Genomic DNA, 246052 nt, shown 5'->3' on the forward strand with positions numbered 1-246052 from the left:
TTTCAGTGTATTATGTTATTTTTGTAAACCCTGTATCTTTTGCAATGTGTTTCATTTTGTTTTCTACACTTGTAGGATGTTGTCGAGTACTTTTAATAAGAGGGAGATCAGTCATCACAAAATACCATGAAAGTTAACTGAGTTGTGAACAGTGGGCAGAAAACTGTGAGTTGAATTATTTACTCTACTTGCCTCAAAAGTAATAACTTATCCATGGGAAACAGCTCCGTGAATTTGAGTCATTCATTATAACTATGTAAATAATCAAGTGGTGGAAAACAAAGAAGTCTCAACCTGATTAAGCCAACACGCAAAGTAATATTTGATACAAGCACTGTGACATTCACACATAAAGAATAAAATGGAGAACTCGTAAGCAAGAAATATCACATGTTAAGAAATTATAGCCAGATAATTTACTCAAGAAGGTGAAATAAAACTAATCTTAGATCTGCTCTTTCATCCGCAACCAGCATATCATCTCATTTAGTTTATGTTACCCGCATCATCAGTCATGCATTTGTGTAACATTCCATGAGTGACAGTGTTATAACTACTTGAACTTCACACACATATGGCTGCTATTGAGGCAAACGTCATCACAACCTCTCCCAGTAAATGGTGTTTTTAATAATAGGTGCTTTTAGGTTATTTTTTCGAATTATTTCTACTTTCATTTTTGCTACTTGATTTCCATTCCTGCGGTCTGGGGTTGTGGGGGGAAAGGGTGGGGTCATTGAAGAACAAAAACCAAATCCTGGATCTGCCTCAAAATTGAATGGTTCTTTTCTTGACCCATGTACCATCCGAGTTTCATGGAAATGTGTTTGGTATAGATTTTGAGTAATCCTAGTGACAGAAACACAAACAGGCAAACAGACGGGGCAAAAGCAGAGAGACAACAACACAATGAATGAATATTAGTCAGACAGGCAAACAGTCAGGAACAGGAATCAGGCAGATGAGCAAACTATGGTCTGGAGAGTTTGGCTGTGAGGACACTGGAGCGTCAGGCTGGTGGGACACTGAGCAGAGCGGTGGCTGGGTCTGAAATATTATAAATAATAAGTTAGTGACTGGCAGATTCACTGGTAGAAGTGGGAACCATGACAAAAAAAACAGTTAATGTGCCTTTTTAAAACCTGAACAGCAACTTCAACAAACGAGGCGTCTCATGTGTAACAAGATTTTCCCTGTTCTCTCATTCTGTCTATACATCCCTCCGGCTCCTTGTACCTCTCCACCTCCTCCTCCAGATGGCTTACCCTAATTATTTCTCTGCTCCTGCAACTTTTATACAGAGAGCAAATCTTGATTAAATCTAAGAAACAATTGTGTCTCTGTGTCTTTCTGTGCTTTTTTGTCCTCACCTTTGGGTCCAGGAAACAAAAGGCTGTTTCTGGAGGCTCCTCTTCTAATTAATGGTTCAGAGTCTCCGACACTTACACAAACTAAATGTGTGTGTGTGTGTGTGTGTGTGTGTGTGTGTGTGTGTGTGTGTTTGTAGGATGGAGATATGAAAAACAAAAAAGTGTGCTTTGCTCTAATGCAAAAATATTAGTGTGTGTGCATGTGAAAATATCAAATCTAATAACTAACCTAGTTTTATGTGAGCAACTTGTACAGACGAGTATCTCTGACAAACATATGCTCACAACAAATCCAATTTACAACCGGTAAATCCATAAATCTGCTATAAACAACGTTTAGCTGCTAAAGAACAAAATAAACATTATTATTCCCGAATCTCTCTCCCACATTTGTTGCTACAGCCGTTTGGCTACACTTTGCACAAAGATTGGAATCAGGAGGGAACAGCCAATTTCGCTCTGCCTCAGGTTAAAACAATCCACCAATACCAACACCTGCAATTTGATTGTTAAATCTTGCAAAACACAAAGTCCACTAACAATAATTTGGCATTTTACAGATGTTTGTGTACTGGATTTCTTTCTTTCCCACGACTGGCAACTTTCTCAAGTTTCAGCTGTTGCCTGACAACAGCTCAGAACCAGAGAAATAAAGATGAGAAAATGTAAAACATGGAGTGAAGCCAAAGCCTTTCAGTCATAAGTCCCTCCATGTTAGTGAATGAGACATTGACCATGATAATATTGTTATATTTTTCTCAAAGATGTTTATGTCATTTTAGTTTGCTCCTATCACACTGATGATTGTTTATTAAGTCTGATGTAGATATGGCTCCAAATGCACCCATATGAGGAGTATTGTGGCTTTATTTCTAGATAGTGGGAAAAAGCTGAGACTTGTCGATTGATTGTTTTCCAGTCACATTTATAATTATGTGATTAATTATATATTATAACATGATTGTGATAATTATGATATGAATATAGCAGCTTCGGCTTTGCAGCCTCTCTCCATAAAGTGTAGAAACAACATAAAACGAGAGTCACTGACAGAAAGTGAACATTTCTGACCGTTAAAAGAACAAGTCCGTAATCGTGTTTCCAGTTTGATTTAGACGTGGGAATCTGAGAGAGAGAGAGAGAGAGAGAGAGAGAGAGAGAGAGAGAGCTAAAATACTGTATTTACCAAGTCATTTCCCCTGTGAACACTCAAACTCTACAGACGGTAGGTCCTTCTGACTGTGTAATCAACATTTGTATAATCATCCCAGTTTGATTTTATGAAAGTCTCTCCTGTGAGCCGGCCCCACGCTGCTTGATGTAATTAGAAACTGCGTGATATGGGTCAGATGGAGAGCAGTCATCGTGCCACTTGTTTGCCTCTTCCTCCCACTTGAGCTTTTCACTTCCAACGTAATGAAGATCACTCCGAAGTACACGAGCAACAAAGCAATCAATCCATGTTATAATTATTATTATGATCACATACCGAGGATTCTTATTATGAGATCGGGCCACCTGGGTTTAATCTTTGTCCGTCGTTTGTTTAGATTGAGTTTTATTGTTTTTCATCTTCAGGTTAAATTACGTGTTCTCTTCAATAGGAATATTAAACTTTGTCTTATAGCACCATCTAGGGTCCAGGTTTGGCAGTAACGTGTAAGTCAGGGCTCAAAACAGGAGTCACATTTAAAAATCTTTGAACATGTGAATCGACTTCAAGCTTATTTAAACAGCTGTGTTTTGTTTTTTTTAATTATTTTTGTGTTATCTTATTTTTGGGTTTAATCTTGTGTAAATGAAGGACAAGCTGAGTAAGAATTTCCCATTTTTGCTGTACATATGAAGATCTGTTCAATAGGCATAGCTACTCTCTATACACAACTTTCCTGTCTAATATGAACTGTAAGAAAAATATGATGAAACACACTTTTAATTTTAATAAACACTGTATTCACATGTGTATGTACTATTTAAAAAAAATGTAAGAGTCTGTATTGGTGAGTCATTTTATTAAAATCTTAACATAAGATTGTATCAGCAGGGGAGCAGCAAACAGCTGGATGGAAAGGAAGTGTGGTACATAGGCAGAAAATAGGTAAACACAGACACAGCAACAAGACGCAGATACATTTGAAACACACAGATGAGGAATTACACTGAATAAATCAGAGAAGTTAGTTAACTGGGCAGAAACACACCGAACTCGGGATGACATCATCTGTTGCAATTAAACCACAAAACGTAAAAAAAAACAATAAACAATTAAAAATCAAGACACAAACACTTTAATGAGCACGTTTCTGAAACACCTCTGCTGGGTCCCTATGGCTTGGCAAAGTACTAATCAAGTTACAAAACAAAGGATATTACATTTGTTGAATTGAGTCCATTAATAATAAAATAACAATAATAAAGTTGTCCGTCAATTATGTGTGTTCTTCCCTTCCAAAAAGCAAAAAGAATTCATTCAATACAACACACTTTATTTATTCTATATGGCTGTGTCATTTTTGGTCTCTTTATTTTTCATATTTCATGTCAACAGTCATTGATTCATAGAGCTGCACAATATTTACAGTACAAAACTGCTCACCATAAGAAAAACACCTGCAAAAAAACAAAATACATTATATGTTTTCTACCCTGGAGAAGAATCAACAGTTAAACAACAAAGAGCTCAGGTTCAGTAGAAAATGAATACTTTGAATATTCTTTGTCTTGTTCATGTAACTTTGAACTGATTCACAGTGAACTGGCAGACTTTGTAGTAGGTTTGGAGTCTTTGTCAGTGAAAATACATTATAAGCCTAAAAACCTGGACATTTAAGTGTTATGCAGTTTTTCAGTCATTACCTACACCAAAGTCTATTAAGCCAAAGATACTGAACGGATTTTATTGAGACTTGGTGGAAAAGTGGCACATGAGCAAAAGAGGAAGCCATTAACTTTTTGAACGGATTTAATTAAGGTGGTTGAACCAGGAATGCCATTTCACTTTCTTTAACATTGCAAGATATTTAACATATTTGTGAATGTCTCCAGAAATAACGCAGAAATCTTTATGAGAAAACGCCAGGCATTGTTAGGGGTCGGATATCTATGTGTGATCCAGTGCTGCTTGATTGAATTTAAGGGCCGTAGGCATCAGTATTTGCTCTACTGAGTTCCACTCTACTTTTAATTTTAAATATCACGATGCTAGATCAGTACAAGCTGTAGTCAAGCGAATATTGTAGCTGAACTGTGTATGAAACACCAGTTGAACAGAAATGACAGGAATATATGAGCCATCTTTGTCTGTCACTGAGATGTAACAGAGGTTTTGCTGTGACTTTTGAGATGTCACGTGTGTTGTGCTTCTCTGGGAAAATCCTTTGACGCCAATCGATGTTTGAGTCCAGCACCTCCTGATATCTGACACCAGAAGCACTACCTCACTCGCCTCTAGTCTTCACCACATGAATCTCTGCGTGGCTGGGCTGTCTGGCCAGTGGAAAGTCTTAGTGATGAAAATGTAAATCGTGGCAGCATTGACCACCGTGTAGAGGGCAAACTCCACTCCGAGTCTGGGAAGAGAAGGGAGGGGCATGTGCAGGCGGTACATCAGGTAGGGGACAATGAAGTATCTGAACTCCAGCAGCTTCTGGGGCACCGTGGCGGCCAGGAGGCACGCCAGGAACGCCAAACTCCAGAAGAGTGAGCGCGACCTTAAGGAGTCCAGAAAATTCCACCCAGCGAACACGTACACAGGGACAAGGAGGAAGCGTACCAGCTCGTGACTCTGGTAAAGCTTCCTCCACACGTAGAAGGGGAAATGGCGGTTATCTGCCAAGAGGTACTTGTGGACGAAGGTGAAATTCCACACCAGTAGCAATGAGACGCCGGTGATGAAGAGGAAGAGCAGAGGCTGTTTTTTCAGGGACTGCAGGAACTGGAGGACGCGTTGGTGACAAAGTGAGACGGGGAGCGAGAAGAAGAGGGTGAAGGAGAGGAAGTAGAAGAGCTGAGGAAAATTGAGGCAAGCCTCGTGGCTCGTCCTGTCACCAACCACGATCCCATCATTCAGCACACCGAACCCCACGAAACCAAGGCCGACCAGTGCATATGGCCACGCCACCAGCAGCACTGACTTCACGTTACTGGGTGACGTGAGGAACTCCATTGTGAATAGTATTATTTTCCTTGCCCCGCTTAATGTCAGAGGAACTTGGGATGGCGGAGACTTCTCATCCCTTTTTTTCGAATGCTCCACCCGCCAGGCTTCATCCATTTTGGCAGCCACCAGCGTGCCTGCGCAGAACGCCACCCAGATGATGTTGGTCTGGCGGAAGAGCACGGAGCACACACCCAGGAGCGCTGAGGCCTTGTGGCAACCGTAGAGAGTCATGAGGTAGGTGAAGAGGATGAAGAAAGTAGATCCGGCATCGGTGTAGTAGAGGAAGTTGAAGAAGTAGAGCACAGGGAAGGTTGAGAGAGACAACGCTGACAGGATGCGGCGTGAGGTTGTTCGTGTCTGGAAGAGAAGAAATGTATCAGGAAAACAAGAAAATGACAAAAGTCAGGCATGATAACTTCACAGTGCTCTGGGTCTGGTCTAACCTTCTCCTTGAGGTGCAGCTTGCAGATGAGCAGGTAGAGCAGGTAAAGGATGCCACAGTTGAAGAGCAGGTTGACGAAGCGCAGCATCGCCGTGGAACATACAACCGCGCCTGTCAGGTCAGCCAGCCACACCACGGGCTTGATGACTCCCACGGTGATGAGGTACAGGCCCGGGAGGGTGGTGATCATCGGGTCCCACTGCATCAGGATCAGAAACATGTTAAAGGGGCGCTCCACCCATTTCAAACATGAACATTAAAAACTTAATAAACAAATTTTCAGCCATTTAAAGGAAGTACGTGTTGCACATTCCTATTATATTTGTTTGAACTCTTCTTCAGGTGTGACCTTCAAACTAAATCATGAAAGAAGTTCTCAGTCATTCATTCTCTGTACCTACTTGATTTTCAAAGGGTTTAACCAGAGCAAGGCCATACATCAACGATAAAAAGTATCAGTTCCATACAAGGTCAAAAGCAATCTGCTGCAAATTGTTTACTCTGCTGTTCTCTACTGGATGTGAAGGATTGTGCTTTTGTGTGAACTACATCATGTTTTTAAAATACGATTCATAAATCTATCCCGGCTTTATACTGCTTCACTCTCAGTCACATACACACTGACACCATCATCCAATGTATGTAGGACACGGAGATTAAGTCCTTGCACCACGATTAACGACAGGATTATGAACAATGGCGGACTGGCCTCGGAGAAAAACCCGCTTTACCTCATTGAATCTGCCCTGACAGTATTTCTGCGCCTGCGGGACGTGGAACACCTCGTCCATGTAGGGCAGCCTCTGCTCCCGGGTCACTGCGGAGAACAGCAGGCAGGAGATAAGGAAGTTGCTGCTGCACAGTGCGGTGAAGATGTAGCCTTCAAATTTCTCCATGTTTGACGGCTTAACAGTGAATGATGTCCAGAAGTTAAATGTGATGATGCATTGGACGCATAACGACGACCCCCGCGTGTTAAAATCCCCGCACAGCCACTGATCATATAGGAACTGCTCAAAGTCACTGTTGTTGTTTGTTATAAACGGAAGAGATCTGTGTCAGCTGGACGGTACGTTTCTGAAACACGCTCGGTACGAAACTCATCTTTAATCGTTAGTTCCTAGGCTGCGTGACGTTGTTTATCGGCATTATTTAATCGTTAATTGACAAGTAAATTCATCTATGTGATAAATACATTTTTAAAACGTAATTCTAGACAACATTTGTTTACTTTGTGGTGATTTCCCCTCTACTTTCCTAAACTTCCGGTGGAGCGGCGTCACCATGTTTTGGTTCCCGCAGTGCGTAGACCTCACGTGAACATCGGTTCCCTTCTTGTCAGGATTCTCCTACATTTCCTCTCGAATCTTTTCAACATGCATCACACACACGAGCTGGAGCTTTTCCCCGATCGCAAAGTGACTCAGGTCCTTTTTCAAGAGGTGAAAAACGCCGCAGAGCTCAGACAGATTGCAGTGGACGGTCAAATAAACGCAGCTCTGATCAACCCCACGATGGTAGAACAATTTTTAGCGAAGATCTCATAAAACGCTGACGTGTCACATGTTCATTTTTTGTGTGCATATTGACTACAATCTGCTGTCTTTTCTCATCTACAGCTGGTGCATCCTCTCCAGGTGCTGGTCGCTGCCAACAAAGCTGTTCACCTGCAGAACACTGGGAAAATGAAGACAAGGAGTCTGAACTCAGAGATAATCTTCAACCTGTCACCGACTAATAAAGTCAGTACACTCCTGTTTTGATGCCTGTGCATGACCCACACACACTTAGTCTCAGTCTCTGTCTCCTCTTTTCCACGGTATCGTTCATTCATTTTCCTGATTGTTTATCTTCTGTGGGCAACCAATATTACTTAAAGAGATCTGGAGTATTTTCAGGACTTTGGACCCTTAGGATTACATGAGCATATTATTTAGTCGCACACAACACACACAGGTTGACTACAAACATTTTGTGGCATCTCTATTTAGTTGTTTTGTCTTTGTGGTCCTTCTTTAACTTTGTGACATTTTGTGATAACTTTTCAATCATTTAAATTTGAGTCATTTAAATGACTTAGAGATGTTAAAATACTATGCAGTAGTAGGTCTTGAATATGTTTCTGTATATCTTGATTATGGTGACATGAATTTATCAATACTTCACTTCAAATTAGTTACATTTCTGTGTCAGAAAACTCTGTTGGTAGCATGCACGTTTGTATCCATGTGCTACGATACAGGTATTTTCGCATTTAATAGAACTACGAACAAGACTATGAATACCAACTGTGTCCTCCTGTAGTTTGAGAGATACCGTGGGGGTAAACCTCTGAGTCTCTGATATTCCTTCTTATCTGTTCATAATGACCATAAACCAGCAGAAACACTCTTTCTGACTTTTTCAACTCTTGTTGAGTCATTTTGCGTCTCTTCAAAGTTTTCAAGTGTAGTCAGGTAATGATAAGTAGCGTTAACACAGGTCTGTGCACTGTTGTCTCATTCACTTTGTATTTTGCCTTTCTTTCATAAAACAGATCTCTGAGGCCTTTAAGAGGTTTGGGATCTCAGATGGTGATGACTCTGTGATGGTGGTCATGGTTCATGACAAAAACGAGTCGCAGCTTGTTGAAGACATTGTGACCAAGGTGGACGGACGACAGGTTCCAGTGGAAGAGCTTTCCTCATTGTCGGACTCTGCAAACATCAGAAAGGTTCAACTTCAACCCTTAAAATCATTTGATTCATTCCACAGCATATTTACTAATACGTGCTTCTGTGTGAGTTTGACTGGACAATTACTTAATATACATAATATGATATGTATGTTATAAAAATATACTACATATAAGATAAGCCGAATATACAGATTTATTTCTCTGCATATTTGATTACTAACTGTTAATTACATGGACATTATTGATTGAAAATTATAAGTTACGTAGCAGATTTGATTACAAAATGGGTTTTCCTCTCCTCTCCTCTCCACTCAATCCATGTATTTGTGGACCTGGATGTTTGCTCTCTTGAAGTTACTGGTTGATTTCAGAAGCATTTTAAAAATCCTACTCCCTTTTTCTGTCTCCATACCAGTTGTATAAAGTTTGTCCTCAGGAGGAGACGTGTGGGACTCTACTTGATGCGGTCATCTGCAGAATGGCCACCAAGGACGTCATGTAGCTACAACAAGAAATAAGAGCAGGACACAACTTTTCTTACTGAACACTTGTTGCATTTTTTCATAAAAGCAAAGTTAAGATGGTTCTTTCTTGATACAGTTATTTCACTTCATTGTCCCAAGCCGGCAAACACCGTCTTTCTTGTTTTCATTGCAAACTGAACTGTATATCAGCTGTGGAAAAGATTTCTCCTATGTGAGCTGAATATATCTTATTTTTCCTAAATCTTTTCATGGACTTTTCTTGATTCCTTTTTATTTGATAATTTATAACATCATAGTTAGACACTAAGACATACGGAAGAAAGTTTTGAGGATATTTGCAACCCATTATTAAGCATCACTAGTTCCTACATCAAATTTAAAAGCTTCTTGTTAAAGTGACACATTTGAGGGATTTTTTATAAAAGGGACATTTGTAAAAGCCGCTCTCATACCAGCAGGGGTAACAATCAAAGTGGTTTGGGCCAAATATTAGCTCAGTCCTGGATGCAGCTTTTGGCAGATGTGTATTTGCTACAGATTTGTTCTTCTGAATCACCTTGATAGGTTTAAAGAACAATTTAAAGTAAAAATATCAGAGCGTCACGGCCGTGGGTGTTTATTTTCATACGCTAAAAGTTTGCACACTTCAAACCTTGATTTGCAATCTCAGCTTTTCTGAGGACAAAAAACATTTACATAGTCAAAATAAAATGACATGAGATTGTTTATTAAAATAGACTATATTTCCATTCATTTCAGAAAACTAACCTTCCATTGAAATTAAATGAATTGATTTACTTGAAAAGTACCACTTTAAATGCAAACAAAGAGATGCAGCGTAAACTCAGTTTATCATTCGATTAGTCCTTGATTTCTTCTCAGCAGCAAAACATTGGCTCAAACTGGTCAGGATCAGTCACATGATGAGGAGCTGACAGACGTCTTGTCAGTCTGGGAAGTTCGCGAGCTCGTCCTTTCCGATGTTGCCTCCGCTGAGGATGCACACGACATTCTTCCCCTCCAGCTCAGGGATCTTGTTGTTAACGATGGCAGCGAAGGCAGCCGAGCCAGACGGCTCCACCACCAGTCCTGACCTGTAGAGGGTGGTCACCGCCACCTGTAGCTCCTCATCGCTCACCAGGACAATCGCCTCCACGAAGCGCTGGCACAACTCGTATGGAAGCCTGCCTGGGAGCCAGAGTTCAGGATCAGTGACATTCATTCAACAGAAAAGTCTGTTTTTCATTGACTTTTTATTGACTTATTTTTTGGCTGAATATTATGATAAGACAATTTGTTCTTTCCCAAATAATGAATATTACAAAACTTTGGTGCTACAGTAATATTTCTGGTACAAAAGCATATTACAGTAAAAGTATTTCACACCGTGACCACACCTCCATGGCAAAGAGATGTGAGTCAGTAATAGGTATATATGACTGGTAAACAGCTGACCAGTAAAAATCAGCTGATATGAGACTTTCAACGATGATCAGCATTTCTATAAATTTTCCCTCTTTTTCAATGATAGTTGTATTTATAATTACAGCTTTCTAACTATTTTATGGTTAAAGTGTAAAATATCAAGCCTCACTTACATTTCTTTGTAAGAAGTTGATAATGAAATCTTAGCAATCAAAGACACGTTTTTAAATACATATAGACTGTATATATAGGTACTAAAAATGCTTTACTCTGTACTATTAGCATTAGCATCAGCCCCTAAAAATCCTTGAAGTTCTTAAATATATATTCAGAACCATGTCTTTGAAATCGTACCCAGAGGCGCGGCTAGTGTGAAAGAATATTTTCTCACAGTTTTACAGATAGCTGACCCTGATACATCAACTCCGATGAAAGAAAAACCTTTTTCAGATCCGGCTTTGTTAGCAATGGACTTCTACTGGAACACAGGCAAGTTAATGCATTGAAAGATTGTAATGTTGATTTAATGTTTTATTATCATAAAAAAGTTGATTTCTTCCACTCTTTGTTATTGTCTCTCCTTTCTGATGACCAGTTTACCATTTCTATTAAAAAATAAGAACTGATCGATTTGTATAGCCCATGTTCACAAATAACAGATGTGATTTGTCTCATAGGGCTTAACAAGGTGTGACATTCTCTGTTCTTAACCCTCGACTAGAGTAAAGAAAAACTACCATCAAACCTTTTATCAGGGGAAGAAAACTGTAGTAACCTCAAGGTGATTCACATGAAGGGAAACCCATGGGTGTAGCAGAGCAAAGCAACATAATATTATTTGCAACCTTCATGATCGAAAGGTTGACTTATTCTTACCTGCAAAAGGTGGTGCAAGACCTGAGGCGATGCTCTTGGTGTCCATTCCCACTGGTTTCTTCTCAATGAAGCTTTTGTACATGGTGCAGGCTGAGTTTAAACACAAACACAAAATTAATGTTAAGGAAGTGGGTGTCCGTTGATGTCATAGATGATTCTTTGAACACGGCTGCAAGTGAGTTTTTACCTCCTTCTGGTTCCACGCCGTAGATCCTGGTCTTTTCACAGCCTGACAGTTTGATGGCAGCAGCTACACCGGCCAGCAGCCCCCCACCACCGCAACACACCACCACCACATCTGGCTCACAGACCACCTCAAGCACCTCCATACCCAGACTACACACACACACAAAAAAAACACACAAGAGCAGAGAATAGACTAAAGTGTACACAATAAGCTCACCATTTGAATCCCATCTATTTCTCATTCAGTGGTGTAATTGCTGTAGGGACAAATGATTTGCTGTACCTTGATGTTTACATTTTCTGCTTCAGAATTCTGCAAATTGACCAACTACTCTCTCTGAATTTGAGCTGGAGATAATGATTAGGATCATTGAGGATCTGCTTTGCCTTTCATGTGCTCCAGTTTGGCATGATCTTGTGGTTACATATTTCCAATGTTGCAGAGTAGGTAGGACAGAACGCACTACAGTACAGCTGTGTAGTACAGCGGTAGGATGTGACGGTCTGCTCTAAAATTATTCAGTTTCCTTAGAAAGTTCATCCTCTGTTCTAATCTTTTAGACTTTGATTCCTGCACATTCGTTACATTTTTAGCGATTGTCAGACCAGCTCAATAATTCACCCTCAATCCTGGTGGAATGATTGTATGAAGGACAATGAGTATACCTGGCATGTCCCGCTATCAGATCTAGGTCATCATATGAGTGCAGGAACGTCATGTTGTCCTCCTGAATGCAGCGGTTCACCACGTTCATTAGACTGGATGTGGGAACTCGCTCAACCTCGACCCCAAAGCTCTGAGTACGAGAACAAATGAGTTCAAACATATCTGAAGGAATGCTTCAGAAAATAATCACAATCTCACAATCTAATTGGTATTCATAGTGCCACAACTTATTTTGTGGAAACACTTCTGTAGTTAGAGAGAGCCACACAGTTTTCTCCAGGAAGTGTTTTAAATTGAGGTCTCATAAGTAAAATGTAAGCAGGGTGGAATTGTAATGCTATGAGTGTCTTGTATTGGTTCCATTTGATACGTATTATTTCCCACTGTTAGCTTAGCACTTGAATATAAAATGATGCTTCTTTAAATTATTTCAAATATAATTTTTGAGGGTTTAAGGGAGAAATTGAGCACATGCTGATAAAACATAAAAAATAACATATATATATATATATATATATATATATATATATATATAGTCCCTTTCCTGACCTATTACATCTTGTGATTTTTTATTTGTTTTAAAAGTAGCATTTATATGTGATTCTTCAGGTTTAACCTCTGTTGACAAATCCTGCTTCTGTCTGTTTGTCTGTCAGTCATCAGATGACCTCTGACCTGTATGAGGATGGATCTGGAAACTGGGGCAGTTTCGGGCATCACCACCATACCCCTCGACCCATAGTGTTTTGAAGCGTATGCAAACGATTTTCCATAGTTCCCTGCAGACATGGTGACAAAATGACCGCCCTCTGGTCTCCTGGCAAACTGATTGGCCACCCCTCTGATTTTAAAGGACCCTGTCAATCAAAAAACATGCGGACACAAGTGTGACTACATCAGCTCAGAACTGCAAGAAGACATTTGTGAGTGAGAGTGTTTCCCACCGGTTCTCTGCATGTTTTCCAGTTTGATGTGAATGTTGCAGTCGACGTCGAGAGGCAGGGTGGTCTGGCACCAGGGGATCATGGGAGTGTTGATGACACCCAGGGGACTGAGACGCACCGTCTCCCTGGCGTCTCTCAGCAAATCCAAGGTGACGGCATCTGCCGACACCTCAGCCATCTGTGTCAGAAACACAAACATCAGGAATACCATTGTATTGTTTGGGCACCATTTTATTCATCAATCATTATTATTATTATTATTATTATTATTGTTATCATTGTTGTTAATGTTGTATTAGCTTTCCCAAGCCCCAATAAGCCATGTTATTATATATAGTATATTAATGGGTTATAACATAATAATAGTCATTTTATTTTATATATTATTTATCTATTATTCATATATTATCGTAAGAATCTCACTTAACCCTGAAACTCTCATTGATCCCCTGCACAAAATAGCTATAATAGTATTAGTTAAAATCTATAAAATTTGTCTGAAGGATTTTGGTTAGTTAAAAATAGTCAGATGAACAGTTACACACATTCTTGAGCACTTCAACATTTAATAAGAGGAACAACAAAGTCCGTTAAATGACAAAGCGTTTGATCTCAGAAAAGGCGTTGAATTGACGTGTTTAGTGTTTTTTGCCGACCTTATCTTTTCCTTGGACTTTTCTTCTTCTCGGAAAAACAAGTGAGAGCTCCGCGTTGTATACGGTGTTACAACATCTGCGGCCCCGGTCACCGCTACGGTTCCGGTTTGAGTGGTGTTTCCAGACGGAGGTTATAATCAAACGGACCCTAAACATGGCGGCTTCTGTGTGTCAATTGTATAAATTGTGTAAACTTTCCTCAGCTGCAACAACAGTGTGGTAATGAAGATTTTACTTTGAAAACATGGGTTTAGTGAGGCACGTCGTGTGCGCCATGTCCGGCGGCGTCGACAGCTCGGTCACTGCTTTGTTACTGAAGAGAAGAGGTGAGAAAAAACAACAACACAGAGAGAAATAACAAGCCAATGTCAAATATTAACAAGTAAAACATAAAAAGTAAAAGTCTTTCAGATGTGGATGCATTTTCTGACTGCTGCCTCTCATGTGAAGGCTTCAGTGTGACAGGGGTTTATATGAAGAACTGGGACCCTGTGGATGAGAGTGGAGTGTGTACCACAGAGAAGGACTGTGAGGACGCCTACAGAGTGTGTCACACTCTGGACATCCCTTTCCACCAGGTGTCCTATGTCAAAGAGTACTGGCATGAAGTCTTCAGGTATTTTCCATTATTCTGCTCCATTGAGTTAAGATGTCAAGGTGAAGTATGTCTTAACAGCCTTGGCAAACAGGGAAGTCTTCAGCATTGATTTTAAATATAAAATTTATAGCTCCAGTTCTCCTGGAGACAACAGAGACTCAATTTTGCTCCTTAGTGAAGATTGTGATTTTAAAATCTCTTTAATGATAAATAGCAAAACATTTTACAAAACTTAGGTCGATCAGTTATGTGTTATAGCTCCTCAATCTGCGTGTACAATACATATGTTTTAAACAGATTTTTATTTTATTTTTGTTATAAGGTGCTATTGATGTTAATTAAATTGTGATGATTATTCATATTATTTTATTGCACAGCCTGCATTTGCCAATGCTGTAATATTGAGTCACCCTCTTTAATTATTATTTTTATTATTATTATTGTTGTTGTTATGGTTTTATACATGTCACATCTGTCCTGTTCCATTTGCAGTTATCTGTTGAAAGAGTATGAGAAGGGCAGGACACCAAACCCAGACATACTTTGCAACAAGCACATCAAATTCAACCATTTTCACAAGTATGCCATCAACACTCTGGGTATGTTGTTGACGCAAAGATCATACACTGAATCTCTGCTGTTTAACATTAGTTTCACTTATTTATTTAATTCATTTGATTTCCTACCAATCAGTGTCAAATTCTTTTAATTTCTATGGATTAAGGTGCGGATGCCATGGCAACAGGCCACTATGCCAGAACGTCACAGGAAGATGAAGATGTCTTCCAGCAGACGCACATAGCTCCATCCACCACGCTTTTCAGAGATCGATTTGAGATCAGAAATCGTAAGTGGGTCCTGATCTCAAGCAAAAACTTAGCAGTGATAATTTTCTGGCTTTAAGGCCAGATCCTCCAACTGACGGTCTGTGTTCTGTCTGTCCTGCATCAGCGGCGAGGTTATACAAAGGAGCAGATCTCCTCAAAGACCAAACCTTCTTCCTCAGTCAGATCTCCCAGGATGCCTTGCGACAAACCATGTTCCCGCTCGCTGGACTCACCAAAGAGTTTGTCAAAAAGATTGCTGCTGAAGCAGGGTTTCACCACATTCTGAAGAAGAAAGAGGTACACAACCAACAAATGATGTAATTAATCATCAGAAAAGCACAAGGGGGAAATGTTTTAGAAAAACATTGTATTCTAAATTAATCTTGTGACTTATCTGAATGTGTTTGTTTTTGTCAGAGCATGGGCATTTGCTTCATCGGGGAGAGAAACTTTGAAAACTTTATTTTAGAGGTGAGAAAATTCCTTGATTTGTTCCACATCACAATTTCCCTGGGTTTTTTCTTCAGTGTTTCCTTTGCTTTGGACCAGAGCCTCTGTTTGTTGTCAGTCAATTATTTGAAGCCATAATTTCTTAACATACATGTTAACTTTGTTTTCAGTATCTAGAACCGAAACCAGGAAACTTTGTCTCCATTGAAGATGGGAAAGTATTGGGAACACACAAAGGTTTGTAGTTCAGAGACTCTCAAGGTGTGAACATCTCTGCTAAAATCAAGACGTGTGTATGTCTGGCTTTTACTATCTTATGTTAGGCCAATTAAAACAAACCATAAATCCCTTTTTTCTGTTTATATATTTTCCACTGTGTTCTCGTGTTTAGTCTTCATCCTGTCCTGACTTGGTGTTTTCCTGACTGTTTGTGTCCACACAGGCTGGTTCACTCTGACGCTGGGCCAGAGGGCGAGGATAGGGGGTCAGAGAGACGCTATGTTTGTGGTGGATAAAGACATTACAACAGGAGAAGTGTTTGTGGTGAGATTGGGGAAATATCTTACTTTCCCTCTGTTGTAGCCTCCATTTAGACCAGACAGGATCTATAGATCTAGATTTGGAGTGATTAGTTGCTTTTGTCACTGCTGATTTCTTCATTGATTTTCAAACACAGCATGCATTTTAGTGATTGTTGTTTCTCTCCCTACACATTTATCTAATCCTGACTATGTTGTGTTGTTCAGGCTCCGACGACAAATCACCCAGCTCTTTTCCGTGACACTGTGCGGACAGACCGCTTCCACTGGCTCACAGTGGACCCGCCCCCTGAACTTGTCAAGACTAAGATGATGGATTGTCACTTCCGCTTCATCCACCAGATGCCGCTCAGTGAGTGTTGTGTTGTCAGGGTCTGCTCACAGTGGTGCGGAGTAACTAAGTACATGAACTCAAGTATTGTATTCAAGAACCTATCTGAACATTTTTTAGTTGAATATTTTCTTGTTCTGTGAATTAATACTTCCATATTTTCCAGTTCCCTGCACGGTGACTCTGAACATGAACGGCTCTGTCTGGATCTCACTCTCCCAGCCAATCAGAGCTCTGACTACTGGACAGGTAACTACTCCCATACCAGTTACAGATTACAGTGTAATTGCTTACGGCGATGCTGTTATACCAGTTACAATAACAAAATATTGGGAAAAAAAACACACATTTCCTTTGTTTTATAGGTGCAAATTATTTTCGTTAATAATAATTTGACTGTTTGACTTTCCTCCCCAGTTTGCTGTGCTCTACAAAGGGGACGAGTGTCTGGGCAGTGGGAAGATCACCCAGCTGGGGCCCAGTGAATACACACTCCAGCAGGGCCGAGAAAGGTTGATAGCAGCGGCGCGGCAAAGGGAGGAGCTGACACCGCAACCGCCCAGCTGAGAAGACCTCATAGGTCCAGATGTGGTCTGTTCAACTGATTAGGTAGAGCAACACTGTTCATGAAAACAGGCCTTAAATGTCCCCCTGATGGCAAACCTAGGTGGCTGTGAACAGTTGATTGGGTTGTTTAATGCTCAACTTTGTCATCTCAGCAGTGTTGAAGACAACGGAACAAAATAGTTGCTTCTGTGTCTGCTCACTGCTCAAATATATCTTTCACATTCAAGGTTTTTATTAAACTTGGGCTAAAATAAGATGTGTTTTAAAAAAAGAACTCACCCCAAAACGAATCTAAACCTGAATCACGCTCAACTTTTTAAAGAATTTTTCATATTTTATTTTTGTTGTTGATTGAAAACTGTCCACAAACTCAAGCTGATATTTGGAGCTTTTTTTAGCTCTTCGTGATTCTGGTGGGATTAGATGTCAGCCAACCAAGCGACGTGTGGATTTACAGATGTTGTACATGACGATGACACAGTCTGGTGGAATCAGACTAATCTGTAAATTAAAACAACTGTAATATTCTTCAGATTCATACCTCCCTCTCTTCTTTCTCACTGTCACTCATGTTCACTCTGCCTCTGAGCCGACTGCAAACCTCCATAGCATTTTTTTAAATATGTGTCATGACACTTAAAGCTACATCAAGACATATTATCTGATGTTGTAGTAATCTGTGACTCTGCGAAGTTCTTTGATTCACTGTCACAAAACTACAATTAAGGAATTCACTTCTTAAGCACTTTAGTTAGAACAATGTACTGCGAAGTGTCTTAACCCTTTTTTGCATTGTCTCCTCTGATGTGAAATTCTGTAAATTATGGCAGGCGAATAACACGTGTGCAGCTGACAAATCTGCAGAAATGATGGGATGCATCATCTCAACATGGAGCGGAACCTCAAATAAATGTGTCCAACCTCTTGTTGATATGAAGATATTGAGTGAGGGAGGCTGAACCCCGTGATTAGTATAGTGTTTCCAGTAAATTGCTCAGTGAGTGTCTGTCCTCTGCTTATTTATTACTTAGACGTATATCCACAAGGGGGCGCTATTATACAACGTTATTCTCCAGGGTGAACCTGTAATTCTCTAATATGCATGGATTTGCATAACAACATGTTGCATATTTTGATTAAACAAAAAACAGTCACGTCAAAGCAACCTTTGACTTTATTTTATAATCTATTTTCCCGGAAAGAGATCTCTCTTTTTTTAAACTTCCTCTGTTTAGCATAACACTTTTTTTGGGTTTGTGGAAAAAAACTAAAGGGGCTCAAACGACCCTAATAACGCTATGAAATACAAGTTTTTCTTTCGTTTTTCTCCATTTAAAGAAGCAAAAAAACAGACAATGCTGTAATATCAAAAATAATGTTATGACAAAATTACAACACAGAAATAGTAAATGAGAATATCACACTTTCCACTATGACTGTTTAAGCTCAAGGAGAAGAATCCATGTTGATTTTCTGAGCTACAACTTTTCCCTGTTACTGTGTGGTAATGATGATGATGAGATCCCCCCCATTACAACACTAAACAGGAGAAATAACACATTCATAATTCAGTTTATAAAATTGTATCAGTCCTATGATTTGCTGAAAATAGTTATGTTTTGAAGGTGTGACAGTTGTGATTCATGGGGCTGAAAATAAGTTTACAATTTTCTAAAGTTTGGTCTTGTTTAACTACTTGTATGTCTTATTTTAAAGTCTTTTTAATAAAGATTTCGGGAGGCATTGTAATGTTTTCCCCTCCAACTCTTAGCCCATTTTAATAACAATGCACTTGTGCGCATTGGGCCACTTCCCTAAATCTCCATGAGAAATAGAATAAAGACCCCCCCCCCCACCACCACCACCACCACCCGACACACACACACCCCTCCACCCCTCCCTTGAAAGCGTCCCAGAGGGGGAACACAGCAGGTTCATGGTAATACGCTCCTGAGGAGGAGGAGGAGGAGTGGAAGATCCACGGAGCCATTTTGTACTCATTTTAAACTCAGTGCTGGTTAACGCAGCCGCCGCGCGCCCTGGATACGCAGGGACTATGGATACCGTGCGTCTTTTTCCACACTGAAAGTTCACCATGAGGGATAAAAGTAAAGCGCGGTGTCGGGAAAGTTAATGCGCGTGTGGAAGTGTTTCAGTGAAGTTGAGAGTGGTTTTTTTTGGCAGCTTTACGAGCATGGAGCCACAGAAGTATTGGATGTGGGTCTGTGTCCTGCTCAACGTGCCGCTTGCGAGGTGTCTGGAGATGCGCCTTTCGGAGACTTCACAGCCCGGGACCGTCCTGGCAAACCTGTCGCTGGGACCTGGATGGACTTATAAAATTGACAGGACTTTATCCCACAACTTCCCCCAGAGCCTTTTCCAAGTGGGGAGGCAGGATGGGGTCGTCCGCCTGTCCCGAGAAGTTCAGTGCGCGAACGTACTGAGGAACCCTGCGCCTGTGTATTTCAGTTCAGGTTCCTCCACATCTGGGGACGTTGTTTTGACACAGTTCAACGTGTTTGTCCATGGCCAAGACTGTTTTATCAAATACAAGAGAAGGAAAGCGTCAGGTAAGCCAGACATCCTCATAAAACACCTTTATGAAGTGGAGGCAACTTCCTGCTTACCCGCAGGTAAAGTGCTGTTGAATGTAACAGAACATCTGCCTGCTTTTACGCGCAACATCGCTTTTTTGGACACTGAATGCGCTGGGAAAGACTTGGTTGCAGTGTTCAGACGTGGGGATTTATTCTTGGCCAGTGACTTGTGTGTTGGGCACAGAGGACAGCCAGAAGTTAACTTGCACTGCGCCTTGCACAGTTCCCAAGGCGGCAGACTCTCCGTGCAGCTGAGCCTGACACTCGTTAAAGTGCCCAAACCGCATGGATCCTTGTCAGAGACTGGCCAGGAAAAGTCTGGCAGAGTGAGCCGCAGGGGAAAGAGACAGGTAAACACGTCTCCCCAGTTCCAGCTCCCGAACTATCAGGTGTCCGTGCCCGAGAATGAGCCTGCGGGAACGCGCGTAATCACCCTGAAGGCCACTGACCCGGATGATGGAGAGGCAGGGAGGCTGGAGTACAGCATGGAAGCCTTTTTTGACAGCAGGTCCAGTGACTTTTTCAACATTGATTCTCAGACAGGGAGCATAACAACTGTCCAGCCCTTAGACAGAGAAGTCAAAAACACCCATGTGTTCAAAGTCACAGTGACTGACAGTGGCACCCCAAAAAGATCTGCCACTTCTTACCTCTATGTCACTGTAAGTGACACTAATGATCACAATCCGGTGTTTGAGCAAACAGAGTACCGCGTTAGTATCCGTGAGAATGTAGAAGTGGGTTTTGAAGTGATGACAATCCGAGCCACTGATGGTGACTCCCCCTCCAACGCCAACATGATCTATAAGATTGTGAACGGCGAAGGGGTCAACACTGTCTTTGAAATTGACCACCGCAACGGCCTGGTCCGGATCAGAGAAAGGCCTGACAGAGAGACCCGGTCCCAGTACCAGCTGATTGTAGAGGCCAACGACCAGGGCAAAGACCCAGGACCCCGCAGTGCGACCGCCACTGTCAACATTTCCGTGGAGGATGAGAATGACAACTACCCGCAGTTCAGTGAAAAGAGGTACGTGGTGCAGATCCCAGAGAATGTGGCAGTCAACACAAAAGTCATTCAGGTGGATGCTACGGACAAAGATGAGGGGAACAACGCCAAAGTCCATTACAGCATCATCAGTGGAAATGTTAAAGGACAGTTCTATATTCACTCCCCCACTGGTGTGATTGATGTCATCAATCCTCTGGATTATGAGATAATTAAGGAATATAAATTGCGGATTAAGGCACAGGACGGTGGGAGGCCTCCACTGATAAATGGCACAGGAATGGTGGTGGTACAAGTGGTGGATGTGAATGACAATGCCCCCATGTTTGTGAGCACACCTTTCCAAGCTACTGTGTTGGAAAATGTGGCCATTGGTTACTCTGTGATCCACATTCAAGCTATTGATAGTGATGCAGGAGAAAACTCTCGATTGGAATACCGGCTCACTGACACCTCACCTGATTTTCCATTCACCATCAATAACAGCACAGGCTGGATCACTGTGAGTGTTGAACTTGACAGAGAGACCACCGACTTCTACACCTTTGGCGTGGAGGCAAGAGATCAGGGGATGCCTCAGATGTCCTCCTCCGCCAGCGTCAGCATCACAGTGCTTGATGTGAATGACAACGTTCCCACGTTTACAGAGAAAATGTACGCGCTGAAAATAAATGAAGACGCTGTGGTGGGGACCAGCGTGTTGACAGTTACAGCTGTGGATAGAGATGTGAACAGCGTCGTCACATATCAGATCTCCAGCGGCAACACGAGGAACCGATTCGCCATCACCAGCCAGAGTGGTGGCGGTCTCATCACCTTAGCCCTCACCTTGGACTACAAACAGGAGCGCCAGTACGTCCTGACAGTCACCGCCAGTGATGGAACACGCTCCGACACAGCTCAAGTGTTCATCAATGTGACAGACGCCAACACACATCAGCCTATCTTCCAAAGTGCCAACTACCAGGTGATGATCAGTGAAGAAAAACCAGTGGGCTCCACTGTGGCGCTAATCAGTGCGACGGACGAGGACACGGGGGAAAATGCTCGCATCACTTATGTGATGGAAGACAAGGTTCCTCAGTTTAAAATTGACCCGGATACAGGTGCCATCACAACACAAATGGAGATTGACTATGAAGACCAGGCCTCCTACACGTTAGCCATCATTGCTAGAGACAACGGCATCCCTCAGAAATCTGACACCACATATGTGGAGATTATCATCCTTGATGCTAATGATAATACTCCTCAGTTTCTCAGAGATATGTACCAGGGGTCTGTATTTGAAGATGCACCTGTCTACACCAGTGTTCTCCAAATCTCTGCTTCAGACAGAGACTCTGGTTCGAACGGCAGATTGAGCTACACATTTCAGGGTGGCGATGATGGAGAGGGGGATTTTTTCATAGAGCCGTACTCTGGTATCGTGAGAACAGCTCGCAAACTAGACCGGGAGAACGTTGCTGTGTATAATTTAAAGGCTTTTGCTGTAGATAAGGGAGTTCCACCTCTAAAGGCAGCTGTTTCCATTCATGTTGTAGTGCAAGACATAAATGACAATGCCCCCGTGTTTGAGAAGGATGAGCTGTTTATTGATGTGGAGGAGAATAGCCAGGTCGGATCCGTCGTGGCCCGGATAACTGCTGCAGATCCCGATGAGGGCACCAACGCTCAGATCATGTATCAGATCGTAGAAGGAAATATCCCAGAAGTTTTCCAACTGGACATTTTTAACGGTGACCTCGTTGCACTCACAGATTTGGATTATGAGACCAAAACAGAATATGTCATAGTGGTCCAGGCCACCTCAGCACCACTAGTGAGCAGGGCCACTGTTCACATCCGCCTGGTAGACATGAATGACAATCGGCCTGTGCTGCAGAACTTTGAGATTATTTTCAACAACTATGTCACCAACAAGTCTAACAGTTTTCCATCAGGAATAATAGGAAAAGTACCAGCCCATGACCCGGATGTATCGGATAAGCTACGGTACAAGTTTGAGTCTGGAAATGAGCTACGTCTTCTGCTATTGAATGAGGACACCGGGGATCTGAGGCTGAGCAGGGATCTGGACAACGACAGGCCCCTGGAAGCACCCATGACCATCTCTGTTTCAGGTAGAGTTCAATTTTCTTTTCTGTTAACCTGTGTGCATGCTATGTGTTTTTTCTCCGTGGAAATTCTAACTTTTCAAGACATGTGTCTGAACCTGCAAAGAAAAATCGATTAAGCGGGTTAAAATGGCAAGTCACATGTGGTGACTCGTTGTGTTTAGTCGCCACGTGTTGCGTGTCCTTTAACTGCAGAGTGGATGAAGACTTCTCTGTTGAATAGACACAGGGCAGGTCTCGGCTGTGTGCTGTTGACGGTATGTTCAGTCAGTGTTTGCTGGAGGCTCTCTGCAGGATCCGGTTGTGCTGCTTTTATGCCATTCGGATGATAAATGAATTACGTGCAAGTGGTTGGTTGGGGTTGTAAAAAGTGCTATTAGAAGGGTGCCCTTATAACTGAGCCACTTTGTTGTTGCAAATATGTGGGTTTGTGTCACAAGTAGGAACTCACACATGCATATGGTGCAAGCATATGCACACTCGTGATTTATCCCCCTGAGAGCCTGTACAGGCCGCACTCTTTGAGGAGCCAGACGTTTTTCGGCATTTTGCAGGTGCGCTGCAGGGGTGTGAATCAACATCTTGTGGCAAGATGTTTTGCTAATGTTGCTTTCCTTGCTTTACAAAGTTTTTTACAAATTGTTCACACTTGAGAAGTGTTAAATCCAGAATTATGTTTGGAAGAGGTTTCTATATCAAGTGGTTTGAAGCAGAAGGCGTGTGAGTTCATGCTACAAGGTCATGCACAAGGAATTTCTGTTAAGATGCTTTTCTTCCCCCACTACAGAAGCAGACTTTGTTCTTTTAAGTTAAAGATTAGACAAACGCAAACACTTGGAAATTCGCACACCTAAATTGGCAAGTTAACAGCTACAGTCCAGTCAAACACACACACACACACACACAAACACACGAGAAAGCACAGTGGCATTAATCAGGCAGTCAGAGGCAGGCAGGGTAAATCCAATACCCTGACAGAATAACTACCCTGTCACATACTGACAGCTGGTTGCCCAACCTTTCTTTCTGTCTTTTTCTCTCTCTTGTCTCTCCCTATGTCTGTATTAGTTGCTCTCTCTCGAAGCACATTAAGCGCAAAATGGGCAAACGGCCCAACGTAGCCCTCCTGCTCTCGGTGTCATCCGATCATCTCTCAGAGCTCGAGAATTCCAGCATATCGTACATAAAGTGAGAATACGAATGAGCTGCTGTGTGCACCATGTCTGCACCACAGCAAACTCACTTTCGCAGCACAAAGTCAAGCCTTTGGTCATCATCTTTTTTCCATGCCCATTCTTGGAAACTTTTGGCAACTTGAACATCTATCTTCTCTCCCAGTGAACATCACATTCTCTCCCAGTGTCTCTGGGCTAGTGACAGAAACATTGATGGGCATAATGCAGTGGTTTCCTCGCTGGTCTTAATGTTTGAGTTAATGCAACACACGGTGGTTCATCAGGCCGTGTTAGGCTCTCACCAGATGTCTTTCCTTTTACCTCTGACAGGATTTTTGCTGAAGTATTTATGGCTTCCCTTTGTCTCGGAATAAAGACAGACTCTCCTCTTCCAAACGCCTCTCATAGTTGTTAAAGACGACCTGCGGAGCATCTGAAGAGGCAGTTACTGACCACAATAGTTATAGCCCTCATTCAGCGCCTCTGCATTCATGTTCGTCAATAACGGTTGACAGTGCCTGAAGTATCCCTGACAACAGTGACCTCACGGTAGTTCCAAAGAGGAGTGGACATCATTAGTTGTGGCCATGTCCACACACATACACATGCATAGAAGTAAGCGCGTGCTTATGCACTATTGAACGAATGGAAACTTAGATTAAATAACAGCTCCAACCCCCCCCTTTCCTGGTGGCGCACTCTGATGTCAAGTGTTAGGTAACCATTGCATGACCTTTTAACCTAGTACTCCTGGGAGAGGAAAGCGCGCGCGTGTGTGTGTTGGTGTGGTGGGGGGAATTGGTGAGCTAACAGCGCCCTAACAGGACTAAGAGACAAGACTGGTTTTGTGGAGCGTTCAGTTTAATGGCATGTTTGTTGTCTGTTTTGACCTTTTCTCTGTCACCATCTGTTGTTTTAGGCTTGTTTAACAGAATTTTAGGTTGGGCTGGGTCCAAATATCCACAATCTGGGTTAGGGTCTGGTTTTACAATTATAGATCTCCGATCAACACCTCATGTAGAGTAGAACCAAAATAATTAAAGGTATGACAAAAACATTTGTTCATAGCTGCTTGTTAATTGACAGTCCATCAAGCTGCTGTCGATGCACTCTCAATTAGGGTCTCTCTTGGCTGACAGCATTTCATATCAAATCTTATTATCCCTATCTGTTTGGATGTGTCCTAACTGTTCTTGGAACAGGTGCTTTTATTCTGGCGAGCAAAAGGCCTGAGAGGAGTTCTCAAGCCCTACCCTGAAACACAAGAATGCCTTGATAACTCCTGAGATACACTCACTTAACACACTCTGCTAGCCATAACACTGTTGAGTCTGTCCTCGTTCTCACTCCCCCTCCGCCTGTGTGGATGGGTGTGTGGAACTGTAGCTCATTGGTTTGATTGCTGAGGGCTATGTGTTCTCACTGTAAGAGCTCTTATCTGTGCTTGTTAAATTTCACTTAAAACCTTTGGAGTTTTCACTCTGTTTTCCAAAAGATGAGTATCTGTCAGTTTCTTTTGACTACATTGAGTGTGACTGAGTCAGAGAGGTGCAGCATTTCAGTGCACTGCAGCTTCATCCCTCCCTCACAGCCAGTTGACTGTCAGGCCCACAATGCTTTGCCAAAATTTACCAGCACTTGACTGACCTTTTTTTTTATTAAGACTTAGCAGTCTGCAATCCAGAGAGAGACTTTCTAAAATGGCGATAAAAATAAAGGCTTGATTTTTAATCAGCCCTGAAGGGACTTCTGATCTTTGGGACAATTTTGACATAGAGTTAAATTGATCCCAAGGAACGAATCAGAGTTGATGGCCACTGCACAAGGGTTCACTGTCAAAGTGTAGACTTATAAAGGAAGCAGCATGCTACATGTGACAGAAGAGAGTGTTTCATTAGTCAGTACGTGCAGAGTAGAGAACAGAAGCATGTGAATGGAGGTGTCGTCTGTGATTACCCATCTCCCTCTGAGTGTGATTCTGCCTTTTTTCCTGTTGTGACATCCACATGTTTGTCTTTTGCATATGATTAATGCAGCAGAATGTTGTCCTGGTCCATTGCTTTCACAACAACAGCAAAAATCTCCAATACATTCGGACGAAGGTGGGAGCCTGAGTAGAGCATGCAGAAGGCGGGACATGATGTGTAAACACAGCTGCGGAAAGCACAGGGTTTTGGTTTACTGTTCCGCTCCTTATCGCCAAAAGCTCTCAAAACTCATTGTCTCTACAAGCACACATCTTTGTAAATGTCCTCCGTGCGTGGCACCTGTACTTCTTGTATTGTTTTATCACCTACAAACAAACTCTTTCACTTCGGACATGTTCCTGCTGTATTCTCACATGGGACATTTGAGCTCTCACATAAAGACCGTCCAGATCATTTCAGGAAAATGTTCAGCCCTCAGTGCATGAGTCTCTCTGAAAGCAGATGATGTTGCATGTGTCTTTCAGGGCAGGGAAGGCATTTACGAGCAGTGTAATATGTCCCCGCTACCAAGTTATTGAGACATGTAGCTGCCACATTCTTGAAGTTTTCTGCTTCCTGATATGCAAAAGGCATGGCCTAATGTGCACTTAATTTTTTTTTCTAGGCTGATATGTGTTTTTTTTCCTCGAGTTCAAACTGCAAATTTTAAAGCTTGCTTGAACTGGCTATAGGTGGAGTTGTGCTGTGATTGCTACTTAAATTATTAGAAATGATTGATGTTAAATAATTTGTTCCACCCTGGCTCTGATCTCTTTCCTAATGCTTGGTGAGCAGGACAGCGTGCTGCTACATGCAGTTATACCCTCGAAACGCACCCAACCCCCCCCTTTCCCCCATGATGCTTTGCTTCCAGCTGCTTCTGCGTTGGCTCTTAATCCAGAACAAGGAGCAGCATAGCTAAGCTTTTTAACATTTCTTTTCTCATCCGTCCCCCCAATACACACCTCCTGTGCTTTCTCTCACCACTCCCTCTCTCACTATTCTTAATTAGATTTCCACTGTGACAAAAGAACTTGAGCTCAGCTGAGATAAAATGCATCTTCTGCTGAACTTTCACAGAAAGACCACTTGATAGCATTCCAGTTAAAACTACAGCTTTGTAATTTATAAGGAAAGAAAAGTATATTGTTCCGTCTTTCTGAGGCTCAATAACACAGGAGACTTTTACTTGTGATGCGTTGATCTCTGTATGAATTCATTAATTTCACCCGGCAAGAAACTCTCTGCATCCCTTTTTCTTGGCGTTCTTTTGGTTTCAAACCATTACGCTTGTTTTTGAGATCACACAAAGGCAAATTGCTCCCTGTGTGAGTCAAGGGGCCAACCCTTTCCTGGCGCCCTTCTCTTGCAGTTTTCCCATCTTTTGCTGTATGTTCTGACTTGAGAAATGAGACTCCTCACTGGAGAGCAGGCGTGTCAGCGATGCGCAGACACAGATAGTGATGCCTTTTGACCTCTCACGTGGGAGATCAAAGCAAGACATGGGGTTTTTACAAAGATATAACACTTTACTTTTCACCAAGACTTAAGCCGATGGAGAAAGTGGTTGTAGTAAAAGGGTGCTCTACCATGCTCTAACTTAAATCATGGTGTTTGTGTGTGTGTGTGTGTGTGTGTTTGTGTGTGTGTTTACTTTGTAGGGGTCTGTGTGTCTCAGCCGTATCTACAGCAGCTCATATGTTTTCCTGCTGTGTCAGTGTGAGATATGCTGCCATTCCAGGGCTTGGCACCCTCAGTAACTGATATCAAGAGATCCCGTTCATTCCTAAGATATCACACACTCCGGCTTGGTTACAAATTTTGCCCCTCACCTCATTCCCCTCCGTCTCCTCCCTTCTACTACATAAATCTTACAGTTCTGTCCTCTCACCTTCAGTCTCATTGTTTTTCTATTTGTCCTCTCTGTACATTTTCAAAGAAGGAACCTGTTGCCAGTCCTAAATACTTTGTGTGTTGTTCATGTCTCAATGAAAACGTGTGTCTTTACCCATTACCCTGTCTTCATCTTAAGCTAAGATAATTGGTCTGGTTTTGTAAAGACACAAGCTTTATTTCCTCACTGCACTCTCTGCAAGTCGGCCTGTTCCTTTAAGCCAGTTTTTGTTCGGCCAATGCTCAACATACACAATACATGTTAAATCTTTTCTTGCACCTCATACTTTAGCATCGAAGATTCAGTTGAATCATGGGATGTTTCCTGGGTTGGAAGCAGGGAAGGGGAGTTATTATAGAGCACTTGCAGTTGTTTCCATATTTGTGTGCTCAATGAATGGGAAAGGAATCACATTCATGCTTAATCTTGTACATCCACACTGTGCTTTAATATGTGTGTGTGTGTGTGTGTGTGTGTGTGTGTGTGTGTGTGTGTGTGTGTGTGTGTGTGTGTTTGTGTGTGTGTGTGTGTTTGCCTGCAGGCTGTAGTCTAGTTTGAAGTGTAAATACCACAGGACCGGTCACTGTTCCAACTCCACTGATGTCTGAACGCTCAATTACAGGGTAGAGAGACATTTAAGGATCCAAGGATGTCCTCTAATGCCGTCACTGCGAGTGAGAAGCATTATAGCAACACTCGGACTGTGGGTTGGGTGCCCCCAACCACTCCCCCAAGAGAGATGCTTCCCTTTAATTTGTGTGAAATATTATTTAAAAGTGTTGAGGTCAACAGTTTTGAATCACAGGAAAGCATGGTCGTTTTTAACATGCAAATCCATTTTCTGTCAGAAATTCGCCGTACAGTGCAAGTACGGCGAATCATGCAAGTGTGTTTGTGGTGGGGATTTCAAAGAGGGGTTGTTTGTTTGCAAACACCTAGGCGTTGCGCTCGGGCTCAGCAAGGTAAGGGGGGTAAAAGTGGGGGTAGGAGAACAAGGCTCCATGTGGTGTGTGATAATACTTTGGATTTTTGCAATTTCTTTTTAAAACATTTGAGTGTATAATTGTATTTTTTAAGTGTGTGTGGATGTCTGTGCTGTGTTGGGATCCTCATCCAGTTATGCACACAGATGACAAACACACCTTTTCTCCCCCCACTGTCACACGGCCAGGGTTATCTCTCGTTTACATGCTGCAGGACAGTGATTTCACCACTCAAACTCCAACAGGTTTTGGGTGGTGGAGGGGTCGTATTTGATTGTAACCCGACACACCTCCGCCAGCCTCTTGTTCCAATTCATTCCCTCTCACTCGGATGGCGACACAATACTTTTCTTTGTCTCCCGCGCTGTGGAGGCAAGGGAAGCATCGCGGCTCGCAGGCAGCTCACGAGTGTGACATTACATGCGTCATGATGCACGATGACCAGCTGCTGGAATGTTAAGTGGTGGCAGTGGAGGTTGAGTTTGGTGGGCCCTGAGGGTTCAGCTATACAGTATATAACCAGAGTGAACAAAGAGTGTGACAGTAAGGGGGGAAGAGGCAATAGAAGAGAAGGAAGGGGAAGATAGGGAGACACCTGAAGCCTCTTTTTTGTGTTTTGGCCCGTGTTCAGACCGCAGGGATTTTGTGGGATGTAGTTAACGTTGCCCGTAGGAACCTGCATGATTGACTGAAAGGGATGTCTAATGATGCTGTTGCAAAAAAATAACTTATTCCAAAGACATCCCTGTTTATCTGCTTGTGGCTTACGCTCCATTGTTTTGTCCTCCTCAAACAAACTCTGGCTCAGGCGACTGCTCTGGTGCCACATGTGAGTGACATGACATTTACTTGCTGTCAAAGCAGCACTGACAAATTTAGACCTGAACATTAAAATTCCAGTCGTGTGTCTATTACATGCCATGGGGTCAAATTTTATGCGGATGCACTATAAACATGTGTTTGTCAGTTTGAGTTTGATTTCTAAGTTTCTCGGGTTACTTTATAAATGGTTTGGCCTTAAACTCCATCGTTGACGTTTTTACTTGGGGAAACCAGACTTTACCTTGAGGAATCCCGGCTGGTCCCCAGTCAAGACCAAAGACCAGTGGAAGCAAAATAGTCACCACTGGGGCCCCTACGATGATGAACGACCTGCCTGAGGAGCAGCGGCCATTTGTCTCATTGTATTTAGCTTGCTGCTTCTTGAAAAGCACAAATTAGGCACATAACAGTCCTAAAAGCTCCTCATCCAGGATATATAGAGAAAAAAACAGTAGGTATTTTTTAGATTGGATCGTAATGAATATCTCTCAAAATGTTTTAAACTGACTCATCTCCATCAACAACCTATTTTAGTATACTTCTGTTGTGTTATTTTTTCTGCCATGTCCTGTAACTTCATATCTTAGCCATTACTAATAAAGAAACCCTTGCTTGCGATGTGACAGTTCTATTATGTGATGCAATGGGCTGCAATCTTCTCAGCTATTAAGACTTGGCATTGGCTCTGACAATGCAGGTATTAAAATGAAATGTCAGACGGCTTAAATGGATTAAGGTCACTGGCAGGAACAAACCAGTATCTGTTTAACGTTTAAGGAACTTTTGCTTAATCGAGAGCTAAATAAACAGTTTCCCTTTTGCAGAAACATAGTTCAAACACTAATTCCGACATATATGGAACGTTTTTTAATTAAGGACAATCCCACTAACTTTCACATTGTCAATAGCTGAATTGTCTATGTGTTCAGACTAGGTGAACCGCCACCTGTCATGAATCTGTTGCTTCTCGTTCACTTGTGGTTTTGAAGTATTCAGGCCTCTGTGTTTTACAACTTGTTCCAGCACTGCGCTCGCTCTAGCAGCCCCAAGTGTAGCCCACTCTCAGTGAATACTCTCAGTGTATACAAATAAGTTGTAGCCACATGGGGGTTAGATGTTAATGTATTTTTTCTCCAGTTAATCAGAGGCTTAAGAAACACCTAGTTAAAACAAACCAGAATAGCTTTTTGAGTTACAGATAGAGCAACTTTCCCGGTAACTGACACCTTCCCGTAATTGCCCTACTTCAAGAAGTCCTTGATTGGGGCTTGATCGCTGATCATCTCTGAATGCTGATCTTGGACTCCACAGAAAGACTTCATGCCAGATTTAGTTCTCAGAGGTGTCATTCCCCCATCACCAGAAAAGAAGTTGGTGACAGGTGTAATCTTGACAGTTAATAGCTTGTGTGTGGGAACTTGTCGATACTCGCCCGGCTCTCAAATTGTTGTCCCTTTTATGCCGTACTGTCTGTCTAACAGCACTTGACATTCTCAAAATGTTATCTTTTGATTCGTTTGGTTTTGTTTAAACGTTACAGGTGGTGTAGATGGATCTGTGGTTTCTGCTTTTCCCTGTAAGATTTATAACTGAAGTGGTTGGCAGCATGATAAATTACCATACTTTCAAAGCCTTTAATTATATAGATTGTATAGACAGTATTTCTTCCAGGGCATTAAGTACAACCTCGCCTCACCAGGTAAATTTAAGTGAAAAAGTGAAGTTAAACTGGTGACTGGCTGCTGTTTAAGTCACTGTATGGTGGCTGCCTCCTCCATGTAAGCCAACAGACATGAGCCAAAGTAAAGCCACAGTACTTTCAAAATACATTTTTCCCAAAGATTCTTGCTGATGTTTTAGGTCATTCTTATCACGCTGATGTTTGATGTGTGTTAGTTTTGTGTGTTAGTTTTCAGGTAGGTTCGGTTTTGAAAGGAGTGATTGTTATGATTGACAGCTGAGACTGGCAGGATCTCGCTACTGCGGATCCATCTCCTGATCACTACCGCATTGGCTCCATCTTTAAATAAGATCTTTTCTGCATAGTGGGAGAGAGTGGAGATGTTTTACTGGTGCATCCTCACATCTGCCAGTGTGGTTATAGAGTTATATTTGCTGAAAAGATGTCACTTGTCTATGATAAATCAGTGTTGTCAATCATCTTCAGATTCAGAAATTGATCACATGACTTATATTACAAAATGTATGTTTTAAGACTCCATCATTTCCCAAAAAGGGAAAATTGCTTCCTCTTGAGCAGGTCAAGCTAAAAAAATAATTGAATATCTTGCTCACAGGCACTTCAGTGGCCTGGACATTTACTGTCATAGAGGATTTTGAACTCTTAGACTTAGAGGGGACACTGATTTTGGGTTGACCCCTACTCCCTGTCTTTCTCTGGTATGTCAGTCACAGACAACTGCTGTCATCATGGGTGGCCCTTACAACCTCCTGACAGCTTCTGTACTATTCTGACAGCCCCTTCCAGGTTTAAGTTGGAAAATACACGTGAAGACACACTTACATATTTATTTGTGAATGCATCTGCAACAAATGGCCCATTACCTCATATTTTAGGATAAAGAGTGGAGCAGGTTTAGCAGGAAAAGTTTACACCACACCCTGAGTCATACTTGGCTCCTACTGGCGGAGCGGCTTAGGCCTCTATAAGCATTTCAAAGGAAGAGTCTAAGAAGTGCGGATTGAAGCTTTGTCTGTTTTCTCCAGACCCTCGAGGCCTCGTCTTTTAACAGAGAGTGGGAGACACGGATAGATGTAGACAGAGGGAGCTCCAAGGTGTATTGGGTTTGCTTTGCCGTTTGATGGGGTGTCAAGATGCTCCTTTTGAACTGAGACATCCTCCTGTTACATTTTGGATACGGTGACTCGTGCACGCACGTAAAAAACACACATTAACTGTACAGAAGCATGCATTTGCATCTGCTCTTGCACATGAACACACAGGTACTGTCCCCTGCCTCATGTCACACGCGATCCAGGTCGTAAACCGGACGTGGACTTTGCAGTGGCCGACCCCTTCCCCTGGAGTGTCAAGGCCAAGTTTCACACAAAGATCTTCTCCTTCTTTTATACAGCACACACAAAAAAAACCTCACCCTCCTAAAATGTCTTCAGTTACATGTGTATCAAAGTCGAGGCTACTTAATCCTTAAAGAACCGCTTTTACCCAGCAACTTTAAAATGCTGTCTAAGGTTTCCAGGGATTTTTTTCTGGCACTTGTTGTCACATCCATATTAAAAAACTACGAAGCATATTTATATAGATTTGAATTAGTACTTTACTAATTCTGAAAAACTTTCCCTTTATTTTTTAAATTTTACTAATGAGTGGGTGCATTCAGCACTCAAACTACATATAGACATGTTATAATCGTTTACAAGAAGGATATAAGGACATTTTAAGTGTTACCTTCCTTTCCCCTCATCAGCTACTCCCACAAGTAGAATTTACTTCTGTATGGAACACTGATTAAAGTGTTTTTATCAATATGAGTATTAGATTTTCAGGAACACTCCTGACACCTCTGCTATGGAGCAGGACCCACAATGCTCCTCTCTGTTTGTCCCATGTGATGTTGGGAAATAACAGTCGTGCTGCTGTCTCCCTTCAATAGCCGCTTATCAAATTACAGCCTGGGTTAAAATGAGAAGCTGTTTGTCTGTGTTTGCATGAGTTTAGTGTGTTTGTGTGTCTGTGTGTGTGTCTCTGTGTGTGTGTGTTTGTGTGTGTGTGTGTGTGTGTCGTACCGAACTGCAAACTTTCTGATTAGGAGGAGAAACTCGGGGTAAAGATGTGACGGTGTCGCTCAAACTAGCAAACTGAACTTCTGTGACCCAAGCAACTTCCACTTGACGTCACTTCCCTTCTCTTTTGTTCCTGCCGGTCGGTGTCAACACTGATGCACTGCAACAGAGTGGGTACATCGGCTTGTACCAGTGCGTCAGTCTAGGCTGAGAGCCAACTCCTAACCCTCCTGGAGTGCTGTTAGAGACTGATGGCGGGACTCGCTGTCTGACTGCAGATGCTCCTGATAGCACGTTGACTGACTGGCTGCCTCCACTCTGCTCAGGAACCTCGAAGACATTGCCTTGATAGATTTCCACTTTGATTTGGCTCAGTCAGTAATGTAGCCGTCAGACTCAATACACTGTTATAATGCTTGTAGAGGAACTGCTGCTGCCACTCAGAACTGCAATAAGATGTTTTTTAATTGTCAGTTTATCAGAATATGAAAAAGTAACATTTCAACGTTGAAATCCATGTCTCCTAAATAGCAATTAAGCCAATTATGGAGCGCTGGTATCGTCAAGAATCTCCTTCGTTGTATGTCTGCTTTCTGTCAGGTCAAAAGTAACTTACCTGATGAGGCAGTGCAATTTCACAGGTTGTGACCTCTGACTGTGGCCTTTTTCAACTTTGACCCCCAGGAGGTCAGGCAGACAAAGTGGAGGGCTGAGGCTGAAGCAGCTGAGGGCTCAATGGCTTTAAACACAGGTCTTATCTGAGTGAACCTCCACTTACTGTGGGGTCATCTGGACTGCCACTGTCTGTGCATCACAGATAATGTCACAGCCTTTCTTTTAGGGAAACAAGAAGAAAAACACGACCCTTTATCAGACATGGAATAAGTTACATTCCTGGTTTCATCCTGTTATGCTGTACTGAATGTCAAACAGCACTCCACATTTACAAAATGTTAGTGGTGGTGTAGATGGATCTGGGGTTTCTGCCCATCCCTGTTAGATTTGTGCTTGGTGGTTGGCAGCATGATAGTGGTTGGCAGCATGATAGATTATCAGACATGGAATAAGTTACATTCCTGGTTTCATCAAGCTTTAATGGGACCCTTTTCTGTTTTTGTTGTGTTACATACATGTTCCTTCCAGCCTTTTATGGGATTTTTACTTAAAGATGATGTCCAAACTTAATTACAGTTATTTCCTGAGGGGCTGTATGTGGGAATGCAATGTCCGAGGTTTCCTGCCTGTCTTCTACTAAAATGTCTGAGTGAGCCCGTTGGAGAATACGGCAAGAAAATGTTAGACATTTTTCAGTAAGCGAGTAGGCTTGTTGAATGTATTTCTTACATGTGGTGAAACACAACTGAAAAAATCTATCTCTGGGTGGAAAAGAGGTGCCATACACATAGAAGTTGCTGATGGAGATAACAAATTGGAATGACCACGGGATTCAAGAGCTTTTGGTTTTAATTCAATGTGCCTTAAATAAAAACATGTGATTTCCGCAGCACTACAATATGCCCTGTCTCCAGGTATGCTCCACCCAGACGCCACCCCTCACCTGATTATTCCAGACATTTTCCTGTTGTCCGACTCCCTTCATGCGGTCCTTGTCCAAACCCAATTTTCATACATCATTTGGAGCTTATGTCTGACAACAGCTTTAGAGAGTTGCAATGCTCACATGATATTTGGTGCCTGGTGTGAGAAGTAGTACTACTACTGAAAATCAGCTGTAAGTTGAAAGGTCGATATGAAAGAAAGACACGTGTTTTCTGATCCCTCAAATGCGGCATCAGGATTTTTGACTTTTGTGGGCATCTTTTCTCACAGTGAATCATTTTCTTATCTGATTCATCTTTGACTTCAAAGCTAATACAATTGCCTGTTTCACAATGTTTGGCAGTGTACAGGCATAAACCGTTAAAACCTGTTTGCCCATCTGCTTTGATAAATTTAGCTGGATATTAATTTCAATAACGCACTTGAAAATAGTATGAACATGGTGTTCAGATCTGATGAAGATTGAAACTGATTGGAGTTAGTGTGCCGGTGTTCTTCTGTGACATTTTAAATTAAAATCAGTTTTACTGTAAAGCTGCACTGTTTACAAGGGCCTTAAGACAGGGAAACAAACAAGGAAATAAATAGGAGTGGATGCTTTTACATTGGCAGATGATTTCCTCTCTTCCATTAGGCATCAGTGTTTGTCTGATTGATTATGAGCTGTTTGCACAGTGAGTCCTATCTTCCACTCTAACGGCTGGTATTCGCCCATGCAAACGGCACTACTATTGATTTACCTTGCGGCCATAAATTATAATTTAGTTGTGCAACGTTTCCTCATAAAATATTTAATAGCACATTCTCACTTAATAGCCAGATGCAGTTGTTTTCATTCTAATTTCATGGGAAGTATTCGGCGCGCTCATGGTTTACACATTTAAAAATCAAACCTCATGAAATCTGTTAATGGTTGGTCCAAAATAATGATTTACACATCAGAATAATGGTTTACAGACTTAGTGAGTGAGAAGTGGATGTTTTCCTCTAAGTTAACTATGCAGCAGAGAGTGGCGGTGAAGCCAGAAGCAGGTAGACCGTTCGCATTTCAGGCGTACGCGACCCGGCCCATGGATTCAGACAAACAAATTTTCACGGTGCTGACATTCAAGCGTCAGGCTTTCATTTGCATTTTTTATCTTCCTGTATATGGGAACTTTTTTCTGTTGGGGGATACATTACCTCTGCTCTGTTTTAACATGTTAAAAGTCTGGATTTGTTTGTGCCTTTAAAAGCTGATTGCCTTCCAAAGAGCCAGTGAGCAGCTTTGTGTTTTAGGTGTGAAGTGCTGATCTCAGCGTGTCAAGAGTCACACAGGTTATAATGGGCTCACAGGACAATACATTTCAACAGAGACTTAAGAGTTTCAGTGGAAACCCATTATTATTTGGACCACTGTTAGGTTGAGTACATTTAAAGGCTCTGGAAGGTTGTCGCAATCCAATTGTTTTCAGTTTGCTTTTAGCCACAATTCCACATGTTTCTTTTTGTGGGACAACATATTATCACGTTGTGTTTTTAATGTGAACCCTAATTTAAACATATGTTTATCAATGAAATGATCTAAATAAGCCCTAAATAAAGGCTGGAAATGGCAGAGTGACCTCTGAGTGCTTCATCTTTGCACTGGGCCGCTTCCTGAGGTATTCATTGTGTGGTGGTCGCGGCAGCTTTGAGGAATTGGTCATACATCTGAGCCGTGAAACCCTGGGGCCCGAGAGAGGCCCCTTCATGTCCCACCAATGTGTGTGATGTGCGGAATGAGTCGGTTCAGCTCCAGACTCCAGTGCTTATGCTCCCCTTACTGAGGGTACAGGGCTGACAGCTGGCTCCTCATGCCTGGCATGCTCCTGCATACTGGTGCCATCGAAAACATTCATCACTACGTATACACACAAACCTTTACTTGTATATAACATTCCACTGGCGATGGAGAATAGCTGGCTACTGCTCTTATTAGTTTGGATAACAAGCTTGGTTGAAGCAAATAGAAAATTACTTTTACTTTCCTGTGCATATAAACAAAGTCATGAAATATATATACACAGAGAAGAACTCAAATTAATATGTCATATAAACTGTCTTTCATTTAAACTTTTGATACCACATTTCTCATTTTACAAGCGAAATAGCAAAAAGAAACAGTGCTTCCAAATTCTTTACAGTGATTTCCTGTATTTTTCCAAATATTGTGATGGACATGATTTGTATCTGTCTTTTTTGAAGAATCAAGAAATAAGGGGATTTTTCAGTAATAATAGTTAGTTGGTCTTCTTTACTTCGGGGAAACAGCTAATCTGGGTCAGTCCAAAGGTAACAAGAGTCACGGTTTATATATTTTTTCCTCTTCAGCAAGTTTGGAAGAGAAACCGTATAATTTGGTCCAGTTTAATGCTAAGCAAAGTGATTGGTTTACAGGCTGTATATTCTTATTAATTGGACAGATGCTTTAGGAAAGTGGTACAAAATAAAAAAGTATATTTCCCCAAATGTCATGTTTTTCTTTTAAACAGACTGATTCATACATTCCTGTCACCTGCACGTCAGCGTGTTGTTGGACAAAGTAGGCGACGTACTGTTAAGGCTTTTAAAGAACATGGGAAATGTGATTGGCTGTTCATAACAGAACACGTTTTTGCTTGCTAAGTATCCAACCAATGGAACCAGAGTTCCTCGAGTCCTCAGCTCTATAGGAAATGAATAGATTTCCCCTACTTCTATTTGTGTTGCTTGAAGGGTGAGCACACTTATTTACTCTTTAAGGTGTGTTTCAAGGTTGACAAAGACTACTTTAACACACACACACACACACACACACACACACACACACACACACACACATCTGTGTGTTTATGGTGGGACTCTCCCCTACACACTGTGCATATGGGACACACAATTGTGAGTCAGTGTTGTAAGACAGTATCCACATGAAATTACAGAGGAGAGCTGTGGTTAGTTGTTGTGGTTTTGCTTCGGGGGTATATTGGTTCACTGTGGGGATTATCACCCCACACACACATTCACATGTATGAACACAACACACAACCACCCTTGTGTTCACATCCATACCTGCTCTCTGTCGTCACTCATTTATTCAGTGGGGTCCAGAGGGCTGCAGGGCTGATTAAGTGGAAATGGTCTATTATTACTAAAGCGATGACAGTATTTGTAGGACGGCATCAAACGTAGGCATACCTCTGGCAGTGTGTAAGCGGAACTGTCCTTTATTGCAGTTCGCACACTTTTATTCTTTTTCTGCATATTCAGTGGGTTTTTTAATAGTGTGCATCCTACACATTCTTATTTTAAGACTGTTTTCTCTTCAGCAAATTCGACTTTCTCAGAGACAACTATTTGTAACACGTTTGAGAAACATATATTATTTAGAAGACTTGTGTACTCACATTTCAATTTCCATACAAATTAAATATGTACCATGTTTTTAAAAGTAAATCTATGCATAGTTATAGTGTTTATTTTTAGCTGTGCCAGCAGCATGGCTCTGTGAATGTTGGGTTGTCCATTAGTTCCTAAGGCGTTTCAACGCATTAATGAAAAGCTATTGGATTAATTGAAAGTTCATACAGACATTCATTGTCTCCAGGGGATGATCCCCCAAAGTTTCATCTAGTGCCACTACCAGCTAAAAACTAATTTTTGTCCCACACTTATTATTCTAACATGATCAGCTGAGATTCTAACCATGGTAATTGGTATAAGTATAGACATCCGGCGCAGACACTTTTCTACGACCATTAAAGGGCAGTTATCGTTCCCTCTGGTTATCAAGTCTTGTGATGACCTCCCACCAGGATCACACTGGATAACTTGGCACAGATGCAGGATCAATAGAGTGCTCAAACTCGTTTTTTTGCTGTACTTGCTGTTATGTTTTGGATGTCTCCCACAGATTTATTTTCCTACTTAATAGTCTCCACATTCCAGCCTGCACCACAGGAATGACTTAACCCTTAAGCTAACCCAAGAAACATCCTTGTAATTTGATCGAGATTTTCCCATAAATGTGTGTGCAATCATGCTAGTGCAACTTCGTGGAGCATGTGTTCAACTTTTGCCAATAGATCTCACAGTACACCCTCAAAACAGATGCATAACATTAGCAAATTACCAATTTAGAGACATAACAGAGGAACCTAATAAAACCTTTAGCATACATATCCAGTGGACTTGTTATTCCTGAGTCTTATTCTAGTGACCTTGTTCCTTTTCCTTTTCCTTCATGTCGTAACATATCTCCCAACTTCAGTAGCCTTCCATTTTTTTTTTGCAGAAATATTCCCGTTTTGTGATTGATTGAGGGTTAGACAGTAATTTATGGAACTATTAAAATGTGTCTCTCTCGGGGGCGTGTACCTGCAGGTTGAGCCGAAAACATACTTCATAGTTTCCCCACTCTAATAAATCCCCCTTCATGAGCAGAGAGGGGGACGTAGTAATTTGAGGTGACAAGAAAAACACATCTGAAGACCAGACAAATATCTGTATGTTGGGTAGAGTCATACCTCCTTATTTGAGTATTAATATCTATAGCATGACTGCGAAACAGGGAGTAGAAAAGTAAAAGTGGTTTTAGCTTGAACATGGCGATACTGCCCCCATTAGAATAAGCTGTTAGTAATGCTATATGACATGCTGACAGTAATAACTACCTTGATTTAAGTTAGGAATGTTGTCAATTTGTCAGGAAGGGTGAGAATCAGTGAGACCACACATGCTAAAACTATGTGGGTATGTAGCACATGTCCACCAGTCAGTAATACTACTTTGCCGATATTGTCTTTAAGTCAATTAAAGATGACATCATGAATTAATCCAACAATAATATTGTATTTTCAGACCACAATCAGAAAAAGTGCAAAAAACAGCTGCAAAGCTGGAACATCTGTATATTGGAGGTAGTTTATTGGTTTTAATCAGGTCTGAATCGGAATAACTAACAAGAATTAATAAAAGTTATTTCCGAATGTATCAATAATTGGTAATAGGAGCAAACAGTGTTAAACCAGATAATTAATTATATAAAAGTATGAAGTGTCTGAACACTTTTAGTAAAGTGCATTTCCAAACAGAACCTGAACTACACAGCGATTCACCAGAAAGCACCTAGTAGGTTGACAGAAGCTGATCCGTTTCGCTGCCTCCCTTTTTTTCTTCCTTGAAGCTGACTCATTACCACGCACCATTCTTGTCAGCCATGTCAGCGAGCACAATACAGTGACATTTAGCTGACCCTCAGGAGGAGAGGAGAGGGGTAAACAGAGGATGAAGGAAGAGACAGATACAGAGCGAGAGGATGGAGGGTCTGGCTGCGATAAGCCATGAGAAGAAGGGAGTAAAGTGAGAAATAAGTAGGAGGGAAGACAGGAAGGAAGGGGAGAGGATAGTGGGAAGAGGTGGGGGGTCAGCTCCCTGTTTTACCCTCACATTCCCTCTCTTTCTGACTTCAAAGAAACTCCTGGTGAGAAGGAATTATTCCCCTCCGCTCAACCGTACTGCTTTGTTACACCACTGTTTTCTACCCTTTCTTCCTCCTCCTCTACAACCCCCACCAAAGCCATCTACTTCTTTGCTTTTAGTCTTGTAAATGGGATGTTACCCACTTTATTTAAAACCTTCTAGTGGTGCTAAGTGTCTTTGCTGTTACTTTATTTTATTTTTGCAGTAGCTATCTCTCTGAAGCAACTAACATCTGGATTTTTTCTTCAGCTATCACCATTCATTCCTGTAACTTGTGTCGAGGTCAAGCTTACCCATGTTTAAAGAAAGCTGCATATTTGCACTAGTTTTGTTGTAAAAATAGGATGGATTTTTCTTCCTTCAAAGGAACACAAACCTTAGGGAATTACTAAGATCCCTGGAGATTAACGAGATGAAAGCCCCAACCATTAAAAACCCAGTTAAGGGCCCATAAAACCCAGACACACGGAAAAAAAACACAAGGAGCACAAACGGCCTTTGTGAAATGCACCTGAGCTGCCCCTTTTCAATCTTTCGGCGACCTTTTAAATCAGAGAAAAGGAGAGAGAGTAAAATGTTTCAGTTGTGGCCTGAATCACTGACGGCAAAGGGCCAGAGGAGGATAGAAACATCAAGAGGTCATCTGGCAGCCAGCAGCTCCTGGTGGGCTTTGAGCCTGGTTGAGTGTGAGACGTCTGTGCGAGCGCTCAGACATCTGTGTCTGTATCAGCATTGTTTCAAGCTACAGGCTGGATTGCTTGGTGACTAACTGATGGACTGAATGCATGAATGAATCAATGAATTTGACTGCTTGACTGGCTGCCGGGCCGACTCGTTTAATTACCTCATGAATGACTCATTGATTGAGCAAATGTTTGGCTGGTCGACCAACTGGCCCACTGTGCATGAACAGCTGATACACTACATATGTTACAACTAGAGGTGGGACCAATTAATGTATACTCAGCCTCCCGAGAATCTTCAAAAAAACGGTAAATCCATTCACATATAGGATTAAGAAGTTAAATTAGTATTAAAGGTCAGATAATCTACAGGTGTACACATTCAATTTGAATCATGAATGGAACTGGGGACTACAACACAACAATTAGAACTGATATTGGTGATTTGTTTCACCAGATTGTTCCATTTCTGAAATTTCTTCCCATCGACATCAGAGATAATTGTATCCGAGGAAAAGGTAATGTCAGATTTGATATAAAAATATGAGTCCCATGCAGATTTGTTATGACAGCATTGTTGGTGATTATGTAGTAAGGGTTTTTATGAGGTCCATTTTAATTCTCTCATTTAGCTGTGCACCTCTGCCTCTGCTGCAACTTTTGATATCATTGATAAGTTGGCCAATACTATAACCAATGCCCAGTTCAAGCTACATGATTTTAGCCGGAATTTCTGAGAAATTTGATTCGTCAATTGCTATGTTTGAAATATCCAAAGATACAATTCGAGAGCAGATCAGTCACAGGTTTTTCCTGGAGAAAGATCATGTATCGTGCCACCAACTGCAACATTTCCAACTGTCAACTCTCAGAGTTTGTGTATTTAAAGTTGATTTGAGAGCACCACAATGCCCCCGGACGTTGTACTACAGACATTATCGTTGCCTCATGTCTGTCCCTGGGCCTACCCCTCCCTCACAGTTTTTAAAACCCCGGGAATATAGTCTCGGTTTCTGCCCACAGCAACACTGGAGGTAACTTAAGCAAGTAAATATGCTGAATATCAATTTTTGAGACTCAACACAGCATCAAACCAGGATTTTATTCAATGAAAGTGTGGTGATCGACACCTCTCTGCTCCGTTGAGGACACATCATTTTTTCAAGAAACATCTCCAGAAGACACTTTACAAACCCCAGTGTGTATATAACTCGCTCAGCATTTGTCGCTCTGTCTTCTGATAATTGTCGGTTTCCGCTCTTCCTCTGACAGCCCCACGGATCCGGCTAATACATTAACAATTTATAGTGTTTCTCTAGACTTCCCGAAGTTGACAGCAGGTCTGAAAGCGAGCCTCCAGGCATGGAATTCTCGACAGGAGAACAAAGGCAGAGGTGGCTGGGGAGTTTTACCGTGTCTAATTAGGAACGAAAACTAACAATTATAGCAACCTGCTTCTGCAAAAGTCACTATTCTGTGGAGTTTGATCAGCTTTTTCCTGCCTTGGTTGGAGCTGACAGAGGACCTAAAGTGAGGCATGGTGGGTATTCTCTTCTTTTAGCTCACCATGTAACCGGCACACTTGCCACTTGCTGAGGGGCACTTGAACAAAACACGGGAGGATGTCGTGTAGCATCTCAATTTAACATGTCTGCCCCACACTTTTTAAAAGATCAAAAACATATTAGCAATACATTGTCAGTTGTTCCCACTCAGTTATAGTGATTTGATGTAGTATTCTGAATGTATCAGGCAGTTTGAGTGAAATAAGGGGAGAGAAAATAAGAAATACTTAATTGTAAATTGAGACTTGACTTGTATTTCTGTGTACTCTTCATGGTTAAAATTGCATGAAAATAGAATTAGAATCATCATGTTGTTAATTTCTACAGTATCATTAAGTCTTCAGTGGATTTAATAGATTTGTTGTCATCCATGTCATTGTCGTATGTAAAACAAGAGTTTTTGTGCCAAAATGTAAATCAAATATATTGTTTTCAGCCTAGGAAGGACAATTACTGTTCTGGGTGGGATCATTCTTACCCAACTGTCCCTTGACTTTGTCTGTGGAAAGGGGGCGGAGTTTGGCAGAGTGCCCCTTCAATGCCAGCGGGGGGAGGAGGCAGGAAGGGGGGTATTCAGGGGGCATTCAGCAGGTGTCGGTGGGCTGTTCAGGGGGTGTTGTTAGGGTCAGTGTCTCCCAAGCTTTGTCCCAGCGCAGACGACGAAAACAACTCCATGTTCGCACGTATCCACATCCACACACATGAGTGTTCTCCCATGCACGAACTGATGCAAACACACACACACACACACACACGCAAACACACACACACACACACACACACACACACACACGCACACACACACACACATACACACACACGCCTTGAAGACTTGCCTGACTCTATTTAAATTGACACAAGTCTCATGGTTTCCCAGGGTGACACCCCCCCTCCTTTCCCTAATAACACACACACCAACCTGCCCCTCTCCCCCCTGCTTTGTTGAAAAGAGCCAATCGTGCGTTGGCCGGTAACTAGGCACCCTATTTATCTGTTACCAGCGCCAACAATAACTGTAACCCGACACCTCCTCCGAAAGAAAGAGACGGAAGAAAGTAGAGAGAGTTGGAATGAGATGGAGAACGAAAAGGAACGAAAACAGAAAGTCAGGAATTTTCACTCAAAATTTGTTCGAATTCAGTTGATGGTTATATTTAAACGATTTCTTTCATCATTCGCCTCATTCGTTTTATTTAGCTATGTCCACCTTTTGTTTTTGCCAGCTAAATTTTTATCTTTTAACAACACCAATAACGTTTCAGTAATAAAAGTAAAATCAAGAAATATGTGGCATAAAGCCAGGATGAGCAGGAGCTAACGACAGAAGAGAGGATCCAGTGTCACTGTAATGGATACTCGGGTCCTATTAGGCCATTCATGGCTGGGTAGCTCTTAAGAGAGCGGTGCAGGCCGACCTGTGAGGAGGCTTTTGATCAGTGTGCCCTCCCACCGCTCCAGCTATTTGTACAATGTTAGCTTATCAAGTGGGATCAATACGATGGTGGTTGGAAAGGAGGAGCACTGTGTGCATATGTGCATGTGTTTGTGTGTGTGCAGAACAGCAGAGCATGAGCTGAAGGCTGAAGGCTGAATCACCACAAGATAGTGTGTACATGTGTTTGTGTGTATTCCGGAGTTAAAGTTGATTGATTCCATCCTAAGAACTTGAGAATGGCCCGTTTGACTCTTCACCTTTCTGTGATCTGAAAACCATAATGATACAACAGCTAGTCTGTTAATGCATATGTAAGACAGGTGTAGTCTCTTTATTTTGTATTTAGAAAAAATAAAGCTTATTAATTCCTTGAAAGTTCTGATAATCAGCAGAGGAACTCAGTGGAAGAATGTGGTATAAGTTAGGAAAGAGGGGGTGGATCCCGGAATTTTGCTAATTACAGATATGCTGTCATAAAATCCAGCACCTTGTTTGCTTTGTTTTTACACCACAAATGAGCTGTACCAGATTCAACTGAAGTCGAGATTGGTTCACAGCTTTTATATCAACAAACCAATGTATGAATCAAAATCATTTGGTCTGAACTATGAAAACAAATAGGTCAGGCATGAAATCACTCATAGTTTTCTTCTTCTTCTTCTTCTTCTTCTTCTTCTTCTTCTTCTTCTTTTCATCATGCCGCTCTGACAGGTCATAATGATGCTCACTCTAGTTTTTACATGATGTCAGAGGCTAATGGCCAGCTGGAGGTGGTTTACATTACATGTCTGGACTTGTGCTGGAGTAGAAATGTGGTCTTTGCTTCAACTGATCTCTGTACAACTCAATCTCTCATCTAATGTATTTGTCTCCAAGTTTCTGTTAAACAACTCCCTCACTCGTTCCACTTATCTTTTCCATCCTTTCTTCCATTTCCCCCGTCTTCCACTCCAATTTGAGAGAAACAATGAACGACATTCACCTATAAAAAAAGCAATTGTTGAATTATAAATTGGACTAAAAACAAATCGTGATATCAGTTGAAGGTCTTCTGTGATGACCCTTCTACCAACAGATCTTTGAATGATAAAATATAAGTGACGGTTAAATTACATTTAGCAATAGGGGTCTTCAATTAAACTGTCTCTCAATTGTCAAACAAGACAGAGGAGCTGTTCCTGGATATTTTTTTTGTCTCGTTAATTAAACCTTCAGACGGTGTTAAAATGTTGCACTTATTTTAGCCTAAAGTGTTTTTTTCCACCATTCCGTCATCAGCTAGGCACCTGGAAGCCGTGACCTTTGAACCTTTAATAAGAGGAAGTGTAGGGCTTTAACTTGATTAGTCGGCTCAGGAGGGAGGACGACAGATATTAGAAGAGAGAGAGAGAGAGAGCGAGGGCTGACACAGCTAAAAGTCAGAGATCCCAAAGTGCTGGAGTGGAACAGCTTAGTGGATTTAACAGTGTTTTAAAATCAATTATGAAACCATGCAAGTGATGCTTTGCACTGCAATGTTAGAATTGGGTGTGTGCATCGCATGGCACTCACCTAATTTAATTCAACAAAGAATTTATTTCTCAGTGGTTTATTCTGGTTTTTTGGCTTAATGCAGTTCCTCACTCCCAGTCTTCCATTCCTACTCATCTCAGTCCCGAGGGTGTTGTCTCCAACTTGTTAAACACCAGAATGTGATGTACACCGCCAGCTGCTGATAGTATCATCGGTAACCGTGTCACAACAACAAGCCCTGATGCCCTTTTTTCTCCCTCTCTGCTTTCAATCTCATGTCCACATCGATCAAGCTCTCTCCAAGATCTTGGTGATTAATTACCTTCATTGGCAGTCTTCAGGTGGGCGATGAGCTAACAAGTGCGCTAATGCCAGTCAGCCCTCAGGCACCAAAACAAGCCCGGCGTTCATTTGGGCTCGTTCAGCATTGTCTGGCTTCCTCATCCGGGCTTCGTTCGCATTGTCTAGGCAGCAACAGTGCCTCTATTCTCCTCACCCCTCTCTCCCAGGGATCCTAAATGGGACATAGATATTCAAGCCGGGTCAGTTTTTGGCCCCGGTGCTCGATGCCCCTGAGTGCTCTGCTCAAGCACAGTCACTAAGGGCACTTGTGGACGGCTTGTGAGAGTCCATTCTGCCTCAAGGTAAAGGTGGAGGAGAAGTTGATGTGGCGGGCGTAAGCTTCCGAACCCCCTCGTGTGCCAAGAGCGAGAGGTTTCAAAGTGTGACATCCCAGTGTGTGGATGGTTTCTCTCAAGTGTAAACAGTACAACATTTCAGATGCAAATGAGACTTGACTACCGTGCTGGAAATAAACTTGTTTTAATCAAAATAGCTGTTTATAATAGAATCTGGTGCATGATGAGTTTTTCTGTCCAGGCTCAGTTTAAGTATAGAAACCCTAGAACAAGAACAACATCATCACACTTGTACTTTAATGGGCTTTACTGAGATTGTGCTGCAATGTGCTGGACGTGGTATTAAGAACAGCAGAAGAGTGAACAGCAGAACAAAACCAATGCAACACTCCCATTCTAATAAAAGAGGAACGTATGTTATTTAATGTACTGCTTTTGTGTGTCTTAACATGGCAAATGGCATAATCCAATTTATATTCACTAGTGCTATGGGATAGTCCTATATAGTCAAGTCCTCAAATGTGCTTGATTTGGTATAGTTTCCAGTCCAGTGCAAAAAGGGTTCATGGTCATGGGTCTCTTACTTCTGCTCTGCACACTGTCGTCCCACCTGTTCGTTCAAAGGGCTGTTTGATTGCTTCAATCGCTGATCCTGGTCTAGTCAGCGCGTCTGTGTGTAATCCCACCTGTTCTCCAGCTGTAGTCGGGATCTTATCCTTCTGACAAGCATGCACCCACCAACCTGAACACCCTCACCCACAGTCCTCCCCTCATGTCCACCACTCACTGCTGGGGTGAATGGAGTCGTCTCTGTGTGCCTGCCTAGTGTGGTCACTGCAGTGAGAGGAGGGTGAAGAGTGGAAGTGAAGAAGAGGTGGAGGGGTGGATATTAGACCGCAGCAGCTGTTTCTTTATGTGAATGTGTGTATCTTTGCGTGTGAGATAATATATGGTAACACATGCACACACAATTGGCAACTCTGCCACCATAGTACACTACAGGACATGAGTGAAATACACTATTTCTTATACACACGCGTCCTTCCAGTTCTTTATTGTTATTTCTACTCCCTCTTACTCATGATGCATATTAAACATTGTACAGTGTAGAATCTGCATCGTCTGCCATCCTCTAAGTCCTTAGATTCCCTCCATTTCCAGATTTCAACCTGGTGTCCGACAGCCAAGTGGTCTTCACGTCCGTCAAACTTTATCTGCACGTGTCTGTGTAAGTGTTCAAATCTCAGCCCCCATCTCTCCTCAGCCCTTTGAACAGACAGACACACTGGCATGCATACCTGTGAGAAATATGGCCGACAGCTTGTGGAAGGAGATGAGAGGGTTTTTGAGTGCTTCCAGATCGAGAGCACACACACACACGCAGATACACACACACACATACACACACATACACACACACATAGGAAGGAGCAGATGAGCGACAGCAGATAGAAAGCACTCTGGTGCTGAGTGAAAGCCGACAGTTGCTGTGGAGCAGAGTCGTGACTCGGTCAGTTTTCGTGTGAAGCTGCGATTACAGTGATAGCGAAGCTGTCCTTGGCCGTGACCGCACTTGTGCAACAGCATTGACTTTTGGCTTTGTTCCTCCAGAAGAAATCATATCGTCATTGCTGGAATTACTCCCCCTTCGATGTGAAAAACATGATTCTAAGTAGTCATGATATAAAACACAGCAGGGGTCATGGTCTTCTGTATTTCTTTCTTTGCGTATATAAAACTCTCTCTGTGGTCTGTTTCTGTTAACCTACTGCCTCTGGCATTCCTGTAGTTAATTATCTACTCCTGGTTAGCCGGTGTTTGCATTTGAATTACCACTGTGTCATTGTTATACCTGAAGAGTTAAAACACACTCTTTATGATAGGAAACATTATAATTCTGAGCTGTACTGATATCATGCCCAAGAAAGAATAGTGAGCGTTTCTTTTTTTAAAAGAGATTTCGACTTCACATTTAGTCCCAGATTATCTCTTTCTTTCTTTTTTATATCCAGCAGGGGTGACCAGGCTCAGGGGGAAGAGAGGGTTGTCCACTAACCAATTTGGTGGTACGATCCCAGGCTCCTCTGGTCTGCATTTTGAAGTGTCCTTGGGCAAGATACTGAACCCCATATTTCTCCTCACAGCTGTGCCAACACTGTATGATAGAAGAAGCGCAGTCCATATACCAAAGTTTGGCAGGTCCCGCAATAGGCAGATGCTCTATATCACTATTCAAACACATTTTACTAGTGATATTTTCCAGGTAAATGGAATGACCTTGTCCGAGTCGGGGGTTTTAAAATGTACCCCTAGTTTTGTTCCGTCCAGTCTCTCTCGTTTCGCTCATTTCCTGCTCTTGCTTATCTTCTTTTTCCTGTTCGTCTTTCTGGCTCTGTAGAGCTGGCTATGGCATCTTTTGATTGATGGTGCTTCGATTGCATTCGCCTCAATGTGATTTTTGCCTGGTGATTTCCCTCCTCTCCCAGTGCACAGGAGGTCAGTCAGTGTGTCTGCAGGCGGCTGATACAGGGTCTGATGTCCGCGCTGGTTACCATGAGATAAAAGAAGAGAAAAGGAGATGAGACTTGGCATGATATTAGATTCAGTTTAAAACTATACCACAAGCATGGGAGGGACAACACTGTCATGTGTGGGAAATTTTAATTGGAGAGAAGAAAACACGGGAAGAGTAGAGATGTTGCCAGATTACATTGTTCATTGTGTGTGTGAGAGAGTGTGTGATCACTTCCAAAGCCTTGTGTGTTTCTCTCTTCCTGATAGGCCAGAGGTGTTCAGGTGGGTCCAATAAGGAGGAGCTTAAGTTTAAATCTCTAACCAGCGATTGGCTGGAGGCCACTCATCTTACTACCTTTGTAATGGTTCAAATATTTGAAACCTTCTTTTTTATAGGAGAACCAGAGAGACAGTGGGAGAAAGGGGAAAAGAAAGGGAGGATGAGCGGGAGAGAGTTCTGCTATGAGGGATTTTGACGAGAGTTTTGAATTGGCTGCTGTGCTGTAAAAATGTAACTGTGCTGTAAAAAGTGTTGCAGGGCGAGAAAAAATGTCAGATATTCTTTTTTTAACAATGCCCTGTCATAAAGGCTTCCTGCTTTCATAATGTCAGGCCTCCCCTTAAGCTTGTAACATGTAAAGCTCTCAATTACTAATCTCTTTAGTTGTGACAAATGTCAGCAGGATGGACGAAAGGACGTCCGTTATTGGAGGGTATTTACACTAGGAAAACTTTTTGTAGATCATTTTACGGCACAAAAGAAAAGTAGAATGAAAATCCAGGAAGAGTTAATAAAAATAACTGATATGGAACCGGTTTCTTGTGTTTAATTCTAAATGTATAAGCGTCTAGATTTCAGTTCTCTCTATAGTTTTAGGCGTTGATCTTTCTTTGTGTGTAAAACGGGTGAAGTGTGTCTCTGTGGTGGGTTTGACACTCGTGTGAAGCCTGCCGCAGCTACAGATGTCACGTTGGTTTGCTGTTGTTTTACTGACCCTCCCTGTCACTAACTGACCAAACACTTCTGTTTATTTTACGCCAGGGGGTTGGGGATTGGGGTGGGGGTCGGGAGGGGCCACCAGAGTTGAAGTTGACTGTGTCTCTTTACAACAAGAATATGCAAATTCATAAATGAAACTTGCTTTATAAAACCGTTAAATATTTCATGATTATTTTGTGATTATATAATTTTATTTATAATACTTTTTTATTAGTTGAATAAGCTCTAGATGTAATTTTAAATGTGCTTTTATATAATACAACTTTTCTAACATGTATTTCACAATACTACCACCTAGACTTTAATGTAATTTAGGCATATAGTGTGTGCATATATATATATATATATCAATGTGTGTGTGTCTGTGTTTATTTGTATGTTGTGGAAAGCTGTGTGTATTGTAGCTTATGATGACAGCTGTCCGAAGACACCTGTGTGCGTGGTGTGTGTGTGTGTGACTGTTTGAGATAGAGAGAGAGAGATAGAGGGAGAGGGAGAGTCAGAGCAACATAACCAGGGAAGCACACAGACAGCTGCCAGACAAATGTATTAGCTTTTTGTGTGTCCGTACTTGTGTGTGGTCACTTGTCCTCAGACACAAACACGGGCGTGTCATTGGTTAATGAGCTTCACAGCTCATTAACAGCTTAACACCTCTGCTGCCTCCTGCACATACACAGGCGGAATCAAACCATGTGGCCTGTGATATCTAATCTACCTCGCAGCGCAACAAATCCTAACCGCAATGATGACTGAGCTATTAGACTCCAATTACTGTGTTCAATCGTGCAAATGTATTATCATGGATACTCATTTATTAGTGCTGTTGGGCTGTAAAAGTGCTGTAATGTTTGTGTTATATCAACAGCGGAGATACTGAATGTGCCACGTTAGAGATAAGGCAGTGTGTTTGTAGTTAATAAATGATTCACCCGTTCTATATCAAACATGGTCAGATTACGGTGCAGCTTTGATGCTCCCAGCTCTTGTTTTTACTTGGAGGGTCATCTATGAAAACCCTCTTAGTAGTAATAAGTCCTTTTAAACCTGTGCGTCCGTTTGTGCTCATCTGTGGTTGGCAGTGTCTGTGATAACATGCTTACACACACAGAATTCTCTTTTCCATGGCGTCTGTCTGTGACACACCCGTTCCATGGTTCAGCCCATCCTCTACATGTGTGTGTCATCCCAGGGGAGCAGCTGGTGGGCTCTATAAATAATGTTGGATGGGGTTGCCCCTGGAGAGAGGAAGAAAACAAGCAAGTGTCTTGTAAAAATCTGTCAAACCTAAAATATGAACAAAGTTAATCTATTAAATTCTTGGTCAGACTTTTGAGGTCACAGATACCCACTCTCTTCTCGCCGATGCGATCTCAATCAGGTTTCCCAGCTCCCCCCTTGTGTTTGGCTGCCTCATTAATTCTATTTCACATCTTTCCATGACTGAGTGATCATTTCCGTCACGCTCTACCATTTTTGGATCCAGTGCTGGTTTCCAACAGCGCCCTTTAGTGCTTCTTGGTCTTTCACACCAACGGTTCCCCCCGCCGTCCTGTGCCAGTCACACTGTCTCAGCTGTGCACATCACTTTGGGAGGCGAGGACTGTAAATCACAGAGTGCTGACTGTGCCCGAGTGCTAATCTGCAATAGTTTATTTAGTCAAGAAATAACTTGGCTTGTAGCGTCGGTGTTGAAGTCTCATGTCAGTCAGTGTGTATAAGCCGTACGCTGCCATTGCTTTCAGTCTGTTTTTTAGTGGGAAATAAAGTGGGCATGAGCCATCAAAGCAGAATTGTATATATAGTGTGACGCCATGCAGAATTTTTTGTATCTGTATGTGTTTAAACCAAGGAGCTGCAGAATCTCTGTCAGTCTCAGGAATGCCATTGTATTCCCAGACCCAGAGGGTAAGACAGTAGCCAGCAGATCTGTTAGCAGTGTGTTTAATGAAATCCTCCATTACAGCAGCCGAACACACCACAGCAGCTGCTTAATGTCACTGCCTGCAGAGTGACTTGTTAATGTGCGTCTAAATTTGCACGTATGCCTTTTGTTACTCTTCGTCCCACCCACCTTTATTTGTCACTGCAGTATCTTGGCTTTACTCAATTGGCTGACCCTCATGTTACCTCCCTTTGTGGGTTATCCATCCTGACGCTGTTGGAGTTGACCTCCAGTCTGGATAGCCGTTAGCACAAGGCTTGCCTGATGAGCGGGCCTGTCCACACCCTCGCTCTGATTGACGGTGCGTCTGTGTTTGTGCGAGGAGAGTGTGAGGTCCTGAGAAGTGACCTCATGTGTGTCGTGAGACTGACAGGGCACCTGTGGTCGAACCTCCACTGTGACTCTTTCACCCCTGAACCTACACACTGGGATACACCACACACTCAAGTGCTCTGTATGGTGCAGCTAAGCCGTGCAACCTGACCCATCTCCCTGCCCCTGCTTGAACAGTATTATACCCCCTGCCAATTTCATCTGGCCTCACCACCTGTCGTCAGCTGTATTTCACGCTTGTGCAGCTTATAGCCTTCTGCTTCCCTCCATAGGCACCAGAGCGTACAGTAGTGAAGAACAAGGTATAAGAACCAGACCCAGACCTCCCCAGGGGAAGAAATCCTAGACTGATCCAATTACTCTCACCCGAGGTTGGAATCACACAGAATCTGCACCAACTGGCGACTACTTAATTTAATCTAGTAGGAAAAGTGTTACACGGTAAACAAGTCGAGCAGTTAAGCTTCACAGAAGAGAACACAGAGAAGCAGAAGAGACAGAATCTGGTTTAACATATGTGGGTTTAAGCTGTTAAGGGAAAGCCACTTGCATACAGTCAGTTTAAAGCCATATTCAGGCTTGAAACTGACAACAGTTGTATGAAGGTGTAACGTTTAGTGTCGCGCATTAACGTCAGTTTTTTGCTCCTCTAGGTTTCAGGAGGTTTTCTTTGAATGACTTTGCCTTTTTATTTTAGAATTTTTTTTGTTTTTCAATTAGTTGTACCATTAAAGTACATTTCTATCACACGGATCGTCTGTTAGCGAGGATGCGCACATTTCGCTTGTTTAACATTTAACAGATATTTAATTAAAAACGCTTTCATGCATCATGCACATTGATTGTGTTGAATACAGTGGGATAAAAGCCGTTGAGAAAGACCAGCAGCACAGGCAGGATATACAAGTCTCATTGTAACATGATAGTAGTAAGGAAATAGGTAAAGAAAGACTCTATTTACACATAGTACAACAGGTCCATGATTATATTCACAACTTTCTCTTTCCCTTTTTCTCCTTTGAAACCTTAGGAACATGCTTTGCTTCCAGCAGTGTGTTGTTGTTGAATGTTCTGTTTTCTTGGTATGCAAAGTATCTAAGCACTCATCTTAATGAAAGCTGACCTCATGTCTAAGAACAAGTAACCCGTCTTTGTGCTTCTGTATCAGTCTGTTCTGTTTATTTTCTTTTCTCTTATGTTTTGTTATTTAAAAAATGTATCGGGTGTATAACGGTGAATCTTCTCTCTTTCCTCCAGATGGTGTCCATACTGTCGTGGGCCGCTGCACGCTGCGCGTCACCATCATCACTGACGACATGCTGACCAACAGCATCACCGTGCGTCTGGAGAACATGTCCCAGGAGCGCTTCCTCTCTCCCCTGCTCAGCCTCTTCCTCGAGGGCGTAGCGGCTGTGCTCTCCACCAAACGGGAGTCAGTGTTTGTGTTCAACATCCAAAATGACACAGACGTGCAAGGCTCCATCCTCAACGTCACCTTTTCGGCTATGCAGCCTGGAGGCGTCCCGGGTAAAGGGACGTTCTTCCCCTCGGAGGAGCTGCAGGAGCAGATCTACCTCAACAGGACCCTGCTCAGGCTGATATCATCTCAGGAGGTACATGAGCAGAGCACACAATCTGAAATTTGTATATTTCAGAACTTCAAAACCAAATCAACTAATGTGCCCAAAATGTCATCCTTTCTCCAGGTTTTGCCGTTCGATGACAACATCTGCCTGCGCGAGCCCTGTGAGAACTACATGAAGTGCGTATCGGTGCTGAAGTTCGACAGCTCCCCTCCCTTCATCGCCTCAGAGACGGTTCTGTTCAGGCCCATCCACCCCATCAACGGGCTGCGCTGCCGCTGTCCCCTCGGTTTCACCGGGGACTACTGCGAGACCGAGATCGACCTGTGCTACTCGGGGCCGTGCAAGAACAACGGCAGGTGCCGCAGCCGAGAGGGAGGATACACCTGCGAGTGCCCGGAAGATTTTACTGGTGAGTGGGCTGAATGGAAAATTAGACCTATTAATTAATTGACACTTATTACTTTACTTTAGTACTTTAGTAATATGTTATCTTAGTGCCCACTTGTTCTCCTCCGACCCAATTTAAGACAATCTGGGCAAAGCACTTTGAATCACAGGAGGGCCGGATCATCTGTGTCAGGCTGCCAATAGCAGCGGCACACAAGCATAGGTTTAATCTGTATTATGATTATTACAAAAAGAAAGCCTCAACAACACTGTAATGTGCCCAATACAAATAAGTATTATAGTAATACCTGTATGAAATTACGTGGCTTTTTTCCCCCAAAGAAAACATGTAAAGTCTTTATAAGTATGTGCGATCTTTCCTCTTGTGTCTGACAATGGCTCTAATGACTTGTACAAAATGGCTTAACCGCACTGACAGGTTGTAAGAGTTCTCAACCGCCTATTGTTGTAGCTTGAGGTCGACCCCGGTGCAGGGAGCAGAAAGCGTGCTTTGTTATACTGTAGGTTTACAGCCACCTGCACTCAGAGACACACATATGCACAATACAGTTGATTTATTGCTGTATAGGTGTGTGAGGAATGCTGACGACACTGGTCGAACCAGATCTGACTAGAATATCAGTTTATCCATCAACCCCAAACCACATTGGCTGTAATAACTTTAAAACTCAAAATAATTGTGAAAGATAGAATTATAACTAAACTAAATTATAACTTTTATCAATATCTTTGCATATACAGTACAATGGATTTGAAATTAAAAATATTCTCTCTTTCTGCCTGGAAGCCGCCCATAAACATGACTCTGCACAGCATTAAGTGAACTATGGGAAGATTCTAAGGCTTTCATCGTTTCTATTCAAATCATTTTTGTGAAATATTTCCCGATGTCAGTGATCTTCCTCCCATAACTTCCCCCTGGTACATCTGATACCTGAGCGACTGTCTCCGCTCCTCTGTGACTCCCTAATAGTCTACTGGACTTCTGACAGCCTTCCTCCCTCCTTTCCCCCCCAACACTCTACCTCTCCTCTCCTTCTCTTCCTCTATCTTATCTGATCTAATTACCTGATTATAGCTGCCTTTGTCACTCACTGGCCCTCTCGCGCCTTCTCCTCCTTCTGGGCATGTCCATTTTCTCCGCCCGCCATCATATTTCGTCCCCTTACCTACATCTCAGTGTCCCTGTATTTAAGGTCACAGTTCAACTAAGATAGCCAGGGCCCATCATGGGCCATTATGGAGCTGATGACAGCGGGGTGGGGGCCCGCTCTGTCCTCCTCGGGTTACCTACATTACAGGGAAACAGATCCTTATAATTCCCCCCCTCGGAAAAAGGATTACGCTGAGGAGAGAAGGGCCATTAGCTGGTTCCAAGCGGCAGTTTTAGGGTTCTTTCTGTGTGTATCGTGGCTTGTGTGTCATCAAGCTGACACACAACACTGCATGGGACATAGAGGCACCTACTGCAAATAATATTACTGTCAGAAAGAGGTCTCCTGCTGAATTAGTGGAGGAATGTAAATGGGGCAGAGACAGGAAACTTGGCCCAACCGATTTTGAGCAAAACTAGATCCACGTGGTCATTTGGGAGGAATTTCCCATGATAGTCACACTCAGTAAGTCATAAATTAGATAATAATATCAAAAAGATTAATATCAACATGCAGCATCAAAGTTGGACGTGAAACCCGACCCTTAAAATGTAGTCGCATACATAGAGGACATCCTATATAGATAAATTCTGAATGGTTTGACCCACAGACTTTATATAAAGATGCACGACATGACAGCTCACTAAAGTGAAGCAAAAGCATCTTGATCTCCACCTGTTGTCTGGCTGCAGTAAAGGTTATAAACCCTGCCTCCTCAATTTTAATGGTTGGGACATATATCCAACAAAAAATCTAAGAACACGTCAAATAAGTTTTTCTCAACGATGGTTTCCATCATTTTAGGTAGTTCGAAACAGACAGTTGTAGGTTTTGATTTAATTACATATTTGATGCCATAGTGACGAGTTTAACGTCATGGTTGACAGATAAGACTGATTTAGGATTAGTAGAGCCTTTCTCCCGAGGCTCAATCTCCTGATTTCTACTGCGCAGACTGGCTTCCAATGCGCAAGATGGCAGTGTTCGTATCTAGGATATTTAAGCTTCATTTTTGGAGGGAAGTGGAGACGTGTTGTCCATCTATATAAACATCCTATATTTTGACCATAAAGTGACCAACCCTCAACTCCCCTAAACTAAATATGAATTGTAAATACAACACAATATAGACTAATAGACTCAAGAAGTTTGGACCAGGTTCATTTGTAGAGAACAGGGGTAAAGTCCCATCTACTGAGGTAAATATTACTGCTGCTCAGTCATTTTATGGACCAGTATATATTTAGTTTTCAATCTTTTTTCAATTTGGCCAGACACAAAATTATATATTCATTTTACCACTGCTTTATTTTACATTTTTACAAGTTGTAGGAATGTAGTTTAGTGTTCTCGACAGGCTGTTTTCTGACACTTCCTAAATCCAAGCTGCTGTGATGCTTAGAGGGATTTAATTGGTCAGCATTTATCTGATCTTCATATGGTTAGCAGTTATCGGCAGGAGCAACTTTGTGTTGGACTTAAATGTCTCATCCCTCCTCATCTCCACTCTTTTTTCTTTCCATATCACTCCCCTTCCACTCTCTGTGCTCCTCTTTATCTCCAATCCTCTCTCTTCTCTCCAAACATGGAGACTTTGTTGCTAAGACCTGCGCTTCCATGAAAAGGCATAAACACAGAGCTCTTCAGTTTGCTGCTAATGTTTAGACCGAGAAAGACTTTTTTTGAACCAGTGTTTGAGAAGGAACCATAACAACATTATACTGACGCTGTTTTTAACCTGCAGATTCAATAGGAGAAGGTAGAAGTTACGTGTTTAAATTAAAGTAAAGTTTTAAGCTTGATTGATCAAGCACAGTTTTTTAATCATCTCTTACGAAGGTTTGAATGTGAGGCCTATTCAAACCAAGGCAGGTGTGAACCACAGCTGGAAGTAAAACATAAAAACACAAATGACACTGAAATACATACAATAGCTGCACCATAACTCTGAAACTGTGATAAATGGTTCCTCCTCTTTTTCTCTCGCAGGTGAACACTGTGAGCTGAATGCATCATCAGACCGCTGTGTGCCCGGCGTGTGCAAGAATGGCGGCCAGTGCGTCAACCATCTCGCAGGTGGTTTCATGTGTGAGTGTCCACCAGGGGAGTACGAGAAGCCCTACTGCGAGATGACCACCCGCAGCTTCCCCGGACAGTCCTTCATCACCTTCCGAGGCCTGCGGCAAAGGTTCCACTTCACCGTCTCTTTCATGTGAGTACACTTTCTACGTTCTTCCTTTGTTCCCTTCACTCCTGCCCCTCTCTTCGTTAATTACCACGAACTGCCAAACGCTCCCTTTCTAATAATTACGTCTGGATGAAATTCAAGACTACGCCTGTAACACTTTTCACTCTCTCACTGATAAAAGATAAAACTATATTTGTGCTAGTTATATATATACACAACATCAGACTGGTTTTGGTAAAGCTAACAAAAACTTCTTAAATTGACGAATATTGCTTTTAAATAGTAGAATAGCTTGTAAGAATGAATGACTTATTTTAGCTTCATGTATCTTCCACTAAATTTTTAGTAATTCCCTTGAGCATTGTGAAGGTCTACAAATAAACTTAATTTTTCTAAATCTTGGCTGGATAATCTAGATAATAGTTTTATTCTCTCCCTTGCAAGTTTGCTAAACCACATAACTTCTAATTGTAAACTGTAGCAGCAGTACATTTGAGATATTGTAGCATATGGTAATCAGTGGAACTGCACAAATAAACATAGTTGGGCTAAACTGTGTCAACTGGGGTGTATCAAGACTTGTGCACACTTTTTCCATTGTGTCTCAGTTCCTTCGTCTCAATATGTGCATACCTACACATGGGAGAGCTGGGAAGACACATACACTCCGCCTAAACGTGCAGATTTATGAGGCGTGCTTGTGTTCTCAAACAAACTGAAACTGCTGCAGGTAAACAACCCTGGTTCGGCAAGTTTCTGACACAGAGGTAAGATCAGTTTAAAAGTGCGAGTTCATTGGCCACACGGCGACGGTGAGAGAGGTTTTTGCAGTGCGGTGAAAACAGGAAAGGCTGTCTGATGAGTTTCCCTTATCAGTGTTTGGCTACAGCCGTCCTGACTTCCTGCCCTCCTGGCCTCACTGGCATCTGCTTGCTGACTCCTCTGCCCTCACCTTGCGCTCCCGGCACACACACAAACAAGCCTAGATGTGAACTGTTCACGCTGGTAGAAAAAACACACGGGAAGGTACTGGCTCTGTTACCAGGTATTTCTCCCTCTCTCACATGTGGACATGTTCATGCATCATCTAAAGCACGGGAGCCGCTTCCTCTCTGCTGCCCACTGGGTTTACACATCCTGCCTTTCCTTTCCAGGCGACTTTTCCTTAAGAGCTCCTCGGCCCTTTCATCCTGAATGCATTTAACTGCTCAGTCTGTTTGCGTTGGATAGGTGCTTAGAAATTTGATGGGAAACGTAAGAATTCAGGGAAGAGAAAAACAACTGGAAATCACACCTTTTCTGATCCCCTAATCGAAATGATCCATGTTTGGTTTTAAGTCTTACTTTAGAAACAATCGTTTTTAAACAGCAAATGTTTTATTTTTTTCACGCTGTGACCTTCCTGTAGGCCTATTTAATAATAATAATAATGTTTAATAATATTAAATAGTAAAACCCTTTTCCGGTTACCATGAATTCTTTATTATTATCCTCATACATTTTTGGTATGATCAATATCATTGTCTTGCATTCTTGCTTGAGTATTGAGGAATAAAGAACCTTAAACAGCACAATCCCATTTGTCTTTTCAGGTTTGCCAGTAGAAAAAGAAATGCTCTGCTTCTCTACAACGGCAGATTTAACGAGAAACACGACTTCATCGCTCTGGAGATCATCGACGAGCAGATTCAGCTCACCTTCTCTGGAGGTGAGGCCTCGCCGTGTGTCTGTGTGTGTGTTATTCTGCCTGTGCATGTGTGGTCACCACTTACAGTAACTCTACTGCTAGTAGATTAACTCGGGTGTAAACACACATTATCTAAAGTGACTTTCACAAAGAGGTCGCTAAATAATTCTTATCAGCGTGTGCATTCTTTTGACAAGAGTGTGTGTCAGTCCGTGTGTATGTATCCAAATGTTCAGAGTTTTGATTTGTCCCTGTGTATGTGTGTGTGTGTGTGTATGTGTTTGTGTGTGTGTGTGTGTGTGTGTGTGTGTGTGTGTGTGTGTGTGTGTGTGTGTGTGTGTGTGTGTGTGTGTGTGTGTGTGTGTGTGTGTGTGTGTGTGTGTGTGTGCGTGTAGCTAAGAGGGATGGGTGTGTGTTACCATTTTGAAAACAGCCGCTTTCTCAGAGTGGAAGCTGCCACACTGATTAATGATGGCCAAAAAACACCTTCATTACACACCCAAACACACACACGCACACACTCAGAGTTTAAACCCGATCAGACAAACAGCCATTCTGATTGGCAGACCTGGTAACCGTTGGATTGCAGATCAAACGCATGTTCCTTGGACTGGTGACGCTTGTTCTCAGAGTTGCTCCACTTTCCCATGGTACTGCACAGGGAGGAATCCAGTTCAGTATGATTATGTTGGGGCGAAGCCTGTTTGGGAACCAGGCCAAGTCCTTTTCCCCTGCTTCACATCGGAAATACAACCAAATGCTGAACACAGGAATCGTCAAATCTGTCTGATTCTCAAGTGCACAGCCAGTAAATAAATCATTTATTAACTTATTAACACACACACACACACACACACACACACACACTAAAACAAACCCTGGCATTGCTTGTCAGTGTAGCTGTACGGCTTACTGATTTCCAGAGCAGTGGATTCCTGCCCAGGCAGCCCCTGCCTTTGACAAACAGAGTATAACCCCCAGTAAATCTGGGGCCATTGTGCTCTACAATCTTCTCAACTGAGAGCCATTGATACCGCAGACTAATTCTGGCTTTCCCAACAGTTGATTTACGACAGCGGTGTGTACGTATCTTAGCTTATTAATCTGCGTACGCCAAGTAAGGACACAGAGTTTTCTCTCTAATAGCAACTTATCGACAACCCGCAGGATATATTGAGTGATGTAGATATACCTCCTCTCATAGGCCTACATTAAAGCGAGACAATTTAACTTCTGAAAGATAAGCGAACACACGGCTTCCTTGTATACATGAAAAGCTGAATTCATCAGAAACAAGCATGGCACTTAGAAGAGTACATAGTCCCAATAGTCCCCTTACATTCTATAAACCAGCACCAAACTGCCAAAACTAATGCTGCTTTCAAAGAAACTAGGACGTTTTCTAGAGGAGGGGATGCATGTGAGAATGCAAATGTCCAGGTCACTTGTTGTGGACGCTTTTCTTGCTAGCCCCCTAGTAAACTCTCTGGTGAATAAACGAGTGAGCCCTCGTGAGAATACAATTGTGTCTTCTTTTTTTCATTTCTGAAAACGGCTTTAGAAATATGTGGCCCCTAATACACCGATTTTTTAAATCAAGATCCATGAATTATCATGTTTTGGTGGAGGCAATAAAATGCACACTTGTTCAGTTCAATACACTCAATGCTTTTGAAGTTACAGCCTTTCTTGATCTGACCAGTAGTTTATAGTGGCACATGTTTGTCTACATCATCAGGAAACAGGTTTAATTTAGCGCAGTGCCACTCACAGAAATGTTTTGCATGTTGTTTGACCTAGTGAAAATAATTAAGATCTGAACTGACTCTTCACTTCTGCTCTGGTTCTTTCTTTCCTCTTCCTTCCCCTCATCTTTCCTCTCAACCCAACGTCACCATTTTCATTTCACTTGCTACCTTCTCTCCCTTCTCATTCCCTTAACTCCCCTGTTTCACCAACTTTACTCCCATCTTTCATTGCCTCATCTCTCTCCCGGCTTTTCCTCCCTCTCTCCTTCTTCCCGCCTTCCCTTGTTACCCAGGTGAGACAAAGACCACAGTGTCTCCCTTCATCCCAGGCGGGGTTAGCGACGGCGAGTGGCACTCTGTTCAGCTCCATTACTACAACAAGGTAAGGAACTCAACCAACCAACTGACCGACCGTGGCTTCTCCTGCTTCAGTAGGCTTTTTAAAAACAGCCTTTTCAGCTCAAGAAAAATGAGATGGGGACTGAAAATATAGCATTTTTCCTTAAAGTGTACAGCCCATATAAAAGTTCAAGATCTTACTTGGCTACTGCTAAAGCTGAGCGGTGATGTTGTTGGAATGGAGAGGATGATATGTGATCTATGTTATCTGATTTCGGAGATTGTCGTCAGTACAGCTTTGACTGGTGATGTTCAGTCTGAGAAGATCACCGCTCTGCTCTTATGAGCGCAGAGGCCTAGCTTCAGCTTCAGGGGTTAAAAATGCATCATCTGTATGCTCAACAGCTTAGATACACATGTGTCTCTGAGTCAAAGGTGGATGCAAAGGAACAATCTTTACCACTAACAAGAGTTCTTCTATCTTAGTTCACTTCATTCTCAGAGTCTAAAGTCATTATTCAAGATATTCCCACGATGGTCGAATCTCAGAATAGAGACTCAAGTAACCACTTCAGTCGTGATATCATATAAGAAGGGCTTACAGTGCAGTCAATTGCTGGTGTTGTTTTCTAACAAACTTCCAGAGCCTGGGGACATTGTTCTTATAATATTAAACCAGACAGGTAATAAGATAACACAGGCCTTCTGAAGAGATGCAACAGTATAGTTTTGTCCGGTTGCTGTATATTTTTCAGAGAGTTCTTCAGTTTCTGCAGTAATAATAGCATTGATATGCATGAAAACTAGGAGTTTAACAAAACTCCTCAAAACGCCCAAAATGAAATGACACATCTCAAGGGGTTGATACCGTAACAATACATTTCTAACCTTTCCTTCTGTCTAGCCATGCGATTCTGATATTGTGAACATGATATCTCAAGAACGCCCAGAGGGAATCTCTTCAACCTTGATGCAAACGTTCTCTTAGAATCACGGATGAACTGATTAAATTTGGTGGTCAAAGGTCAAGGTCCCTGTGACCTTACATATCACATTTTTGGTCTTGTGAACGCAATATCTCAGGAACACCAAATTTGGTTAAACAAAATGTACGTAGTATGAAACTGCACTGGTAAGCGGAGGCATAACCGCAGGGTGGTATTTACAGTTTTCCCCTGATTCAAAGTTGTTAGAGCAGTTAATTTGTCATCTTCCCAAAGGCAAGCTAATGGTTCTAACTCAAGCATCTGAGAGTCACTATGTTCTGGCTTTATCTCATAGCCTTTCAAAGCTAGTATTCTATCAGGTATGCATGTGCTGTGCTATGCTGTTACATCTATATTTCTTTATTTCAGCACTTTCCCTCATCTCTTTTCTTCTCTCTCTGGCTCTTCTTTCTTGTATCTGACTGGGAGCTGTGGCATCACCTGGCTCGACCCAAGACAATTGTTTTGCAACTTGTTAAAAAAAAGAATCTGCTGCTTCTTGAGGCAACGCCAGCCTGCAATGCATAGCATCTCACATTTCACTCGCTGTTGGCCTCTTTGTTTCCAGGTATAGAGCCCATAGCATGCTCGGTAGCCTTGACAGTGAAGTGTGCATCAAAGGAGATGAATCATGTTGAATACCGTTCTGTGTTAGCTGCAGGGTGACACCTGTATCTATTGTTTGAGGTGTATTCTGGCTGTATGTCCCTCTCTTCAACGGACCGGCCTTTATGATGATAGAGACAATGGCTGAATCCTTGTAGAGCTTTGTGAAAACTGCTGCCAGGCTATTGACGACCACAGATATTATTCGCTGGATACAGATCATTGGCACCAGAGACTGCTTTGTTTTGTTGGTTTGCTGGGTTGTCTAGTGTTTGTAGGGATCACCGTGGAAATGAGAGATTCATTTCCATGTACGAACAGATTTCCTGCTTCGTTCATCTTTGATGGAGTTTACTTCTCTTATTTATTCAGCTTTACCGATCACATAGGCCTCCTGTTTGTTGCTCTGCACACACACGCACTCACACACACTATTACATGGGTTTATGGGCATATCCTTGTGTTATTAGTTTGTAAAACAGGGGGGTGGGTGCGTTCCGCCGATGTCAGTCTTAATGAAGACCAGTGATTTGCAGAGCTGGTGACAAATTCCGTTAAATTAGCCCGAGGCTCGACTGCAGAGCTCACGCAGGGTCAGCTTTTTCTTCACGTGTTGAATGATCAGAAGTCAAATTGAGTGATGGTAATCTAACCAGACATGAGTTGCTGCAGGGATTATTGGAAATGAATATGGCAGATCGCGGTAATGTTCTCACAATAGATTAGACGTGTTGACATGTGAATGTACGGACGTGAATGAAGGCGCGCACATGTTTGCTGGATGTGAAGTAAGGCTCACATTTCTCTGGAGGTACCATTGTTGGCATAGTCAAGAGTGACTTGATACCAAATCTTAGACAGTGATGTAATTCAGATTTATGTAATGCAAACACAAACAATCACACATATAAATACTGTTCTTTCTCTTTCCTCACATCTACTGGGAGGTTTTGTAGCTGTTGTAAGCTACCTGTCGCACTTAGTTTACTGTGGTTATAAAGTAATAAGGTGTTTAAGTGGAGGTTTATTTCAAATTTAAAGTTTGTCCCACTCAATAAAGTAATTTAATTAAATTGTGTTAGTTATTAGTCAGTCAGTAAGGTGATGCTAAACACTTCTTTGTGATCTTTCTGAGAGAAGAAACATATCTGATCATAAATTCCATCAAAATGCTGTTTGATATAAAATATCTTACAATGCAATTTACACCAAAACAACCACATTTAAACCCCTACATTTGAACTTAAATACATTTTTAACATAGTTATATTACAATAAAAGTGTTAATATAAAACTGACTGATGTCTGACAGGAAAGCTGATCAGAAATATGCTTGTTAATGAACTGGCAAGATTTTAAAATAACATTTAGCAAATATAACACAATTCTGATAACTCTGACACTCGTTTATCCGTTTATTATAATTTTGTCATTATCATTACTGTTAGTAGTTTTAGTTATAGCAGAAGTAGTAGTTGTACTTGTAGTTGTATTCTATAAATAACACACTGTCATTCTTCTGACTTTCTATTTTTATGAAAAGATTTGATTAGTAAACAATGTAAACATTACTTTTTTTACTTCACACATTCAATATTAGAATCAGCTTTAGTAAATCAGAAGAAATAGATAAGTAAGAAATTGATTCATTAAGAGCTGGTGCAAACTAATCCAGGGTAATTCAACTTACATGAGCCCAAGTTATTTTTAACGGTCCTCACAGAGTACACACACACACACACACACACACACACACACACACACACACACACACAGACACACTCGCAAACACAAATGGTGATTTATTGGGTCAGTCGATGATGCTCTTAAAGTTGTGCAGGGCTGTACGGGTGCCCCCTTTTAAATCCGCTGCAGCTCTCTTCAGAAGAACTGGGGTGCCTCCATTAAAAAACAGAGGTCAAAGGTCGGGGAGGGTTGGCATGACAACAGACGTAGACCTGCTATTGTTGCAATGATCTGGGTCGTTTGGAAAGCTGTGGATGCGTGTGTTTGCATCTGTTGGGGGGGCAGACAAACAGAGGGTGTTTTTGTGTGTGGGGGTGTCTGGGTGTGTATTTGTGTGCTTTTGATTGCCTACATGTGTCCATACAACTATTAGGAATGTTACACAATAGTGGCGGAAGGATAAAAACATTTTGGAAATTCCAGAATGTTACGTCACAAGGACAGTCGACTGTCAGCATAACAATATTAAACAGGAAATAAACACACACAAACACATACAGATTAAGTGCAAAGTTGGATATTCTTGAAGCACCAGGAGGTTTTGTCGTGTGCTAACTACAGGAAATTATGTCTCTGGTCGCAGGAAGTGATGCTATTTAGCTGGAGACTGGACAGGATGTCAGTTGTATCATTGTATCCTCCACACCACTTGCAAGAATTACAATGGGATAAAATAGAGCCCAACATAAGAGGAACGCTTGTTTTATCCCTGATTTTACCATGACTACAATGATAGTCTCACACAAATTGTTCCATTCAAAACAAATGCAATTTAATAAGGGAGCTTTGTATTAAATGGAACACAAGATGAACACTTATTGTCGTAATTGACTTTGGAAGTTTGAACAAATAAACTTTTTTCATTTTCAGACCCACACACACTGATCCTATTGCAGCTGTTGCACATTGGACTGTTTTGGCTTTTTGTTTTACTTTCTATCTTTTGGTCTTGCAGCTGTTATTAATGAATAAGAATCTCATTTGTAACTTTTCATTTGATTTAGTTCAGAGTGGTGACAGGAAACATGATGAGCCTGCAGTTCTTGTCAGAGTCAATTTGATTTAACATGGGACGAAGACGTCCAACAGGGAGAATCTTAATGACTTTTGCATTTACCAGCTCGCCTTTAAACAAGAATAGAGTTTGATTGCATGTGAACCTCAGCTATAAATATACTATAATTACCCCCCATGTGATCCATACACATGCTTTCAATGCAGCGAACCAGAGCACGACTGCAGATATGACGAGCCTGTGTCTTTGCAGCATTTTTCTAATGCTGCCTGAGCAGCCTCAATGCTAGACATGTTTAATAGTGTAATACTGGCTATTATGGGTTGTGATATTTACAGCCAGGGTCTATGGACAGCATTCCCAGACAGGCTTAGTTGGCTCTTATCACCAGCCAGTATCAAAAGTTCATTCTTTCTACCTCTGCTGTTCCTCCGTCGCTCCCACTTCGGTGCTGTTTACACGCCAGCGCTTTAATCATCAGACCATACGTGCAAATTGCTTCACAGCATAGCTTGAAGTACTTTTGAATGTACCATGGGTGTATTTTTGCATTCCACCTCTGCTGGGTTGAAACACTTATGTAAGTCAAACACTCAGCTGAATAAGGAAACCAACTGGGTTTACTTGAGAAGACACTCCGTATGTGTCTGTCTCCTTTTCTCTCTTGTCTCTTTGTCGTTGTTTCTGGGTTTATTGCACGGACAACCTGATATTCAAACGCGCATACACACACACACAGTGACACACACTGCATAGTCACAATACATAAATGCTCTTTAAATAAACTGCAGAGAGCCCGTAAGAGCCTGGAGTTGTCATCTCTCTCTTTGTGATGTTGTTTTAAGTGGTCGTTTCCTGGGTGGCCGCACTGACTGAGAGACTCGCCTTCACACACACTTACACAGACACACACACACGATGAGAGACTGCTCATCATCATGTGTTCCTGCACACACACGGGTGCAGGTTTGTGTATTTTTGCTGCCACGTCCTTTTTGGAAAGGTTAAGTAGTTATTTTTCGAGTTGAAGCCCCAGACTCCACATTCCCCCGCAGGGTGTGTTGTTAGAGGAAGAGGCCATGTTAGTCTTTGTTCTTCTTTGACGCACTGTATGATTCCACAGACCACAAACATTTCAGGTTATCCTCACTTGTCAGCGCACACATTACCTTTCAATAACAGGAGTTTCTCTTTCACCAGATATAACGCATTTAGACACAATTCATAAATAGCAAATGGTTTTATACTCCCTCTCAGAAGATATGAAGATTATGGTGTTTAGCACTTAATTAATCAGACACAAGAACACTTTGTAATTTAATACTGTTGCATGTAAACAGACTCCAAATTGATGTTTTGTGTTCGTTGTATGGTGAATCTGCTCTTGTAGACACACAGTAGCTGCTTTTGTTTTCTTTCACATGCTTGTGCTGAAAGGAATATTCCCTATGTTCTTCCTGCTGTAAATGTCACCTGCTCGTCACATAGTGTGACACTTCACAGGGGGATACATATCTAAAAGAGACACCTTTATCCGAAGGTGGCAAGCATGAGATGTCACCTATTGTGTGAGGTAGAGGGGGGGTTCTTGAAGTTGGCACAGAGGAATAACGTTTTGTCAAGGATGTAGTAATTGTTGTGGCAAAGTGGCTGGTAGCAAGTGCAATCACAGACAGATCAGCGGTTGTCTCCAGGTACACATGCGTATGTGCAATAAATAATGACACCAGTGTTTGTCATAATATTTCTGCTTTCCTACTGTGTAGTGCACACACTGTTCATGTACAGTCAAGTAAATGAGCCCGACTGATTTAGATTTTTTGGGCCCGATATATATAGGGCATTAATAATTTACAACACTGATATTATTGGAAAACCGATAAATCAGTCAGGCTCTCGAAAATACTATAGATGTATTTACATGATGGTTTGTTATTGAGCGCTATTAATACAGTTCTTTCTGCACTCAAAAAAAGGCAAACAATCTATATGTGATGAGACTTTCTCATAAATATGGACAAAAAAACATACACACAGTGCTGTGGCTTGGTTGTGGGCTACAGGTCTAATGCGGTGTGTCTCTCTCTCACGGTGTCTCTCTACCAGGAAGGGGGGAGTCTGGTGGACTCCAGTGGGGCTCTGCGGCTCCCATTCTTTACTGCCTGGCTGGAGCTCAATCAGAAGGAGGTAACCTTTGACCTCTAGCCTGTAGTCCCCACTGGTGCTCTTTTCTCCCCCCCTCCAGGGTCTTATTTAGTCCCTGCTCTGCTTCTAGTCTGCTTGACTAACTACTGTACTTGCTTCCCTCAGGTAGCCAGAGGTGTCATGGCTGCTAACAACAGGGTGTGTGGTTTAGTGTGGCTCTGTCAGGTGTAGACTGTAGATGGGGTTGTAGCAGGTTTTGGTGCTTTTTTGGTTTGGCTGATAGAGGTTTGTGGTAACCTGACTTTCTTCCCTCTCCTCTGTATTTGACGTCTAGGTTTATTGATAACATGTACGTTTGTCTGTTCTTTGCTTGCCACCATACACTGCTTTCAGACCTGCATTGAAGTCTGAATTTTTTTCCTGAAATCTTCCCAAAAAGATTGCAGATATCAGCCAGTTTTCAATGTCTGAAAAATGATGATGATGGAAAAAAAGGTGCTATACATGTAGGAGACACCAACAAAGACGCCAACTAAGAATGACACAGAGATCCCTGAGCCTTTGGTGATAAGGACCGACGCCGATTAAATGTGCTGTAGACAAACACACATGGTTTCTGCAGCAGAATTTAGCAATCATGTCCTGCCTCCTGAATGCCCTACCAAGGCGCCACCCCTCACAGTAATGATGGCCTATCAGTGGAACACCATCAGAACAGCAATGTGCATCATGTTTCCAATCTAATGTGTGTTCTTGTGCACATATAAATAAGTAACATTAAAAAGGACCCAACACTCAAATACTCCACAAGGTGCCCTGTATCAAATTAAAAAAAATCTGATTTCACTGGGCTTTCCTGCCTCAGCCTGGTTTAGCATGTTCAGGTTCTCTGCTCAACATTGACTCAGATGTTTTGAGAGCCAGTGCTTTGTAGCTTTGGAGGATACTGACCTTACTTTACTTCATCAATCAACACTTGCCCTTGTCATGTTTATCCAGAGGGGTCAGAGGTAAAGGTCTGTGCAGGTGAGGCAGGTAGGGACGACTCTCAGACAGGAATGAATTAAGACTGTGGTCTCTGGTACAGATCATCTCTCATCGTCACTGAAGACTGTCATTTCATCACTACTGCATCTTTATGGCTTTTATTGAAAGGTTAAGCCATACACAGTTTTATTCTTCCTATCACACATCTCTCATCTGCTTCGCACTATTAATGTTTTGTGTTGAGAACCTACTAATATCTATAAATGAACCAGTGAAGTATCAGCATGACTGAAACAGTAACAGGCTTCTTGCTCATCTGTCAGCTCTCATTGACGTCCTCCACTTAGGTTTGTTCAGGTGTAGTAAACAAGTCTGAGCCCCTGCAGACAGGCAGGCAGGAAGGTGGACTCCCACAGAGCAGTGATTGTGTTTTCCTTGGCAGCACAGTGGCAGGCCTAAGCACCCATTCAGTCAAAGACAAGGAACAACATAGTTGAAGATGTCGCTCCTGTAATGAGCATGGACAGCAAATGTCCGAGAGATGACATGCGTCTGGTTAGACTGTAGTTCATTTTTAATTTTAGATTGCGTGCTTAGTCTTGTCTTGTGATACACTAACATGAGTCTTTGTTGGTCCTTCCATTCAGGCGTTTTAGCTCTGTTTCAGAAATCACCTCTGTCAATATAACGCGCCTGTAAATGTATATATCACATGACCACTTACACCGGGATTGATTGGTCGATAAAACCAAGGACTTTCACACAGAAGACCGCTTTCTGTTTCTTGCGGTTTGTTATATTACCCTTCACCATTTGGCAACCGGAAACTGAGTATATATTGTTATAACTATGACTACAAAGGCCACTGCCTTTATAAATATATGGTGGCCCAATGGCAACTGCCATATGAGTATATCTTCTTGCTTCAGAAACCAAACCCTTCTCTACAACCCAAGTCAACGTGTTTACATCTAATGGGGAGTTGTACTTGCCATATTTGAAGGTTGAGGGTCCTGGCACAAAGGTTGTGACCATCAACACAGATGTTTTGACTGCTTGTTGTTATGCGTACAGCGGTTTCAAATTCCCATCAAAATCAAAAGTGCTATGAAAGAGATCAAAAGTCTTTAAAAACACACAATCGGTGAACCTTAATGTGCAGATGTTTTTGTGTGTGTGTGTGTGTGTGTTTGTGTGTGTAGATGAGTAGATGAGTGAGTTACTATTCAGCAGGAACAGCGGATGTATACAGCATTGTTTCATAGAGGAATGACGATAAATCTGATAAATCTGTCACTACAGACCACCTCCGTATCTGACTGACTAACGCACTACATCTTTATCCTTGTCTCATGTCTATCTGCTTTCTCCCCACCCTCTCCCATTTTTACATTCCTCTCCCGCTCTTGTGATGTGAGGGAGTGTGTGTGTATGTGTCAATGCGAGGAGGAAATTTCACACACCTCACCTAGCATGACCCAAACCTCTTATTAACGTTAAGAGATACAGGCAGACAGTGGAATTTGGTGGAGAAGAGAAAAGAACAGATACAAATGTATCTGTTAGGAAGTAGGAAGCGTAGAGAGAGAAATATAGTCGATATAGTTTATAACCAGGCCTTAATGTGTCTTCCTGATCCCTCTCTTTCGCCTCTCCGTCTCCACATCCCTCTCTCTTATCTTTTTACACTGTTTATATCTCTTATGATGCCTATCAGGCCTTGTTTTATTGTCCCACTGCTTTTACTGCCAAACATTAGCATCAATCGGCAATGTTCATGGTTGTTAAGATAAAGGTTAGATGGTCACCGTTGAGGCTCCACTGCCAAGATTTAGATAAGAAGATTGATACGACTGTCATATGCAAGATATGAAGCTCGACAGCTAAACTGAGCTTTAAGACTTATAAACCTAAAACCACAGCTTGTTGATTTTACATTATGTTTTGTTATGGTTTAAAACATCACATACAACATGACGGTGACACAGAAGAGGATGGGGGAGATTAAAAATCAATTAATCTAACAAAATAATTGAGAGACAAAACCTGTCTGTGAAATATGCTTTAACAAATGGATGAAAAGAAGCTAATACCGTTGATGTCAGTGCACATGCAGGTGACCACATTTGTCGTGTTGTCAGAGGAATTTTCCAAACAGGATACAGTTTCCCTTACCTCAGTTTTTATGGCATCTGCACATTTGTTTCACCTCTTGAAAGCCAGAAAACAACAATGGCCACTGTCCATCTGTTACGCTGAGAGATGTGAGACACCAGTAACATGTCGCCGGCTTGAAAACAGGACATCGTAGCTCTCTGTAAAGCCTCTGGGAACCGTGTGTGTGTTTGTGTGTGTATGTGTGTGTGTGTTTGAATAATTCACACTTCTAGGTTTACATAGCCAGAGGCCAGGTGAGGTAATTTGGACATGATAGAGTCTGCCAGAGGGAAGGTTGGACATACTAGCCTCGGCATGACAAGGCCTAAAATCAACTTCACACACACTCACATTCACACTCACACCTCTCATGTTCTAATATCCATCAAGAGTCACTTTTTCATCCAAGACTCACAGAAACAATAGCACATCCTCAGGCGAGCCCAAATATAATAAAAGACTGTGCGCCCCTTTTTCCTTTATTATCAAAATGAACTGTTTGGCTCTCTGCAGCTCCGCTAGCTGCTTCCTGTCCTACACATTCAAACACACACACACACACACACACACACACACACACACACACACACACACACACACACACACACATGCACACACTGCTTGCTCAGTCAACACATTGCACAAGCACCACAAACACATTATGCAGACATCCTTCCTATACTCCCCAAACACGCGCACAAACACATAATCACCACCAGGCATTCCCTCCATCTCACCCTCTACACACACAAACCCACCGACACACACTACAGGGTCATTTGGGGCTCATTTTGACAGTGTGTTTTTTTACGAACTGTGTTTAGCATGTAACTCCATCTGTGCGGCAAAACTCTTTGTCCCGGCCGCAGGGCTGGTTGAGTTATCTTGTCGGCTTTGACAGGCAGCCTTGTCGTAATAGAGGTGTCAGTGTGTGTGCCTCCGTTGGTGGGAGGGAGAGTGTGTGCAAATGTTATAGTGTGTGTGGGGATCTGTGTTTGCAACTTGGGTGGGTCTGCGTGTAGACTGTTACTGTTGTGAGAATGTGAAGGTGCTTCGATGCAGTTGGCATCGTTTTTGGTGAGGGCTGAAGATTTTAACTGTTCCTGTGAGTTTGTTTGGGTGTTCGGTGTGTGTGTGTGTGCGGGTCACTGCATCTGTCCACCCGTGTCCTCTGCCTTCCTCGCCTTTGTGGCTAGCTGTGGGGATCAAGTGCGTTGCCATGGCCGCAGCAAGTATTTCGCCCCTGGAGACGACACCTGAGAGAGAGGGAATCTTCAGCAGGTCACAGTCGGGGGGAGGGTACATAAGAGACTCTCATGGGGCCCCTCACTGTCAGGGCCAATTGCACTTAAAACGAGGGTCCAGACAGAAGCCTGAAACTAAATACAGTGCAACCAGCCACACGCACATTCAGTTGAGGGTAAATGTTCAATTGAGAACATGGCCTCCACTGAGTGAAGTCGTTTTATAAAAGAATATCATCCATATACAATATACAAAATGGTAATTTATTTGATTATAGCCAGAGGTTATCTGCACTAAAAATCACTTTTATGTAAAAGCAATCGCTAATTAAAAAAACATTTTTTGTCATTGATTGATGTACTCCCTTAAACTATTCCTTAAAGTTTAACTTTTACGGTTTTTGTTTATATTTCATGTACTTTATCCAAGTTCAGATTTAGAGGGCATGACAAGATGGACTTTTTTATTCCCACTCATCACAGTATACAGTATGGGTACAGCTCCATGCATGACATCATAATAAACTTGATTAATTTGTTCAAACATACTGTTCGTCACATGCGGTGCATGGGAATATATGTGTAGAATAATTGTGCACAGTTAGAACTCTGTGGATGAAACAACAGCAGCTTTTATATCCCTCACAAATTACACACACGCATAACACACATGCCATAAATACACAGTTTAGTGCTTACACAGTGTGTACTGTACACTATACTGTACATGCATGCTTGTGTGTGTGTGTGTGTGTGTGTGTGTGTGAGTCTATAAGTTACCAGCACATGTAACAGCTGCAGATCTTAGGTTGTGGGTCCATTATGTGGGTATGCTCTCTCTCTCCCATGTTTTGCTTCCTGTCTTTCTTTATCTCATCCCCTCCTCACTCCACTGAATTCTTTAAGTGATGATAAGATTTTAATCAGCGTGACTTCATATTAACCCGAAGAGTCTTTCTCACACCATGGTTCTATTTATATTAAAGCTCTTGCCTTTTGCAGCATGTGAAAACCTTAAATACATTTAAAGGTTTTCACATATCTTCTCATTTTCTCACTGGTTTGAAAAAAAATTTGAGTTCATTGTCCTGTCATTGATTACTTTAAAAGATATGGAAACAATTTGCACATGTAGCACAGTGTATGGTAAAACAGTAGGGGAGTAAAAGTGAAAATAATTCTACTTAAGTAAAGTAAAGATGAATCAAAATTGAGTTCCAAATTCAGGAAGAGAAATAAAATGAGGACAGCAAAATAAATAGTAGGTATCAAATTGAGCTGTTGTTCAATAAACTATGCCGAATAGGACATTGGACATTTTCTTTTTTCTCTCTTCCTCCTTTAAGTGCATTTTCCTTTACTGTGGAATCTCTTTGATTATTTTGGTTGCTCCTGTTCGGGTCGTCATTTTTCTCCTTCAGGCTCGACTGCTTTCTGAATAAAATCAGATATTTTTTTGTATTTTTCTCCCAGGCTTGCCACAGGGGACTTTCATCCATGTGTATCTCACAGCAGGTTTATGCATGAGGTTGTCCTAATTACCAGGATACTGCTTAATCAACAATCTGGCCTCAAGTCTGTGTTCATTTCCAACCTTGCTGAGCACGTGGTGTGTACCATGCATGTGCCTCACCTGAAAGCAGCTGTGACATAGATTTCCTGAAGTGCAGCTCATGTTGTCTCAGGAAGAATCCGAGTTACATAAGGACACATTCAATCATGAGACTCGTCCTTCTTTTCTGCCTTGAGTTATGGCGCTCCGGCCAGCAGTGGGAGGCCCAGACACGAATTTACTGGTTCGCGCTTGTGCCGTCTGGATAGAGACAGATGTCTGTGATCGCCATGGTGACGCTGGGAGGTGGACTGGGTGGGTTTTAACACCTGTAGATACCTGTGCCGAGACAGGGGTGTGGTTTCCTACCAGCATGATTGTGTTCGACATACAAGGTTGATTATACAGGAGGCTACTGATGACACACACACACACACACACACTCAAAACCAGAGGGAGAAGTTAGGCGTGAAGCATGTGACCAAATATGTATTCAAGCAACAGGGAATTCTTATTTCCTAAGTTAAGAATTGTATGATTATATGCAATATATAATAAGTAGAAAACCACAAAGTTAATGGAAAGTAAATAAGTTTTATTTACCTAGAAATAGATTTATACTTTCACCACAGCTTGGTCACACAGTGTCTGTGTCAGACAGGATTATACCTGTGATTAAATGAAAAAAAACGTGCTAGAGAACCTCCGCCAAGGTCCAACAGTCATTTTATTAAACCAAATTTAAATTCACTAGATCAAGATTTTTAATTTGGATCTGCACCAAATTGCAGAAACTGATAAATATCAGTTTTTTCTGGATCCGCACCCTGATCCATTTCGACACCCCCAAAACCTAAACCAGGTGGGTTCTCTCCTGATTTATTCAGTTTCGTGTTTGTACTTTTTTAAAACGTAAGAGCAGCAGTGGTGTGAGAGGATGTTGTACTTTCTTTTTGTCTTTATGGAAAGTGTAGACTTGTTTTTCAGCAGAATTAGTGGAAAAAGCACATTAGCGGGAGGGGCAGAGACAAACTACAACGAAAATCCCTCTGGGTTGGAAAATATGCTGAGGCGAAGTCCACTTGAGCCAAAATAGAAAACACTGCACCCCTCTGTCGCTCTTTTTTTCTACCCGTCCCGTCTGCCGGCCTTTCTTTTGTCTTTCTCTTTCAGTCTCCTGAGTCTGACCCTGTTTCTGCCTGTCGCTCTTTCTTTTCTATTTTTCACCATCTTTTATTTCCTCTTCCTTTACTGCGTGTCTGCCCCGCCAGTATCTCATTACTCTAATCCTATTTGTGTACGAGACAAACACATGCGCACACATTGTCTTTCTATCCAGTCCTGGGTTTCCCCTCCGTCTCTTCTGTTACTTTCTCTGGTAGTTCCTTTTCTCTTATTTTATATTAAATCAGAAAAAAATACCTGAAATGTTGTGTCTTAAAAGCATTGAGCACATTTTATTTCAATTTTTGTTCTTGATTTCTTTCCTTAATCGACCCGTCACCTCAGCGGTTTGAAAGTCTCCCTTGCTCTCTGTCAACCTGTCAGCCTTTAAGGAGGCAGGGTGCCTAGTGTAAACACAGCGCTGTGATCAGATCTAGGATCTGCAGTCCCTTTGTTATGTGTTTTTGTAGTCTAGAGATTTACCATTCTCCCAGGAGAGATAGAAGAGAGAGCAGACTAATCACCAATCTACTGTACACCACTCACAAAAAGGAAATGACATGGTTCTTTATTTGATTTCAAATTGAAAGTGTTTTAGAATGACTCATATCCTCGACCGCATTATTTCTCCTACTTCACTTTCATGCCAGTAATGAAAGGAGGTGTTATTTTCTAATTGCTGGAAACATTTGGAGTTTAACATTTAATTAAACGCCACATTTTCTCAGATCAACATTCGTCGGCCACAAGCCTTGATGGAGGAATTAGCCTACTTTGTAATCATTAGTTGCGAGCAAGCACACAATGGTCTTCTTGTCGTCTTAAGCCAGCAGAGCCTGTGTGCCTCCGCGGCAGGTTGGCTAAAGCCAGCGAGACATTGTTTGTGTAGCGCTGACCCGCAGCAATGGAGCAGCAAAAAGCCGTCCCGGCCGACCTGAGAAGAAACTGAGAAGGAAAACTAAATCTTGAACTAAATTCAGTTGGTGGAGGTCATTTATCATTACAATAGTGTGAAAAGCACAACAGGAGACGATAGATCTGCTTCCTGTCCACTTTCTATTCATCAACACACATCCACATCCTTTCATCAACACTTCCTGTCAATAATTGCCTTATGGGGACTTTTTGTCGATGCTGGTATTAGGGAGTACAAAGTGAATTATTTTATGAAGAAAATTATACAGATTCCTAAAATGCCGTCATCAATTAATCCTTAATTACAAAGAAATGTACATGAGGGTTGATATTTCACAGTTTAACCACAAAGTTTATTTTAAGTAACTATAAATGAAAAAAATATATAGAAAAAACACTTTTTAGATTGTTTGTTTTACATCAACAAACATAAACGCAGATAGTGATATGTCTGATGTTTATTGGAGATTAGTTAATAAATAAGGATATAAAAAGTGTGATACGATAGTTGATTTGTTTATTTGTGATGTCAACCGACAATTAAGCTTTTTGTTACCATCTATCCCTTATTATTATCTTTCTATTTCATGTAAAGTATCTCAAACATGTATCCACTAGATAAAGACTAAACACAATGATTAACTGTAACGGTTGTATTTTCTTTTACTCTTCAGCCTAACATCGGGCGTCTGGGCATCCCTCATGGACCCTCTGGAGAGAAGGTGGCTGTGGTTGCAGTGGACGACTGTGACATCTCCATGGCGATTCGCTTCGGGAGGCAGATCGGCAACTACTCCTGCGCTGCCCAGGGCACCCAGACCGGACAGAAGAAGTAAGCTCTTCTTTTTCTCTTTCTTTTCATGCATCTTTTTCTCCCCTGTCAAACGTCAGGTCTGGACCACTTAGATACTTATAGGACAATTTTGTACCTCGGAGGCCACAATCGCCTCCATTACACCAGATTACCCATCTCTCTTTTCACCACCCTCTCCTCCTTTTGTATTTTAATCTGTGCACTCATCCTTGTGGTATTCCTGCTGTCAGACATGGCCTCAGACAACGAATAGCTCCTCAAAACACGGGCTTAAAATGACTTACCGTGCGTTTGCCAGAGACTAATTGATTTTTATTTCTATAGCATGAGACATTTTTACTTTAATGAGTCTTTTGAAGAGCTAACATGCTGGGGCACATTTAGTATGCAGAGGGTGGGGACACAGCGCTTCAAGGGGAGATAATGAGGTTACATTCTTTCTGGAACTTGTTGCACAGGTAAAAGACGCCGAGAGGAGTTCAGAGGTACTGAAACTGTGTCTCGCCTGAATTTGCAATCATACGGTACATTACAATGTGATGTAATGTGCTGCCTGAACAGTTTCACTTTTAGAAATGCATGTCACTAACACAAAGGCAGGAATCACTTGGCTTTCAGTGCTGGGAAAATCTTTTTGTGGTTTGTTTTCACATGATTTCCGTCTTGTATAAGATACTTTGCCTTACGTTATAACAGGCTATTGTTTTATTTTCAGATTTCGGATATGAGAGAGGCATCTGGTTAATTCTTCTCGTCTTACAAAGTTTTTAATGACATGTTTCTGTAAATACTTCACTTGTGAAATTTAGAACTAGAACTAGAAATTAATTCACAACCTAATACCACTGGTGTTGATCCATAAGTCTGGATTATTAATAATTTCACATGCAAATTGTCACATAAATATTCTTGGGGAGGTATTTCTAAATTAAAACAGCTTTGAAATCAGTAGCAGTTTGCAACAGAATTGATTTATTTAGGGATTTAATTCTTTAATTCCTTAAAGACTCTTCGACTAAGCTCCACATGCTCCTGGTCACAAAACACTGTTGGTACTTTACTGTACATGCCCACAATTTATAAAGTCGTACTTTGAACATGTTTTTGTGCAGCGTTGCTTCACATTAAGTCTCACAAAGCCTTGTGGCTATTGATGTTGAGGGGCTTGTGGGTGTAAGCAGCTTCCTCCATGACCTACTGTGTAGATCCAGACTCAGTCGTGGTGATGGTAGCCCTTAGCCTTGTGCCAGCCTTAATCCTCAGGAAAAATAACTTTATTTTACAAATGTCAGTCATGCTAAGGGTTGATGCTTTACCTCGGTCGCCCTTTCTGGGGTGAAGTGGGGACATCGATGGGTTGTTACAGTCTAGTCGGTTACATTTGAATGTAAAATGTTTTCAAAGTGTCAAAATATGGGTTTGATCGTTGTAGACCCTAAATCCAAAGAATTACTCTGCAAAATAAATCAGATTGTTTGTTTTTGTTTTGGACGCTATTCTGATTTACTGTCTGTGTTGTCTGCAGGTCACTGGACTTAACAGGCCCGTTGTTGCTAGGCGGCGTTCCCAACCTCCCCGAGGACTTCCCCGTCAGGAACCGAGACTTTGTGGGCTGCATGAGAAACCTCAACATCGACAACAAACCCATCGATATGGCCAGCCACATCGCCAACAACGGCACCACAGAAGGTTCGACGTGCGGCCATTCAAACCAAAACGGTTCACAGACTCTGAACATACACTACACGTACAGATTAAAGACATACTTGGTGAATACTTGGTGAACTCTGACCCTTGTCATTTGGATATTCGCTTCTTATTTGCGTATGTGTGATCCGGGCCCTAAACCACCACATCGTTTGTAGGTAGGCGTGTCTCAGGGTGTAGTTAGACTTTAACAAATTATTATTTGTGTGTGTTCAATATCCAGGTTGTCCGGCGAAGAAAGACTTTTGCGCAAACATTGTGTGTAAGAACGGAGGAGTGTGTGACAACAAGTGGAACACCTACGGCTGCAACTGCCCAACGGGTTATGGAGGCAAGAACTGTGAACAAGGTAAAAGATGCACCTGTGTGTGTGTGTTAGTGTGTTTGAGAGGGAGACAGAGAGTGTGTTTTTCATTTTCTAGTCATTAAACATGAATTATCTCTTTAAATAGAGTCAAAAATTGTCTGGGTTTGCTAGCAGTAAGTGTATGGATCTCGAGGACTTCCAGGAAATGGTGTGAGCACGAGAGATCAACTGGGATAGTGGGATAAGGAACTCCTCCCTTGTCTCATTCTGATTCATGCAGCAGTCACAATAGAAAGTCAGAGTAAAGCCCCCCCCCCACGTGCTGCTGTACAAACACACACACACACACACAGACACACACAAACACACACTGCAGTAAACCCATAGCTGTCACAGTTGCCACCTCAGCAGCCATGTGACAAGCGGCTCATGTTACAGTGTGTGGTCCGATTGTATACAGTTTATCTGAAGCCACACGTGCTGAAAGATTGATCAGGACTTAAGCAATAATAAATGTGTCAGGGAACATAAAATCATCACTTCCCAACAGTGTTGATATTTACCTCCATCTTATGTTCTCCTAATGTAAGGCGAGAACTTTGATTCCCCTCCTTCAGGGCGAGCTTCCAAACAATATGTGAAGGTGTGAATACCTCTCGCTGCCATCTCGTCTATGAGGTAGCCGCCTCGGCAGTGCCAGCCTCCGGTATCCGGTTTCTGAACTGGGCCCGGGATCACAGCGGCCTGGGAAGAGCGTTTTTGGCTGCTCCGCCGCATTGTTGACACGTTTGGTTTGAGGCACCGTGCGACCTCGACGCCACCGCACGCGAAACAAGGGATTTGTCGTCATTTATTTTTCCACTGCCAAACGCATCCAGACTGGAGAGACGCTTTTCTTTGTATTCAATCAGAAGAGGTTTCAACTGTACAGACAGATTTTTTAAACCAGGGAATGAGATGTGTCATGCTAACTGAAAGCCGGGCTATGTATAAGCTTACTATACACTGGAAATAGGTCTGCATGCTCACGGGTGGCATTAACTTGTTATGACAAGTAGAGTTTAAATCTCTGGACTGGTGTCAAACAAGGTGGTGTAGCAATTAAACGTGTTCAATGTCAGTCAATCTGGGGACCGTTTTTTGGAGTCATCACAAAAGGAATCATGAAAGTGGATATGGTACTCAATGTAGGGTCTAATTTGTTTCTGGTCAATGCTGTCCTGTGTCTGCTCTCCCATCCACAAACTGCAGCTCTGTTTGAGCTTCACCCTTATCCGGAAGAATTTAAAGACTCAGATTACGACCACTAACCAGCTTTATGCCCAATTGCCTCTTAACACTATTCCAAGAAAAGATGTGAGGTTTGAAAACGCTAAATAAAGCCATTTGTACACATGAATTTTGCCTTTTGTCATATGAACGAACCAGCGGGTGATGGTTCAAGTCAGACTCGTCCACTGAAATCACTGTTTTATTTTGAAGAGGAATGTTTTGTTTTAAAGTCTTGAAGAGGTTAAAAGTTTTTGTTTTAATGCAAACAAATAAGAGGGGGAAAATCTGCTTCACTCAACATATTTTGCAGGTTGTCAATAAGTTACTATTCAAAGGAAACTCTGTATGTGTCCTTAATTGACGTTCGCAGGTTCACAATGAAATGTATTTTTTTCATTTAGCCCGTTGCAAAAGTAATCACATATTTTCTGTCAGCCACAGCAGACTCATAGTTCTAGTGCTAATTAGCAGATGATAGGACACTGAGGGGTTGGCTCACAGAGGCCCTCTTCCTGCCTTCTTCTTCTTCTTCTTGAAAGAGTAAATGAGAACCGAGAAGTGGATGTTTTTCCTTTTACGCCGCACTAAGCTTTTAGCAAAGTGCTCCGACTAAAACGGCTGCAGCTACCTGCGAAGGGGAACAAATATGTGGTTTATCTCTTAATTGCAGCTTTTGTGCGCCTGTGTTTGCGAACGCTTCAGTTTAAATCTATGCCCCGAGGAGCCATACAGTGTCTACGCTGCAGATTTTGCAGGAGGAAACACAGACCGTATGCTCTGCTGAAAGGTTGACCCATGGTGTGTACGAGTTCATACATATAAACCACCTTGTGTCTGCATCGGATATTGTGTGACGTCTGCAGACATTGGATTGGGAGTAACAAACCATACAAATTCATCATTGTTACCTAACTCTAAATACTTTTCCGTGACACTTCTGTATAATCTCTATAAATGAGAAATTCAGTGGGTGCAGATGACTTTATTTTCTAAGTACAAAGCTTTTGGTCTTTACTCCAATAACCTCCATTGTGTTGATTCTTTCTCTTTTACTGCACCCAAGTGGATAATTATGTGGGATTTCACAATTGGCTGTTCCCTCTGCGAAATTCTGAAAGCTTGTCCTGTCCTGTGTAAAACTGCCTCTCAGCAGACGTCTGATAATTTTTCGGAGTTACACAATTGTCTCTGTTTAAATATAGCACCGTCTTGCCCTTAAAAGTTATTCATAGCACCTTTAAACAATTAACACCAATCAAATTCTTCTGTCCTGTCTTTCCCCAGTGATGCGGTCTCCCCAGTTCTTCGACGGTCAGGCGTTGGTTTCCTTGAGCGACCCGGACATCACCGTCGCTGTTCCCTGGTACATGGGCCTCATGTTCCGCACCAGGCAGCCCTCTGGCACCCTCATTCAGGCCAACGTCGGACCCTCCTCCACCATCAACCTCATGGTAAGATGAATAGCTTATTGTTAACGGAAATGCCAGCAGCTTCAGCATATGGTGCAATATTTTACAACTTTTTTACAATTTCGCGTTAATATAGAGTTCCTTGTCAATAAATGTAATCTTCCCCATCGCCCAGGTGAGTGAGCAACAGGTCCGTATGGAAGTGTGGCTGAGGAAGCAGCTTTTGGCGTCGCTGAGCTTCCCCCAAGTTCGGGTCAATGACGGAGAGTGGCACCACTTGCTGGTAGAATTGAGGAGTATTAAAGACGGCAAGGACATTAAATACATGGTCACGGTTTCCCTGGACTATAGCATGTACAAGGTAAAAGGCAAATTATAGTAAGAGTTGTAAACGTGCTGCATTAAGTTTCGAGCATGAAAATGTATAACTTTTTCTTTCTTGCAAATCTTTGTTTATTCAGAAGTCAGTGGAGATTGGTAACGAACTGCCAGGTTTGAAGCTGCAAACTCTGCACGTTGGAGGTTTGCCTGGAGAAGGAAACCATGTCAACAAAGGATTTGTTGGCTGCATACAGGTCAGTGTGTGTGTGAGTGTGTGTGTGCATATTTCATTTGTTTAGCAAAAAATTGTCTGAGAAATATTGCGGTCTTCAAAAAACGTTTTACTCTTTTCTTTTCTCGTCCTTCTTTCTCGTCCTATTGCCTCCACTCTTCATCATTTTGTCCTCTCCATCAGGGTGTCCGTGTGGGTGAGACATCCACCAATGTAGTCAACGTGAACATGGCTCAGGGCCTGAAGATCCGTGTGGAGGACGGCTGCAACTTGGACGACCCCTGCGACTCCAACATCTGCCCCGACAACAGCCACTGTAGCGACGACTGGAGCACGTACACCTGTTTGTGTGACTCAGGTAAAAATACACACATGCATCAACACAAGTACTTTTATAAAGTGTTTATTTCACTCAGTATATTCATTTCTCACTTTTTTTGTCCATCCAGGTTACTTTGGTAAGGGGTGTGTGGATGCTTGTCAGCTCAACCCCTGTGAGCATGTTTCCTCCTGTGTTCGCAAACCAAGTTCCTCCCATGGATACACCTGTGAATGTGGACCGAACTACTATGGCCAGTACTGTGAAAACAAGTAAGGTCACCTCCTCTCTGTGTATGTGTCTTTTCAGATGCTTTCAAACTTGCACTGAACTCTGGAGGGATCATCTGGAGTTTCTCTGGAGGAGGTGCATGTGTGAACGTGAATGTTAGAGTGAGATCCCTTGAGTTTCTCCGCGTAGCCCCTTAGTCAATGTGAGAACACAGCAGGGGATCTTCTAGTCTGCAGGATTCACTGCAAAAGAGTGGGTGTTTTGATGAGGCTTCTAACGCACGCTGGACGCAAAAACTAAAATATAAATAAAGAAAAACAAATATCTCCAAATAAAAAGGCGGAGCTATACACGTGCCTATACACGTGCCTGCAAACAAGTGTTCTTTAATGAAATAATTGAAAATTCTGGTTTTAAAATCAAAGTTATTACCAAATTCGTTAAAAGTCTGCAGGCCCCATTAAGCTTTGCCTCCCAGCACTGCCTTCTTGCAATTTTAAAATGTCCCGGTAAAGACACTTCAGGATATTCCTTCAAATCCTCATTGAAAGACATTTGAAGACAGAAACTTTTGGGCCCAATGATCCCTCCAAGACATACAGGAGTCCTTCATATCCAGATGTTTAAAATAACCAGACTAAAAGTGGACTTTGCCTTCCTCTGAGACAAAGCCCACTAATCCTCTTTGTTGTGTTAGGCCCTTGCTCCTTTCGTAATGTTGCCAATGTCCTGAGTCTCTGAGAGCAGCTTTATTAGTAAGTAATCCGAGCTGGAGAGAGTGTGTGTGCCTGTGTGTGTGAGGAGACGAAGACAAAGAGAAAGAGTGTGAGATATCAAAAAGAGAAGAAATTAATGTATTCATTCAGAGAGAGGTGTGTTGGCCTGCACAGTCAGCATTGTCATACAGTTCCCGTGAATAAGCCAACCCTGATTGAGAACTAGTCATTTCCTCCCTTAACCCTGACCCATCTAACATGCATCACTTCCTGTCTGGAGCAGGATGTGGGATTCCCTCTCCACACCTCAGTGATCCTCCATAGGTGTTTAGTCTCAGTTGCCTCATACCGGCGCTTGTCCCCTATCAGATCACATCACTCCACCGGAGATCCCATCTCTCTCTCTCTCTCTTGGGAGAAAGGAAGTCTCTGTGTGTTGAGTCACACTTGATTCACTGACTTCAAACTGTGGAGGCAGTTTATTCTAGATACAGGCCAGCACAAGACGTTTAGTGAGAGATAAAGTTAACTGATAGGAAGTAATCAAATTTGTACATGCTAATACCAAGTCACCAACATGTTGAAACCTGATCAAGCATCACATTGAATATACAGCAGATGTAGTGTGTTTTTTGTTGTCTTTATCAACTTATTCTCCATAGCTGGTATAAAGAGCAGCTGGAGGAAGAAGATTTTTCTTATTCATTTTGTAATTTGAATAAAAAATACAAATCTGAGGCTGCATGCGAGATTAACCTGCATTTCTAAAAGAATAAGTGCATTAGAGCTTGACTGATTTATGGGTTAGAGAATAAATTTGGCTGATATATCGGTTTAAAAATTTAAAAAAATTTGTTTGTTTTCTTGATTCAATGGTTTATTTTTCCATTTTCTTTCATTACTTGTGTGTAATTTATTCTTACTTATCTTTAAATTATCAAGCCTCAATTACATTTCTGTGTCATAAGGGTCTTCAATAATTCCAGGTTATATTTTCTTTCAGTTTAAAGGTAATAAATATATGTGTGTGCTGAGTCTAATTCAATTTGTCCATGTCTTTCGATGACAGAGTGGAGAAGCCGTGTCCCCTGGGCTGGTGGGGCAGTCCCATGTGTGGTCCCTGTAACTGTGATACTTCCAGAGGATTTCACAAAGACTGCAACAAGACCTCAGGAGAGTGTCGCTGCAAGGTACAAACACACACAACATGAGATTTCACCGGTAAAAAGGGAATATAAAAGGGTTTGCATCGTGATTAAGGAGAATGATTAGAATAAAGGTTAAACAGGACATTTTTGTGGAAACAATGTGGTGTGGTTTGACATGTAGCTCCAGAACTCATGAATTACTGAACCATTTATCTAACATGACTTATTTTCGCTTGCACTTCTTTAACATGTCTCAGTGTCATACCGTAAGCATAGCTTAGTGCTGCTGTAAGGAAAAACTACCTGGACTCATTTCATAGCTGCACAGATGGCGCCTCAAAATATCTTAATGTCCTCCGGCTCTCTTTTAAAGTTCTGAATATTTCATTTGTGAAACGCGTCTTCTCGTCCCACAGGACAACCACTATCGTCCCGAGGGCGAGGACACCTGTTACCCCTGTGAGTGCTTCTCAGTCGGCTCTGAGTCTCGGACGTGCGACCCCATCACCGGACAGTGCCCCTGTAAGGGAGGAGTTATCGGTCGTCAGTGCAACCGCTGCGATCACCCCTTTTCTGAAGTCACGACCTCAGGATGTAAAGGTATTTGAATTCATTAATTTTCCGAACGTAATGTGATATTTAACAATTCTTTACACCTTTTTTGCAAGCAACGTTTATATTATCCTAAACAGGAAATTGTGATATTGAAATCAAAACCCTTGGTTGTTAAGGTTAAGTTAAAAGTAATAAAGAAGAAGCAAAATTACGCTACAGCCGTTTCAGCCAAGAATAGAAATATATAGACAGTTCAAGACAATATCAAGAAAAATTGAAATGCAAAATATAGGTATTAAATGAGTAGTATACAACATAAAATCAAAAATAAAATAATTAGGTTGTAAAAAATATATGCACTATAATACAAAATATAAAAACAAGCCAACAAAGGATATATATATACAATAATACATGATACACAACAAAAGATAACTTAACATAGCTTGTCCATAGCTGTTCCAAAAGGCTGACCAATCACATACTTAACACGCTGTTCATGGGAAGTGAAACCATCCATGAAGGTCAGATATTTATGACAAGGACAGCTTCGGGTGTATTGGGTGTATTATTCCTTTAACTGTTCCGGTTCACAACGTGTACCCGGATGAATTGATGAAGTGTCAGGGGGAGACAAATGGTGTCGCTCACATCTGCCGGTGCTGCAGTCGAGCTAACTTCTCTGGCTTTGTTGCCGGCCAGCCAAGCAGAAGAGGCGAGTCTGGCTTGTGGGCAAACTTGGCAGCGGCCGTGCGCACACACAATACAGTAGAGATGAATGGAGGACAAAACCGCGAAGGCCCGAGAACAAATGTCAATGTCGTTACTGTTTGACCCAATTTGAAGCTCTTCCACGCCTCGGAACGTGCTCAGACTTTGAATGGAGCTGGATGTGGTTCTCTTTGTTAATGACAGATGTTCCAAATCAGCGGGTTTTATTTGTTTGATATGATTTCAGATATGATAGTTTCATGTGGATATGCTTAAATGAATCCTGACACGAGGAATTGACTAAGGAAAGTGGCGGGGATGAAAAAAAGAAAAAGTTCTTTGGTTATGTTGTGCGGGTCACTGAGATGTAACCATGCATGGCAGGCCTCATACCGATCTGTCAGCTCTGCAGCCCAGACGACAGGATGCCTCTCGAAAAACTCAGTTAATGTCACCACAGCCTCTGATGATGACAGATGCTCTCATGGTTTAGAAAGAAATTACCCTCAAGGAAAAGGAGAGTATGGAAATGTAAAAAGTGATAATTTATCATTATTATATTAATAATTTATTATTTATTTTTATTGAAAACTCAAAAAGGTTTTCACATTTCCAAAACGGGCCATATTAAACAGACTTGGAGAAGTTATTGGTTACTCCAGTGAATTAGCTACAGAAAGAGAATGAAACAATGTGGGACTGTCCTGGACGTTTATTAACTCAGATATGCTGAACCTCAACATGGTTTGCTGCTTATGCAATAGAGAGAGCGGCGCTGGCCACAATTCCCTGTCCGACCCACTCAGATAAGGAACTGAAGTTTCATCCAGGCAACAACAGCGTATGTAATCAGCGTAAATACAAATCTTACTATTGTCAGTTGTCTTTATCTTCTTGAACCTTTCTTGAACTCGACTGTACCTTTTGTCAACGGAACTACTTAGCTAATACAACTCTCATTGTTTATTTGGAGTTGTTGAGTGCAGTTGTTGCCAGGTAAATATCACACATTGGCCCCGTAGCCCCAACAAAGACAGAAAGTCCTAAATTTGATAAATAATTCTTTAGTTTCACGCAATTTACACCAGATCGGGTATCCACACTCTATTGTGCAGTGGCTCTTTAGGATTCATTTGTCAATAATATCACTGTGTTAGTTTGTGTGGCTGTTTTTTTGATTGTGTGGAAGATGTAACCAGAGCCCATGTCAAGTTTTTCTCAATTAATTCAGGTTCAGTTAACGATTTAACTTCTTAAAGGGCTAATTTTGTCTGACGTCACACCACCTGAACCATCTACTCTCCTTCTTTCCTCCACAGCGGTGAAGATGGGCTGCCCCAAGGCGTTCGACGCAGGCATCTGGTGGCCAAAGACCAACCCTGGCCGGCCCGCGGCCATGAACTGTCCCAAAGGATCCATTGGTGAGTGCTCTTGAAGGTGGAGTTTGTGACTGTGGAGAAGGACACCCCTCTCTTCACTGCTCCTTCAGAACCTCCGGCTTACACATTCATACACACGCATCGCCACTAAGGTGAAACACTGATTTCAACAAACATTAGCATTAAAACCCTCTGATGCCATCTGCATAGTGTGGGGTAATTATTGTTTTCTCTAAAGCAACTTAGCATGAGGCAACCAATGGTCAAAATTATATCAAGGTCAATAACAAGGTTGAGGTCAAGTTGTATTTGTAGGGGGTAATATGACATTTATCAGTTTTTATGCTAAAGTATTCTGAGTTTTTGTGTCACACCAGTTGAATTCATCTGCGTGTGTCTGTCTGTTTGTTCTTGAGTGACTATATATTAAGGCATATTCTGAAAAAAACTGTAATGAAGCTCCCTGATTGGTCAGTTAATCCAGCAGAGCCTTTCTCTCCCGAAAATGTTTAGTTTTGAATTTGCAGAGAAACCCCATGTACATTTACTGAGAGAAATACCACCCCTCCGCCAGCTCTGTGTGTGCGTGGGTGTGTGTGTGTGTGTGTGTGTGTGTGTGTGTGTGTGTGTGTGTATGTGTGTATGTGTGTGCGTGCGTGTGGTTGAGACGAGAGAATGGAGGTGAACTCACAACTTGAGCTCGCTGACCCGTTCTCAGTACAGCGCCATCACTTTCCTTGTTACAACCCCTTAGTAACCGCCATCACCATGGTGACCCCTTTTGTCATCCGCCCCCAACTTTCCCCACTGCCCTTCAGCCTCTCCGGGCTTCAACTGGCAACTCCTTTAGCCATTTCTTCTTCTTAACAAAAGCACGAGAAGCAACTTCCCATTTGGATGAAGTCTTGACAGATTCAGATTTTCAAACATTTTTAACTGTTTAACTTCGGCACATATTCTGACCAGTTTCTGATCACACATGTGCTTTTACTATAAAGAGCACAGCCATGGTCTTTTCCATCAGAAATTTTGACTAATGTCTTTTCAAAGAATCTTTTTAAGACAATACTACACAAAAATAAAAGTATAGATTATAAGATTTCTTATAAAAAACCCTACAGCCATAGTATGCAGTTTATTTTATTAGCTCAGTCTGTATCTGTTACCTACATCTAGCAACCTGAGAGGAAAAACCCAGGACGTAAAGTAGTTTTTTAAGTATATGGTTCTCTGTGTGAGCATGAATTGATTTTTCTTTCTCTGTTTTTTGTATTTTCAGGCACCGCCATCCGCCACTGTAGTGAGGAGAAAGGCTGGTTGTCGCCCGAGCTCTTCAACTGCACTACCGTCACCTTTTCCTACCTGAAGAAGCTGGTGAGTGCAAAATCAACTCTGGTCTTTCTGTAAGTTTAATTCAGAGGTGCACGAAAGAGCACAGAGAAAAGTAAATATCAGTGTTTTACACCTGCTGGTTGGTTAACATATGACTTCATCTGTTCTCAGCATTGTCTTCAGTCAAGTGTAATTTGATCAGCAGTCTATTGGAGGTTTTTCACATATTGTGTTGGAACCTGAACCTAATACTTTAGTCTTGAACTTTCTCAAAGTCTCACTAATCCTGGAAATGACCAGTTTCTGTTCTGTTTCACTGCACCCACTCAGCGCTCCTTCTCGTTCTCTTTTCACCCCCACCCTCCCTCCCTTCCTTCTTTCAGAGCGACGACCTTCGGCGCAACAGCTCAAGGATGGACGGCGAGCAATCCAAGAACATTGTGCGCTTGCTTAACAGCGCCACCAGCAACACCCCGCATTACTACGGCAACGACGTGAAGACGGCCGCCCAGCTGCTGGATCTTGTGCTGCTGTACGAGAGCCAGCAGGCGGGATTCGACCTCACCGCCATGAGGGACGCAGAGTTCAATGAGGTAGAAAAGAAAAGTGTCTGGATATAATAATAAACTTAGATTTAATGACTTTTAAAAAGTTTTTAAAATGGATCGGACAGATTTTCACTTGGAAAATAAGTTAAAGCAATGCTTTTACTGAGCAGCAGCGCCCTCTGCAGCCATAAGTGGGGTTTATTTATGTCTAGCGCCATGTTTGACCGATAAGAAATTTTCATTTAGAAACTGAAACACAACTGAACATTGGATGTTACCCTTGATCCTCGGCTTCCTGAACCAAAAGAGCTGCTTCTGTAACAATTACACCAAACTCTGTTTAGAAATCTTAAAAGTGTCCAGAAAGAATATTGGAGAGAAAAAACTTTTTTGAATGAATTGCTGGTCTTTTTAACTGATTACAGTTCAGCATTTCTTTTAATCTTGCTGGGCCTGATTCTGGTAATTTAAGCTGCTATTATCGGAGACGGTAACCGCTCACCAAAGTTACAGTTCATGGAAGATCAGGCGTTCAGGATGAGGAGTGGGAATGAAAGCAGATCAAGTCTCCCTTTTCCAACACACACAATAGGACGTGCTCTTCAAATTTCCCACTCATTATACATATTTATATTTTTATCCAGAATTTGGTGCGAGCGGGCAGTGCTATCCTGGATCCTGAAACCAAAGAGCACTGGGAGCAGATCCAGAAGACCGACGGCGGCACGGCACATCTGCTCCGCAACTTTGAGGACTACGCCAACACGCTGGCTAAGAACGTCAGGAAAACCTACCTGAAACCCTTCACCATTGTTACGGAGAACATGAGTGAGTGGAAGATTAGAAAACTCGCTGTGGGACAAACATGTTTCACGGTGTCGCACCATGCTCACAATTTTCCCTCTTTGCCTGTTTTCTAGTTCTAACCGTGGACTACCTCGATGTGTCGGATCCTGAAAGGGCGACGTTTCCTCGATTCCAGGAAATCAAGGAGACCTATCCCAAAGAGCTCGGGTCGTCCGTCCACTTCTCCCAGTTCCACTTCGGCTCCCAGGACCACAGAGGTACAATAAAACCACACTAGTTTCATAAGTCTAGAGAAACACACTTGATTGAAACAGCATTCTCAGTCAATCACTTTATCTTTCCATCTAACTCAGCTGAACCCAGTCCGGCCCCTCCGACTCCGACGGACCCCCCTCAGGAGGAGGACCACACAGTGTCTGATAGGAGACGCCGACACCTCGAGCCCGCCGTCCCTCTGCCGGTTGCCGTGGTGATAGTGTACAAATCACTGGGAGAGCTGCTCCCGGAAAGATACGACCCCGATCGCAGGAGTCTGAGGTAGACGATTGAATTTGATCTATAAAGTACTTTCAGGCTTTAAGTCAAAATGTTCAGACCTACACACAGTTCCATGTCGACGTGCATGCTTTTGTCAGACTCTACTCTCACTTTCTCACATACTCTGCTGGGATTAAATGTGTAAAGCAGTCAAACAGATGAAGAGTGATACTAAACAGAGGCCAAAAGAAAGAGCCCACACTCTGTCTGAACTCTATACTCACTATAATTCATAATGTTCTGTAAACTGTTCTAGAGACCCCACATCACATTTCCTCTTTGATGTTAAAACAAATCATATTTACTTTGAGTGTGTTTGAAAGAGCCACCTTATCACTGCCCACGTAGGCCTCTGTGATACTGAGAAAACATTGAGTCGGGGACCAAAAAATATGATACTGAGACAAGAATGGGACATTAACAAAACGATAAGATAAGATAATAAAGTGTTTTCAAACTTCTGGGCCTCCTGAATAGACTGTATGTAGCTCCCCAAAAGGGAGGCAAAAGCACCTTGACCAACCCCTGGTGGCTGGTGGCAGTATAATTCATGATTGGTGAGCGCATGTTATCCAGGGAAATGGAGAGGCGTCGTCCATTTGTATATACAGGCTATGAGTCTATGGTCTGTTGTGAAAACTTGCTGAAGCTCAGTGTTTAAAAACTGTATTGTGTTTCCAGGCTCCCAAACCGTCCAGTGATCAACACGGCCATAGTGAGCGCCACAGTCCACAGTGAGGGCACGCCTCTCCCACCCACCTTGGACCCCCCCATCACCCTGGAGTACATCCTGCTGGAGACCGAGGAGAGGACCAAGCCTGTCTGCGTCTTTTGGGACCACTCCATTGCGTAAGTTGGACTTTAGAGACTTTCAGAATCTCACAGATAAACTTTTGCAGGGTTAGTGGATGTAGCTATGTTTTTTGATTCTCCAAGCAGTCTGTTGTACTTTTCTACATTCCTGATTTTGGTGCACATGTGTGCGTTGGTGTCTAGGATCGGAGGAACAGGCGGCTGGTCTTCTAAAGGCTGTGAGGTGCTGAACAGAAACAACAGCCACATTAGCTGTCAGTGTAATCACCTGACCAGCTTTGCTGTGCTGATGGATATCTCCAAGAGAGAGGTGCGTCCTGAAAACCTTTGTCTCTGCTGCTTCATCGCTTTATAAAAAGTTTCCTTTGTATGGATTTCCTGACTCCACGTCTGAATCTCTCTCCGCAGCACGGTGACGTTCTCCCCCTGAAAATTGTCACCTACACCACAGTGACCGTCTCCCTCACCCTGCTCCTCCTCACCTTCATCTTGCTGTGCCTCTTGCGCCGGCTCCGCTCCAATCTCCACGCCATCCATCGGAACCTGGTGGCAGCGCTCTTCTTCTCTGAGCTTGTCTTCCTGTTTGGCATCAATCAGACTGACAATCCGGTGAGTGTGTTTTTTTCTTGGACACAAACCCGTCAGATGGACTCATGTTCGCATTCATCAGCACCACCAAGCATGTTCCAAACCTGTTCTTTGAAGGGATTTAAATTGAGTGTTATTCAACACTATTATTTATACCAGAGTGGATATTGCTACCCTGATGTTTGCAGAGAATTGAACTGTCTGCCTCGGTGGTTTTATCGAGTTTCCACTTGTACCACTTGTATTGGCAGAAGGTGGATGTTTTCAGGTGTTATCCTTCCATTACTTTAAGCTTTTTCAACTGTTTATTAAACACACTCAGCTACAGTATTGAATTTCAGTGCATTCAAGTGTTACAGGTGACTCAGGGATATATGCTTACCTCTGCCATGGAGGTTGTGTTTTCACCCGTGTTGGTTTGTTTGTTACACAAACTAACCTGGAAGAATTTTCACAAAACTTGGTGGAAAGAGGCAGAATGGGTCAGGAAAGATCACATTCCATTTTGGTATGGATCCAGGTCAGGGAGCAGATCCAGCCATTTTATTCACTTTCTTTAATATTGTGAGAGAGGGGACGTTTTTTTAACATTTTCTTCGATTGGGTTGGATTTCTTGAGTGATATATAGAAACAAGATAAAAAAGATGACATCCAGGGAAGATTTATGGAAACAACACAGACTGCAAAACAAATACAGACACACACCAGTTAGTACATTTTCCTGTGCTTGTGGTGCACTTTTGTGGAACATGAAGCGGGAAAACGATGTCTCTGTGTTTACTGTATTAAACTGCCAGGCATCCAAAAATAATTTGTTTGGCCTGCGGGCTGCCGTCTAACGTCTTGTTGACAGGGGTTTACCACGCTCAATGGGCCGAGGATTACATGAGAGGCAGTCTTTATATGACAGATTATGTGTTTGGACGATCTACTAAAGACTATATTAATTAGGAATCCACTGGTTGCCAAAAAACTTTTTGAACAAAACCTGATATAACCAGTTTATTTTACTGTCTAAGTTTAAAATGTTTTTAAAAAATGTCTGTCTACTGAGCTGATTAGTGTAGATTATTGCATTCATAATCTATTTTGGAGTTAGGTCGGTCACAGAAAAATGCACACACACATGCGCACTCAACATACAGTTAAGGATCAAACAGTGTGTTTGATCCTTTAGACACACCTGTACAGCTACACACACACACACACACACCTCTGTGGGCCAGTAGCGGAGGAGACGTGCTGTGACTGGTACCTGTCTCCAGAAACAGGCCCCGGGGTTGAAGACCTCGGCAAAGGTTTCCCAAAACGACTCCTTAGTTTTCACTGGATGAATCTCTCACATGTCTGCTACAGAAAACATCATTAACCTCTTAATTGACAGGTTTTTCTGCTCCTTCATTTTGAGTGCACTGGGGTTTGGAAGGTCAAAATACTTGATAGCTCTTGGGGGAGATGTAAAAAACAAGCTCTTACGTCGTAAAAGTAAAATATTTGAAAAATGTGAAAAGTGGCTTTTTGAATTTGATAGTGACACGGATGCCACGTTCGCCTGTGGAACTTAATTGTTGTTGTCATTCAGACACACTTGATGAGGTCTTTAGCTTTCCTTAGCTACTGTGTCTCCTGAGGTTCAAGTCTTCAAAATAAGACACATGCAAAGTAGCAATGCTTTCACGTGGTGTCGGAATAATCTGAAACATTTGTTCCAGTAACTGAAATTTCATGTGAACGCCATCTCAAGTTGCCAAACTGCTGATGTTACTTATAAACCAATTAACGTAGCTTTGCTATTAAAATTTAACTTATTTAATGTTACACTTTTGTGCAAACTGTTTTGACTTTATTTGTTTTTATGATAAATGTGTATAGGTTTTTAATTAGTTTTATTATATTGTAAGGAAGTGTGAAGGTGTTTTTTTAAACGTTATAAACACATAAATACCAACTCTCTTTTTGTAAAGTAAAGTAAAGTTTATAAACCAGAAGAGTCACAAAATCAACAGATAGAAAGTAGGAGAATAGCAGACAGATCGTTATTAATTTGATTAAATTTTTCATCTCTTCTTTCACAAGTTACACAATCTCCCTTTGAAACCAATGTGTCAGCTCTGAGTCGTCTGGCTCAACCAGATGTTTACAGTCGTTACACAAAGACGTCACAGGATCATCAGATCCAACTGTCAATCCTGAACCATCATCATGGGTAAAAGCTGCTGAACGCCAGCTGTAAGCCAGATGTTTGGCTCTGACCATGACAATGGAAAAAAGTCAAGAATAAGCTTATATCATAGACAATACATCAGTGGAGGCTACAAGCTAACACTTTTAATTATTTATGTCTAGTTCTCATCATATTTGGACAAGAGACATAAAAGTAAATCTATCTAGACAGCATTCTGATTCTTCCAATACAGAGGAGATGACCTATTCTTTACCATCCATAGCATAATATCTCTGTCCGAGTCCGACCACCAAACCAGAATAAAAGATTAGGAGCATGTATGTTTAAAGGTTCCAGGGAATCTGCGGGAGTTTTGTCTTGTTTCTGGGACAAATGTTCTGACTCACAGTGTTTTGACTGGGAATGGGGGGACTGAGTTACACGCTGCGTTATCAGCACCTGTATGAATTGTAGAAGCCAAGTCTGCAGGGAGTTCTTTGAGAAAGAGGTTTTCATCTGTGGTTTTCCTTTGCTTTTTTTGCATATCTGAATTCGTAAGTGTGTTTCTGTGCAATGTGCAAGCACATCCTTGTGTGTGTGTGTGTGTGTGTGTGTGTGTGTGTCAGTACTGTGGAATGCTGTCAGTGTGTGCCCAGGGCCATCTGCACAATGATTTATAACCCTGTCAAGGTAGTCTACATCTTTCTTTCTCTCTCTCTGTCTTTCTCTCTCTCTCTGAATCATTGCTTCATTACATTAGTTGGTGAAGTTTGGCATAAAAAACATTGAGATATAATGCCGAAAGCCTGAAAGTATTATTTTACCCATCGACTAATCTGTTTATACCTTTTTTGACATCGTGATTCGTTAATAGGTCTATTTAAGTGCTGGAAGGTCGAAAAAAACATTATCATAAGTTAGGTGACATACAAATAAAATCAAATAGCTTGTTATGACTGCCAAACAGCCCAGTATTTATAACTGTTTGATACACAGTGGAAAACCGCAAATGCTCACATTGAAGAAGCTCACAACCTGTTCCTGAATGGATGAACTCACTGAGTGGTTCAAAATAAAGCAGCTTCTCTTATTGCTCTTAGTCTGGCTTCCATCAAAATGTAAACACATACTTACAGATCTCTGTCTCTTCTCCCCTCCTCTGCGTCTCCTCTCCCTGCAGTTCGTGTGCACGGTGATCGCCATCCTCCTGCATTACTTCTACATGTGCACCTTTGCCTGGATGTTCGTGGAAGGGTTGCATATCTACCGCATGCTGACCGAGCTGCGCAACATCAACCACGGCCACATGAGGTTCTACTATGCCATGGGCTGGGGCATACCGGCCATCATCACGGGTGAGGCCCTCACAAACACAGACACACACACCCACACCGACACACTCACAGATACAAAGCAAATGAAGATGGCAGGTTGTCAGGGAGATTCATGCTGGGACTTGTCTCCTCTCTTTAATCCTCGTGGGAAAATGAATGAACAAGAAACGGAGGAAATTTCAAAGACTGAGACAGACATATTGTATCGTGCCTTGTTTTAGAAACATACAATATAGCACAAAAGTATTATGCGTCTTTTTATTTTTTTTCTTATTTTTTTCTTATTTCTAGGATTTATTTTAACCAGCCCATATCTCCAATTAGTCACCGTTCTTCAAGCCTGTCACTTTCTACATATTTTATTGTTGTAACCCATCTTGTAACGGATCAAATGCTTTGTGATGTACTGACATGCTTGATTGGAGACCAGCAGAGCTTCACCTGATCGGAATTTGGATTGAGAAACAGTGCGAGACAGACGCAGCGCTAAATACACAGAGATCCAAGGGAGAAGAAAGTGCAAATGACAGCGATAAGGAAATAAAACAAACAGGCATATCCTGGAATTGTCACCTTGTGTTATCAAACACATACGTCAGGGAAGTTTTTGAAATAATTTCGGAGAATAATACTGTGTCTGTTTGTGTGTGGTCAGGTCTGGCGGTAGGTCTCGACCCTCAGGGATACGGGAACCCAGACTTCTGTTGGCTGTCTGTCCACGACACACTCATCTGGAGCTTCGCAGGACCCATCTTTGTTGTCGTCCTGGTATGTACATGATCTAAAGTCGTCTGCACGCAGCTCAACACGGAGCAAACTCTCAAAGCATCAATTGTCTCGAATTAATTTGAAAACAGATGTGATTTGAAATGTATAACAATGTGAATAACCTATGAAATATACAGCGAAAGATAGATACAACTGTGTGTATTGAAAGAAAGTGTAATAAAACAAACTTTCTCCCTCATCTCCTCCTTCCTCTTCAGGTGAACATTGTGATCTTTATCCTCGCTGCAAAGGCTTCCTGTGGTCGCAGGCAGAAAGCGATGGAGAAGTCAGGAGCGATGTATGTTTCACTCTCATATAGGACACAACACGTGCATGTTCATTTAACATTGGCATCTTTATTTTGGAAAGAGCAGCAGCGTAAGTCTCAGGAATCTCATCGTGTGTGTGTGTGTGATTCGCTCTTCAGCCCTGCGCTCCGGATGGCCTTCCTCCTCTTGCTGCTCATCAGCGCCACCTGGCTGCTCGGCCTAATGGCAGTCAACAGCGACGTGATGACTTTCCACTACCTTTTCGCCGTCTTCAGCTGTCTGCAGGTAACACAGGGTTGATGCTGGACCTCTCAATAGAGATTCTGCTCTCATTCTCTATTCGTTTAAACACATGCACAGAGGTGTATCCCTCCCCATTCGCACGCTGCCGATCTAAAAAATGCTTTTTTTTATCACAGGGAGTCTTCATCTTCTTCTTCTATGTGGTCTTCAACAAAGAGGTGAGGAAAAACCTCAAGAACGTGTTCACGGGGAATAAGAGCGTGCCCGACGAGTCCAGCACCACGAGGGCGTCTTTGCTCACAGTGAGTGATCAGACACACAAACACGGTGTATCCTCCCCTTGCAGTTCATATCACAGAACGCTGTGTGCCATTCGTTTGGGACTGTTATTTTAAATGTGCTCAAACTCGTTCCTCCATTTTCAGCGTTCTCTCAACTGCAACAACACGTTCACAGAAGACGGCCAGTTGTACCGCTCGGGCATCGGAGAGTCCACCGTGTCCCTGGACAGTACGCTCAGGTCAGCTAAGAGTCGCAGCAGCTACCTGGCTTACGCGCTCAGGTACAAAACGCTCACTGACTGCATGGCTGCTTTTACTACACTGCTGCACCACGTGTGTGTGTGTGTGCAACCAAGCATGTTTATTTTTGGACCTGTTTCCCTTTCTCTCTCTGGTTTTCCTTAGTCGTGCTTGCCACGCTTCTGTCGATGCATCAGATATCTCACACATACTAACACATTTCAGGCTCCATGTTTATGCCCACATGCTTGACAGTCACCCTCTGTCACCCTGTCCTTATTCCAAGCTCTGTTCAAAACTGGGGATAAATCAAGCGGCTAAGTTTCTCTACACTTTTGTTATCTCTGCTTCCATACATGAATGCTGCCACATAATGGCACCTGCACGGAGATGTTATCGGGTTTGCATGTAAGATGAGGCGAGCTTTGCCAGCGCATGGTGCATGGCCTTGTTGCAAAACGCCCTACAGACATACCCGTACCTACTTTCACACTATTCATCCATTGTGTTACATTGTTGAGTTTTGTGTGTTTTATTTCAACTTTGATCATGTTTATTTTGATGCGATGCATAGTGTTGTTGAAGTGAACATTTTATGTTATGCACACTTAAAAACGGCAGTAGTAACTAGGAGGAGGGGAGCAGCAGACATTTAGGCTAAGAATGTTTTTTAATGTTTCAGATCAAGCTGTGTAGTTTACAAGAATTCAAATGTTTTAGTCTAAATTACAAACTGCATATACATCAATATCCTTTCTTCAACACACATATTAAACTGCATCAGTCTCAGGCACTTCTAAACTGTAAATATGTATCATTTATTATAAAACATGCTGTAGCATGTCCTTCTTTTACTTTTTATTTATTGCATCTTTTAAAGAAACTTAGGTTGTAAATAATGTCAAAAACCAAATGAGTGTCATAGATTTTTATTAGCATGTATAAATCTTCATTCCTTTCTTTGGACTTTCTTAATCAGCACCTGAGCAACAGCACAGGTAACGTTGACAGGTTGAGATATAGCCCTCCCACGATCGAGTGGCTCCTCATCACAGGCTAATCTCCCCTGTTTCAGACTATCACAGGCGTGTTTTCATTGCAGTGGGGTGGTGTTACATGTACCTGGTGATTTAAAAGAGTTTTACAGAATCAAGTTGAGGTCTGACTGTGCGCCTTGACTCATAAAGCTGTCATCTGGGTAATGCGAACTGACACTGGGGTCAGTAAGAGAGCAAAAATGCTGGGGGCGAGCAATGTGGCGTGCTGTCTATCAGAGACTGAGTTAGGGAAAAGGGGAGAGGCTAAGGAAAGGAGGGTATACACACACACACACACATATGTATATAGATATATATATATATATATACACACACACACATCGTCCCTGGGGCTGTTGGCATGTTTGCAGCTGCTTCCAGGAGAACAACCGTCAGATAACCAGAGTCTCCGGTATCATGTTTTTCCTCCAGCCAAAATCTCAATCCAACCTGGAATAAGCAGGAGGAGATGACTGAGGAGTTGAATCCTCATCATTTGTAATAAATTATGGACCAAATTAGGGAAGATTCAATAAACAATTTTTCATTGATGATCATGACTTTAACCTGATGCAAGGACACCTAAACCACCTCTTATTTGTTATTGTCCTCTTATTTGAAGCCAAGAACAGAGGCAGATGTTTGTGTAAAAGTTGTCTCAACCCTCAAGTTGGGGCTTGAATTTATTTCCAGAGACGCTGTACTTCCCCCCTCTTTATCCTGTTTTATCTCAACCTCTTCTTTTTCACTCCCATTTCTTCCACTCCCTGTCCTCCTCTCCCTTCCTCGCTGCTGTATCTGTGAAGGGAGGAGACGGGTCAGAAGCCCAGCGGCTCCTCAGGAGCAGCTAAAGGACGCACAGATCTGGATGGACCCCTGTTTCATAGAAACGGTACCAAGGGAGATGGTGAGTTTGCCGTAGTTTTTCAGGGGCTTGTATCAGATCAAAGTTTCTCAGCTGACTAACCCCCCCCCCCCTCCCCCCCAGACTCGGACTCAGACAGTGAGCTGTCAGTGGACGAGCACAGCTCCTCCTATGCCTCCTCGCACTCCTCCGACAGCGAGGACGACGACATCGACGTCAAGCCGAAGTGGAACAACGAGAGGCAGCCCGTTCACAGCACGCCTAAAGGTATGTGTGGTCCAAAAGAGGCTAATGGTGAAGCTCAGTCAGTGGTTAGGGAAGTACTCTAACCACTGACTTTACTGTTACTTAAATATTCTACCCTCCTTTATGAGATAAGCAACGATTTGGCATTTTTTATGTTTCCGTGTTTTTTCCGGAAATAATTCAAGGATCTTGATATAAAAAAATATCTGGAATGTTTGGGGGACTGATATAAGAGTCTGGCATGTTGGGCCTTGGTGGAGGTATGCTCTCTTCTGCTTCAAATATGTATCTTTCCCCCCCCATCAGTGGATTCAGTGCCGAATCATACAAAGCCCTACTGGCCCACAGAGCCCACCACAGCCAGCGACAGCGAGGATCCAGCTGGGGCCGAGAGGCTGAGGGTGGAGACCAAGGTGAACGTGGAGCTGCACTCGGAAAATAAGCTCAACCACACCGGAGAAAGAGAGAGGGAGTCGCCCCAGGAGAGAGACAGACAGACCACCAGTAATGCGAGAGACACAGCCCCACCTAGCCAGCACAACAGCAACCATCAACCGGAGCAGAGAAAAGGTAAGAGAGAAAAAGTCAATTGACTTCAATCAAATTCATTCATTAAGATAATTGTTTAACCGTGGATCTGTTTGTCCAAACTCAGGCATCTTAAAGAACAAGATCAGCTACCCTCCTCCGCTCACCGACAAGAACATGAAGAACCGCCTGAGGGAGAAGCTGAGCGACTACCACTCCCCCACCATCACCTCCCCGCCCCCAAACAACAACAACACAACGTCTTCCCCGCCTCCGTCCTCCGTCAACATCATGACCCCGTCTTCACGGCCGCCCTCGCTGGCCTCCAACGACGGTGGGCACCCTGGCAACCACGAAAACAGCTCCCTCATCAAGCCGCCCGTGGCCCCGCGGCCGCAGGTCCCTGTCGGACCCCCGCCGGCGGGCATCTACCGGGAGACCAACGGGGGGCTGGCCATGCACTTGAAGTCAGGGACGGTCAACGGAGACAACGAGTCAGACTCAGAGTAGGTATTGTTTGAGTGAACAATGGCAGCTGGCCCCATTGTGTGGCCTAATACAACATGAATAATAATATAGCTGAAGTGCTGAAGTGAACCAGCTTGTGAAAATTCATTTTCAGCAACCATTTTGAGGGGAATTAAATTATGTCAACCCTTATGCATTAAGAGTTCAACATTTTGAAAACTTATTTAACTTATTAAACACTTCTTGCTGAGAAAATGAATACCCATCTCATGTCTGTAAAGCTGTTTTCAGACAGAACTCCAGAAAATTGTGTTTCGACATTTTTTCCGGACTATTAGAACTTTCTCAGTCGTATCATGTAATGAAAACGCAGCAGGAGATTGTCCGAGTCGGACACGTGTACAACAACAGTAAAATGTCCTGAATATTCAGGTGAGGGGCGGCATCCGTGTAGCGCATGCATGAGGCAGGACCAGACATATAAATGCAGAAATCACATTCTTTTACAGCAAAGCAACACAGACCATCAAATCAAACTTTTCATTTATGTTGTTTCATCCTCCACCCTTTCTCCCCTCTTCTTTCCCTCCCTCCATTTCTTCTTCTGCTCACAGTGGCAGTAACGAGACTTCAATCTGACCTGTCAGGATAAACCCAGACCGGCCCGCCCCTGGGAAAGAAGCGAGCCAGCGGGACAAACCACCAGGGAAGGAGAGCCAAGAGTGGAGGGGAGTTGAATGAAAAAATAAATTAAGATGGGGGGGTGCTGAAGACAAGGGTGAAATGAGTGGGAAAAAAGCTCCTCTGCCTGATCCGTCCTTCCATCCCTCTGGTGTTCCCTCTCTCTGGAGAGCAGTATTAATTGCAGACTTTAAGACTGCCTGAGAAGCAGAGATACCGAAAAGATTTGAGAAATAATAAAGGGAATACCATGTTGGACAGAGGATGAAATGGAGCCACGTGTGCCAAAACCACTAAAGTAAAGGGGAAGAAGATGAAGAATGCCCCCAGAATGCATTGCAATCCCCAAAAGGATCGTTATTATGACACTTGCTGGACAATATTTTGGGACTTTGCATTTTTCTCATGGAGAAAATCGGACGTATAATCACTGTGCATGAACCATACGTGCCAGTACTGCGGCTGCGGACGTAAACACGGCCCAAGCTGTTCCCGACACACGCCAAGTGCTTTTCTTCTTCTCCTCTTTTTTTAACTCAAAGAAAGGCATCCAGTGCATTTAGAGTGTAATTAATGTGTAGATATTGTTAAAGAAAATGATCTATTTTGTATTTCAGCTGCAGCAGGGATGAGTTTCGACAACTAAAAACAATCATTATGCCTGTGTTGCACTAGGAATGCCTTCTCGTTGAGAAAATCACTTGATATGCTGGTGTAATCGACTGAGAACAATTACCAGCGTGCCTTCAGGCCTCAATCCAGGGCGCACACACACACACAAACACACACAGGCTTACATACTCTTACTGTATAAGCCCGGAGTGGGGTTCCAGGTGATGTAACTCACTACAGACACACACACACACACACACACACACAACGGATAAAACACTGTTGTGCTTGAGTGTGTATGGAGTTTTTCAGTTGGAGCACTACGAACCTGAAACCTTCTCTTTCCAGTGTCCGTCCTGCCTCTTTTTCAATACAACAAATATTCCTGGTTACCAAAGTCCTCATATACAGTCAACATGCAGATTTAAGTTTGGATCATTTCACTTTGAACTTAGCAGGAAGCATGTTGTTGCCACACATGTACAACGCAAAACATATCATGTTATAACGTGATTACTTCTTGTAAAACATACATTTTTAATATTGTAGCTTAAAACCTATCAAGTTATAATGTAATGATAATTTTTTCTTTTTCAGACTTGACAGAAATATGTTTCTAAAAGGTTTCAAAGCAAAACCATAATTCATGTAAACTCTTGAACATAAAGACAAATTGTTCCTTTATTACCATATGTCTGAATCTAAATTCATAGTGAAATTTGCACCATCTGTATCCTGCAGCTTGTATAATGCCACTTAAAGCCTGGTTTACCACTCAGTGAACGCCTTAGTACCACACAGACTGTTCGTCCTCAGTGTTTTGCCGTCACGCAGTCGAGGCTGCCGATAAATGTCCTCGTTGTTTTATTGATCCCAGACACTGGAAATGTTTTGTAACATAATGTATATTTATTTTTTATGGTTTTCAGACACTGGAAAGAAAGAAATGATTGTGACTGTAAAATTAAAGATGACATGATGACTTTTTAAAACTGTTTTAGTCATTTAGCGAAGTTAGCAGTACACTAACCAATGAAGATCAGTGTGGTAAAAAAGAGAGGTTTCCGCTCCTTCATAGCCACTCATACATAACGTCAACCTTTTATTATTTTTTTATATTTTTTATGAGAAGATCCCATTCTGATCAACATTGGTCAGTAAATCTTCATGTATTGAGGCAAACCCTCAGATTCATTTTTACCAATTCTTGAAAATAATGGATTGTGTTTACTAATCTAACCCATTAACAAAGTTGCCACTGGGTACTGCCAATATTTTAACCAACTAGTGATGACAAACAATGTACTTTAACTGCGCACACTGACTTGTTTTTTTAATCATAAATAATTCATTGAAAACTTTTAATATTAATTATTAATTGAAAGTAGAATAGAATAATTATTTTGGTAGCAGGGACGGAGAGAAGATTAAATAGACAAAGAATCCACCAAAGAAGATTGATTTATAACACAGGTTCAAACTGAAGGCCTGTGTTTGCGGTGTAGATGTTTTCCATACAAGGTCATGTATTGAGAGAGCAGTCTGACAGTCTGAGAAAACTGAGTAAATCTAATGTGTGTCGGTACAAAGTGAGTGTTTCTGATAGGCTGCCTCACTTTGATATTGGCACACACACACACACACACACACACAAACACACACAGAGTGAGAGGGATTAACTCACAACTGCTATGCTAAATCGAATTAAGGAAAATACTTGAACATTTTGATATTCTGAAATGCAACAATATAAAATTCAATGAAAAGTGAAAGAAGCTATTTATTTATAAAATAAACCCAACTCTTGCGTTTCATGAATCTTACTGATTACTCACTGCAGAGTCTTTTCCCCCCTTCACATTATTTACATTTATTGTCCACAGCTCAACTGGATTTAAAGCCGAACTCTTGGCTCTGGCATTCAAAGGTAAAGCCGACTATGCGCAACCCTTCGCTTTAACTTTTGTCTGCAGGAATGTGTCTTCAGCCATATGCAGCAAATGCACTTAAGGTGGTGGTAGATCAAAGAGCCGGGGGGGGGGGGGGGGGTTCAAAGGCCACAAATGTTCTTTTTACCTCAGACAGATGTGAATTATAAGGGGCATGCGTCCTCTTTTTTCTTATCTACATTTCTCAGTACAAATCATCAAAGTGTCCTCACGTCACTGTTAAAGTAGTTTTCTTGTGTGGGGTTAAAGGTTAGATGTCATGTCAGGGCCCGGAAATGGCCTCCATGCCCAGTCCGTCACAAAGACACATACACATGCAACCTGCTGCCACTGGGTACTGCCAAGTAAGTTATTGTAATCAGGCAGAGTGAAAGGCTAGATGAGAGGGTCAGGTTTCAGAAGGCTATTGGAGAGGTAGTTGTTATGGCGACAGACGCCACCCATTCCCTTTCGGTGGCACAAGGTGTAAAAATGAGGAAACCGTGGTGGCATGTTAAATTAATGCAGGATTACTCGTCACAGAGATGCAACATGTTTGTTGTAGGTCTACAGTTTGTTGCACTATGACATTAGATTACACCGACTTCCATTACAGTAGTGCTAACTCAATCAAACAGGCGTGACTCCATCGGGTGGTCTATGTTTCACCGTACTGAAACCTGAGGAGTGGAGGAGGCAGTGGTGACACGCTCAGATCAGACTGACCCTCTGCCCTCCTCTTTATCTCTGCTCCATCACAGCCAGGCTGACTGAATAATTTACACTGTGCAGAAACACTGGGTGAACTGAGCTCAACAGTTCCCTGGTAGGACGAGAGAGCACAACTGATGCTATTGTGCCCTCTACTGGTCAATACGTGTAAAGACAGGACGAAGGGATGCCATGTCACTTGAAAAAAAGACGAAAACCCAAATTATTTCTCATTATAATCAAAACATGAATTTACAAGTGATAAAACTCATCACTGCAGAAGACTTGCAGTTTCTTTTAAATGTGAACTTTTTTGATCAGGCAGTTGAGATTTTCTGTCTTTCTCAAGAGAGACCTGAGAAGAAGAAACATTTACATACAACACAACAAAGATGTTTAATCATCAAGATAAGACTTCAAACAGACAAGCAAACAAGCACAGAGGAAATCATACAACCTCTTTGTAAACCTCCTGATAAATGGTTACCCTCGTGATGTTTGAGGAGGTAATAACCTTCTCCTCAAACTTCAAGGGGGTTTAACTGTTTATCATTGACCCACTGTTGGGATTATGAGACTTTAAATCTGTTTTGCCACCACAGACTGTGTGTGTTTCCCTGAGTCACTGTTCTTGCTAATTTTCCCCCTCTGTGTCTTTCAGGCTTTTATTACTTTATTTGACAGGTGCAGTGCATATTAATACCATTTCTGAAAATATGCCAGAGTGAGCCACAGAGGCAAATTTCCATCTGTAGTCCCTGGGCAGGCAATAGGAGTGCAGAACGAAAACACAAAAACAGCTATAAAACCAAAGAAAAAAACCCGACTAATACAAAGAGCCTGCAGTGCATAAAAGCAAGAGCAACAGATGTTAGAATACACAGAAGGAACAGTACATGAAAACAATTAGCAAATAGCAAGACAACACAATATAAATATAAGGCCCTGGTGACATGACACACATATTGACAAGCAGCTGCCAAACTGCAGGCAACACATGCAAGACAACAGATAACTAGAATACCTATTCAGTGTTCACAGTTTGGGTTTTCAATAAATCAGGCTCTTCAAGAGAAGGAAAGTTAATTTGTGGTATTCGTTCCAATCCTGTGGCTCTGACAGAAAAAGTCTGTCTGTTTATCTTCTAGCTGTAAGACAATCATCTCTAGTTATCGCTCTATACTTGTTTTTGGGATTATATAGGTACGGAGTGGTAGAGGAGCCATGTTGTTTAACACCTTAAAAAAAAAGACACAATCGACTGAATTAGATCATGTTTTTCCAGCTTAGTAAATTGAATCAAATTGAAATAAAATAAAGATTTGAATATTGCAGTGACGGAACTCCTGTGGTGTCTTTTCTTGTCAGTGTTTATTGTTCGATGGTACATTGATTCTATCGGCTTCAGCGTAGTTTTATTGATGTTTCCTTGTCAGACAGCTTGTGATTGGTGGAGGAGGATCATAGCTCCTCCTCCACCAATCACTCCTTACACCTGAGCTTCATCACTGTCAATCAACTGCTCACCTGCTGCAGCATGTAACCTTCAGTCCGAGCTCCACCTCATCTTATTAAGTTTCTGATCCGTAAGTTATCACTGATTGCACATTTATTCACATAAACACTTCTGAATGAATGGATTTGATTATGTGACATTATCTGCCAGTTTTGGAAAAAAAATTGACATCACAACAGACTGTAAACTTGTCTTAAGGTCTATCCAAGGAATGTGAAATGAGTTTTTAAGACAATTCTAACAAACTATTACAACCAACGAAATCCTCTCAGTTTGTGTCATGTTATCCACGTCATGTTCTACGTTCGTGCATGAGATTGGCTACACAGAGCTCTATAAAACGATATGAACATTTTTTTAATTGATATGTTTTGTACATGATGCATTGTAGTTACAGCTCCTCACCAGTAGAGATTGCTGCAGCTGGGTCCTCCATTAGGGTTATTTCAGTTCAGTGAGAGAGACCTCACAGTCGGAGGTGAAACCACTGAATCACCGGAGGAGTCCAATAGAATTAAATATAGTAAAAGTAACAGTGTTGCTTTAATGCCACGTAGGAGAAGGTCCATGAAGCTTAAAGGTTCAAGTTGAAACAAGGTGTCATGAGAGGAGGATCCAACTTGACGTTGTCATACTCACAATTCTAGTCAGAATGTGAGTCTGAGTCCGCTCCATTGGGGGGCGTGTTTCAAACAAGGCTGCCTCGCGCCGTGCAGCAACTCCAGACCGAACTTCCCGACCGAAAATGTTGTGGGCAGGGCTAAGTTCGTCTGGCACCCAGGCTAAGGAGGATCCTCAGAAATATAGAAATACAATCAATCCAAATGCTGGCACAAAAACAATAGGGCATCATCAGCCATAATGTCCTGATTTCTTGTATATTTCATGTTTTCATCAAAATGTGTTTCATGTTGTTAAATGATGTCTTATAATTTAATCAATCATGTAATTCAAATGTTGATTTGCAACAGCACCCTCGCCTGCCTCTCTGTCCAATAGTTCTGCAATTGAATCTAGATACTCAGTTGCATAAGACGAGTGGTTGTGCAACCCTGTGGAAAATGGCCGGTTTAGGATTAAGGGGTTTACTGCAGGGTTACTAAATTGGCGCAGAGGGAGGATTTGGGGAAATCTAACATCAGTACTTTTACTGGAAGACATCAGAAGAGGATCACAAACCAGAAGAGTGTGTGTGTGTGTGTGTGTGTGTGTGTGTGTGTGTGTGTGTGTGTGTGTGTGTGTGTGTGTGTGTGTGTGTGTGTGTGTGTGTGTGTGTGTGTGTGTGTGTGTGTGTGTGTGTGTGTGTGTGTGTGTGTGTGTGTGTGTGTGTGTGTGTGTGTGTGTGTGTGTGTGTGTGTGTGTGTGTGTGTGTGTGTGTAAAGCGTTTGTTAGGGGAATCCCATCTAAAAGCTTGAGTCCTTGTTGACTGCACGATCTCTGAAGACCTTACAGTATTAACAGATCAAGTTTATGACAGTTGTTGAGGATCGTACATCACATGAACAGCTGAAGTATACTGACTGAGATATAGATAGAAAATAAAAACATTTTTAAGTTATGTCTGAGCCAACATTCATGTGGATTGACTTATTCAAAATGATTATGTGTGGAATTAAGTTACATAGATTAGATTCCTGATTATTCCATATATTTGAATAAATATTTTCATGATAAATTGGTATTCTACGAAGTCATTGGTTCCCAGTGATTTTAACTGAATTTGTATAGATGTATCAGTGCTGCCCCAGTGGATTAAGGTAACACTATAATATGCAAACTATGAACAAACACCCACTATTAAGATATCTTGATGGAAACATTTATGTAGACTGTTTATGCTAATGTGTTTCTGGTTACCTTGCAAATCTACGTCCATTGTTCACTTTTCTTTGGTTTAGCTCCATTTTTGGTCTCCACCATCTGAGTGAAATATGGGGCATGCTATGCTCTCAGTTCATCAGCTAGGTGCTGACTTTGCTGTTCAGTGCTGGATAGATGGGGCGCTGTGGTTTTTAGAGACATTTTTGCTGAAACCATGAAGAGCCATGACAGCAAACCAAAACAAAAAGCTGAAAGACAATTAAAAGACGAAGCTTGTTACAGCTGACAAACTCTCCTGTAGAAATCCTCTCTCAGTTCATCACAACAAATAACCACATTCACACAATAGATACAATTATTATTTTTTTCATCGCTAACATGAACATGTTAATAACAGCTAATGAACCTCAGAGTGTAGTTCAATGATACTTGGGGGGGAAAAGGGAAAGCAAAACTGTTTAAGTGGTGCAGGAATTCAAGAGTACTTTAAAGACTTGATGGCACAGACCTGCCAGCACCCAGTCCTTCAGTCAAGTGGTTCCATTAAAAGCTAATTTAATGTGGAATCATAGCTAATTATTCCAATGTGTGGAAAGGACTGCAAACATTGTTAGCTGGAGTCACACCCACACTTTAATTCCTGGGTGATTTTCATATCATCAGATCAATGATGCAAAAGACTATGGGATGTAGATAATCTAGGGCTTTAAATGTACCCTGTCATGTAAGGTCTACAGAAGGTGGATGGGAGATGGAAACTGCTCTTTCAGTGCTGCAGACATTTGCCTACACAAATATTAAGCTAATCTAAACCACCACAAGCGACTGAAGCCACATAGACGTGGACCTGTCAACAGAAGCTGCACCGGTAAGACCTTAAAAAACACAGCCATGACTTTTTCTGTCTGTCTCAGGTCTTACATGCAGAAAGCAACTCATCATGTGGGAATAGCTGGCAGCACCTTAAAGTCTGATCCACTTTCATGCTAACATGCTGAGATCTTACGTAGGCTGACCGTGTGATATTGTGAGGAGGTGGCAGCCGGCGGACAACCAGGCCAACGAGCTTCAGCGAGGACACTGATCCTCATTTCTAGTCTGACAGCGGTCGTAGAAAATACTTGTGATTACGTCCTCGTTATCTACGCCCTCATCTCTGGGTCAGGAGTCAGTCTCCTCAGGTTGCTCACGTTCTATCACATTCACTCCTCGGCCCTTCAAACCCGCTCCTCTTGTTTTGTCTCTTCGACTCATTCACAGTGTAAGAAGGATCCGTTAACTGAACACCAGGATTGCTGAAATAAGTGGGATAACTGGATTCAGATGACCAAAGAATCCCACAGACTGACATGGCAACCATCCAAAGGTCAGCACTTCAAAACACTTGTGTAATCTCTATTTATTTTTGGGCTGCGTGGAAAACCCCTTACTTGCAAATAGAATGCTCAGGTCTTTATCTCTTCTGTACTTGAGTCCATTGTCTCGTTTTGAAAGAGGTCAAATTCAGATACCACATCTGTCTGATTAGTTCCACTTAAATAAATTATCTATGGTTTGGATTGGATCAAAGCTCTTGAGGTCACTGGAGTAAAAATCGATTTTCTATACAGAAATAATCTCATTGCGAAATTTAAACAATGCAGTAGCTGTTATTTACTGTTATTTAGAGGCCTGTAAGAGCCGGGGCTTACCTCAACAGAGGTTGCATTTTAACATATATACAAAAAAAACCAGAAGGAAGTAAAACACAACAAACCAATCGAAAAACTAAACAACAGTCATCCATTCTTTATTCACATATTACCTCTTTCTTTAACTACTGGATAGATTACCACATAACTTGATGGAAGGTTTTTTGCTATTCCACAGGAAATAATTAATGGATGTAGACGAAGAAAATCTTGCAGGTTTAAGGAACTGATATTGATTCCTACAGTGGAGGTGTCATAACTATGAACAGCTTTTATACAGCAGAGTGGTTGAAAATGTTGGTAACCTTCATTCCCGAAAGTGTGAAGATAGGGTTGGAATAGCATTGAGACCATTATAAATAAAACCTTAATACTCAATTTCACCATAGCATCAATTTCTGACAACTTCCCACTACATGAATGAGGATACTGCTTTTATAATTCATGTGCAATACCATATCAATGCTACTTATTTCCATCATTGATTTTAAGAAGAAAACAAACAGAGGATCTAGTACATTTAAATTATACAGAAAAATGAATGAAACAGCATTTAAAACTAATAACAAAGGAGACTAACAGGGCATTGAAGTATTTTCAAATATATGATTGCAGTACTGGTACCGCAGTAATCTTATACTTCATCTTTTTGCTCTACATCATAATGAGGCCATTGTTCATGCACCTGTATTTCTACTTGCGCTCCACATGACGGTGGCAGCCACAGGGCGGTGGTAAAGGAGAAATTGTCCGTGTTAGCTGTCTCTGTCTGTGGCCTCTTCCTCCTCCTCCTCCTCCTCCGCGGCTTACGGCCCCTTTAAGAACTCGGCGCCGAGCTCTGACGGAACTTCCTCGGCCTCGGCTCGTGTCCCTCCTCGGCCTCTGCCCGTTTCTCCTCGGGAGTCAACACGAGAAGCACCAACCTGCGAGAGTTATAGCGGGGACCCCGCTGCTCATCTCGGGGGAAGAAGAAGTAGAAGAAGAGAGGGTGGACGCAACTGGTATTTCTCTGTTCCTTTTCTGTGTGTCGGTGTCGCTGCTCGAGCCGAAGCGGGAGACGACGCTCCGTTAAGCGGGCACAGTGGAGCGGGCACCGCGGGGATGGACCGACCTGGTGAGCGGTCGTCGCCGTGAGACAGGCGCTAATCCGGCGGTGGTGAGCAGCAGGTGTACGGAAGGATAAACGGAGACCAGCGGGTATCTCAGTGTTCATGAAACTTTGCTACGATTTACGTGCTGGGTAAGAAGAACGTTTCCCATTTGGTCCCCATTGAAACACTATGACAATGTCCATCAATTTAAGATAAAATGAAGGCTGTTGTTTTGTGTCATCCGTTTGTCCCACGATGCTTTCAGGGTCATGTCTCCTTGTGTCTCCTTGTTACAGACATAAACACATGTCCCACCATCTTTAAACTATGCACTCGAGGCCTAATTCAGATATAACTGAGAACTATGAATTAAGCAATGATGTGAAGGACATATTCACACAACAACACTGTGGTTTGGCCCAGCTAACATCAAACTGAACCAATGTGTGATGGAGTCTTTTTGTGTTTTCTAATTACGTCTTTTAAAAGCTCTATATTCTGTATTTTTTAACCCAAACACCAACAACTCTTGTCTTGAATAATGATACAGTTGAGCTAGTTTTGTGTTTCATGTTTTTAAATACATTCTCATGCAGCCATTGTGTCAGCGTATCATTCAAGTTCATAGAAAATGAACTTGAAACTCAATCTGTGTTCTACAGATTGATTTATTGTCTTATGTTTGGTCAAAGTTACTTAATGTACCTGAAAGTGCTGCCGTGGTGGGTTCAGGGACAGGGGGAAGCTCTGAGACTTGATAGTTTTACATGTTCTCAGCCCCCATTAAGATTCTCTGTTCAACTGGGGACACTGGGTTTCAGTTTTTTGTTGTTGTCCCTGAGCTGAGGCAGCTGTGTTCACCTCACACAGGTCAAATTTGATCACACTTTGGCCCAGAGTCACTGATGTCCAAATTGAGAGACTGGGCAGATTGACCAGTTTTTGCGAGAGAATTGATTGTGGATATCCTTGTTTATGTAACTGCATGGTGGTGTGATAGCAGCGGGGTTGGGGTGGATGCTGCACGACTGGCAGAGTTACAGGACGTCCGCAACCATGTATTTTCATGCTATCTCCACTACATTTGTTCTGTTTTTCTACTTAACGTAAAGAACAAGATTGTGCATGTGAATATGCACAATCAGAGCAGTCTGGTTTCCCCTTCTAGTTTGTGTGGAGAAACGTGTTAAAATAAACTAGTGCAAACAGCGTAGGACAAACAGAAGACTTAGACCGTGATATATGCCGTCTACACCGGAGGCCCCAAATTATTGGCTGTTGCCCCAAAGGTTAAAGGTGCAAACATTCTCCAGAAATTTTGTGCAAATGAGAAAGCAAATTTTCAAGGGGGTTGCACCTCACAACAAACATGGGCATGTTGTTAACGTTTCTAACATGCAACAGATGACATAAAATAATACAAATATCTCAGGATGAAAGGAGGTGTCATACCGGTAAAAGAATCCAACATAGACGTCAACTTGGAAAGACGAGATTTGATAGCTTTTGGCGATAAAGGCTGATGCCAGTGAAAGGTAAACCCCAAAGTGCTTTGAGTTTATACGTCATGGCCTGCCTCTTGCTTGATCTACCCCTACTCTGGCTTCAGCAGACTTTAAAATGTAGTTTTTACAGTTTGAGTGCCAATACAGATAATTCACATGTATATATGATATGAAAAACACAATCTGACGAGTAGCGTTTAAAAGCTACACTGACAAAAACACAAGCATGATGATGGCTTTGGCAAAAACAATACCAAAACAGACTTTTATTTTGGTTCACTCAACACGCTGCCCAGAGGGTTGCATTAGTGGGCTAGATAAAAGCCAGCACATTCTTCCAGTTTCTACCCTTTCTTTATTTCTCTTTTCTCCAAATTTGTTGACTGACTCCACTCGCACATGTTTCTCTTCTGTTGTTTAGCCTCCGACTACAAACAGAGTGTAATGGGTCTAATTAATGGCCATCAAATCTGCACTCTCTTCCCTTCCTCCTGCTTCGTCCCCAGGGCTGACATCAAATAAACAAGAAGTGGCATGATGAAAACATTAACAGGAACAATGTGCGTCAAGTTTAGGATTATGCTCCAGCTTAATAAGTACTTGGATTATTTGGGCTGATTTGTATTTGTCAGAATTTGGGCAGTTTTGTAGGAGAAGTGAAACAATAATTACTGATACTCTTTCAATTTTATTTTTTATCTTTTTGTTCTGGCACCAGGCATTGTTCTTGACCCTCTGTCAACTGTCACTTTATTTTGATTGCGTTAAAATTAACTGAGGGAAGGTTGCAGCTGTTCATTGGAACATGTTGGTGAGTGCCTTGGAAGATTCAAGGTGAGATAAGCTCCACCGGTGAGTCTCTTCCTAACCTGAGCCTAGTTTCTGCAGAAATTAAGCACCATAGCTGATGATGAGGATGTAGTTTTTAGGCAGCATATTTTCCTGAGAGCACCTGTAAAAGGAAACAAGCTTGGCATCAGCTACCTCAAGCGGAAACGCTACACTGAAGCATTTCCACCTAACCAGTAGTTATTGTCAATCTCTCTGTCATTGTGAAATGGAACCTGACTGCCTAATGTCCCAGAAAATGCACTTTTACAGAAAGAGGCCTTCTTGTGAGAGTGCTCCAGCCTCTGTTGTATTCAACAGTATGTGCCTGTTTGAATGCATCCACTCCCAGGTCATGTGACTATGTCATGCCACCATACTCAGAGGTGATGGAGAGATAGCAATGCTCCTAGATAGATATTCAAGTCTTAGTGTGTTGGCGTAGCTGAGGACATGTAGGTTCGCTAGACAACCATTTGGTCCAAATAATAAATCAAGGTAGGAAAGGACCAGACCTTTTTATCTACAGTCTATGGACCTGATATACCCCAGTCTGGATCGAAACTTTGTTTAATTACATTTCCTGTGGCACGGAGTGGCATAAGTCTCTTTTTGTTTTTTGTTTAAGCACATAATAAATCAAACAAATTGATACTGAGATCAAAAGATCTAAAAGGTCTCTTACTAAGTTGAGCAAATATCTCTGCCAAGACCAAAAGTCTGCTTAAATTCAGCATCAAATGAATCATGTTGGGACATAGTTCTAAAAGTATTGATTGCTACTGGACTGTACCCTACCACGTTATGAAACCACATCGGCTTAGGACAAAGTCCGATTTTTTTTTTTTGTTTTATTTAGTTTTTGGTTTCTCACCAACTCATAGATATTAGTCCTGATTAATTCTTTTAAGCCCAATAAATGAATACAAATAAAAGTCACAATGTTAAAGAAAGTGATAACAAAATTATAAAACAATCATGGACCCTCCCTTGTCTGTTCTAAATTGAATGGGTTATTTCTTGACCTATGCCTTATCTGTCCACCAAGTTTTGTGAAAGTTTGTTGTGTATTCTTTGCGTAAATCTGCTGACAGAGTATGCAGTGCGATGTTATGATCACACACTTTAACTCAGTTCAACAGATTAATGTTCCTCTTATGTTGTAATGCTTAATATTTCAGTCCTGGTTGACTTGGCAACATGTGACTGTATTGTGTGTTACACACAGTTTAGATGAATGTTTGCTGTTTGTGCTAACAACAGGGACAATTGGTACATTGTGTTTGCCACAGCCTCTACACAAAAGTACTCCCATGTTTTTGACAGCTGAAAGTAAATGTAATGCAAAAGTGTAGGATGTTACACAGCTGTGATACAGTGTGAGTGACCTGAGATAAAATCATGCTGGATTACATGAATGCATTGTTTCCTGTGAAGGCTGTTTGAACTCAGCTCAGCAATGACAGGCACTGTAACTATCCATGAAAACAAAATATAGAGGTAATGACTGAATTAATGTAAGTAAATACTTTTAGAAAATCTCTGCTTACCCTTACCATAACTTATTCTATCATATCTTAATTTACTTCTTGTATCTTTAAATGATTCCCCAAACAGTGGAGATTTTAATGTTTCTTTTAATGGTAGTTTTTCATTAAATATTAATCATAGGAAATGCTGATTGTTTTCCCGATCCATCAGTTGGTCCAGTAGAAACAAATGTAGACAATAAACATACACACTTCCCCATAGGACAAGGTAATTGTGATATTATTGTGGGTTCCTCTAATGGTGTTGTGCTGCACCACTGTGGGTGTTTATTGTGTTTTCAGTCCTGGTTTAAGATTTGCCACACCCCTACATGAGACCTCTCCTGTGATTTTGTATTAAAACTGAAAAACACAGATGTAGGGCAAAAGGCATGGATCTCTCTCTCTCTCTCTCTCTCTCTCTCTCTCTCTCTCTCTCTCTCTCTCTCTCTCTCTCTCTCTCACCCTGAGATCCATGTATGATTGTGATTGGCTGTTTCTATGAGTGTGACCTGTTTGACCAAGAGTAACCTCCAGATACCACAGGTCATTAGCAGAAGATTTACTCACACACGCACACACAGTATATTCGCTTGTGTAGGGGCTTGTAAAGCTACTCACCCTTGACTAATGTATGCTGTTATGAACAACCTCTCTCAGCCTTGATGTGTTGCTTCAATATTATTTCGTGTCATATATCCACGTGTTTGTGTGAGTATCTTTCCATTTATTGTTATAATTTATAAGTGCAGTGTGAGCCTCTCCCCCAGCCGGTGTAAGCAGTGACTTACGATTAGGTAAAAGGTGGATGGAGGCGTCTTTGTGCTTGTACTCAGCCAAGCAAATGACTCACAATGGTTGTGTGTGTGTGTGTTCCCCAGAGTCACATTCACAGTGATCAGACCTTGAGCTGGAACCTCTTTCTCCTCCCCCACTTTCATTTCTGAACAAAATGTGGCTGCACCAGATCTGGAGAAGGAAATCTTTTAAAAGGAAATGAATAAGAAATGGTGTAATGATATTAGCCCTTACTGCAGGTTAACAGATTTTCAATATAACACTGAGTTGTTTTTGAACTAGCGTACGTACATCTGATGCTGTGTTATTGGTAGATTGCGTAGTAAGTTACTATAGGTAGTTTGGGTTTACAAGTGACTGACTGAGCTGTTGCCTGCAGCAGGCTGTAACTGGATGTTGGTGGTTATTGTGAGAACACATTTCACAGTTGCAGGTGGCCTGACGTTGGGGGGTGGCCCCCTAAGTGTTTATTAACCTGCCACTCACCATGTTTCCACTCCCCCCCCCTCTGGGAGGAAATATCAACCCACCAGTCAGCTCTGCAATTTCCACCTAGCTGAGCCCATGATGTTGGGTGGTTGTTCCTGTGTGAAAATCTAATATCTCAACCTATTGTTGCCTGAGTGCCTGTTTTGTCTTCTTGTCTGAGAATCCAGTTTAGTGCCTTTCAGTGAGAATATGTGGAGACTAGAGATGCGAGGAAATTGGAATTGACAAACCGTCTGTAGACAAATTGAGTTTGTCAAGTTCTGCCCAGTTAATAAGGTTACCAACAATGCTATTGAAATAAGCAAGTAAATTATTAGTCTGTGCATGGTTCCCCTTAAAATGTTTGTCATTTATTGTGTGGGTACATAATTAACATGCTAGAGTAATTTATTTTATCAAAGTGCAATAGCAAATTATAACTGACATGTTTTGGCATTTTAATAATTTTCGTAGCTGTGATTTTCCTTTATCAGTTATTGGGAAATTGGCTTTGTTTTAACTAAAATCATTCCCTTATATGTTTTCTTTATATTTGCAAATTTTATTTGATATTCATCAATAATCTGGCAAACTACAGAATTGGTAGCGTTTAACCAAACAGTATGGACCGAGGAAAGAACTTTGTGAAGGCCATCACAAGACCTTAATTTTCTCTTAGTGAAGACTTTCCAAATCCATTTGTGATGTTTCTTTAGGGTCATTATCCCACTGGACCACCCAGATTAATACAAGATGTAAAGAGCATCTGTGCTGTCTCCATATAATAGTTGTTTTCATTATTGAATCATCCTTTAATCATTGTCTCTTTTGTCAATTCAATGTAGATCTGAGTTGAGAAGCGTTGGGGGGGTGTTACAGTAGTAATGGGCCGTGTTACCAGGTGATTCAGCATTCAGCTTTACTTTAGTAAAGCTCTGATCCGAATTTGGATCACCTAGTATCACATTACATTACATGTCATTTTGTCCAAAGCGACTTACAATAAGTACACTCAACATTCATGAGGGGCCATTTAGGGGTTCAGTATCTTGCCAAGGACACTTCGGCATGCAGATGGGAGAGAGTGGGGTTTGAACCAGCAACCTTCTTGTTGGAGAACCACCACTCTAACCACTAGGCCACACCGCCCACGACTCGTAAATCCTAAACTCCTGCCATCTCTTGCTTTTTCCTCTGAGGATGTTCATTGATCTCAAGGCCTCTGGTCCAGATGTCAGGAGTAGGTCATGGCAAGATCAAACGGAAGTCCCTGTGTCTGTGAAATGACATTTTATAAATGCTTGTTATAATTTCATTTAGCCAAAGGTAGTGTATTTGCACATCTTGTTTGGTGTGACACAGTCAAAAAACTATATCCAATTTATGGATCTAAACATTTTACATTTTCCCATTTGAGAAGCTAGAACCATTAAATGCTTGGGGTCTTTGCTCAAAGAAATTGCTGAGTTACCCAATGTGGTAAATCATTATTATATTTATTAGAATTGACGGTGGTGACGTGCATTTCCCCCACATTACACAAAAAGAAAGTGAGTGGGTGACTTTACTTTCATTACTTTAGTCAGGCCAAAAAAAACCTAAACGTGTGCTTAGCCATTGAGAAAACTAAGCCTGTGGGTGTTGGCAGTTAGACGGCTATCTTGCTAAACAACAGTTTCTTGAAACCGACTGAGACAGCAACATAGACTAGCAGTCATTCAATCAGTCATTCCGAAAAAGCAGTCAGACAGTTTATCGGTCAGACAACTTTCCTGGCAGCCTGACAGTTTGTCATCCAGTCAAACAGATTAGGTAATCTCTAAGGATTACAACTAGAACAACTACACTTAATCTCTTCCCAAATGACAAACCCCAGCAGTCCAAAACAACGCAGTCATGTTTACTGGATGTGCTGAGGCTCGCTGGTCAGCTGCTGGAAAGCGTGATGGATCATTGTGAGAGAGTTTTTGACATACTGCATTGAATCAGGAATCAGGATCAGGATGGACCCCATAGAGGAGCAGTACTACTGGCCAAGCTCACTGTTTTGTTCACTCAGCAGCACTTTTTGTTCAAAGAGTGACCTTAATGCAGGTGGAGGCTTGTAAAGTCAACAATTACTAGATGGGAACTAAATGAAGGATGTATTCATAAGGAATGTATGTATAAATATAGGTTATGATAATATATACGTGATGCTGAATGCGGAAGAAATGCTGCAGTAGTCTGAGTTGTGTGGCTCTATGTGTGATGACACAACAGCATTCCTGATATGTCATCATTACATCTTGGCCTTAAATACAAAATACAAAATAAAACAACCACTAACCTTTTCACAACATGTGACCAGCACTGCCACTGGTCCTGCTGTGAAAATCGAATCAATAAGTGAGATGTGCAGATCTGCTGTTTGAAAGGATGGCGGAGTGAAAGGATGTGGTTATCATGGGTCTAACGTGGTTACTGGTTCCATCTTCCTGTGTAGGCTGGAGGGAAGAGCAAATCACAAGCAAAAACTAGGTTAGAGCACCGACGCTTGTAAAAGTTTCGAGGTTGGATGCAAGGCGTGTTTTTTGTGTTACACATTTCACCAAGGCAATTCACACCTTGATGCCTCGGCTTTACCCAAGGCATCAAGACAAAATGTATTAAAAAATTAAAAAGAAAAAATAGAGAATTAAAAGAATAGATAAACTGAGAAGAGATTACAAGGGTAAAAATTCATAGCAATTATTTGATTTTAATAAAAGGCAGTGGGTAACGAAAATGCTTTCTGCAGTTCTCTGGCAAAAGAAGTTAGAAACAAACTGTGTTTTTTGTCCCTGCAGGGTTGCCATCCGCCATGTTAAGGTAAAGCCCAGGTGCGCGGTGTTGACCATGCTAAAGCGCCTGGACAAGATCCGCTTCAGAGGCCCCAGGACGAGAGACGAATTTCCGGACTTGGCGGAGTCGCCACCCGCCTCTGACAATGAATGTAGCGATGACATGCCGGTGAAGCCCAAGGCAGCTTTACGGGACACAGAGGACCTCCTGCGAGACCCTGTGAGTACTTGCTTCATATGCGTTTGTATGAATGTCCAGGGGTGTGTTTGGGTGTGGCTTTTTTCCTATGGCCACATGCAGTTGGTCACATTTGAGGGAGGAAGAAGAGAAGTTAATTGTTTCATTTCCCCTTCTTGCGTTTGCAATCTTGGCCTGTCATTTTATCCAACTTTGTAGCTCTGTCTGTAACTTGTTTTTTGGTCAAACACTTATAAAATTAGCCATGAGCTGCTCAGTCAACCACACATAAATAACATTATAATGAGATGACAGCGATAACATTTTTCCAATGGTGCCAACCAGCCACAGACATGAACAGAAATATAAGTGGTGAGATAAACAGATATTGCATAGATAGATTGATAGATAGATAGATAGATAGATAGATTACTTTATTCATCCCCGAAGGGAAATTAAGTCGTCATAGCAGCCGGTACATTTGAATACAATAAAATACAATACAATACAATAAAATAAAATAAAATATAAAATATTGCGGTAGAAACAATAAAAACAGAAACACAAGATAAATGGGTAGATAAGGTGCAGTGGCATATGATGGTAAGTACTGATGATATGATAATATGATAATGATAATGTTGTTAATAATGTTGTTGTTAGACAGTATATAAAAATAGTACAGTATATATAGTATATAATATATATTTATATATGAAGGTAATTATACCAATATAATAATAGCAGTATATAGCAATAATAGCAGCAACAGTATATATAATAATAATAATAGTAAAATATAATAATAATAACAACAACATGTACACATGTATAAATATGTGAATATAGACTTATCTATACAAAGAATATATAAAGAGTATAAAGAGTATGATATAATATATGATATATAGTACGGGTATAATAATAGATAATATAATATACTATGAGTGTAAGAATATGTAAACGGAGTGTGCAAAAGACAATATTATTGTATAAAGTGATGAATTGAGACAGGTATATTTAGGTCAGTTCTGTGATGGTGGCTCTGACAGAGGTAGATGCGTTGTACAGTCTTATTGCGGTTGGGAGGAACGACTTCCTGTATCGTTCCTTAGAGCAGCGGGGTTGAATGAGTCTGTGGCTGAAGCTGCTCCTTAGCTTGTCCAGTGTTTTGTGGAGGGGGTGAGACGGATTGTCCATGATTGCCAGCAGTTTTGCCAGCATCCTGTCCTCCACCACCTCCTCTAGGGTGACAAGCTTCGAGCCAACCACAGACTCTGCCTTCCTAATCAGCAGGAAGGGAATGAAAAATAGAGGGAGAGAACAGATGAAAGCAAGAAAAGTGATAAAGGGCGCTAGAGAACAGCAGTGTAGCCTCAGAATAGTGGACTATGTGATGTCTAGAAAGGAGGAGATGGACAGGATGGAGAGGAAATGCTTGAAAGACGATCCAGATAACGTTTTCTGATATTTCCTCTACCCGCGCTTGATACTATTCATCTTTCATGAAATCTGCAGTTTTCACTCGTCCTCGTGGATGACTTCAAACGCCAGCATTGTCATCATCATCATGCACATGCAATGAGAGGAAGACACCGGAGTCAAAAAACACAGTTTCATCGTGCCTCTTCAAAAAGACAACTGATGCAACCTTTGTATTTGTGGGTTTTCCTGCACTCTGTTGAAATCTGCTCAAGCCCTGCTGTCAATTCAGTGGTACTGAGTGAAATAGACAAATACACCTCTTAATCACAAAAGGCCTCATCGTATCCAAATTAGGGTTAAATTAACTGTGGATTTCTTATTTGGTTTTAAGCAATAGCTGGTTATATTGATGTTGTGATCTGCAGACTATGGGCATGTGACACGCGTGTCTGCATTTGCACGTATGCACTTGAGTTTTCCTCTTTCCACCAGAGTGACTGTGAGCTGGTGTTTGTATGTCTGTATGTGCACTGGTGTTTGGCTGCATGATTACCAGCCCACCGGGAAAGCATCGCCCACATAACGGCAGTGATGAGTCACACTCTGAAGCCCCGAAATAGACCAAGCTAGCTGTTATCCCTGCTGGGACACAAACACACACACACGCACACGTGCACACACAAAGCATGCTGTTGCATTCAGTATATCAGAGCTGCCACTGCTTTGGTGGAGATTTCATCTTTCCTGCATATTGCCCTTCATAGATCCCGGTCCCTCAGAGTAGATGGATGGGCCTTTATAGTCCCACTCATCCTAATTCGATGTCTATCTCTCCTGTAGCCAGATCACACCACATGACCTGGGTCCTAAGCTCACCTTCATTACCTCATCTGTTTACAAGAGGACACGCTGTGCCCTTGGGCTGCAGAAACATGAAGTGAGACTTTATGACAAACTAGCTTGTGTCATCCATACTAAGTAGGTAGAATGTCATCAAGCAGATGGTGTTCAGTCCTTGCAGAAGCGACTGCACACGACCTGCATCACTTTCCCTGCTGATCACATGGCCCCCTCCCTGCGTCTGACTATTTAAATTATATCTAAAGAACACAGTGTTATGTTGCAGGTAAAGACAATGAAACATACTTGCACATTAATTTCATCAATATATATGAAGAAGGGTTAGGGTGAAAGTAGGAAGAACAACTGAGATAATTTAATCTGTCAAGTTGAGTGTAACCGTATAATTATATGTTAACCTAACAGCATTTTCAGCGGAGGATTTATCATCTCTTCTGACTTGATTTGTTTTTTTCTCAATAAATCCCTCATTGATTTGACAGCAGGTGTCATAAAGACCTCATATTTAGAGATTATAGTCGCTGTTTCTTTTTTTCTTTACTTCAACTGCTCTTCTCTTTTTCTTTTAAGGCTGTTGCCAACTCATCTCACAAAATGCACATTCACAACTATTGCTTTTACTTGGGACAGGCCAGATTGGATATCGCTGATCAAAACTGTAGACAACAACACTGCCACACTGCGAGAAGGTCTCCTGAGATCTTTGTGTTTACGTGCAGAGCAAGGCCTTGAAAATAGCACCTTTTGTACTTGCACACCAAACCTTCTGAGAGAGTTGCAGGCTCAAAAAGCACATAGCTTTTCACAACAGAGAAGTGTGAAAACATGTAATAAGCAATTGATGTCCTTGTGGCTGCTCTCTACGATAAACTAGATACTCCTGTATCATTTTTTTTCTGAGGTACACCACTTAACCTGTGCACAGTGTCCTTCTACAGGCTGAGTATGGTGTTATATTAATGTGCTTATAAAAGTGTAAGGAAATTCAGATTTACCATCCAGCCAACATAAACTGCAGCGCAAAATTTAAAGCCTGGGGAAAATATGACCTCAAAGCACAGCATAGACGGGGGGAGGAATGGAATAAGGGGAGAATAAGAATGAGATGAGAAGTATGAGTTTGATCAGTATGTTTTGGATCAGTCGTTGGAAGTCTGGAAGCAAGAAGCTTCCAAAAACCTCAAATCTGACTGAGTTCATCAAGCTTATTTCAAAGAAGCACAAAAGAACAGTCAAAGGATAAGAAGCGAGGCAGAGCAGCATTCAGTGAGCTGAGTGTGGAAACTACAGAGAGAGAAGTTACTGAGAAGAATATTTCAGACAAACCAGAAATATTGTTTAGTCTTAAGGAAAAGTAGCTTCTTCTCTTATCACATACTAAGTTAAAGGATAAAAATGTTTGACTATCAGTGGTCAAACAGCTTAAAAAATAAATCCTATTTCAGGTAAACATGAGTGTGTCTTTTTTAGTTCATGTCTTTTGTGGTAGAGTATTGATTGCATTTCTTTGGGAGTTGTGGATTGGGGATTATTTGCAATTTTGTTTCACATTCCTGTTCAAGAAAATGTTCCTGGCAACATCTGTCCATCTCTGTTCTACACCACACAGAGGAGATTCCCTTCTTGCTCACTGACCTTATGTGCACTTTCAAATGATTGGAGGATGACTGAATGCAGTAGTATTTAATCTCTGATGCATTACGAATTTCATAAAGAATATTTTCTTAAAAAATGGTGTTAAAATAGTCGTAGAAGACACGGTGCTTTTCAACCAGCTGGACAACATCTCATTCCTCCACGCTCATGAAAGAGTGAGAGGGGGAAGACTATAATTAATCAGCCGATAATCGCCCGGGTGACGTCATGGCTTGACCTACTTTTGAGGACACTCTGACCGATTATAAAATTAGGCACATGAAGTTGTGCTGATGCGTCATTTACTCAAATACAAAGCTGTGAAAATTTTAACCAAAGACCAGAGTAGAGCGCCCCATCTATTACTGGCTTTTTTGCTTTCTTTTTTCGTTTCAGCCCACTGTCTCCATTAAATTTTCACAAACTGTCACTGTCCCCTTTGTCTCGTTTGTTTTCTCTATTCTGAGACACTCTCCATTCCGCCTGTCTTGTTGGTTTCTGGCTCCTTCTCAAAACACTTCTCTCTCTCACTCTCCTCAATTTCTTCCTCTCTCTCTTTCGCGGAGAGAACATCAGCTAAAGATGTTGCAGTATTCAGACACACACTCACACGCCATGCTGGTTGCAGGCTGGGAGAAGCTGCTGCAGCGTGTGCGTGCGTGCGTGCATGCGTGTGTGTTTGTGTGTGTGTGTGTGCACCTCTTAAAGGGCTATTGCCGAGCACTGATGCTGCTCGACCTGCAGAGCTCAACATCCTGCTAACACTGCCACCTCTCCTCTCGTTCTCTCCTCTTTTCTCCCCCCTCCGTTATCCACTCACCGCTAATACCTCACACTTTCTCCCTCGTTCCCCTCTTCTCTCACGCAGTCGTCATCTCTTATCCGTTTGACTTTCAGTCTGTTCACCTACACACACGTTGTGCCGCTAGTTGTGTGTTTGTGTCCGTGCGAAACCCCTTAGTCAGGGGTGTGTGAGTCATCAGTGTTGCTGCTGTCGGAAGAGAGGGAATATCCTCTTTTTTTTTTCTCCTCCTCTGATCTCACTCCTGCTGGACCTAAATCGGGAGAGGAAACATTACCGTGAGTCATGCCCAGGGCTCGAGTGTGTGCCTGCATGCATGTGTGTTAGATCAGCTGGGATATTCCTGCTTGTGCTTGCATTCTATAACCAAACATGTTTTTTTTTTCTTCTCTATTTGTGAATGCAAATGTTTGTGTGTGCGCATGGGTCCATGTATGTCTGTATGTATGTGTGTTTGTCCTCTATGCATAAATGTGTATGTATGTGTGTGTGCACAGGCAGGTTCAGGGTCTCCCACCATGGCTGCGGCCATCCAGGAGTTCCAGAGGTCAGAGTCAGACCGACTGAATGAAGTCAAAGGTCACCTGGAAATTGCCTTACTGGAAAAACATTTCTTGCGTGAGTACGCACACACACACATGCAGTTTCCATATCTTTGTGTTTGAGTCACATGTGGCAGAACATGCTTAAAATACATGTTAGTGTCCCTGCTGTTGCAGGGCAGGGTCAGTAAAGTGTCTTAGGATTGCCTGTTTAGTATATAGACCAAATGTTAGCTGGAAAATCATTTGGTACGTTATACCTTTCAGTAAGAGGTTCGAGTCTGTGTTGTCCAGTGGAGATTTCCCACTGTGTCTAAGTCTGGTGAGAGATTGTCGCTTTCTTCAGAGCGCCCCTGGTTAGCTCCCAGAGAGAGGCCTTGATCTTGTGTCATTCTGCTCCTTGTAATAAACAACACATAGATGGTGAGCAAGAAATCAACAGAATGGGGAAAAGGTAAATTATAACAGGGATTATTTATATTGTGGAGATCCTGCCTCTTTTTACTTTTCTTATCTACAGTCACTTTCTCATACAATTTATTCTACTCTTAAATAGTGAATGAAGGAAGCCTTTCTCTCATAGATGAAAAGATCTAGTTAAACTGTGTTGTAGCTGAAATGAAAATCTCTCCCTGACATGCCAGCACTTCCTGATGTCTATCGAACTATAAGCATCTCGTGATATCAGTCTGCTTTGTGGTTTCACAGTTTGGCAGGAGGTGGGTTTTGTTCTTTGCTCTTGGTTGCCGCGTGCAACTTGACTCTAACAAAAAACTCAAAAGGCTTACATTTTCTTCTTTGTTCTAGTGCAAACATTGTAAGTCAAACGCTTAAATTTGAGTGTTTTATTCTGTCTTATCTTTCAAGCGAAGGGTTTTTAAGAGTCAACACAGAAAGCTGCATGGACTTAGCTTATCTTATCTGATGTTTACAATTGGCAATGAAGGCAGTAACATCCTGTTTTGGTAGTTGTAGGTTAGCAACCCTGAAATTGCAGAGGAAGAGTAATGGAAGCAAGCAGCTGCTGAGCATATGTTCATCAATTTAACATGTTTCACCAGAGAGGACTCACTGTGAGGGGAAACATCCATGAAGCAGCACTGCATCCTCAATTACCCTACAAACCTTTCTGTTTATTAATTTGCTTTTTCTTTATTGCATATCATTATAATGTCTACAGGGACCAGTGATGGCAAAACAATCACACCAATTTATTAACATAAATTAGGATGATTCTAACATAATATAATCCAGGTTATATTACTTTACACCTACTTACTGTACTTAAATTAATGAAACTAGTTCTGAGCTTTAGAAAAAAAAAAGATTTACATCTTCAATAGGAACCCAATGTCTTGGTGCCTAGTGTCAAAGAAAGGGGTGAGGAGTCAAAAAGAAACACAGATTTATGTATATTTGATTTAGACTGAAAAACGTGTTTAGAATTAGAAAAAAAAAAACCTGCCTTAAACTCTCTTTTACACAGAGCTTCTAACTGCATCCAAATTAACACTGATATTCGTGCTGACCAGTAAAAGGAGTCAATATTTAGAATCCCGCCCCTACTTAGGACCAGGACTGACTCTGTATAATAAACAGTGACCACCTATTCCTATGGTTCAGTGACCCATTGAAACATAGTAGTATATTTGCAAGTACCACACAGAGGCAGTTGAGTTTGAAACCAACCACCAATCCTTGCAATCCTAATGGTAAGAAAGAACTTTTACACTTAAAAGATGTCCAGCTTCCAGTAGCAAAATGATGGCACCGCTGTGAATCTGCAGTGTTATATTTTCAGTGTAGTTTCAGGGTGTACTTGTCAATACTTGCAAAGTGAATGTAACTGTATAATGACAGAGATAAACTGATGGTTGAAGATGATGGATTATCTGTCGCTAGTGGAGGAACGAATGGGTGATGCAGAGGCAGGGAGAAAAGAAGTGAAACGAACTGTATGATGCTCATCCCTAGTCCACCCCCTCAATCAGCACACATTTCCAGTGCAGCACGTTGTCAGCCGTGTGGCTTGTAGAATATGTGTGAAAGAGAATACCTCAGGCTATGTCCTCCCTCATAATGCCTGTGCCTGAGTTAAAAGGGCTGAATCCATTGTCATATTGTCAGGCAGCTGGCTAGACTAGACCCTCCTTCCTTCCTGTTTGCCCTTTTCTTGCCTCCTCCCATCTTTCTTCCCTCCCACCTTTTTTTTAAAGAATTCCTCCAGGGATCCCTTTGCCTTTTCCCTCCATCCCGCTGAGCTGCTCTTTCAAAATCTGCCCGCTATTCTCTCCTCCTCGTCTCTGGATCAGTCTCGACGCTCCCTCTCCTCATTTATCCTCTTCTCCTTTTCTATTCGTTGGATTTCCCCTTCCCTTTATGCTCCCTCTCCGTCAGACACAGTATCCTGAGGTTCCTCTAAGATCTGACAAACACGTGTGTTTGCACACAAAGCAGGTGAAATGGCTGCGACCGTTTTATGAGCTCAAAGAGTTACGAAGAGAAATGTCATCTTAGCGTTACCTAAGATGGCAGCCGCTTGGCATTTTCTGAGGGGATGAACCTTAATACACTTTGCCTTCTGTTGGTGATGGGGAAAGGGTAGTAGCACCTCGGGTAATTCTTTTTTCTTTTCACATTATCTCAAGCTTTTTTTTTTTCTTTTTTTTTTTGTTGCTACCTCCGCACCATCTGATTTTCTGCTTATCAATTTCTCTCATGCCTCTCAATCTCCTGTCCAATCTCTGCCCGGTGCAATTGTACTTCAGGGAACACTGAAGCATGGAAATCCATTAGCACCTAATGGAGTCCTAAGCTCCCTGCCCTGCACTCTAGTTACTGTGTATTATATTTCTACCATTTTCCTTTGCACTGGCACTGTGCTTTGTATTGTCATCGTGTAAGGAAAGCGTGGGCTGCCCAGTACAGCTTACTTCAAAACGACCTACACAAGTGTGCATTCCTCGTTTCCTTAGTTATGTGTTGAGACCAGATGAACACCGACTTAAACACTCATATACAGTTTGTCATTAGCCAGAGTTGATGAGATTATTGGGAGGAAACAAAAGATTCCTTGTTGCAAAACTTAACTAGTTTATGTGTTGTGTAATGGCTTTATCTGGTAATATAGGAACACATGAGAGAGCTAAATAGTTTGCTCAAAGAATGTAATGTAGAACCACAGTGTCTGACTCAAAGGGTAATTCTGCTTTATTTCAGCCTGGCACATTTACCACAAATGTGGCTGTTGTATTATGGTAAACAACGTTTGCCCTTACCACCTCCACTTTAAGGACCCTGGGAAATTGGTGCTTTCACAAAACCGCATGAAGAGATAAATGTGATTTTTCTTATGCCTGAAAATATACACAGAAAGGAGTCGTCTGGATCGGCCATCATCCTGCATCTACAAATACATACACCCTAAACCTTCTCAATCAAATGTCACATTCTATGATTAAACATATCTCTTGGCTAGCATAGTAGTTGCAGGAGTTTAAACAGATGCTTGTGTTTTTACCTTCTTGGACAAACATGATATCTCCCACTCAGCTTTTTACGTGTTGTGATTGTTTTTTCTTATCACATGGAAGAGCTGAACTTTTGGCCAGACAGTTATAATTTTCTCCGGCAGATTTGGGGAAGGAAAAATACTGTATTCTTGTTAAACTGCTGGAGACATCAATTGTCAAATCAATGTCAATTTCTGGAATCATAAGCTCCATTTCTCTGCAGCAAAGGTTTACCTCCATACAATTGTGGAACCGCTGTGTTGTTTTTCTGTCTATCTCCTCTTCCATTTGAGATGCATATACCTCACCTATCAAAGATAAGTAGTCTATGGCTTTAGTCTCGACACTAGATTCCAACTAGTTAAGTACTTCTGTTTTTATCTTCAGTCATTGTTATTACATAAAAATCATATTTATTGGAGGGGTCGCCTTCAGCTCTTCATCAGTGTGGACGCTCATGACTTAAAGTGAACTGAGTCAAGGTGTTTTCTCTCTTTCTCTCTCTCTCTCTCCCTCCCTCCCTCTGACTTCTATCTTTTTGCTGCCTGAAATAAAGCTGGGGCCCACACATATGCTAAAACAAGCACACCGCTTAAGTATATTGTCTCCTGCCTTCACAGGAGGCGTGACTTTCCATTTCAGATAGTGCGTGAGTGTTTGTGAGTATTTGTGTGTGTTTGGTGTGAATACACCGACCCATGTCTTTTCTTTTGGCTTCTGTTGTGATTGTCCCATGCTATTCCGTGGGCTATTTATTGGTTAATTTGTAACCATGAACGTGAGCGCACATAGAAGGAGCCTAAAACACACACACACACACACACACACACACACACACACACACACACAAACATGGTAGTGATTCCCTTCTGCCATGTTACGCTTGTGCCTTCTTCCTGTCTTCTCTTTTCCTTTTTCGGTACCCCTGGTTCTCATCTATTCCCTTCCTCTAATCTACTCCCTTCAGTCATTTCTTTTTTCTCCCTGGTTTGTGAGTATGCACACACAGATCCCATAATAAACTATTCTCATTAGTTTAAAGGGCCAGCAGTGTGCGTTCTTTCTTATTTTCTTCATTATGAATTCATACATAAATATTGATATTCACCTTGTTAAAATGAATTGTTGCAGTGATTTGTTTGTGAGTGTTGGTTTTATCAAATCATTAAAAACTGAATTTATTACATACTCTTATTGTTTGCGCTACATTTTGACTTCAGAAATTACATTTGAAAATGTCTTCAGGAGCTTTGTTCTGGTCACACATGCAGGATAATCCGCAGATGTAGAGCAAGAACTGCAGATCCTGATAAACTGTCTGCAGTGAGGTATGGGGGATTATCCTCTGAAACTTAACATGTTCTGTGTCAGCTGGTCTTTGTCACGTTACTGTGAGACCTATAAGTGTGCAGTGTAGATCAATTTCATTAGGGTTAGGGTTAGCAAGCTGGAATACACGCAAATGTTACAAATGTAACCTTGTGCTTAAGTCGTGTTGGAGAAAGTAATGGTTGTATTTCACTTTCACAGTATTTCACGGTTGAACAATATAAATAGCAGTACATGTGTACATTTTACAAAAACTAGGTTTTCTGTTCACATGAAAAGCAAATAGTTCTCATCAGGCAAGCAAACCTCAGATTAACACTGGCCCTGCGCTTTACGAATGCACGGTGTGTTGTCATCCCCCTGCTCCCCCAACCGATAAGCTCCAAAAGTTAATCATCTGGATAGACCCTCCCAAGTAATATTCCCACCAAGATTGGGGAAGTCATGTCATGTGTAGTTGAGTTATTTTGTACACACAGTCAGCGGGTGAAAACAATATCCTGGAGATGCTGGTGCTCAGTGTAATAATCATTCAGTCAAACATCCCTGGAGTATATGCAGACTGTGCTGCTTCATCGTCTGTTATACAAACCTGCAGAGCTTTGACGGGTCGGAGCTTTATAGCAGCAGCCACAGAAAACACAAATGTAAATTATGCAAGTGTTTTACCATAAAAACTGCACAGTGCTCTGCTGTGTGTGTGTGTGTGTGTGGGTGTGTTTCTAAATTGCCACGTTTTTAATTGTATTTTTGGGAGCCTCTCAGTTTGCATATGCTACACACCAAGATTTATAACAGGTACTCTGAGAACAGTTTCCTTGAGAGATAACCCTGTGATAGTTCAGTCATAATTGAAGTAAAGTTGGAGGGATAGACATCTAGAAGCTGTACCGTGGGTAACAAAGCTAAACTGAACCTTCCACCGGTGCTGAAGTGGCAGAAGCCATGGCAGTGTGAAACCCCTTATGTGCAGACTTAAAGTGCTTAGATTTATCTGCTTCCTTTCTCTTTCTACCCTGCATTTATTCTTATTTTCTCGCTTACATTTTATTCTTGGCTTGTTGTGGTTACATCTGGCTTATTCTGTTAAGTTGATTTTATTACACTGCAAATCTCATTTTTACCTAGAGCTTGGGAGGCAAAATGAGAATTGCACAGATGCACAGTCTTGACTTTTTCTGTATAATAGCCAGTCTCTCCCTTAATTGTGGTATATTGGTTTTACTGCTAGTAGTTCTGTGACATTTGAAAGAACTAATTGTGGATGCGTGTGTGTGGGGCAATTCAGTTTGAGGTCGTGTGTTGAAGGTCAGTGCGAGGGATCAGGCCATGCTCAGTACTCTACAGTGACTGGCTGATCAATAGTGTCCTAGCTGCTGTCCTACTTCATACTGCAGGGGAACAGACACACACACAAACACACACATACACACACCAACAAGCACAACCAAAAGCTAATGGATTCAGAGATGAGCTACAATAGGGCTGTAATGCAAAGCCTTCTTTCACATACCCTCTGGTACTGTGTAAACCCACTGGTAGTTGGAAGCCACCCAGAATAATAATTTCTGTGGCATATTTCAAACTGAAATAACCAAGTGTCTCGTTCCCTACTGACATAAAAAAAAAAATCATATGTTAGGAATTCTGATATATGCCTACTTAGTAGACAGGTTGGACAAAAACCTTGAAATGATAATCGCATTAGGGTCAGGTTTGGTGATATTGGCTGGGGACTCGATTATTTTAAACTGCATGTGCCTCTTATCATTGAAACATTGAGCTCTGGTCATGTTCAGTTGCAAAAAAACATGGGTGCAGGTCGGGCTCAGTAATTTTTTCTTTGGGGGTTGGACAGAAAACTGCAGCCCGAGCCGCACTTCAAATACCGATAGTCAGGACCCGGTTTAAGCAGAGTTTGAAGTTTAGAACTCTCTGCTAACAAGTTAGCAACCTTTCAAACTCTCAATTGCATCAGTATTCAAGTTTTACCAGAGACTCAGTGGATATATTATTTTTTGGGTCAAGTCAACCCTTTTTTCAAAATGGTCAATGTGATTAGTTACACTTGTGTTTACCTAATAATTCATGCCAAAATGGCTGCCGTGAATATATGGGTATTGTAGCAACCCAGAAAACATCTTGCCATGATCCAACCATGTCTGCATCTGCCATAGGATATGTAGCAAAAACGCTGATTACATAAGATGAATACCAAGAAACAATACTGAACAAGCTTATTAATGCAATCATTTAAAAGTACAATACCAGAAATTCGTACTGGGTGTAAATATGACTTAGGTCCTGAGAGTACGTCTACAGTGAAGAATGGAAGCAACTGGAAATTCATTTTTTTATTCTTTGAGCTAATTATCTGTGATTGAATATTCTGTGGGACACAAACTCATTACTCATACTTGTAATCTGGTGGTGATGATGATTCATTCTACCTCTAAATAGGCAGCTCCAGTACATGCTGCATGTTAATGAAGACATCATGCTCAGTGCTAAAGAGACGTCTGTCAGTGCTGATCTCTGATCCCCAGGAAATTAGGTCCACGAGGCAGAATGGTTTCCTGTCAGAAGCAGAGGTTTCTGTAATTAGATTATTGAGATCGTTGAATAGAACCAGAATTCATGTAAGCTCCATATTAATGCAGATGTTTAATTTAACATTAGTTTCTCTAAACGTGCTGTAGTTCATGTCACAGTGTTTGCAGGTTATTTTGTTGTACTCTTGTAAATTAAGACGCGGCATTCGTCATTTGTTTGCTGCAGTAGAGAATGTGTGATTGCAACAGGTGGTCATGTGGGTAGAGAGACTTAATTCCTGAGTAAAAAACTCTCAAACTCTGTTTTGAACAGGCAGCATGCCCAGAAATAATGTACTGTACGTTCTGTCTGTGTTTTTAAGCAAGACCTTGAACTTTCACTTGACTAAAGCAGCAGAGTTTCTCATGTCAGTTGCCTGAATTTACTGGCAAAAACCATGGAAATGTCTTTTGTTTTGTTTACCTTACGGTTTCTGTGACACCGCTTGGTTCCCAGTGCTTGGCGGAGATTGCGCTGCCTTGACCAGAAAACAATGACGTAATCTATGATGTGATAACTGTTCTCCAAACAAACAGATGCTATGCTCCCTGCTGACACAACATTGGATTATGGAACTTGTTGATCTGGATTATTAATGGCATGTTTATTTCACATTCACTAGTAAATATTGAGCATGAACACAACAAAGACTGCAACAAAAGAGAGCGAGAGAAGGCGGACGTATTGTTAGTTCCCTCTCACACACGCCGCCTGTCAAGGAGTCTGGCTCTGCTCCATGTGAACAATAGGTCAGTGAAGACACCATGGCACAAGACACAAAGCCTGTTGATTTGATGTTGAGGGGAGGAGAGTGAAGTTTGAGATTTAGCCATAAAGTCAGGATAATGTTTGAAAAGTGAAACAAGTGAGTGAAATCCAGGTCACTCAAAGATAACAAGGCCAGAGTGGAAGGAGGCCACTGAGCGGACAGAGGATTCAAAAGACACAGGACAAAAGGAAGACAAAGTATAGGACTTGCCTTGTTCATGTCCAATGAGAGACTGCATAATAACTTCACAAAGAAAAACTGGAAATAAGTGTCAATACATATTAGTCTGAAATCAATTTAACTAATTCCCATATATTATGATTAGTATAAATTAATTAATATAAGAAACTTTTATATGGACAACAATATTCTGATATTAAACTTAAAACAGTAGTCTAAATAAGACACTGCCATTTAAACAGCATTTTCTGATTACCTTAACCCGTATAAGGTCATACTCTTCATTGCATTATAACGTCATATTTGTTTTCGCAGCATTTTGTGACATTGACATATGGCAGATGCTTGACGACTCATGCCCTGTGTCGAGTGTAAACAAGTTGTATGACGTCATCTTCACAAGAGTGGTAATTACACTTCATGTAAACAGGAATATGAATTGAATATTCTAATGGCAGCTAACATCATAATCGAAATAACGTCTAATTCAGAGAGGGGTCATTAGTCAGAATATTGCTGTCCATGTAAACATGATCACTGGCAATCCTCTAAAAACATTAAACTAATGTTATGGTTATAACCCATGCACAATGAGAATAAACAGGTTCAGTTTCTAGGGCAAAGTTCAATTTGAAAGAGCGTGATGTCTCAACACAAATCATGTTTCGGTTTAGATTAGTGGTTAGATTAATTCTTTCCTCTAATTCACAAATACAGTTTAGGCTTTCCTCAAACCCTCCACTTTCTAGTGCTGGCTTCATATTGTTTGTCTAAACTTTATCATCTGCTCCTTTTCTTTTTAATGGTTAGTGTCTTCAATGGTGTATTGTCATTTGCTGATTGGCTGTGACAAACACTGTGGTGAGTGGTAACAATGTGAAGCCGACGTGAAGTGGCTGCTTCTTTCTCTCTCCCTCTCTCTGACCGCCACCCCTCTCACCCCCATGTGCCCCCGCCTTCCTTCAATGAAAGGATCTATTGTCTCTGGCCTGGATTGAAAAACCCTCACAGTACTTTTCCTTTGAGCTCTTGCGTACGTACAGTAACTCCTGCATGTTCACGCTGCTGCACACAAATTTGAACACGCACAAACTAGAAGACAATAGACACATACCTCCTGCTCACATATGCAGTGAGGATAAAAGCAGTCACATATACCGTACTGACACATGAACATGCATGATGCGCGTGTCAGACGGCTCCTTGTGTACACAGAAATCTCAGATTCCTGTCCCTCTTATCCGCTGGCCTCCCAGCAAAGCCCCACCTCTTCCTACCTCCTCTGCCCTCCTATTTCTTCACATTCATACAGGCTCTGTTCACTGACCGCTGTGTGTAGAGACCTGTCAAATTATTGACAGAGTAGCCTGTCCTTGATCTGTGCTTTGTCTCTGGATGGGACAAGTAAACATGGAGCATAAACCTAAACTTTGATGAGCTTTGAGGAGTATTGAGGTCATAAGGAAGCAGACGGTGCAATACAAGCTGGGTCAGACCTAGAGATCCTGCAGCCGTGGCTCGGTTTCAAGAGAGGACCAATGGCAGCCACTCTGCCGACCCAATCTTATTCAAGCTTCCCAGGGACAGATCGACTGCAGAGACGAATGGATTTATGCAAAATGGAGGATTTAACCGTTGACAGCTTCGAGTTCCTTTACAGTGGAGCCGTCGATAAGATTAAAAGCCATAAAAGTAACCTCAACCTCAGTAAGTTTCATCAGCTTCAGCAACAGGAATTCATCGTAAACTTGTAAACTTGAATAAGGTAACTTATTAGGTAACACTGCACTGTTTCTACTACTACAAACTAACTTCATCTTGATTTAATCACTCAAATAAATCTCATGTCAGCAGGTACCTTAGACATAGCGAGAATTTGATAACATTGTCTTTACTGGAAAGACATTATCAATTTCAACAAGTGGTTAACCTTAACTCATCTGTCAAAATGAAAACAGAAACTCAACCTCACTTTATGATAGCTCTATAAGTTTTTCTTCATTTTAATTTCCTCAGTTTTAACCTGTGTTGTGTGTAATCCTACATTGCCCCACAACCAGACTGGAAAAAAATGAGAGAGGTTACAAGAGCATCAGAAGGCTTCTCCACATATAAGCCTAAACCCGGTTGCACAAGTAGAAAGAGACGTAAAATACAAATACCAAAACACTAGTTTGGGGTAAAATTAGACTGTAGTTTTATTTTCCAAAATATTTGGAGACGAATGCAAAAACACTGTATAACTCATCTGATACAATTTTAACTATCACTGAAACATCAGTTGGAGTCTGTGTTAATGTGAATGATTGTGCCTTACGTTTGCATAAGCAGTTTTAAATAAACCCCTGTTTTATCTCTCTGTATTTGATCATTGGTAAGCAAATATCAAGAAGTGTGATCTCATAGATTACATTGAAGGGAACAGTAGATATAGTATTTGCATTGTATATCTGAAAGAGGGAAACAGGTCAGATATGGTGACGTGATCTCCACTTGTCAAACTAACTGTAAAATCTGGTGTTGCAATATTTACACGGTTTATCCAAACTTTTCTCACCCTATCAGCACCATTTGTGTTTACATTCTGAGAAAAAATATTCCTAATGTAGGGCTAGTCCACATGGAAAAATGAAATTTAAGGTCTGTTGCATTTCCCAGATCTGTTGGAAATTTGAGCACCCAGAGGAAAATTGAATAGCTGCGTGCTGAGTACGTGCACATTTACATGTTTTCACTTCGGCATATTACAGCCATTTATCCCTCTTAAATCCAATATCCAACAAAATAAAGTGTGTAAAAAAGTGAAGGGCTTTGTACACTCTGAACACACTTTATATAGAAGATAGATTAATTTTAGAACAGGGCGGCCATGTTGACAGAATTATTAATAGCCTATCTGATGCAGAAGGCCTCTGTGAGACAGAAAAAGGATTGTACTCTCTGTTTGTCCCACATAGCATATTTGTGCCATGCTGTATCACACAGACAGAGCCCCAGACCTAATACAATGTTATGGGTGCTTGGAACGAGGAGTCTCTTTTTCTGGTGTTAGGAAGGATAAAAGCTATATGTCTTAATTCTGCAGCTGCATACTGCAGAGGACACGCTCTATGCAACCGAAGCCGCCTGCGTAAACCGCGTTGGTCACCAGCTTGTCCTGCCGTTACAGCTGTGGCCTAGCAACAAAGCTACGGATTATAATGTTTTTTTAACATGTTTGTACATCCATCGGTTGAGTACTTACATTAAAAAATATGATCTCCGGATGCTATTTGGCACCATTACCTTTTTGAAAAACAGTTAGTCACTGAATCGCAATGAATCATGGGATATGTTGGGCTGGGAAGAATCTATCTGGTGGAGCCTTTGTTGCTCGGGGCTGGAAGGACACATTTGTAGGAGCCTGCTTTTTGGGACAGCCTAGTCGCACCTCTGTGATGCAATGGTCTATGAATACAGTCGACAAAGGATGCAGCTCCTAATTTGGGACGTGGCTATAATTAGTGTGGAAGGAAGGAAGGAGCTGGGAAGAGGCTGGAGACAGGCCAAAGGAGTTGTAGACAATCCTAAACAGGGAATGATGGGAATGATAGGAATGATAACACATGGAAAAGGAAGGGTGTCACTGTGTGGTTTAAAGAGTGTAAAATAGTGGCGAGGATCTAGTATGAAAACAGTTTAGCCATTGCAGAGCAGCATTACAAATGAATAAAATACATTATTGTAAATCATTAATTAGGATTGTAACAAAATATGGAGCTGCATTTATTTTCATTTAAATCACATTAGCAATGGTGTGAAGGTATTAAATTTGCTCCGCAGTTTGATTTAATCTTAGTTTCTTCCTGCTCATTGTTTTGGTTGATAGCTAATGGACACAGTTAGCTGCTAGCTTGTGATCATAGTAGAGCATTTAGCTGCTATAATGCACATGTTGTCCTCAGGAGCTCGTGAAAGCTTAATTTTAGTGTCTCCATGTTTGTTGGATCTACAAGTCTGACTTTTTATGCTAACCTGTTGGCCATATCAACTTATAAGGTAATAATGTGACATTGATGTGTAAACAGGTTCTTCAATGACTAAAGGCATTTTCAAACCTTGTTTGGTCTGGACTTTTGGACTTTAAGTTCATCCTGAACCAAAATAACTGGTGTGGAACAGGTGCCTCAGAGCAAAGCCCAGTCCAAGAGACCAAAATAAAAGTGTGGTCTCTGTCCAGATCAAATTGAAACACGGTTCGGTTCATTTGCAATGTGACTTTTTTGAACAGTTTTGACTTCCAGACTAATGCAAGATGTTGACACATTAAACACAAATGAACATTAGACATTCATTTGGTGCGTATGAGCTAGTGTGGAGTACTCCACCTGAAGTAGTGATACCATTAAATTACAGTGGCAGTGAAATTAACCAATTGATACATTTTCTCAATTAAATGGAAAGATAACTTATCTGCTGAACTGACAACACTCCAGCATCAGAGGCGCACGGATCGACAAACCAATCAATGTCAGGTATAGTTAGATGCAGTCAACTTCGGTGAGGACAGGATGTACGTATTAAATGGATAATTCTTAAATGCACCCCCTGAATTACAATGTGAAACCAAAACTAACCAGATAAAATGTAAACAGTGTAACACAAACATGAAGCCTGTTTCGGACTTACAGGTGTCAAGTGATGTTGCTGTTAATCCTTGCTCTGTAAACTTCTGATCTAGTTTTATCTACACCACCCATGGTGCACTGCTGCTGCGGTTACCCATTTGACTAAAAGGTTTACAGTTGGCCTTGGATCTCCTGGCACAAGGTAGCCAGCGCTAAGCTGCTTAGCCCACAGCAACCTTTGGCCAACCTCTGGCTTTCTGTGTCTCCTGCGTACACACAGGCGCGCACACGCACACTCTTTTTTTTGTTTTCGAAAATGAATACTGCACCTTGCACTCTTTGTTATGTTGTCATATTACACAGAGGAAAAACCCATGTGATTTTTGTCTTAATGCCCCAATGCACATGCTTTTCAAAGGCCAGAGCAAGCTGCTTTGCAAACTACAAAAGAGGAGCCTACTTATCAGGTACACTATATTTGATGAGAGGATACAGTATATGTCCCCTCTCGGTTGGAACACCCAGTTATGTGGCCGACGCTGAAGCTGCAGGAGGTGCTGGCAATGAATGTTTCATTAGCATTAATGGGAAGCGACACAAGACGAGAGTGAGGTATTCGATTAGGTGACGGGAAAGAAAGAAAGAGAATTTGCCAGCAAAGTTCTTGCAATACGAATCCCCTACTGTGTGGGAGATGTAATGAAGTCAGGGAAAGCGAGCGGGAGGACAAGGTGATGTTTATTTTCATTAACAGGGGATGCACAATCTTTGCTTATGTGTGTGTTGTCTTTTAGGTGGGTGGCGGGTCCTAGTGTTACGATGCTCAATGTTCTTATAAATCCTCAATATGACGTTTTTAAATTAAGAAATGATGTCAAATCAAAATGTTTGGCTATAAGTTTTTTATATGCACTCCTTGTTTTTGTGGCTCTGGTTATAATCACCTAAATAAACTATATTCTACATGTTCGCCCACTGTCATTGCCTCCCCCTCCTCCTTTATTCATGTGTCCCTTTAGTCAGGAACAATAGACTGAGAGGAAACGTTGCTGATGTTGGTTTCAAAGCCCTGATACCTGATACCACTTAATGCTAGGAGCTGATTGACGAGGAGCGAGAGTGGGGGACAGGTCAAGGTGGGAAGGATGGATGGAGGGCGAGATGGAAAGAGAGACACATGAGTTTGGGCAGATGTATTATCTCTTCTACTTAGAGTTTGACTTCAGTACTTTAACAATAATTTAATTCTCTTATTTACAATGTTGTGATGTCGAGGAACATTTTAAGTTGTCTTACCCCCCAAAAATGTAAATGATGGCTGGACTGCTTTCATGACTATGTAAACACTTGTGTGGATCCTCTTTCAGTTGAATTGGTTTCCTCTCAAGCTCATGTTTTTGTCGTATTTCTTTTCCCCAGAGGAGGAGCTGAGGAAGCTGCGGGAAGAGACAAATGTGGACTCCCTGCGACAGGAGCTGGACAAGGAGCGAACCAAGAGGATAGACCTGGAGCAGAAGATGAATGAGGTGCTCAAGTCCAGGTATAACAGGAAGACTGAGACACACAGAGCTAAGTGCAATGACGTGGGAGATAGGAGATGAGGTTCAAATGTGTGAAGTGGGAAATAATAACAAGGGAGGATAGGAAATGATGACATTGCACTTCATAACATTTCATCTCAGCTGGGTTTATAATGGGTCAAGTGCATATGTGCGTGTGTGTCCCTGTGGGTGGGTGTTAGTCCCAGTGCTGCTCAATGTTTCTGTTATAAATAGATGCCTCAGCAACTTGGTAGGCATGGAATTCCACAAGGTGTTTGTGAGAGTGTATGTTTCAAGTGAGATGATTGATAGAGTGAAAGAAAAACAAGAAACGAGTCACGAGTGCGTCTCCAACTGCGCATTCAGACACTGTAGCTATTCTGGTGTCAGGGAAAACCTGTGTCCCCAGACACCAGCCAAGCCAACCTTAAACCCAGGGTGCACATCAACTGTGTGTGGGGGGCTGTGTGTGGTGTGTGCTTGTGATATCAGATGATGCCTCCGTGGCTGCCAATGGGGAAATTCCATTGGTGCTCCTCAAGAGATTACCAGCAGAGAGGAACAGCCTCAAGAATTGTACAAAAAAAACACTAGGTAGATTCCTATGAATTTGGTGGAAGGATGAGGTATGTGATAGGAAAGAACCCAATCGTTTTGGTTGCGGATTCACATTAGTTTTTGTTTACTTACTTGGGAAGATTGGCATTTTTCCACATTTTCACAATTTTCCCAGGGAATAGTTCATAGACCTTGATGAAAAATAATCTCGCTCTTTAGGAGACTGATATCTGTGAGTGTCTGAAATTTGGTGCAACTTGATTGACTCCACGGGAGTTGGGCCTTAGAGGAGATATGAGTTCTACTGAGTACCACTCACACAGGCTGAAAATAAATTAGGGATTACAGGTCACAGTTGCAAAGATACAATACTTACTGCATGTGAGAGAAATATTATAGGACCACCCAACATCTTGGTGTTGGGGCTTTCTTTTACTCTTTGTAATGATTGTTCTAAAAAATATTAACTTCACAAAGGTAGGGGACTGAAATAGCGTCTCCTCTATGTCTCTAACTCTTTTGACCGTTGTTGATATGTCCAGCATTGAACTTCCTGAGACGTTTCTGGTGGGACTGCAGCTCTTGACTATAGAGAAGTGACACCATGACTTGACAAAAATTCACTCTCCCTCCCCCTCAGGCTGGAGGACTCTCCACCACAGCCTCCCCGGAAACAGCAGTCGCCCTCCAACAATGGAACAGGTAAGGCCCTCAAGAAAAAAAGTGGGAGGGGTGAGTGAGAGGAAATGAGTAGGGAAGGAAGACGTGTGGATGTGAATAAAGAGGTGTTTGTGTGCATTAGTGCAAAGGAGCTGGGGAAGTAGGAAGTGTGAGGTGGAGTGCCTAACAGGAACAGAGTGTGTCGGAAGTGTTCTTGGTTATCAAGAACATTTGACACACATGACAAACATCGTGACAAACACACACTTCCAGGGTGAAGTGTTAACAAGAAAAAGCACACAACTGGATCTGCTTTAAAAAACTATTACTGTTATCACTATAGATCAGCTCTCCCATTGTCAGTGTCACAAGAGGGACTGGGTGTGTGGTCAGTCTATTTTTGGCTGAATAACAGCTTTTGCCATGGTTTGACCTCCAGTGACCTAGTGATTCCGATGTGTTTTTTTTCAGCAATGGAAAGGGAGAGGGAGATGGTGGCTAATTTTGGAAAATGGGTTATGATTGTAGATCACTTTATCTGGGGCAGACATGCCTGAGCTCTAAATAGCATGTGTGGGTATCAGTTTTTTTTTTGGAATGGATTAAGTTTGTGTGTGTGAAGGGGGCGGGTGCTTATTGGTGTGGATTAGAGAAAGTGAGTATCATGTGTTGGATAAAGGAGAAAGAGGCGTGATGACATAATTCGTACAAAAGTGCCCCTGGACTGAGCCCAGATTGATTTTTATTTTTGTTTTTTCACTCAGTCACCTCTGGTCACTGCTCAGTACAACCTGTCAGTACGTGCAGTGCTTCCCAACTTCTACCCTCTGACAAGGGACCAACTAACGCTAATGTTACAAATGTGTTTGAATTGATATAAACTGGATGTCATTTATATTATTTATATAACACTGGGTATACTAGGCTCACCCTACTTACTTACTGTTGCTATGCCAGTCAGGATTTTTGTTCTTGCATGGCACAGACGTTCACAGGGATGATCCTGGCAGATTAACCTTAGAAATGCATAGTAGTATTTGAAATAATGTGTCTTGATTACATAGAGGTAAACAAAGGCAAGCTTCTGATCCGAACAACCAGATTTTATCAGCTCATGCCTTCTTGTACAAAATATGTATGTTGGTTGAAACCCCTCCCTCTTACTTTTAAAAGGTTTACAATTGGTTAAAAAACTGAATGGTCTAATTATGAACATGATGGTGCTTTGTGATGTTTCTGTGTCTAAAGACGAAAGCTGCACGTTCATGAGAAAACATCAACCTCTTCATCAGCTGATTGTTTTTGTAGAAGAAGCACAAATTAAGCAGTATCTAAATTATTTGTGGTTTGTATGGGATGGTGAGTTTTTTGTACTAACATAACCTTTGGATGGTTTGAAAAAGGCTACTATAGACAAACATAGTTGAACAAGCAACACAGTGGTTAGATTTATGCTTCAGTAAGCATGATATCAAACTGCATGCTTCACTTCAGGATGAGAGGATGAGGAATAACCTGAGTAAGGTAAATGAAACACTAACTTCTCTGAGGGAATGAAGTTCACCATATAAAATAAACTGAGAATCTCCAAGTCTTAAAGTCTTACTAACTCTTTTTAAGAGTCTTAAGTATGACTTTTAATATATATATCGGATCGAGGGCTGTGATTTGATTGTGCAACACAGGATGTTGTTCCTTCAGTATTTATTTACATTACTATACTTTTTTTGTGGAGTTTCAGACATAAACAAAAACTTACATTAACTTCAATCATTAGCAGAGAAACAGCAGAAGGAGGTGTGGAGCTCACGGCTGCAGAAGTGGCTGCACGAGCGCTTCGGGGTTTATATCGAAGACTTCCGCTTCCAGCCGGAGGAGAGCACAGTGGAGACAGAGGAACCACTAAGTGCTAAACGGTGAGTGAAGGGCTTCTCCAGTGTAGTACATGAAGTTCTGTTCTGAGTTGTAGCATCTTTGCTTGTTCAGTGGCGTGAAGACAGTCGTCATCTCAGATTTTCATTTCTCACCTTGCACTTTAGATCATCATTTTTTCAAAACCATTTAAAGTTGTGCATCCCATTTTAAAAAGGGGCTAACTGCTCTAGTTGCAGTCAGTTGATTGCTCCATTTGATATGTTCAGATCAGCTTTAATAACACAGGACGAAAGGACGTGAAATTACAGGCTCCTTTCTCTGTTCATTCTTTTCTCTTCTATTAAAGATGAATCTGTCAGACCAGCCTCATGAAGGCCAAATTGTCACCACCCCCTCTCACACTAAAAGCAGATCTCTCTTTGTGTGCGTGTTTGTTTGAACACAAGCAGCTACTTGTGTGTGTTCTGACTTTCATGTTTTGTGTCCCCCATGCAGGTTGACAGAAAATATGAGGCGACTTAGTGAGTACTGCAAAATAAACCAAATACACAGAAAACTATAAAAACAACAACTTTGCCTTCATTATCATTATGTTTTGAGTAGATGTTTGGAATTTATGTATCAACAACTCAAATTTACTTCTGCAGGAACTAACCTCATGACTAACATGAAGTCAAATTTAGGCTTCCATAGCTGATAATTCAAAGTAAAAATATCCTTCACATCGAAAAACAATCTCATTTTAGGAAATACTAAAATATGTGATGCATTTTAATGCTTTGAAATCAATACTAATGTAACAGAATTGTTTTTATGACATAAATATAACTAAATGTTCCTCTATCCTTGTTTCAGAGCGAGGAGCCAGACCTGTCACCAACTTCTTAAGGAACCTCTCTGCCTTGTCCAATTGGCACTCTGTCTACACCTCAGCTATTGCCTTCATTGTGAGTCTCACCGATTTAACAAAATGTATCATTGTTGTTTTTGTTATCCTTTTGCGATGCACTAAGGGTTATAGTTAGAAAAGTGCTACAATATAAAATAATAATACAACTTTATTTGTAATCATTTATGACACGTGACTGCAACGTTTATTTCTGTTTGATCTTTATACTTCTGTATTTGACAAAACCTCTCAACATGTCATATCATTTACAAAAAAGGGAGAGCTATGAATGTATCCAAAGCCAGCAACCCCAAATTACGTGGCTGTGAAGGGAAATAAAAGGAAGAATAGTTTTTGCTAAACCAAACCCTGCGAAGGTCCAATCAGAAAGTTCAACCCACTTATTGTGGCCATACATAGGAAAGCTTTCTTTAAAATCTTGCTCTTGTGTTCACATTTGCTTGTGTAAGAGTGAGCCTCCCACATCGTCATTACAGACCGTCTCCAGCTTCTCCCTGTCAAACCACACACTTTTCTACAGCAGAAGTATGTCAAATACTGCTAGTACCTGTTGGCTGTTGTGAAAAATATACTTAAGAGTGAGAGCTCAAGAAAGTACAATAAGTTCAGCCAACACTGACACATCATTGTTGGCTGAAATAATTATAATCATGAATCTGCCATGGTCAATGCACCAAATGATGAACTGCTGTATACTGAGCTGGACTTCCTTGTGTCTGCAGATCTATATGAATGCTGCATGGCATGGTTGGGCCATTCCCATGCTCCTCTTCCTGGCTATCCTGCGCTTGTCCTTAAATTACCTCATCGCCAGGTAAGAACATTTCTCACCTATTCAAGTGGCAGCTCTAGTAGAGGGAGATTTTATTATATAGTTACCACACTGCTGTTGGAAGATTTACTGTACATTTAGTCTAATAATACTTAACTTAATAATGGAGGTTACAGAGGCTCTCTGTGGACACACAGTGAATGTGGTTATAATGAAAGATTTTTAAGACCTGCTACACCTGTATTTATGATCATAATAATGCACCACAGAAGACCAATACATTCAAACAAGCCTAACACCAGACTTCACTCACAGCTGCAAACACACAAATATAATTCAATCATTTAAACCTATTTTTTTATTATGAAATGAATTCAATTAATTAAACTGGTGTTTTTAAAGATCGAAGTTCACAGCACTCATATTTTCTTCCAATTTTCCAGAGGTTGGAGGATCCAGTGGAGCATAGTGCCTGAGGTGTTTGAACCCATGGTAAGACAACAGCTTCCTGTCTGTCAGAAACAAAAATCTATCCACCAGCAGAGGTCAACATGTCTCTCGTCATTTCTGCAGGAGCCTCCAAAGGAAGACTTGACAGTGTCTGAAAAGTTCCAGCTTGTACTTGACGTTGCACAAAAAGCACAGGTACAACCCGCATCAGGATTCCTGTCCAATTTAATAACACAGATAATGAAACATGTATTAGTTCAAAGTTCACACAGTGATTCAACTCTCTTTGCAGAACCTTTTTGGTAAGATGTCAGATGTTTTGGAGAAAATAAAGAAGTAAGTTTGAAAAAAAGGATCTGCATTGCAAGCAGTGTTAATAAATTACTCAAATATTGATTTATATTGTGATTCTCTTCTCCTTCGTGTGTGATCTGGTGCATTTGCCCGTCAGCCTGTTCATGTGGGTGCAGCCGGAGAGCACCAGGAAACTATATATCTGCCTGTGGATGGCTTTCATCACTTCCTGCGTCATGCCATACAAACTGATGGGCTTCATGATGGGTGAGAGGAAGTAGTTCCTTATAACCCCTTTGCTTATTAGAGTTTTGTTCTGCTTCAGCTTTATTCTGAAATCATTGCCTATCCGTGCACCAGTATCTTTTGAGTGTAGAGTGATGAGGAAAACATGTATTTAAAAGATTTTAGCATCAAACTGAAGAATAACTCAATGCCTGAATACTTTCTGAATACTCTGTATATGCACAAACACATACAAAGCTTCTTTATAATTTTTACATACTGAATGTTTACTACATTTGGCTCTGAATGAATGCGAACGCTTATTCTCAATCCAATGCACACAAACAAATGCATGCATACAGCAATTGTGTAACCGTCCTCCATGTGCCTGTGAGGGGCAGCTGCAGGCTGTCGGCATTTCTCTCTGATTATTTTAGATTTCAGCTTTTTCACGTTATGCCTGATAAAAATACTGAAATGTGTAAGATATTGAAAAGGAAATTATCTAAAAGAATTTTAACCATGAAATTAAATGATAATATAAGACAAATACAAAGCTGCACCTTGAATGGCACCGAGGTTTGAAATTAACTGGAATCTTAAGTAATTTTAAAGTCTGAGATTATTTGAGCACTCTGAAAAGAGGATGTGACTTATCTTTTAACCAGGATCGCTAAACAAGATTTAGTTGATCACCTCTGTTTCAATAGCAACGCTTTTTTCCATCCTTTCTCCAATTTGTTTCTGTTTTCGTCTCACCAGGCTTGTATGCCGGCATCAAGTTCTTCATCATAGACTTCCTTTTTAAGAGCTGTCCTAAGCTGCGAGACAAGTACGACACACCTCACATCGTGTGGAACAGCCTCCCCACCGACCCCCAGCTAAAAGAGAGGACCAACGCCACTGTGTCACGGCGGGTAAGAGGGCGAAAACTCAAACTCATCTTTATCACCTCCCTCACAGGGCTTTGTTTTTCTGAACTATCTCTCTCTGTCTCTCTCAGACACACACACACACACACACACACACACACACACACACACACACACACACACACACACACACACACACACACACACACACACACACACACACACACGCGCTAACCTATAAACAAGAAGGGTGAACAGTTTCGTATCTTTAGAGGGTTTGCATTTGTGTCACAGAACTTTCAGCAACTACTTTTGTGAGGCTGATTGGGGATTCAACAGCAGCTTTGTGAACACAATAGCCCCAAATCTCTGAATTTGGCTCATTTCTACATACAGTACGTCAATGAGGCAGTTAAGCCAAGAAGCTTATTGTATTAAAATGTAAAAAATGCTCTAAATGTGCATATTTTCATTTAACACAAGATGGATGTGCAAATTCTATGTCACGCTTGAGTGGCAGAATATTATATGAGCTGATCTTTTAGCTTCTGTTTCAACCCACCACTGACCAGAAGGGAAAAAAGTGGTCAGTAAAGTATGGAACTAATATGAGTCCTGCCAATAAGTTGCACCCTCTTATTGGCTGGGGTCATTTTGTGTGGACACCACTCAGTGTCTGCATCAGTTAGTTTGAGTGTGTGAGCATTTGTGAGTGTTTGCTGTGGCTTCAGTCACAGGTCTACTCTGTCATTTCTCTCTCTCAGCTCTCTGGCATTGAGAAGGTAGGGACTCTGGTGTGTGTTCAGTGCCTGGGTGTGCTGCCAGCTCACCTCTAAGCGCGTGTGTTGACGTATGTTTGTGTGTGCGTGGGAGATGCCTGACACCCTGGTAATGGGCGTCAGTGATCGTTATCAGAATGGATCAAAATCTCAGAATACACTGTAACCTATAAATTAATAATAGATTTTAATTCGCAATTTCTCATAAAAATTCCAGTGGTCTATTTGTGCATATATATATATATATATATATATATATAAACGTTCATTTGATAACTGACATTTTTGATCCATTGACATAGATGCCCGGTGAAAAATAGCAGTGTGTTTACTGAGTAGTTTACATGCACGTAGAATAGCTCCTTGTCCGCTGTAATTTCATATTGGCTCATTTAATCCTTATTGTTCTCCACTGTATGTAGTTATGTAATTACCCTTCAATGCAATTGCATTTTGAGACGAAATGTCAATTGATTACCTGCAACCTTTTTGTCATAATGTAAACACTTGTCTTAACAAGATTGTTATTCCAACGTCAACACGTTAAGCAGGATATTTTTAGTAGAACTTTGTATACCTACACCTTCATAATTATGTAAATTTAAAGCAACACTATGGAACTTTTTACTTTTCATTCCTACTCTTTACTCATAACATCTCTTCTTGCTCTCTGTAACTGTGGGTGAGTGGGTGTCAGGGGTATCCCCTGTTAGAAGGGTCTAACTGAGAGTCAAAGCTTAAACTTCTAGCATCAGACCCGGCAAGTTTCCGAGTAATGCTGAACTGTTGATAATTTAAAAATAATTTAAAAACCAGCGTTTGTCTCTAATATTCAGCAAGGAAACTTATAAAATACACTAGCTCTCCTGGTTCAGGAAGCCAGGTGTCATTGGTAACATTCTGCATTCAGGTGTTTCCGTTCAGTGAGTGGAAATACACAGTCAACAAAATGAATGACTGTGTGGCTGCAGAGGGCGCTGTTGCTCAGTAAAAGTTGCTTAGTGTTGCTTTAATTTTCACGTATTTTACATGATTTCTTTAAGAAAATGTTTGTGTGATGAATGAATGATGGCCTCACTCTGTGCTTTGCATGACACACCTGCTGCAAACAATGCACATGCAGAGAAGCACATGATGCGGCAGCACAGGCTGAGCTGTTTGAAGCCACTTGTCTAACAGATATGGAAACATGCAGTCCCATTGGATGGTTTCCACCTAACTTAAAGTGATACTTGATTCTAAATATTTCTCCCTGTTCTTCCCTTTCCATCACATTGTGTTTCTCCTCCTCCGTGGCCATTTTTCTCTCACTCCCCATCATCCTGTGTGTGTTCCCCTCCCTCCCTCCCTCCTTTCCCGCCTTCCCTCTCTTTTGTGTGTCATTGTCTCTCTCCAGGTCCAGCCGGTAGTCTCTCGCAGCAGCCTCGCCACGGTCCCATGTGGGTTGAGCAGAGAGGAGGAGACTGGTCGCTCCCACAGCACCAAGAAGGGAGCCTTTCATGAGATTTTCAGCCTTTCAGAGTTAGAGCGCCCTCTGCCCGGTAGGAGACCTCACTGCAGAATAAAAAAAAAACACAACAACAAAAACAACTTGAATCTGTTTTCTTAAGCATGTATATGAACAATTCGAGACTGAGAAACAAGAGAAAAATAGAAGTCCTCAAAACAGATCACAACTAGACTGTTTACTTTGTGGGTTAGTACCAGGATTTTTCAACCATTTTCTCTTTTCTGTGTGTTCTCAGTGTGTGAGAACGGCTGGAGGTGTTGCCTGATAAACCGAGACAGGAAGATGCCTACAGACTACATCAGGAACGGAGTGCTTTACGTCACAGAAAGGTAAGTGGGGCATAATCTCTCATGAGAGTCTCTTTTATCGTCATATGTCTCGACTGCAACAGAGAAAAATAAGTCACTTCAAAGGAGGGAGCAGAGACGAGGAATCACTTGAGCGAGGGCTGTGGTATTACGTTCTGCACAAAGAGATACACCACATCCTCTCTCTCTCTCTCCCTCCCTGTGTGCAGGTGTCAATCATTCAGTTAACAGTGTATCAAGTAGGACGGGCCTCCTCCCGAGAGTGTGTCTGATCTTTAAATCTCTTCACCTCTTTGGATGTAGAACTGACAAGAAGTCCATTAAGGTTGTTCTCTGTTTTGCTGCCCTGCGGTTTTCCTTTTTCAAAGCGCCCCTTTCAACTTGTCGTTCTCTCCATCTCCCTCTCTTCCTTACAGCTACCTGTGCTTTGAGAGCTCCAGCTCCAGATCCAGCGCCTCTAAAAAGAACAAAGTTATTAAGCTGGTGGATATCACGGACATACAAAAGGTAATCACTCTTAATTATGTTTAATTACTAATTAAAAGAGCCAATTGAATGTTTCAGCTAAATTAACTTTTACAAATGCAGTTAAACATAAAGGGATCACAAGTGTCATGGAAATTATGATAAAGAATTTGAATAATAAATAAGCATTTGTAAATTAACATGCATTAATAGGTTAATTATAACCATTTTATTAGACAATACAATATCAAATGATTACTTGCTTTGTAATGTTGATTGAAACATTTATTTGTGAAGAGATTTGTGAATGCATACGTGTATTGTACTTGTTATTAATTCGCTAGATTCATAACAGTAGATTTCATTGCATCCAACCGTTTCTATTGATCATAGATCATTGGTGTATTTTATCAATTTCCAGCATGAAGTTATTTACCTGCTGATTGATTTATTGTGAGTTTCGGATGTTTTTTTTTTTACTAAATCTCAGTACAAAGTGCTGTCAGTCCTGCCAGGAAGTGGAATGGGAATCTCCATAGCAACTCCCTCGACCCAGAAGGTACTGTACAGTTTTCTTTCCAATTTTACTGTGGCTTCATTTGATTTATACATTTATACAGAGGTTGCACTGTCGATAGATGTAATGACTATTATTTACAATTAATCAGTAGAGGAGAGGCCAGTGTCTAGATCAGTTCTAAGACACAGGTCTTCAGTTATAGGCTGAATAACTGCACATTAGCATCTCCTAGTGGAAACATGAGGTCAGTGTAGAAATCCTGCAGACTTCAGAAATGTGACTACATTATCAGTTGATTCAGTTTACACATCCTTTTTTTATTTCATTTTATGATGGGCGTACTGATTTGCTCATGTAAGCTGTAGATATGTTTTAATGACTCAGCATCTCACTATTTCCTCCAGCCGTTGGTGTTTGGTGCCATGATCCACAGAGACGAGGCTTTCGAGGCCATCTTCACACAGTACATGAAGATCATGACCACCACCAAACCACCAGCCAGTGCAGAGCTCTAGACAGACTCCATCCCTGCAGCACATCTCTGCACTGGGGCTTCAGTCTGAGGCAGAGAGCCTCCTGAGTTTGTACTGGAATGGCAGATACTGTCAAACACCACAGTCCTCTGCTCTGCGAAAGTCTTCTCCTCTTGTGACGGGTACCAGCTTCCTCATTGGTGGCCATCAGCCGGCTTTGATAGGCAGCTTCTCTGTCCAGGACATGTCTGAGGGGATATGGGGGTGTCGTCTGGATTTGGACATACTGTGGGTGTGTAGGACAATGGATCACATTTTCCAGGGTGAGGGGCTAAAGTGTGGTTTTTATCAATCAGCAGATGGCTGTTGAGGGGGCTGGTTCTCCTCTCCCTCTGACTGACCAACTGGTGACTGGTGTCTGACTTACCTGTGTGTGTGCACGTGTGTGTGTGTATTTTGGGGGTGGGTTAATGTCACTGTGGTTTGCTATTGTAGGAAGATTTCAAAAAGTGCTCCACCTGGCTGTAAAAATCACAAAACTAGAAATAGTAGCCTCCACACCTCTGCCAAGGCCCTGCAGTCCCCTTTATATCCAATCAAGCAGCACCACTTTTCACACACTCATAGATCACAGTCCCCTTAATATACCAGATATTTTTCACCCAAATCAATGAATTATTTTATAGTTATTAAATACAAAATTGATTTGGTCCTTCCAACAAGTTTTGTGAAAATGCATCACTATTAGTTTTTAAATAATCGTGCTGACATACGAAATCATAACTTGGCAGATGTGACAAATAATAGAAACTTAAACTGCCAGATTTTATATATCTGTAAGTATAGCCTCATAAATCAGTGTAAAACGGCTTATAGTGAAGTAATGAAATATTTTGACGTAAAACTGGATGATTGGTGCCCTCTTGGAATGGCCCAACAAAACTGAAAGAGTGCACAAGTATGAGTGGACAATGATTTTGTGTGTGTGTGTGTTTAAATGTATATTAGCTGTGAGCGTGTCAGATCACTGTTTGACTGACACAGAGCCTTTCTGTTAGTTTACACTGCTGCTGTCTAACTCCTGGATTCTCTTCTTTTTACATGCGTGTCGGTAGCTTCAGAACGCGTTAGTCACCCAACGAACATAAAACAAGCGCTGCATTCAGTATCCGCTTCTGTGTTTGTAAGTGTGCATATGTGAATCGTACAGTGAGGTGTTTTTTTTTTCTCAACAAATGCCTTTTTTCTTTTGAGATTTTTTTAGTTTTCCTCGTAACAAACAGCCTTCGGGCTGAGTAGCTGTTGGTCCTAGAGATGAGAGCACAACACTGACTGCCATTTAGAGGCACAGTGCAGAACACAGCCTCCCATGTCTAAACTTCTGTTTTCAAGGCACAATCTTCACACGTATACAGAGATTTTCTTTTTTCCCCCTCAATAGTATTCTACCTGCACTTTATACGAGCGTCCCCTTGACATTCTGACACCTGTTGCATTGAACATAATTCAAATCCAATGTCAGTGTTTTCAGATAGTTTCAAAGCTGCCATATAGTTGTTTTTGTGCCGGGGCGGCTCAAAGCTCAGTCTGAGCACTCTGTATTACACAGGATTGATGTCGACCACAGCGAGGATGTTTCTCTGAGTCAGACGACCTTCAAACCCCGAGCTGTAAAAGAAGAACGTACTTTACCTTGAGAACAAAATACTGGCAGATTACTGTCACGGCCCCTTCACACATTAAAGCGTCAAGGTATCTCAGATATAAACCCAAGCTTCATCTGAAACGACTGCAGAAATATCTGTTAAAGTCAACTTCTTCTGATTGTCTGTTCTCACTTAAAATAGATGCCAGCTGGTGAGGATATTGAGCTACAAAGACATGCCTAATTGTTTATCTTAGTCGTTCTTGTTTCTGCTTTTGTGTAACGCCACAGTGAGTCGAGACTGTCTTCTGGGTGCTCTTCCACTTTGTTCCGGATCCTCTTAACCTATAGGCTTTGTATGAAGTACACGGATAAATGTCGCGACTGAATATTTCACCGTCACTTTATTTTAAGACACCGTTCGCAAGCATAAAGCCGGCCTTTGCGATTGCGGAACGGTGCGGTATGTAGAAGTATAATGCCAAACTGCATCGGACACTTGACTGTGTTTGGTGAGACGAGTTGTAACACTGGATGTCTTGATTAATCTTCAGTTTTTATGATGAGAGACGCTGGGGTGGCTGCTCCGCACTCCCATCACTTATTCACTAAAAGCCCTGCAGCACAGGCTTTAGTTTCCTTGTAAATCTTACAAAACACTGTTCAAAGGGAGACCTTGACTTTTATTTTCATTCACTGAACACGTCCTTCTAGTTTTACAATCCTTAATCACGTCTGTGTCACCCCTTCTCAAGAACACCAGATTATTTTCAGTTCTCTGCCCTTTAGAGCTGCCCTTGGTCCAAAATGTCAAGGTTTCTCTTGAAGTCTGTTCAAATCCTCATGTCATCGTTATTAATCATAGTCAACTGGACTGGATATGAAGTTGCCAGAGCTGCAACGGACCGGTTCAAACCACCACTTTATTCGAGTTTCTCATGGGTATTTAGCCTGTTATTTAATAGGCTGCCTTTCCACACATGGATGTCTATTTTTTGTTTAGGAATAACATTTTATCCATGAACGGTGGAAAACCCGAGCAGATGAAATCAGTGATTGCTGTGTCACTGTGTGATTGGACGGCTCGTCGTAGTCTTAAAGCTTTTACCTGAAGCCTTTTGTTGATCTGTTGACTCTGAAAGCAGCTCTCCGGGCTTCGCTGGCCCCGACGAGGCTGCACTCGGATAAAGCATAGAATGTATCACGTTTTTTTTCTTTTGCCAAATCTTAAAATTTCTGTCTGCCATATTCTGCCTACGCTCATGTTTACAAATGCTTTTAAATATTATTTTGTTTGTTTTTTTAAGAAGCCAGTTTGAATTCCTTTGACTCTGGAGTTATGAAGACTGGACGGCTGCACTGTTGTTGAACTAATGTCTCATTGGCTCCGCACCATTTGACTATCTCTGCTCAACCGATAGGAAACCTGAACCACAGCGACAGGAGCAGTATTTAAAAGCGCATACAGCATGGAAACTGTCATATCCAACACCTCGGTACTTGGTTACATTGTAGTGTAAGTTGCAGTATAACACCAGATTCACAGGTTGTTCACACGGAGCAGAGATGGTCATGATGGACCGAAACGGCAACATTAGTGTTTTTGACCTTAAATTTGTTCATTTTGACTTGATGCACCTTTTTGAAGATTATAGAGAAAGACGAATAGAACGACAGCTTGATACCTATTGTTTTTAAAAGGCACTAGAATGTGTGCACTCTACTGTAATGTGCACTAGAAGTGTCCTGCAGTGGCTTAAAGAAACCGTTTTAGTAATTTTGGAAAATTGGATCACTTTGCTTTCTTGCCAGGATATTTGATGTTGCTACTGTCACGTCTGCACAAATAAATATGAAGCTAATGACACGGGATGAACTCTGGAGTCGCCACTTTGAAATCGTTTTCCTATAACGGGCAAGTATGTGGTTTTACCTTCTGGCAAAATCAACTAGTGTGTACGTTCCGAAGATTTGCAATTGCAAATTGGTTTAACCTGTCATGATGTCTGTGGTTGAAAATCCTCTTGTGTGCAGCAGCTCTCCGTGTGTGCCTGTCATAGGAGGTGTGCATGAGTTCCAACAACAAAGTTTGTTAGGGGTTCATAAAACACTGTTTCCATTTGTTGACTTCTCCTCCATTGTAGATTTATTACCTTTGGACAGAGCTCGACTTATTGTGTCTGACTGTTTTCAGACACCGTGTTGAGCTACGCTGACCAACTGCTGTTACTAGCTGCATAATAACCCTGCAAGAAATGCTCCTCCTCCAAAATGTTGCAATATTCCTTTAACGCCATGAACGGCCAGATACATAACGACTGCCACACTGTGTGTATCGCTACTGGTAAACAATGGAGAAAGGTTTGAGGATGTTACTGCCGTCGTATTCAAGGAGGGACTGAGTCAAAAAACAGTGTTGTCTTTTCAAGGTCCCCTCAATTGAAGCTGGTGTCCTCGCTGTTGTATTAAATATGTAGTTCCTCTAACTGTGTGTAAATGTTAGGTAAGGGTTTTCCAAAAAGCATCTCAACATACAAACACGGAGTGGACAAAGTGCTCACGTCTCATTGTAACATGAACAAATTAACTGTGTGCACCTGACATTATAAGGTGAATGTAAAAGCTCAAAACAAATCCTAAATCTCAAGGAGTCAGTCCTTTTTTCTTTCTTTTTTTCTGGACGGACACAAAGCTCAATTATATTTGGTACAGGCAGTGCATTTCCAATTAAAGCCCAAGTATTACTGGGATAAATTACGACGAGTAAATCCCTTCTCATTTGTGACGGCCACTGTAAGGCCTTTTTCTTTTCTTTTTTTTCTTTTTGGCAAACAGGAATTTGTATACAGATTATTGAAATGTACAGAGAAGAAAAGGAAAACCACTGAGTTTTTAAAAAGACATGTCTATTGTAAAGGATAATGTGATGTACATTTTTTAATTTAAGTAAATGAATTTAAGCTATCTTCCCTTTGTCTGTTTCTGCCTAATTTCTTTCCCTTTATTGGCTCGACACTGCAGTACATGTGTTCACCCATGTGAGGTCACTGTGACACCTCGTGTGAATGCGAACAGCCCTGAGAGATTTCTCACTCAGCCCCCCCCCCCCCTCTCTCTCTCTCTCCACTGGAAGGTCAGAGGTCACGGTTGGCTGCGTGACCTTCTCGCTCAGGGATATTTCAGCCCTTTACCCTCGGCGCAGGAATAAGAAAGTGGGCAGTTTGACACGTTATGCATTCCCACCAAATCTCATTCATTTCTATGGAGATTGCGCCGGCTAAGGGATCGATGTGGAGGTGGAGGAAGAGGTGGTTACACTCTGTGTTGCTCCCGTGACCTTCACGAGTTCAGGCAGCAATACTCTAAGGCTATTGAATTAAGTAAATGTACTGGGAAAATGATAAAAATCCTTTGTAAAGTCAGCGACAGCCATGTACACTGTAGTTACAACCTGCAACCACTTTTCAATGTTTCTTTTATTTATTTTTCTCATGAATTACATTTATCACACCTTGAATGACGGCTGCAAGATACTTAATGATGATGTTTGAGCTCTTCTACAGCCGGTGCAATTTGGCTTAAATGACCGTTTCGGCGAGCAGGTGACTAGTTGTCTCTGTGCCACAGTAGAGATCAAGTCCATGGACTGGATTCAGGCGGGGGAGGTATCCATCTGTCTGATTGCAGAGTAACATGTGACAAATACCAGTTATTTCTGTGCAGGTGAAGGATGACTACAACTGGGAAGCAGGAGAGCCAGGAGATGCAGTGTGTCCAAAGAAAATTTTAAAAAGACGTTTTTTTTCATAAAGAAATATAATAACTTGATCCAAATACAGATTTTGAGATGAGCCGCTCCGGATGTAACTATAAAGTATTTAAATATAAACGGCCCATTCTAGGATAAAGAAAACAACAGTTAGTAGTACCATTTAGATCACTAGGATTATTTTATATTTAATTTCTGCCAATTGATCACTTCCTTCTAAATCTTACGCCAAGAATTAATAAAAGTCTTCCTCTAACAGTAACTCTTTTATTAGCATTAGTTATTTATTAAGATTATATCAACACTATATGTTTTATGATGAACTTTCTGTTATAAATTTGCTGTGACGCAAACTGTTGATTCAAGCACCTTACGGTACTTAATCTTATTTTAATTAAAAGTACTCTTTACACCAATGCATTTATTTTCATTTATTCAAAGTTAGTGCTTTTAATATTTACACAATAAGATAAAACAATACTATAATAATACAAATAATTATACATAATAATCCTGTTCTAAACAGTGCACTGTATAGAATCATATGGAGACAAAATGCCTCCTTAGATCGTCATTATTAGCAACTCCATTATCATTTCTATTGTCATTGCATTTCTTTTGTATAAATACTGTAAACATTGATAAATCTCTCCAATCATGTGAGGCGCCGTCTTTTCTCAGCAGTGTTGTAAATGTTGTGTTTTCAGTTCACTGCCTCCTGACCGATCAGAAAGTTTCCTCATCAACAATCTATTTACATCAACAGCTTTCTCCAAAGGGAGGAGTCGAGTGAGTCTCTTTAGAGGAGCATCTTCCTCAGGACCCCGTGGATCGTGGTTTCCTTCCTGGGTGAAGTGCACTCCGTCAGGGAGATAGAGGTTTCTCTTGAAAAACCTGAGGAGTGGATGTTGAACCGCTTCACCTCCAAAGTGGTGACCAGCCGTGATCATCAGTTCGTTGACTGTCTTCCTGTCACCCTTGATGACCCCAGGGGCGTCAGCTCACCCAATACCATACAGGGGCACAATAGGGCACCGAAAAAAAAATGTGAGCGCGCGAAGCGCGTGAGCTAAAAAAATTTTGGGCAATTATTTATTTAAAAAAAGCATGGGCACAGATAATTAATGCAAGCACGCAAGCAAATATTTTATAGCACTTATTTATTATCATAAAGCGTATCTTCATCAAACATGAATAAATATCTGTCAGCAAACATGAACTTGAAAACTGAAAACTTGAAATGTGCAACTGTAAAAGGAAAAACAAAAAAACACCTCTACATACATACATGTCTGTGTTTATCATTTCTATTTCAGACCATCCTATGTGTGATGGTGATGATCCTATGAGGTGTGTATATCATGGCCAGAAAGGGGAGCTGTTCATTTTTTTAACAGTAAACGGTAGCGCCTCTGCTTCATTTTTGCGAAGCTGTCGATCAATTGTGACTGGCTTAATTTGGAGAGTTCTCCTCGCTCAACCGACATGATGGCAAGATGATGAAGCCTATCTTGCCCCATTGTGCTCCTCAACCAAGTGTGAAGGCGTCTCAGTACGCTGAATGTCCTTTCACAACTGCAGCTGGACACAGGAATGGTCAGACATATTTTAATGACCTGTGTCAGTGTAGGGAACATGACATTATCGAGTAAACCGAAAAGACATTGCATGTCAGTAATTGGCAGGCTCTCCTGCTTTCTGTCCAGGTAATGTTTCGCTACCCACACCTCCTCTTGTTTAAGATCAACATTGTAGTGATCTGCGAGACCTCTGAGGTCCTCCTCTTTGAGAAAGGTGCTCGAGCCTGGGTTACAGGCCTGAACACCCTTCAGAACAACGCTGTTCAGAGATGAAAAGCGTTGCTCCAGCTCCGCAATCACCCTTTCTAGGCAAGGTAGGTAGACATTTGTTCTCAATTTTTCAGCATTGCCTAGGTCACTCGCTGCCCCACAACTAGACTCGACTATGTACTCCTCCAGGCGTCTTTGCTTTTGCCTTTGTCTTGGAACACATGACTCAGGGATTTGGTGCGTTTCGCACAAGGCCTTTGCACGGTCATATTCCTCCGTCGCTTTGGGGTCAGTGCGCATTTCTTTTAGAGTGGCACACACAGCGCATTTAAACTCCTCTGCTTTTGCCAGGTCCACAGTTTCACTTTGCAGGTATTTGTGAAGACTTTCTGTCACAGACAAAAAAGTCTTGAAGACCATCAACAGATAAATTGTGGTGAACCTGGCAAGGTTGGCATGCAAACCCACAGCCGTGGGGTTGCTGATGTTGGACAGGCACGTGAGAACTGCGGGGAAATTCTCTATCATAGCGTTGATTGACCTCAGCTGGCACGACCATCGGGTCTTGGACAGCTGTACCAGCTCAGAAGGCTGTAAGCCAAGCTGTTTCTGGGTCTCCTTAAACTTGTCGTGGTTAACAAGGGAGACTGAAAAGAATGTATACACATTCTGCATGAGGTCAAATAAATTCCTGGCCTCTGGTATGGCTTGACATGTGCAACACAGCACTAAATTCAATTGATGTGCATAGCAATGCACATAAATGGCCATGGGATGGTTCTCTCTGAACTTAGCTTGGACCCCTCCAACAGTCCCACTCATGACTTGTGTATAACCTGTTTGCAGTTATTCCTAATTAATATGAAAGTAATAGTCATATCACCTCTGCTCGTGCTCATCAACACGGTCATATACCTCCGTCGCTTTGGGGTCAGTGCGCATTTCTTTTAGAGTGGCACACACAGCGCATTTAAACTCCTCTGCTTTTGCCAGGTCCACAGTTTCACTTTGCAGGTATTTGTGAAGACTTTCTGTCACAGACAAAAAAGTCTTGAAGACCATCAACAGATAAATTGTGGTGAACCTGGCAAGGTTGGCATGCAAACCCACAGCCGTGGGGTTGCTGATGTTGGACAGGCACGTGAGAACTGCGGGGAAATTCTCTATCATAGCGTTGATTGACCTCAGCTGGCACGACCATCGGGTCTTGGACAGCTGTACCAGCTCAGAAGGCTGTAAGCCAAGCTGTTTCTGGGTCTCCTTAAACTTGTCGTGGTTAACAAGGGAGACTGAAAAGAATGTATACACATTCTGCATGAGGTCAAATAAATTCCTGGCCTCTGGTATGGCTTGACATGTGCAACACAGCACTAAATTCAATTGATGTGCATAGCAATGCACATAAATGGCCATGGGATGGTTCTCTCTGAACTTAGCTTGGACCCCTCCAACAGTCCCACTCATGACTGAGGCGCCATCATAAGCCTGTGCAACCACCTTTACATGATCTAAGCCATTCAATCTTAGCTGATCTTCAATTGCAGTGGTAATGGACTCTGCGTCAAACCCTTTCAAATCTGTCATGGCTAGCAAATGCTCTTTCACACTCCCCCCAGCAACATAACGAACACACACAGCTAGCTGCTCAGTGGTGCCATCTCTCGCTTCATCTGCCATTACTGAAAACATTCCAGCCTCCTTTATTTCTTGACTGATAGCTTTTACTATCTCTTGGGCACAGCATTGAATGACCTCATTTTGGGATGAAGGTGATAAGTATGTACTGTGAGATGGTGGTGAATATGCCTGAAGAAAAGGATCAAACTCTTTCAAGAGGTTCATACACTCCAGAAAGTTTCCCTGGTTGTCGCTGGACATGCCCTCATCATGGCCACGGAATGGGATATTTTGTTTACCCAAAAACTTGGTAACAGCCACAACCCGGCTGAGGTACTCGCGTCTCTCTTTGATTTCACGCTCACTTGCAGAATCCAACTGCTCGACAACACTGCCCTGAGCCGCACTGGCTTTATAACTACACCAAGACTCCATGCTTGCCTTATGGGCTGGTGATTTCTCATGCTCTCTATAGACATCCAGAGCTTTTTTCCAATTTTGAAAGCCAGTGTTTACAAAGGTGTCATTCTTCAAATGTTTCCCAAATATTCTACAGGGAAAACAAAAGGCTGCATCTTTAGACTTGGAATATTCCAGCCATGTAAAGCTTTCAAACCAGTTGGCGTTAAAGGATCGATTCTTGGCACCAAAGTTGTGCTGGGGATATTTTGACAACTTAACTTGGTTTGGGCCAGACTCCTTTCCCCCAAGATCACTTGTATGTCCCTCAACATTGTGGACACTGCTTTTTTCTCTTGCCCCCAGTCTAATGTTCTCTGCCACTGTGGCAACTGTTTTCTCCGTCTCATATCTGGGGTGTGATCTCTCTGGCCTGTCTGTCTCCTGTTGTCCTTCCTTCTCTCTCTGCATTTCCCCTGCCTCAACCTGCTCATTCTCTTCTGCCCTCTGATTCTCCTGTCTGGTGCAACATACAAAAAATCATATGATCAATGGTTACCTCAGATAACCATTAAAAGTTCAAATAAAATTAATCAAATCTAAACTGAGTCTCACCTGTCAGTGTCATCTCTCAATGCCAACTCTACCTGCGTCCCTTCAATCTGCTCCTCTCCTCTGCACTCTGCTGCACTGAGTCTTGAAGCAACAAGAACATATTACAGTCTCCTGTCTGCATTTTCACTATCTAGATTTGTATATATGCATATGTAAAGTTACTTGTGTATAACCTGTTTGCAGTTATTCCTAATTAATATGAAAGTAATAGTCATATCACCTCTGCTCGTGCTCATCAACATCCCTCTCTCCTTCACCTTTTCCTTCAACTCCTCCGTCACCTCCTCCGGCACTCTGCTGCTCCTCTTTGTCTGGACAGATATGTAACTGTTAGGCTTGGGCTAGTGACCAGTGGTCAACTCAACTGGGTTGTTACCTAAAAGTGGTTTGCATTGCCTTGTTACCTAGCGTAGCTCTCTCATTTCTCCTTGCTGCTTTATCCCTGCTCCGAGCGAATAACTTTCTGATGTCCATCTACAAGAACAATGTTGTTTGAGTTGAATTGAGATCAAAATCATAACTAATACAGTAGGCTGTAATATCTAGTTCCGGTCACTGAGATAACAAATAATTCAATGCCAGCAAAAGATCATAAAATAACATAGCCTACTAGTACAACATACTTCTTCCATAACTCTCTACATACCTGACACACCAAAAAAACGAATAGTAAAAACAGGACATTCGTCTATATGCATGCTATGAATGATACCTATCAATTGTTTGTTTTTTCTACATTATGTTTCTACTGTCTTGAAAGTAACCACCTGTATGTCATCATGCCCCCTTAATGTCTGTGCTTTTGTCTGTAGGCTTACTCGAGCAGAAAACACCAGAATGAGAATAATTTCAGAATCATTCATTTTCAACTTTGAGACCAACGTGTGCTTGAGCTGCTTAAGCCAGCCTGCTTATTTAAGCATGCACTGGGCTATTTTTAAAAGCAACAGCGTACAAAACAGCTTCCACCTCCGAGTGTTGTATTCTGTTATAAATTGGGCTAGTATAACATCGGTGCCATTGGTTCCAGGCAACTTGAGAAGATGTCTTATACAGTATGCCGATAGCTAGCTAACTAAGCTGACAAGACAACTTGGATACCCCATCACGGGATCATCACCCCCTGAAAACATGAACGTAAAGAATCGAGAAACACCATAAGATGGCATGTAGTGTGAACCCGACATTTGTGATCTTTCTCCGATCAACAGGTCCAGCTTAAACAGTTATCGCTACAGTTTAATATATTAGCGAACTGTCTGGCTACTATAGCATAACGACAGACGTGACCACATTAGCTAATAACACCACTTCAGAGACGCCCCTTCACCTTATTTGATGAAAGGCATACACATTTGTTAGACATTCTATGCTTCCAGAGGATAAAAATGTAACGCTTACTGTTTACTTCACTTCACGCCGGCCGGAGTGAATGGTCGCTGACGCTGTGCTGGACAACTCCTGGCTCTGTGTTACAGGCAACTCTCCGGCTGCAACATGCTCCGAGTGGCCGCAAGTGGATTCTAATTACTCTGTCCGTATGTCGGACTTAAATTCTAACGAAAGTGGTAGTCTATAGGCCTATTTTAAGAAAAAAAATGCTAGCATGCATTCTGTAGATTGCCAGATGAGTCAGACTTAAATAAAAAAAAATTAAAGGTATAAATAAATTAATTAATTAAAAAATCAGTGCCCCAGGCATACCCAGGCACCGCAGATCCACAACGGGGCACGTGCCCCGGTGAAAAGGGTCTGCCGACGCCGATGGATGACCCTTGGTTCACCGTAGCGCCACGCCCGCCGCTCTTTGATGCAGGAGAACAGAATCCTCATGGAGGGGAAGTCTTTGTGGAGCTGCATCAAGCCCCTCGTCATTTCAACGCAAAGTTTCTTGGCTGTCACGAGTCCAAGATCGTTGCCACCGGCGTGAACGACCAGGATGTCTGGGGGACTCTGCGTGGAAAGCGCGCTGTAGAAACGAGGAAGGACACCATTCCACCGAAGGCCTCCTTTGCCAAACCACTCCACTTTGGCATTGAGTCCAAAGTTCTGGCCGAAACAGTCAAAGGCAGCTTTCTCCCCACAGTGGATGTAGCTGGATCCAATAACCCAGATCTTTTTGTGGGAGACTTTTCTCTCTGTCACCTACATGTTGTTAGATATAAGTCAAAATCAATATTTTCTTTCTGTAACAAGAAAATAAATAGCTGTAGTTGATATAGAACAAAAACCTTTAAATTCTTTATACTTTTTTTTTAATCTTGGACTAATATACATTATCAATGGTAAAGTAAATAAAAGTAGATAATAAAAAGTTACCTATGAATTGAAGAGGTTCCATCTCCTCCTCTTGACCCTGAGGTCAGGTGCAGGATCCACTGCTGAGGTGCGAGGAGCCTCAGCAGAGGTGGACTGGGACAAAAATTCAGCCCTGGCATTGTCTGTCCAGACCAGCCCACTCCATTATCAGCGGACACCACATAGAAGTCCTCAAATCTCGCGGCGTCTTCTCTCATGTATACTACTGTTACCACCTAGCTCAAAGATGGCAACAAGAAGGGAGGCCACACACAAACATCTCAAGCCAAAAGTAAACGTATTTAATTCCAAATCAAGATAGCTCTAACTACGTAGTGGGATGTGTAAAATATGTTGTGCGTCAGTGGTGTTAACAGTGTTTGGATGTGTGAAAATAAGGTGTGATGTCTGTTGTAAGATGCAGAAGCAAAGAAAAACAAAGGCTGAGGGCCCCATGCCCCTGGAAGCAGCCTTTAGATCTGCAGCTGAAGCCCAGCCCAAAAGGGCAGGCCCAGGGTGACGCCCCTGCCAGCTCTACCTGTGTCTGGAAAACAACTCCTCAGGCTCTCACATGTCAAGTGGTCAACCTGAGAAGGACATGGATACATTATAATGTCTCTAATCATCATAAATTAAGTATGATTTCATAAAACGACTATAGGAGACTCAACAGACAAACTTTGGTACAGTGAAGGCAGAGAGTGGAGGCAGACAGAGAGCAAGTCCTCGAACATGAACAGAGGGGGAACAACTCCTCAGGCTCTCACATGTCAAGTGGTCAACCTGAGAAGGAAATGGATACATTATAATGTCTGAAAAATAAAGAAAATGTTTTCCTCTGTCCTGCACCTAGAGTTGAGAACTTTTTGGATGTGTGTTGGATGCAAAAAAGTCAGATCATTCTGACAACACCTGAAAGAGGTGACGTTAGCAGCTCTTAGCTAGCTTAGCTAAATCATCTGAACAATAATAACCCATAATAGCACAATTCGGTATATTAAAACAAAATCAAAAACTTTTTCTACTTTGTTTTGGACATGTCTCAAAAATGTAGCCTAGCCAGCCCCAGGCCAACGTTACTTACCATGTCTGCCTTCACTCGCTCATCATTGTCGAGTCCTCCTCGCTCGTCTCCCGGTGCACCTGCTGCTGCTGGGCTGGTGAACCCGGCACCAAACAGGTCCGTCAGTTTGGCACATTAAGCAGGCTTCACCTCCAGAGACTTCAGCTTTTTTTTCCGATGCTTCTCAGTGCCACCCGGGCGTTTTTTACTCTTATTATCCATTTTAAGTTTCTGTCTCAGCAGCTGCCCGTCCCGCGACTCCCCCTGCCAATGCCATGATGTCCCGCCCCACCCTGTTTTGTGTTGAGATTCACAGCACTGTCAGGGCTCTCTGAGCCTGTCAGCCCATGATTGATTGACAATGACAAACAATAGACCAATAATATGTGTCGATGCTGGCAACACACTGCTAGCACTCTGTAGCCAATTGGCCGGCCCAATTGGAGGGAATTTAGAGCGGAAGAAGAGAAAAAATAACATAGCGGACCAGACCGGCCCACATTGGGTCAACGGCCCACCGGGACGATGCCCGGTATGCCAGATGGCCAGTCCACCCCTGAGCCTCAGTGATCATCACCGCTTCCCTCCTCATCCTCTTGGGGGACGGGGACATCTCTTGGGGACATTCCATGTCCTCAGTCATCTCAGTGAAAGGCCATTTATTGCCTGTGCAGCTCAGCCACTGGACGGGCTGCCTCTCTCCGTAGAGTCGGATCCCCTCCCTCTCTCGTCCTGGTTCCTTCTTGCGGTGTCCCATCTGCGAGTCTTCACAGACATGTCTCTTTCTGGACTTGCGGAGCGTGGGCCACTAGTCCACAGTCACAAAGCCACGCGGAGCAGACATCTCTCCAAACTTTCTGAAGGCACAGACAGAACTTGTGGAATCACGTGTCACTCGAACCTGCATCAGAACAGACGTCTACCTAAAGGCCTGCGGTTGTCATGGAGACTAACGGTGCATTTTTTCTCCTTGTCCTATTCAGGGTGTGTTTGTGTGTACATGTTGTACATATCAAACACACTCACTTAAACTAAGTTCATAAAATGTATGAACTGCTCCACTGCATGGACCATTGTTAGCTGATCATTTGTTGACCTGAACACTTTATTTTCAAACTACAACAGCTAAAACACTACATTTTAAACGTTTCAATATTCTACGACATAATGAAATATTTAAGAATGTAATGAAGTCGTAAACACAGATCAATTTATATTAACAACTAATTAATTGGATTTAATGTAATAATTCAAATGTATCATACAACCTTTCCATTCGTTTTGAGTTAGACTTATATTCAAGATTTAAGATTCAAGATTTTTACTGTCAAATGCACAACAATAACATTAAGCAGTCGCTGGCAGTGAAATGCTTGAGTCTCAGGCTCTCTTCTAAAAATGCTCAAGTAATTACAACCTATACAAAAAAATAAAATAGAAATAGTATAAAATAGAATAAAATAGAATATCAAATTTTAAAATAGAAAATAAATCAAGTATATATGTCTAAATATATATATAAACAGCTGAGGAGAAAATCAAACAGCAATAGTGCAAATATGCAAATATGTCACGGTAGCTAATTGCTAATGATGAATATTGTTTATTGAGAATTATTGATATTGTTTTAATGCATAGCCCTACACTAGCAGTTCTTATATAGGGAGACATTCTGTAGTGTACTGCAGCTCATTTAACAGAAGTTTTACACCTTTAGAACCAATGTTGTTTAGAACCAATGTTGTCCACTCCCCCGCAGGACCGAGGGAGTGGACACACTGTGTTACATTAAATGTTTGTAGCTTCATTTAATTTAACAATTTAACTTCATCTGTCAAAACTATTTACAAAGCAGGATGTGCTCTTCACTCTCGCAAGGATCCTGGAGGGGGCCTGGGAGTATGCCCATCCGGTCCACTTGTGTTTTGTGGATCTGGAGAAGGCGTATGACCGGTTCCCCCGGGAGAAACTGTGGGAGGTGCTGCGGGAGTATGGGGTAAGGGGGTCTCTCCTCAGGGCCATCCAATATCTGTACTCCCAAAGCGAGAGCTGTGTTCGGGTCCTCGGCAGCCAGTCAGTTTCGTTTTCAGTGGGTGCTGGTCTCCGCCAGGGCTGCGCCTTGTCACCAATCCTGTTTGTGATATACATGGACAGGATATCGAGGCGTAGTCGTGGTGGGGAGGGGTTGCAGTTCGGTGGTCTGAGGATCTCGTCACTGCTTTTTGCGGATGATGTTGTCCTCATTGGATCATCGGCTTGTGACCTTCAGCACTCACTGGATCGGCTGGCGGCTGAGTGTGAAGCGGCTGGGATGAGGATCAGCACCGCTAAATCTGAGTCCATGACTCTTAGCAGGAAACCGATGGATTGCTTACTCCGGGTAGGAAATGAGTCCTTAGCCCAAGTGAAGGAGTTCAAGTACCTCAGGGTCTTGTTCGCGAGTGAGGGTACTATGGAGCGTGAGATTGGCCGGAGAATCGGAGCAGCGGGGGCGGTATTGCGTTCGCTTTACCGCACCGTTGTAACGAAAAGAGAGCTGAGTCGCAAGGCAAAGCTCTCGATCTACCGGTCGATCTTCGTTCCTATCCTCACCTATGGTCATGAGGGCTGGGTGATGATCGAAAGGACGAGATCGCGGGTACAAGCGGCAGAGATGAGTATTCTCAGAAGGGTGGCTGGCGTCTCCCTTAGGGATAGGGTGAGAAGCTCAGTCATCCGTGAGGAACTCGGATTAGAGCCGCTGCTCCTTTACTTAGAAAGGAGTCAGCTGAGGTGGTTCGGCATCTGGTAAGGATGCCCACTGGGCGCCTCCCTTGGGAGGTTTTTCAGGCACGTCCAGTGGGGAGGAGACCTCGGGGAAGACCCAGGACTAGGTGGAGAGATTATATCTCAACACTGGCCTGGGAATGCCTCGGGATCCCCCCGTCAGAGCTGGTCAATGTGGCCTGGGAAAGGGAAGTCTGGGGCCCCCTGCTTGAGCTGCTCCCCCCGCGACCCGACCCCGGATAAGCGGATGACGATGAGTGATGAGTGAGTAGTGTTGCACCGAAGTATCGGCCGAACATTGGTAGTGGCCGATATTCGCCTCGTTTACCGACATCTGCACATCGGTAATAAACTTGACTTTCACCGATATCATTGGTATTTGTGGTTAAACCGCTGGGCACGTGCCGTGGCTGGGGGAGCAGTCGCCCGTCGCCCTTCCCTCAACGCAGCACACCGGCGAGACCCGGTGTGCGTCCGGTGTGAACCGGTGTCCGGTGTGAACCCGGCGTAAGCAGCTGACTTACGCCGGGTTCACACCGGACGCGGAAGCGATGCCAAAGCGCGGCGTAAAGGCCTCAGTATGCTTCTCCAAGTCCATTGCGGACTGACGGACGGACGGAGCGGACGGACCCTTTTTGATTTATAGTTCTACGAGCCTTTTGCTTGTGAAAACAATTCACGGCCAGAACAGTAGATGGCGCAACGGAAGTCGAGCTTAGAGAAGCCTACCTCATGAGGTATATAGAATAAGTCCACGCTGGTTTATTTACGTCCTCCCGGCTCCTCACACACAGTGAACGATGGCTGCTAACAGAAAAAGGCTGTTGATGACGCGACAGTTTTTGCTGAAAAAATGACACCCAGCGGGTCAAAATGTTTATGTTATCGTGTCTTAACGCAGCGGTTCCCCGGTCTTGTTTCCAAACTGCGTTGCTAATTCAACAGCTGCAACTGCTTGAAGCTGCACGGAGGCAGCTAGCTCCCCCCCCCCCAGCTTCCATACACAGTCAGCAGGGACACCCGATACTAACTACTACCAACTACTACGCTTTTAATTTTAAGGACACGGGCGGACTCCAACCGCTGTGTACCTTGCGCGCTGCCCGACCAAGTTATTATAAACGAAAGATCCCCTAATTAAATAAATATAAATATAAACGAATTCGACACAAAAAGGTTGCGTATTATAAGTGTATTTAAACAAAACCAACATCAATCCCACATATCCCCGTGCTCGAGCCCGCAAACCATGGCGGCCCCGTAAACATAAACACGCTATTTACACACATTCAACACATCAATATTTCCCCCCCAGGTCCATAATATAATCCCCAAACAAAATGTCCCAAACAAAAATGCCTGCAGGTGAGCGAGGTATAGTGTTTTTATTCTTCAATCAGTTAATATGAACATCTTTGACGTTAAAGATGTTACAGAAAGTAACAGCGTTATAAAACATGAAAAATAACGCCACAGTTACTTTGCTGAGTAACTAATTACTCTAACAATGTGGTAACTGAGTTACTAACTCAATTACTTTTTGGGAGAAGTAATTCGTAACTGTAACTAATTACTTTTTAGAAGTAACTTGACCAACACTGATCGGGAGTCCCTGCTGACTGTGTGTGGAAGCTGGCGGGGAAGCTAGCTGCCTCCGTGTAGCTTCAAGCTGTTGCAGCTGTTGAATTAGCAACGCAGTTTGGAAACAAGACCGGGGAACCGCTGCGTTCACGACACGATAACACAAGCATTTTGACCCGCTGGGTGTCACTTTATTCAGCAAAAACTGTCGCGTCATCAACATCCTTTTTCTGTTAGCTGCCATCGTTCACTGTGTGTGAGGAGCCGGGAGAACGTAAATAAACCAGCGTGGACTTCTTCTATATTCCTCATGAGGTAGGCTTCTCTAAGCTCGACTTCCGTTGCGCCATCTACTGTTCTGGCCGTGAATTGTTTTCACAACAAAAAGGCTCGTAGAACTATAAATCAAAAAGGGTCCGTCAGCTCCGTACATCCGTCAGTCCGCAACGGACTCGGAGAAGCATACTGAGGCCTTCAGTCTCCAAAACACCAGAAAGTCTCTAATATCACCAGAAAAAGTCGCTAGATTTGTCGCTAGTAGCTTTTGAAAAAATTAGGGTTTGGAAAGTCGCCAGATTTAGCGACAAAGTCGCCAAGTTGGCAACACTGGCACGAAAAGCTCTCCAAGGAGAGGCCCGGAGACGGCGTTCCACGTTGAAGAAGGCGGCCCTATCTGTCCATGTCCGTCAAAACGAAGAAGCATACATTGGCCTTAAGCGCAGCGCCAGTCCTCTGGCTCCCATCCACTCCCATGTTAAACCGCAGCACTGAACACACCGGAGGCTGAAGCGTAGCGTTGTGCCGCGTTGGCCTAGCGCCGTGAAGCGATCGTTTCGGCGTCGAGTCTATTTTTTCCGCTTGACGCGAGCGTATCGCGACAGGAAACACAATGAAAAATGATTTTAACCGATATTGACGACATATTTTTTACGAGATAAATGATCAAATATGCATCCCATACTTTGTTTTCACCTTCTGTTGTCCAGGAGTTTTAATTTTACCACTTTTACCGAACACATTATTAAATGTCCCCCTCTGCCCATCCACTACAGCCACACAAGCAGTCATAATGATAAAAAGAGAGAGGGGGGGGGGGGGGGGGGGGGACTACGTATTCTCCACATAGGCTCGAGTGGAGAATACGTAATTTACCCTCGACCCCCGAAATTTAATGGAGCAAACAGCGGAGAAGTTCTTCAACATGGATGACATTAAATGAATAATTGAAGTGTAGAAGTACAGTGAGTTGTATGATCCTCGGAACATGTTGTATAAAGACAACACTAAAAAGGACTCATGTTGGGACGCGGATGCAGTTCATTTTGGAGCAACAAGTAAGTATATGCTTGAAAAAAATTATTAAATGCCGTTATTACTGCAGGCTGATAACAGCGGCGCTTCTGCGTCGCTACCGCGCCCGGTGTGAACCGCCAAGCGCTGGCGCTTTAGGGATTAGCGCTAGCGCCTTGCTTCGGCGTCGCTTCCGCATCCGGTGTGAACCCGGCGTAAGGGCTAGGGTATGCTGAGGCTAGGGGTAAATCTGACTGGCTACTGGCTTATCAATATATTATAAGTAATATAAAAATCTTTCTTAAAAACAGCATCACAACATAATAAAATAATAACTGCAGTGTTGAAAGATGAACAAAACGAATTATGCACATTGGCATGTACAGTGTCCATTTTGCGACCTTCGTGAGACTATTTATCACGTTTTTACTGAGTGCAAGAGACTTTCAAGTTTCTAAGCTCTTCTAACTGCGGTTTTTAGTGATATTAATGTCACTTTTACTGAGAAGGTTTTTATCATGGGAGCTGCCTACAACAAAGCAGCTAAAGATAAGTGGCAGCTCCTGAACCACCTCTCAGGTGAGGCCAAGATGGCCATTTACATTAGTAGGAAAAACCGGGTAGAGAACAGGAACGGGCAGGAAGCGGGGGCGGTGTGGGTGGTAAACCTCTGGGCCAGACTCCGACTCGAGTTCAGTTTTTACACAATGGTATCTGATCTCAAGTCTTTTAAAAGAATTTGGTGTTTTAATGACATCCTCTGCACCGTCACCAACAATGAGCTGTCCTTTCCACACTTTTTAACAGACTGAGTTTTTTTAACAGCAGCATTTTTGTTGATTTATTTGAATAATGTTGCAAGCAAGTGTTTTGTAAAATGAAGAAAATGTAAATAAAGTGCTTGTGAAAAATCAAAAAAAAAAATCTCTCTCTCTCGCTCTCTCTAGTGGTGACATCACACAAGGGCCTGGTGACATCACATTCCTTTGATAAAAATTTTTGCTATACAGCAAAGCAGTTCCATAGTGTACTATCCAAAGGAAATTTTAGACAAGTAAGGAGCAATAAAGCATTAATTAGCTATACATTTGAAAGGCAAATAATTTACTTAGGAAACATATTTATGTAGCCGACTGACGTGTGTTGAACTCTGTGATAATTCATATCTTGTTTCAATCATGCGTCGTACGAGTGCACGCCTGAGGGCCGCTGGCTACTACGACACACATAAGGATTCAGATGCGACGCGTCAGTCAAATATATACAACCGCGAGAACCCTGTCAAGTACGTAACACTATGTGTGTGTCTCAAGCTTGAATTCAACATTTGTCTATTCTCTAATGCCAATTTCTTCAACTGTACGTGTGTGTGTGTTGTCAATTATTAAAGGGTTTTCAAGAAGAGGGACAGGAGTGCTACTGAAGCAATCAGCGTCATGCCACCCATCCCTGCAGCCCTGTCTAATGGTTAGATAAATTGTGCAATTGTGCGCAGTGTTTTTTTTTGTTATTTTTCTAGATTTCAAAAGTTACAATTCTTCCTACAAAGTAGTGTAAAGTTCAGTCTTGCATCTAGTTTGTAATTAGTATATTGTTAAGAAGCTTGTAGAGGTAAATGTAATTTGTCAAAATGAACACAATTTTGTTTAACATGCTTTTGTCTCTGTCTATCTAGTCAGTTATCCTGCATTGGTAATACATAACACCATGCGATACTTGTCTGAGGAGCTGTCCAGCAGGCTGCCCATTGACGACAAAACCAGTACTGCCAGGAGTACCCGGACTACCTACACCTACAGAATTACCAACGGTCCCAGCGAAAAGGATTCAGCTGGAAGTTCTGGATACATGAGAGCAATCAGCAGTGCCTTATTTTGTTCGATGAGTGAGTGTCAAAATTATCCGGCTTTGTCAAATATAACATGATATCATATATTATTGCATAATAATCTGATATATTCCATTTTTTGCAGCAGCACTCTCATGGATGGGTGCCAAAGCTAAATCAAGGATGATGCATGTGGGAGATTTAGGTAAGTTGATGGTGGATGTGTTTAAGTTTGGCTTTTGGTTTACTTTATGTATGCTTCAAGCTCATACTTGTGCTTGTTTTAATGGCACTGTTAAGTTGATTTGTGTGGGGTGTGTTGACATTGCTGCATGTTTACATGAACAACTATCATTTGACATAAGTTTGTGTTTTCACAATCACTGTATGTCTTGGCTCCAGATGATCAAAACCTAAAAATCTCCTTTTTTTCCTTGTCCTAGTGATGAAAAATTCAGTCAGCAGTCGCATGAAGAAGACCTGTGGTCTACTTTTACTTCTCTTCCTCATATCACTATGTAAGTGGCATTGACATTCTACAAGATTCAAGTTTGCAGGTCATGTGGCAAGATAATTACTTGCTGTTCTCTCAGACCTTTGGAGCTCTAAGAACTGTGCCCCCTTGTTTTCTCCAGGTGTTTGGTCACTCTTTCAACCCAGCACCCATCTTGATGCTGCTGAGGAGGTATGACTCAACTACAGATCACCTACATGTCTCTCACTGTGTATTTGTGTTTATAATTTATATTAAGCTTCTGAGGAATTCAGATTCTCAAATTATACCCTTGTGTAAATCATGCATTTCTTCATTTACATTTTCCTATATTCTTGAACAATATAGTAGTGCTCTAGTAGAGTAGTCCCTAATCCAGATTTTAGACTCTGACTCTGGGTTGTGCCTAATATCCTGAGTAAAACATAAACCCTGTATCTTCTGTATATTTTTACAAGTACACACCTCTGCCAGTACTGACGAATTTTACAACTCTAAACCTAAGACTACGATTTCCTTTGAAAAATTGAAAAAAAAAAAGTTTTTTTATCTAAGTTACTTACGTCCATGTGATTTACCCGGAAATAAATTATACAGAATTTAAGTTCTTGCTGAGAAACTAGTTAAGTTGCAAAAATGTTGCCCCAATGCAGAGACATCTATTCACTCTGACCATATCTTTCTCCCTCAGAACAAGAAGCTGATAAATCTAGAGAAGCAGGACTTGATCGGGCTGATATCCAGCCTTCGTGACAGGATCAAAGCGCTGGAGATGAAGAATGCAGAGGTAACAGTGCTGCAAGAGACGTCTGCCAGTGACAGACACACACAGGCATTCATCTTTAGAGTTTGTTTACTTCAAACTTGCTGCTGTGTTTCTTTGAGATGGTGTGACTGAAATGTGACTGCAACTTTCTTGTTGCTTTACCAGGGGGTCAAACCACCGGCTCCTTTAGCTACCAACAACAAACTAACCCTGGAGATCCAACAGGCCATGGAGAAGTGGCTCAGTAACCACATCAAGGTAGATGGAGAGATCCTCTAGATCTAGATCATCTCCAAGACTACTTATCGACTGTAGATGTCACAAATGTCAATACAAATTAATTATGTACCATTTTAATGTCTATCAGGAGCAGGCCGTATTCATGACTGATGACAAAGGTTGTGGACATTCGATAGCTGACAACATGGCCGACTTTGCCCTCGAGGTGCAAGGTCAGGAATATCTCCATGTCACTGTTACTTGTCTTAAGTGAATGATTCTGCATTACAGATTTAGTCATCAGCATCACATATCAGTTATAATTATCACTTCCATAAGCTCAGTATGACCATTCTTGTAACATTCTTGCAGAATGATGACTCAAATGACAAATGACACAAATGACCCATTTTTGTGTTTCTGTTTGCAGGTGCCAGGGTGATCACATCCAGGTGTTCAGAGACCTATCATGTTGGTAGGGCGTTTGTGACCCTGTTTGGTTTCAAGATTTGGACTGTCACTGTGGGCCCATGGACCGCTATTCAGGTATAATGAATGATCAACTCCCGCCCTGTATTCTTTGTATATTCTGTGGGGCGGGGTATTGTTCACTGCAAGTCGATGACTATTAGTTTCACACAAGGAGATATTATTTCCTAATTGCATCTCCTCTCTCCACAGGGTCTGGCGCCACTGCTCCCAGGGAGGTGTTGGTCATTCCCTGGTGCCCAGGGAACTCTTGCCATCACTCTCTCTTCTCCTGTTAAGATAACACACGTGACAGTGGACCACATAGCCCGCTACATCTCACCCAGTGGCAGTATCGAGTCCGCGCCCAAAGAATTTGAACTCTATGTGAGTGCTCTCAATACTATTAGTTGAAATCCATTATACGAGGCATTGCAGACGTCCTATCATTCTGTGTTGAAACCTTGGAGAAAAAAGTGAGTCACATACATTAGTCGCAACTCTAATGTATTATTTCTCTCCCAGGGAATGAGAGACATCTCAGGGAAGAGAACTCTTTTGGGAACATTCACCTACGATCAGAGTGGCGAGTCGACGCAGACATTTCAGCTGCCTGTAAGTGCAAATTATCAAATATATACAGACAACGATACCATTGTTAAGTCTTAAATGTCAGAATGCAGTAAAGTTTATTTCTGTTTGATTTTATCTCTTTATCCCACACTATCCAACTCACTCATCCCAATTGATATTTGTCTTCTTTGTTTCTCTCCATTCTCCTCTTTTCTCCTGTGCCCTGGTACCAGAACCCAACTGACGACATATATCGTGGTGTGGAGATGCATGTCCTCAGTAACTGGGGACAAGCGGAATATACATGTCTTTATCGCTTCCGTGTGCATGGGAAGATCGCCTCCCCATGAATTTGAAAATAAACTGTCCCTCTCTCTGTATCTCTTTGTTTTCTATTCAGATCAGTTGAAAAAAAAATGTTTTTACTTCCCCAAGTTTTTCTTTTAATTCATAAATTTGGTTCAACTCTCTACTTCCACTAATTTGAACTTTCAGTTATACAGTTCTTTTCGAACTATATTACTTGTTAGAATTGAAAACGAGATGGTGAATGTCCCACGTACGTTTGAAGGGTAACGCCGGGTTCACACCGGACGCGAAAGCGATGCCGAAGCGAGGCGTAAGCGCAGCGCCAATCCTGTGGCTCCCATCCACTCCCATGTTAAATCGTTGTGCTGAACACACCGGAGGCTGAAGCGTAGCGTTGCGCCGCGGCTGCCTAGCGCCGTGCAGCAATCGTTTCGGCGTCGAGTCTATTTTTTCCGCATAACGCGAGCGTATCGCAACAGGAAACACACTGCAAAATGATTTTAAACGATATTGACGACATATTTTTTATGAGATAAAAGATCAAATATGCATCCCATACTTTGTATGCACCTTCTGTTGTCCAGGAGTTTTAATTTTACCACTTTTACCGAACACATTATTAAATGTCCCCCTCTGCCCATCCACTACAGCCACACAAGCAATCATAATGATAAAAAGAGAGAGAGAGGGGGGGACTACGTATTCTCCACATAGGCTCGAGTGGAGAATACGTAATTTACCCTCGACCCCCGAAATTTAATGGAGCAAACAGCGGAGAAGTTCTTCAACATGGATGACATTAAATTAATAATTGAAGTGGAGAAGTACAGTGAGTTGTATGATCCTCGGAACACGTTGTATAAAGACAACACTAAAAAGGACACATGTTGGGACGCGGATGCAGTTAATTTTGGAGCAACAAGTAAGTATATGCTTGAAAAAAATTATTAAATGCCGTTATTACTGCAGGCTGATAACAGCGGCGCTTCTGCGTCGCTACCGCGCTTGGTGTGAACCGCCAAGCGCCGGCGCTTTAGGGATTAGCGCTAGCGCCTTGCTTTGGCGTCGCTTCCGCGTCCGGTGTGAACCCGGCGTAAGGGCTAGGGTATGCTGAGGCTAGGGGTAAATCTGACTGGCTACTGGCTTATCAATATATTATAAGTAATATAAAAAGCTTTCTTAAAAACAGCATCACAACATAATAAAATAATAACTGCAGTGTTGAAAGATGAACAAAACGAATTATGCACATTGGCATGTACAGTGTCCATTTTGCGACCTTCGTGAGACTATTTATCACGTTTTTACTGAGTGCAAGAGACTTTCAAGTTTCTAAGCTCTTCTAACTGCGGTTTTTAGTGATATTAATGTCACTTTTACTGAGAAGGTTTTTATCATGGGAGCTGCCTACAACAAAGCAGCTAAAGATAAGTGGCAGCTCCTGAACCACCTCTCAGGTGAGGCCAAGATGGCCATTTACATTAGTAGGAAAAACCGGGTAGAGAACAGGAACGGGCAGGAAGCGGGGGCGGTGTGGGTGGTAAACCTCTGGGCCAGACTCCGACTCGAGTTCAGTTTTTACACAATGGTATCTGATCTCGAGTCTTTTAAAAGAATTTGGTGTTTTAATGACATCCTCTGCACCGTCACCAACAATGAGCTGTCCTTTCCACACTTTTTAACAGACTGAGTTTTTTTAACAGCAGCATTTTTGTTGATTTATTTGAATAATGTTGCAAGCAAGTGTTTTGTAAAATGAAGAAAATGTAAATAAAGTGCTTGTGAAAAATCAAAAAAAAAAATCTCTCTCGCTCTCTCTAGTGGTGACATCACACAAGGGCCTGGTGACATCACATTCCTTTGATAACAATTTTTGCTATACAGCAAAGCAGTTCCATAGTGTTCTATCCAAAGGAAATTTTAGACAAGTAAGGAGCAGTAAAGCAATTAATTAGCTATACATTTGAAAGGCAACTAATTTACTTAGGAAACATATTTATGTAGCCGACTGACGTGTGTTGAACTCTGTGATAATTCATATCTTGTTTCAATCATGCGTCGTACGAGTGCACGCCTGAGGGCCTCTGGCTACTACGACACACATAAGGATTCAGATGCGCCGCGTCAGTCAAATATATACAACCGCGAGAACCCTGTCAAGTACGTAACACTATGTGTGTGTCTCAAGCTTGAATTCAACATTTGTCTATTCTCTAATGCCAATTTCTTCAACTGTACGTGTGTGTGTGTTGTCAATTTTTAAAGGGTTTTCAAGAAGAGGGACAGGAGTGCTACTGAAGCAATCAGCGTCATGCCACCCATCCCTGCAGCCCTGTCTAATGGTTAGATAAATTGTGCAATTGTGCGCAGTGTTTTTTTTTGTTATTTTTCTAGATTTCAAAAGTTACAATTCTTCCTACAAAGTAGTGTAAAGTTCAGTCTTGCATCTAGTTCTAGCATCTAGTTTGTAATTAGTATATTGTTAAGAAGCTTGTAGAGGTAAATGTAATTTGTCAAAATGAACACAATTTTGTTTAACATGCTTTTGTCTCTGTCTATCTAGTCAGTTATCCTGCATTGGTAATACATAACACCATGCGATACTTGTCTGAGGAGCTGTCCAGCAGGCTGCCCATTGACGACAAAACCAGTACTGCCAGGAGTACCCGGACTACCTACACCTACAGAATTACCAACGGTCCCAGCGAAAAGGATTCAGCTGGAAGTTCTGGATACATGAGAGCAATCAGCAGTGCCTTATTTTGTTCGATGAGTGAGTGTCAAAATTATCCGGCTTTGTCAAATATAACATGATATCATATATTATTGCATAATAATCTGATATATTCCATTTTTTGCAGCAGCACTCTCATGGATGGGTGCCAAAGCTAAATCAAGGATGATGCATGTGGGAGATTTAGGTAAGTTGATGGTGGATGTGTTTAAGTTTGGCTTTTGGTTTACTTTATGTATGCTTCAAGCTCATACTTGTGCTTGTTTTAATGGCACTGTTAAGTTGATTTGTGTGGGGTGTGTTGACATTGCTGCATGTTTACATGAACAACTATCATTTGACATAAGTTTGTGTTTTCACAATCACTGTATGTCTTGGCTCCAGATGATCAAAACCTAAAAATCTCCTTTTTTTCCTTGTCCTAGTGATGAAAAATTCAGTCAGCAGTCGCATGAAGAAGACCTGTGGTCTGCTTTTACTTCTCCTCCTCATATCACTATGTAAGTGGCATTGACATTCTACAAGATTCAAGTTTGCAGGTCATGTGGCAAGATAACTACTTGCTGTTCTCTCAGACCTTTGGAGCTCTAAGAACTGTGCCCCCTTGTTTTCTCCAGGTGTTTGGTCACTCTTTCAACCCAGCACCCATCTTGATGCTGCTGAGGAGGTATGACTCAACTACAGATCACCTACATGTCTCTCACTGTGTATTTGTGTTTATAATTTATTTTAAGCTTCTGAGGAATTCAGATTCTCAAATTATACCCTTGTGTAAATCATGCATTTCTTCATTTACATTTTCCTATATTCTTGAACAATATAGTAGTGCTCTAGTAGAGTAGTCCCTAATCCAGATTTTAGACTCTGACTCTGGGTTGTGCCTAATATCCTGAGTAAAACATAAACCCTGTATCTTCTGTATATTTTTACAAGTACACACCTCTGCCAGTACTGACGAATTTTACAACTCTAAACCTAAGACTACGATTTCCTTTGAAAAATTGAAAAAAAAAAAGTTTTTTTATCTAAGTTACTTACGTCCATGTGATTTACCCGGAAATAAATTATACAGAATTTAAGTTCTTGCTGAGAAACTAGTTAAGTTGCAAAAATGTTGCCCCAATGCAGAGACATCTATTCACTCTGACCATATCTTTCTCCCTCAGAACAAGAAGCTGATAAATCTAGAGAAGCAGGACTTGATCGGGCTGATATCCAGCCTTCGTGACAGGATCAAAGCGCTGGAGATGAAGAATGCAGAGGTAACAGTGCTGCAAGAGACGTCTGCCAGTGACAGACACACACAGGCATTCATCTTTAGAGTTTGTTTACTTCAAACTTGCTGCTGTGTTTCTTTGAGATGGTGTGACTGAAATGTGACTGCAACTTTCTTGTTTCTTTACCAGGGGGTCAAACCACCGGCTCCTTTAGCTACCAACAACAAACTAACCCTGGAGATCCAACAGGCCATGGAGAAGTGGCTCAGTAACCACATCAAGGTAGATGGAGAGATCCTCTAGATCTAGATCATCTCCAAGACTACTTATCGACTGTAGATGTCACAAATGTCAATACAAATTAATTATGTACCATTTTAATGTCTATCAGGAGCAGGCCGTATTCATGACTGATGACAAAGGTTGTGGACATTCGATAGCTGACAACATGGCCGACTTTGCCCTCGAGGTGCAAGGTCAGGAATATCTCCATGTCACTGTTACTTGTCTTAAGTGAATGATTCTGCATTACAGATTTAGTCATCAGCATCACATATCAGTTATAATTATCACTTCCATAAGCTCAGTATGACCATTCTTGTAACATTCTTGCAGAATGATGACTCAAATGACAAATGACACAAATGACCCATTTTTGTGTTTCTGTTTGCAGGTGCCAGGGTGATCACATCCAGGTGTTCAGAGACCTATCATGTTGGTAGGGCGTTTGTGACCCTGTTTGGTTTCAAGATTTGGACTGTCACTGTGGGCCCGTGGACCGCTATTCAGGTATAATGAATGATCAACTCCCGCCCTGTATTCTTTGTATATTCTGTGGGGCGGGGTATTGTTCACTGCAAGTCGATGACTATTAGTTTCACACAAGGAGATATTATTTCCTAATTGCATCTCCTCTCTCCACAGGGTCTGGCGCCACTGCTCCCAGGGAGGTGTTGGTCATTCCCTGGTGCCCAGGGAACTCTTGCCATCACTCTCTCTTCTCCTGTTAAGATAACACACGTGACAGTGGACCACATAGCCCGCTACATATCACCCAGTGGCAGTATCGAGTCCGCGCCCAAAGAATTTGAACTCTATGTGAGTGCTCTCAATACTATTAGTTGAAATCCATTATACGAGGCATTGCAGACGTCCTATCATTCTGTGTTTAAACCTTGGAGAAAAAAGTGAGTCACATACAATAGTCGCAACTCTAATGTATTATTTCTCTCCCAGGGAATGAGAGACATCTCAGGGAAGAGAACTCTTTTGGGAACATTCACCTACGATCAGAGTGGCGAGTCGACTCAGACATTTCAGCTGCCTGTAAGTGCAAATTATCAAATATATACAGACAACGATACCATTGTTAAGTCTTAAATGTCAGAATGCAGTAACGTTTATTTCTGTTTGATTTTATCTCTTTATCCCACACTATCCAACTCACTCATCCCAATTGATATTTGTCTTCTTTGTTTCTCTCCATTCTCCTCTTTTCTCCTGTGCCCTGGTACCAGAACCCAACTGACGACATATATCGTGGTGTGGAGATGCATGTCCTCAGTAACTGGGGACAAGCGGAATATACATGTCTTTATCGCTTCCGTGTGCATGGGAAGATCGCCTCCCCATGAATTTGAAAATAAACTGTCCCTCTCTCTGTATCTCTTTGTTTTCTATTCAAATCAGTTGTAAAAAAAATGTTTTTAATTCCCCAAGTTTTTCTTTTAATTCATAAATTTGGTTCAAATCTCTACTTCCACTAATTTGAACTTTCAGTTATACAGTTCTTTTCAAACTATATTACTTGTTAGAATAGAGAACGAGATGGTGAATGTCCCACGTACGTTTGAAGGGTAACGCCGGGTTCACACCGGACGCCGAAGCGAGGCGTAAAGGCCTAATTATAGTCCTGCGACTGCAACCGCGGAAGGCCACGCAGCTGCATCGACGGATCCGTTTTGGTTTATGCTTCCTAAACGTGTTGCGCGTGTTGCAACGCAATTCACCGCCAGAACACTTAGGCGGAGTAACTTTTTTTTTCGAAAACAAAACACACAAAGAAGAGACGTCTTCTTCTTCGTCGAATGTTTATTTACATCGCCACTCCGGCTCCTCATAGCCTATTTCTGGCGGACAAATCGGCCAGTCAGTGACGGGTTATACAATTGGTCATACTTTCGGATCTCTTCTGCCAAGTGCTCTTCTATTTGTTCCATATTCGTTCTTCTAAATCTTCCGTGATTTCCGCGTATTGTGGGGCATGAAACCGGAAACTAGACTCCGGACGGGATGTAGTCAGCCGACCAGTCACAAGCCTTGCGGGCTGCGTGAGGCTCGCGTCGTTTTGTCGTATAGTTAGAAAAATTGGCGGACGCACGCAAGCCGCCAGAGGGCTCGAAAGGGGCGTGTTGCGTGTCTTGCGTGCATGCGTGCATCTGTGCAACACGAGTATAATTTGGCCTTTAGCGCAGCGCCAGTCCTGTGGCTCCCATCCACTCACATGTTAAATCGTTGTGCTGAACACACCTGAGGATAAAGCGTAGCCTCCGGTAGCCTCCGGTGTGTTCAGTGTTCAAATGATTTTAAACTATATTGACGACATATTTTTTATGAGAAATTATCAAATATGCATCCCATACTTTGTAATCACCTTCTGTTGTCCAGGAGTTTTAATTTTAACACTTTTACCGAACACATTATTAAATGTCTCCCTCTGCCCATCCACTACAGCCACACAAGCAGTCATAATGATAAAAATTGAGGGGGGGGGGGGACTACGTCTTCCCCACCAAGGGTCGAGTGGAGAATACGTAATTTACCCTCGACCCCCGAAATTTAATGGAGCAAACAGCGGAGAAGTTCTTCAACATGGATGACATTAAATTAATAATTGAAGTGGAGAAGTACAGTGAGTTGTATGATCCTCGGAACATGTTGTATAAAGACAACACTAAAAAGGACACATGTTGGGACGCGGATGCAGTTAATTTTGGAGCAACAAGTAAGTATATGCTTGAAAAAAATGATGAAATGCCGTTATTACTGCAGGCTGATAATGGCGGCGCTTCTGCGGCGCTTCTGCATCACTACAGCGCCCGGTGTGAACCGCCAAGCGCCAGCACTTTAGGGATTAGCGCTAGCGCCTCGCTTCGGCGTCGCTTCCGCGTCCGGTGTGAACCCGGCGTCAGAACTGGTGCGGACCAGGGGAATCCGACTGTTTAATTAAAACAAAGCATCGCAAATGCCCACGGTGGGTGTTGACCATGGTGTTGACGCGATGTGATTTCTGCCAAGTGCTCTGAATGTCAAAGTGAAGAAATTCTATGAAGCGCGGGTAAACAACGGGAGTAAATATTGGCACTCAAAACAGGTCACTCTTTTTTAGACAGGGTTAAAAGGTCCTGTTTTAAATTATCCTTTTGGTATTTTGACCAAAATATGTAACAGACATTTCATTAAGACCCCAAGGAACCATATCAACTGTGATAAAATGGGTATAATATGTCTCCGTTAAATTAAGTTTAGTTAAATCAAAGATTGGTTCATAAATCTGATTCAATTTGTGCTCATTAAAAGATAAGAGTAATAAAGGGCTAAAATAATTTTAAATAGTGCTTTTTAATACATTAAGAAACTATATTATGTATTATATGTACTGTGTTAGGCCATAAAGTGTCATTTTGTGTCATTTTGGTTGGTGGTGTGCCCCAGGATTTTGCAAATGTAAAAAATGTGCCGCGGCTCAAAAAAGGTTGAAAATCACTGATGTAGATGAGAGAGGAGGAGCAGCCACATTGAATAATATTTTAGCACGGAATAATAATTCAGTTGGCCACTGATACATTTGAGTACGTGTGACCATGTGAGAGCTGAGTTCTCCAGGGTAGGATCACCTTATTGACCTGATGACGCTCTCTAGGCCAAATCACCACAGAGATATTTTTCTTTGGTTATTAGCCCCCCCACTCCCCTTCATTATAAATGTTGGTCTCTCCCTCATCACGGAAACACCAACTTTCATCTGTGAAGATTAACACTAGTGCAGAATATATGAGCTAAAACATCCTGAAAATGTGAAATACATACGTAACATCTGACATGTCATAAAATATTAAAATATATAGTATAATTAGGTGGAGCCATAATAAACGAGAGGCACTTGAGCGGCTTAATGTCGCACCATATCTCTGTGATATATTGAACTTAAGTAGTTATGTTAATGAGGCCATTAATTAAGCTAATTCAAGTTCATTAGCAAATAATTCTGTGTCAGCGTTCTTGTCTCCACATAATGGCGATTATTAATGGCAGCGCTGCATCTTAACTTATTAAGGACTTATAAGAGTTTGAAGACATTTTTTCCCCCCTCTCCCCTCATTAGAATCTAAATCTATCCACTGAGGTGTTTCGGGCTTTAATCAGCTCATTGACTCTGCTGAACACACACAGCTCACCGATGAGGTTTTAGTATATTTCAGTGTTGCAGTAGAGTTTGTACGGGGAGAGACGAGGCAGAAAGGACAAATGCTTATTGTATAAACCTCTAAACTGTCATTTTAAATCAAACCTGATTTCATTTGTAAAGCCCATGTTCACAAATCACAGTTTGCCTCATAGGGCTTAACTTCCTCTGTCTTTAACCCTCACCTGAAACCTCAGAGAGAGTCACAGAGGTGCAACAGATGACGCATGTTACAGAGCACGTCAATGAAATAACAATATTTGCAACATTCATGTGAACAGAAAGTGGCTGTGTCTCAATTCAGTGGCTGCATTAGAAGACTTATTCTAGAGCAGCTAGACTTTCCCATTCTGAAGGCTCCAAACGGTGGCACAACCTATCCCAGGATTCATTGCGCTTCAGGGTCAAACTGTTTTAAAGGTAATGGTAATGCTAAAAGTATTTATACCATATGAAAATGTTTGACAATGATGAAAGGAGCAGCAATGATAGAAAGTGTTATGGTCAGTAATAGTAGAATATGTGATAAGCCATATTCAAAACAGTCTAGTTGTAATCCTGATCCCCATATCCTGGGAAGAAGTCACGTCAGTGACCTGTATGGATGCGACATGAATGTGATGAAGAGGAGGAGGAGGAGGAGGAGGAGAGAGAAGCCCCAAGTGTCTCTGGAGGAGACGGTGATATACCTAAACTGTGTGCACCTCCGGACCCACACACAACAGCCCTGACTGCTCTTCTTCTCCACTGCAGGTCCAATGCAGCAATAGTAGTCACTTCAGCCAGTAGTCCTCCTCCTCCTCTTCTCTGGAGGAGAATGGGCGAATACTCTGGGATGCCTTTGCTCCAAATGAGCCTGCAGTGAAACTCTACTTTAGGAGATTTTAGGCACGACAAGTGAGCCTGAAGTTCAGGTTGTGTACCAGTCTCAGTCTCTTTTGTTTGTTCGTTTTAATAAACTGCCTGAAGCGCTCAGATGCTGAAAGTCACTCTGGGGTTGGCTCACTTAGTCCGCAACGTACAGCGGTGCCAGCGTGGTTCACAGGAACATTTGACACGTCTGCGCCAATTAGGTCTGAAACCTGCCCTCACGACTCTCTCTCTCACACACACACACACACACACACACACACACACACACACACACACACACACACACACACACACACACACACACACACACACACACACACACACACGCACACACACACACACACACACAAACACTCATGACCTACCCAGAGACGTCCAGCTGTTTGCTGTGAAATGAAGACTGAGAGTGGAGAAGGGGGAAGTCAACTCCTGCTGTTGCTACGGAGTTGTGCGACTGCGGTCTGGACAGCAACAATGTATTAATGCATCAGATCTAATAAGTCAGGCGTGTGCTGTAGACACAATCGTCGGCTAATGCTCGGATCGCTCTGCTGAGGTTTGTTTGCACTCGTGAATCCTTCCCGCCGCCTGTGTCTGATTCCCTGTTTAATGAGGCCCTTTTTTGTTTGCTCTGCTCAGCTGTTAAGTTAAACTGTGTTTGTCTGTTAATTCTCTTCTTGCACTGGAAGCCTGACACACTGTGTAACTACATCTCTCCCCTGTCTTTTTTAATGGGCTGGATTTTTCAGGCTTCCCATCAACGTGGGCCTTCAGCCAGATTATTAGTGAACACACTGCAGAGGAGTTTTTTTCTCCAGGATCGTTTATGCTGCTTTTGTGAAACGAAAATCGAGGCGTCCTCATCAAATGATGTAACCGTCCCCGCCCACATATTCCCGTGTTCCCTGTGGCACCGTCATTATGCAATAAGTCCAATAGAAAGCAGCGCAGAGTCAGGAGTACCTGACAACAAACATGTTGACGGTGGAGGACGTTGGGATGTTTGTTGATTATGCATGAGCCCATACGTGTCTGCGGCATAGGTCATAAACCCCGCCTCCATGTTAGTGGAACAGACGTAATTAAAGAGTCAAAGATGGTCTCTGTCATTTTTGGAAGCTCTTTTCACACTGATTTTGGTCAAGGGTTTTAATTCTTTATTTAATTTGAAAAAAGTGTCAAACATCATAATTGAAAGCTGAGACTGACTTGTGATTGGTCGAGAGCATATATTGCTGGGACCTCTACATTGCGGCTCCATCCCCTGATTGCCTTTGTCGTCAGTGTAAGATGGCAGCTTTCACATCCGGGACACTGTGGCATCATTTCTGGACAGAGGGAGGTTTGGGCTTTTCACTGCATTAACAATGAGAAATATTTAGAATACGGCCAAACTTAACTTTTAATCTTTTCTGTGACAATCAGAAAGTGTTCTGCCAAATATATGCAAAGCCTTTAAGGTTTTAAAGACTTCTTGAATTCCTTCCGATGTTGTCATCACAACATTTGCATCACCGCTGCGAAAGGTTTCAAATCACTGACCCTAACTCTCCAGCTGTCTCGGTTTTCGCTCGAGCTGCCGTTTAAATGAGCTCGACCCGACTAAACCTGCTGAGGAGCCCGCTCATGAATAATAACACCAGTTTTGCTTATTGCACAATGAGCTGCCCCCCCCCCCCCCTTTCGCTTGAAGCCATATAAATGGAGGCGCTCATGCATGTAGTGTCGTGAGCACACACACATGAACATGTAGAACTATTTCTCTTCTCACTGTAACGCTACCCACTGCACTTAAAGTGAATCTTCCTACACACACACACACACACAAACACACACACTGTAATCTGATGGCTATGGATGCTAATGAGCTGCTGTGGTGTTTACCCGACATGCATGGTGGGTGTCGCATGGGGGCGTCCGCTGCCTGCTTTTAATGATGTTTATTTGGCACACGTCTGAGGAGTGTACAGGGAGATGGTATGTGTCTGTGTGTGTGTGTGTGTGTGTGTGTGTGTGTGTGTGTGTGTGTGTGTGTGTGTGTGTGTGTGTGTGGGTGTGTGTGTGTGTGTGTGTGTGGTTCTGTGTGTGTGTGTGTGTCTGTGTGTGTCTGTGTGGGACTGGCAGCTGTGTAAGATGAGGGAGGGGACATATCAGGCAGATAACTCCCACAGATGACTGAGGAGTGTCGCGACCCAGCGTTCGGCGGATGAAGGAACACGTTGCATCTCTGATTTTGACTATTTAAAGGCTCTGATCCATAATCTCTTGTCTTGCCGACTGTGGCAGATTTGTTAGGTCGTCAAAGGGCAAGCTTCAACTCCCGTTATGGCTTCGTGGGGTCGAGCGCTGAAAAAAGAAAACCGATCCTGGAGATGAGCAGCAGTGTCGTCTGGATATTTTAGTCATCATTAAATCTGTTCAGTGAGTTGGAACAAACTTGTTTGTGAAGGTTAGTTTGAACCACAGGCTGTAAATGAAGATGGACGACGTGGGTCCTCCTCCTTCCACTGTCCAGAAATGAAGCCACAACATCCTGGATACAAACGCTGTCATCTTGCGCCGATAACGTAATTTGCAGCAAGAGTCTGCGAAGTGGTGATAAGTCGAGGTCACACAGATCCAACACTCGACCAATCAGGAGTCAGTCGCAGCTGTCAATCATGACAGTTCACTTTGTTTTTATAGCATCAAATAAAAAGACACAACATTTAAAGGCAACATACTGGATATTCCTTCAATATTTGGCAGTAAACAAGTGGAATGAATGTTGGAATTTGATGAAGTGGCTAAAGGATTCACTAACAGCACATATAAAACTCATCTGTTTAATTCGAGTGCCTTCCATATTTTCAGTCTCCAAATGCTTTGGAGAAAACTTTGTGTTTCCTCATGACATTGAAGGCTATGGTTATCAAATAGGGAATCTCTCTCTCTCTCTCTCTCTCGCTCGCTCTCTATCTCTCTTTCTGTTTGTGTACGTGTGTGTGTATAATAGATATTGTGCCACTGCTTGTCACTTGCAAAACATTGTAAAGTCTGATGAAAGCTGTTGTTGTTGGCACCTTATTTTCTCTTCTCCAGAAGGAAAGCATGGAATTGTGTGTGTGTGTGTGTGTGTGTGTGTGTGTGTGTGTGTGTGTGTGTGTGTGTGTGTGTGTGTGTGTGTGTGTGTGTGTGTGTGTGTGTGTGTGTGTGTGTGTGTGTGTGTGTGTGTGCGTGCGTGCGTGCGTGTGTGTATCAGCTTTAGGCAGTGAAGGGAATCTTGGTGTTTGTCGTACTAGTCGAGCTAGATTTGCCTTCACCACTCATTGATTATTGTTAGTTTGCTATTTTTTTTTTGTGTGAGCAGGAATACACAAAAGCTACTAAACTGATTTCCATTGACTTTTTGAAGTGGTGGGACAAGACCCAAGAAAGAACCATAATATGTTTAATACAAAAAATGATTTTGGAGCACGTACGAATAAACGGGTGGACTCCGGATTTGTTATTTAATATAATTGTTTTCATTTTCCATAATAATGACAAAATAGGGCGATTACCTGAGTTGAGGTTAAGCTCTCAACTGATTCAGTCTAATTAGGTTCAATTTAAAATCCCACGAAAGGTGTTTTTTTTGCATCTGTTCTCCTGCTGAGAGCTGAACGGAGGACGTGTCCATCATGAAAGTGAAGAGTCTCTTCTCTTCTTTCAGGGAAAAACAAACCGTTTGTTTCTCGGTGGCAGGAGAAGCACCGCACCTGTGTCCTCTCGTGAGATAATTCACTGTCACTGCTTCTATTGGCCGGTCGGAGCTGGAGAAGCCAGATGATGGCGATAAAAGAACATCTGTGACTCTCTCTCTCTTCTTCTCTCCTGAGCTGAGATTTAAAGCTGTGTTTGTTCTCTCTGAAGCTGCCAGCTGCTCTTTACATCTATAGAAAGGTGTGGAGCCATGGCTTCAGTCCCTTTTAATCCTATGGGTTTTATTTACATTTATTCGTCTAACAATTTCTATTCCACCTATTGAGTCTTAGGACCTTTATAATTTCAGTTCCACTGTTGGACATGGCCACTGGCAGGGAACTGATGTGTTACACAGCAGGTGGTGAATCAAACTGAGAATTTGTCCACAATAGAGAAACAAGTTGTATAATATGATTAACGTCCGTTTTTTAAATTCCTTTGCAGATAAAAAAAAAGAAACTGGGAAGGATGAAACATTTCAGGAATTGAACTTTGGTTTTGTAAAATGTATTTTTCAGATGAACAGAGTTTTAACTCCACATGACACGGAGGCAGATCTGTCTCAACTAAAACTGTTCCTCCCTGACATTTGTTTTCATTCAGGCTAAAAGAGACACATCTTTAAGATTCAAACCCACACTGTCCATCTTTATTTCCCCTTTTTCTCTCAGACTAATCAAACTGGAATTACAGAGGCTCCTCACACCCGGCCTCACTTCATCTTCCCCATCCTTCTCATTTTCCTGTCGTCCATCCTGACACTCAAAAGTTATTTCCCAAGCTTTTTTGTTGTCTCTATATTTTAATTACACAAAGCCTTCTCTCTTTTTTTTTCTTGGCGTAGGAGGCTTGTGCTGCATCACGGAGCCGGGGATAATTGTTATGTGGTTATTCATGTCACATCCAAAATGAAGGAAGGCAGGAGGGAGATGGAAGTTAGTGAGTGCACGGCGCAAACACACACACACACACACACGCACACACACACACACACTGATGAGACCAGAGGGTAATAAGCTGAAGTGTTGTCTGGATGTTATTCAGTCTGTCGGCCCATAATTTGGTCTGTTTTTATACTTGTCAGTCACCCTGACAGGTGGAAGAATTAAACTTCAGACTCTTGATTTTGACTCTATGTCAAATTCGTTATTGAAAGCTTGGGAAAGGCGAGATCCAAAAAGACGCTGGGTAACGTGTAGGTTGCATCGTGAAACACGCTTGTGTTGCTGCTGACGTGAGAGATGCTGCTGAGAGTCTCTACAGTTAAATTAGCAGTGTGACGCATAAGTGTCCCATTTGATGATATTCCATGTCTTCAGGATATCAGTGAAATAAACAATGTTGTTTAAATCTACCACGGATCACCTTTTTCCAACCTTGAAAATGTGGTCTTTGAGTCTGACCTTTTAAAAGCTCGGGTAAATCATTGTAACTTCCTGCACACTGTTGACCTGTACTCACTTCATACGAACTAAAAACTTGTTATGGAACCCTTCATGTATTTTAAATGATCAAAACAAGAATTAAATATTTGTAGTGAGAAAGTATTTGCAGATAGTAACCTATTCCCTAATGTAACTATCATTCCATCGTTATGGCTGCTGCAGGAGGCGGGGTCTAATGTTACCTTTGTACTCTGATTGGATCAGTGGACAAATCCCCCTATCAGTTTTGATTAGTTTAAAATCATTAAGAACTCTGTGATCCTGTACAAGATGCTCTGTGGAGTAGACAGATCAGATATTTTCTGATACATTGGAATAAAGTAAAAGTAAATCTACTTATGTAAAGTACAGACACATGAAAAATGTCAAAGGGGGGAAACTGATTTTAAAGAGTTAACACAGAGAGTTAGGCCTTCCAGAAAATATACAAAAATACATGATTCAGTTCTTTTTTTCTGCCCAATCTACTTATTTTGAAAAACCAACTTTAATCTTTGTAACTTTCACATTAAAATGTGATTCACTGAAGTTCAAGCTGCTTCTTTAATCAGAGGTGTGGGTCTTTAGTGTCTCTCATAATGTCTTAGTCAGGAGCGGAGTGCTGTAGGTGGGGGTGTAGGTTGCACAGTGTGCTCAGCTGTTTTCACCTCCCTCCGCAGCACAATAACACTCACTGTACCGACGATGGTGATAAATGATCTAATCCGGGGAAGACCAACATTTCACTTCTCCCCCCGGGCCCCAGATGAGACAATCAACTCCTCATATTTACTGTCTGTGCTGTGATTTAGTGAAGGGCTAAGAAGTGCCTACCTTCATCGTTATGGCCCTGTGGGGAAAGTCAGCATTTGTCGGTGCCAATTTAAATATGTTTGCTGAGCCCTCACTGCTGATGGTGCCGATTGTTTTATTTTCTTTACTTTACTCTAAGCGCCTGTTTCCTCTTCTTCCCGCCCCTGTGAGATCCATCCCTCTTTCCTTCCTCCCTCCACTTGCTCTCCGAAATAAATACTGAACCAGGACTGTGAAATTGGACCCAAATATTATTCTTAATTTTATGTAGTCACATCATTTTTATCATCAAATATGAGTGCAGAAAAGAATTTGCACTCTCATCCATTTCCTCTTTCGGCCACTTGATGGCAGTCTCAGCACACAGTGGACTAATGGCTGGCCTTGGCGTACATGCACATTCATTCTGTATATGTTTATGTGGATGGTTGCAAATGCTCGTAGGGATTGGACAGGAGACATATATCTGATTCATGGATTTATACAGTCATACTTATAAAACCAGGAGTTACACGTCTTTCAATATACAATTATCAACAATGCATCTGCTGTCACATGCACTTTTTCACCTGAGTATATGCAACTCCGAGCTTCATCAACTATCACGCATAATTCACCTTGACCTGGCTCCCGTCAGAAAACAAAGCTCAAAGTCTAAACTGAAGGTGAAATATTCTAACGGGGGGGAAATACGGTAGATGCAAATCAAGTCATTTTAATTGTGAGTGTCACATGAAGGGCAAATATCAGTGGAAGCAAATGTGCAGAGAGGATTTGAGGATTGAGTTGAGGTTGACACACTGAAGGGAGCCCAAGTGTCTGTCGGAGCGTTAACTGTTCCCGAAAGGATCAGCTGAGATGAAGCTGAGGCGGTGGCAGCTGACGAACAATTAAAAACCAGATGAAAGCTACTTTTGTGTTTTGTTTTTGTGAGTGCCAGTCACAGCCAATCATCGGGCTGCTTCTCAAGTGAGCGGACGAGCTGATTGGTTATTTACTGGCTCATTTTGGGATTAGACATGTGAGGTGTTCCAATTGTGATGCCGCTATTCTCATTCAACAGAAGTTTCCTTGTGATTCGAGGATTTGGCGTAACACAGAATGACGTTGAGTTTGAGAGAGTTAAATAAAAGAATCTGCAGGGGTGAGAGTGGTTGGCATTCAGATGAGAGAGAGGGAGAGAGAGAGAGAGGGAGAGAGAGAGAGAGGGAGAGAGGGAGAGAGGTGAGTATAAGGTGAGTTGATGAGATCAGCAGGTACCTGTTGACTAATCACAATCTCTCTGTTAGATGCAGAAGCGTTCTGCAGCTGGGAGACCAGACTGTTCTGTCAATCATCGTCATGTTAGTGTGTGTGTGTATATGAGTCACTGTGTTTGTGTGTGTATACAGATATCATTGTGAAGATCATTTTGAGTCTACAACGTAAAACTTGTGTGTGTGTGTGTGTGCGTTAAGCTGGAGTTCAAGTAATTAAAGGAGTTGAAATGTCACCAGACGTGTACGGTCAGAGATACATTCTGCTGGAAGGGGTAGTCACAGTTGAAGTTGTAAAAGAAAGATCAATTTAAGTGTATAAAGCCAAGGGAGATGGAAGTTGAAGTGGAAGGAAAGTGAGAAGCAGCTCGGGTACATTTTGTGTGTCGTTGAAAGTTGAAGATTTGAGACATGAAATGTCAATAAGCATTTAAATTCATATTTGAGATGTTAAAGGAGTAACCAGCAGGTGGGTTTCACTCCCCTGTCTTCAATGAGCACATTCAAAAAAGGAATTTGGAAATGCCAAAATTCATAAATACTAGTTGCATGTTCTCCGTATGCAAAAGTTTAAAAGTGAAATACAGATTAATTTGATGAACCAAATTCTAATATTCATAATAAACTCGTGTGAAGTTGTTTTCTTACATTTGGTCAAAGTTTGGCTGGAAACCTGGCGAACTGAAATTAGTGAAAGTGTTGATGAAGAGCTTTAAAGTTTCCACTCAGCTGGTTGTCTCACGTGGGAAACTGGAGAGTAACTGACTCATCTGTTGGGAACCGTTTAGTGATGTTCCACCTCTGTGATCTGATTTCCAGTCTCTTCGTCTCTAATCTCTAAATAAACCTGTCTTCTCACCGGGTTTTGAGGTTACCATGGAGATGTGACGTGGGCGAGTGAACCGGCGAGTGTCGAAGATGAAGATGAAGATGAAGATGAAAGGAGGTAGAAGGCCGTAATCAGATTGTCTCCTTCGGTCGCGGCTCGGATCCATCTTCCCCCCTCCACCGGCCGGCGCCCCGTACGGCCCAACCTGCCGCCACATAAATCACAATTGGCCACGAGTCACCTCTCATTGCTGCACCCAATCACAGATGGGGGGGGGGGGGGGCAGACTCAGGGTTGTGGGTTACAGGGGGGGGTGGGGGTGTAGCGGTCCGAGCCCCCGCTCCACCCCATTTCCACTCGACTCCACTCGACTCCAAGAAGCTCCATGGCTTCTTTACTGATATAGTTTCTTACAGCACAGTCAAATGAAGATGGATCGGGGGTTAACGGTGTAATGATTGTGTTTTACAGGCCCCTCGCTGCCACTTCCCTCCTCCGAGAGTCCTGCTGAGAAGACTGCAGCTGAGGGACAGCTGTTCCTGTTCCCTCACTGTTTGCTGTTTGTCTTTCTCTTCGCTTTTCTGTCCTCTCTCTCTCTCTCTCTCGTCTCTGAAGTAGTGGAATCGGACCCCCGCTGTTTCCCATCCGTTCCCTTCATCCTATACTTCCCGTCTGTGCTGCTGCAGCCCGTGAAAGAGAAAATAGAAGAAAGAAAAGAAAAGTTTCAGTGGTTGACGCCGAACCACCAGAGTGCATCATAATTAGAAAACAGCTCATAATAACAGCGTGGTCACAGGCTGCTAGCCCGCTCACTCAGCTGCCCTGTATGGGACGCCGGCCTCCTGTGCTGTGTGTGTGTGTGTGTGTGTGTGTTTGCATTGTCAACTTCCCTCAAAGAGGTCGGGCTGAAGTTGAGAAGGATAACAGATGCGCTAGCCCATCCTGCCGATACAACAGCTGGCTGCTCTGTCAAAATACTATTAGTCACAATCAAGGAAGCAAGAACATGTGCATTATTCCAGAGCGGAAAAACAAACGCCGATGTCTCTTCTTCTGTGTCTGTCTGCTGCGTTGTTCCAGCTCGAGGCTCTGGGAGGTCTGGGGCCTGTTGAGCTCAGTTCACTGATCAGGATCTCAGTTTAAAGACCGTCTGAAGGGCCACAGTTGTATTTGTTGCCCGGCAACGGTTGTTTCTTTGTCATGATTTTAATTAACATTGTGCGTGGGAGTTCCTGAAATTCTGCGAGGAATAAAAGAAGACAATTTGGGCTTTTGACAAATCTGTCTGTGTAATATGAGAACTGCACATAAGGTCAGGAAAGTAGCTCTTTTAGTCAAACTTGACAGCACCCTCTCTAGAGCTGCTTTCAGATGGCACTGAAGTACAGACATTGGGGCTGTAAGCGAAAACGCAAATGTCCGAGTCAGTTGCTCCGGACTTTCTCTGGAACTTTACCTCGAGTAGACGTGTCGATGACGTTGATTGCCCACCCTCTTTTTTCTTTATTAAAAAGATGACATGGTAATGGACGAGCTTTATAGGCACTTGTAATGTATTTGTTTTGATACCTCCGTTATCTGTGTCGGATCTTTTTATAATAAATTAGATTACATAGCTTTGTCTACATGAGCCATTCAAGTGTTGTAGCTGAGCTGACGTAAAACAGAATAATAATTGATGCTTCAACATGAGCAGTGGATAATCCTAATAGGGTGGCATCACTGTAGTTATTCAGAAAACTTCATTGGGTCTTTGGAGTGAAGCAAGGGATTGACTGTGACTCCTGTTTGGCCTTTTTAAATGTTATGAAAAATTTCAGGGTTGCTGCCATGCGAGGTGTTTACCTGGGTGGCTCGCCAGGTGGATGCAGCTGACACCCCCCCCCCCCCCCCCCCTCAGTCTCCTCGATACGCTGGTTCCTGCCTCTGCCATTTGGCCTCCATCTCTCCCCTTGATACCTGAGCATGTTAGTGACAGTGGCCATGGGAGTGCAAAGTGGACATCTGGTGCACCTGTCCAACACCGCACACACTCGTGGACACTCCTCAACCCTCGCCTCTCCCCTGTTCAGAGAGGACATGAGCAGTGTGAGTGTGTGTGTGTTGATTTGGCGATCGTGCGTGGAGGAGGAGCTCAGGATCAACGAGACCTGACTACTGGCCCACCGACCAACTGGCTGGCCATATGGATGGAAGCTGCACTCGGCTCCGCGCTCCACTTCTCCGCATTGCCCACCCCCACGCCACCAGCCCCCTCGCCTGCCCAAGTATCCCAGCTCGCCACAGCACTCATGCTGACTTGCTCGTTCTTTTTAATGAATCACTGGGTTCACCTGCACTGGAGTGGAAATTCCACTCTCGTCATCCCCCATGTGTCACACTGGGTTTTATTCCCTGCTCCTGGTGGAGATTCAGAGGGACAGGCAGGCGCATGATGCATGGAAACTATAAGACGAGAGGATATTTGAATCATCCCTCTGCAAAAAGAGGGCTCCTGCGTTATAAAATAATAACAGAGGGGGGAGTGCTATTTTTAGTTTTTGATTGAGAGATGATTAACTAAAACCAATCAACCAAATAAGCCTTTCAGGATTGTAGCAATGTAGAAGACATTTTATTTGATCGTGCTTAAAAGCTACACTTTTCCGTCAAAATATTTCCCAAGCGTTTGCAGATTGTTATTTTACCAAATTTTTCCAGCCCACCTCGACTGACTGACTACGAGCATCTCTTTACATAGTGATGTTTCATATTAGCTTTTTCTATCATCCGCCAAATGTGGGATGTGTAATTTATATTCTATCATGAATGAGTTCGGATTGCAAACAAGCTAAAATTGTGTCAAGCTGAGAAATTAAATATACATCAACATAAACACTCGATAAACTTGTCAAAGAACGCTGCCATCTTGGACATTTAGAGCAAGAGTCTGTGCTGTAGTGTTCAGGGGATGGAGGTGGGGTCCTCTAGGTGACACATGCTCGACCAATCATGAGTCAGTCTCAGCTGTCAATCATGACGTTTCACTCTGTTTTTATAGCATTTTACATGTAATTAAAACTTACCAGAAAAAGTTGCTATTGAACAAGTATCAAAGGGATAAGAACTCCCAAAAATGAAAGAAAATATCTTTGACAAAAAAAGTATTTCACATGAACTTTGGTGCATGTCCCGTCTGTTAACATTGAGGAGGCAGGATTTATAATCTATGCTGCAGCCAGCCAGAGTCTTTGGCTTCACGTCATTTCATAAACATATATTAACATATATATATATATATATATATAGACGATGTTTAAGAAACTATGAATTGTAACATTAGCATTATTTGGCTTTAATTCTGCATTAAAAATGGATTCAAGAAAATTAAGAGCTTGTAACTGAGCTCCGGGAACCAAATAAACAGAACCCATAAATATCTCAAAGTGAATTTCTCTATTCAGGCCATTTAAAGAAAAACTAAATATGAGTAATTATGCTTTTCTCCTCCTCCCCCTGCACCTAAACTCCCCTGATGTTGTACGTGTATCACCGCCCACTGTTTCCTCTGCCCTCTTTGTGACAAAAGTAACAATTAGTGTGAGTTCCACCGCGGCGCCGGCTTCACTTCACTATCACATCGTCCTGAACCTATACCCAGGCTACACCCGGGCACAATGCTATTACCCAGGTCAGCCCATAGGAAATAGACTGAGAAGAGAGCTTATTGATTGTCTCTGTGTGAGGGCTGGTTGATTTTCTCTCTCACCTGTATCACCCCCCCCTCTCTTTCACTCCCTCGCTTCATGTCTGTTGCCTTCTCTCCTCTGTCTCCCATCGCATTACGACCCAAGGCTGCATCCAATGGAAGAAAAGAGAAGCACACAAAGTACACCCACAACCTTCTTTGTTTCCATCCACTCCTCTTTCTGTGCGAATATCTGCACATGGAAACACACTTACAAACACACACACACACACACATACACACACACACGCATGCAAATAAGTGCACTCAACTGTGTGAGATGTTGAGAAAATGATGAGATAAAACCAGTACTATAACTCTCCTTGTTATGGCTTATTGAAAGTGTGTGTGTGTGTGTGTGTGTGTGTGTGTGTGTGTGTGTGTGTGTGTGTGTGTGTGTGTGTGTGTGTGTGTCCACGCTTTGGCATTGAAAAATCAAAGCCATTAGGCAACTCCAACACTTCACTCCGTGTCTTCTCACGTGGGGAGAATTCTACTTCGGCATCATCCATGAAAATAGTCAATTTATTATCTGCCCTTTCCCACTTGGTTCGGTTTCAGTCCTCTCCAACACACCGCTGTTTGATTAACAAGAGGCAATTTAATATTCACCGTGCCTGGGAGACATCAGCCGAGCTCACCGGAGACAGCTGCGGATTTATAGTCTTTGTGTGCTCTTTTGCTTTCTGTCAATTTGCGATCGCGCAACCAAACCGCCAACTCGTTTCATCTCGCTCTGAAACTGTTGTCTTTCGCATCTCAATTATCTCCATCCCTCATTGTCTTTCCCTTCATCTTCTACCCTCCTCCTTTTGGGTTAGGGTTGTGTATCACTGATGATGAGATGGGGAGGGGGGGGGGCTTCCTCCACGTCTCCTGCAGGCATCGTGCCTTTTGCCCTGATTTGTAAAGACCTGCCCGCTCCCACAGGGAGAGAAGTGGAAGAGATAAGAAACCAAGGAACATCCAATATTTCTGAATGTCATCTACACTAATAGCAAAGACCTTTAATACTGCCATACTCCCAAGTGTCAGCCCCAACACGTGTTCCTCAGATTGCATAATGAGACGGGGAGTACTTCCGTGTTCCCCTGCACAGGTGTGTGCGACAATATGCCTCTTTCCAATATTTGCTGGCATTAATGTGTGTGTGTGTCTGTGTGTGTGTCCGTGAGCCACATGTGCGTATTTCTCCTTAATATGTCTCAAAGGGAAAGCGTACTGTAGATTGGCTGGTGCTTTGTGGCTAGATCTTGCACCTCTTGTTTGCACTGGCACCAGGCGTAACCTTTTCCATGACCAATCCTTATCTACCCACACACACACACACACACTCACACGGGCATGCATAAAGATTTCCAAACACACATGCACACATGTGGGACTCGAGAAAAATAAGCCAACTGTCAGCAACGAGAAATCATTGGCACAATCATCTGCACTCTCCTCTAGTCTCCAGTGGGTGTAGGCTATATATCTCCGAATCTGCCTGCATGTATGCACAAACATTTGTCTTTGCGTCTTTGTGTGCACGTGCCTGTGCATGTGTGTGTGTGTGTGTGTGTCTGGCTGTGTAGAGGGGCTGAGGTGAGTGATTGCCTTGTTTCTGTGGGCGGCAAGCTGTGGCGGTTCGCTCTCACTGTAAATTTAGAAGAATTCTTAATGGAACTCTAGAGCTGTCAGACCTCAGCCCTTTTTTTTTTGTCTTTAAATAAGAGCCATGCCTTGATCTTCCATATACAAATTTATGTTCAGTGTCATGAGAAGAAGACGTGAGTGGGTGCATATGTGTTGCGAGACATAGAAAAGTGCTTATTTGGAATCTTTTTGTGCGAACCATGATGACCTTGTGGTGAGAAGAAGCCTGTATCCTTGAAGATTAAAATGCAATTTTAAACTGCATAAGTCAAACAATGTGGGGGTGGCTATCTTCCCCGTATATCCTACACTTCTCACTTGTGTGATCATTTTCACAGTAAATGTTATCAGAGCTCTAGGCCTGCCTTATATTCTCTACACTGTAAAAATGAGGTTCAAGGCCAAATACAGCATCTCATGGTTATCTAATTACATTGGGGGGGGGGGGTCCCACACTGTAGTGTTATGGACACACAGTTTTTTCCATTCTAAATGATTATGGATGTACTTTAACTTAACTTAACAATCTCATGTTAATTAAAACGTTTTTTATTTTCCCATGAGTACGAAATCAAATGAAAAATGCATTCAGAGTAAAGACTAAAAACAGCGAGTAAGATAATTGTCTTGTGTTTCATATCATTAAAACTGAATTTATTTCATTTGGATCAAAAATTGTGGAAAAGATGTTTGTTAGACAGAAGTTTGGATGGAGAGAATATGAAAATCATAACTATGACAATTGGGAACGAGGCTTTTGGTGAAAAGCAAAATTAATTGTTAAAAGAGACTCTGTGGTTGCTGCACTTTTTTTTAAATTTGTTTGGTTTATTCAATCTGTTCCCGGTTTGAACGTCTGTAAAACTTATGTATATAATTCTCATATGTGCAAGAATTTGAGTTATTTATATTGTATATATATTTGTTTTTGAAGTATTTGTAAGATGCATTTAATCTAGGAGTGCTGCTTTAAGGATCAAAAATCGACTTTGTTGTGGTATCCTTGACGTTTTGATCTTGTCATCCTTTCATTATGTTTTTACCGGAACTCTATTTATATGCTTTTTATTTACTACTATTACTCAACCTAGAACCCCTCCTCTCAATAATTACAGACCTGTTTTAAAATTCTCTTTCTTATCCAAGCTCCTTGAAAAATCTTCAAACAATAAGTAGCATACGTGACAGAAAATAACTTATTTGAAACATTCCAATCCCGTTTTCAGTCCTGACACAGAACAGAAACAACTCTTCTTAAAGATGGCAATGAGCCTCTAATCACTGAAGATGCTGGTAAATGTGTTACTTGTATTTAAAAGTATTATTATGATTATGATTATTATTACAATTGTTAATGCTATAAAGAGTGGCAGAGGGTTAGACATAAACTTGTGTGTCTCAGATATGGAGTCACATCCTGTTAAATCTGTTGAAGAATAGGAAAGTGTTCCTGTGCTGTAGGTTGATTCATTCATCCATGTTGGATACTTGTTTGTAGAGTGTGTTTGCATTTGACCTTAAACACTCAGCCAAAGCGTCTTATAACATTTTCAGTCATGTTTTAAAAGCCTTCTACTATCAACGTTTTTTATTTATCGAGCTCAGGCCTTGGATTGGTTCTTGTTTGTAATCGTCGTTGCTCTTGAATCTGACAAGAGCCTTTTATTCCTGCTAAGTGCTTTTACTTTCTTTTACTTCTCACTGATGAAGAGGCACTTCAACTTGATTGTTGAGACTGTCCTCCACTTCCCTGTTGTTACCTTCAGTATTAACTTGTCATAGTTTTGAGGAGCCACAAAACTAGATGCATCATAATGCAGCTTGGACCTTGTGCATAGGATTCCAAGCTGTACTGTGACCCCTGAGGTAGGAAGTTCAAGTCCTGGTATTCATTTTGACGCAAGGTGAAGAAAAGAGCAACCGGGGGGTTTGCAGTGCAGCTGGATTTGCTGGACTATGCTTTACAGAGTTGAGAAACGTTTTTTTTAAAGAATACACAACTTAAAGGACTCAAATATGGACACAACTGGAGAAAAGGAGCTTCATCTGGTCCCTCTGTGTTTGGAGAATAGTGGCTCAGAGCCCTGTCACTGTCCAGAATCACCCATGGGTGTTCTGTTGGGTTAAGATCAGGTGACTGTGAAGGTCATTGTGTATGATTCACACACAATTTCCATACTCATTAAACCACTCAGTGACCCTGATCTGCACGAAGCGTCTGCAGTTGTTACCTTTAAAGACTTTTCCTCTGTCACCAGGAGCTGAAGGGGTTGTGTCAACCCCACTCGAGTGAGTAACTCAGCTGAATTACATTAAAAAAAAAGGTATACGAGCAGAATTTGCTTCCCCAGGTTTGTAAATCAGCCCAAGATCTGAAATGTGAGCGCCAGAGATGATACTTTTAAGCGGGAGCGGGGCGGGATGATGAAGGAAGGAAGGCACGGAGACATGACAGGCGATAAAAACAGGGCAGCAGATTGGTTTTTGATAGTCTGCGTTGTGCAGGAAGGCGACAGCCAAGATGGATATTTGATTGGCTAATGCGATGAGGCGGGTAGCGGCAGAGGGCATCCCGTTTGGCCCTGCTCCCCTTCTCTCCCTTTTTCTCTCTCCCTCGTTTTCTCTCAGCCTTGACGGAAACAAGACCACCCATTGGGGATGTCTCTGATCAATGCAGTCATTATCCTTGCTGCCGACACACACACACACACACAGTCGTAGGGGACAAATGAGGGAGAGATGTGCTATGACGAGGTCAGAGCGGCAGCCAATGTAAATGTGTCAGGTGAAATATGCTGGAGAATGTCGCACCATTAGCCCGGCTGCGGAGCGAGCTGACTCTCTGGCCTCAGGTACAATAACCAGTGGAGATGTGGGTTTGTCTCTGCCTTTCTCTCGGCTCGCTGTCTTTCTTTATAGTTGTCCTCCTCTGTCTGTCCTCTCTTCAGGAACTGGCGTTGAGATAAAGCGATGCACCTGTAAGCCTGTATTGGCATGCTTTTATTTTGATATATCTGTGCAGCATATCTGATTGATTCTGTTTGTGTGTGTGTGTGCGTGCACCCATCGATGTGTATGTCAGGCCTGTGGAGACTTGGTCCCAGCGGACCTGCAGCGATCCAGGTGGAACAGTGTAATGATTCCTGTCTGTTGGCTCTGCACCACCTCTACGCACAACGCTGTTTGCAGACCCGACGGTTCTGTTTGCCGTTTCGTAATGGCTTCACCCAACGGCACTACAGTGGGGTTTCCTGACTCACACCACAAATAGATATGAGGAGAGAGAGGACTAAAAAATAAATATTGTGGTGGTGGGGAGAAGAAGAAGGAAAATGAGATGTTGAGGATGAAGGAAGGCATGAATAGAGGTGCAGTGGAGGTGCAGAGAAGATCCTGACGGGGGCACTGGAGGACCTGCAATCAGGAAGCAGAGAAGTGGGGGCCCCGGCTCACAGGCTCAAGAAGATCTATTTTTGAGAGCATCATGGGATGAATGAGTTTATGGGAAATACAAATTGAAGGTAATACTTGTTTCCTAACATTCTCAGTGGAAGCAGGTTGCCAGTTTTATGCACACCTCTCGAGGAGTGCTTGAAGGAGAGCAGCTCATAGACCGATCCTTTGAGATGCACAGCATTGCCGTTAGATGTAACGACCACTTGTAGGAACGAGGTTCTCGGGAAAGATGTAAGATCAGATGACGATAGACTGAATGTAACACTGTGAACTTCTGCTGAGAAGAGGCAACAGTGGCCTCTGGTGCCACAAGAAAGAATGGTAGGGCAGTGGAGTATTTAACTCAGTTTGATACAAGCAGATTTTATATATATAATAAAGGTAGCATACACCCAGGGGGGGTTCAAGGGACTTTGGGGCCTCAGGCAAAAGGGAACTAAGGGGGCCTTCCTCTACCCAAAATACCCCCACCCCCTCAAGAAAGATATGATACCAGACAGCATAATTCCATCATCAAATGACTCCTTTACGATCAAAATTATGTGCATACACATAAATAATAGTAAAGAGGATACAAAAAGATCATCCCTGGCACAACATACACACATTTAAAGGTTCTAGTATTCAACAAAAGCTCTAAAGTTAAGCTTTTGGCAAAAAGTTTGGTTTGTCATTAGGGGGTTTGCAACTAAGGTCATCTTATTATGCTTTTATGTTTTTGTGATTTTATTCTCTTACTTTATTTGCCTTTTTTATGTCGTCCCCTTTTTATCATTCCTATTTTTTATTGGTAATAACTACTGTTATACTGTTGTCTTTTTGCTTTTGTTGTTATCTGTGTAAATGCATTTTTGCAATTCCCCCTGAGTCCGTCTATATGCTATATCTGCTTCGTCTGTCATAGTACTTTGTAAACTCTGTTTTTTAAAGTTTCCTGTACATGTTCTTACAACGTTTTCTTTCTTGGGGTGCCCCCCTCTCAGCTTGGGGCCCCAGGGAATTCCCTGCTCTGCCTACGCCCCTGCTTACCTGGAGAAAGTAACAGCTCGTATGCAGAAACCTAAACGCTCAGCAGGGAAACACAAAATCCTCATCTCAGTACAAACCATTAATCATTGGATCATCTTCTCGAAAACATCCGAACCCACAGCAGTTATTCACTAAGTTGAAAGTGCAGAATTGTAATTTTATGGTGCGTTTCCCTCTTTAAAACTTGGGTGTGATCCTCTAGTCTCGAAGATATGCTGAAGACCAGCATCTGTTGCAGGATGGATGGTTGGGTGGAGACCATCATCGTGGCTGGTCATCCTGTAAGTCAGTGTACAACTGTTAAAGGAGGAACACTTTGCAAAATTGCAGTAGGCTTCAAACTAAGTGCTTGTTGACGTGTCTCAGGCCCGTCACCTGGGGTCTGACGATATTTGTAGCTTTTCGAAATAATGACTTCACGAAGAATATGTCAGGTGTTGGGAGGAAAGGAAGTAAGCAGGATTTTGTTCCACTTGTTTGTACGATCGAGTGCAAGATCTTTGGGCTCCATTGTCCTCATCCTTCTGTGGCAGATTTCCCCTCACTTTGCAGTGTGCCCAGTCTAAACAATGACAGACCCTGTTGTCTCCAGACGTGTTTGGGCGATCTGTGTCTAGTATGTTCATGGTTTTGTGGTGAAGTCTTACTGGACGTGATTGAGTAGTGCAGAGAGATTTGGGTCTATCCTGTTGTCAACACGCGCTTCATCTCTGATCGTGGACTCTTGGAGGCGAGTGTCATAAAAAGTGACGGCCCCACTTCCCACCGATGATTTGTCACAACACATAATCACACTGGTAGGGAAACAAGAAGGGAAATGAATTTATCTTGTGCTGTAGACAAAGCTCAACAGGATATGAATAGACGTCCGGTGACTAGTTGACTGTTCTGTTTCCAGCATGAACCCACCACCTATCACGTCTGTCGGACACCCACTTTTTATAAGTCAGCCCCTGTCAGATATGGCAGCTTGGTTTCTCTGACTGCCACAGACAAACGCGACGTGCTCCAACACTCTGGATGATCCTGCTACGGAATTTCTTTCCATACCTTTCCGCCTCCATTTCCATGTCTCTGAGAGTTGGTCTGCGATGGCTGGTTGCACAGTAAAGTAGGACGCCCTATGGTCCTGTCACTGCAGGTAAATCAGAAAGTCTCCTTATCCATTCTCACCCACGGCACATCTTTGCACCGACATATTGGCCTGTTTTTCCCTCACAGACGCCGCTGAGATAAGATGTCAGCCCCCAGGGAGGAGGCCGCGTGTTCGTACTCATACACACACACACACACACACTCTCAGACACTGACACTCATCCCCCCTATGCCAGTTGAACCACGCGTAGAAGGTGACAGTTTTGGTTTGGCCGTGTCCTACTGTGTTCTCCCCTGGAGCGGGAGCGTCGCGCCTCCATCATCCACAGTCATAAACAGAAAATAAGTCTGTGACATGAAATGTATGAGGAAGAAGAGGAGGAGAAAGAGGCAGGGAGGCAGGGAGGGGGAGGGAGATAGACACGGGAGGAAATGACTTAAACAAAATATTCCTCAGGGGCTATGGAGACTTGGGTCGTAAGGGTGATTGGAGAGCGGAGGTATCGGTGTGAATTTTCTGGAGGGCAAACTGCCTCACAGCACCAAGCAGTGCAGTCACAGCGGCTGAGGTGCATTAATATTGGATTGGGCTGCAGCTTGTCTTGACACAGACCAAGAGCCAGTGGAAAGGAGAGTATCCATCCTGTGCTGCAGGAAGAAGGCAATACACAGACAACACCGTGCCATGTTAAATCCAAGGCTGAAGGTTATACAGGAGGCATTAAATAGAGGACATTAAAGGTGACAGCGCGGGTCCTAGGGTTTACTTAAAGCTCCTGACAGGTGAGTTTCACATCATGTTTCACAAGTTCAACAGTGAAAACAGAAGTAAAACACTGTCACTGCCTGACAACTTCAAGCAGTTTGATTTTGATTTATTCTTAAACTGACAGCACAAAAACAAACAACAGTGTGAGTTATGTATTTCCACCCACCTACTGCAAACCAATTAATAAGATGACATAGGTTTTCAGGGCCTTTATTCAAATTGCGCATAATATTTAACAGCGTACATTTTAGACAGAGGGGGAATATTGAAGAAAAAAATATTGTGAGTCTTTATATTACAAGAAGAAAGTCATAATTCAATGGGAAAAAGTCTTTATTATTAGGAGAATAATGTTTTTTATTTAACATGAATTATATGATCAGAATAAAGTTGTAATTCAAAGAGAATAAAAACTTTATTTGAAGAGAAAAAAGTCTCAATATTACAAAAGGTAAAAAGTAATTAAACAAGAAATAAGTTTGTATAATGAGAAATAGAAGATGTAGAAAAAAGTTGTTGTATTGAGTCATAGTTTAATGTGGACAAAAGTCATAAGATTATGAGAATAAAGAACATGTTATGTTTTATGAAATGTGCTGTAAGGACAAACCATGCTCTCGAGAGTCCAACTCCGTCTGGATGTAAAATCTTGAACCAATCTAATTGTTGTGATGCTTATACAAACATAACTCGACAAGAAGATTTGTATTCTTCATTTTAATGCAGGAGAAGGATGGATCCTCTGATATTCACTCTCTAACATCACAAGAAGCCTAAAACAACAACTTTGTAAATTATGACCTTTTCTCGAAATCTCTTGGTTTTTTTTTCTTTAATCTGGCCTTAATACTCTGTCATAATAGACAAATTCATTCATGACCTCAGTTTTTTGGTGTGTATCCGGATCGGTTGCGTACAGCGTGGCAACATAATGTCCTCACCGTTTCCAAAACTTGTCACTCATCACTCCCAGGAAAAGTTGCAGACGATTGCATCAAAGCCGGAGTTTCTCAAATGTATTCAACTACTTTGTCTCACATTCAATTCAACCACTTCCACTATGGAATTGCAAAGTCTCTTTGTTCAGATGTTTGTTCGACAGCATTTTGTCCCAATCTTCTCCCAGATCTTTAAGCTCTAACACACACACTCACACACTCACACACTCACACACTCACACACTCACACACTCACACACTCACACACTCACACACACACACACACACACACACACACACACACACACACACACACACACACACACACACACACACACACACACACACACACACACACACACACACACACACAAAGGCAGAAAACACACTCTTCTCTCTGTTTGCTCCTGCTGACCAGCCACCCTGTGTGTACAGTCAGTTAGGCTGTCGCTGAAGCTTGCCCCATATTCTTGCACAAGACAAAGCAATTGCAGATGCCTTCTGGTTAATGGAGTCATTGTGGTGCTTAGGGGAGAATGGCAGAGTGAGTGTTTGTGTACTTCTGAACCGAGCTACCACGCTGAGGCTTGCTGGAGAGGACTAGACGGCGAGTAACATTAGAGCGTAATTACTTCAAGCACCATTAGGAACACAATAACGCTCGTGCTTAGCGGAAAACAAAGTCCAGCGTGCTCGCCGGATGTGTCTGTGCGTGTGGCGCTCGGTTTATGCGCGGCTGTACAAACAAGACCTCCTCTTCAAGTGATTAACAAGTAATGAGTAGATTGCTCCGGCTGCACATCCTCTGTTTGCTAACAAAGTGCCAGCAGAGGTAATGACTTATCACTGAGGAGCACTCTGCAGTCGCCCGCTGGCCCAGGCCGAAGTGATTCTGTGGGCCCAGCAGCTACGACTGCAGCAGCAGCTTCGCAGTGTGTCACTGAGGTAGGGAGTCTGGTCCGTCTTCAGGTACTTTGGAAGTAATTAGTGACACATTAGATAGATCCGCTTTTAGGGGGAAGCACAACTTCACCACAAAACAGATTTTCTCACTTTCCCGCGGTGACAAGACGATATTAGTTTTACCTGTCCACTCCTCAAAGTTGTGCTTCCATTCATCCATCCATCCATCCTTCCCCCTTCCATCCATCTATCCATCCATCCATCCATCCACAGGTCAGCTATCGGTCTTAAAATGCAGCCTATTGTTGTATTGAGTACACTACACTGTGTCTCTTTTCTATTATGAACACGTATTAGAAACCTACTGAGAGTTGATTTGAATGAAGGCCTATGGAGTTGTGTTTCCACACGAGACGACCTGAGAGACACGAAAAGGGAATCCTACAGTAGCACTGAAATGATTGGAGCAAATTCCATTTTCCAAACTTCTCTACTTATCATTCATCCACTACAGGGACCGACCTTCCCTCTCTCAGTATTCCTGTAAAGGAGCACTGCTTTCCCTCCTCACTATCTGTGACCTCTATGGTCACGTTGACGACAATTATTTGTGAGACTCATTGGTGACTTTCTCTTTAAGCATATCGATCGTGTGTGTTGGAGCCTGTCACTGCTCCCAGCTTTGTTCCGTTTGAATCATCTGAGCTTGATGACATATTGAAATGTTTAATCATTAGTGTTTATCCCAAAGCACCATTGTTACATCGTGAGTGATGGACTTGTCAGAGTGGGAGAGTTCTCCATTGATTTAGACAGTTATTAGTCATGAGTTTGTAATTGCCTGGCTTTGCTGTCTACTGATGAGCCACTTTAATGCTAATTATTATAAAGGAACTTTTTAAATATGGTCTTTCAAATGAGATGACACTTAAACATTAACTGAGAGAAAATTACCAATCTGACTGTTTTAACACCTTATGTCAAACTTAACAAACATCATCACTGGCTGCTTATGGCCAGGAGGGGAATTTTAAAAAGTCTTATAGCTGAAAATAATACAGTCCAAAAATATTGAAATACACTCATCACACGTTATAAGTCGTCAGAGAACAAAAGTCTGAAGGTTTTTGTTCCAGTTCTTCCAGAAACAAGATGCTTAGCTTGGTTAAGGCTCTTATGATCATGTCTTCTGAGTCAATTAATCGAAACATAAAATGACGCATTGAATTCCTCATCAGAGCAGGAAATGAGGACAATGCAACCCACAACAATATCTGCCACCTGAAGCTTTATCACTGTTGCACGACTACAGCTGCACCACACACGACAAAGTCTGGTTTTCTTCAGCATAGAATGGGACCTTTCTATTCAAATACTTTATATTCACATTTGGAGCAGGTCCTGTATACTGAGGCCGCCATGTTTTTTTTACAGTAGCCCAGACTGAACAAACTCAACACCTTCTGAACTCCTAGATGTCACTGAACTCTACACACTGAACCTTTAACATATCTTCTAGGCTGTTTCTGTGTTTTGTTTTTCTACAGATTTTGTAAATGCACAAGTGAAGCCACAACTCATTCAGTGTGGAGACGGCCCATGTAAGGAGTTTTCACTGCGAGAGCACATGAGGCCACACTTCCTCTTCAGTGAAAACACTGTTGAGTGAATTACATATCGCTGCAGAACTTTGAGATGATGATTATGATTTTCCAGATTACTAAGATGCCGTATACGCTTTGGCTAATGCTGCATCAATGCTGATTCAAGGGCCTCTCACTTTGAGTGTTGTCTTTAACTGCAAAGTAGCGTAATTACGAAAATGGTTGGCAGTCGAGGATGAATAACATGATTGAAAGAAGGTACACACTATGAGCTGGTATGTGCTGTTGCTTCAATCACTAACTTACAACGATCATAATAAACAATCCTCATGGTGTTCACATCTGTTTGAACGTGGATGTTTTCTACTTTACTCTTGAAACACACCAGAGGTTGAAAGGATTTATTTTTCTTACCTAATTTGCATTAATGTCTGATTCCTGACAAACCTTAAATTATTCTTATTTTTGGCTTTTAGATGATTGCTAATAACCTTATCTTATCTTCTTATCTTAACTTATCCAAATTTAAATTACCTTATTCTATCTTACCTTACACCATCAGAGATTTCAGTTCAGAACTGCCTTACTTGGATGACACAGCATGGAGACTTTTTTTTAACGTTTGCAGTCACCATTCACTTCAATTGTATCGGATTTGGCTGCAACACGGGTTACCCCTGAAACTCCAAAAGTGTTTTGTGGACTCAAACAATTCACCCACCCTCCATCGGCATAGTGGTGACTAGATAATGAGGGATTTTTTTCATTTCTGGGTGAACTATCCGTTTGAGGTCAGACCTCCAGTGTGTGTGACTGCATTAGTGAGTTGAAATGTGTGTGTGTGTGTGTGTGTGAGTGTGAGAGACAGAGACAGAGAGTGAGAGATAAGTGGCCGGTAGTGGCTCCTGACTGAGAAGATGGACTTTTATGGCCTCATTGATCTAAATCTCTCACAGGGAGCTGGCTCCAATCAATACTGGGAGAAGTGCTGCTTGGACCGCCGCCCCTGCATTATCTGCTCCCGCTGTTTCCCAGCTGCAAAGCTTTCACACCACCCACATCATTCCCTTCAGTCTCTCAGACCAGCAAAACCGTTTATGCTTTTGTTTGGCTCTTGTTGCCCGACCTGCGCTGGGAAAACAGTAATTTTCCATAGTGGGCCGCTGTAATTGTTTACTGTACGTCACGCAAACCGTGGCAGGTGCAATGCGGCCTCAACCTTTCCAGCTCGGAGAGTTTGTTTAGCTTATTGGAGACTGGCTCTCCTGCTGTACTGTATGTGTGAATCACAGATGAGGTAAAGGTTACAGGAAGGAAATGACGTTGGAGGTGGTTGAAGGCGCAAACATCTTTCATACTTTGACTGTGATTGGAAGAACTAGTTGAAAAGGCCAAATCAGACCAATAATAATGGGATTAGTCTCAACACAGCTCATAAAGCCACAAAGTCTCATGGGAGAGAATGCGTGAGGTCACATTTCTGGTAGAAATAAAAAGAGAAGATGGGAGCTTGTTGTAGGTGTGAGACTTCACGTGGGAGAGGAAAGAGAGACATGTTGATGTGGGTGACAGTGTGTATGTGTGAGGGTGAGAGAGGGGCAGAGTGTGAATAAGAGAGGGGGGGGGGGGACGTGGCAGCGCTGTCACGTCCTGTTTGGAACCTATTCTTTGAGAGAAGAAGTCGCCGGGGGAATTGGGGACAGCCGCCGCGCTCTCTGTGTGTGTTTGCCACCGTTTTGGTTTCACCTTGTGTCTCGGGTGGGTTGTGGGAATGAGACAGCGGCTCTCGTGGGCCTCCGACAAGCAGATGGAGGGTAAATCAATAGGAAAGTGGTAAAGCAGGAAAATGAGAAGAGAAAATGAGAGTGCGAGGGGAAACAACTTTTGGTCGCAGCTGCAGACTGGAGAGAGGCTGTGAAATCCCCCCGTGGTCCTTGTTGCCACACTCGTGCTTGTATTAGATTATGAGACCAGTCAGTCACTTTGTTAGAGAATATTAAATATGTGTAGGTAACGGCAGCATAGCACAGTTCCATTGTGGTGGTCAAAAGGAATTGCAGAGGATAACTATAGTAGAACTCAGTAGAACATATGCCTGCAGCACTGCATCACCGTTAATGTGGGAAGGCAGGGAAGTTGGAAGTCAGTCAGAGTCCGTGGTGCTAAGAGAAAATCTACACAATTAACATTATACATACAAATAAATACAAAATACAAAATTCATCCCTACAAAGAAAGCAACCTGCTGCATGTTTATTCAGCTCTCTGAGGGCTGCTCAAGCAAACAAAAGGATGCTCTAGTTGTTGCCCACAGAGCGACCGACCCAGGGGGATTCCTTCCAGTGATCTTGATGACTGTAAGTAAATAATGGCCCAGGACTTCCTCACTCAGACCAGTCCCAAAGCAAAGCTACTGCACCTCAGTCCTGAAACTGCAGCCTCTGGTATTACAGGAATCGCACACTCCACGCTACAGTTTTGCTTTGGCATGACATCTACATCAGATAAGTGCTGCATCACGTACATAGTGGGGGGTTGGTGCAAGGACACATCAAAATGTGAGGTTCAGGCCCAACAGAGTGACAGAGCCAACGGGATTCCTCCTGATGATCCCGAAATTACAGAAGAGGTGAAAACTAGCTGCACTTTGTTGTGAAAAACTATAGTATCAGGTTGTAAAATATCTACAGAGTGAGACATCTTACTTCTTTTTCTGGTCTCTGATCTGAGTTCCAACCCCAGGTGTGCATTAGCAGCAGCAACAAGCAGCAGCAGAAAGAGGGTTCGAGGAGCGAGCTGCAGAACCGGAGCAACGAGACCCCACTGGGCCGGACAAGTCCAGTTGGAAAACAGTAAGTGATCGCACAACAGCACAGTGACAGACACACACTGTGGGAGTGACAACAACAACACAGTAGAGACTCACACTGACAGTGAAACAGACAATGGAGGAGAAACATGTGCTGCTGTTCACACTTGCGATGATATGTGTTTGCGTGAAGTTCAGTCAATGTTCAATCTGCTCTGGAGTCAGTTCTTTGCTCTCAGGAGGACGTTCTTATAGAAAACACAGATTTTTAATGGACTCGTCGTGATACTGTGACTGAAGTGGCTCTTTAACAAGCTGATGACAAACTCCTTCAACCTAATTGTTGCAAATTGAATGAGCTGCTTCAGCGTTACGCCTACAAAATATTTTCAGTGAGATTTAAATCATTGTCAGCACATTATAACAATAATACTGAGATCCATCATCTAAATACTGTTCTGCTGTTATATCTCTAAATATTACCAGAAAAACATTGGACAAAACAGGAAATTTGAATATCATTTGATGTTCATGAGATCATTCTGGGAGTTTTCTCTTTCATTTCCAAAGTCGCCAGTGTGGGAGGTGTTGGGTTTCTCTACAATTTTTGAAGGTCTCAGCCCCCCATTTTAAGTGCTCTCATATGATTTATTTTGTGATTTGATGCTATACAGATAAAAGTGAGTTGAGTTTGCTGCAGCCTCGACATTTTCTTTGAAGTAAAGTGATCAGTAACAGTTTACAGGGTAGGAGATCTTATGGATATTGAATGGCTGCTCTGGCACTGCCTTTTAACTGTTGGTGAGGAACAGACATTTGCTGTCGTGGTATATTATGGCACCAGATTCCATGAGCTCCACTCACAGATTAAAAGTTTGATCATCCACAACCTGCATCATCATCGGGATCACTCTGACTATGGATTGATATTTTTGAACAACACGGATGCCAAATTCCGACTTCCCTTCTCCTTTGACACTTTTGCAATTGCCTGGCGGTATCGAAAAGAAGAAACAAGCTCCAGACTGTGTGCAGAATGAGCACAGCTTGAAATACCACTCCATCTCAGCAGAGACCTTTGATGTTTGATGTTCTTTAATGAAACATCTCGCTCACATCAGAGCACCCCATTAAATTCCACTCATACAGGGGGAGACAGAGAAAGAGTGAGATTGAGAAAGCCAGAGCAAGGGTGTTCTGACCTTTCTGTGCATGAGTGGGAGAGAAAAAGAAAAGGAGCGAATGAAACATCAGTGGCGTCCAACACAGCGTGGAGATCACACACAGGACAGAGAGACGCACTTCCGAGGCACTTTATTAAGCATTTTCATAAAATAGGTCAAGTCTACTTACATCACAGTATCTGCTCAAATCACAGTTTAATTTATGTGTTTTCACAAAGCACAACAAGATTAAATAAAAAACTTGTCAAGTTGAAATGCAAATTATCTTCTGCTAAGAAATCAGCGTATATTATAATCTTGACATTTGAGCTTTGTGAGCCTGGGTGGTCCTCATCAACGACTTTTACTCCACACAAAGTGAAACCAAATATTAGTTACTTTGAGTTGTGATACAAGATTGTCGTCTTATTATGAGCTGGGCTAATGCTAGCCAGATTTGTATAATGTAAGGACATGTAACACGTGCCAATGTTAGCTAGCCGAGTGGAATTGTTGTTTTTAATTGGCCTAAAATGGCAGAAAGGACAAACCAAACACCGGGTTTCACATGCTAGCACTACCTGTGTAGGCACCACATGTTCTCCTAACGATCTGGACTTTTTTCAGTTTTGCATTGTCAGTCCCTAATTGCTAAAATTCTCAAACAAACCATGCTGTAGGCACATGTTTGTGTGTGTGGACTTAAAAGCATCAAAGTGCAGATTGTCAAAAGCCAGTGCTGAAGGTGAAGCATCACAGACATTCAGAGTGAGTGTTAACTAAACTGGAGAGGATTCAAAGAGTGGACAGAGGTTTTATGGTGTTAAAAGTTAAAGAGCGTGTGTGTCTGTGTGCATTAGATAAACTGTGTCTGTGTGTGTGTGTGTGTGTGCATGTGTGTGTGTGTGTGTGTGTCTAGATACTTGTGGCAGTGTGTTGGCTGCAGCGAGAGAGCATCTGCAAAATAGCAGTCATGAGGCTAATTGTGATAAAACAAACTCAGCACATTGGCACTTTTGCAAACACATACACACACTTGTCTCTCTATAGTTGTGAGGACACTCGTTGGCATGATGCATTTCCTAGCCCCTTACCTTAACCTTAAACATCACAACTAAATGCCTAACCCTTCCTCTTAGCCTCCTTCTAACCATAACCCTAAAACCAAGTCTTAACCCTCTAACAGTCCTTTGAATTTGTAAGGATATATGGTGTTGAGCCGAAATTGTCTCACATAACAATAGATAGACATTCGGATGCTGACACACACATCTTTCATTTCATTTAGATATTGTTATCATAGAGGCAGTTCTATGTAGTTTTATGAAGCAGCAGTAGGAATAATAAAAGCGGCCACTGTCCTTCTGCAGGGACCTTTCTTCAGACACATCAAGACCAGCTTGACCTGCTAATTTCAGAGCCGTACAATAGATTATCTCTAGTAACATTATCAACGTATAGTTCTGGCTGATCCCAGGCGATGACTGAACTGCCGGTAGTTTCTCAGCCAGAGGGGAGCAGAGCTGGGAGCCACAGGTGCAGCGCAGCAGTGCTGAGACCCAGTGAATCACTTAGCAACCACTTTGCCATATTACCCAGAAGCCACCGGGGTCCTGTTAGTGTATTAGCAGGGTATTCAGTTCTTTTCATTAGTGCCCCCGGCTCATATCGGATTTTACCTGGGTGAAAAGAAAATGAAATATTTTTTGTGCCAAAAAGGACCAGCAGATTGCCTGCGTGGGTCTTTATGGTGCAGCCCAGGCATTTTCATATTATCAGTGTACTTCACAGGTATTTCTTTTAATTCATCCTTTTGCAAAGCTGTATCTCCTTGGCTGTCCCTCCTCTGTGTATAGGGTGAAATCCTATTTGGCTTCTCCTTGATGGCAGCGTGGAAACCTTTGTCTGATTGCTGTGAGTCCATGAATCCAGCTCAGCTCTGTTTCATGTGGCCGTGTGAACATCTAAACAGTCTCTTTGGATCTCCATCTTTCATTTTCTTATGGCTGATGGTGGCAGTTTTCCATCTTTTTTCTGGAGTTAGCTTTTTTCAATCATTCCGTCACTTCTACAGATAGTGCACATTTCCCTCAGGCAAACACACTGAAAGAGAGAGGTGGAGGCCACCATTTGGAGTTTACACTTATGTGATGTGCGGCTTTCCAGGACAACTTTTGCCAAGTTTGTGTTTTCCAGTGGCCCCTACAGCTCTCAGTCCACTCACTCAGTGTGTGTTTGGCTCCGGGGCCCACAGTGTGCAGGGGTCTTCCGAAACACACTGCTGCTGCTCCTCAATACCACGGGCAAACAGCCTGATCAGCTGGCACTGGACACTACAGAGAAAAAACACACACACGACACATAATTTAGCGTGACTAACCATCAACTTAACGACTGTGCTCATTGCGATGACACTTCACTGTCCATGTGGCGGATGCAAACGGAATGGAACGGCGCCCCTGTGGGATAACTTGACACTCAAACTTTAAAGTGAGACGGTCTTTGTAGTGTGTTAAGTATAAAGAGCTGACAGAACAGATGTTATAAATCCGATGGGCCTGATGTACTTCATTGACATGCATAACAGACCCTGATTCATACAAGTAAAATTACACTGATTTAAAACAGCAGTCAAAGTACAGTAGTGTTGTATCGCCTGTGGCTTTGTCTGGCACCTGTGTTTTACTGGAACACCTGTTGTTAACTTGCAGGCTTCAGCTGCGGTTGGAATAATGGAGTAGCATGATAACTTCTCATTTTCAGCTCAATGAGAGGTTTATTTCCTGTAATACATCATGTGGAACCCCCCAAAAGGCTCAGAACAACACGTTAATCAAAGTACAGCAACATATTTAGCGTTGGTGAAGCTCGTTTCATTTGTTTTCACCTTGACTTTCTCTTCCAAACATATGTGCAACTTCCCAAATAAAACTCTTCACCTCCTTCCCTCCTTCTTTCTGACTTTCTTTCTATTTCGCCCGGGCCATCACCATTAATTATCCGCACTCTGGCTGGCTCACTCTTAGAACGATTAGCAGAGCGGAAGAGGCAATAAAAGGACGGACTTCTGCTTTAATTAAAGGGGAGTAGCCTTTTAACACGGGGAGGGCCATTAAATTAGCCACATTACAGCGCCATGCATCATTGGCAAAATACAATGGAGCATGAAACAAATGATGCGTGGCTCTGCTGGTTGTATAGAGATCTGATAGTGAGGTAGGCTGAGGTGCGAACGGGGACAGAATAATGAGGAGTGGCTGGTTCCACCGCAGTGCCGGGATGATCCAGCAGAGAACAAGGAAAGGGTCTCTGCAGAGCTAATGGCACGACTGCTCTCATTCCTGTCTGACCAAGTAGGACAGCTCCTTCCTTACTTTTCACTGATATTCACTATTTAACACATTAATCCATGCATTTTGCAGGATTTAAAATCGGGCCTTGTTGTTGTTGTAGCATGTTGCTTAACACAACAATCACTACTTCGTAGAATTCTTTTTTTAGTAAAAACAGGAGGAAGCGGAGACACGTCGTCCATCTTTATTCACAGTCTATGCTCCTAACACACAGTAAAGTTATCTCAAGCGACACATGCCATGCTTTTCTGTTTTTTTATAGTCTATAAAGCTGCTCAACTGAAAACAATAAGAAAGAAAAACTTCGTTGTAGAGAATGAATGAGATCCCTGGCAGCCAGCAGTGGAAAAAAAAACAAGTTATTGTTACTTGTAGTGATGAATGTTTGCTCGTGTACATGGCTTTTTAACACTGGCACACAGAGGCCTTTTGCCTGCTAAAGAAAGGCACACTTCAATCATTTTCCCACCGTGCCTGCTTTTTCTCTGTATTTTGAAGCCTGTGACGAAAATGATGAGGCAGGCAGGCGGGCAGGATCACTCTGTGTGCACTGGCAAATGGCTTTGAATCTGTGCACATAATATTATAGAGGCGCTGTAATGGAAGAAGTATTGAAACACTCGCAGAGCTCATACCCATTGCATCACCATGGCTGGCTATTCAGGGTAAAGACTCTTCTTTTGGGTATTAGGCTTTAATGTTGGTTTAAATTGCCCTAAAATGTTACTGAGTGTCATGAACATAGGGAGGAATACACCATGTTCTATGTGCCTGGGAGCTCTGGGCTCCCAGGGCACTGAGGTAAAACTCACATTTACAATTTAGAGCCACACTTCTTTGGTCTAGAATAAAATCTCAATTATCTGCTATGAATTTCTGAAAATTGATGGCCCTCTGAAAATGAATCCTCACAATCCTCAATTATTTTGTTTCCATTATTATTATAATTATTAATATTTTTCCTTTACTTTGGCTCAGTGGCTGTAATGGTGCATACAGGTCTGTGGCCTACACCCTCCTCTGGATAGGGGACGTTTCCACATATCCATCTAAAAAGTAGCAAGAGACCAGATTACACTCATTGACACACAGTCATCTCAGAGTCGACTGAAGCTTCTAAGAAATCATGAACGTTAGTATTGTACCAAATCTTGCCTTAGTGGGCTGAGTTCCAAATCAGTCACTACTTAGTGCAGCGCTGCCCCAATTTTTGGTGAGAATCTGCATACCCAATACAATGAACTCATTGTATCCCGTAATGCATTGCGCTAATAGAAACTCAATAGAAGTCTGCAGCAATCAGAATAGTTTACTTTGAAAATAATTGAAGCTGGTAGCAGACTGTAAATCTATTTTGAAGTTGTGTTTTTTTTGGACCAAGTCCCATCCACTAACGTAGAGGAGGCAGGGTTAATGACCTATGCTTCAGCTTCAGCCACCACAGAGCAATTCAGATGATTTAACTTCACTTTGAGGGAGCTGTAATGTCGTCCATACAGCCTATGGTTTATTTGGAGAGTGCAGTTGTTGGTTACCTGACTTGGATGGCGGCGTGAGGCAGGATCTCCCCGTCGCAGCACCAGCTGCTGTGGGCTTTGCTGCAGGAGGTTGTTTGGACGGAGCACATGGGACCGGAGGGATTCTTCTCTAACTGCGTCTCACTCTGGTCCTCGAGTGAAACCGGCTCCTGGTCCCGCGGCAGGAAGCGAAACATCTTCACGCGGTAGACCTCCACGAAGGAGTGGTCAAACTGGGGGGAGGGAGATGGAGACAGATGCAGGAGTGGATGAAAGAGAGGAGGGGGATGGAGAGATGAACGGATGAAGGAACAGATGTGGCTCCAGATGGGGCAGAGGTTACAGACCCCAAGTCTCTTGAATGGTTTAAGGAGTTTTATTTATTTTGCGTTATTACCTTCGGTTACATAAATTATTACCTAAGAACTTAAGAATGTTTTAATGGTAAATTATGTTTTATCCCAAAACATTCTATTGAAAATTAGAATAAACAAATCTTGCATATGTTTAGCTGAATATTTATTCATAAATTCTATCTGTTAAATGAATATTAAGAATAAATAAAAGACTTATGTTACATTCACTTGTAACACGTGAAGGGGCATGATTTTCTGGAGCAAAAGCTAATTTAAGATTTCCAGTTTTGATGCTGAAAATTCTCAGTTAACGAAATAATTTTGACACATTATGGAACAGTCAGTCCATTTATGGAGCCCTCAGTAGCTTCCTCTGAATCAAAGCAAAAGATGTGATTTTATTGTACCGCATTCCTTCTATTCCTTATTTCATTATAGTTTTGGGAGGTTATACTTAAATCTCTGTCACACGTTAAGTGTTTTTATTCTTTATTTATTCTTTCATAGCTGAGTTTGTACTTGTTTTTAATGTCTCTTAATGTATTCTTCCTTGTGTTTTTTGTTAGTGAAGCACTTTGCAACTTTATTTTAAGAAGCACTATTACTACAATAATAATTATTGTTTATTTTTTTAATGTTTTTCTGCTTAATCTCCATTATTGGGTCTATGGCTCTACTTGAAGTCAGAACAATAAAACAATTGCATCATCACTGAAACTAAATCCATTAGTGTTCACGCTGAGCTCAGGCCGCCTGCAGAAAACAACATAAACTTTTTGAACATCTAAACGTCTAAACTACTTTATTTTATACACAAATCAACCCTGAAAATGGGCAGTGGACCATTTCTCTGAAATATGATGATTGCATTGCGCGGTAAACCGATTCCTTGGTATGTAATTTCCTTTTTTTTTAGCTCGCAATCTCCTGGTGAGAGGTAAAAATTTAATATCTCCTCCATTGTCTATTTCAAGGACTCCTACTGATTTTGTAATGAAGTGCAAAACTACATGTGGGTTTATCCTTCATTTCCGCTATTTACCAAAAAACAGCAAACAGGAGATCAAATATAAAATGGAAGGAGGGAGAGAGGAGGTCGGGATAAAGTTCAGGTGCTTTAAAAAAAACATGTAAATGCCAGAGGAGTGAAGAGTCGAAGAGAGCGAGGTGAAAATAAATTATTTTGTCAAAATCACCTTTCATCTCCCTCTGCGGCGCAGAAAGGTTCAGCTGGGTCGGCCGCACTCTTTTTTTCCAACTTCACGTTGTGGAACTTTCTCTCTATTCTCCTCTTTTCTCCTCCTACGTTCCCTCTCCCTCTCCTCTCCTCCTCTTCCTCCGTCGTCTCGAAAAGCGGAGTGACAGCCATTTATTTCACATCAGATCCACTTTATGACTGCAGCCGTTTTGCATTCATGCCGGTCGGTCTGCCTAAAAGGCTTTCTGACAAGGCCATGAATACGCTTAGTGGCTTCTCACTCCTTGTTTCTCTCTGCTTGGCTGGACAGTGATGCTGATATTAAGTGAACTCTGATGCAAAGTCCCGCTCCGCCCGCTCCTACGACCACTTGTCTACCGTTAGGCTGCTGCAAGGAAAGCAGCCAAGACATCCCGAAGCTGGAGTCTTTCTTAACTGCCGGCACCAGAGCAGGGATACTGAGATATACTGTGATCCCGAGGCAAAGGTTTACGATAAATCTCGTTTCTTTTTTCATGGTAAATCAAAAGTGTTGAACATGCTGGTGGCGCTGGAGTAAAGGTCACTGGATCTTCAAAATCTCACCATGAGTGCAGAATTAAATGGTCCTAAAAACTTGTATTATTAGTCAACAAATTGCAAAGTGATTTTAAAGTGAGTCACATGGAAAGAACTCAAGATAAGCTGCGGATATTCTCCAGAGGGGTTGGATGTGTGAGCCCAAATATCCAATTGAGAGGCTCCTGACATCTTGCAGAGTTTCTCCTACCGGCCCCCTTGTAAAAATCCCGGAGAATGTCAGGAGCTTGGACACTCGTGTTCACGCATAGAGCCCCTCTGGGGCATGCATGGAGATTATCTAGAGTTAGGTGATTGTAAAGTAAGGTGCAAATGAGCTCCAGAATATCTCTGGACTTTCTCCTGAGCAGCTGTGTGTGTGAGCACAAATGTTCTCTTGCCAGAGAACCTATAAAACACAATGTACGAATGGTTGTTGTACAATGATTTATCTTTTCTCCACAAGCCACCTGGAGACCCCCAGAAATCATTTTGCAGCTCCTGTGAGGGTCGGTAACCCTTTGTTAGAATCACTGCTCGAGGTGTCTTGTATTGATACAGTAACATCTTGCTGGTGTCTCTCGTTATTGAAATTTACTGTAATATTCAGTCATAAAACTGATTTAATGCGTCTCTGTAGCAGTATCACCTGGGAAAACTTCGTAATTTGACCTTCACCACGCAAGCTGGTAATTACATTCAGCGTGTCACCATTTCATGTCGTCTGGATGGAAGCAATCCAGGGACACGCTTCATGTCACAGAGCCGCATCCAATTTCCTCCAGTTAATACATTTCACCATCATCTGCTCCCGTTTCTTTAAAAACATCATCTCTCGGTTTTACCTGACGCCGAGGGTAAAACTCTTCCTTTTGATGCACAAAGTCGTGAGCACGAGGCAAAATGTTGATCTCAAAGAGTTTAAACTCACCTCAGGATGTCAGTGTTGGCTCAAAACACACTTTGCAATGCATTTTCTTGTACCGATGCAGCAGCTCAAATTACTCTACATGATTCTTCTAAATGGGATAAACTTTCCCGAGGACTTTCCTGAGGTAATAATTACTAATCACCAGACTTCCCCTGGTAATACTTGCGCTACCCTAAGAGGGCATTAGTCTGGTATCAGCCTGCTTTCTAGTATACAGCATATCCCTGATGCAGCGATTACCGGCGCCTCTCCGGACCCAGGTGGAGGTTATTTATGATACGTGGGAAGGCACAAGGGCTGAGGCATTTGAACTAAATTGAACCATAGTTGGTAAATTGAGCGGAGTCAGCAAACGGAGGTGCTAGCACAGCAAGCGGGCTCATTCACAGACTTAACGTGCTCTCAATTCATCAGCGCACAGATGGAGAAACTCTTGATGCCGAGCACTGAACTCTGCAGCAGAGGGGGCGATTGGTGGGGGGGGGGGTTTAGAAATGAAATCGTCTCAAAAGTTTTGTGGTTTTTGGAGAGATTCCTTCGCCCTTTGAAGACGGGGCTTCTTTTATCCCTGCTGGATCCAACTAATAATGAATTGACTGGCTTATTTCAGCTCTGAAATACGTTGCACACATGCACACAGCTCATGTGCTGTAAACTGCCATATGAGTTGGGGGGGGGGGCAAGCTGCAGATAGAGAATATACAGAGCGAGTTTAGGTTGCACATGTTAACAGCAGGGGCCTCTCTCCTACCTGGTCGTCTTGGTTGGTGTGTCGGAGGAGGTGTCTGAGGAAGTCCCAACGGGAACACTTCCTGACCAGGATGAGGTCGGTGGTGCCGTCGGCCAGGTGGGCGTACGGCGACAGGCCCTGTGGGCTGCGGGGACACGCGCAGCTCATACTGGCGGCGTTAATGGCGATGAACTTTCCACGGATCACACCCAAACCACTGTCGTCATCTGAAACAGGGGTCAAGGGTTATTATCAGTAGGACCATGTTTCCTATACATCTGTTCAACCCCTTTTAAATTCACAGTTTGGCTTAATGTGTCTGACGAGTTGATCCTGATTAAATAAATCTCGTAATAACAAGTATATCCACTTGTTTGATACCTCGTCTAAGGAGGTTTCATTTTTTTCTGCCTTTTTTATTTGTTAGTTATTAGGATAATAATAGTATTGATTCAGCCAATCAGAGAGCAGGAAAGACAAATGATGGCAGCCAATGGCATTGTCATTACCAAAAGGGTTTTATTACCGTGCTCTAGCATGGAGATAGAAACAAAATTCTAATGTATTTTTTGATGAGGAAAAAATGTAACAAACAAAATAATAATACAAATGAATATTAAAGCAAGTTTAAATATTAAAAAGTCGCCTGTGAGGTTTTTCAGCAGAAGGCAAGCTCCAAATAACTCCCTTCGCTTGAAATCAAATGAAATTCGCCACGTTCACACTGGGAGACCGGTGGGTTTGAAGCCAAAATAAATGTAAAAAAATTCAAGCGCTGCAGAGTTCGTCGGGCCTGGTCCACCAACCATTTACTAAGCTGCTCTCTTTTCCTGCAGCATTAAAGCTCCTCTGTCTGACACTGACGATGTAAAATGAAGAGAGCCGGTGCCGCAGCGAATATGCTGCACTGCGATTAGGACTTTACAGCACAGCACTCGAGTTCGTCTGTGTTTCGTATGTGAGACGTGCATACGTGTGTAATAGATGAGAGATAAATATAAACTACTAAATTCCTCTCAGCCTCCAGTTTCTGAAACCAATCATCTGTGTTCCAGCGGTTATTTGGTTTTGAAATCACGCTGTGCATTTTTTTCCGAGGGCTTTATGAGTCCTGAGGTTAAGTCCCAAGCTTGTCACAGTACGGCAGAGTTGCTGATGAGGCTCCATTAAGATCCAGATGTCTTGGCTGGAAGCCTCAATGCAGCGTTACCCTGGCGACGGAGCCCAGATAGAAACTTTGATACAGAAGCCGAAATGTGTTCTGTGCCAACACGCAATTAAGTTTGGGTGAGGAAGGGGCTCGCCCTTATCTGGAGATAAGTCGTGGAGATTGAAGACAGACTGCGTTCACTTCAAGTTGTTTTGTTGTGATTAGACGCACCCGTGGCCCCCCGAGTCTCAAGTGACAGACGCGATGGCTGCACTTCACAAATCGCCGCCCTGCTCCTCGGAGATTAAGCGACTGTTTACAAGCGACGCCGTATCAGAAGACACAGTGGCGTCACCCGTGGGAGCCGAGGCGCCTGTCACCGGCGTGATAGTCAGCGGAGTGAGCAGCAAAAAAGTGATCACAGACGTCCAAATTAGCAGCCGACTCTTTTTACAAGCCTCTCAAAGGGAAAATTATATGATCTCGCAAAGCAAAACGATTCATTACCTTTCCCCCTCATTTCGCAAAACAAACCGACGGAGGTGATAACGCAAACCGATGATAACAAGCCCGCTGAGGCTACATAAAAACAACAATATTCTAATTGGGAAGATGTGATTAAAGCAAAATAAAAAAAAATAAAAAACTCCCCAAAACTAAACAACAGATCCAACTGTGGCCTGCAGGCTCTTCATTAGCTGAAATGTTTCCAAATGAGTATTTGCTTTCGGGGGAGAGGCTGGGGCTCATTTGCAGAGAGAGTGAGTGTGTCGTGCCTCATTGATTTAGCAGTTGTCAGAGATTTCCCACGCCAGGAAGGAGAAAGAGAGGATCGCAACGCAAACAGCGGCGGTGGCGTGAGGCGAACCCCCCCCCGTCAGAGCCGGCAGAGCCAAATTTCATCCTGATTAGTGGGAGTCAGTCACACATCTCACACATTGTGCTTGCTTGAATATTTACACAAGATAACACACGCACACACATGTGCCATAGGAAGCCTCAGTTCCAGGCCAGGATAGAGAATTCTGGAATTAAACATCAGGACACTAATTAGAGAGGGAAAAGAACGCACGCACACACAGACACACACACACTCACACATACCCATGCACCCACACAGGAGTCAGTATTTCATCAGCCTCCAGAGGCTTGTGCTGCATGTGTTGATGGGTTGAAAGGATTGTAGATAATGAAGTGTGTGTGTGTGTGTGTGTGTGTGTGTGTGTGTGTGTGTGTGTGTGTGTGTGTGTGTGTGTGTGTGTGTGTGTGTGTGTGTGTGTGTGTGTGTGTGTGTGTGTGTGTGTGTGTGTGTGTGTGTGTGTGTGTGTGTGTGTGTGTGTGTGTGTGTGTGTGTGTGTGTGTGTGTGTGTGTGTGTGTGTGTTTGTGTGTGTCCCACGGTCAGAGGGGGGACAGGCGATGGATTAGGTGAGGTAATGTTGTCCTACCCAAAGCTGAGTGCGTACGTGCATGCGCACACACACACGCGCGCACCAGTCTCATTGAGGAACAAGTAAACTGATCAAGCAGGGTGAAGGGGGTGGATTATGGACATTTGGAAATCGATAGGGACACAAAAAACCCTCTGATGTGGGGGGGGGGGGGGGGGGGGGTGGTGTCGTGCACTGTCACTAAAATCGGTTTATATTTTCTCGTCAATAACTCATCAAGAAACTCATCAACAGTTTCAGCATGCTGCCAAGTGGGACAAAATAGCCCCAAAAGAAAATACTTTTATACACTTTTAAAAGAGAGCAAAATGCAAATCTCCCCTGGTTTGTGCGTGTTCGTGTGCGTGTGTGTGTGTGTGTGTGTGTGCGTGTGTGAAAGTAACTTCAGGAGAAAAGAAAGTCTTTGTGCAATTTTTCTTGTCTCTGCTTTGTTCTTTTTCTCCTCTCCTACCACAGGTTTCGAGATGCTCACTTTCACAAGCGTTTTATTCGTAATAGACAAAGAGGCAGAAATGATTTATTTGACACATTCCCAGGAACATCCCCCGAACTCGTACCTTTACCAGACTTTTCCTTCTCCGCTGACATCCCCCGCCGCTTGCCGTTCGACGAGGCCTTGCGCTGACACACGTGGCACCTGAAACATCAGCGTCACCTTGTTATCACAGTCATCGAACCATCAGCGCTCTAACAAGCCTAAATGATTCATTAAGCCGGAATGAATTGGGTCCATCTTTAACTGAAGTGCACTGTGCCTGCGTTTTAAATATCAGAGGGTTTTTATATCAGAGCTGCTCACAGAAGTCGAGAGCGCCCTTTGTAGCAGCACAGTCAAACCACTTTTTTATGGTGAAGTGAGCTGTCGGGGAACATGGCGTTATTTTTTTTACAGATTAATGGCTCTCAGCCCTCTTTTCAGTCGCCGTAACAAATGCAAACAATGTCTGCATCTCAAACAGAAAAAAACAACAAAGCACTTACTCAAGCAGTTTTCAGAAGAGAGCCAACGTGTTTTGGTCCGCCATAAATCAGTTAGGCTACCTGACACCGTAAAACTGGCCCATTTAAGCTCTGGCAGGTGCAGCGCTGCTATTGAACTACAGCACATCAGATAAGTTAGCACCTTTTGAAAGAGTGTCGGGAGGCGGCGGGGAAATAGATATCTGCGATGGTTTATTTACCCGGAGCGACACAGCAGCTCGTCCCTCGGGTTCCCCACGTCGTCCCCGGCGGGGAGGAATGAGACGGTGCCTTCGTAGCATTTGTGGCTCAGGAAAGTTTTCACCCCTGGAAGAAAAAAACACACAGTGTGGGCCACGGACTGCTTTTTGTATTTGACAAGACAATTAAGAGGAGAAATGTCATCCGCATAACCAACTGCAATACTCTCTATCGAAGCTGCTGTAAGTTAACATGTGTCATGTCTGGTTGTGTTTAATGCAGTCCAGTGGCCTCCTTCAGAAATGCAGTGTTGTGTAGTCATTTTGTCCTTGATTCACTCGTTCCGACACAGTTTTGGTTTTGTGTCCATAAATCCGTTTCATACACGGTGTTGTATACGAATCAGTGATAAATTCCTGAAATTCATATATTTTACAGATGGAGAGAGAAGGCTAATTTAGTCTGTTTTTGCAATTTCGTGATATCGCGACCAATGAAAAACCAGACCAATATGGCATTCTGTTATTGCTAATAAATCTATTAATATAAACAAATAAATGAATGTGACAATGAACTCTCCAACATTTATATTAAATAGTCATAGAATTCTCCTAAAATTGTCACTGCTGCGGACTAACAGAATCACTCTCAGGAGCCCCGTCTCGGCGCCAACACCCCTGCCTATATTGGGTTGTTGTTGTGTAAGAACAAATAAAAAAAGACACTATGAAATCTTATGTTTTAACACGGGTATCCATGGGGGAAAAGACATAAAATAAACCTAATGATTTTGTTGCCTGTTGCCTGTGTGCTTGCTGCTTTACAGCACAGTTAAATGCAAACTTTTGTGTTCATGCTGAGACACACTTAAGGACTTGTTTTATGCATGCGTTGATAAACAAGGCCCCAGGTTTCCATTTCAAGATTGTTTTTCTCCTCTGTACAGTTGGCCCCACTTTAATTTAGCCTGGTTCCATAACTGGCATCACAGAGTGGGTGCCTTTACACCACAATGTATGTGAGTATTTATGTGTGGCCCCAGTGCGAAGAGAAATCTTGGTGGTGGTAAGTGATTAAGGTGGTGTAAGTGAGTCTCACTGCAGAACTACACAGGAGTGAGAGCCGGAGGCTGTGTGTATTGTTTATATCTTTAATCCCCCGAATCCTGGACCTGGAGCGAGACCAGGAAGCTCCGGGATCAACTCCAGTTGTTTTACCCGACATTAATATAAGCAGGCGTGTGGTCATTAAAGCTCTGAGACCGGTGAGCCACAGCAGGATTAGCCTGGACAGTCAGTCGAGTTTAGAGAGCCGGGGCCCTCGTACCTGACAGGTCGTATCTGGCCGGACCCAGCCACCTCTTCCTCTCGCTGTCTGTCAGCAGGTCTCCGTAGAAGCCGTAGCCGAGCAGCGAGACCGAGTATCGGAGGAGGACGTCGTCGTGGAGAACCGAGCACACGTCCATCGGCTGAGTGTCACCTGGGGAGACAAGCCCAGTGGAGGCTGTGAGGTGGCACGTGGCTTTGTGGTGGTTAAAGCATGCAACTCAAACAGAAAGCTGCTGTGATTATCATCCACAGGTTGTTGTGACTTGTTACACAAACCCTAGGAGAGGGAAACAGGAGGCAACCCCGAACCCACTGAGATACACAACACGTGCGCTGCAAGCTTTTCTACTGACCCACAATGATGTGTAGAGCAGAAGTAACTGGATCGTTGGTTCCCACTGTGGCAAAGCAGATGCAATCGGTGGACCCTGGTGGACGAGAGGCACATAGGTCGATGGTTAGCGTTCCATTTAAGAAAGTCAGACGCATAGACTTGATTGTCACAAAAACAAACGTTCATTATCATTATTCATACTTATATTTTGGGTTATTACTTGAAAAGGTTTACATGCTCTAATGTTTCCTCATATTCCTCACATTTCTGCAGCTTCTCTTTTCAGCCTCTGTCTGATTGGCCAGTTGGCTCACTCTGTTGTGATTAGTTAGATCAGACTAGACCTGCATTATTTACATGTGGAAAATTTCTGTCATATGACATCACAATTATGCGAAAGTATTTGCTGTACGACTGACAAGGCTTTTCAAGAGCTTCATGAGCAGTGATTTCTGTCGGGGACTTTGGGCTTTATGAAACTGCAGACCTTTTCATCAAGTTTCATTTGGATAGTCTCAGCTTTACAACAGGAACATTTTATTATAGCTGTTGAGACACTTATTTATTTATGGCTTACTGCATTTTCCCCTGATGCTGTGTCAGTTTTGAATTTCCCCATCTCATCTTATCTGCAGAGAAAAAACATTCTCTCCTTCATTAATGTACCATTAGATGACCCATGTGTTTTTTCCTTGAAATGAATGTTTCATTCGACTATGTCAAGGTCTGGTTTGACTGGTTGGCCAATCCCAGCTTAGTTACAAGGATGGTTCAACTGTCATTCATGCTTTCCTTCCAGCTGTGCTGCAGAAGGGAAGTGAATAGGATGCAGGACTGATTCTAAAAATAAAAAAATGTTTTCTTGTTTTAGTTGATATGAAATTCTTATCATGAGCACATTCTTAAAAGAAGTCAGCGTCACAGTACAACTGCTGCCAAGTGAGAAATATTCAGTTGAGGGATTTTATTGTATTAAGCGGAAGTGAGGAGTCAACCAATCGGAGAGCTGCGGACCCCTGGGCGATCATCAGCTCCCTTCAGCCAGGAAATGAAGGATAAGAGTCCCGCCCCCCACCCTGGCTGAAATGCTCAGTTTGACATTAAATCTTTCAACTTGGGAGGTAATAAGGCTCCATCCCTCTTCTTTTTTTTTCTCGCACAGCAATAATTTCAGACCCATCCATCGGACTTTGATCATCTTCCACTGGTGAAATTGACCCACTGCCGCAGATAAAAGACGGAGAGGAGTGAGTGAAATCTAACTAGTGATGTTTTTGAGTTGGCTCACGGAAGCGTGGCGGAGAAGATCAGGCCCGTCACTCTGCGGCGGGCACAGATGAGTAGGAAGACGAGCTCCCCCATTTTCTTGACTCTGGCCTTTTTTGCCTCTTCTCCTCGGAGCTTTGTAATCACATCCGAACACTTCGCGATCGCTTTTGACAAGCGCCGCGCCGCCTGCTCTTTTGCCGAGTGTAGAAAAAGCGGTGACATATGCCATTCGACTCCTCTGAAGCAACACAGTAAAAGCCACCCAACTTTGAATGGATTTAAGTGGTGCTCACAGATGCTCAATGGTGTTCAGCCCTCAGATGTTCAATGTTTTATTCCCCCTTAAGTTGCTCAAGCACGGGAGCCTGTTGGAATATTCAGACGAGCGAGTGGAAACTGTCACAAGACATATCCTCAGCGGAGGAGTTCCAGTTTTTATCCGTGTATCCTCCCCCAAACTGTCTCGCCAGTTAGATCATCTTGACAGGGAGATCATCTTTATCTCCGGGACAACAATGGGGTCGAGATGCTTTTTAGTGCAGGATGTTTTTCCGCTGTTGGAATCCTTGGTGCATGAATGGATTTATGGCTGCACTTGTGACAGTATCACATAATGACATCAGTGAGCCCTTTGGAATCCCACAGGGGATCTTTGTACAACTTATACTTTCCTTAATTAATAATCGTCTTTTAAAGTTTCGGGGTTAATTGACATCCTCTTTAAAACCAAAGGTGGTCATCGAAGTTCATGTGACATGGCCGTGAATGAGCTCATTTGAAGTATGGCACACAGGACTTTGGAACCACAGTTATTACGAAGGATTACTTTGATAGCAATATTGATACTACATCGATGAAATCATAAACAACACCCAGGTGGATACGGTACAGTCCGAGGTGATAGTATAATCAGGAATCACCACAGAATCAAGTTTACAACTGTAGGGCTGGGCGATAATACTTCAAATCAATATCATCATTACATCATCAAACTTCTACCACGTTTATTTTACGCCCTTTGTGATCTGACATTTGAAGGTGCCTTTAGAAATCAACAACTGCTCCTCAACATGTCTGTGCTTATTCAATGTTCTTGAGTGCATTTTACAAAACACTGAAGAGAAACCGGCCTTGGCCGCGAGACGGGCTGTTTAAGTTGGTGTCATCAAGAAAAGAAAGCACTTTCAATACCACTTCCAACCAATAAAGAGCTCCTATTTAAAAGCCATAGCGTTGACATTTAAAAACCTCTTGGCAACAGGTGTTGAACAGTGAGACTTTTCATCGTGGCGGCCCTGACGTTTTTTTTTGCTGACAGATTAAAGTACCTGACCAGGAGTGTAATGATAAGATGTTAGACCTTTTGTATGGTCGTCTGAAAGGATAAAACACCACAGTGTTTCACAGCTAACATTGTTATTCATCTGCTATTATGGAAAACTAACAATGATGATAATTTGATCCCCACATCCAAATCAGGGCTGTAAATGAACCCTTCTGTAATTACAATCCATTTGTCACACAGCCTCATGCACTGTATTCCCATCATCATGAACATTTCGAAAAGATTTCAAAGTGTCACCCAGCACGTTTCCCATTGATCGCGCGTTGAATGACTGACCCTCCACAGGGCCCGAACGGGACCCCCTGACCTGTTGCCATAGCGTTTCTCTTGTGTTACCCAGGGATCAGCTGAACCTCACAATGAGAATCAATTACAGCTCTGATGGGATGTAATCGTCAGGAGTGACCGATTAAGTCTATTTTTAAAACTTCAGCCCCTCAATTGTACATTTTAGAGAGAAACTCGACCTCCATCCAACACCAGCACCAAACGTGTCAGCACTATACTTTGCTCATGTACAGTAGAATGACTACAGCCCTCTGACACATACTGCAGGACTTCTTCAATATATTTGTTTTTTAGCTTTTGCCAAGTTATTTCCTCCATTTCCCAGGGATATTTTGACAACAGCGAGACACCTGGCGTGTCTCACATACTCGTGTGAGGGTGGAGAGAGGAACAGCGGGGGGAAAAGTGAGAGGATTACCACTAAAACCACAAATTATGTTTTCAAAACCCAGATATGTGTTTTACATGATGTAATCATTGACTGTGAAAAAAGATGGACGACACGGATCCATTTCCTTACCCTATCCAGTAGCGGAGCCTACATTTCCTATTATTTATGACGCTATACTGCAGTCAGCCACCAGGGAGAAATCAAGACCCTTTGGCTTCACTTTTGGAGAGCAGTCACATTGCCATCTTCATATAGTCTTTGAGCATGATGGAGACAGCTCACCTGCAGGAATGATCCCTATGCGCAGAGAACACGGCACCAGCTCAGCTTCTGGTTGGTTCTGGTCTACACCATGGTCAGTCTGGGTCCTGGTGACCAATCCGTGCAGGATCTCACTGAACATGCCATCTCCACCAACACACACCACCCTGGGCGAAGAGATGACAAGTTGCACACGTGGCTCAAAGTTCTTACCTCTAACCTTGACATTAGCACATCTGGGCAGCAGCTTTAACTGTGAAACCCTTTAATAAATAAGAATATCACGCGGTGCCACCCTGCATTACAGTCTTTTAGGTCTATCTCACCAAACCTTAGCGAAGTGGTCGTATAAATTTCTGAACTGCCGGTTGAAAGCAAAATGGCTCTAACCCCTCGCTGCTGGACTGAATATCTGATAGACAGAGGCTGGAGTTCGGCTCTATGCAGGAAAACACTTTCATGTTACTGATACCTTTTTATGTGCGATTACAATTATCATTTGCACTTTACTTCACACTTTCCCCTCACTCAGACCTGAGCGGCAGCATTGTGTACAGTTTGAATTGAAAACACAAACTGTGAATTGATTAATCTGTATTGTCAGTGCTTCTAGATGCTGGGTATGATGGTTAAATGTGGAAATGGCTATTTTATTGCTTTTAGAGCTAAACTGCTGCTTTTGCTCCAGTTGACCACTTCATTTTCAAGTCTGCATGCCAAATTGTCTTCGGGCGAGACACTGTACCCCAAGATAGCCCCTGAAGGCTGTGCCAGCAACAAAGAGCTGCGTATAGATGCACTATATGAATGTGTGTGTAAATGGGTGAATATGATTTATAGTATAAAACATTCTGAGTGATCGATAAGACTGGAAAAGCAGGATATAAATGCTTTATATAAATAATTCATTTAGAATGCGTTTGCTGTATGACCATGCACGTGTTTGTTGATGTTTATCTGTGTGGAGAAGGGAAGGCAGGTCAGTGTCTGAGATCAGCATAATGATGGTGGTTAAGTGTGAGAAACTCGCAGGGCTTTATCCCAGTCATTAAACACAGCAGGGCCTTAAAAAACAAAAGCCTCTAATACCCAATAAGTGACATACAGCTCATGGTCGAGCCTCTTAGTGGCTTTATAACAGTATGAACCACAACAGTCAACTCTATTCATGCCACGGAGAAGTACCAGTGTTAAAAGCCTGAAAGCACTCACCCATCATATTTATCCAGAATGGCCTCTGTTTTCAAGTGGTCCCTGGCATGATTGGCACTATCTGTAACTATAGAAACACATGACAAGTGTCAAAGAAAGGGAACATGTAGACTAAAAATGACTTGACTCTGTGTGGACTGAGGAGTACAGCAAGTGAGCTATGACTGGCATTTTGAAATAAACGACTATTAACCCGGAACCCGTTGTGCGGATAATGTTCCAAAAAAGGCACAAGGGCACACGGCAATGTAATTCAGCTGTTTCATATTAGTCCGCAAAGTGAGTCCAGAGCCCATAAAAACAAAAGTAATATTTCAAAAGTAAATCTGTTCACTTGCCGTAGAATGTCAACATAGATACAATCCTGCGATTCATGGTTACCTTAGGAAGCCCAGTGAGCAGCATTCACTCTGATGGACTATCAACACACCAGACTATGTGTAGCAGTAGCAAGCACTTATTGAATAATAGATGTGTTTGGATACCCGAGCTTATCAACTATCACAGCTACCATTAAAGGTGCTGATGTGATTGATGGCGCCATAAGCCACATCATATCCTCGCCGGCCCCTGCGGTCCACACGCGAGGCCACGGCCGCCACAGAGATCTATATGGCCGCCACCGGGACTCATTTTTTATTTAAATGTTGAAGAACACCACTGAGACGGACTCACCAATCACATCGGCCGAGATGCAGGCGCGGCGAAAGAGTGGAGCCACCTTCTGCTCGTAAATACGCGTCCCGCGCTGCTTTCCGCCAATGGGATTGATGTACACCAGGAGGCTCCTCGGCCGGTTGGCTGCAAAGTGAAGGAGAGGTTTGAGATAGTCATTAAAAAGACCCAGTGTTTACCTTCTTTTTTTTTCTTCAAATGTGTGGTTGACAGCAGCCTGATGAAGTTTTCATTAACAAGAGACCTTTCTCAAAATGCTCCGTCAAACTGACTGCTCTCCAAAACGCGCTGCTGGAGAAATAATGGTGCGTCTACTGGCTTTGGGTGGAGCGGGGAGCGATTCAGAGGTGCTGCATCATTTGGTGATAAACCTACAAAGTGCTGCTTTGGATGGAGCATGGTAAATGGTTTGTTTATGGCTGCTGTGGAAGACTGCGTTCGGGACAACAAACCGAGATAGTTGAGAACAAAGCATGCTGCTGAGATTGAGAACGAATGGATTGGGATCAAGTGGTAAATGAGCACGAACGAAAGCAGGGTGATGTAAGGGTGCACTGTGGTGGAGAGGAACACTGTTGGAGCACAACGAGGATTCATATTCACGATGAATGTCGTTCATTTCATGGAATGGACTCATCTCTCCAGGAAAAATGATGCCAAGTAAACGCTTATCTCCACATGCTAGATCCTTTAGAGCCCAATAGAACGATCGGGAAATCATCCCAAGTCCTAAAGTGCTGCACAATGTGTTTTCTGCAGTCAAACATGTAACAATGCTTAATATGTTCTGACAGATGGTGTAATAACATTTGTATGGTAATGTACCATGCTCATAAATTACTGGAAAACAGATGAATTAATTTGGACCATAGAGAGGTAGATCTATTATTTCCAAACATTTCTAATGGATGATGTGTTGTATGTAGGATGTAGATATTCACCCACGTTTTATATTTTTTTAATCTACAATCTCCACCAACTTGACAAGTTGTGGCAGATATGGACGACACGTCTCCATGTGCTCCCACTGCACAGAAATGAAGCAGAAATATCCTGGGTATGAACGCAGAGCCAGAGTCTGCGATATAATAAATGTTTTACTGGCTTTTCATAGCATCAAATAATGACGTTAAACCAAACTCATTGTAAACATGAACACTTGAACATAAATCAGTGTACTGTCATTATCTAAAATGGCAAAAAACATATATGAGAACATTTTGATCAGTCAAATTCTTTAACATGGTCTCTAACACTGTTTATGTGGCCCTCAATACAAATATCATTTAATCTCTTCATAACATGACAGGAGGAAGTGTCATGATTCAAACGGACCTTATGGTAAATGCTGAGGGAGGCTGAGGGAATTGCTTTCTTAGGGAAACAACGGTAACTTATCATACATGCTGCACGGCGTCCCTGTGAAGAAGTCCGTAAACAAAGCATGAAAAAACACTGTGTTGTTTATTCACGGCCCAGAGCTGCTGTCAGCTGTTAGAACTGCCCGAGAGGTCAAATCGCCTGATTCTCGTAGAACGCATTCTGCCTACAAACACAATATACACATGCTGGTCTTATCTTGGTCTGACAGGCAAATTACAGCTGTAGCAGCTTCTAAACCATAATTCAGACCAAGTGTAGCTGTTCAGCATGGAACACAATTACAATGAATTTTCTAAATGTATTCTCGCCATTGGGCTGCCACTCTCATGTGACTAAGTGGTATTTGATATACAGTAATTACAGTTACATTTGACCAATGTTCATAGAAATGAGAAATTTGTGTGAATACATAAAAAATACATAAAACCTTATTAAATATAATGTATAGATCAGACACAAGCAACCGTAGGATGATAATCAGCAGCAGGGACCCACTAAAGTTCAAACTAGTATACACGTATGTGCGAATAAAAGTAGATTAGTGGATCATAAGAAATGCATGCTCTTATTAAAAAACGTACATAAAATGACAAAAACATATTTATGTAATGTACCGGATATGTATTTTGACTTTTTAGTTTGGCGTATGTCCTGTCTGCTAACTCGGAGGAGGAAGGGTTTAAGATTTCACAGCTTTGCTGCTGTAAATGACACTTTTTTTGCATCTAACCACATCATCAAATGCTTTATAGAATCTAAAAAATAAAAGAGTTTACGCACTGAGTAGTGACAACTGCTCATTGATAACTTGGACCCACTGTTCACAGAGCATCAGATCTGCGCAGTGGAAGGTGACGTCACTACAGCCCCACTGGTGCTGCCGCGTCCTCCTCACGTAGTAAACTGTCGAGAAAAGAACAGACAGTTAGAAAAACCTAATACTTTTGAGGGTGACTTGTTCTTTACATTTCACAAAAGGTACTTTCAGTTCACGTAGGCTGATCAACCTTCCACCTTTGCGTTACACTCTCAGCACTTACCAGCACGTCACGGTTCCTAGACCAACATTGTAAAAAAAGAAAGTCAAAGGAACATAGATGAATTCTTAACCAGATTCAAACGTACTAAGTAAACCCTAAGATAGGTTTTTCCTTTCATATCATGTTTGCCCATCAGCCATCGGAAAGTGCCTCCCCAGCTCTTAATCACTGTCAGTGCTGCTGGGCTTTGGTGCAGGTCTTTTTTTGTCACCACAGACGTATCATACTTTCCCCATATGTTCTTTTTGGCTCAGACTACCTGACTTTCCTCCGGTGCAGCCTTGCTTCTGAGAATAAACCCGTGAGGGGGAAAAGAGAGAAGAAGAAGCCAGGTAAGAGGAAGTGGAGATGGAAGTCGCGAAATTTCTTTCGAGGAACATTACTGAAATATTTACATTAAAGACTGAAAGAAATTTCCTCGCTAAGCACTTTGACAGCGGATTCACTCGCTAAGCATTTCAAAGTGAAGTCATCACATAAGCATTTTTCTCTCTCCATCAGATAGAGAAGTTAACTTTCCAGGCAGGAGTCCTCACTTAGGGCTCTTACAGTGAGGTAGGCAGGAGAGATGTCGAATCATCCTTTTAGTGAGTTACATAATCAGGACAGGACGCGTCTTTGAAGTTTCCGTGGATTCTGCCGTGTCAGAGTCGACGCACTCTAATGCCAGTAATGTTGTAATTTCTTCTACAACATTTGGCTGCGATAAATAATGTAAATCCGATCTTGTTTTGGATATAATCTAATGGCTCCAAAATCAAGCATTAGCTCATAAGTCAGGGGCACGCTGCCATCCTAGACCCAGTCAGGCTAAGCTGTGACTGACTCTCTTGTTAATGCATTACTTGCAAGACTGTGGAGCATTCTACCGGCTTATTCCCCACTGGCAGATCGCTTGTGATTGGTACCACCTGGCACGCTCACCACCAAAAAAACAGTGATATGGCTTTTACCTACTGCAAATCAAATGAAAACGACTGATGCAAACCAGCTTCAGTCAATGTTGTTGGAAGGACAAAAGAAACAAGATCCTGCGACTGTTTCTGAAAGTGGCACTTCAGCAATTAAGCTCTGCACTTCCAGAAAGATGGAGGATGAAGGGCAGGTTTTTCAAAGAATTGGAAAATCATTGCACTAAAAGCAAAGATGTCAAATGCACACTAGTGAACATACAATGGCCTTTACAACACCAAGCAACTTTTTTACCTTCAAATGGCGGCTTCAAAATTAGCTTGATAAGTGGTTTGAATTATGAAGGTGCTAAACCCCTGAAAGTCGACTTTTGGACATCTAAAGGGAAGCTCTGACACTTGTCAAGTCTGAAGTCAAGTAATTTGCAAGACTTAGAAGTTCATAAAAAGTTTGGTTCCAGCATTCGAAAAGGAAACATGATTTTATTTTGATTTGTTAAACCTCTTCTGGTTCAGGGAGCTGGGGATCGTGGGTAATATCCAGCATTCAGTTGTGTTTCAGTTCATTTTTTACATAAAAAAACACTTAATCACTTGGAGCCCAACGGAATAAAAAGGGACACAGTGTTGCTTTAATCAACCGTAGTACCTGTGAATGCATGGGGATACAGCTGGGAGCCGAGCTTCTTCTTCTTTGTGTTGTCATCTTCAGTCTTGCAGACGGCAACTATCTCGCACACCGGAACAACGTGACTGTGAGCTGCGGAGGTCCACAAAAGAATGAATGAATGAATTAACACTAAGCCGTGGAAGCAATAATCAAGCCGCGATGTTCCTTCGCTGTCAAATTTAGTCCCTGTTATTAGGAAGAGTCCTCACAGCAGCACGCACAAAGGACATATTCATAAAGAATACGCCAGCGCCTTTGTGAAGATTACAGCTGCTATAATATTTAATCTTTTAAACATTAACAATAATCACATATCTACGTGTAATATCAAAGGAGTCATCCCGTGGCCCTGCTGTTCTCCACCGGCCGCTGGATTAAAAATTACTCTTGGATGAAAGGGCTTTGGTAAAGTTTGAATGGTTTGTTCGTTATTGTGGTGGAAACTTGACCTGGTGAGACTCCTGGAATAAAGAGATCTGAGAATAATGGTCTTCTAAGTATACTTGATTCCTTGCAAGGAAGGTCAGGCTGTCATAGTTCATTATTTGATTCTGGCACACAGCAGGTCGGCCGCCTGAAGGAGCTGCTGAGTGACATTAAAGAACTGAAGTGTTCATTTACTTCAATGGGGAGGCAGAGATAAGGAAATTAAAGGGAATTTAGGGAAATGGTTTCTTTTGTTGTCCTCTGCAGTAATGTAGCTGCTGTCAGTCCAGGAAGTCTGGACACTCTGCTGAAATCATCCACAGGGGCCGTATATGAGAAAACAAAATATCCAGCAGTGGAGGAAATACTCAAAGATTCAATTTATGTGAAAGAACAAATAGACAAAATGTACTAAACTAAGTTCCACAATAACTTAAACTATCAAAAGCTGAATGTAGCCTCTCCAATAGTACATAATTATGGCTGCAGCAGAAGTCAGTCTAATGTTACCTGCCCACTCTGATTGTATCAATGGACCAATCGCCCCATGGAAACGGGATTTCCATGGGAAAATATCTAATCAAATTATTTCAGCTTTTAAATAATTAGATACAAGAGCCGTCGGCGATAAGACGCCGGCATCAATGTGCTGTAAACACAAACACTGGGCTGTCTACACAGGAATTTCTATGTCCCAATTGCCCCCCCCCCCCCCCAACCTGAATGTTCCGCAAATTTTCCCGTTGCTGTGAACGTGTCCGACACCGACAATCTCCTGCTGCGTTCTTCAAATGTGAAAGCCCAACTTCAAAGTCTGAAAACAGCTTATGATGCAGAGTGACCAGAGAGAATCCAGGTGAAGGCATTGAAATCACTTTAAAAAGAGGAAGACGTGGACTGTAGAAAAAAAAAAGAGGAACTCTGCAGGGGAGGTTGACGCTTCGATGCTCTATACTAGATCTCGCCATTGTAAATAGTTTCTATAGCGAGATTCTGATATTCGAGTCGCTCGAGCTCAACCGATGGCTTTGCTACTCACGGAACAAATTCACAAGAGCACTCCTGCACTCTGAGAGGACGATATTACTTGCAAAGAGTTTAACTGACCTCCTCAACTGCATCTCTCTCTCTCTCTCTCACACACACACACACACACACACACACACACACTTAAACACAGATATTCCAGTCTCTTCTACAAATTTATTCAGGTGATATAGTGAAATGGATGGGAGGGAGGCATGACATATTATTTCCCTCCTGGGAGTCTGAGGGAATAGGATTTCATTTCTTTCTCAAATAAAGATGATGCGCCATGCAGGCATGAATAACTTTATGGCCATTGATATTCACACTTTGACAAATAAGAAGAAGAGTTATGGCCGTGTGGGTAATGGCCTTATTTCAGAAAAAAAAAAAAAAAAGAGGCATTTATTTCAGCTATTTGAAAAATGACACCTCGTGCTCTGCCAAAGTGATAGTTGGTGTTGTGTTAAAACATATAATGAATGACTGAAGGTTATTCAGACTTTAACATTCAATCCATTTTCTAAGCTGTTGAGGGCTGTGAGTGGCCGGAAACTGAACCACCGTTGGAGTCATGTATCACACATAGAGATCAATACATACAATTCAATTTCGAGTTTTTAATCACACAACCTATATGTCATTAAGCTGAACCAGCAGGGCCAGAGGAGAAGACATACTGGGCATAGAGATCTCACCTCTGAATACTAGTTATAAACTGTACTGGTGTTTTTTGACAAAGGTTATGTTTTCATGTGTGTCTGTTGTTTTACCATCCCCCCAAGGAGGCAGCATGTTACTGACTAACAGCTGTTCATGTTTACACTGGGTCTGACTGGAAGGGCACATCAGTGAGCACTCTTACTGTCGGAGCTGTTGATTTACGCACAACCTTCCACCTTCCAGACAGCAGGAAGACTCTGCTGCTGCTGTAAAAGTCGTACAACGTGTACCGACCCCGCGTTTTGACTTATCACCGGGGCGTGCCGACAAAACAGACGCGTTGCATTGATCCGGATGTTCCACTGTGTCGCAAATCATTTCTTGCGAGCGTGACTAGATAAGAAGAGGCAGATTATCTTTTGGGGAAACGTTGCACGTCAATAAATGACGCACTGAACCTAGGATTATAACAAAGTGGAGATGATTTAACACCAAACTTTTAACTGAGATGTGACAAAACACTGAGTGGAATAAATAACAATATATTAACTTGTATCTTACGCAGTTGCACGTTTGTTATTTTAAGCACCCTGGTTTACGGTGACTTTCAAAAAATATAAAAATGCAAGAAATATTTTCTGCGTTCATCCGGTATTCACGACCTGGGGGGGCACTGAGTACATGCAGCGTCTCTCTCGCTCTAGTCTGCAGGCTCTGCCTATGAACGACTTGGTCAAATTAACGCCACAAACAAGCACAAAGCCAATAATCCCAGTGAAGTGGGTTTCGAGGGAAGGAACTGGGGACAATGGCTGACATTCCCGCTTTCTAACCCTGCTCCAATAACCCTGCCACACACACACAAACAGAACCCACACACACTCACACACATCTAGGACTTTTTAGCTCAGTGCAGTCTCTATAAGCTACATGCTAAGCCCTCGGCCATACAAGCCAGATCCTCTCGACTCTGCGCTGACATACTTTTCTTTGTGCTTGAAAAGAATCTTAGCACTGGCAGTCAGCCAGTACAGTGCACTGCCTTTTCATACCATAGGGCTCAGTATGTGAGTGTGAGAGAGAGGACTGCTATCTGCACAAAGTCTACTTTTAAGGAACAGGAGGGCAAAGGGTTTATTCTGCAGTGTCTGCACTCAAAGGGAAAAATGATTTGTTGAAAACTTAATATCTGTCCATCCTCCAGTCGAAGGTCAAGCATCGACTAATCAGCAAACAAAAGTTATCGCCTTTGCCTCTGTATTTGCACGTAGAAAAACTCTCTTTTTATGGAACTCCCCTCTGCCCCTCTGATTTAAAGATCTGCTGCATGACACTTTATGTATCTTGAAATTGGAATAGAAATAAAGTTCCCCTCCGATAAGTTCTATTCCTGATGGGGACTGCTGATCGACTTTGCGGCACGCCTTCCCCCAAGCGATATGCCGCCATCGCATCTCATCTCGTGGCTCTCTACACCAGGTCCACGCCTCGCTGCCTGTGCGCAACACTTACAGCCAGACCCCCACATTTAGACTGTGCATGTGTGGAGTCGCCTGGAGTAAGCATCCCTTTGTTTCAATTGATTTATTTCCTTTTCTCCGTGGCTGTGTCCAAAATCACTCTCTTATCACTATATCATCAATAGCTGTCCGTGAGTTGCTTCCCACAATGCCTTTCAGTCTTGTCTTAGCCGATTCTACTCTATATGTCATCAGAGCAAGTGTAAAATAAACATTAAATTCATTTTAAGACATTGCTGCTGTACGTCATAATGCTGCGACAATGACGTAAATACCAGTGCAGAGGAAATGCGATGAGTTCTGTCCGAATTTGTTTTGCAGATGCTCTCACTGTGTGGTCCTCTACATACAAGTCCCTAGATAGTGGGAAGTGAATGGGTGGGTGTGGTCAGCCTATAACTCATATGCACTTTGTATCTTATTTGACCCTCTACTTTGCCTATTTTACTCCTGTGATCAAGTGATTTAGGATGAATGGCATATATCATTTACATAATTTTTTCATCACTTTACCGAATAATCTAAGTTTTAACATTACTGCAGCTTCAGTTGCTCCAAAGATTTGAATGTGACGACAGTGCCTAAGAGGACGAGCTCTAAAATTTCAGGGACACAAGCTAAGAACGATCAGTCACGAGGAGAGCAGCCTCCACTGCATGAAAATTAAAAGCAAACAATATTATTGTCATTTCAACAACAGTCAAAGCATGAGTGATCAGTGCGACCTGGAGCGTGACCCTTTGTGTTTGCGATTTCCCGACTGAGCCCACTGAAAACACTAGAGATTTCTTGGTCGTATTGATATCAGTATTTTCTTACAAAGACTTTTAACTGTGAAAAAAATAAAGAACTTCATTTAATCTCCCACTGCGCCAGAAGCTGTTCAAATAGAGCTAGGCAGAGGTAGATGTATAGACTTATGGAGATGATTCTATAAATGGTTGCGTACAGGTGGTAATAATATTAGAGGGGCAAATACAGTATAATCTTTAGGGAAATAGGTTTGCTTGTAGAGTTAGAGAAGAAGACTGAAACAAAGAAAAATATTCCAGTTTAAACGATATGCACCCATGAGTCTAAAGCTAAATTCAACTAAGTATATGGACTAAACTGCACCACATCACCTTCAAAATTGCTCCAGCCTCATTTTCTAGCTTTCAGTTGTTAATGAGTGAACGGTTTACGTTGCTTTTGTTGATGATTTTCTCATTTCCAGTAAGTCTTATCAGATCCATGTGGTTCTACTGTTTGTCCCTTAGAAGCTTACAAAGTAACACATATCTTTTTAATATTGGTATAAGAGTTCTTGGCACGCAAGTGTAAACAACCTGTCAGGTTTTGAGTTCAGGTTTCAGTTGATCACACGAGAGGTTGACTGCCACGGGAACGAGGCCAGGTTCAAAGAGACGGCCACGTGAAATGAGAACAAGGAGTGAAACAGAGATTTATTCCCTAAGCCTGGCATGTGTTACTGGACCTCAAATTCTGGCAGTGGCAAGGCGATGCTCTGCCCTCAGTGGGAGTGTAATCCCTCGCACTGGCATTGTTACTGCCTTTCTCCACTGGGCTAGACACATCTGAGTCCTCAGGGGCCAGGGTGCGACCGCTTTCCACCGTGGCCATATGAGATGGATTAACACCTGCGCTTCACAGTGAACACAGTTTAAGAGCCATGACTGGTGTGCAGATATTTGAACAATCTGTGAATTTGTTATGCACAGGATTGCTTACACCGGTGGCTCATTCAAATTAGGCAGATTGTGGAAATCTACAGGCGGTGACCTGTGTAACGAAGCGGTGATTATTACTTCTCAGAGGGCCTAAAATTAAGTATGGGTAAAGTCTGCATAGGAAATTTAGATGAAGTATGTTTTGTGAAATTCGACCTCCGCTCACTGATAACTACAATCTGTGATCTGTTGTTTTGTCCCTCCAGCTTAATCCTATATGTGAGAATGGCCCCAATGGTCCCAATTCAGGTGTAGGACAGAGGCTACTAATGTTTTTTTAAGAATGTCTATTATAGGACGGAGTTAAGCCTAAAGCTAAAATCAGTAAAGAGTCCAAGAGTCAAGCAGGACTCGTTTGACAGCCACTGGTCTTGGTAATAACTTTGTCCGATAATAATTGAACAAAGAGGATCTTTGTGTAAATGCAACAGAGCTCATGAGGTTTTGGTAGAAACACAATCCACCATGTAATATCAAGAGTATGACGCTGAAGGCTATGAAGGCTTGGCTCGGTCAGACCCAAAGGACCCAATGGTGACATGCATCTGGACTTCTTGGCGACATATTTGGTTTTATAAGCTTTGTTTGCATAGTAAGGTCTTGTAGGGTTAGTTTTTGAACTTCTGTTGCAGGAGAATTCACAGCTATGCATTTGCAAACTAACAGCAATTTTTTTTTTTTACAGGTACTTCTAATAGAAGATCAATGAGCAGCGGACGGTACAACCTATTTACAGCACATAAAGGACAATGGGTCTCCACTTCCTCCCTTTGAACAGAATGCCGATTACATATCTGAGATATGGTACCTCCACCTCGCACTTCTGATGTAATTTGGAGCCACATGTTTGTGCAGTGGTGTATGTGAAATCTGGAGATGATTTTACTCTATTCGATCTTAATTCAGCTTAATTCTTGAAAGTATGTTTGTCCGCAAGAGTTGACGTTTGTTTTAAAGATATCTGTGACAGCGTGGCGCCTTTCCTTCGTCATCTTTTAGTCCTCCAACAACACGAAGCTGTCATCATATTCACATTCTGTTGTTGTCCTCTGCACCAGTCCCTGTACACAGTGGATCAATATGTAATCCCTTTATTGTTACTCTGGTTTGGCACTGACAACGTGTTAGAGGACCAGCCAGTGCAAGCCTAAGAAAATACTTACTTAGGCGTTCCAACACTGTTTCTGTTGTGTTTATGTCATTCCTGTTTTGCTCATACATATTGTATACCAAGTGACATGGAATGCAGGTGGAAGCGAGGAGATAAGATTCAACTGAGGGTGTGATATAACTGTTTATGTTCTTGGGGATTCAACATAATACTTAAGATTATTTGGCCCAATAGTGGATGTAAGTGGAAGCAGGGTCCATTTAAGTAGTTGTAGTATAATCAAATTTTTTTTTGCTGTTATCTGGTATCCGTTTCTAGTTTGACCAATCATGTTTGAGCAGGATTTGTTTGCCTGCAGGTAAACAGTCCCTGTGGAGAACAAAAGAAGCGGAACACATGAACTGAAAGGGATTGTCCATCGGCTTGGTAATTTATCTGTATTCACATGTCGTCTGGATAAAATAGCTCGAAAAGGTAATGCCTTCTGTATACAAGAGGCCCACAAATATTACACACAGAGGCTAATTTATCATCAGGCGATAGCTGCGGGGCTCCGACATTGTTCTTCAGCTTATTGCACAGCGTAATTAGCTTTAGAGATCCTATTCTTTACTTTTATTGAACATAGTCTTGGGTAACTGTACAAATAAGGTATAAAACAGTGCAGTTTACCCAAACTCCAGCTGTTGTTTTCTGGCAGCGTTTATTTCCCTGTATCTCTCTCCCTCCCTCTGTAGCTGTCTCTCAATGTACAGACAGGGCTGTGCATTGAGCACCAGCTTTAGATTACAAAGCACAGATCTGCCTGGGTACACATGGCAGTGAGCTGTCAGACAAGACGTGGATTTCCCCCCAGGTGCGCCGGTTTTGTTAAGCCAATGCTTAGGCAAACAGATGGAGGAGAAAGGGCAGCCAAGGTGGAAGGGATAACAGGAGAACAGCCGCTGGAGGTGCAGTAGTGATACTGTGAGTTCACTACCCGTGCCAAAACGGGTACCAGTCAATTAGAGTCAAATTAAACTGAATTCTCTGTAATTGTCGTGAGCTTCTTTTGGATTTTTGCAGTGCTTTGCATTTTTTTGTGAATTGTACTCTGTAGTTGGCAGGAAAAGTTCCGGATAATGTCCAGGTATTTGTATATCCTCACATACAACCCTTCTGGACGTTTTTCAGTGCATGTCCAAAAGCAGCTTGATTAACTGTTATAAACAGCAGTTGATTAATCAATCAATTCCAGAAGACTGGCTGAATTACATTGACATTTTGTACAGACATTTATGGTCCCTTGAGGATGAACCCTAATTGTTCTAATGACTAATCGAGAGCAACAAAAGGATAACAATGTTCACTCAAATATCTGGATTGAGACCAAACAAATTCAGGTTTTGCTTTTTTACTAATAATATTTGGACTTTGTGAAGGGATTTTATCCTGTATCCTATATACCTCGTGTAAAAGCTAATATCTAAACCCCCCCTGGCCAGGAGAAATACCCCGGCTCAGAGGGCCTCAGCAAGTATTCAAAGAGATTTGAAGGGAAGGGGAGACGCTCTCTACAGAATATGCCATAACTTATTCTAGATTTACTCTAGACTCTGAGATCATTCCTCCTCAGCGACTGGATTTGATGTGCGTTTCTGTGACAGCGAGTCTTTGTGTGTATACAAATAACATCTGACTAGGGTTATCCTGACTGACGGATGCTCTGATTCGACCAAATCCACTAAATATCACCCAGTAACACGCACTAATGCTGTGTAAGTCAAAACATAAAAGGCCAGAGTGATGTTTACTGCTCAAAACAATTCATCTGGACATGTAGAGCACTCGCACATCAGTTTGATGTTTGGGTAAAAATGGAAAATACAGGCTGAGGAAGAATTGTCTAATTTGAGTCACGCTGCATTATTTTCTGCGAGGATGAACTTTTCTTTACCTCTCTCCACTCATTCATTCTCTCAATGTTTCTTGATAGAAACATTCTAAATTTGTACCAGCTACCGCGTCTCATCCTATCTACCATATTTCTCCCAGAATTCTGATTCGTCACACTTTTTAGTTTTAATTTTCAGTAAACTTAATTGAAAAATACGAAGGTAAGCGGAAAAGAAAAATAACCCATCCTGCCACTGACATACTTCTTCATCTTCGGTATTTGAGCTCAATTTAAGACCGTGTAAGTGAGGAGCTGGTTTATAAACACCAAACAAAAGAGAGGAAACAAATCTACCAGCTCGAGAGACGTATCTCAGGGACATTCATTTCACCTGATAGACTCAGACAGCCGTGAAATTTGGGCAGTTCCAAATCTAAGGTAAACACACACAGGGATATACCCACACACAGGCAGGGAAGCGTGGGGTGTTTCAGCAGCCGATGATGTCAACAACATGACAAACAATTGGACACCAGATACAGCGAGAAACAATATCTCAACTAGAGTAACTGATTAACTCCAATGTATCAGCCACGAATGATAAACTAGAATCAGCCATTTTCACTTTCAAGTTATTTGAATTTATCAGAAATGAAGGTGACACCATTCCGTTTCTTTAACAACAATATTTATTGTCGAAGAAATTATGTATTGTGTGTTATTACTGGCAAACATCCTTGTTTTGATTTCTAACTCAAGCGTGAACTGAACTGCTCTTGTCACAATGCTTTGGTGTTGCTGCGTTGAGCGTTGACTCATCAAATGAAAGTCTTTATGGCAGGTTATTATGGGGCACTTGATACCACTTTGAGGAAGGTCAATGGCCGGGTTTAAACCTGAGTGTGCAGTGCCAGCTGTAATCACACCTCTGGATGTGGGAGAGCAATTGCAGACCAGGGACCTCATCTAGATGAACAAACATTAGCCCCGGGAGGTCAGAGGGACGTCTAGATTAAATGGTTTCCGATAGAAAGGATGGAAAAGACCAACGTTTGGGACAACGCTCTGCAACAGCAGTGAAATTAGAGAGAATTTAAGATACATACCGTTAATCCAGTGTATGCTTAGAGTCTGGCTTGTTTAGAAATTGGAAGGCGGTGCATAGCTGTCTGTTGACACAACATGTGATGTCGGTCTTAAATAGTGCTTAAGGAAGAGGGACATTTTTGAGGAGAAACCACCCTTTGAATTTCAGAAAAAAATGTTTTATCCCCAAAAATGTCCGAGCTTGGAACCTTTCTGAAGGTTCAATCTGCATTCACTCTCAGGTCAAACTCTGCAGTTGACAGAGGTATTGAACTGGCTTCTGCAGTAATTTGAAACAACAGTGAGGTGAGAGTGTCTCTGTGTGTTCATGACATCAAACATGAACCATCAGGGAAAGAAAACAGAGATTTAACTTCCCCACTGGCAGTGGAAAAAGAGTTAATGCCCTTTTTTAAACTTGGTTTACCCAAATTTAAAAACATACGTCATAATTTGGTTGTAAAAGACAAGGACACTCCACTCGTGGCAAACAAGAATGAGGAAGCAGCAGCTCCAGAAATGTTAGGATGATGAGATAGGTATCTGGTATTCGTGACTTGGAACATTTTTAACATACAAAACAGCCTTTTTTACGCAAGCAAGTAGCTTGTTAGCTTTTTCCAATATTTAAAAAAACGAATCACTTTTCTGCTCATTCTCTGTATGAGGAAGCTGTAGACTGTGTACCCATATCTGATGTGTGGCTGGGATGAATGTCAAAGTCTCTGAACCCGGAGAGACTGAGATTATAAAATGAAGACAACTGGTAATGGGACCCTGAAGTTAACTGGAGTTGGGAATTGTTTGTGTCCCTTTTTGATATCACCACCATATACCTACTTTAACTCTGACTTTGGTTATAATTGTGTTATGCATGATGTGCTGTGTTACTTTTTTATTTTCTTCCCTTTATTCTGCCAGTTTTTAATCTGGCTATGTGGTAAAAAATTGATATTTTACAACCATGAGCAAATACAACTGTACACCTCGATTCATGCACCATCATCTCAGTGTTCAACAGTCTAATTTACTGTATCTGCACATCAGGGCTTTGGCTCTGCCGCAGAAACATAAATCACTGTGCGCTGCAGGAACATTTACCCTTGGGGAGAGTTCCTGAACTTATATGTTTTAGAAACCTGTGGTGGAAAAGCACATTGTGTCTGTGTGTCAAGTTTCCCCTCAGTTATAAGTAACTACGAGCTGGTTTCAGACAACCCGTTTATTTAATTAGGTCATTGAGACATTCAAACATAACGTTCGTCTTAGCCTGTTAAAACATTTGTTTAGTACGAATAGCCATCAGTTATGTAAGTAGCTAGTCACATGTTGGAGCAGAAATGGAAAAACCAACCGTTTTATGACGCCGTGTGACACATATGTAAAACAAGTTTTTATGTTTAATAGTTACGATGCATAATAAAAGGTTAAAATAAGTCTACAATGTTAAATACTTGCAATACACTCCAGCTTTGAGGTCAAGTGAGAGTCAAACCAGAGGTATGAATGAATGGGTTTAGTAATACATGTAAAGCTCTTTGAGATGCATTTATTGTATGAAAGGGGCTATACAAATAAGTTTATTATTATCATTATTAAGACTAGAAAAATCGTATGTCCTGCCTAGTTTGTCTTTCTCAAACTCTCCTGGATAAATACTCCAGACATGAGATGACATGGGGCAGAAGAGCAGCTTTCATGCATGAGTCTGAGTGTGTGTGTGGGGGGGAGAGAATCCACTCTTATCCTGGGAGACTTGTATCAAATGACAGTCAGCCTCTGGTAGTGCTCGCTTTTAGGAAACAGGGTCTGCTAATTGTCTCTGCCTGAGAAGCCTGCACCTATGTCACCTGCTGCTGTCAGTGTGCAGACCCCCGGCCACTGTCACTGCCTGACCTGACAGCTGCTGCGTCAACACGATCCTGACAAACAGAGTTCTCATATCCAACAGGAAAGGATTAACAGGGAGAACGAGTTTTAGTTATGATTGTTTCCTTCTTATGTTGTGCACGACTGTGTTAACTCGAGTTGTTTAGCACGTGTTCCTGAAGTTTAGAGACACGACACCGAAGCTGTTTTCCGTGGAATCGCGACAAAATCTCTATCACTCACCTGTTCCGGATAAGCTGCTGAATCCTGAGCTTCGTTTTCTGCTCCGGTCAGTGTCCCTCCAGCCCAACGCACTGTTATTCAGGGCCACCTCCACCTGCGTGTGTCCCCGGAAGAGCCTCGACCTTAGGAGCCTCGGATGCTTCTCCATTACTGCGCCCACACGTGTTGCTCTATGGTCCGGTTCTTGTCATGCCCGCTTTGGCACGGTACGGCACGGCTGCTGGGCGCGTGGAGTGAGGTGAGGAGTCCGATGAGTTAGCCCGAGCTGACAGGAGGAGACGGGACCAAAAAACCAAGATCGTCTGTGAGCGAGATGATTCACTCCAGCAGTTAAATAAGTCAAACCGGCCCACGTCCGGCTACATATGTATTAAAGAACTGATGACGAGGAGGAAATGATGTAAAGATAATTATAATAATAACAACAATATTAATAATAACAATAATATATATTATATATAGCATAATTCAAAACCCAGTTAAATGTGCTTTACAAGTCAAGGTAATTTTATTTATAAAGCTCCTTTCATAAACAGTGCTGCATAGGGAAATGACAGAACGACATAGACATACAATTAAATAAAACAACTTGAAGTCTGAAATCATAGTTTAAGACTATTTTCAAGCTAAATCAAATATAACAAAAACGATTTTAAAAAAGAGGTAGTAGAAATAAAAAGGAGGAATGAGGAAGAATCTGTATTAAGATTTAGAAATAAGTTGGGTAAAGCAGTGATGAATGAACACGTTTTCGACCTGCTGCAATGGTCAATACCAATAGCAGAGGTGAGGCTTACAGGAGCTGAAAATAGTGTCAGAGTGATAGCTCCTGGCTCTGTGAACAGAAACGTGTATCAGTAGCTTCAGGGACACGTAAACTCTGTCTGACTCAGAGCAGCTGGGTGCTTCCCTGCAGGTCAACACAGCACAGTTCTTATCTCAACCTGTCCTAACACTCAGACACTGATCATCATGACACAACACAACTAAGTTATGACTAAACTGTGTTTAAGTTGCTTGGCACCGATGTTTGTGTGTTCACCTCAAACTCTGGAAAGAGACTGGGCTGATTTCAATATAATGGACACAATGTGTCAACAGACAATGCACAACGTTTTTTCAGTTTTGTACTCATAGTCTGGAAAAGTACTCATGGGTGTGACCTTGCGAGTGACAGTGACAAAGAGGAAGACAGTTCATGAGGAATTTAAACAGGTTTTTGTTTAAGTAAAGATGCTTCATATCGTAAACAAAAAACAGGAGGAAGTACAAACACATTTTAAACTGTGGAACCAAATCAGCAAATTAAATTCAGACACAAACCCAAGTCCCTGACCTATAGTGGAGTTTCCTGCAGGAAGCCATGGGTGAGGAGATATTTTCTATAGAATTATGAATGAAGTTGTGTTCTACTGTTTAATGTTTTTTCCCACCATAACAAATCCATGCTTTATACCGAAATTCCCAAAAGATTGTATTTTTTTTTAAATTGTGGGAACAATTTACTACATTGTGCGCACAAGATACAAAAGTTGTGCACACATAGTTAATATCTGCATAGTAAAGACATGACTGGACAATGCTTTAAAGACAACATTAAGTTCCTTCAGTATGCAAGACAAATGTGCAAGAGCAACAAGAATTATATAGTATGACATAAACTGGATTGAGTTTTCTCCATACTATATTACCAATCTGGCAGCTTTGTGCAGCTTAATAAATCAATAAAAAATCATCTTTTGGGACTTCAGGGGCTTAGATATGAATATAGTTTAATAAAGTAACAGACCATCTAGCTTGTTCTTTGGTCTACTATTTCAAAACGGGTACACACATCCATCCCCTGTCTGCACATTTCTTACATATTTCATGATATTAATATTACAGTACAGTATTGCTTCTTTGTACTACTCATGCTGGTCACAAATTACAGAACAAGTTTTATTGTGTACAAACTCTCATGGTGTATACCTATGGTGTTGGTCCTAAGATCCAATATACTGCATAGTCTCCAGCTTTCTTTCCACCTGTACAGTACAGTCTGCACCATCCATCACTGGCATTAAAGTTGTACAATTCCTTGAATTATTTTCCCGCTTCTTTTGTTATTGTCCTTATCCTTACAGCTCAATGTCTATTTCTATGTGTAGAGCTGGAGGGCAATGTAAAACCGGAGTCAAATCATTTGTATATGTTCACATGCTTGGCCAATAAAGCTGATTCTGATTCTAATACAAGCTTGCATTGATAAACTGACATAATGATAATACCCAAACTTTAATAAAGTACAACTACTTCAGTTAATAAAACTGTTATTTATTATTCTGAGGTCCGGATGCTGGGGGTCTCTTTATTTATTCTGTGCTCCTGATGCTCTCTCTC

The 246052-nt window shown here is 42.2% G+C and overlaps 8 protein-coding genes and 1 long non-coding RNA gene across 13 annotated transcripts; 6 read left to right on the top strand and 3 right to left on the bottom strand.

Annotated features, from left to right (window-relative positions):
* Positions 1-3365: 3365 nt before the first annotated feature.
* alg10 (ALG10 alpha-1,2-mannosyltransferase) lies at positions 3366-7029 on the bottom strand. Its single transcript, XM_062382591.1, has 3 exons — positions 6703-7029; positions 5973-6170; positions 3366-5886 (listed from the first exon to the last, which is right to left on the bottom strand). The coding sequence occupies exons 1-3, from the start codon at positions 6865-6867 to the stop codon at positions 4825-4827; spliced, it is 1425 nt and encodes a 474-aa protein (XP_062238575.1). The 5' UTR covers positions 6868-7029; the 3' UTR covers positions 3366-4824.
* Positions 7030-7245: 216 nt separating this feature from the next.
* tprkb (Tp53rk binding protein) lies at positions 7246-9374 on the top strand. 2 transcript variants are annotated; one of them, XM_062382596.1, is made up of 4 exons: positions 7246-7413; positions 7591-7713; positions 8508-8684; positions 9064-9374. In XM_062382596.1, the coding sequence occupies exons 1-4, from the start codon at positions 7348-7350 to the stop codon at positions 9148-9150; spliced, it is 453 nt and encodes a 150-aa protein (XP_062238580.1). In that variant the 5' UTR covers positions 7246-7347; the 3' UTR covers positions 9151-9374. The 2 variants fall into 2 exon arrangements, with proteins under 2 accessions (XP_062238580.1, XP_062238579.1); XM_062382595.1 differs by having other exon boundaries at positions 7249-7488.
* Positions 9375-9733: 359 nt separating this feature from the next.
* On the bottom strand, positions 9734-13959 carry srr (serine racemase). Of its 2 annotated transcripts, XM_062382594.1 has the most exons (7): positions 13888-13959; positions 13232-13409; positions 12963-13144; positions 12287-12417; positions 11622-11770; positions 11435-11524; positions 9734-10321 (listed from the first exon to the last, which is right to left on the bottom strand). In XM_062382594.1, exons 2-7 carry the CDS (start codon positions 13407-13409, stop codon positions 10080-10082), a joined length of 972 nt encoding a protein of 323 aa, XP_062238578.1. In that variant the 5' UTR covers positions 13888-13959; the 3' UTR covers positions 9734-10079. The 2 variants fall into 2 exon arrangements, with proteins under 2 accessions (XP_062238578.1, XP_062238577.1); XM_062382593.1 differs by lacking the exon at positions 13888-13959 and having other exon boundaries at positions 13232-13430.
* A 46-nt stretch (positions 13960-14005) lies between these two features.
* trmu (tRNA 5-methylaminomethyl-2-thiouridylate methyltransferase) lies at positions 14006-17731 on the top strand. The gene is made up of 11 exons (XM_062382592.1): positions 14006-14213; positions 14338-14503; positions 14978-15084; positions 15210-15332; positions 15437-15609; positions 15730-15783; positions 15933-15999; positions 16205-16305; positions 16509-16653; positions 16799-16881; positions 17050-17731. The coding sequence occupies exons 1-11, from the start codon at positions 14132-14134 to the stop codon at positions 17197-17199; spliced, it is 1251 nt and encodes a 416-aa protein (XP_062238576.1). The 5' UTR covers positions 14006-14131; the 3' UTR covers positions 17200-17731.
* A 1598-nt stretch (positions 17732-19329) lies between these two features.
* celsr1a (cadherin EGF LAG seven-pass G-type receptor 1a) lies at positions 19330-102293 on the top strand. The gene is made up of 36 exons (XM_062382991.1): positions 19330-22928; positions 53449-53804; positions 53898-54186; positions 57329-57551; positions 59120-59235; positions 61256-61344; positions 76493-76650; positions 78158-78321; positions 78563-78688; positions 81203-81369; positions 81503-81688; positions 81789-81902; positions 82064-82238; positions 82330-82471; positions 84216-84336; positions 84711-84894; positions 86880-86981; positions 88219-88313; positions 88655-88864; positions 89464-89647; positions 89740-89883; positions 89980-90163; positions 90845-91012; positions 91160-91286; positions 91385-91585; positions 94910-95084; positions 95719-95831; positions 96050-96129; positions 96259-96385; positions 96520-96645; positions 96769-96905; positions 98708-98808; positions 98890-99033; positions 99319-99582; positions 99668-100046; positions 100623-102293. The coding sequence occupies exons 1-36, from the start codon at positions 19394-19396 to the stop codon at positions 100645-100647; spliced, it is 9231 nt and encodes a 3076-aa protein (XP_062238975.1). The 5' UTR covers positions 19330-19393; the 3' UTR covers positions 100648-102293.
* Positions 102294-109789: 7496 nt separating this feature from the next.
* gramd4a (GRAM domain containing 4a) lies at positions 109790-153264 on the top strand. Of its 3 annotated transcripts, XM_062383191.1 has the most exons (20): positions 109790-110208; positions 118016-118229; positions 123408-123528; positions 137861-137981; positions 139181-139242; positions 140978-141116; positions 141571-141596; positions 141931-142022; positions 142708-142799; positions 143201-143249; positions 143331-143402; positions 143500-143543; positions 143659-143768; positions 144489-144643; positions 145363-145380; positions 146774-146918; positions 147123-147216; positions 147612-147702; positions 148151-148219; positions 148585-153264. In XM_062383191.1, exons 1-20 carry the CDS (start codon positions 110180-110182, stop codon positions 148693-148695), a joined length of 1854 nt encoding a protein of 617 aa, XP_062239175.1. In that variant the 5' UTR covers positions 109790-110179; the 3' UTR covers positions 148696-153264. The 3 variants fall into 3 exon arrangements, with proteins under 3 accessions (XP_062239175.1, XP_062239176.1, XP_062239177.1); XM_062383192.1 differs by lacking the exon at positions 145363-145380 and having other exon boundaries at positions 109793-110208; XM_062383193.1 differs by lacking the exons at positions 109790-110208; positions 118016-118229; positions 123408-123528 and adding an exon at positions 133098-133541.
* An 18225-nt stretch (positions 153265-171489) lies between these two features.
* On the top strand, positions 171490-172213 carry LOC133948580 (uncharacterized). The gene is made up of 3 exons (XR_009920071.1): positions 171490-171647; positions 171786-171875; positions 172067-172213. It is a non-coding gene; the product is annotated as an uncharacterized LOC133948580 (long non-coding RNA).
* A 3091-nt stretch (positions 172214-175304) lies between these two features.
* LOC133949167 (SUN domain-containing protein 2-like) lies at positions 175305-177757 on the top strand. Its single transcript, XM_062383370.1, has 9 exons — positions 175305-175376; positions 175494-175543; positions 176043-176138; positions 176283-176375; positions 176485-176569; positions 176767-176882; positions 177018-177191; positions 177330-177419; positions 177611-177757. Exons 1-9 carry the CDS (start codon positions 175328-175330, stop codon positions 177725-177727), a joined length of 870 nt encoding a protein of 289 aa, XP_062239354.1. The 5' UTR covers positions 175305-175327; the 3' UTR covers positions 177728-177757.
* Positions 177758-208744: 30987 nt separating this feature from the next.
* cerk (ceramide kinase) lies at positions 208745-243933 on the bottom strand. The gene is made up of 13 exons (XM_062382743.1): positions 243671-243933; positions 232100-232210; positions 230280-230402; positions 228117-228242; positions 227442-227508; positions 226251-226396; positions 222695-222769; positions 222340-222492; positions 221034-221139; positions 220410-220489; positions 217275-217480; positions 213499-213713; positions 208745-210943 (listed from the first exon to the last, which is right to left on the bottom strand). Exons 1-13 carry the CDS (start codon positions 243816-243818, stop codon positions 210835-210837), a joined length of 1665 nt encoding a protein of 554 aa, XP_062238727.1. The 5' UTR covers positions 243819-243933; the 3' UTR covers positions 208745-210834.
* Between the last annotated feature and the right edge of the window lie 2119 nt (positions 243934-246052).

This window comes from Platichthys flesus, chromosome 23, assembly GCF_949316205.1.
Source record: "Platichthys flesus chromosome 23, fPlaFle2.1, whole genome shotgun sequence".
Taxonomy (NCBI): Eukaryota; Metazoa; Chordata; class Actinopteri; order Pleuronectiformes; family Pleuronectidae; genus Platichthys; species Platichthys flesus.

Excerpts from the sequence above, each read along its gene's own strand:
- alg10 (XM_062382591.1), bottom strand. The coding sequence starts at position 6,867 with ATGGAGAAATTTGAAGGCTACATCTTCACCGCACTGTGCAGCAGCAAC. Across the intron at positions 6,171-6,702 it reads GTCAGGGCAGATTCAATGAG|TGGGACCCGATGATCACCAC; the intron begins GTAAAGCGGGTT and ends ATCCTGATGCAG. Across the intron at positions 5,887-5,972 it reads AGCTGCACCTCAAGGAGAAG|ACACGAACAACCTCACGCCG; the intron begins GTTAGACCAGAC and ends CTTCTCTTCCAG.
- tprkb (XM_062382595.1), top strand. The coding sequence starts at position 7,348 with ATGCATCACACACACGAGCTGGAGCTTTTCCCCGATCGCAAAGTGACT. Across the intron at positions 7,714-8,507 it reads ACCTGTCACCGACTAATAAA|ATCTCTGAGGCCTTTAAGAG; the intron begins GTCAGTACACTC and ends TTCATAAAACAG. Across the intron at positions 8,685-9,063 it reads ACTCTGCAAACATCAGAAAG|TTGTATAAAGTTTGTCCTCA; the intron begins GTTCAACTTCAA and ends TCTCCATACCAG.
- srr (XM_062382593.1), bottom strand. The coding sequence starts at position 13,430 with ATGTTTGTGTTTCTGACACAGATGGCTGAGGTGTCGGCAGATGCCGTC. Across the intron at positions 13,145-13,231 it reads GGAAAACATGCAGAGAACCG|GGTCCTTTAAAATCAGAGGG; the intron begins GTGGGAAACACT and ends TTTGATTGACAG. Across the intron at positions 10,322-11,434 it reads TCTTGCACCACCTTTTGCAG|GCAGGCTTCCATACGAGTTG; the intron begins GTAAGAATAAGT and ends TCTGGCTCCCAG.
- trmu (XM_062382592.1), top strand. The coding sequence starts at position 14,132 with ATGGGTTTAGTGAGGCACGTCGTGTGCGCCATGTCCGGCGGCGTCGAC. Across the intron at positions 14,504-14,977 it reads TACTGGCATGAAGTCTTCAG|TTATCTGTTGAAAGAGTATG; the intron begins GTATTTTCCATT and ends TTCCATTTGCAG. Across the intron at positions 15,610-15,729 it reads ACATTCTGAAGAAGAAAGAG|AGCATGGGCATTTGCTTCAT; the intron begins GTACACAACCAA and ends TGTTTTTGTCAG.
- celsr1a (XM_062382991.1), top strand. The coding sequence starts at position 19,394 with ATGGAGCCACAGAAGTATTGGATGTGGGTCTGTGTCCTGCTCAACGTG. Across the intron at positions 96,906-98,707 it reads TACCTGGCTTACGCGCTCAG|GGAGGAGACGGGTCAGAAGC; the intron begins GTACAAAACGCT and ends GTATCTGTGAAG. Across the intron at positions 99,034-99,318 it reads CGTTCACAGCACGCCTAAAG|TGGATTCAGTGCCGAATCAT; the intron begins GTATGTGTGGTC and ends CCCCCCCATCAG.
- gramd4a (XM_062383191.1), top strand. The coding sequence starts at position 110,180 with ATGAAACTTTGCTACGATTTACGTGCTGG. Across the intron at positions 110,209-118,015 it reads TGCTACGATTTACGTGCTGG|GGTTGCCATCCGCCATGTTA; the intron begins GTAAGAAGAACG and ends TTGTCCCTGCAG. Across the intron at positions 141,117-141,570 it reads GAACCACTAAGTGCTAAACG|GTTGACAGAAAATATGAGGC; the intron begins GTGAGTGAAGGG and ends TCCCCCATGCAG.
- LOC133949167 (XM_062383370.1), top strand. The coding sequence starts at position 175,328 with ATGAAGAAGACCTGTGGTCTGCTTTTACTTCTCCTCCTCATATCACTA. Across the intron at positions 176,376-176,484 it reads GGCTCAGTAACCACATCAAG|GAGCAGGCCGTATTCATGAC; the intron begins GTAGATGGAGAG and ends AATGTCTATCAG. Across the intron at positions 176,883-177,017 it reads GCCCGTGGACCGCTATTCAG|GGTCTGGCGCCACTGCTCCC; the intron begins GTATAATGAATG and ends CTCTCTCCACAG.
- cerk (XM_062382743.1), bottom strand. The coding sequence starts at position 243,818 with ATGGAGAAGCATCCGAGGCTCCTAAGGTCGAGGCTCTTCCGGGGACAC. Across the intron at positions 228,243-230,279 it reads TGAGCAGTTGTCACTACTCA|CCAACCGGCCGAGGAGCCTC; the intron begins GTGCGTAAACTC and ends TTCACTTTGCAG. Across the intron at positions 220,490-221,033 it reads GAGCTGCTGTGTCGCTCCGG|GTGCCACGTGTGTCAGCGCA; the intron begins GTAAATAAACCA and ends CTGATGTTTCAG.